General features: G+C 49.3%; 1 protein-coding gene and 2 long non-coding RNA genes across 7 annotated transcripts; 1 reads left to right on the top strand and 2 right to left on the bottom strand.

Moving 5' to 3' along the window:
* The first annotated feature begins 213 nt into the window (after positions 1 to 213).
* Bcl11b (BCL11 transcription factor B) lies at positions 214 to 99,736 on the top strand. Of its 4 annotated transcripts, none has more exons than XM_069997609.1 (4): positions 214 to 1,382; positions 14,508 to 14,876; positions 40,708 to 40,923; positions 92,569 to 99,736. In XM_069997609.1, the coding sequence occupies exons 1-4, from the start codon at positions 1,325 to 1,327 to the stop codon at positions 94,743 to 94,745; spliced, it is 2,820 nt and encodes a 939-aa protein (XP_069853710.1). In that variant the 5' UTR covers positions 214 to 1,324; the 3' UTR covers positions 94,746 to 99,736. The 4 variants fall into 4 exon arrangements, with proteins under 4 accessions (XP_069853710.1, XP_069853711.1, XP_069853712.1 ...); XM_069997610.1 differs by having other exon boundaries at positions 14,511 to 14,876; XM_069997611.1 differs by lacking the exon at positions 40,708 to 40,923.
* A 116,805-nt stretch (positions 99,737 to 216,541) lies between these two features.
* On the bottom strand, positions 216,542 to 227,445 carry LOC138810562 (uncharacterized). Of its 2 annotated transcripts, XR_011367166.1 has the most exons (4): positions 227,325 to 227,445; positions 217,852 to 217,947; positions 217,350 to 217,540; positions 216,542 to 216,655 (listed from the first exon to the last, which is right to left on the bottom strand). It is a non-coding gene; the product is annotated as an uncharacterized lncRNA (long non-coding RNA). The 2 variants fall into 2 exon arrangements; XR_011367165.1 differs by having other exon boundaries at positions 216,542 to 217,540.
* Positions 227,446 to 247,837: 20,392 nt separating this feature from the next.
* Positions 247,838 to 251,847, bottom strand: LOC138810593 (uncharacterized). Its single transcript, XR_011367183.1, has 3 exons — positions 251,826 to 251,847; positions 251,076 to 251,195; positions 247,838 to 247,889 (listed from the first exon to the last, which is right to left on the bottom strand). It is a non-coding gene; the product is annotated as an uncharacterized lncRNA (long non-coding RNA).
* Positions 251,848 to 285,552: the final 33,705 nt, after the last annotated feature.

Here is a 285,552-nt window from a genome sequence, read left to right on the forward strand (position 1 = left end):
CTGGGCCGCGGGTGTGCGCCCCGGCGGGGTGTGCGTGTGAGCGCGCGCGCGCTCGCGTGCGTGTGTGTGTGTCTCCGGGTGTGCTTTCTTGTTCTCTTGCAGGGTACAATGTTAAAAAGCCACCGCTAGTCGCCCCCAGTGCTCCGACTCTCTGGGTCTTTTTGTCTCTGGTGCAGATTAAACGTCACGTCCGCACTTGAACTTGAATTTTATCCCATTGTACAGAGGCAGCCCCAGCCATAGAGAGACCGAGAGCTCCCAGAGAACCCGGACTCCGCCATCTTCACGTTGCAATCTATAGCTCCCAGTCCGGCGCCCGCACCCGCAGCGACCCAGGCGCCCTGGGCGAGCCGCCCCTCCGCCCCGCTGCCCCCCTGGGCCCTCGGCGCCCGGGGAGCGCTGGGGAGCCTCGGCTCGCGGGGACCCGGCGGCCCCTCGGCCGGCGCCAGCCCGCCAGGTGGACCGGGAAGGAGCCGCTCCCGGGGTGTCCCCCCGCCCCCCCCCCGCCCCAGCCTCGGCGGGGTCAGCCTGCGGGAGAACCCGGGGCGGCCCGCGGACGGCCGGGAACCGCCGCCGAGCCGCGACAGTGTTACCATTGCTCCGGGATTTTTGAGGGGGCGGGGTGAGGGGGTACGAGACAAGTCCCCAAGTTTTCTTCGCTTTTCCCCCTTTTGCTTTCCCTTCGTGTCCCCCTCCTCTTCTTTGGCCGGCTTTCTCGCTCTTTTTGTTTTTGCCAGTTTGTTCGCGTTTTTTCCTCTCCCCTCCATCCCCGCCCCGCGGCTGGCCGAGCGCTGCTTTCCAACCTCGCCAGACCCTGCAGGAAAAGTGTCAGAGGCGGGCGCGCAACCGCTGTAAGTTCAGCCAGACACCGACAAGTCCGAGAGGCCGAGCAGTGTGAAGAAGTGTAAGAGATTTTTTTTTTCCTCCTTCAAAAGCTTGTTCTTCCCCTGTGGTAAGGAAACCAGCCGGTCCGTCCGTGGCAAGCAGCAGCGGGTTTATTTATTTATTTTTGTTGCCTTTTATTTTAGCTCGAGTTTTTCCCCCTTTTTCTTTTTCTTGTTTTTTTTTTTTGCAAACAAAACAAAAAACAGCATAGAAGAAAGAGCAAAATAAAGAAGAAGAGAAAGAAGAGAGCAAGAGAAGAAGGGAGGGAAAAAAAAAGCCAACCCACCACCAGCACCAGCACCAGCACCAGCACCAGGAGCAGCAGCAGCCGCAGCCGCAGCAGCCCGGGCGGAGGAGGCGGCGCGGCGGCGGCGGCTCGGACCCCTCCCCGGACCCATCAGAGCGGCTCTCCGGGCGATGCCGGAATAGATGCAGGGCCATGTCCCGCCGCAAACAGGGCAACCCGCAGCACTTGTCCCAGAGGGAGCTCATCACTCGTAAGTGTCTGCGGGGTGCGCGCGCGGGGGGCCGGAGCCGGGGAGCCCGAGCCGGGCTGCAGGCGGACGGGCCCGGGCGCCAAGGCCGCCCGCGGGGCCGCAGGAGCGGCGGGGTCAGCCCGGAGCGGGGCGGGCGGGGGGCGGTGGAAAGTTTGTCTGCAGCCCGGGGGAAGCTGGCGTTGCGACGCGGCCCGGGCCCGGGCAGTGGTGGTGGCGGGGAGGAGGGGGGCGGGGGCTGCGGAGCCGGCTCCGGGCTGGGGAGGGGGCGGCCGGGCCGGAGGAGGCGAGCGCGCGCGGAGCCCGGCCGGACGCTCGGCCCTCCGCGCGGCGTGTGCGGCGGCGGCGGCGGCGGCGGGGTTTGGAGGGAGGGGGGAGGGGGCTGGGCGCGGAGGGGGAGGGGGAGCCGGGAAAAGTTGGCGAGCGCGTGGGTCCGCGCTGACGGCAGGCACGGGCTGCGGAGACCGGGGTGGGTGCGCTCCGGACTCGGGGGGAGCCGTGAGCGCGCGCGCGCGCGGGCCGAGAGGCGGCCGGCGGCCGGTGCCCGATATCCCCCCGGTTCCCCGTTGCTGCGCCCCGCCCGGCAGGGCGCCCGGGCCCCGCTGCTGCGGGGATTCCGCAGCCGCCTCGCCCGCCCGCCCCTTTTCCTGCTATTTGCAAAAGAATCCAGCTGCGCGGCGGAGGAGCGCGGGGCCCGGCGCCCCCTCCCCGCTCCCCGCCGCCGCCGCCTCCTGGGGCCGCCGGGGCCGCTTTCACCACTCCAAAAAATAAATGCAAAAAGAATTACGTGGTGGCGATCGGGGTCGGTGACAAATCCCCGCCACGCGCACAGCGTGTTAGCGGGAGTGGGCAGAGAGGCGTGCACTTGTAAAATCGTAAAAAACAAAAACAGCCCTAAACCCAGACCAACAAAACCCCCAGACACCGAAAATGCATAAAGGAAGGGGAGAGCGAGAGCGGTGCGTCCCCCCATCCGCCCCGGCATCTCCCAGCCCCGGATCTAAGTCCGCCCGCCGCCCCGCGCGGGGTCCGGGCCGGTGGCGGGGCATGCAAATTTCAGGCAGCGGCGGCAGCTCGCAAAGCCCGGGCTGGGTTTGCCAAGAAAAAAGAAAAGGGAAAAAACAAAACCAAACAAAACCCAAACCGACCCGAGCTGGAGCCGCCCGGGTACCCAGGTTTGCTGGGGAGCCAGTCCGGGTCCCCGCGCGGTGGCTGCGGCCAGGTCGCTTCCCCGCGCTCCGGGCCGCCCGCGGGGGCGCTTCCTCGCCGCGCGCCTCTCCATCCATTCCCCCCGCCTCGCCCCGCCCGGCTGTGCGAGCTGGGTCATCGCCGGGGCTTGTATTTATTTGTTTCATTGCAATAGAAATAAAACGTCCTTTTGGGTGCCATCGCGATCGCGGGCAGGTTGTGTCTTCCGGGCGCTCTGCGGCTCTCCTCCTACCTCCGGGCGCTGGGGCCGGGCGCTCCCGGCCGCCGCCGCCGCCTGGCTGCCCGGAGGCGGCCGACAGCCGGAATATTTATGTTATATTTTAAAAAATTTAAATAAATAAATAAATATATAAAGGGGTTCTCCCCTCCCCTGGAAACTCCGCAGAGGAGCCATCTGCTCGGAGCAGTGTTGCCTTGGGGTTCTCTCCTTTGTTACTCAAACGTGTTAGTAAGAATTTGTGGATTTATTATTATTTATTGTTAAGTATTATTTTCAGGGCTGGGGGAGGGAAGGATTAGGTATTTTCACCGGGTTCTGAGGAGAGGGGAGATGGCTTTTGGAGAAGGGAAGAGGATCTCTTATTATTAATTGTGACGGTTTGCTATTGTAATACCAAAGACTACTTGCTGGGCTGCGATTAAAATCATCTGTTTTATTGTATTTTTGCATCTAGATTTGAGCCGGGTGTGATCGGGGTCTTTTTCTGCCAGTTGACATTTTTTAAAAATTCCTTTCTCCTGCCGTGGGCAGCGCTTTGGCTGGGGTGGTCTTTCAGATCTCTCTTCTCGACCATGTCTAGTTTTCTCCAGGAGGCAGTTTGCCCCATGGAGCCTCTGTCTAATTGCAAAGGTTGTTTTTGAGGAGGGGAGGTGTGTGTGTGTGTGTGTGTGTGTGTGTGTGTGTGTGTTGGGGGTCTACAAAGGGGGGAGATGTTGGGGACGTGCTTCCAGGCTGGCAGCGGTGACAAGAACCAGGAGCGAATACAGTTGTGTGTAAGGGGAAGGAGGCAGGTAGGTGTGCTCTGCTTTTGCTTTCCCTCTCCTGGCATCCCCCCCGGGCATCAGGAGCGAGCCTTGGCCAGGAGGACCAGTGGGCAGCTGAGCCTGGGGGCAAGGCCACATCCTCCTATCCTGCACTTGTGCACGGCCTCAGCCTTGCTCGGAGCTGCCTGGGGAAAACCAGCGGACACTGGCATGGTGGCAGGGAGGGAAAGGAAGAGGATAAGGGCCAAAGCAATCCTGCCTGCCTTCCAGGGACAGTGGGAGCCTGGCTTTGTGCAGGGGTTTAAGCAGGGAGAGTGGTCCAACCAGTTCTTAGACAAGGCTACTTATTATTTAAAAAAAAAAAAAAAGCAGCTGGCTTTTCTGTCTGTCCTGTGTCACCCAGGAGGTAGGAGCAAGCAAAGCAAAGGAAGGAATAGGGTGCACTTGAAGCAACATAGCCTGGGGACCAGTAGCCCCTGGATTTAGGGCTGCTGGGGGGGGTACCTACCAAAGCAGGGGCAGTCACAGCCCCCAGTGGAGGTGGAGGGGGGGCTCCCATTTGAGATTGCATATATGAAAGAGACCACCAAAAAGGCGGCTCATCGCTATCGTTTGCGTGGCAGCCTTGCAGGCCTGTGGGGCAGAGCTTCGATTTTTTTTTTTTTTAGGGGTGATGTAACCCAGGATAACTGATGGCCTGGGAAAGCAGAAGAACACAAAAACAGCATCCATGGTCTAGGTTCAGGGAGCAAGACCTCATGTTGAGCTAGCTCAATATGCAGACAGAGCCGGTGAGAAGAAGAGTAAGGTAGAAAAGAGTGAGGAAGACAGCTGGAGGAGAAAACCTGGGCTTCTGGTTTGTTTCTAAAGGTTTGACCCAGATGGAGATGGCTTTGCAAAGCAGAGGGCAGACACAGCTATTAATAAAAACAAACACAAAAACAACCCAGGGACAATACTGAAAGGAGGTAAGGGGTAGCCTCTGAGCAAGGAGAAGACCAAGAGCCGGAGATGCCACTCAGGCCAAGGGAGCAGGAAATGTGTTTTGAGTCTCTGGAGAAGCTTCAGGTTTTACGAAGAAATGTCAGGAAATAAGATGTCCAGGCGAAATTACTGCAGGCCATTTTTCAACAGCCCACCAACAGGTTTCCTGGGAAGATCAGTAATTTTCCTTATGAATTCATGATTTTTTTTCCCCAAGCATAGTCAGCCCCAAGATTTGACACGGAAGTTAGGCTAACTGTGTTAATTCTATGCTTGCCTTCTAAATTGGTTTTTGCTGTAGCTGTGTGTTTTGAAGGTGTTTGTGCTCACTCACAATGATCTGAACTCTCCAGAGGGAGAGCCACTTGCCTTTTCAAACTGGGCCATACATCTCCTAATACAGGCAGGTCCTCTTTTGTCCCCCTGCCCGTATTTTCTTTTTTGGGGTAGTTGGTGGGGGCCGTGAAGTTTGCCTTCCTCTGCGCAGAAGGGAGCCCCATATCGTTAGAAGTGCGATATGTCAGCTGCTCTGATTCCACGGGAGAATAAACATGTGTTCATCAGAGGTGTTATGCCAGGCTGATTTTACTCATTTGTAATTCACACCTGAGAGAAAACAGCCCTGACCATATTTTAACAACCTCTAATATTTTTAAAGGGTATTGCCCTCCCCCCCCAAGATTTTGTACATAATCCATGTATCTTTTGGAGGAGAGAAGAGAGGAGGTTGCTATCCGCCTTCCCCTTGGTGATTTTTGACTGGCCTTGGAAATCTTTCGTAACAGAAAGGAGTCCTTTCTCCGGGGTGAGGGTAAATACAGCCGCACTGGGAGCTGGCCTTAAAAACATGGAGGGAGGTGAGGGTAGGTTGTTGGGTGAGATGCTCAGCTGACCACTGCAGGACTGCGTGGGTCTTCCTTGGCCAGAGGGTGCATTTGACAGTAATTAGACTGTTATCTCAGGTGAGATGGAAGCTAGCCTACCGTTGGATTACAAGGTCCTAATTTCCATCTATGGCATATACTACTTTCTAGCAATCTTATCCGAATTTGACTTCTGCATGGTCTTATAGCACAGAACGTGACTTGTCCCCGCCTTTACTTACCCCATTACAGCTCCTCTGTCGATTGCGTTGCACTCTCTGTTGCTTGTTGTGATAAAATACTTTTCAAAATAAACTTTCAGTGGAAATTGGCTTTTGCTTCATGGCAAACCTGCCTCTCGGAGGCGAGTCTGGCTGTGCTTGGCGGCTAGGGGGCGCTCTGTGTCTGTGTCATCGCTGCGCTCGCGCCTCCGCTACAATGGCTGGGAGCCGGGCCTTGCTGCACAATGTCTTAAGTGTGAAGTTGTAATATTGATTTTCCTGCAGAGAGTCGTGCAGGACAGAATGAGAATATAAGTTTGAGAAATCTATTTTCAAGCTATTGTCATTGATTTATAATCCTTCACTTGGCAGAGAGGGGGGCTATTTTCTTTCTTCCTTTTTTAATATATTCTTTTCCTTCCCCTCCCCTCCCAGCCACCCCCCTCCCCCCAAGCAATTAGAATTATTAGTCTTGAACGTGTGTGTTTCCCTGGATTTTTCTGTGGTGTAGCTGTGTGTTCTGTGACAGCACTGGGGATCAGCCGCAGGTGCTGGGGATGAGTATATGTTCTTTTGGGTCAGACAACCTGGCTCTTTCTGAGCATGCCACTGACCCACCCCACAGGTCTCTGAAGAATCACTGCTTGTGGCAGCTGGGTACCTGAGAACAGCTCGTTGAATGGAAATCCTTTTAGCTCGGAGTTTTTATAGCCTTTGGAATCTCGATTCCTTCTATTAGGTAATGTTCCCGTGGAACGAAGGGAAATAGCTCCGTTCTCTAAAGCTATAAAATGCCAACTCAAATAATGTGTAAAACTTTGTTTGGAAGAAATGTATGCCTGCCAGAAGTCAGCCCTGGTAATGCCTTTCGCCCTAGACAGCACCCTGTGGATGGTATTTAATGAGACCGTTTCTCTCCTAAACATGTAATTTAGTGCCGGGGACTAGGTGTACTTTGATCGCAGGATTGCTAGATCTCTAATGTCATCTCTTCTGAGTTCAAGAAATCTACAGACAGCCCAGGAAGCCCGAATCTTCTGCTTGAGCTCAGTAGATGAGCAGAAGAGGTTTGCCTGTGACAGGAAGAAGTGCTTTATTCTAACCTGAAAGAGAAATAAATTAGGTCAGACAAGCGCTTACGCTGTCATCAGCTGGAGAGGGACAGGGCCGGCCATTTATTCGATGATTTCTCTACTGCATTTCATGTTCGAGTCGATCCAGTTGTGAATATCTAGCGTCACAGAGCTCATTGGACAACTCGGAGGTAAAGAGGCACAGTCAGCTCCAGGATTTGTGCTGGCCGGTGGCCTCTAGCCTGTCCAAAACCATTAAAAAACAATTCAGTTTAGAAATCCTCAGTCATTTGTCTTGGAACTTGAGGAGTTTGTGAGCAGTGGCCAGGCAACACAGACCACAGAGATGATAAAAATCTGGGGGAAGGGAAAGACGGGGGTCTACCTCTTATCCTTCGGGACTTCTCTTCTTTCTATCTCCCGTGGTTAAAGGAAGGATCCTTTGCCTGCCCTGTTCGTCATCACCTTGAGCCGAAGCTCTCCAAGGCTTTTTTGGCTTCCAGATGAATACTGGCGTCACATCTGGAGAGGACAAGGGACATAAACACTCTCTGGGGACTGGCCTGCGCCGCACAGTCAAGTTATATTGATGCGGGCTGAGCATTCTGCCGAGAGGCCGCGCGGCGCTCAGGGCACAGACACACATTCCTGTTTGTGTGAGTGGCGGGGGGGGGGGGGGGGGGAGTGGGGGGCGGGGGGGGCCACTGAAGGCCAGGGACCCTCATCTGTGTCATCAGCTGCTCTGACTGTGGCTTTGTCAGTCCATGTTCCTCTAGACTCCCACACGTTCGGTCTGGGGCTCTTTCTGTTTTCTGGCCTCTCTGCTTCCCCATCTCCCAGTCCCAGGAGCGGCTTGTTGGTGAGAGTCACTCACATTTTGTTCCCCTGTTCCTCCGGCCTTTTGACTTGTCTCCCCTGAGTGGCTGGTGTTTGCCAGGACGTGTATAAACAGCTCCCCAGTGGGTCAGGCCACACACGGAAATGGGGACACGCTTCTTGTGTCTTCTTCGGCAGTCTGCGAGGAAGGTTCTTGCTGGTAAAAGTGACACAAGTTCCTGGTTTGCCGACCCCTGGCCTCCGCCTCTGTCCGGCGTTTTGACATTGGCAAGTCTTTTGTGTCCTTTTGAATTCACAAAAATCCCTTCCTTTTTCTTTCTGTGGAGCAGCTGATAATTTAGCTTGGGTGTTGAATGAGCTATCCCGAACTGTTTTAACTGTCATGAAATCCCAGACCACACAAAATGAAGTAACTTCAAAGCAAAAAGGAAGGGGGTGGAGGAAATAATCTTCTGTTTTTACATAACATTTTTATGACCCCTGTTCACAGAACTGCTAAAATCTAAAATACGTTTGTGAACCATCGTGAGGAGTCCTCTAAACAACGTGCAGCAATGACTCAAGAAAGTCAAATGCGAATGTTATTATGATCAGCATGCGCCTCCCAATGGATGCACTACTGAGAAGGGGGGGGGGGGAGAAAGGACACTGTTTAAATGTCTACCTTGGAGAAGGACTTACCTTACCAAGCCCTCCCTGGGGGCTTTTTTGGATCAGTGTACTCCATGGAAGTTCTTCCCACCCACACCTTTGCAAAAACATACTATTCAATAAAATGAGTCTCTTCGTTTGGCTGCAGAGAATGGCTTTTATATCGCATATCTGAGTCCCTTTGTGGCTTGGAACATTTCTGGCAGTTGCCATTTTATAGAGGAATAGGTGTGGAAGGTTTTCTATGGCAGCAAACCTTGAAAAACAACAACAACAACAAAAACCAACTCCCTCCCTTTCCGCAGATAATCTAGCTTATTTATCAAAACCTAGGTCATTTTATTCTTTGAGTTTGTGGACTGAGCTTTTTCCTTGTAACTTTGTAGCAATGGCCAGCATCTGTGAAATCCATTTGAGTGTAGATTTTCTTATTCATTTGTTGCTGTTGTGGTTTTTGTTTTTGCCCCCCCCCCCCCATTTTGCCTTCGTGTGATCCAGCCTCCTGAGCTGTGGGTTTTTTGTTTTTTTTTTGGGGGGGGGTGGTTCTGGGGAGGAATGGGCTTTGGGAAGGGGAGGAGGTGACGAATGCTTTAGAAGAATTTAGAAACCTCTGCAGAGAGCTGTTCTTAATCTCCCCGAGTTTGCCAGAAGCAGGACAATCTGTGCATCCTGGTCCCTCCATGCCTCTCTCTTTCTCATTCAGCCTCTCACAGAGCCCGAAGTGTCGGCCAGGCCCTAAGATCCTGCTAACCAAACCACATTTACTGGGGTTCTGATCACCCTCCCTGTACCCCTGGATGAAACCCACATTACCTCGCTGCCTTCTCTGTCTTCCTTCCAGATATCAAAAACATGGTAGAAATTTCAGTCTGAGGTGTATGGTTGACATGGAGCAGACAGGGTGGTGGCCTTACTGTGGCCCCTGTCTCTCTGTGGAGGTGATCTTGGAAAGGTCTCAGGAGGTGTAGGGTTGTGAGGCCTACAGTGGACTGTGACTTACAGTCACACCTGGACAGGTAGTTTGTCTCTGTGATGGATCCCAGATTCCCCCCAACCCCTGCCCCACCCTTACGCGTGTGGTCTCCTCTGCCAGGTTCTTCATTATTCCTTCAGTTGGGAGAACTTCATAAAAATCTCTCGTCCTGCCTTTCAGTGTCACCTAGTCATAGATTATTTTCTCTCCCAAGAATTGATTCTCGTTCTCTCCCCCTCCCTCCGTCTCCTCCCCAACTCCTCACGATGGTTATTTTCCCTGGGATCCAATAAATTAAAAATGGATGGCGGCTCCGGAAGTGTTGTGCTGTGTGGAGTACGTGTGTCAGGGTGTTTTGGTGTCCTCCGGAGGACTGGGATCACCTCTGCTTGTCCCCGGGAAGCTGGGGCTTGCTGGCAAACGCGCCGGCTGTGTTCGTGGGGAGCAGGTGCGGTCTCCAGTGCAGGCAGCGCTCGGGTGGATGGATGGGCGTGTGTCTTGTAAGCACACATGCACATCACGGTGGGGGCTGTGACGTGCGTGGCACACGATTTTTAAGAGCCTGGCGTCCTTCCCTCCACTCTCGCCACCCTCATCATGGAACCAATAATTCCGCCTCTGTGTCTCCTGGACTGCGGGTTCAGCAGTATGGTGGAGGAGCAGGAGCTCGCGTGCTGGGGAGGCACCCATATGTGTGCATGTGTACTTGTGTGCCCCTGTGTGTGTGTGCCTGCCTCCGCGTGCCAGTCCTGTGCACACAGCACACGTGCTGTGTTCTGCACTTGGGACAGCAGGTGGCTGGCCTTTGGGCTGGAATTCCCCAAAGAAGGGCCGGTGCAGGGAGGTGGCTGGAGATGCACCTGGGTGGGCGGGGCACTCACAAGTGGGGCCCTTGCTGGCCAGGTGAGGCCTCTTCGTTGGGGTTTGAAGATGGCTGGGCTGGGCTGGTGTGAAGCACGCTCTCCCGTTTCCGTCTTGTGCCCCGATTCCGTCCCTTGCCCATGGGAGACATGGGGAAGTTTGTCTCGAGATCAGGCGCCTCCGCGGTCCAGAACGAGGATGTCGGCGATTATTTGGGAAGCCTGGTTGCATTGCTTCGCAAGGCGCTTACCAGCTGGGAGGAGGCTCGCCTTGTAAAGAAAGTGTGGTTTTGCTGTAAAAGAAAAAGTGTGTGTGTGTGTGTGTGTGTGTGAATATATATTTGCTCATGCACTTTAGGATTTAATATTTCAGAACCCTCCCATGTCCTCTGACATTTGAGCTTGTGGCTGGCCGTATCCATTCACTTTCCCTCTTAACGAGTGGAGTGAAGCTTCTCCGCACTCCCCTCCCTCCTACCCAGAGAGCAGTGAGATTCTGCTGGGCTCCCGGCACCTGGGGAGCTCTATCCAGAAAGCCCGTTTCTCAGAGGAAGATGCGAGGCTGTGGGAGGGGCCGGCGAGGGGGGGTTTGCTTTTATTTGTCTTGCCTCTCCTTGCTGGGTGGCAGTTGGGACGCTTGCTCTGCCTGTCAGAGCAGAGGCCTGGCTGAGGGCAGCGTGGCACAGAGCTGCAGGATTGTTCTCCGGAGCCCACAGAGGAAGGCCCGGAGGACCACACACCTCCGTGCCCCGGCTGGGCCAAGTGGCTCTTTCTCATTTTTTGTTATTGATATAGTTCTAAGAAGACACACACACACACACACACACACACCCCTACATGCCCAGCCCAGTATCCGCCCGCCAGCGGAAATGAAACCACAATCGTTGGGGGTGTCTCTGAAGACCACACACCTTAGCCTAGAGGCCTACTCGGCTCCCTTGGTCCACCCATCTATGACCCAGAAGTTGGGTGACTTTGGGACTCAGGAAGACTCTGCTGCCTAAATACTGTGTGTGTGTGTGTGTGTGTGTGTGTGTGTGTGTGAGAGAGAGAGAGAGAGAGAGAGAGAGAGAGAGAGAGAGAGAGAGAGAGAGAGAGAGAGAGAGAGAGAGAGAGAGAAATGGCAAGCCATCATCTTTGGCCCTGTCTCTTGCCCTAGGCCACAGCTCAGAGCCCCACAGCCTGGGGTCGAGTGAGGAAACCCCCGTTCTTTCGAGGTGACAGGCTGAGCTACTCACTGCTCACGCAATTTTACTTCCAGTGCTGAAAATGGGAGGGGAAGGAGGCATCCCCTTCCTTTACCATCCAGTTTCCTGAGGGACAGGAGTTTCATCTTGGTTTGTGTGTGGGAGCTAGAGATGGAGGGTCTGGTGCTGTCTGCTATCTGTCTGTCCCCTGGTTGGCCGGCCATGAGGGAAACTAAGGCACAGTCAGAACCCTGGCTTAGTAGACAGGGTTGAAGAACTTCAGTTACGGGGTGCATAAGGCCGGCTGCGTGGGGAGAGTTAAAGACAGAAGCTGCCAGAAAGAGAAGAACAGATGTTACAAAAAAGAAAGGGAGGAAAAAGAAAGAAGATAGCGGGAGGGGGAACAGTGCTAGTTTGGAGTCTCGTAGGCTCGGAGGAATAGGGTTGCTTGTGAACTGGCATCTGTGACCTTTGCTAATTTTTCAATGAGCCTGTGATTCTTCTGAATTAGAAATGAATTTGGAATTTTGTAGCTTCAGATCTCCTCGCAGAAGGAAAGGGGGAATTCCTCACGCTGGCCATCAGCCTGCTGGGAGGGAGGACCGATGCGACTGAGAAAGTTAATTAAAAAAAATATGGAAAAAGTCATCCTCAGGTTCAATGACAAGACAAGGACCCCTGACCCCGGCCCTCAAGAAGGGACAGGGGGTGGGTTGGAAATGTGGATTTGTTGCTTTTTTATTTTTATTTTATTTTAACCCAATCTGTGCATGGGGCATTTTGCCAGGCCTGCTCAGGGCTGGTATTTAAGACTCTACCAGGTACTGTGTCTGAGCCCTGCTTGGATTGAATTCTCAATTTTATTTTGTAATTCTCCCCCCTCACCCGTTTTTTCTTTTTTCTTTTCTTTTCTTTTTTTTTTTTTTTACTTTTCAGCTCATTTCCTTTGTGCCTTTTTTTTAAAAAGCAAAACAATATTTTGACATCCTCCTCCCATTTATTAACTCTCCTTCTCTAGAAATGGTGCACAATACACCCTTATATTTCTAAAGAACTTTTTCAGAGACTTCTCCTTTTGGCTCTGGAATTATGTATATGTAATTGGTAATTAAAGGTGCGAGCTTTTCAATATAAACAGTATTGCTCAATGTTAGATCATTAAAGGGAAGAGAGGCACCGAATAATTACCTTTTACGTTCTGACAAACTGTTCACGGAAAAGCCAGTCTCTTCTCTCCAACCGCTGTGCAGTTTTGAAGGTTGTGATTACATTTTAACCATTGTAAAGCATCTTTTCATACAATAAATTGGTAAATTAATTATGTGGCATTGTCTTCAAACTCCTCCTCTAAGTAAACTCCAGTTTCTTTTTAAAGTATAATTAATGGTTTCTGGCCTTCAGAGGATGGTTCTTTACCTTGTCGGGTCTTTTTTTTATTTTTATTTTTTTGGTTAAAGATGTGGTAGACTACAGATTTAGGATTTTCTCATCTATGGGATTTTTTTTTTCCTACATTTAATTCATGGAGAGCTCTGTCTGCCATTTATTTATTTATTTATTTAAGTACAGGAAGAGATACTCAAGTTGTTAATTCCCTTCTTAGCAATACCTGGACCTCTTCTTATCGGATCACTCTCCATGCAGGTCCACGTTCTACGTCATGAGCTGTAGCTATGGGTATTCGCCCAGACTCCCGTAGGCCCCGAGCAAGTCTGTGTTCAGAAAACACCGAGCAGTGATTTATATGTAGGATGGGAGACACCACAGAATTTTTTCCCTAAATTATCTGTTCTTTGGCTCCGGCCCGCCAGTAACTTCACCGCCCCGGAATGCATTTTCTTCCCTTCCATTCCTTCTCCCTGCTCTTCTAGTGGTTTTCATATCCTCTGCTGAATCTCGCGTAGCTTCGAATTTACCTGTGCAGCCCATGTCAGACCTCTGCTGCTCCTTGCTTCTCTGGTGACCCCACTGCTTCTGACTTCTGGCGTTTGATCTAAAAAAAAAAGAAATACTAAAAAACAACAACAACAAAACATTCCAGCCTTTGCTCAGACCCCAAGGGGAATAGGAACGCCCAGGTTGCTATTTCCCTTTATTTATGACAGTCTCTCTGCCTGTTTCCCCAATTTCCCCTTGAGGAGGTGGCTGATTTTCTGAGACATTAATTAGCTTCAGAAAACTTGGGTCCTATGCCCCTTACAACAGCAGCAAAAAGGAAAAAAAAATAAAGCAAATATACTGATTGTCCATTGTGAGTGTGGTTTGAAATCTGCCAAGAAATGCTTTCAGATTTGGAAGGATTTTTTTTTTCCCCTCTATCTCTGGGAGACAAAAATAAAACCAACCAACAAATAATAATAATAATAATAATAATAATAATAATAATAATAAAGGATAGGGAGTTGCTGAGCGCTGGGTGACGCTGGCTAGGGTGTAAAGTCTGACTGGGGCAGTGCTTCTGACAGTAGAAGCTTCCTGTCCCCTTGTATATTCTTTTTTGGAACCTGACACTTGTCCCTGAGCATGTGGGCTTTTTTTCCTTGGGAGGGACTGGCGCTCAGACAACGCCTGTCTGGGTTTCTGTTTTCCAGTTTGGTGCTGGGCCAGGGCTCAGGTAGAGGAATGTGAGTAGGATGCCCATGAATGGTGAGGACAAAACATGAATGAAAGCGTGAGAAGTATATGTTTGTGTGTGTGTGTGTGTGTGGGGGGGGTGGTGGTTAGTAGCTTCAGCCAGAGAGAGCAGGGAGACTCAGCACTGCTGTAGTTCGCTGCTTCCCTGGCCTGCCCTGGCAGGACATTGAAGTCACCCAACCAGGAAGCCTTTGAAAGACATACAGATGTTTGGATTTCTAAAAGGGATGGGCCCCCATTGCTGCTCTCTGGGCTTCCCCCTGGGATGCTCTGGACTTAGAGAGGCATGCCTCTGGATCCTCATGCCTCCTGATCCCAAGATCGTATGGGGTGCCTGTGCACTGGGTGTGTTGGAAGAAGTTGCCAGAGCAGGCATTGGGAATGGGGGAGGGCTTGGGCCACCACTGTTTGAGTGAAAGTCCCCGGGTGTGTCATGATGCTGCTGCCAGGGCTGTGCTGTGCCCCAGCGGTCAGGGATGGCCAACCCCAAATCATGGGAGAACCTGGAGGGTCCCAGCCTCTGGCAGCAAAAGGGACCTGGCTCTTCTGGGGGGGGAGGGAAGAAGGGTAGAGGGCGCTTTCATGCTTGTGATCGCCTAAGCCCATCTCTGTCTTCTCTGCCCCTCCCCTCCCTTCTCTTTCCTGTCTCCAGCAGAGGCTGACCATGTGGAAACGGCCATTCTCGATGAAGACGAGGGTCTGGAGATAGAGGAGCCCAGCGGCCTGGGGCTGATGGTGGGTGGCCCCGACCCTGACCTGCTCACCTGTGGCCAGTGTCAGATGAACTTCCCCTTGGGGGACATCCTGGTTTTTATAGAGCACAAGAAGAAGCAGTGTGGTGGCAGCCTGGGTGTCTGCTACGACAAAGGCCTGGACAAGGGCAGCCCGCCACCTTCCTCGCGCGCCGAGCTCAGGAAAGTCTCTGAGCCCGTAGAGATTGGGATCCAGGTGACTCCCGATGAAGATGAACACCTGCTCTCACCCACGAAAGGCGTCTGCCCCAAGCAGGAGAATATTACAGGTATGGCCCGTGTCGCTTACCTGCTCGCTGCTGACGTCACCTTGAGCTCACACCTGCAGTCTGCGTGCTTGCGTTGGTGCGGGGGCAGCTCTGGGCACTTCTGGACTGCTCTGGGCAGTCCTCTAGAGGACACAGGCCCGGGGCTCAGGGAGGTTCTCCTGGCCTATGGCCGGGGGCTTTGCTTTATGGTTGGGGGCTGTGATTTGGGGCCCTAGGGCACAGCGCGGAAACCTTCGGCTGCTTGACCCTCTTTTGGCTGGTGATCGTGGCCCAGTCCCTGGCTGGAGAGTCTGGCAGTGTTGGGCTGGAGTCCTTGCTTCACAACTCAGGAATGTCAGTTTCTTACCGTAAAAGAGAGCTAAGGGAACCGACCTGGAGAGGGGTGTGGTGCGATTTAAGGGGTGTGGGGTGACACCTGGAAGACACTGATGGCTGGGCACACTCAGCTCCCACCACCTTTGTCTGTGAAAAGAGGGATGGGGCCCCGCTCAGCTCAGAGGCCGCTTCTCCTGTTGCCTGCCCCTGAGGGTAGGTGTGGGGAGGGGTCGTGGGAACTTGCCCGTGCTCTGCGCCCCTTGGGGGGAGGCTGGCACGCCCATGTGGCTGGCCCGGACAGCTAGCTGGTCTCACTACCTGAAGAGCAGGTGTGAGGTGTTTGCCCCTGGGCACGGCCTGTGTCCTCCAGCAAGGTGTGTTCATGCCAGGGACTTGGTGTCAGGTCCCACATGTGGCAGGCTGGGTCTCCCTTGGAACTGCTGCTCGGTGTGTGTGAACCAGAGCGTTTGTCTCTGCTTTATGCTTCTGAGTCCTGCAGGTCACAGGAACCTGTGGAGCAGGGGAGGTGGGGGGGACTCGCAGGCTGTTTTGAAGCCAGACCCTAGGGATCCAAGTTCGAATCCTGCTGGTGCCCTTTGGGTGAGCTTCAGTTTCCCCACCTGTCAACAGGGTATATAATCCCAGTAGCCCTGGCATGAGGATGAATAGGTAGGCTTTGGTCTCAGGGGTTGCCTTTGGCTCAAGTAGGTGGCTGGCTGGGCAAATGGGTGGTGGTCTTGGAGGCTGTCAAGGGCTCTGAAAGAGACTGAGGCCTAGGATGTAAGGTGGGAAGGCCTGGGTGGGGATCTCCATTACCTGGGAGTCAGCTAGGATAAGGCAGCAAGGGCTGTCTCCATCCTGGGATGGCTTTGTGACTTTGGGACAGTCGGCTGCCCACGGATATTAATGAGATAGTCTCGTCTGCCCCATACTGACTTCTGTTCTTGCCTTTTTTTTTTTTTTTTTTTGTTCTCTCCTGCTGGTACTAGAACTTGAACTCAGGGCCTGATGCCCTTGCTCAGCTTTTTTTGCTCTACCACTCAAGCCATACCTTCACTTCTGGCTTTTTGGTGGCTAATTGGAGATAAGAGTCTCATAGTCCTTTCTGCCTAGAATGGCTTTGAACCTCCAATCCTCACATCTGAGCTTTCTGAGTAGCTAGGATTATAGGTTTGAGCCACCAGTGTCTGGCAGTGCCTTGCCCTCGGATGGATGCCCTGGGGTGGAATCTCTCACTTCTTCTGTGATGGCAGCCTGGAGAATGATCCCCAGCGCCTCTCCCTGCACCACGTGGGGCCAGTCAGGGAGGCAGGCTGCAGGGCTCCTGGCCTATGCTGGCCCATACAGGAGTAGAGTTCAGAAAGCTCCAACTCCCTCAGTATGTTCTTATGCTCAGCTTCCAGGCTTCTGCTCTGCCCCAACGACACCCCCCCCCCGCCCCCATCCCAAATCCTTATTTCACACAGAAGCCGTTTCCCAATGAGAGAATGTCGATCTCCATGAGGTTTATTTAAGAAAGCCACTAGATGGGATTTTATAAAAGACAGAGTCAATCTCCAAGTGGCTTTGTCCTCATCCCCTGGCCACCCGTCTAGTCCCCCAGTTTTTGTTCTTTGTTTTTCTCTCTCTCCCTATTTGGGTAGTAATGTGCTATAACTGATGGTATTTTTATTTATGAGTGATGAGAAAATCTCCTTGGTCCTTCTACTCAGCAATTGGACGAATAGATTTTTTTTTCCCAGCCCAGAAGATATATGTAAAAGAATCCCTTAGAACTCTAAAGAGATATGTTTGTTCAAAGCATTTAAAATGTTGTTTTAATCAAAGGCACAAAACACAGTCTACATGCTGTGTCAGCTACAGAAGAGCATTTCTTCCTAACAACCATCACCGCCTTACTTTCTAGTTCCTGTTCTGTTTCCCTGCCTACTTTAGGTACCAACTTTTCTTTCTTTCCTTCCCTTTTTAAAATTTTAATAAAAAAGGGAAGATTAAAGAATACAACTTCAGTGGCTCAAATGTATGAAGTAATTTAATATGGTAGGAGCATTAATTATTTTAGCTTAATTGAATTCTGAGGACTGCAATCTTTACAGTTTCGTAGACAAGCCCTGTTTATTATTTCTCTGTGTAGATTAACAGTAAAGGAAATACAGATAACTTTCAGTTATTTATTGTAAAATAAATGTGTCAATTCATGTGTAAAGCAAGCTGCTCAAAGATAATTGAGTCTTTATATTTTAAGAGGGGGAACTAGGAATCATGGGCGCTTCTCTGCCCAGGCTTCCGGAAATCTGCACAGCTGTTGTACATACCCCTGGTCTCCCCGGGCCTGAACTCCTGCCTCCTGGCCAGGGTTCCAGGGGCATCCTCCCGCGTCCGCTGTCCCCCAGGCCTCGCTGATCTGGGCAGTAGCTGGCAATGGGTGGCTGGTGGTTCTTAGGGACTCTTGTCTCTGGTTTGGGCTACCTGCTTCATCTGATGAGGTTCTGCCTGTCCTGAATCCTGCAGACGGTGCTTGGTCCCAGAGGTCCCACCTGGGGTCCTTCTAGAAGTGGTGATTCACAGATAGATCCTGGGAAATAGGTGGGTTCCCTCCACCCTCCTGTGTGTCCCTAGAGTGAGGGCAGGGCTGCGTGTAGGCTCCTGACTCAGTCTTTCCCTCACTGTGGTCATCTGGAGATGGGTACAAAAGTACTGATTATTTAATCTTCTCTGTATTATTATTAGTACTGTTATTTTTAGTTAGCGGTAGACTAGACCAAGAGGAACGGGAAGGAAGTTTCTGAAGCTTTGTCTCCTGGAGGATATTCATTCACTCATTCATTCACTTATCCATTCACTCATTCATTCATCATTTACTCATTCATTCAGAGACTAAGCCCCTTCTTCATCCTGGGCATCCAGGCTCATAGACCAGGAGCCTCAAAAGCCGGTGCTGCTTGTGGGGGAGCATCCTCTGGGAGGGAGCTCTGTCTCTGTTGTCATGGGTGCTGTTGACCCTGGGCTTGCTCCCAGCTGGTCTGCAGGGGAGGTCCTGTGGCCAGGGTTGTTGGAGTTAGTCAGAGGTTGGGACTTTGGTTTGGATTCCTGGCTCAGGGATAGGAACATGCTTCTGATAGCATCTGCTCAAATGCAGGCCTTGTATTCTCACATTCCCTTTCTGTGGCTTCTCCCTGCCTTGTTGGGGGCTCTGCTGGAACCCCAAGGATTGTGCCATTTGTCTGCCATCCATCTATCCACTCTATTCAACATTTATCCATTTACCCATCTATCCATCCACCATCCATCCATCCATCCATCCACCCACACATCCATTCATCATCCATCCGTTCATCATCCATCATTTTCCCATCTATCCATCCACTATCCATCTATCCATCCATCCATCTATCCACCCACACATCCATTTATCATCCGTTCATCATCCATCCATTTACCCATCTATCCATCCACTATCCATCCATCTATCCATCCACCATCTATCTATCCATCCACCCATCCATTCACCATCCATCCATCCATCCATTCACCATCCATTTACCCAACTATCCATCCACCATCCATCCACCCACTCATCCATTCACCATCCATCCATCTACCCATCCACTATTACATCCATCTATCCATCCACCATCCATCTACCCACCCATCCATCCATCTATCCATCCATCCATCCATCCATCCATCCATCCATCCATCTACCCATCCATCCATTTGCCATCCATCCATTTATCCACCATCTACCATCCATCTATTCACTATCCATCTACCTACCTGTCTACCATCTATCCATACATTCACCATCCATCCATCTACCCTCCATTATTCACCATCCATTCATTTACCATTCACCCATCTACCAGTATCCATCCATCCACTCATCCATCCATCCATCCATCCATCCATCTTTTTGTTGTTGTTGTTGGTCATGGGGCTTGAACTCTGGGCCTGGGTGCGGTCCTTCAGCTCTTCAACTCAAGGCTAGCACTCTACCACTTGAGCCATAGTGCCACTTCTGGTTTTCTAGAGATATTGAAGATAAGAGTTTCACAGCTTTTCCTACCCGGGCTGGCTTTGAACCGCAATCCTCAGATCTCAGCCTCCTGAGTAGCTAGGATTACAGGCGTGAGCCACCAGTGCCTGGCCATCCATCCATCCTTTGAAGACAGGAAGAACTCTTCTAGATCCTAGAACCAACCTAGGGGTTGGTTAAGAGCTTGGGGCTAGGTGCAAATGTAGCCTGAATCTGAGCTACTTTGCTCTCTCACACCCTGGACATGTGACTAGTCCTGTACTGCCTCAGTTTCCTAATCTTTACACATACCTAATGATGCTTGGGGTGTCTGATGCTTGGTGTGGTGGGTGTGGGGTGCTGACACAGGAGTGCCTTCCTCCTGGGGCTCACACACTTCCGCACCTGGATGCAGCAGCCCAGGTAGTCTTGGAACGGGTGACCTGCTAGGGCCGGAGAGAAACTTCTGTCAGGTTCTAGAACTCAAGACATTGGTGGCGTCAGAGGGAGACAGGATGCTTTCTTGGTGGCTCATGCCGAGGAGGAACTGGGTCCTGACTTGCTGGGCGCAGATCTTCCTGTAGAGTCCCTCTGGCCCTCACTCTTCCCGCCTCAGTTTTCTCGATAGCACCCCCTTTTCAGTTAGCATGCCCAGAGCCAACTGAGACGAGGCATGGAAAGCACCATCTAGCACAGGCTTATGCCACAAGGAGACAGCTGAGGAGTGGAAGCTTCTAGAAAGCTGTGATGAAGAAAGTGTGGTCCCTGCTTGGCAATATTGGGGTGCTTGCTCTTCTGAGTCCACATCCCCCGCATCCCCGGGGACCTAGCTCTCTGTCTCTCAGCTTCCTCCTGCCACTCACCAGTGATTTGCTCACGAGGGGAGGCGCGTGCTGACTGGCCCCTCCATCACCCCTTCCTTAGCCAAAGTTGCTCTCAGCTCTCAGGTCTTACCTTGGTCCCTCCCCACAAGTCAGTTTTTCTGTTGCTCAGACACAGGCAGCCAGTGGCTGGCGGGGGGTGGGGGGGGTGGGCTGTGGAGTCCCAGAGGCCCCCTGCTAATTACAGTGGGTTAAAGGAAAGGGGCTTCGGACCAGGGCCAGGGTTGGGATCTGCTCTGAGCCTGTTCCCCTCAGACTTAAACAAAAATAGATTTTTTTTTAAAAGTGGGGAAACAGAATGTTAACCTGGCCAGTGAGAGAAAGGGAAGACCTTGCGCATGCTGGGAACTGGAGGTAGAGACCCCTGCTCCGGGGCTGTGTTAAGCAACTTGCATCTGATCTATTTGAAGTTCTAATTTTTCTCCTCCGAATTAAGACTAGTTAAATCCATGTGTGTTGTGGCATGGATGATCTCTTTTTATTATTAAATCGTGACAGCTAATGATTACTTCTGTCTGCACGCAGGAGCACAGCAGGGATCTGTTGAGGAATGTGGCCCCTAGAGCAGTTGGGTGTTGGGGCTGGTTAGCGGCTGGCCTGGGGTGGGGGGTGGGGGTAAGGAGGTGGAGCTCAGGCAAGGCTGGTGGATGGTCCAGAAGAGGGGTCCTACCTGTGATTTCTCACCTTCTCAGGTGCATTTCTTGAGTTAGCTCACTTAATTTTTTTTTTAACCTTGAAGTAGCTAATTCTAGCCCTCATTCTGAATTTCAGCTCAGAGTAGTTAAGGAACCTGCCTAAGGTCTCACGGCAAAGGGGAGTCAGATCTGCCTCTGCCTGGCTCCCTTAGCTACCAAGGAATTGGAGGCTTTGGGGAAGAGGGATTGGTGGCAGGTGCCACTATGGGACCCCGCGGTAGTGGTCTTGGAAGCCCCCATCTCAGACATGACCTGGGTGTGTGTGTTGGGGGGGGCAGCCAGGAATCCTCAGGTCACCAAGAACCATGGACCAAAAATTTGCGGCCTCCCTGTAGGTGAAGGTTTGGGAGAAAGGCAGGCGGCAGCTGAGAAAGCAGTAACACGCATGCAGACAGAATGGATGTTTTTTGATACAAATGATTTGTTTTGTATTCATTGCTGCCTAGGTCCCCACCCCCAAGATAAAAGCAAAATATTTGTTACCTGTTGTAATCCTGGGAATTTTGTTTTCCCCTGGGAGTTTGTGTGACTGCCAGCCGATTGTCTACCTCCTATGAGATGGAGATGCTTGTTTCTTGCCTTCTGGGCTTCCTATAGGGTTGGGTGTAGGCCATGTGCTTGCATTGGGCCTCATGGCTGGTTAGCTGTTGTCATAGAAGGTGTGATGTGCATGTGTGTGTGTGTGTGTGTGTGTGTGTGTGTGTGGTCTAGATGAAGAACCATGTCCTCTGAGCTGGAAGGAGCTGTGCTGACCTTCTGCTCTCCCTGCGCTGGGACTTATCTGAGCTTATATAACCTGCTACCAGCAGGGCTGAGCTCAGGACAGGTGGCTGTGTACCAGCTCTGGCTGCCTAGCCCTGGGCGATGTCACCTGGGCGGGAGGAGGGGGATGTTTCTGTTTCCCCACCTGTCACTAGGATTGGGCAGTGCCTCTCCTGCCTTGCCTGCCTCCCACGAGGCGAGAGATGGTGGCTCCCGCGTGGACGGTCCAAGCCAGAGCGGGGCATCGGCAGAGGTGACTTAGCCCGGTGCTATAGTTGAAAATCTCAAGGGAATAAAAAGCACTGGTCAGCTAGAAGGGAGCTTTATTTCCTTTCGAGCTGCGAGATCTTATTAATTTATCTCATTGTTTGAGTTATAGCTTATTTTCTTTTTTTAAAAAAAATTATCCTTTGCAGTGCTTGAGATTGAACCCAGGGCTTCGTGTGCTAACTGTACATTCACAAGACATCTTCTTTTCTATTTGTACTGGTCCCAGATGGAGGAAGGGGTGGTGGGAGAGGAGAGAGAGAGAGAGAAAGAGAGAGAGAGAGAGAGAGAGAGAGAGAGAGAACAAATGAACCAAGCACCCAGCATAGTTAGCCTCATTATAATTGTTTTTATTTTTTCATTTGACAGTAAATAGCAGTTTCACTTAAGTTTTTTTTTTTTAATTAGACATTTCAGTTTGTTTGTTGTTGCTAGTTTTCATGCCTGGCTCGTGCGTAGCCATGAAGTTTCTAGAACCTGTCAGAGGTGGGCTGTGTGGCCAGCCGAGGGGTGGGCAGCTGGGCCGACTGCTCTGAGCCCTTGGCTTCCGCGTTTCTCGTGGTGTCAGGGTGCGTTCTTCCCCACTGCCTCGTGAGCTATGTCTACTGTGAATCTCACCTCACAGGAAGGGAAGTGGCACAGAGATGTCAAGTCACTTGCCTAAGATCACCCAGCGGTGAGGAGGGGCCCTGAGTGTTGGCTCCTACACTCTGGTGGCCCGAGGCCACTGTGGTCACATTTCATCCTGTTCCCATCGCCGCCTCCCCCCTTTTCGGAGGCGGTAGGTGATGACACTTTCATTTTGTTGGGGAGGCAACTGAGTCATCGGGAGGTTGTTCGAAGGCCGCTGTCTCAGTGGGTCCCAGAAACGGGGTGTTCATTGGGCTGTCTCCAGGGACAGAAGGGACCCATGCGGTGGTGGGTGTGAGGCTCCTGCTCCTCGCTGTCTACTCTGAGGCTGACTCCGTGAGGACGTGGCCCCGCCGTCCCAGCCGTGCCTGTGGTCATTTGTTTACCCCTGGCTGCGCATCTTATGTACAGCTGCCCCTGTCACATGGTAGTAACAGGCAGGCCACCTCCTGGGTCCAAGAGGAGAGGGCTCATCCTGGACAGGGCTCCTTGAGCCTGGGTGGCACCTTCATGCTGTGGCCCAAGTGCTGTGTGGCCTTCAGCAGGCCCTCTCCGTCTCTGAGCCTGAGCCTCCTGAGCTGAATCTCGAGAAGGACTCAGCACCAGTGGGATCCAGCAGCTGTGAGAACCAGGGGCACCTTTCACGCAACGCCGTGGACTTGACTCGACTGGGCAGTAGGTTTTCTTGGAAGAGTCCGTGGCTGACAATAACAATGATATGAAAAGATATCCGGGGCCTCCTGCTCCAAGCAGTGAGGATCCCTAGATTTCTGTACTCACCTGGAGAGGACTGTTTGCAGCTCAGAGCCAGGCCAAAAGTTGCAGCTGTATGGATTGGTATTTCTGTGTGTATGTATGCGTGTGTGTGTGCACATGCACACTTGCAAAAAAAAAAAAAAGGATCTCTGAATTGTTTAAACTCAAGCCTCACAAAATCCAGGCCCTGTTTGTTCTGGACTCTGCTAGGCAGTGGCAATGACCTTTGGGAGGGGCAGGCAGGAGTCAGGGAGGCCAGCACCGGAGGCCCGCTGGGCACAGACAGCCTTCAGGGCCTTTTTGTTTGCCAGTGTGTTTCTTTGAGTCCCTGCAGGTGCACCTGTTTGGGTCTGGAGGGCCCTGGCTGGCTCTGGAGTGAAGAGTTCCTGGAGGGTGGGGGAGAGGTAGGAGGGTGTGGTTCTGGGGAAGAGAAGCTCTGAGTGAGCCCCAAGTATGGGGAGGCTCTGCCCCTGGCTTTGCAGGCAGCCAGGGAACTGGAAGGAGGCTCCTCTGGGTGGAAGAAAGAGCAACGAAATGACCTTTTGTTGGTGCTCAAAAGTGCAGACTCCCCACGCATGGACAGCGATTGTGTGGGTTGCTCTCACTCAGTCCACAGCCTAGGACAGGGTCCACACCGCCTGACAGGCCCTGGGCTGCTGGGTGTGGCTCAGCCCAGGTCGCCTTCGAGGCTTTCAGGTGGTCGGTGTGGACATCAGGTGTGTGGGGCCAGCGAGCACAAGAGGCCACGAGCACGGAGCCCCGCAGGCCAGCACCCAGCTCCTGGACGGGTAGGCAGGGCCTCTGTCCCAATCCCGTGTCCAAGAGACCCGAGGCCGCCTTACAGCTCCCAGCCTCCCAGCCAGGGCTCCAGGGGTCCTCCCGGGGAGGACTGCCGACCTTGGGCTCCGGGTGTCAGCAGGAGGCTGGATTCATAGAGACTATGAATCCGAGACCCCCGCCCCCAAGGCACAAGTAAGTGGTTGGACAACCGTTGGGGCTGTGGACCCGCAAAGCAAAATTCCCTTCTCCCTTGGGGGTGGGGTGGGGGTGCTGAGCCGGTTCTCCCCTTTCCACCGCGAGTTCAAAGCTGGCCAATTAGGAAACCTAAACGTGCGGTCTTCTCCCTGCGTGGCGGGCTCGTAAAACTTTCCCTGCACACCAGGCGACTCTCTCCGGCCGGGAAGGAGGAGTATGTAATTTTCCTGACCTAGGCTCTGCTCCGAGAAGGGTGAAGAGGGGAAAAAAAAATCTTGCCCAGCCACAGACAATCGGAGGCCCCGCAGGGTGTCCACACTGCGGGGTTAGAGATCTGCCCGGGTCCTGAGCGCCAGACTGGAGCGGGGGAAGCCGGGGAGGCGGATCGGGGACTGGGGGGGGGGGGGAGGCGGATCGGGGACTGGGGGGGGAGGCGGATCGGGGACTGGGGGGGGAGGCGGATCGGGGACTGGGGGGGGGGAGGCGGATCGGGGACTGGGGGGGGAGGCGGATCGGGGACTGGGGGGGGGGGCGTGGGGTCCTCCCGGCGGCCACACCGCACCTTCCCTCCCGCTCTCGCCACACCGGCCCCGCTGCCTCGGCTAAACACGTGTGGCTCCCGCTTGTTCCCACTTCCGACCTCCGGGAACCCCTCCCCACCCCTCACTTCCCACCCCCCTTCTCCACCGGGCCCCTCCGGCTGCTCCGGAGGGGGGGTCCGTCTCCTCCCGCCCTGCGGGGGAGGTGGCTTCCAGGTTGGGGACAAGGCCTCCCCCCACCCCAGGCTCTGCAGATCTCGGGCTGGGGCGCACCTCCCGGACCGTGCGGGAGAGGGCCCAGGTGACAGCTGGGAGGTGGCACCAGGGCCTCCCGCTGCGGCCCCGGTCCCGCCGGTGGCGGGGAGCAGATCAGATCCCGGGTCTTCGGGCGCCGCGGGTCCTCGCCCAGCAGCCGGCCTGGTCACCCGGCTCAGACTTCTCCAGCTTGCGCCCAGGGCGCACGCGTTCCCGGACCAGACCTGGGGCCCCGTACGCCTCGATTGTGCCTGCCGGGGGCGGGAAGGCCATGCATAATTCGGGGGCTTAATGGGCCAGCTGCCCGAGCGGGGCCTGGAGAGACGGACGGACGCAGCCCGCCGCTGACCCGCCGGGAGGGCGCGCGCCTTTCTTCCCCGCTGGCTGCGCCCCTCCTCCCCGCCCGGGCCGCGGCCCGGGGAAGGGGCGGGGGAGGGGAACACGTGCAGTGAATGGGGGCCGCCCCCTCCCCCTTCACTCCACTCCAGCTCCTTGTGGGCTGGAATGCAAGGTTTCCTCCAGGAGCCTTTCCCCGTCCCCCGACAGCCCCCCAGAGTCCCCCAGCCCAGCCCCAGCCCTGTGAGCACGCCCCTGGCCGCAGGCCAACCCACTTTCCCCCGGCTGGCGGCGGGAGATGGATGGAGGCGGAGACCCAAGGTCAAGGGCGGGGAGGCCGCCTGCCCCCGGCCCCTTTGTGCGCTGCGGGCCGCCCCTCCTCCCCCAGCCGCCCCCCTGCCCACCTCGGGGGGCGCGCGGCGAGGTGGGGGGGGGCTTGGAATGACCTGGCTGGACCCGAGGGGATGATCCACTTCCATTTTGGGTTCTTTGGGAGTTGGAGGTGGGGTGCCTTCCCCCCAAAAACTGCCCACGACCCAGGACGGGTAGGTTTACTGGGGGTGGCATTTGCTCTGGATTCTTGAGGAGCCTGCGGGATCGATCCCCCTTTTAGTCTGCCACTGTGGCCGAGAAGGGCCTCCGGGTCTGCGGCTTAACTTGGCGGGACAGATCCAGGTGAGGCCTAGAAGGACCCTGGAGAAGAGCAAGCAGGATGATCCCAAGGTGATTTTCTCTGGGAACCCCTCCCCGCCCCCCCCCCCCCCCCCCATGGTTCCTGATTGCTTGGAGAAACATCTTGGGGCTGGGACTGCTTTCCTAATGGTGTGGGAATGGAGCCCCTCCCCTGGAGTGGGGGCTGGGGTCTCCCAGAATAACAAGGAATTCATAGCAAGTGCTTCTTTACAAGCCCAGATTCTCTAGCAGCAACCCCCCTCTCCCCAAAGAGAATTTGTATGCAAATGGTCACCTTGCTAGGAGCCTCTTTTTATTTTTACTTCTGAAAAACTGGCCTCCAATTTTTCCTAGCACTGCAACAGACCCTTTACGGGAAAAACAAAAAACAAAAAAACAACAACACAAAAAAACTGGGAGACCACAGTGGATTCTCCTGTGTGGGGACCTCCGTGTATCCACCTAAACACTCGGAAGGAAATGTTCAAACATTTCTCAGATGCAGTGACTCGGGAACTAAGAACATGTACCCTTTCCCTCTGACAGTGTTTCCAGCTTATGATTGGATCCAGTTCTTCATTATTCAGGAATAAGTCTGAAGCAGACAGAACACATCTGCTCTAGTAGGAGGCCAAGTAGCTTTAAGAATATATGTGTATACCTATCTGCTTAGGATTTGGGTCAGACACAGCATCTAGCATGTTCTGCCCTCTCCACGTGCCTGCTTGGCATTTTGAGTAAGAGCAGATCTTAGAGAGAAAAAAAAAAAGCCTGAGATTTAGGTAATCCGAACTTTGAGCAGCTGGCTTTTCTGGTGGAGGAGTCTGAAGGTATTTGTCAATGTACTTGTTGATAGACCGTGGGGAACTCAAAGCTGCTAGTCCTGGACATATCTGTCTGAACTTGCTCGCTGATTTCTCAGACGTCCATTTATGACAGTTCCAACAAGATAGAATCTGCCTTTGAATATCTGTAAATATAGGTAAAGATCACAATCCAGCACTCATAATGGGCCAAGACGAAAAGGCAGATTCTTCTGTTTGATTAATATTTATGTTACCGGATTCCTTTACAGAAAGATGAAACACTAATTGTGTGTGTGTGTGTGTGTGTGTGTGTGTGTGTGTGTGTGTTTAGAGGCCTTGGCCTCTGCAGTTCTTTTGGAGAGATGTAGATTTCAGGTGTGTGTATGGGGGAAGGAGGTGTTGTTCTTAAGGGACAGGTAGCCTGTGGTTGTCTGATTTACTGGGCATTCTACCTCAGGTCCTTTTAGGCTATCTTTTCCTTCTTTTGACTGTTGGCAGCAGTGATTAAAAAATTAGATAGGATTCATCTTTCTAGAGTTGGGCCAGGGCTGGAGGGCTGGAGGTTACAGAACTGACAAGAGTCCCATGGCTGAGGGTTCCAATGCTCCCACCCCTGGCCCTAACCCAGACTCACTGTCCCTGGAAGGGGCGGGAATGAATGTATGTACCGTCACTGCCTGCATGTCAGGCTCTACCGTGCTGTGTGTCACTCCGGGCCCTGGGTTGTATGTCTGACAGGGCACAGGTGGCTTCGCCTGTCTTTGTTCAGGAGTGCCCTGTAGGAGGAGCGTGTACTTGGAAATGTGATGTTTTGTCAGCAAGATCCTGCTGAAATTCCACCAGTAGGATGGGTGGGCAAAAGGGCCGGAGGGATGCTGCTAAGCATCGTCTCAGTTACTGCTCTGAGAAAGAGCAGATTTTTCCTACAAGTGTGGTTTCCCTGGGTGGCACCTGAGTCCTGGTTAGGCGTTTGATAAATATTTGTTGTTGCTGGAACATCACGGGCCACCCTCAGGCTGAAGGCATGAGCCTAGAGACGTTGGCACGCAGCCCTGCACAGCCCTGGGCACACCAGCTCCAGTGCCGGTATCTCCGGCTATAAAATGGGGACGCACCATCCGCACTGGGACACTGGCCAGTCCGCAGGGCGAAGGCCTTACTGATTCTCAAAGATAGCGTCCACGTGGAGGCTGTCGTGGGGTTGGTGGGCTGTCGGGGCGGGGTGTCTTAATGTGCAAGTTGGAAAAGGAGTCGAATAGCTGCTTGTGTGTGTGTGTGTGTGTGTGTGTGTGTGTGTGTGTGTGTGTGTGTGTTTAATGTGGAGCAGAAGCATTTGGTGCTTAGGTGGAGGGGTGGCAAGGGAAGATTTAGATCTTCAATTTAGTAACTCAGTACCACTTGGAGGACTGTCCCCGCCAGCCTGACCCTCCTCTCTCTTTCATTTTAAGTGTTGGGGGGCTGTCATGTGATTCAGAATTTTAATACCCTGTAGTATTCATGTTGCTTTTATCCTGAATACTGCCCCCTCCTCCACCCCAACACGCGCGCGCACATACACACACACACAACTTGGATATTTTGTTTTGGAAGAAGGGGAGGAGCTGGACAGGAGTGACTTAGATGTAGGTTGGGAGGAAGGTATACAGCAAGCTGACTTTAAGTGCTCATTCTTGCTAGGAGCAGGCGAGGAATGATCTCAGTGCATACTGGTAAGGAAATTCTTGGTTTCCTTTTGTTACCGCCTCTCAAAGCTAACCCACCAAATACACAGCTGGCTCTTAACGAAAAGGTACCTTCTCAGAACGGCCTTCTGGGACTGTGGTTCCCTTTTTTCTTGTTGTTGTTATTTTTCTTGCAAAGAGGATTTCTTTCATTTCTTTTTTTTTCCCCTCTTTTTTTTTCCCGGCAAACGCTGAATGACCTGAATTTGTTTTTTAATAAGAGTAACCTCTGGCAGGGTCCCAAACCTCTGGCTCAGTCTTGTTCTGTAGAAGTACAGATGTTGTTGTTGTTATGTCTTTGGCTTGTTCCCCCAGCTCAGGCTGGAGTTTGGGTTGGTGAATGTGTACTTTCTCCCTTCCTTACAGGGGCTCTGGCAGAGCTGGGGTTCCCAGCATCTGGGCTGGAGTGGGGCGGGGGCCGCGGATACCCTGAGTCCACCGGGGTGCAGGCTCACAGCCCTAATTGAACACAGATCTGAATAGACACTGTCATCTTGCGGCTGGATCTGGAGGCGGATAACGTCCAAGCTCCACAAGCCTCCCCAGCCCCTACCTCCAGCCAGCCAGCCAGCCCACTGGGTTTACAAAAAAGCAGGGACACGGCAAGATCACGCCAAGCCCCATGCAAATATTGTTTGCAGGAACTGGCTCTTCCGAGCTTTTGTTAGTGACAGTTCACTGAGGGGCAGGTCAGTGCTGCCTTGTCTTCTGACACCTTCTCCTGTTTTCCCAAACTCCAACCTGAACCATTCAGGAAGTGTGCCGACAGCCGCCTCTTCTCTCCCACTTGTCCTCCTGCTTTCCCCCTTCCTGTACCCTCCTCTCCACCCTTCCCTTCAATCCAAGTGGGCTTGTCGCGGGAGTGCAGGACAGACACGCTAAACACAGCTAAATAAATCATGTTTACGCTTGGCGTTCTTGGTAGTGAAAAATCTGTTGGCTGTTCTGACTTCCTTATTTCTCAGCATTTGCTTCCTACCTGTTTTTGAGTATATGCCCAGAAAGAGTGGTTTTGTCAAATGAGGGGAGAATGCCAGCCAGCCTGCCTTCTGCCAAGGAAGCTACGGGCTTTTGCAAAACACAGTGACGTGGGGTTTTTTTGTGTGTATGTGACAGTGTTGTTGTTGTTGTTGTTTTGTGTGTGTGTGTTTTCTACCCCCAAAGAAATTAGGATGTAGAATAAGGGTATTAAAATGTATTTAGGGGAGGGTGGGGGGAAGCAAAAAGCTACCTTGGCACTCCTAGTGCTCAGGGGTGCAGGCTTAGAAAAGCAAGGTCTCATTTCTGGGAGCTGTAAGGGGAGCAGGGCAGCTCCGGAGGCCGAGAGCTGAGTTAGGTTCCCTGTCTGTCTCAAGACTTCATCTCTCCCCGCCCCCCCCCCCCCCCCCGTCCCCTGTGCTGGTTTGGTGATGGGGTGGTGCAGGGATTTTTTCACCCCTTCTTTTTCTGTTTGGTTTTTGTGTCTGTTTAGTTTCTGAGGTCTCCTGAGCAATGCTGGCAGTATTCTTGCAGTGATCTTGTCGTGGTTGGGGTCTGGGGCTTGGGGTATTCAGTGACAGTCATTGTTTATATAGATCAACCATGGAAGCACCCTTCCTCTGGGTTTTATTGGTCATGTTGTTGTTGTTGTTTTGTCGTGTGTATATAGGGGCATCTGAAAAGTCCTGTGCATGGTGGGTGTTGTGCGCAGTGGAGAACTTCTGGGTCATGACAGCTAAATAAAAGCTTGCGGATTTAAAGAAGAATTTTTTTTTTTAATTTCCAGAATCAAGTCTTGTCACATAAACACTAGCAGGTTCCTGTAGGGAGAGAGTTGGCTTATTGTAAGATTTCAGCAGTGGTTCTTTCTGCATGAGGTTCTGGATTTCAGCTGTTTCAAAGACAGCTGAATTGGGGGGGGCGTGGAATTGACAACAAAATCAAAGTTGGCGTGCCCTGATTTCCCCCAATTTCTAATGGGAATACGCGGCAATAGAAATGATATTTCCAGGGAGGACTGCGGTGCCGGCTTCTTTAATTACATTAAATAGCGGTATAAACCTCCGCTGACGTAAACCTCTGTGGCAGCCGCTTCGTGAGCGGCCTGGATTGAATCGTAAGGAGCAATGTTACCAGTGTTAATGTGCTAACCAGCTTTATTAAATTAATCCGGTGAAGTGTTAATTTTTACAAATTTTGTTGTGCACATACCACACATCACCTCTGGTGTGTTAGGAGATGAAAATGGATTTCATGTCAAAAAAAATAACTAAGAAGGTGGCTGTCAGACTGCTTCCTTAGAAGGAAATTTGTGATTTTTTTTTTTTTTTTGCCGTCAAATGCTACCAGGTTGAAAAGGAGTCTCACAATATGTATATTAAATGCCATCTACATACAGAAAACTCAGTTAAAGGAACTATTTGGTTGAAAGTAATTACAGGTCTGTTCAATTTTTTAGTCAGTGACATTTCAGACATGGCTTTGGAAACATAAAGAGGCCCTAGAAAGATTTTGTTCTTAATGCGAGACAAAGCATTTAGCCCTCAGTATTCTATGTGTCCATTAATAAAAGGTGAAAAAAAAGAAAGAAAAGAAATAATAAAAAAAAGAGCTCAATCCTTATCAACAAAATTCAAGGGAGAGCTAGATTTTTTTTTTTAAAGAAATTCTAATAGTGGAGATCCATTGCTTCTAACTCTAATAAGTACATGTTAAAAAAACAAAATATACACTTGAAGGATAGCAGGGACCCTAATTCTTACCATTTGATTGTTTGTCCCCTTGCTCTCTCTTGAACTTTCTACTAACCAAGTTTATTTTTTTTCGGTGGGAAACAAAGAAATCTCCCTGGTGCTGTGGTTGTGTTTCTTTTCTGCCCCAGGTGGAATTTTACGGTCCAGTCTTAAGAAGGTCCACAGTGGTGCTTGCATCCCTCAAACTGGACAATGCCACCTGCCCCTGAAGTGTCGGTCTTTTCTCCTGCCTGCGCTGGGCTGGCATCTCTGTGAAAGCCTCCTTTCTGGGCACTCCGTTTACTTTATGATCTTTGTATTGGCGGGGCTGCGTTCTTTTCATTCCTAATTCCCCAGGGTTCTGGTCAGACTTCCTTCCTCCTTCTCTTTATTCTCATGGGCCCTCTGTGCGTGGCGCTTGAGCGAGAGCTGGGGTTGGACTTACTGGGACCTCTGAACCACAATGACTTCCTGAGCTCACCAGCTTTTAAACGTGTTTTATGGAGGACCAGATTTTTGACAAGAAGTTAGGTTCAGTGTTTCCAAGACATGCACGTCAAGTCAAACCCAGTGATAGCTGGGAGGAGGGGTTTGGGAGAGAAAAAGGGGCCTCTGCTTTAAAATTCACTGTAGACATCATATCTGAAGATTCATTTTCCCTGGATTATTTCCCTCAGAGGACATGTGACTTCTCTCTTCACTGGAGATTCCCCCCACCTCCAGGTATAAATTAATAGAAACACGGGCGTATGTCTAAGGGATGCCTGGCTAAAATTGTCCTAGGGGATCTGGCCCCTCAGTCCTGTCTGGGAAAAGGGCTCAGGGTTTGAATCCCCAAGTTCCCAATTTTTCATTCACTGGAATGCTAAAGATTAATCTAGCTTCCTACTTCAGTTCAGATTGCACTTCTCATCTAATTGTGCTTCCTGTGGATATGTGTAGGCCACTGCTTGTTGCTCTGGATGCGATTGAGGATCAAATCCCTGAAGGATCTGGGACTTGTATTTGGGGGCAGAAGCTGCTATAGGCTATAGGTTGACACAGCTACCCAGCTGCCCGCCGGGCTTCTGATTCGAAGGCCTAAATCAGGGAGAAAGGAGAAATTCCTCTGCTAGGGATTAGCTGGGTGCTTTTGCTGGGGACATTGGGGATCTGTCAACCCCAGTTTTTTGTTTTTTGTTTTTGGTGATGCATACAAACAATGTAACATTAGATGTGTGTATTTGCATTTGTGTATATCATGTCTCTATATTATAGATGCACATGCAAATACTGTTCTAACTAGTCAAATATATAGCCTTACCTTCTCTACCAACATCCATCCCACTTTGGTGGACCGGCCTCTTAAGTTCACCCCAGAGGAGTCCTATTTGCTTTTCTGGATACACGTGTGTGTGTGTGTGTGTGTGTGTGTGTGTGTGTGTGTGTGTGTGTGTGTGTGTGTGTGTGTGTGTGTGTGTGTGTGTGTGTGTGTGTGTTTCTGGATACATACATGCAAAGCTGGATACACGAGCGTCAAGTTGAGGTGCTGATTTATATTCAAGATATTCAGAGAGCTCTAGGGGCATCCCCCAAAGGGAAGCAAAAGTAGACAGTCCAAGGTGTGAGCGTTGCCCTGCAGACACAGGCCTGAGAGTTAGAATGGGGTCCCCAAATGCTCAGTCCACCTTTCCCATAATGTCCCCAGTGATTCCCAGGAGAGGTCTCAAGGGTTCACATCCTCCTCAGCAGAAACAGTGATTTTCTCTGGAAAGGCCTCAGAAGGGGTTGAGCCTGCTGAAGTGGCCTTTCCTGTCCCTGGCTTAGAGGTGCGAGAGGGGATCTGCGTCTCCAGGGTCACAGTGGTCTGCATCTTTAGGAAATTGGGGCTGCCTGTCATTGAAGGAGGTACTTCTGGACACAGTGGGGGGTGTGGCATCTCTCCCCCGCTGCTGCTTCTGATGGTCACACCCAGCCACTGCCTGCCGCCAGGGGAAGGGGAGAACAGTTTTGGTAAGGTTGTGGGGGTGGGGATGTGTGGTGAGCAGCTCTTCACCACTCCCATCCCTTTTTCGGGGCTGCGTGAAGCGGGCTTCATGTTGGGGAGCGGAAAATGCTCTGAGACTGATTTCTGAATGCCAGAGGAGGAAGGCCTGGCTCAAGGACCAAGAGCTGAGTTACTTGCCCCATCTGGGTGGGTGGCTCAGTCTTCTTAAGGTGGGTACGGAGGATGCCAGGGTTGTCTAGACAGGGCCATGGGCAGAGAGTGGCATCTCAAGAGTGGTCACTTGGGGAGGAGTCAGAGATAGGCAGTTGCTTGTGTTCCTTACAGCTGCAGCCAGCCCATCTCTCTCCCTGCTGTCCAGCCCTCAGAGCGGCCCTCTCTAAGTCCAGCCAGGCCCAGGTGATTGATGAGGAGGTTGAAGCAGGCCTTTGAGTGAGTGGGAATTCTGAATTCTCATGGTCCCCAGACACCTGCAGGGCAGCAGACTTACAGCAGAAAGCCAGCCGGTGGAAAGCCAAGCATGGATGTGAATGCTGGCTGTACATTTCCATGTAACAACCCTGAAGAGTTCTGAAACCCAGCGATTGGTTACCCTCAGGGGCGAGCTCTCCTTTTCCCTTTCGTTGCTCTTACCACAAAGGACATTTAACACTCAGCCCCCCCAGGACCCCCAGTCCCACCCAGGCTTCCAGGGACTAGACCTGTGAAGGCCTGCACTCAGTCAGACCAAAAAGCACCTCACGACTTAGAATGAGAATGCAGAAGAGGGAATGCTGGTAGGATTGGGGGAATCCTGGCTTCCTGTATGGGATTTCCTGGTCCCACAATGGCATGGGATGGGTGCTTGAGCTGTGGACCTACCCATGGTTTTGGTGGCGACTGAAGTCTTAGATATCCCTTTCTGCTTCGATTTATTATTATTATTATTATTAATTTCTTACAATGAAATGAAACCAAGCTCCAGTCTCTGATGGTTCCCTTGTCGGTTCAAAACTTGATAATTAAAAGCTAAGAAGTGAAATTGTACCTGTGGAACGATGGGTTTTATTTTGTGAGCAGAACCCTTGGGGCTTGGGTGGCTTGGAAATAAGCCACAGTGAAGGCTCCTTGGAACCTTTCTCTATTCCTGTTCTCTCAGCCACTCCTTCCATGTCTCCTCTCCTCCCCCCCCCCCCGCCCCCCAAAAAAAACAACATTGGAGAGCAAGACCGAGACCCGTGATGGGAAAGTGCAGGCTGCTCTTGGTGAGCACCCCTGCCTGTCTCGTTTAAGGTGGGCCTCCACTCCTTTGAAATAGGAAATTGCCAAAATGGATGTCATCAGCCGCTAATTAGATATATTTTAACGGCAGGATCATTTTACCAGCCAGTACTGTTATTATGTGCTTCAGGGCGAGCTCACGGTGGAGCTGTAACACTCTCAGCACATGGTCTTAGCCGACAGTTAGACACTGGGGGTTGGGGAAGGCACTTCCCCTCTCTAGCATCTGCTCACATGGTCATCTTTGGGCTTTCAAGATGCCTAAGCTGGACCCCTTGTGCCAAAGGTCTAAATCTTCCCACTGTTTCAATATGAACCCCCAGTTTTCCCTATCCCCACTTTCTGTGTCTGAAGATCAAGGTCTGAGTTTTCCAGATTGTGGGTACCAGGAGTCCCATGCCTCCTTCTAGGGCACAGTCCCCCCCACCCCTCCCATCTCTGAATCACTGGACCAGCCCAGGAGCAGCGAATGAGGGAGTGGAATGTGTTGATCAGGTCTAGCAGCAGGACCTGCCTCTAGCAGGCAGGAGGCTGGCGGCATGGAGCACTGGCTTTTCAAGGCTTTGCTGATTTTACCTCCATCTTCTCTAGCACACCGGAAAAAGAATGGTGATTTCCTGTAGAGGTGGGAGGAGGCAGTCTAGGGTGAGGATAATGATTCTTAAATATGAGCAGTGCATCTGCCTGCCTGTTTTCTCTCCCTCCTCTCCTTAATACACAGCTTTTTGTTTTTTCCCCTTTATCATCCCTAAGACAAAGTAGCTGGCAAAATATTTAAGTGATGAGAAAGAAATGTTTCTATTTGCCTGTGTGTGAATTGGGTTATCTGCCTGTCTTGTTTAGGAAATTTGGGGCTGCCTTTCCCGAATACTATGTTCGCCTCTCAAATCTTTCCCGGCTCCATTTCCATATTTCTGTGTGCTTGTTCTTTGTTAGTCAGTTGGCAAGCGCTTATTTGAATATTAAAAATTTCTTTAATCATCAAAGGCAGGAGAACAGTCTCATGAATATTCATATTCCTCCCCCCTCCCCCAGACTAGATTCTAGTTCATTACCCTGCGGTAAAAGCCAAACAGCCATCAATCGCCCTCATTACCGACTCTGGCGTTTTGATTGGCTGCCTGCTGCCCACAGCTTTTTTTTTTTTTTTAGATCCCCTCCTCCCCTTCTCCTATGAGCTGTCGTGTACCTGCCAACAACTTAAAAAAAAAAATCAACAATGCAGGAATAAATTTCTCTGGTTGAAACACAACTTTGCAAACTTGTCAAACAGTCCTTGTGGCTTGCTGGTGTCTTAGTGGCCACCAGCACCCAGACTGCGTGCCTCAAACCCTCTTCCTCTAAAAAAGAAAGAGAGGGGAAGGAAGAGAGAGAGGGAGAGGGAGAGAAAAAAATTAAATAAATAAATAAAAAGGGAGAAACTTGAGCCTCTGAGATGAATATTTGTCAAGAGAGTTGACGTAAGTTTCATTTGCATAATGACTTTGTACTTCTGCATTAATAAAATTTGCATATGAAGCCATGTTAATTACTCCTGATCATGCTTTTTGCATTCATGCATAGTAATTTTCTCCGACTTGTGAGAATTAATGTCTTGGCATGGGGGGGGGAGGGGGCGCGGGGACTGTCAGGTCCCCTTGCCAGTGTCCCTCGCTCACAGACGCAGGCTCCCTGTCTGTCTCCTTCCTTGATCTGTGACTCATTTCTGCACTATCAGTAGGAGTTCTCGCCTTAAAAAAAATGCATCCGTTGAAAGACACCAGTGGGGAGAAAAATAGACCTCTCGGCACAGGCACAGTGTATTCCTGGCCACCTCTGTAGCTGGGAACAACGCGGTCTCCAATTCCCCCCATTTGGGAGGGGCAGCCCCGAGCCTGCAGGAGGCAGGCGGTGCAGGGGAGGTTCTTGTCCCCCTCCAACCTAGGTGTGTGTGTGTGTGTGTGTGTGTGTGTGTGTGTGTGTGTGTGTGTGTGTGTGTGTGTGTGTGTGTGTGTGTGTGTGTGTGTGTGTGTGTGTGTGTGTGTGTGTGTGTGTGTGTGTGTGTGCTCCTGGCGGTGGGCGTGTCCCTGGCTAGTGCGCATGTGTCAGGCTGGAGCTGAGTGTCTTTCAGGCCTCGCTGAAGGGAAGTGGTCTTCAGGCCTCCTTCTGGAGGCTCCGCACCCAGGAGCTATGAACAGTGATCATGTCTCCTGTTCTGACCTTTAAACACATTTCAGGGGTCTGATCTGATCTGGAGACTTTTTACAGGGAGCTGAGAGCAAGAAGGCAGAGTCTGACCCACTGGGCCAGGGTACCTTCTTTAGTCATTGTAAGCCTTGGTTTCCTCACTTGTCAGAGTGGGAACATGACACCTACCCCATAGGAAGGCTCTGGGCTTAACGTGAGATAATACAGGTATTAGTTGCTTATGTATTTTTGCCTACTTTAAATGATATGAGTCACCTAATCTCCCATAAAGCTGAGTTGGTTATTTGGCTTTCCCCTGCCACACGTCTCCATACACATGGGTCTGTTTGGACTAACACAGGCCTCCAAAAAAAGTATTTAAAAATGAAATTGTGCTGTGGAGCCCATGGTCTTGCACGTGGTAGCCCAGTACCCCCACCCAGGAGCCCAGGAAGCTTTTGTACTCTGTCAAGCTGAGGACAGTGCTGTGCAGAGTGCTCACAGAGAGCAGGAAGAGCTCAGAATTGAAAGTAAGTGAAGGATGGTGATCAAGTCCACTGACCTTCCCTTTTACAAAGGAGGGAACTGAGGCTCGGAGAAAGGGTCCGCCTTGGGATGCGTTGTCAGGAAATGGTAGGGGAGGAATCTGAACCCAACACCCCCCATACCCTCCAGCTGCACCCTCTCTGTGAGCACTGTTGGTTTCCTGTCTGTCCTGGGTCCCAGATGATCATAAGTGCTTTCTGGATGAACTCTTTTTTTTTTTTTTGTCAGTTATGGGGCTTGAACTCTGGGCCTGGGTGCTGTCCCTCAGTTCTTCAGCTCAAGGTGAATGCTCTACCACTTGAGTCACAGCGCCACATCTGGTTTTCTGGTGGTTCATTGGAGATAAGAGTCTCATGGACTTTCCTGCCCTAGCTGGCTTTGAACTGAGATCCTCAGATCTCAGCCTCCTGAGTAGCTAGGATTACAGGTATGAGCCACCTGTGCCCAGCTTCTGCCTGAATTTTTAAAGGCAGGCAGACACCCCCATCTTTGTGGAAAGACAAAGCTGGTATGTGGACTCTCCGATATATATATATATATATATATATATATATATATATATTTTTTTTTTTTTTTTTGAATTGAGTAATGAGGTTTGAACTCAGGGCCTCACACTTAATAATAGATAGCTGTGAGTCATGCTCACAGCTCCCTGGCTTTTTTTCCACTTGAATTACTTTTTGGATAATGTCTTGAGGTTTGCCTGGGGCTGGCCTTGGACCAGGATCCTTCTACCTATGTCTTTTCTCCTTTGCAACTGATCCCATATTTGAATGAACCACCATGCATGATGTATCGATTGAGATTGTTTGTGTGTGTGCGTGGCGGGGAGGGCTCACTAACTTTTTGCTTAAGCAAATAGCTGGGATTACAGACGTGAGCCACTATGCCAGACTGACTTTTTTTTTTTGTAATTAAGATTCACATATGTAAAATCCGTTTTGCACCAACAGTGGTTTTGAGTGTATTCACTAGGCTTTGTCACTACTGTCTAATTCCAGATGATCTAATTCCTCCTGAAAATACCTCGTGCTCCATAGTCCTCACTTTCCAGCTGCCTCCTAACCCTGCAAGCCACGGCTCAGATCCCACCCGGGGAAGCAAGCAAGGGATTCTGCCTTCCTTCTTCCTTGCTCGTGGCTTTTCGGTGCATGGATTTCTTTTGGTCTTGCTGTGGGCAGAGTTCTGGTTTGAGCTGTTTCTTAGGGAACCTCCTGCAGGGCTCAAGGTGCTCTGAGAGTCCCAGAGAGGGTCGTGACCCCGTACCCCCTCTACTGCCCCTGAAACAAGTTGACTTCAGTGAGGCCAGACTTCATAAAGAGGCCTTGAGGCCTGCTTGTTCCTACTAGCATCACTACCTGGAGCGTGATCTCCTTGACAGACCCTGGCCTCAGATGCTGACCTGGCTCTGTTGGCCCGGTGGTTGGAGGATCTCTCCCTTCCTGCCCCTTTGTCCTCTTGACATCAGAGCCATTTCCCTTCAGGCTTGGGCTGACTGTCACAAGACCACTTAGGGCTCCAATTGACTTCTCAGCTGTGATGGGTAGTGCTGGCAGGGCTGTGAATTCCCCTAGAAATGGAGCCAGAATTGGAGTCAGAGGTTGGCCTTTTGCAGCGACCTGTGAGCAGGCTGAGGTGGAGTATGTCCAGGTCTCCACATGGCTCTGGATCATAGGCTCCTTGGGTTTCTCGGTCACTCCCTCCCTTCATCTGGAGGAACAACTGGGTTTGTATCCCACAGCTCTCTGAGCCGCTGTTCCCCTGTAGAGTAAAGGCGGTTCTTCCTCTGAGCAAGGTGGCTGTGGTATAATCAGCACCAATGGCTGATGATGGCCTCGGGCCTCAGTGGGGTCCCCGGACTCAAAGGCAGTAGTGGACCAGGTCAAGAGCATGGGGTCAGGTGCTAGCGGCCTTTCAGGCAAGCTTTCCAGAGGAGGCTGGGAACATGGGCCTGCCCTTCCTTGGGGCTCACACTAAACCTGGGGCCTGACTTCCCACTCACACTCTCTGAGGTTGGAACTGATCAGGGGTTCCTCAGCCACACTGGGCCGTGCCAGCTCAGAAATATCTGAGTCCCTAAGCTAGCCTAGTACAAGAGGCTTCAGTGGCCCAGCAGGGCCCTGGGAAGGCTGGTTCTAGCTCTGTCTCTTGGAAGGACATTGGCAGTCCCCAAGCTTGGAGTTTGGGGGTCTTCTCAAATGCCTCGATGCCCTTGATTCTGGGTTTGTGTTTTAGAGAAGCAGGAGTAATTGGGCGGGGGTGGGGGGTGGCTCCAAGTTGGGAGTTAGGCAGTGGGGTTTTCATGGGACTGTGGCTTTCTCCAGTTTCAGCCTTTGTTTTCTGATCCATATAATGGATTTTCTAGGTTCTGTTTGCTCAGGGCTAGGAAGACTGGATGCAGAAGACTTGCCAGGCTCCTGGTTCTCAGTGCATTTGCAGAGCCCTGTGGCTCACCTGGGAGGGGGCATCCTGTGTGGTGGCCGTGGCCTGGGCAGATTTTCACCTGTGCAGACTGGACTAGGAGGTGAGGCCGGCGGCCTCCCTGGCAGAGCCAGTGCGGCTTAACTGCCCGTCATCTTGTTGATGTTTTCTTTCTGTCTCTCTGCTGCTTCTTTGCTCAGTTATTTACCCAGGGAATTTGGGCTTCTCCACTTGTGGTTTTGGCAAGCGCTTCACACAAATGTTTTGCCCTGGTGGTCTCTTAGCCATGTAAGATAAACGGCCAAATCAAATGCAGGCCTTGCCTTGCTCTGCCTTGCTGGCAGCTGAGACAAACTGCAGGGCTGGGTAGAGCAGAGGCAGCCTGGCTAAAGCCCTGATCTTTCCCGTCCTTGTTAGGAGGAGGGTACTTCCAAGCTAGGACCCAGCCATTGAGAGGGGTCAGGGCAGTGCCAGGTTTTCTTGGGGGGTGGTGGCAGAGGGATTCAAAGTCTTTTTGAACACTGCTGGGGGCTGGGTTGCTGCTTGCTAGCAGGGGTGGGGCGGGGTGGGGAGGGCTGGAGAGAGGCCTTGGCTGATCAGCTGAGCAGGAGGATAACCAGACCCATGGAGGTGGCTTTGGTGGTTCAGGTCTATCCAAAGAGCCATTCTGATAGTGCAAGGGACTTTGGTTCCCAGCTTCTCAGCTCTTCCAGAGATGGGGGATCCAGAATTTGTGGGAACAGATGATCAGTTGGAGCCTGCTCAGTTCACTCCAGAAGAGTTCTCATGGGAGGAATTTTTCCTGGGAGTGGGACCCTGACAGTCCCTTTGTGACCCCACCCCCTGTACGAGGACCCTTCTGCCCGTGTCCCCCCCCCCCCCCCGCCGGAGTCCCTGCCCTACAACCACCCCTCCTGGCAGCTGCTCACGTCCATGACCTGACCCCTCTTCTCCTGCCCATGTTTGGGTGGCCATGCCTGCAGGGCCAGCACCCCCTTGGGCCTCTTACCCTTCAAAGCTGGCCCAAAGCCCTGCGCCCCGGGCCCCTCCCATCCCCCGAAGCCCCTTGTGCGGTCCAGGGCCCGACTGACCAGTCTTTTCTATTGTTTTTTCTCCAGGGCCGTGCAGGCCTGCCCAGCTGCCAGCGATGGCCCCCATAGCTGCCTCCTCCTCCCACCCTCACACATCTGTGATTACTTCACCTCTGCGTGCCCTGGGCGCTCTCCCGCCCTGCTTCCCGCTGCCCTGCTGCAGCGCGCGCCCCCTGTCGGGCGACGGGACTCAGGGTGAGGGTCAGACGGAGGGTCCCTTTGGATGCCAGTGTCAGTTGTCAGGTAACGCAGCCGCGGCGGTGGGGGGTGGGGTCCCGGGATGGTGGGGTGTGTCCTGGGCCAGAGCTGGGGGCCCAGGATGGGGACCCAGGGAAGAAGCGCCATCCTCACCCCAAATGTGTTTTTTGAGGGTGTCGGGGGAAGTGGTGAAGGATGTCAACTGAACTGTAAAAACCAGTGCCTCCACCCGTCCTGAGAGGCGCACTCCCAGAATGCACTGCCCATCCTTCAAATTTCATCTCTTTGGGCTGTTTAGCTAAAGCTTAATTGGATAACGCTTAACATGTGAGGCTTTTTCCCTGCCCTTTCCTCTGCCCGCCACCCCAGACAAGGTTAGCAAGCGTTCCTTGGTTGTCTGTGTACATCGCTGGAGCCATCCAAAATGCTGAGTTTCTCTTTAGGACAATGTGGTGCCCATTAACTTGGAGGGGGAAAAAACGTTGCTCCAAAGGAGTCTTTTCAAGAGTTAGTGGTTGCCAGGCGCCAGTGGCTCACTCCTGTAATCCTAGCTACTCAGGAGGCTGAGAGCTGAGGATTGCGGTTCAAATCCAGCCCAGGCAGGAAAGTCCATGAGACTCTTGATCTTTCATGAACCATCAAAATGCTAGAAATGGAGCCGTGGCTCAAATGGTAGAGCACCAGCCTTGAGTGAAAAAGCTAAGGGACAGTGCCCAGGCCCTGAAGTGCCAGGCTCTGAGTTCAAGCCCAAGTACACACACACACACACACACACACACACACACACACACACACACACACACACACACACACACACACACACACGACTAGAAAAGAAAGAATAAGGAGCTCTGTCTATGAGGTGGAAATGAAGCACTGTGTGTGTGTGGGGGGGCCAGCACCCCTGTGTGTGCCCAGCTGCAGGCAGACCCCAGACCTGCACACCTGTGCCTTGCACTCCTGAGGTGGCTGAGAGTTTGCCCATTTTACTGAAGAGCCGGGAGGGTTGGGTAGCGACACACACACACATCCCCCACCACCTACCTGTGTTCCCCTGACAAAACCAAAGTGCTATGGCCTGGCGTGTCTGGGAGTTTATGGACAGAGGGCCCCCTTGCAGCCTCCTGGCAGGGCCTGGTGTGTACAAGCGCTGTGGTCGCTGGAGCCAGGATGCTGACACAGACTCACGTGGCAGGCAGCTGTGGCCTGGTTTCTGTGGCAGGGGCCAGGGAAGGAGTGAGAGAGAGGGAGAGAGAGAGGGTGGCTGCAGAGCAGGGGCAGATTCAGTTCACCAGGCATGTTGCAGGCTTTGTCTTGATTTGTGAAGGGAAAACTATTTATTGGGCAAGTTTTGCCTTTCACTGATGCTGTCTCAAGGGATAGTTCCGGTTGGGGCCTGGGGTCTGTAAAAGGCCACAAGTAGCCTCTGCTCTAGGGCCCAGTGGACCGACCGTTCAGCTGCTGGGGTGGCCTGTAGCAGTCGGTATCCCTGGCTTCTGTGACAGATGGTGACATCACAGAATCTGGCTTCAGGGTGGAGCTCTGGTTTCTTCCTGGGTCTCTGAAATGCGTAAAGCAAAACCCAGATCACTCCGGAAGGAGTTAGAACAGCTTCCCAAAAGTCTAGTCCGCCTGGCCCACAGCATGATCGGTGCTAACGTGCATCCCAGTGTGGTAGATCTGTTCTGGGGGTTTGCAGAAGACCCCACTTGAGTGTGGTGGGCCTGCTCGTCTCCAGACTGCCCTGTTCTCCTGGCTTCCTGTAATTAGTGCTCCAGCCCTGCAGCCACTCGGGGGGCCATGCTATCAAAGATCAGCCCGAGTGTTTACGACTGGACTCGGTCAAGTTCTGCGTGTGGAAACATGATCTCTTCGCCAGAGGCGTACCACCAGGGTTTTACTTAACCCTCTGTTGGTTCTGGCTCTCCTGAGAGGCTGTCAGAGTGAGAGAGGGACCCGAGTGCCTTCCCAACGTGGCTAGACTCGCCCGACATCTTTGTGTAGCACCAGGCAGGAGCCATTTCTGTCCTCATTTTGCAAACAAGGGCGGGGGTGGGGTGGGGTGAGGTGGGTGGTGGTGGCAGGGAGAGGCTCAGGGAGGGTGATGGCTGGGCCAAGGTTGAAGTCCAGGGGTCTGTGCTGGGCAAGCTTCTGGAAAGGTCACTGCGCTGCCCATTGAGCGGAGGAGAGGACAAACGGCTTCCCAGGATGGCAGCCGTCAGTCTCCCCACACTACCCAGGCCCTTACCATGACTGAGTGTCGAGGGGTGGTCGTGCCCTGCCTGGTACTGGGTGTTGGGGTGCATTCTTGTCTGTAATTCTCACTCCACCTGCTTTGTATACGTGCCTCAGAGACACAGGCCTCACAGCTCACAACCGTTCTTGCACCTTGTGGTTCAGCCAAAGGGTGGCATGTGGGTCCCTGCACCCCCCCTCCCACCCAGCAGCTGCCAGTCTGGCAGGGAGGAGACTTGGGAGCCTTGGGTCAGGGTGATTGGAGGTGGGGGTGCAAAGGCCGCGTAGAGAGAAAGCAGGGGAGCAGGGGCTCTCCCACAGCACTGGCTTTGCTTTTGGTTTTTGCTATGGATGAAGAGCCCCTCAAAGGTACAGATCCATGTACAGCCTCCCCCACTACTCCCCCAATCTCTGTGTAGGGGGAGGCGGTGAGGAACCACCATATCTGTTCCAGGAGCCCTTCCTGAGAGACTGGCTGTAACTTCCGCCCTGGGCCCCACCCACACCCAGACCTCACAGCTCTCGCTTGTTGTTCGACTCTGTTAATTCGTTAGCATCACCCTCTTCTCTGATCCCTTTCAGTACCTGAAAATCTCCTATTCCAGTGGTTTGTTTTTATTTTTGTCCCTTTGTGGTTTCTGTCCCTGACACCGGACTGTTTGCTTAAGTGTTTTTAGTGCCTGTTTAATTAGTAGCTGGAATGGACTCATTAAGTCCCCAGCAACCCATTAGGAGGAAGCGGTCCACCATAAAGCAGGACTGCCATCCATACTTTGCTTTGTCCCTTTTTCTGATAAGAATACCTTGAACCTACGGCTTCACGGGAATAGGGAAATCTCTGGTGCAAGCGTGCTTCACACATGTTCATTGCATACTCACAAAGGCATTCTGGGTTATTAGGAAGGTATGATTTTATGGGTAAGAAAACTGTACAGGTATGCCTGGACCCACTCCAGGCCCCCCTCTGATGCTCACAGTGGGAAGGGGGACACAGCACCCATTTGCTTTGAACTGGATTTAAATCCTGTGGGGCTTTGAATCAGGATGCTTCTGGGTACCAAAAGGTCTTCCCTGAGAAGTTCCACTTAGAGGATTTGCCAAGTGGTGGTAGAAAAGTCTCAGCCTGTGGTCCCGGCCTGTGAATCTACCTGGCCAGTGGCCTGGAATACGTCATTTCCCTTGGAGTCTCCGCTTCTTTTTTGTTTGGAAAGGATTCGTATTATGTATATGCATATAACAGTTAAAAGCAACAAGGCACCTCATATACGGATGCCTAAAACAGACCAATGTGAGTCCCCTGTGGATATTCCTGGGCAGGGAACTCTAGCCAGAGCTCCCTGGGGGCTCAGGAGACAGCTAAAAATCACTGCCTCCAGCACTCTTCTGTCCTGAGGCTTCCGTGATCTGCCGCTAGGGAGTAAAGCAGGAGGCAGTGTGGATTCAGAAGACCTTTTTTTCCCCTTCTTGGTCCCTTGTCCCTCAGTTTACCGATCTGGAAAATGAGCGGAAGGCCATGAAGGTTGTTCCTGTGTGTGGATTTTACATGAGGTCATATAAGCCAGGTGCTGGGAACACTGTCCTGTCCCGAGTGAGCTCCGCAGAGGTTATGATTCATGCATGAGGAGAATGAGTTTCACAAGAAGACAGTGTGACTTGCCTGGCACCATGTAGCATCTTCCTTCAAGCCGCATCCCTGGTTTCCATGCTTCAAGGCATTTGCCCTCTTGGCTGGCTTAGCTCCTGTACCAACATTAGAGGTGGAAAAGGAACTGAGCCACTTCATTGCATATTTAAAAGCTGCAAATGTTCATCAGCCGGAGTGATTAATACATGTGCTTGGTGAAGTTCAAGGTCTCACGCAAGAACACACAGGATCCCAGCTCGGGGAAGTGGAAGTGTTTGGATTTAATAGAGAGAGTCAGTAGCAGTCATTAGTATATGCTGAAAGCACAGGGCAATCTTGTAAAGTTAAATTCAATTTACTTTTCTACTGAAATTGTGCTTGCTGTGTTATTTAACTAGTCTGGGGCTTCTTGGCATGGGTTGAAGGGACAATAAAGATAAAAGAATTACCTGTAAGTAAATAGTAGGGTTTAACAGTGGAATCTGCCATTCTTCTCCTTCTTCAATTATATCACAGTGTTCATTTGGCGCTGCTTTTATAACTGGAGTGGTTCAATGGGATGTCGTGGATTAGACCACCCTCGCTGCGGGACGTGGTACAATTAATACAGTCTGTCTGGAAAGTGGCCTTATTTCTGGAAGTTTTATGTTACTGATAGGGTCTGTGCACTGTGCATTTCATACCAGAATGAGAAGGGAGCTGGAGTCACTTTTCTGGACTGGGTTTGATTAGCAGCCCAGGACCGGTGGGCAGCCACTCGGATGCTGATGGATGGCAGCCTCCACCGGGCCCCACCCCTGCGCTGCGTGGGTTCTGGTCCAGGGGGTGCCAGAGGCAGGGCAGTGGGGTGTTAGAACGTCCATTGAGATGCTGGAGGGAAAGGTGGGTGTGGGGGTGAAGAAGAAAAGATCTGTGGGTGTGAGGGGCGTGCAGGGGGCGGGAGACCCCTGCAGGAGGAGGTGGGCGTCCCTTTGTAGAGACACATTTGTTGTTCTGGACTTTCTGGGACTCACCAGGTGCCAGGGCCGATAGGGAGGGGTGGCTTATTGCAGGGGGACAAAAAAAGGGCTTTCAGGGAAGTTATTAAAAATTTAGAGAAGTCATCTGTGTGCCTCGCCGTGTCTATGTTGCCCAAGGGGCTGATGGTCCCCCTTTCCTCTCACCACCAATCAGCACTTGGGCATCTTTGCAGTGCCAGTTCTGCATGGGTGTCTGCTGCGTCTCGTGATGGCACCACGGCTGAGGCCATCTTGCCTGAGACCCCTCCCCCCCCACAAACACTGCCTTCCGTGCGCAGAGCCATCAAGAGTTCTGAGGGCCCTGGAGCGCAGGATGCGGAGGGTGGTGGGGCTTTAGTGGTCACCAGAAAAACCCTCGGCCCCTGTAACAGGAGTATTGAATCTTCTTCAGGAGCAGCAGGGCCCAAAGCAGCCATGGGGTCAGAGGACTGAAGGCCCTGCTGCCCACTCAGGGTGGGGGTGGGGAGGCTGCCAAGTCTGGGTGTCGTCAGATAGAAGAGATCCCAGCAGCACCTGGACAGAGTGGAAGCTGATGCAGCTTCCCCATGTAGATAGCCTTTCGCCATCCTGAGCAGGCCCTGCGGACATTTCTGAAGGCAGAGTTAAATCAAAGAATTCTGTTCCAGTCTGCACAAGATGTTGCTGTTTTTGTGCTCTGACAGGAGAGGTATTTGAAAGTGCAGTTTCTTTCTTTCTTTTCTTCCCTTAAAAAAAATTTTTTTTTAATTTTATAGCTGTCTTAAAAAGGAGTTTGGCTGTTTAGCACAGCTGGCGCTCATTACATTATGCACTGGCAATAAAATAGCATGTGTAATTAATTTTTAATGCAGCACTGGATACAGTGCTTTCAAGCAGTTAGTGGGTGCGAGAGCCAGCACTGGCCACTGACATCCGACCCCTGGGAGCAGCAGCCACGTTTCCCTTTCAAGGGATGTGAACGTGGGGGAGCAGGAGGGACGGGGTCCTGCGCATGAGGCCTGACCCGATCAGAAATAGACTCATATGGGGTGATTTGAGGCTCCAAATAAATCTCTTAGGGTCCAGAAGCATCAGATCTTCTCTGACCCTTTTTGTGATGTTGATGGTAGACTGAGGCAGGCAGAGGGAAAGAGACACAGACTCAAACTTGGGCCTCTAGATTCTGCGTGCTGGTTGAGCTGTCCGTTTTTTTTTTTTTGTTTTTGTTTTTGTTTTTGTGCCAGTACTAGGGCTTGAACTTAGGGCCTGGGTGCTATCCGTTAGGTTTGTTTTACTGAAGGCTGCTGTTCTACCATGTGAGCCACAGTTCCATTTCCAGCTTTTTGCTGGTTTATTGGAGAGAAGAGTCTAACGGACTTTTCTGTCCAAGCTGGCTTCTGGGGTGAATTGTGATCTTCGGAACAGGCATGTGTCGCTGTACCCAGCCATTATAGGTGTGAGCCAGGATTAGAGGTGTGAGCCACTGGTGCTTGGCTTGTACTGAACCTCTTGAAAAGCAGACAAGACAGCAATCTGCCATAGCAGAAACTTTGCGAATACCTGGGGTTCTTACCATGATAGAAGAGTTGAACTCAAGTTCTTGTGCTTGCTAGGTGGATGCTCTACCACTTGAGCCACACTTCCAGCCTCCTTTTATATCGGTTATTTTTAATTTTCTTTTTGGTCGGTCGTGGGGCTTGAACTCTGGGCCTGGATGCTATCCCTCAGCTCTTCAGCTTAAGGCTAGTGCCCTACCACTAGAGCTACAACACCACTTCCTATATCGGTTATTTTGAGGAGCATCTTGCTTGATGCTCCAGCTGGCCTAGGCATTAGATGAGATGGCGTCCTAGGAACTTTTATGCCCATGCTGGTCTTGAACCTCTATTTTCTGATCTCTGTCTCCCACGTAGCTAGGATTACAGGCTTGAGCACACTGTGCTCACCAGGCATAAATACTGATTTCTGTGTCACCACCAGACTTGGGGTGAAACCTGTGGTTAGATTTGACAGCAGATAAGAGTTTTGAAGGTACAGGGCCCTACGTGTGACCCCCCTCAGACCCTCAGTTTTGCCACCTGCAGCGGGACACCCCCCCAGCGCCTGTCCTCATTTTCTGTCCTCTGATGCCTCATTCTTGATCGCTGGCTGCCCCATCTACCCCAGGGCTCCAGGGTGTGGATTTGCGTTTGAATGCTCTTGTGTCAGTGGAACTGCCTTGGGCAATGGGAAGCCCCAGAGGTGGCCATCTTTGGTTCTGATCTTGGAGCAAATGGCTGTGAATCTGTGGCTCCAGGTGAGCTACTTTTCTCCAAGTCCCAGTCTCCTCCTCACTTACAGAGAGAGAGAGAGAGAGAGAGAGAGAGAGAGAGAGAGAGAGAGAGAGAGAGAGAGAGAGAGAGAGAGTGGTGGGGAAGGGTGGTGGTGGTGGTGAACACAAGCACCACACTTCCTTCCAGAGGTCCACTGAACAGCTGCCAAAATGGGGCGTGATCTCGATGGCCCTCCCCAATTAGGGAGGGGCAGGCTGCGCTGTTGAGAATCACCTGGTGCTTCTGTGAGCTTGGGTACCAAGCCCCAAAATGGCTGCCCTGCCATTTCTGTGACCGTACTTCACCTAGCACTTTCTTAGATGCACAGGAAGGGGGTATTGGAGCTTGCTGGTGTTCGTTAAAGAACCCATGATATGTGCCAGCATTGCCGTAGATACTGCCTCCTACGGTTCTATTCTTTCCTAAGATAAGGCAGTCCCCTACTCCCCCCCTCCTTTCCTTCCCCTCCCTCCCTGTGTGTCCAGGAGGATTTTGGGCTTCAAGAGGCCAAACAACCCCTGGTGGGCACACAGTGCACACAGCTCAGGACCGAAGAGTTGGGTTCTGCTCTGCTTGCCTGGACGTTGTGCTGGTGACTGTCCCCGTTTAATTGGAGGTGGACTGCAGGGGTGGTAGGCTACTTCATCCCCGGGGAGATCCCCAGTCCCCCCCCTCCCCTTGACCTCACTGGGTGTGACTTGGGCTGGAAGTAGGGGTGCAGAAATAAGCCAGATGGGACCACAGTGGGTGGGGCACCCCCTTGATATCCTCACACAGAAGGTGTGAGAGGCACACTTCTGAGTACCTTTCACGATTTGAAATACTACTTGCATGCTTTGGAGTTAATGCTCACAATTTAAAATAATAAAACGTGCAGGAGCTGGGAAGGTCCAGCAGATTCCTGGGTTTCACTTTCGAGGTTGAGGCCGGGACGAGGAGTGGGGGCTCCTGCCGCCCCCGAGGGGTCATTGCGAAGGGAGCTGGGATGTGGGCATTTTCTAGGAAGGTTCCTTGGGGTTCTCGAAGCTGCCTCTGTCACTGGCTGGGCTTCCCGGGGCCCAGAGCAACTGCCCACAGACCCCTGCGAGGAAGGTTGGACATGGAAGGGGTCTGAGTGGGGGTCCAGCTTGGTGTAGGTCAGCTCTGTGCACCTGCCTCTCTCCAGTGCTGTGGCAAAGCTTGGGGCTGGTGGTGCCCAGGACATGGTTCAGATGATGCTGGGTACCTGGTGGAGGGGGTACTTACAGGTGCATTAGAAGAGAGAGAAGAGACACGCAGAGGAACCGCAGTCAGATTTTCTACCAAGGTTGCCTGCTTGAGTCCTCACCATCAACCTCTCTGCACTTGGGGAAGACTAGGTTGGTTCCTTTGGAGAGGCTGGAGGTGTTCTTCCTGTGTTCTCGGTGGGTGAACAGCATGCACTTGACTTTTCAGACCCACGGCAGGCAGGGGAGTGGTCACGAGGGGGCTGTGTACTGTACATGTGTCACAATCGAGTCCAAATAGTCGAAACCATGAAATACCGCTTATCCAAACATAATCAAGGCAGGCCAATTTCACCCACCAAGCTGTGGGAAGAAACCTTGGTGGGCAGGGGTCTCCCTTGGGGAGACCTTAGAGGAAGCATGGCCTGTTTGTCAGGGTAGCCCCTCCTCAGACATTACTTAGTAACAGCCAGGAGCCAGGGGTGTGTGTAACACTCTCGTGTGGGCTCAGAGGTTTCCTTCCTCCCTCAGGGCCTGCTTCCCTGAAGCAGAGGGGTTGCCAGGTTATAGTTGGACCACCATTTCTGCAGCCCTCTGTACCCTCAGACCCTTGGCACACAGCCTTCTCAGCTCCGAATTTAGGTTCCAGGGAGCTCCTCTTTTGTTTTGTTTTGTTTTTGGAAGGAAACCTCACATAGACTTCACAGGTGAAGAGAGTACTATCTGAGTGAGAGGAGCTATGACTTGTTCAAATTGTGCAGCTAGGCCAGGCACCGGTGGCTCCCACCCGTAATCCTAGCTACTTAAGAGGTTGAGATCTGAGAATTGTGGTACGAAGTCAGCCTGGGCAGGAAAGTCCTTGAGACTCTTAATCTCCAGTGAACTACCACAAAAAGCCTGATGTGGAGCCATGACTCAAGTGGTAGAGCACTCACCTTGAACAAAAAAGCTTGGGGGCAGCACTCAGGCCCTGAGTTCAAGCTCCAAGACTGAAACCAAAGACAAAAAAAACCCCCAACAATGGCTGGGAAGGTGGCTCAGTGGTAGAGTGCTTGCTTTGCATGCATGAGGCCCTGGGTTCGATTCCTCAACACCACATAAGCAAAAAGAAAAACAAAACAAAACACCAAAAATAAAACAACCCCCTCCCCCCCAAACCACAACAACTGGAAGGTGACAAACAAAGATGGAATTTGAGCCCAGGCCTCCTGGGTCTGCTGTTCTTTACATTGTGCCTTTACCTAGCAGGTGTGAGGGAGCAGAGGCCTGAACTCATGAATCAGAGAGCTGCGGCTGCCTGGCCTGAGCCCTGGCTGCTAACAGCGTCTGTATTTTATGCGTTTAGCAGCAGGGTCAGAGGTCTTGGGGCCTCTCCGAGGAGGTTAATGCAAAAACAGAGTTACTATCTGCAGGAACGGGCCGTTGGAAGATTTTCATAAAACTTGACGTTTTTAATGATTGCCTCTGTTAATAAGAGGTAAGAAATGGCTGATGGGGTGAGGCCCGCTCCACCAGGGGGGCACGAGTCTGCTCTTGGGGCTGTATATCACCAATTTTTCCTGACTTGGGTTCTTTTGCTCTGAATTGCCTTATGGTTTATTAACCAGCTCGGTGACTCTTGATTTAATTGTAAGAGGAGCCATAGAGTTTTGACCCATGATGTGCCACAGGCTACCACAACTATGCAAAGTCCCTAAGGCTGTGGGAGGTTTGAAGAAAAGTTATTTGTTTATTTATTTTTGGTGTGAGTCCTGAGGCTTGAACTTAGGGCCTGGGTACTGTCCCTGAGCTTTTTCACTCAAGTTGGTGCTCTGTCACCTGAGCCACATCTTCATGTTCTACTTTGTGGTGGTTAATTAAAGATAAGCATCTCATGGATATCTCCCCCCCCCCCCTTCAGATCTCAGCCTCCTGAATAGCTAGGATTACAGGCACGATCCACCAGCATCCAGCTCACAAGCAATGCTGCTTTGCACATGGAGGTACAAATACTTCTTCCATGCTTTGCTTTTGGTTCTTTTGGGTGTTTTTCCTGCAGTGAAATTGTCAGCACTGGGGCTTGAACTCAGGGCTTTGTACTCTCCCTTAGACTTTGTGCTCAAAGCTGGAGCTCTGCCACTTGAGTCATATCTCTGTGTCTGGTATTTTGATGGTTAAATGGAGATTAGAGTCTCTCAGATTTGTCTTTCGCTATCCTCAGATCTCAGCTTCCTGAGTAGCCAGGATTACAGTCATGAGCCACCAGTGCCCGGCTATCATATTGTGTTTTAATGTTTTCGGAGGAGCCTCTACCCACCAGGCTTTTGATGGTTGGGTTTTAGAGTGAAGCAAACTGTATCTCAAGAATGTGGCTCAAGCATGGAAATCAGTAAACCTGCGGGTATGGATTTGAACCCAGCTCCCATGGATCCAGGTTGGTGTCCGTGCCTACTGTCCTGGCCATCTCTGATTTGAAGGTCTTGAGCCTCTAGCTCTCCTGTAAATGCCTCTCAGCAATGGCCTTGCTATGAAGAGATCTGCTTTTTAGCAGTCAGATGAATATTTAGCCAGCTTGTGAGTTTGGGAAAGTCCTGCAAATGGACAGTTTTCATTTATCTTTTTCCCGCCCCCCCTCTGGATCTTTAGGGCATTGGTATGAGGGCAACTTAGCAGAAAGAGCCAGAACTCTCAGGAGCAGAGAAGGCTCCCTGTGTGTCTTGGGCCATACGGTGCCCTTCCATGAAGGGTCTCCCTGCCTTAGGGGTCGTTGTTCTGGTCTTGCTTGCATCTTTGGTTGGGCTGGGCTGGGCTGGGCAGGATTGCAGAGAGGAGGGGGCCTTGAGTCCTTTGTAGCTTGTGGTGGTAATTCGGAAGCTAATAGAACATGGCTCAGTGGTAGAGTGCTTGCCTTGCATGCATGAGGCCCTGGCTTCGATTCCTTAGCACCACATAAGCAGAAAAAAGCCAGAAGTAGTGCTGTGGCTCAAGTGTTAGAACACTCGCCTTGAGCTGAAGAGCTGAGGGACAGCACCCAGGCCCAGAGTTCAAGCCCCATGACTGACAAAAAAAAAAAAAAAAAAAAAGGAATATTAATTGGGCTGTGATTTCTCTGTTTTCCTGGGTGAATGTTCCAGACCAGCCTGTAGGAAATGGCCACAATCTGGATGGTATCTGTCTATCTGCAAACGTTTCTTCTCTCCCAGTTCAGAGCCTCCAGTTCAAAATCAAGGCGTTGGCTCCCTTCTGAGGCTCTAGAGTCTCTAATGACTCTAGGTGTCCTTGGCTTGTGGCCATGTCAGCCTGATCTCTGCCTCCCCAGCCACATTCGTGGCCTCCTTGGCAGGGTCTGTCTCCTCTTCTTGTGCACCATCAAAATGCAAAGACCTGTCGACCGGGTTTAGGACCCTCGTAGGGGCCGAAAGGTCTTTAAGCTAATTATGTGATGTGGACCTTTTTCCTAAATAAGGACCTGTGCACCGGTTTCACTGATTTAGTCGTGGACATACATTTCAGGGGCCACCCAGCAGCCCCTCACAAGCCCCGGGCTAGAGTCTAGGTCCCTTCAGGGCAGAAATTCCCATTGGTCTCCTGAAGCAGTCAGGCTGGGACAGGTTCAGGACTTGTAGGGTGTTGCCTATGTGTCCTACAGTCTTGGAGATGGCCACATGTTTTGTTCCCCTAAGGATCATGGGGATTTTCCAGTGCCTGGCACCTCTAGCCCCTCTCCAACTTCATGGGTTCTGGAAGCTGTGGGGTCACAGCTGGCCCCCTTCCCCAGCAAGGTCCCCAAGGCCAAGTCGGAGCCCAGTCACCAACAAGAGGATATACATATATGTATATATATATATATATGGATATATAAATATATATGTTTCTGTAATGATTATTACGAGAAAATTAGCTGAACTGTGTGGAAGCTAAAAATAGTTGGACACACACTTGCCTATAATTTTTTTTTAAAGAAAACATAATTATTTTTGTAAACTGACTCTGTGCTGTCAGGAGTATTTTTAGTTTGTGTTTTCTAAGATGTTGTGCTATCTCCGGAGACCACCAGTGCAGTGATGTCACCGCGCTGAGGGGAACAGAGCACAGTAGGGGCCTGTGGCCTCGGCCCCAGTTGGCTGAGCGTGATGACGGTGATGTCTGGAGATGCTGGTGGGCTGGATGTCCTGGTCATCCGTAGAACGGCAGCTGGCTCCGCTCCAGGCTAGGGCGGGGCACCCTGGAGATGAGGCCCAGCTGAGTGGCCACCCCGGGTGATGTGGGTGTGAGCCGGCCAGCGGGGCTCACCAGGGCTCCAGGGAGAGGGTTCCCTGGCGTTTTCACTTGGAGCCGTTTCTTTAAGTCATTTTTCTCCTTGGGTTCTCCCATAGCTTCTGCCAGAGTCCTTGGCCTGGCACAGTCTGTGTAATAAAAGTCCCCTTGTATATGTGTGTGTATGTGTGTGTTCATACACATGTGTGTGTCTGTGTTTGTATGCTCTATGAGTGGGTGTGTAGGAATGTATCTGTGTATGCAGGCAGGTCTCAATGTGTATGTGAGTCTCCACGTGTGTGTATGTGTTCCGTGTATTTGGGTGTTTGTGTATGAGGGCAGGTTTTGTCTGGATGTGAGTGAGTGCCTGTGTATATATGTGCTTGTATTTGGGTGTTTGTGTATGTAAATGTGAGTGTGTACATAATCATAAATTATATGTTCAGTTCTATTTTGTTATGCATGTGTTGTGTATCTTTATTTCGTTGATGCCTATGTGCATTGTGAGTGTGTGAATGTGTGTTGGGTTATCTGTGTGAATGTGTGTTGGGTTATCTGTGCAATTGTATTAGTGTCTGTGTGTGCGTTTTGAGTGTGTATGTGAGCATGTGCACGTTACTGCGTGACAGTGTGTGTGGCATGTGTGCATGTTGCTGGTGGCTGTATGTGCATGTGTGTGGTGTCCACCCCGCGTGCTCCCCCACCCTGGTGCTGGTGAGTGTGTGCCTTGTGAGTGTGCACGTGTGTGCTGTCAACCCCGTGTGTTCCCCCACCCCGGTGCTGGTGTGTATAGTGGAGGTGCTTTTGGTTATCTCCCCCTGGCCTTGCTCATTCTTCTTGTTCTGTGGTACTGCTATGTCCCAGCCTGGGCTTCTGGGTGAGTCTCTCTTTAGAGAAGAATTCCCTCCCCAATACATACCTGCCAGGGGCTGTTGAGCCACTTCTCTCCTCCCCCCCCCCCCCCCGCACCTGGAGACCTCACAGTTCCCAGTCTAGGATCATGAGGTCAGTCCCATGTGTGGCTCGCCCAGCAGTGTTTCCAGAGGGTGAGGGGGGATAGAGGGGAGGGCCATGGGGGTGGGCTGCTGAGCTCACCCCCCTCAACTGTGGCATTTGACCCTGAGCAGGTGTCCTGGCCCAGGTCAGCCAGGACAGCGGGCCCCATCCTGCACTGAGTGGGGGAGATATCCCCCACTTCACAGATGGGGAGACTGAGAGCCCTTCCGTAACTGCCGTGCGTTCTGTGTGATCTGCCTCTGGCTGCAGCTGCTCGTGGGTGCGGCAGGCCTTACTGTTACATGCTGTTGTCGTCGTGACTGTCATGAACGTTACCACCTTCCTTGTCATTGCCGGCTCTCGGGGTGGACACATACCACCCACGTGTGCTGCTTTCCTCCCGTCTCTGTCCCAGCTTTGGGGCCCCAGCTCATACTTCGCTTGGTGGGCCGGCCTTCTACCTCCTGGCCCCCTTTGTCTGTCTCTCCTCCATTTTGGGTTTGGGCAGAGCTGAGGTGGCAAGTTTTTCTCCTCTAATTGAGATAAAAAAATGCAGTCACCCCCCTCCCATCACCACCATGAAAGTCAAAGTCCAAAGCAATGGTTTTTATCCTCCTCTGTCTCTCCCTTCTCTGTCTCTCCCTCTCTGTTTCTGTATGTCTGTCACCTTCCTTCCGCCTCTCCCCTTCCTCCCTCCCAATATACACCTCTTCCTTAGGAAGGGATTGGTTGAAAGCTCACAGCTAATAACCTATGGATTTATAGAGCCAGCACGAGCTGGCTTAATAAGCTTTGATACCCAGAATCAGTGTCCTGTCTCTTTAAGTCGAAACTCTGACTTGCTGTGGTATTTTACAGTGCCTGGTTTCATTTATGCTGGAGCCAGCCTTACTATGTGAGAGTCGTCGGCATGCTGGAATTAGTCTTAAGCTTGCTTCTGTGGCGTTGCCAAATTCCATGTTTGTGTTTTATTTAGAATTCTTTTCACGGCCAGCCTATTCTGTGCCGGCACACATAGGCACTGTTGCGCCCCATGGAGAAAATAAGCAAGCTTGCGTTTTCTTTGGCAGAGGCCGCGGCCACAATAGACTGCGGTCTCTGAAACATTTTTTAAAAGCTATTTTAACCCATAACAGATGCATAAAGTCGGCCCAGGCATGCCAGTTTTCTTAGTTTTAATTAAAAAATAATTACAGTCTAATGGGATGTTAGTGACACATTTGAATGAATGGTGGGTGACATTATCTGCAACTTATGAATTAGGGCCTCTCCCTTGGCCCGGGCAGGGGTGGGGACAAGTTGGGAGGGGAAATTTGGATTTCTCTGCTTAATTGCAGGGTGGGGGTGAGAGGGTTGGACGGAGGCCCTGGTTAAAGGGCCGCGCTCACGGTCCCGCCTGGGCTGCCCGGGAACCCCCGCACCTGGGAGCATTCCTTCTCCCTCCCATACCGTTAATTGCAACTCACCTGCGGAGCTCTTCCTGCTCTTGATGGATGGAGTGTCCTGCAGGCTCCAGGCGGCTCTTGCTTCTTGGCCCCCATGTTCTCCCCTACCCTGCCCTATCAGCACCAGGACCTGCAGAGGGCTCCTGTCAATCAGGATACCCACTGGGAAAGCAAAGAGACAGAAAGTCAGCGTCTGCCTGCTTGTCCCCAGAGGCCCGCCCCGGGGCTGGGTTTTATAAAGCTCAGTGTAGGCTGGAATTGCTGGTCAAGGGTGGGTGGGCTGGAAGTTGCTGGAAGGTGGGGTCTCTGCAGAACCTGGAGCTGGAACCTGGGCTTAGAGTGAGGGGTGGCAACCAGACTCGGTTATGGGCTCCGCCCCTTGGTCCTGTTCCCAGCCCAGCTGGCTTTGCCGCCTTCCAGGGCCAGAGTGCTGAGCTTGCCTGTCACTGGGAGCTGCATTTGGGCCCTTGGGACCAGGAGAAGATGTCAGTCGGCCCCTCGGGGCTCTGCCAGGGACCCTGTTCCTCCTTGCTGTGTTTCCTATAGTGGCACTGCCCAGCTCTCTGTCCGAGGGACACACCCCATAGCTCACAGCATGGGGTGGCAGGCACTACACTGGCTGGGGACCTTTATTGCTATTATTATTATTGTTGTTGTTGTTGTTATTATTTTTACTTTTGGGGTAGTGGCACTTCCTGTTGTCCCTGGAGTAGAATGAATGCTGCTTAGACAATGTTTCCTGAAGCTCAGATTCCTCACAAGTGAAAATTAAGTTCTTCTATTAAAAACATGAGTCATACCAGCCCCGACGAGAATCGTTTTCGTTGTTCCTCGAATTTTTGGAAGAGAAACATCGCATTCATGTGATCCTTCCAATTAGACCACGTCGGTGATAATCTGCTGGGCGTTTGGTATTGCAACCCTGGGCCATCTGATTATGGTTAGGGCTCTGCACTCAGCACCTGAGAAGGAAACATCTCGGGCTTTGATTTTCTTTGCTGCATGCACTGGGGCTGCCCAGGCTTTCTGGGGGTGTGCTTCAGGCTTTCTGAGCCCAGGGGAATGGGTGTCTCTCTCTGAGCCCAGGTCTGGCCTGAATCTGGGTGAGTTTTCCACTTCGGAAAACTGGGTCCAGCTTGGGTCCGTCAGCGAGCCATGCTCTGTAGAGTTGTTGTTTACTATTCCCAGAGCTGCTAAGGGTCCAGACCAAGGCAGGGAGGAGTCATTAGGACCTGGAGAGAGGGCGTCCTCTCCAGACTTCCTGCTTTGGAGAAATGTAGGCAGATGGAGGAGGAGATGAGGACTCAGTGTCCCTGGTGTCACCCCCTTTGGCAGTCCAGTCCCCTGTGGCTCTCACACATCCTCCAAGGCCAAGTCCACAGGGAGAGCTGGCTCCTGCCCCAGAATCAATGGCTGGAGTCTCCCTGAGCCGTGGGGCTGGGGCTGGTGTCACCTTTGCTCTCCCTCATGGGTCCTTGTACTCCCTCAAGGTGACACCAGTCATGCAAGTTGGGGTTCACACCCCCTACCCCAAGAGACCAGAGCGTGGGCTGGCCTGGATTGCACTTGTTCCCACATGGCCGGACCTGTCTCCTTGGAGGCTGTCCCTCAGCTTATTGAGCCCAGGTGAAGTAGAAGCCTGTGTGGCAGAGGCCCCAGGGTAGTGCATTTGAAACCTTTTCCCAGGAGCCTCTGTTGCCTGCCTGAGCCCTGGGAAAAGTGAAGGATTATCACATTGGAGAAACACAGGACTTGAACAGTGAAATGCCACGGTCTGATGCACTTGAATTGTGTCTCTGTGACTTTGGGTGTGCGATTTAGTTTTTGGAGATATTCTTTTTTTGGTGGTGGTGGGGGTTGCATTTTGGTTTTGCGTCTGCAAATCTGAGGAGTTGTTGCAGGCCACCTGCGGCTCAGGTGAGAGGGTCTGGTTCCGGAGTCTGTCGAACCTCTCTGGGAGAGGATGAGAACGAGTAGAGGCTGGCCTCGGGGATGGGGCAGGCTTTGGGGTTTGGAAGGGGATGCAGAGTGTGGTTTTTGAGTTTGGAGTTAATGCTTCTCTTTTGGGATGTGGGGGGGGAATGGGGCTGGGCAGGGGTTCAAGTTCATTTACTCGTATTAAGTTGAAGTTTCCTCTTTTTCTGAGTAAGAAGGAAAAAGCCCAAGGAGATGATGAGAAACACAGGCAGTTTGTTTACACATTAAATTTCCCATAAAATAAACATAGATTTAGAATTGGAAGAGCCAGTGTGGGGGACTCCAGCATGCTGGGGAGAGGAACCTGCAGGTGGGAATAAGCCAGTGGGTCAGGGCAGACATTAGAGAGTCTACCTGCAGCCCTGGGAAGTCAGACAACAGGCTCAAGTCGCCGGAGTGTGAGTGTGCGCACACAGAAGCGGCCTGTATACTTAGTGCAAGTGCATACACATATAAGAATGTGTACATGCCGGGTGCCAGTGGTTCATGCTTGCAATCCTAGCTACTCAGGAGGCTGAGATCTGAGGATTGCGGTTCAAAGCCAGCCCGGGTAAGAAAGTCCGTGAAACTCTTTTTTTTTTTTTTTTTTTCTTTTGGGTCTGGTTGTGGGGCCTGAACTCTGGGCCTGGGCGCTGTCCCTCAGCTCTTCAGCTCAAGGCTAGCCCTCTACCACTTGAGCCACAGCGCCACTTCCGGCTTTTTTCTTTTTGCTTATGTGGTGCTGAGGAATCGAACCCAGGGCCTCAGGCATGCAAGGCAAGCGCTCTACCACTGAGCCACCTTCCCAGCCCCATCCGTGAAACTCTTATCTCCAATAAATCACCAACAAAAACCTGGAAGTGGCACTGTAGTTCAAGTGGTAGAGCACTAGCCTTGAGCTGAAGAGCTGAGGGACAGTGCCCAGGCCCAGAGTTCAAGCCCCATGACCCACCAAAAAAAAAGAATGTTTACATGTTGGTATACTTAACAATTAACATGTGTGTGCATGTGCTCACGCACACATAGAAGTTGTGTGTAGACATTTGCAGGAGTATGCACAAAGTTTCTACATGCATATGCATGTGTAGGTGAACGCAAGTACTTACAGGTATGCACAGAAGGCTCTTCTACTCGCTCCTCCCTCCACTGTGAACAAGGCTTTATGACTGGCAGGTGCAATGCCAGGATCAGGAAGGGCCCAGGGGCAGAAGCCACACCCAGGTGCATGGTTGGCCTATGAACATGGGCTGCGGGCCGTGGGTTCCACTGGTCTGGGGTGAGACGCATACTGCCGCTGCTCTACGGTGCTCTCAAGGTAGAGAGCTGGCAGGGGTCAAGACTGGCCTGGACTTGGTCCAGCTCTTCCCCTTCTCTGCTGTGTCTTCACCTCCATCTTTGAGCTTCCGTTTCCTTCCTCGCATTACCTGGGCCTTGTTCAGTACTCAGGGTGAAGCTGGGGGTAGTGTCTTGCCCATCATGACCTGAGGGTGTGCAGCCCCTTCCATCCTCAACAGAGGGGTGATGGGAAAGACTGGGCCCCACCCTGGCCTCCAGGACTCAGTTGGCTCCTTGGCATGAGTCCCTTTGGCTCCTTTGGTAGCGTATTCCAGTGGGATGAAGGGGCCAGCTCTAGGTGGCAAGTAGAGCTCTATTTGCAGTGGGTTCTCCCCAGAGAAGAACTACTCAGTAAACACCTCTGCACCAAGATGGCCAGGAGACCTGTAGCCTCATGTGTACTGTGGGCTGGGAGAGCCCAGGGATTCAGGGCAATCACACTGCTCCTCTTCCTCCCTGCCCTGGTTTCAGGCATTCTTTGGGGACAGCTCTTGAACTTCCTTCTTTTCCAGTCCTTGTCCTGTCTCTTTTTGTTTCTCCTGGAAGGAACAGGAGATTTAGGGTTTGATAGGCACATGGCATGCCCATCAGAGTGGTTCCCTCCTATACCAGGGCAGACATCACTTAGTGATCAAAGCTACTCTACTCCTTGGCCCCGGCCCTAATGCTCCACCATGCTAGACAGCCATTACTAATCGATCTTGCTGGCCATGAGTTGGTTCTTCTTTTCAGTCTGGCAGGGCTTTTCTTTCTTTCTTTCTTTCTTTTTTTTTTTTTTTTTTTTTTGGTCCAGTCATGGGGCCTGAACTCTGGGTCTGGGCGCTGTCCCTCAGCTCTTCAGCTCAAGGCTAGCCCTCTACCACTTGAGCCACAGCACCACTTCCGGCTTTTTTCTTTTTGCTTATGTGGTGCTGAGGAATCGAACCCAGGGCCTCATGCATGCAAGGCAAGCACTCTACCACTGAGCCACCTTCCCAGCCCGTGGCAGGACTTTTCTTGGGAAGAACTCTGGGACTCAGGGCTCTTTACTGGTCCTGGGATTGTAGTGGGAGGTCACTGGAAGCTTTGGCTTAAGTATTGCTATTAGAGAGATTAAAGGCTTTCCTGTTGGGAGCTGATGTGTGCTCAGCCCAGCCTGACTATGGCAACAAGAGTGCAGTTTTGTGGTTTGGCAGACAGGGTTCAGAGAAGAGAAGGTTTTGGTTTAAGGTTCTAGACTTAGAAAGAGGCAGGGACAGGTGATCCACAGGCCAACCTCAGGAAGAGCCTTTTTCATTCATGCTGGGTTATTGGGATTCTGCTCCTAGCCTCCCCCTGCCGGGGTACCTGGAGGGTGGCAACTAGCCTATCCAGAGCCTTCCCCCGCCCGTGCCCCCAGTCCCTCAACTTGACCTGGTCATCTGTTGGAACTCAGTGAGACTGTGGCCTGGCACTGTCCCACAGATCATGGGCAGCTCTGTCGCCCCTCACGGCCCCGGGCAGGAGTGGCCTCCCGCTGACCCGCTCCTGGCCTCGGCTCATTCTGTCACATGGCTTCCGTGGTCTCCATAGGTTTCCACCCCAGGGCCGTGGCCTGCTCTCTGCTCGCCCAAGAATTCCCCACTGATGTCAGCAGAGCAGGTGTGTTTTGATCAACAAGAAGTGGAGTTTGGGGGTTCGTTGGGAATGTGAGCTGAGAGGGAAGCCGAGGTCTCCTCTGCCAGCATAGGCCCTGTCTCTCTCTCCTTTCTGTCCTGAATCCTTATCAGGGTTATCTGAGGCTGACAACCATCCTATCTTACAGCAGAGAAAGCCAAGGCTCAGAAGGACAAGGCTTCTTGTAGGGGTTTGGGTCTGGGAGGCAGCTGGCTGAGGCCAGGCTCAGGCTCCAGCCCCTCCCCCCTCGTAGACCCACGATGATGTAGATCAGAGCCTCATCTGCCTTCATCATGCCCACCTCTGGGCCTCCTGGCCCCGTCTGGACTTCTCCCTCCTTCCTCTTGGGACTCTGAGTTCCCAAGGCACTGACCCTGGTCTTGGTCCACCCAGCCTCATGCAGTGTATGCATGTTGTCTGAAAGTCCATCTTCCAGACCTGACCCTGGATGAGGTCAGAGGCTGTGGTTCTTCTGTGTCCTAACAGCAGCTAGATGCCTGGCCCACAGAGCACCTGAGAATGCCTGCTGGTGGGTAGATGGATGGGTAACCAAAGCACTGACTTGATTGGGGGGGGGGCGTCCCTCAGTCTCCCAAGACAGGACAGAGGTGGCTGTGAGTGTCACGTCCGAGGTGAGCTTGTGAGCCAGTTGTGCAGTGCTAAGCCGTCGGGAACCCCTATCTTTTTTGTTAAAACATAGCTGTGCTTCTGGAGGTGCATGGATTAATGTCTCTGTCTGAGAAGAGCAGGAATGGGTCTTTCTTTTTTATCACCTCTGCCTTTTCAACGGGTATTTGAATATGAGAGGCTGCTGGATGGCTCAGTCAGTAACCTCTTAACCAACTCCATGTCAGCAATAAAGTGATGGGCAGGGTCACAGTACCAACGTTGGCTCAGGAAGATCCCCTATCCATGGCTGAGGTCTAGGGCCCTGTGGCTTTGGTCTGGGAGGACGTCCCTTGGGCCTTCTAGAAGGTGAGATGATGTGAGCCCAGCTCAGATCACAAGGCTGAGAGCCCCGATCTGTGTGCTCTTGATTTAAAATATCAGGCCTCTCAGGTACCCCTGGGGGGCCCAGTCCTCCCGCTATCCCAGCCAGACTGCTAGTGATGGCCTCCATGATAAAGCACCTGCTCCATGCTGGGAGTGAACCCCATATCTGCTCGTTGCCAGGGAAGCTGCAGGGTTGGTGTGGCGGCCGCTCCGTGTATCCACGTCACCCCACGCCTAGCACACACTTCCAGTGCTGCTGTGAGATGCCATCACAGGGCTGGCAGTGGACCCCAGCTCTGGGGGACTCCTGTGCCAGGCCTCTGTGCTTTGGTCCAGCCGGACTCTGCCCAGCAAGCCCTGTCCCTCAGAGAGCCAGCTTGCTCCTGGTAACTCTCCAAGACCCGGTGGTGGCCACAGCTCCAGGAAAAGCCTCCCCTCACAGTGCCTGGCTGGCAAACAGGTTGAGCTGATTTCCTTTGGAATCTGATTGGCCTTCACGATACAGAGGGGGTCTGTGTCTGAATCCCGGCACCCAGGGCTTGCCAGTGCTCAGGAAGTATCAGTGCGGGTCTGGGTGAATGAAGGTTGCCTTGGGAGCTGCTTTTCCCTTCAAAAGCAGGGAAGTGAGCAGAGAGAGGGCCCGAAGAGCCCAGAATTCCCAATGCAGGGCCTCCTAGGATGGAGGACTCAGCTGAACAGAGTGCAGGTAGCAAAAGAAGATAGATCACCCTTGGGTAGGTGAACTCTAAGGGCAGGCTTGCAAATGGTGCAGAGGGACCTCGGGCTAGAGTAGCCACTGTCTCCTCATTTTCTTGGTCTTTTATTTATGCCATAGCTGCTCCATGATGAAGGGAGTTTGCTTTCTCTCTTTGAGTAAACCAGATACAGAGATGAAGCCTTTTTTTGTATGTGTGTGCCACTTCTAGGACTTGAACTCAAGGCCTAAATGCTGACCCTTAATTTTTCCACTCTAGGCTAGCACTCTACCACTTGAGCCACAGCTCTCCACTTCTTTTAGGTGGTTAATTGGAGCTAAGAGTCTCATCAACTTACCAGCTTGGGCTGGCTTTGAACCGTGGTCCTCAGATCCCAGCCTCTTGAGTAGCTAGGATTACAGGCGTGAGCTACTGATGCCCAGCTTTACAGAAGCATTTAACAGTGAAAGAAGAGAGGTCACACAATCAGGGGATAGGGAAGCTGTCCTTGTAAACTGTAAGGGAATGTAGGTTTTAGCTCTGAGCTTGCTGACGGGCTCCGGTCAAAAGCAAAGCATGAGTTGTGGTAATACTCGAGGACAGAGAGATTATTAGATCGACCTCCAGCCTGGAGATTTCATCCTATGGATGTTTTACACGAGGCTGATCCTTTATTGAAGATAAGGACCAGCTAGTAAATAGCTCTGTGAGTCAAATGGTCTCTAGAACCCATTTAGCTTTACCATTGTAGATAAAAGCATCTTATGAGGGGCTGAAAAAGGAGCATGAATGATACTTTTGTAAAACTTCATTTATAAGCCAGGTACCAGTGATGCCTGTAATCCTAGCTACTCAGGAGGCTGAGATCTGAGGGTTGCAGTTCAAAGCCAGCCTGTGAGACTACTTATCTCCTATGAACCACCAAAAAGCTGGATGTGGAGGTGTAGCTCAATTGGTAGAGCACCAGCCTTGAGTGAGAAAGCTAAGGAACAGTGCCCAGGCCCCGAGTTCAAGTCCTAGTACTGGCATAAAGCAAAACACTTCACTGACAAAAACAAGCAGCCAGACTGTGGCCCATAGTTTGTGGTAAAACACACACACACACACACACACACACACACACACACACACACACACACACACACACACACACACACACACACACACACACACACACACACACACACACACACACACACACACACACACACACACACACACACACACACACACACACACACACACCAACAACAACAAAAAACTTGTTATGCTTATAACCTTGAGGACGATGCGGACATTATCACAAGGAAAATGCAGACATCTTCGGGCTGTGCAGACCCAACTGCGAGTGCCGGGTGTGTATCTTACTAGAGTCCCAGGGAGCAGGATTCTGGTGGTCACGGAGGCCCCTGGCCTCAGGCCCAGGCGTTCCTGCCTTAAGCCCCAGCGGGGAATCCAAGGGGGCTTCCTTTCTGTGGGACCCCATGGGAGATGGGGTTGCCCCCTGGGGGTTGAGCTTCCTTTCACAGCCACGTCTGGGTAAAGCTGCATTACCGAGAGACTGATTATACCACAGCGCTGTGACGGAGGCTGGAGCAGACTGTGCAGGGAACGGTCTGAATTTCAGGAGTTGCTGGTATTCTGCTCTTCACCCCTCACTCCCGGTTTGCGTGTCTACAAACTCCTGGCCTCTTCGCACGTCTCAGGAGGGAGAGGCTGCCTGGAGGGTTCTTCCCAAGCACAGAGCTCATAGAAGGTGGCCTGGAGGCTTGCGGGGTGGGGCACTGAGGGCCCCCCATCCATCATTCCATTCCCCGGATTGTGTGGGGGAGGGGGTGGCTAGTACCTGGCTGTTGGCTGGATTTTACTGACACGTGTCAAAATCCAGAATTTTTCCAAACTCTAGGACGTGGAGTGGCCCCATTGACACGGGCTGGCCAGTCTCTAGGGTCTGGAGCCTCCAGAATCGGAGGGTCCTGCTGCCCTCTGAAGGGCCTGCTCCATTTTAACTTTCCCTTCTCCCCACTACGAAAGGTTGTATTCCCACCAGATGGCCAGCACTTCCTCTTCCTTTGGGAATAATGACATGGGAGGTGCTCGCTCTACACACCTGCTTGCAGGTGACCTGCGACCTGAGGGGACAGCCACAGCTGGCGGTCACACTTGGAGGCCTTCAGCGAGGCTCCCCCTGGAAACTGCACTTCGTGGCCTTGTTCATGAGGGTCTTGGCACATTTTTGACCTAAGAGGACAAGCAGCGATTCATGGCCATCCTCAGGGAACCCAAGGCTGCATGATAGAGCTTGATGGTCTCCATGGTTCCTCCCTCCATGGGGGCTCCAGCAGGCCACTCTGCTGGGGTGGGGAAGAGAAGCAGGAGCTAGACCCTCATTAAGCTCAGTGTCCCTGGCCCTGAGGAGGTGTCCAGCTGCCTGTGTTGGCTGGAGGAGGGGGAGCGGGTGTGGGGGTGTCACTGTTGGGGGTTGGTGGGATTCCCTTGCCAGTCCACCTGTCTGTGGTAGGGTGGAAAGATGGGCAGAGTCGGCAGAGTTCAGAATTCTCCTCGCTGACCCAACCCAGGATAGCTCATCTTTGCCCCCAGCAGTCAGGCACTGTGGACAGCAGCTGCTCAGGTCTAGGCCAGCTTGGGGGTGAGGGTCGTAAGAGCCTCAGCCTCCCTATCCCATGGTGGGAGAGAGATACCTTCTTCCCAGACCCCTGAGAAGCCCCCATGGAGGTCACCGAGCTCACCAGGTGATGGGCGGTTTGCCCTTGGCTGCACCCTGGCTCACCATGCCACACACTTCCAGTGCAAGACTAGGCTCGCTCTGGTGGGATGTGGCCAGCCTAGAGACCCGGGTCAGGAGCAGTGACTGGAAGAAGACCACCAGGAGGAAACCTTCCTGTCTGCAGCAGGCATGATAATGCCCCGCCCGAAGCTGGCTGGGATGCAGCTCATGGGATGCTACTGAGCACCTATGTGGCCTACCACTGGCTTACACCTTCTGGTAGGGAGGGGCTTGAGCTGTGGTGGTGGGTCAGGGGTAGTAGTTGCCTTCCTTGGCTTCCTCAGCTGTCCATCTCTGGGTTAAAGGCTGGGCCGGAAGGCTCTGGCTTGTCTCCCCGGCCCAGCACAGACCCAATTGTGTAGTAAAAGATGGAAAATGATGGACGGTGAAGGAGTGGAGTGAGGTCCGTCTGGGCAGGCATGCTTTCCCTGTGTCCAGCGAACCTTAACACTGAGGAAGCGCTCGTTTCACCAAGTGAACCAACCCCTCGGGTTCCTGTGTTCTCTTCACTTCCTGGAACCCGGTTTGAGAAATGAAAGTTATGGGTTCAGTCTTCTGCCGGCCTCAGAGCAGCAGCCTGGGCATCTGCTGCGTGTGAGACCAGGGAGATGGTCCTGGCTCGGAAGCTTCTCTCTGATGTGCAAGTGGCCTTTCTGGTCTTCATGGTGGGACAGCCCTGAGCCAGGTGTGGGCTCATGTGGCATGGTCTGCCCACTGAGGCTTCAGAGAACTAAGACCCTGACACGTGTGTGTGTGTGTGTGTGTGTGTGTGTGTGTGTGTGTGTGTGTGTGTGTGTGTGTGTGTGTGTGTGTGTGTGTGTGTGTGTGTGTGTGTGTGTGTGTGTGTGTGTGTGTGTGTGTGTGTGTGTGTGTGTGTTGGCTTCTGTTGTTCTTGCTTTGTATCCAGAGCTCCTTCCTGCCTCTGGCCTTGGTTTTCTCTTCCAGGAAATGAGGCTGCTGTGTGGAAGGACCAGCCTCAGGGCTGGGGCTCTGTGGCAACTTGGAACCATTTCCTTGCATTCTGTCGGCACCTGCCTCAGCTGGCTTTGAACTGAGATCCTCAGTTCTCAGCCTGCTGAGTAGCTAGGATTAAGGTGTGTGTCACGGGCACACTTCCCTAGGGGAATGGCTTTCCAGTGGCTGTTCCTTCCCCAGAACTCGTGGCTTGGTGCATCAAGTCAGTCTGTGCTGCCTTCCTGTCTGACCAGAGCTCCAGGCCCAGAGGGGGAAAGTGACTCTTCCACTCAGTGTAGGGAAACAGCTTGAGATCTAGTCTTGGCTGCACCAGGCTGTGCCAGGCTGGGCTGAGTCCTACTCACTCTAGCCATCCATGCTGTAGCCTTGGGTTCCAGGGCTGTAGGAGCAAATGGGCTGGGAGGGGGCTGTCCTCTGTCCTGCCTGTGAGCCCCCAGCTTGTCCCTGCCATTGTCCTAGCTCCCTAGTTGTGGGGCTTGAACTCTGGGCCTGAGCGCTATCCCTCAGCTCTTCAGCTCAAACACTCTACCACTTGAACCACAGTGCCACTTCTGCCTTTTTCTGCTTATGTGGTGCTGAGGAATCGAACCCAGGGCCTCATGCATGCCGGGCAAGTGCTCTACCCCTGAGCCACCTTCCCAGCCCAAGGCAGCGCTAGTGTGTGTGCCGCTTCCTCATCCAGGCCTGGGTGACTCCTTCCACCCAGCGTACGTTTCCGTGGATTGCCACATTGCCACCTGGTGCCACCTCTGATGGAGACTCCCGTAGGTGGCCAGCAGAGGGGAGAAGGTGGGGTGGGATCTGTTCTTCCTCTGGGGTGGATCCAAAGGAAAGAAGAAGAAGAAAAAGGACCTCCTAGGCTGCCCCCATAGTTAAGGGGTCACTGGTCAGGCAAGGGACACCAATGCGTAGAGGTCGGCGTGTGTCGTTGAAGCTGTCCACTCTTCCCTGCTTGGCCTCTGGTTTGGGGCCTCTCCCAGCTAGGTCGGCCCTGAGTTGAGTCCAGAGTCCTCCTGGTGGACAGAGAATGGAGACCGGGGTGGTCATCTCTGAGTCACTGCCAAAGCTACCCACTGCCCACCAGAGCCAGAGGGCCTGCCTGCCAGCTGGGGGACTGTCCTCCGCCTACCCTCCCACTGTGATAAGAGCCCTCACAGGGCCCAGAGACCGTCCCCCCAGAGAAGGGGGAGCCTGCCCCCAGGCCCAGCCTCTGGTCGGTCTCTGCTGCCCGCATGGACTGTGAAGCAACACCTCGTGATCTGTAAGCTGCCGGAGGGCTGACGCGATTCCCGGCCTTCCTCCTGGAGGACACCTGGCTGCCCAGGGGTGAGGGCTTGTCCATACCCGGCCCGTCAGGAGACGCCAACATACCAACCCTCGGAGACGCGGCACAAAGCCATCGGGGCGCGCCGGCTCTCCAGCGTGGCAGGCCGCAGAGGCAAATTGCCAGGGGTCAGCAGCCAGGTGGCATTCAGGAGAAAGGATGGGAATCGAGTCAGCCCTCCGCCAGCTTACAGATCACAGTCCATGCGGGCAGCAGAGACCGACCAGAGGCTGGGCCTGGGGGCAGGCTCCCTCTTCTCTCTGGGGGGATGGTCTCTGGGCCCTGTGAGGGCTCTTGTCACAGTGGGAGGGCAGGCGGAGGTCAGTCCCCCAGCAGGCAGGCAGGCCCTCTGGCTCTGGTGGGCAGTGGGTAGCTTTGGCAGTGACTCAGAGATGACCACCCCGGTCTCCATTCTCTGTCCACCAGGAGGACTCTGGACTCAACTCAGGGCTGACCTGACCTGGCTTGCGTTCTGGTGCCCAGCCTGGGATTCCGCTCTGTGCCACAGGCCCTGGGGACTGGGCTCCCAGGGCTTGGCTGTTCACCATGCCCAGCGTGGATGTGATTATCCTCCCAAGCACAAGAGGCCCCGTCCATGGTGGAGTCCGAGCCTTTCTGAGTGGAGGATGGAGAAAGTCAGGGGGAGCTCTTCCACAAGAAATAGGCTCACCTATCTTGGGATTTGGGGAAACAGAACTGGCAAAGAGGTTTATTGTGTGTGTGTGTGTGTTTTTTTTCCTTCCCAGACACTCGGTATTATTAAGACACTCTGTCTTACAGGGGATGTTGGATAATTAATCCTGTGGTGTTGCAAAAGCAACAAGCCTTGGAATATATTTAAATAATGAGGAAGTTCTTTAATGTGAAGCTGTAAAATAATGGTGGGCTGGTAGCACAAGGAAGAGAGGGCCTGTATTTATTACAGTGTCTTTCCCCTCTTCAGAAAATGGGGTTTTCTTTTGTGCACACGTGTGCGTACACACACACACATTTCTTTTGTGCACACGCATGTGTATACACACACACACACACACACACACACACACAGCCTTCAGCCAGAACCCTGCTAAGTCTTCTCTCTTTACAGTGGAAAAAAGAATCTGTTATGCCTTGTGGTTGATTTCCCAAAACCACTTTTAAGTGTGTGATTTTGTTTCGCTGGAGAGTTCTCCAATCAGCCCCTGAGCCCTGAGAAGGGGGAAATAAGACCCCTCACCAAATATCTGGGCGTGGCTATCAGCCACGGAGAATACTGACAGCTCTGAGAGTTTCTCTGCTGTTGGAACTTCGCCTCTAATTGAACTGGGAAAGGTAAACCCAGATTCAGGGCTCTGCATGCTATAATTGCAATAATTTAATTTAGCTATTTAACCTGTAATTCAGTGGTATTTATTAAGGAGCATGGGAGAAAATGAGGCCATTAGAAGCCAAAGATGAATACATTGAAATGAAAATGAACACTTCTAACTGCCAGTTGACCTTCGGTTTGTAGCAGTTTTTATTAGGCTGGTCACGGTAATTACCAGGACGTGAATCGGAGAGGAAAAGTGAATAATTCAGTAATGAACATTTTTATTCATTATCTCACATTTTCAGGAAGCGGACAAGTATCACCAAAGTATCAGTGATGGTCTCTCTGTGTTTGTTTGTTTTCTAAATGATTGTTTGTGGATAGAGCGTGGTTCTGGGCCTGGGGAGCGCCTGGAGGCCGCCATGCATGCCTCTGGGGTGGGTGTGCTCTGTGCTGTGCCCAGGTCAACACGGGAGGAACGGGACATCAGCCTCCTGCTAGCCCCGGCCGGGCCAGCGTTGTCTTCTGCTTGCTTGGGAAGTTTTCCTGCTGTGCAGGCCCAGGTCTCCTCAGGCTGTTAGAATGAATGCATAGTATCTGGGAGGGCCCAGGAATGCTACTTCAGGACTCCACGAAGACTGAGATGGGACATCTGGGCGTCCCTGCCGTCCTTACAGCAGTGGAGCACTGGAAGTAAGTCCAGTTCACCAGGAAGAGAATGGAAACATGAGTGATGTGTCAGCCACAGGAGGGGAGCATTACTCAGCAAGGAAAAGTAGTGTTGTCACCCACCTCGAGTGATGGGGGAAGTGCCAAGCAGATATCAGAGCCGTACACAGTGAGGGTACAAGTGGTGGAGGTCTGAGTTTAGCTCCAGAGGGAAATTTTCTTCTCTGTCCCCCTTTTTTTGGTTATACCGAGTTTTGAACTCAGGGCTCTGTGCTTGCTAAGCACCTGAGCCATTCTCCTAACCTTATTTTCTTCTTAATTATCTTTCAGAGAGGATCGTGTGTGTGTGTGTGTGTGTGTGTGTGTGTGTGTGTGTGTGTGTGTGTGTGTGTGTGTGTGTGTTTTCCTAAGTGAGCCTTGCATCATTATCTGTGGTTGGTACTATCCTTGGATCGATCGAGATCCTCCTGTTGCCTCTCAAGTATCTGGTATTATAGGCGTGATCCACTATGCCCAAGCCCTCTATCATCCTGCTGTTTCTCTCAAGTTTTCTACAAGGAGACAACAAAAAAGGGAGCCTTGAAAAAAAAAACAAAAACCCAGCACCTCAGAAGTTTCCGTGACTTTGGCTGATTGGAAACAAGTTTCTCGCTGGGTGCCTTGTACCTGCAGCTTTCTGCCAAGCCTGTGGTTTCATTAGCGCTGCCTTCCTCTTCCCAGAAACCCATCCAGGCCCCAGCTGTAATGGGGGATGCGCGCTGAAGACACTTGTCTCGGCTGTGTTGATGGATGGCTTCCCAGCCCAGCCACACCCGGGTACTTTGGGGGCGCCTTCTGTGTATGGGTGTTACTTCCATGCCTCGCTGAGGCCTCTAAATGGGGAGTCGGGGGCCAAGACCCCCTCCCCCTCTCCTGAGGCCCAGAGTGTGTGGTTCAGAAGTGGGCCTTGCTGAAGGTAGCCTCCCAAAATCGTCCACCGGCCTCTGGCTGGAGTCATTTCCATTCAGATAGAGCCGTTAGGAGCAGTCTGATTCTGTTCATGAGGCTCAAGGAGCAGGAGCGGGGCCGGCTGGCATTGTGGGATTGCCAGAAGAACCTCACTAGACCGGTGGGTACTTCTTCCCGCTCCATCCCCAGCAAGCTCCTCACTTCCTCTCCAGTGAGCCCTTGCCACCGTGGAGGCTTGCCTCAAGAAAAAAAAATACATATATATATATATATATATATATACATAGACATATATATTCTCTTTCCAGTTTTCAATTTTCCATCTTCACTCATTTTCTTTATTACGTATGCCATAGATAATGGAGAGCAAGAAATAAAATGACAGCTCTGCCTTGAATTCAGAGCACGGGGCCCTACCTTTCTTATTGGCTCCGGCTGACAGGGAGGAGATGGGTAATGGGGTCTTCTAGCCCCAGGGAGGTCCTGGCACTCTTCCCACCCGGTACCCATGCCCTTCTGCCCATGGGCCTTCCTCTTCTCTTTCACCTGCTCTTAACCATTCTTGCATCCACCTCCTGCAACCAGCTGTCTCCCTGGTGCCCTGAAACTTGATGGTTCAGAGCAAAAGGCCTTGTCTTAGGCCAGGCAAGGAAGGCAGACCGACAGGCCTGTAGCTTCTGGTTCTGGTCTCGAGCCTCTGTTCCTTCACCTGCAAAAAAAAAGGAAACAATAAAACAAAATACAAAATAGTACAAAATACTCACCGGTGAGGGTGAATTTCCAGGATCATGTGCGCAGTACCACCTTTTCAGCACATCGTAGGTTGCTTTGCTTTGTTTGCAGTGTTTGTTTGGTGCCAATACTGGGACTTAAACTCAGGGTCTTGAGCTTTTACTTAGCTTTGTGCTCAAGGCTATTGCTCTACCATTTAAGTTACACCTCAACTTCAGGCTTTTTGATGGCTCATCGGAGATAAGAATCCTTTTGGATTTGTCTGCCTGGGCTGGCTTCGATCTTCCATCCTCAGACCTCGGCTGTGAGCCACGAGCGTGCAGAGTAGGTTCTGAAGTAGATCCCTCTGCCCTTCTGCTCCGTGCTCCATGGGCTGCAAGAGGATCAGAGCTCTTCTTTGGGGGAGCGGCCTGTGCTACCTTCCTGGGAAAATGGCTGAGCCTGAGAGGTGCCCACGCCAGCTGAGGTGCTGGATTTATGGGGCCTCAGAAAACCTCATGCTCACTGCACACAGGTTCTGTTTCATGTGTAGGAATCTCAGTACCTCCTTGCCACCTGCCCTGTGCCTGGATACAAGGTGTGCCCTCTGCCAGGCGCTTTCCAGGGATGCTGACACGCCAGAAACTCGAGGGCACCTGTCTGCCAGTACAGTCAAGGTACCGTGTGATCAGGGCAGCAAGGAGGGGCTATTCCAGAAAGGCTGCTGGGAGGCAGCTTTGACCATGGTGGCAGTTGGAAAGGACATGGGCTGTGCTGTAAGATGGGCTGGTCTGCGCCATGGCACGGACCGGGAACGGGGGATGCTGGGATGTTTAGGCCTCCCTGTTGGAGATGCCCTAATGTGCTTCTGCCCTTATTTATTTATTTGTTTGCTTACTTTATTTAATTTGGTGCCAGTCCTGGGGCTTGAACTCAGGGCCTGGCTGCTATCCCTTAGCTGTTTTGCTCAAGGCTTGTGCTTTTACCCCTCGAGCCATACCTCCACTTTCAGTATTCTGGTTTCATTGGCGATAAGAGTTCATGGACTTCCTTGCCGGGGCTGGCTTTGAACTGTGATCCTCAGATCTCAGCCTCCTGCATAGCTAGGACTACACTGGTGCTCCGCTCCTACCCTATTTTTTAAGGTTCAGAAGAGGTTGTCATGGCCAATACCCACCGTGAGCAGAGTCTGCTGTCCTGGCTCATGTGGAGGAACTTGGGAACCTTTCCTCTTCCTGGTTGCCTGGTTACAAGATGGTCTGTCACGTGATCCCCGAGAAAGGGGGCTTGGCTGGGGAACGGGGGCGCGGGGGGGGGGGCTGGGAGATGGTGTCTGTTGTGGGACTGCGCTGAGTACATTTGATCATATCAAATTCCCATTTATATTACACCGGACAGCCCCACTGCCCAGCTGCCCTCTCGAAGCCTCGGACCGCTGGGGCTCTTCTGCTGCATGAATGAAGACTGGGAAGTGGGCCAGGACTTGGCGTCTGGGCTTCTTCATCATTTATTAGCTTCTAGTTTTAATTGTTTCCCGACTTCTTTCCAGATATTTATCTAGGAAGAATTGTCAGTTCTTGCTGCGCCGGGCAGACGCACAGGGCAGGCGCCGACTGCAGAATTTTAACAGCTCTTCGGGGCAGCAGGCAGGAGGGCTGCTCAGCTGTGTCCAGAGGTGTTGGCTGACCACCTACTAGGTGTCAGATAGCGCTGCTGCTGAAGGCATGCAGGGATGAATGAATGCGCCTGGCTTCTGTCCTGGTGAAGCCTCTGTTTTGGGGGTCTGGTGCTGTCTTAAGGAGCCTTATTATGAAGTTGGTTTTTTTTTTCCCTTGACTTTTCACTGCCATTGTGTTACAGACCCCAGGGATGGGTATGAGCTGTGTGGCCTCAGGCAGGTTGTATTATGTCTCTGAGCCTTGCTTTCTCCATCTGGAATGCAAGGTGGCTGAGCCTTATAGAGGATGCTGGAAACACACTGGGATTTTCAGAGAGTGCTCAGGGCGGGGAGGCCATTGTTTTGGGGTGCTGAGTCCAGGGAAGCAATCTGGTCCTGTGGTGGCTTCTTTCATTGTTGGGGGTCAGTCATATTCCTGCTCCTTAGATTCTCCTTTAGGGCCTGTTGGGAGGGCTGGGGGGTCAGGGGGGTGGGGAGCTATGTGCTAGCCCATCAGCCTCCTCAGGGCATGGTTTAGGGGACAGTCTGCCCTGTGTTTAGAGGTACCCAGCCCTAGGGTAGGATCTGTCACGGATTCCCTTACTTTATAGACATTCAGCTCAGCTCCGTGCCTAGGTCACACAGCTCACAACTGGCATAAGCTATATTTCCGAGGCACAGGGAGCCACACTAGATGGGGTTCTGAGTGGCCCAGAGGGGGAAGAGAGGGAGGGCAGAGGATTCATGTCTCCCCACCCCCTTCGAAAGCCACCATGGATATTTGTCCCAGAGCTGTAGCTCTGTGGCTGCCCTGGGGTCTTGGATGTTTGGATCTGAGCATGCTCTTTCATGCTCAGCCTCTGCTGAGGACAAGTCCCCTGCACTCCTTCATCTGACTTCTCCATCTTGTTCAGGAGGATGGTGGGGAGGACTGGGGTTTTGTGGTGGTGAGTGCATACTCTCACAAGGTCCCCCATTTTTGTGGGGGGAATCTTTGACTTTGCCCTTGGCTTTGGAGCCACGTTGATTGGTGGAAACCATCCTAATGCCTGGTGCCTGGACTCACTCTGCCCAGCTTTGGGACCAGCAACACGGCTGGATCCCAGGGGCCCATGGAAGGGTTAAGTGTCACCTCAGGACGGGGAGAATGACAGTCCTCTGATTTGTCCACTGACTTCTAGGATGAGTGATTAACAATCCATTTTGAATTGGGAGAACTCTCTCTTTTTTAATGCTACAGTTTGAACTCAGAGCCTTGAGTTTGCTAGGCAGGTGCTCTACCACCTGAGCAATGCCCCCCCAGCCCCTTTAGTAATTTTTCAGATAGGTTCTTGTCCATTTCATGGGGGCCAGTCTCAGACTAAGAATCCACCACCACCACCACCACCCCCGACTTGTTTGTCGAGATGGGGTCTTGCTGACTCAAACTGTGATTTGTCAAATCTCAAGTATGTAAGATTACAGGCATGCGCCATGCCACTGATACTTGGCCCATGGGAGTTTTAAAAGACAGCTCTCTTCTGCAATTTGGCTGAAATGATGGAAAAGAAAATAAAACATAGAGAATTAAAAAGTAGTGATTCAGATCTTGTTGGCCTGGATGAGAATGTGCGTTCCCTGTGGTCCTTGGAGATGTTTGAGTCTGACTATTGTTTCTTTGGCTACTTATCCTTTCATTATTGTTTTGAGTTTGGTTGTAGTCATTCATTTTCTGTGAGTGGGAAGGGAATGTTTCCACGGCGCGGTAAGACTGCAGAGGTTACCTTCTGCAGCCGGAATCTGAGTTCTTCAGCACATTGTGCCAAGTAATGGTTATTTCCCCCAGAAAAAAAATAATGTCCTTCTTTTTCTCTCTCTCCTCTTCACTTGCTTTTAACATTCTGCCCTTGGCATCTGTTCTAGGCATTGTGGACGAACGGAGACTGTGTTCTGACAATGGGTTAAAGCAAGCACTTATTGAAAAGCATTCTCTACTTAATTACATTTCCTTCTTCTGGAAGCTATTTTAATTTTTTTTATAATCACATGTTAATTGTGTTTTAGCGGGGCCTTTCTGATTAGTTGAAAACATAATGAAACCTTTGTAAACAACACAGAAAGAAAAGGGAATGTGTGAATCGGAGACTTAGTGCCGAGCCGGTTCTAAGAGGCCGAAATAGCTTCGTTTCTTGATGCCAGGGAGAAGCAGATATTGTCCCCCATTCTGAACGACTTCCCCCAGGGAGGGACAGAGCTCCTGATCAGGAGGGCCGAGGGGGTCCTAAGATGGGACCCTCGTGGCCCTGTTCTCTTGCTTACATTCGCTCGTTGACATTCCTCCCATTAAATAGCTTTTGCTATTGAGCTCTGACGGGCAGCAAGGCCCACTCCAGCCTCTTCCCTCCATCCTTGGTTTAGTTTTTATCCCCATCTGCAGAGGAGGAAACAAACTAAGAGCTCCCAGTGGAGCTTAGTCATTCACAGTCTAGAAGTAGGCGGGCTCAATCTGTGTGGCCCTCAGCTCTAGCCCAGTGTGGGCCACCTAACTTCAACGAATCGGAGACTCTTGGCACCTGGCAGGATACAATGCCTGCGCCTCCCCGCCATCAAGAGATGTAGCAGGCGGAGGGAAGGAGCTAGAAGGCTCTGTGTGTGTGTGTGTGTGTGTGTGTGTGTGTGTGTGTGTGTGTGTGTGTGTGTGTGTGTGTGTGTGTGTGTGTGTGTGTGTGGAGGGTGGTTGGCAGGGTGAAGTGAAGGGGTGGCATTCTGTTGTCCCCAGAATGTGCCGGTGGCATTGTTTCATTTTCCGCTTTTCATGAGAGCCACGCTTGCGGATCGAAATCCCCAGGCTGGGGTTGCCCTTCCCACTGTGGTGAGCCCTGTGCCCCATTTAAAGGGCTGGGCTGGGCTTACAGGGTGCCCCCTCCTTCTTCTTCTTCAGTTCCCAGGCAGTTATTAGGGAAGCGTGGCTGGGACGCTTCAAATGAAAGCGCTACTGTATCCGAGATGCAGGTTCACGGTGCGCCGCTGCCGAGAAAAGCTGCCAAGAACGTATTGTGAACAGCTGCCAAGCCAAACACGCGCACCCGGCCAGGGCGGCCGGCTCACTTCTGCAAATAGAGGGGAAAAAAATCGACTTTCTAATTTGGAGTGGCTCTACAACTAAGAAAAATCACTCCAGTGATTGTTCTAAAAATATTCCAGAGGCAGCACGTTCTGGAAAGACCTCAGGATGCGAGCGTCTCTTAATTGTACTTTATATGTAATCTCTCTGGATCATGTGTTACGTGTGTGTGTGTGTGTGTGTGTGTGTGTGTGTGTGTGTGAAATCACTGAAGCTTATGTGGTCATTCCCCCTCCTCTCCCAGGCGTCTCCCCCCTCCCCCCTCAAGTCCTCCATCCACGACGGCAGCGTGAGAGGGGTGTACGCAGCAGAAATGATATTTTTATCTCGCTGGCTTCAGGAAGTAGATTTGGGTTTTCAGCTCCTGCAGCCGCTCACCGTTGCAAGGCTCACAGCCGAGCTGAGCGGTGGAATCTAGGGCAGCCCTGATGCCCAGTCGAACTCTGGCCGGGAGGCAGCCCCAGCCCAGAGCGCTTCTTGGTGGCTGGCCAGCGGCAGAGGACTGCTCTCTCTCTGCCAGTTCAAGCCGCCCGTCTCCTGTCCAAGGCACGAGGCTCCCCGGGAGCCCTGGCTTCACGGCTGCAGGCAACGCTGACATTCCAGTGCTTTCTGGATTGATGAAACAGACTGGGCTTCCACAGTTCATTCATTGCCAAAAGGAAATGATGTGACCCCCTCTTACCCCCCTCCACCCCCGCCCCGCGCCCCCGCTCTGCTCTGTTGGATCTTTTCAGCATCACTCTCTCGCTCCTACCCTGTACACGCTTCCTCACTCCCTCTTCTGGCTTTCTGGCTTCCCTCTTTGCAGTCTGTTCTGGAAGGCTCAGGGAAAGTGCCCACAAGAGGCCAGTGTTGAAGCTGTGGGTCCAGCCCTGGGCTGTTCATGTGCCTGGAGCTGCAGGATCGTGGAGCATGGGCACTCTTCGAGGGGGGGGGGGAGGCTGTCCTGTGCCTTGTAAGATGTTGTGAAGCTTCTATTATCCTAGACACCAGGACCACCCCAACTCTTTTAGTTGTATGAACCTCAAAAAATGCCCTTCAAAGTCCTTGAGGGGGCAAAGCCGAGAACTACTGGTCTAGCTTGCTTTCCAAACCAGCAGCAACAGAAAAGGTCCTAGAGCGTATTTGTCTCTGTCTGTGTGTTTAAGAATAAGAAATAGGGCTGGGAAGGTGGCTCAGTGGTAGAGTGCTTGCCTTGCATGCATGAGGCCCTGGGTTCAATTCCTCAGCACCATATAAGAAAAAGCCAGAAGTGGCACTGTGGCTCAAGTGTTACAGCACTAGCCTTGAGCTGAAGAGCTGAGAGACAGCGTCCAGGCCCAGAATTCAAGCTCCTCAACTGACCAAAACCAAAACACAAAAAACAAAGAATAAGAAATGGTTAGGCAGGCACCAGTGGCTCACACTTGTACTCCTAGCAACACAAGAGGCTAAGATTGGGGTTCAAAGCCAGCCTCAGCAGGAAAGCCAGAAGACTCCTATCTCCAATTAAGCATAAAAAAAAACAAACTGGAAGTGGAGTTGTGACTCAAATGGCAGAGAGCTAGCCTTGAGCCAAAATGCTCACAAACAGCACCAAGGCTCTGTGCTCAAATCCCAGGCACACAGACAGACAGACAGACAGACACACAGACACACACACACACAGACAGACAGACACACACACACACACACAAACACACACACACACACACACAAACACACACGAGAAATAACAGGGTAGAATTCACCCCTGAAGTGTATATTTTAAGAAGTTATTAAGCCAAGTGTCAGTGGCTCACACCTGTCATCCTCTCTACTCAGGAGGCTGAGATCTGAGCATCCAGGTTCAAAGCTGCCCAGGCAGGAAAATTCATGAAATTCTTATTTCCAGTTAACTATGAACAAACCAGAAGTGGAGCTATGGTGCTAGCTTTGAGCAAAAAAATGTACTTGCAGCCGCAGTGTTGGCAAACACACATGTGCATAAAAGTTGTTGTAGGACACCTCTGTTTGAGGGTGACCGTGATAGGCCCTGTGGGGTTGAGTGTCCAGTTGGCCCTAACAGGCCTTCCTGCAGGACATGTATGGCCAGGTAGACCAGATGTCTGTACTGGCATATGCTGGTTATGATTATTCTATAAACATTTCTCTATGCTAAACTTAAGGACAGCTCTACTAGAATTAGTTCCTGAGAGTCTTCCTGGTTAAGGATGGACAGTTTGGGGGCCTTTGCCAGTGTTTCTAGAATGTTCTCTGGGACCTCTGCTTTAATGTCCTTCCTTCCCTCCTTTCTCCACCCCCTCTCTTTCCCTCCTTTCTTTGAGATCTTTTGGCCCAAGGGTAGGGACTGGACCCAACCCATTCCTGGGCAAGTGCCTTGTTCTAATGGTACACATTGTCACCATTTACAAGAATCATGCGGTAGCTTTAAATGGTGGCTCATTGCTGGAGCACCAAGTATGATCGGGTGGCTGGTGTCACTGCTTCTATCAGCAGAGCCATCTTTGAGAAATCTAGAATCTGGGGGCCAGTGGGTATTGTGCTGGGCTTTCTTGGATCGCCAGAAAAATCACTCTAGTGATTTTTCTGGACTCTTGTGATTTTTCTGGACTCAGCTATAACCCAGGCTTCCCAGGGCCGAGCAGGCCTGGAGGTATTTCAGACATTTCAAACTCCTGGGACATCCCTCCCCCAGTGTCTAAGCATCTCGATTTTCAGGCTCTCTGGGTGCGGCCTGGCAGGACCGCCCAGGGACCCTGTAGCTGTAGATTGTACAGTTTGGGGCTGTGATTCCCCAGCCCCACCCGACCCGTCCTCCACCTCCTTTGTCACCAGCTTAGCCTTCTGTGCCAGTGCACACTTCCTCCTGCCTCTTGGCATCCGCCCATGGTGCTTTCATGCTGTCCTCCGGGGGTGGTGGTCGGTGATGAGAAGATAAACTGGCACAGCCCCTGCGGGTCACTGAACAGAGCCAGACCCACAGCTAGCTCTGGACATGCAGCCACCTTGCTGGGGCTATTGGCGTTTGGAGAGAGGTGTGCTGAGTGGGGCTGGAATTGCTTGTTGACATGCCTTTTCTCTCCCGTGTGTGTGTGTGTGTGTGTGTGTGTGTGTGTGTGTGTGCGTGCGCACGCGCGCACATGCTGTGCTTGTGTGCTTATGTGTGTGTGTGTGTGTGTGTGTGAGAGAGAGAGAGAGAGACATTACCCCTGCATTTTTGTGTGAAGACACACCAGCTCTCTTCTGGGGTGGTAGTGTTGGCCTGTCTCCGAATCCTCCGGTTTTCTAAGCGTGCATCCGGGTACCCAGAAACTCCGCTGCTGTCAGGCTGTGGCTGGCGGTGATGACCAGCGGCTGCCGGCAGCGGCTGAAGGATGCTTGGCACCATGGCAGAGGCAAAGCGCTGCAGAAGAGCCGCAGGTTTTTCATATGGAAATGTGGAATAATGGGGTGATTAAATAGAGCTGTATATTAAAGTACATCTGACATTAGAATTACCATAATGTGCTGTAGCCTTAGGCTGAGTACTTTATTTGCCATCTGCGTCGGCCCAAAATCCCCCGGGGAAGCGCTAAAATATTCTGAATAAACTCAGCTCCAGTTCTTATTGAGAGTAAAATACCATTTGTGGCACGTCGTATTGATTCGTCTTAATTGTGGTACAGAAAAGAACATTCACTGGCTGATGACTTTTGTGCTCCGTGACAAGCTGGCTGGAGTTTCTCTAACACTGCAGTTGGTTAACCTGGGCAGACAGGCGGCCGCGACTGGGTGGGCACCTGGGCTCCAGTGTGGGAGCTCCCGCGCCAGCTCCTGCCCCCGCCCCAGGCAACTGGGCACAGCTGGGGCTCCCTGCCAGCTCCTTGCCCTCCCAGGGGAGGGGAGGGTGGAGAAAGGGACCCTGTTCCTCCCTGCACCCAGCCTCTTCAACACACCAGCACTGGCTGCCTCTAGAAAGGACTGTAGCGCACAGGCTTAGCACCCACTCTCAGAACTGTGAATATTTCAGGAAACAAAACTAAAAGGAGATAAGGAAGGAAGGAAGGAGGAAGGGAGGGAGGGAGAGAGGAAGGAAGAAGGAAGGAAGGGAAGGAGAAAGTGAGAAAGTGATAGAGACAAAGAGGAGACAGAGAGAAAAAAAAGAGAAAGAGGGAAAGGACAAGGCCAGAAGTCAGTGTTTTATGCCTATGATTTTATCTACTCTGGAGGCTGATATCTGAATCGTGGTTTAGAGGCAGCCCAGGTAGAATAGTCTATGAGACTCTTATTTCCAATTAACCACCAAAAGTCAGAAGTGGCGTTGTGGCTCAAGTGGTGGAGCACTAACCTTGAGCAGAAAAGCTCAGGGACAGTGCCCAGGTCCTGAGTTCAAGCCTCAGTACTGGTACAAACACTAAAACAAAACAAAAACCAAAACTAAAGCAAAAAAAAAAAAACACCACCACACACAAAACAACAAAAGCAAGGAAGAGAAGCCACCACCCAGGCAAAGCCATGCTTGGCAGGTCCCTGCATAGGGGCTTTGAGACCTGGTGTGGCTCAGGGAACCCTTGGGAGGGCGACAGGAGAAGGTTCTTACAAAATGCAGTGTAGATAAATGAGCCGTCAGGGGTAAATATTGGGTGATCCGTGCAGCCCTTCCTCATTCATAAGGTCCAGTTTTTACCCTATAATTGCCTATCATTATACACAATTTAAATATTCAAACATTCTCCACAAACCCTGGGCTAGCATGTTTTTATTACAAATTCAGAACAAGGGAATAACCTTTAACTTCAGAGACAAATGAGACAAATTTACAAGTGCATATCTGCTGTTTTCTTGTGCTTTATCAATCCCTGCGGACCGGAACACTTTTGCTATAACACTACTCTGAACAATATACATATATTACTACTTGTTTGTAGTGTGTGGGTAATGAGTCCCCTCTGCATTGGCTAACCTATATAACCGGGTGTTGAAGCTCTCCATAATGCCAATTAGCTCTGAGGAGCTAAACGTACACTCCATTAAAACAAGATTTACTGCTCTTGCCATACTTCTTGGGGTAGAAAGTGGAGATTTTTGTGGATTTAAAGAAAGGATGGGTCTAGACTTACCTGTGAAGGAAGTGGTGATGTACGGGGAGGAGAGACTTCCAGTGTCTTCAGGAAAGACTCAGATCCTACTTGAGAGAAGAGCTGTGGTTCATGCCTGCGTCTCCCCCCCACCCCCTGCCCCTTTTTCCTTTCTTTCTTTCTTTCTTTTTTTGAAATGCTGTTACTGAGGCTTGAACTCTGGGCCAGGCAACTTCCCTTAGGTTTTTGTTGTTGTTGTTGTTTTTGGTCGTGGGGCTTGAACTCTGGGCCTGGGTGCTGTTTCTCATCTCTTCAACAAGGCAAGTGTTCTACCACTTGAGCCACAGCGCCACTTCCAGCTTTTGTTGAGTAGTTTATTGGAGATGAGTCTCACAGACTGTCCTGCCCCCACTGGCTTTGAACCATGATCCTCAGATCTCAGCCTCCTGAGTAGATTAGGATTACAGGCATGATCCACTGGAGCCTGGCCCTTAGTTTTTTTCACTCAAGGCTGGTACTCTACCATTTTGGCCACAGGTCCATTTCTGGCTTTTTGCTGATTAATTGGAGATAAGCGTCTCCTGGGCTTTCCTGCCTGGGCTGGCATTGAACCATGATCCACAGATCTCAGACTCTTGAGTAGCTAGAATTACAGGCATGAGCCACTATCACTACCCTCCCCCCGCCCCCCAGCTCCTGCCAATCCTCCCTGCAAAGGCATAGATAGGTCCCTTTCAGGGAAGGTTAACAGAAGTAGATTTCAAGGGAATCAGCCAGCATATTTGTCTTATTCAAAGAAGACTGATAACTCGTTCTGGTGAATTTGAGTGCTGTGCAGAGAGGGTAGCTTTAAAGATGATAATGTGGTGGCAGTTTCTGCAACGTTGTGGCAGTTGTATTTTTTTTTTTTTAAATAAGTACTACCCCCGAGCTGCCACACGGGACATCCCCTTGGGCCGTGTGTCCTGCCCCCACTCTTCCATCTTTCTGACAAACACCACCATTTCACCCCACCCTGAGATGCCCGGCGGTCAGCGATTTTGCTGTTTTGGGGCTGGTTGACAGTTTCCTGAGCCTGAGCCTGCACACCTGTTCTCACCACAAAATCGAACGGTTGAAGTCAAGGCTATTTTGGGAAAGCTAGCGTGCACGGTGCCCGCAGCCATTGTGTCATTTGAAGACCTTCCTTTTCTACCAAGAGTCTAGACCCCGTTTCCGAAGGTGGATTCACAGAATCCTGGGGGATTCAGATTTGCTAGATGGATTTCAAAAAGTATCTCTTCCATGTTGATCCTCCTGGACTGCATTGGAAGTTTCATTTGTTTGTGACACACGGTTTCACAGTTTGGCGAGGTGGATTTAAAGCTCTGTACAGGGTTGACCTGAGGGTTTTTTTTTTTTTAAGCTGTACAGAGATTTTTGTTAAACCAAATAGTTCCTGGCTTGAATAGGTCTCTGGTGTGGACTTGAAAGGCATCCGTCTTCCTTTTGGCAATGCGAACCTTTCCCCTGGGATTGGCGCTCTACCTGCTAAGTTTCCTGTTTTTAGACCTTCCTCAAAAGGATGCCCAGCCTCACTTGTCATTTCCACCTCCAGCTGCTCCTCCTCTTTTGAGTATAGGGTCCTTCTTTCCTTCCATGCCATCTTCTGGAAGATTTCCTCTGGCAGGAACGCCCTTTTCCTTTTCTACTCAGCACCATGGCCTCATTTTTTTCCCTTCTGACCTCAGCGCTGAGGTCTCTTCCTTCCTCTGACCTCATGTTCCTCCTTTGCTCAGGTCCAGCCAGTAGCACCCAGTTCCTTAGTCACCGTGGCTTGAATGGTTTCTAGATGTCTCCCTGTCTCAAGGACTCTGGACTCCATGAAGTCAGCCCTTCCTGGCCAGGTCCTGCTGCTCAGAGGGCTTGGCCCAGACTCATGTGTAGAGCGTCTGCAGATTGCAGGGAGGAAGAGAGGGAGGAGCCCAGCGTGGTGGGTCTCAGAAGCGGAGGTAATGAAGCCTCGGGCATTCCTCGTCCTCACTCTCTTCTCTTAGAAGGAGCCTCTCTGAGCTGAACATTTGTTAACTTGGGGGGTGGCGATGGTGGTGAGAGGGGAGGGAGCCCTGGGAATCCAGATGGGTGGCGGATGTGGTGGGTGAGTATTGTGTCCTCAGTTTCTCTTTTGTCCTTTGGTAAGCCAAACTGCTTTCTCCCTCTCCAAGCCAGGCATTCTGCTCCCTGTGTGCTTATGTGGTCTCTGCCTTGCAGGCCTTTCTCTCCATTGCCTGGGGGTACCTCTCGCTCTGGGGTCCAGCTTCAACATCACTTCTGTGTCCCTCTGCTTGCCTGCCCCTCCTTTCTGGACATTCTAGAGTTCCTCAGTAGCTTCTGCTTGACTTGAGAATGTTCTGAGTCTACTGTGTCACCGCCTCCATACCCGGACTTCCATCTGTGGCTTCCTGGAGGGAGGGAAATAAGCTGGCTGGCATTTCTGGGCAAAGCTGGCCGTCTAGGGAGAGTCATAATGGGGGGAGCTCTTTGTTTGAGGTTGCAGGGGGAAGGCTGCAGCCTAAGTTTTTCTTGCAGCCTAAGTTAACCCCAGGCAGGTGGAATCAGGCATTTTCCCTATGCAGCTCAGACCCCACCCAGATAAATAGAGGTCGCAGAACTCTGAATCTGGGTGAGGGTGTCCCAGTGCCTTAAGGCCTCTTTCTTCACTGCTGCCCTGGAAACCCTGCAGGTTGCTTCCCCTGTCCAGCTGTCTGGCATTTGTAGGTGCTAATGGAATGGGCTTGGCTGGGTCTGCGCCTCTCTCAGGGCTGCTGATTGCAGTCCCAGTGCCGGTGGGAGAGGGAGGTAGCTGTCTGTACATCCAGACGCAGCTCCAGCCTGGGGCCAGGCTGAATCCCCGGCTTCCACATAACAAGCTGTGAGACCCTGGGCTCTGTGCAACGGTGGTGAGACTTAGTTTCCTTTTCCTAGAAGGTCTGGGTGGAAACTTGCTTTCTAAGGAGGACTCAGCATCCTCCTGATGCCCAGAACATCACAGAAGCCCAGTAGTGCTTGGCACGTATGTGCTGTAGGCAGGTGGAATACACCAAGGTCAAGATGAAAGAGCAGTGACATGGGAACACAGGGTTCTCATCAGCTGGATCTGAAGGTTGTCTTCCTGGTAGAGAGTTGGAGATAGGTGTTCTGGGCCCAAGAATGGCAATGGAGCAGGTTTGAAGGTGTGAAAACAGTCAGTCCAAAGAGACAACCGAGAGGCAGGTGGCAGGGCCTGCTGTGCACAACAGACGGTGGGTGGCAGAGAATGGGGCAGGGAGGGTGGTTGTGAGCACTGTGGGGTGGGAAGCTCACTCCTGCACCATGCAGTAGGCAGTGGCAGGGGTGATCTTGTTTTGTCCTGGTGCTCTGATGGTAGCACGTGGCTGGTGAAAGGCACAGGCGGTGCTGGGCAGGGCCTGCATCCAGCACGCCCAAGGAAAGGTAGTTTGCTAAGTGCAGAGCTATAGTCTGTACCTGAGTGGTGGTCCTGAGGTAGTGGAAAGAGCCCCAGGCATGGAGTCAGGAGGTGCCCCAGGCCTGGGCAGATGCCCTTGTTCTGGTAGAGCTGGCTTCTAGAACACCAACTGTGGAAACATACCAAACACAATGATGGCACAAGGGGTGTCTTTTCCATCTCTTCGTGTCCCATGTTCTCAGTGCCTTCTTCGTGGATGACCTCATCTCAAGCCCTTAACTAAAACAGTCCCTCATCGCACAGCAAGGGACCCCAGGAAAAAAGGTGCTGCCTTCTCTGACATAACAGGGTGCCCAACACCCTTGGAAATCCAGAGACTTGAACAGAGGCTCCAGAGTGAGGGCAGAAGGACCAGGGACTCCTGCTGGCAAAGGCTGAGAACATTTGCCAAGCCGTGGGACCCCTCATGACCACAGACCACAGGCCGTGATGGGACACATGCGCAGTCCGTAAGACCACCTCTGTCCTGCTGGCAGGGAGCTTAGAATCCAGCCAGCAATTTAAGTTGTTCATTAAACAATCCCAGGCCACCAATGTGTTCTCGAGGGCTTGCTTCTTTATTCCTTCGTAACGTGTCGTGAGGTGCAGTTGCAAACGTGAGGTGATGAGAGGAAAGAACCTGGCATAGTGCACATCCCTGACCCCCAAATATCTGAGCCCTGCAGCTTCCCTAGCACCCTAAACATCTCCCGAGTACCACTCACAGATTTCATGAAACAACTGAGCAGGTTATTAGGTGCTGCCTTGCTCCCCACCCCTGATGCTAAATGGTATCCCCAGTTACCAACAGAGATTCAGGCCCATACAAGGAATGCAGCCCTTGTTTGTTCAATGAATGAATGAATGAATGAATGAATGAACAAAAGGCAGAGGTATTCATTATCCTCAGCAGGACATGAAGCATTATCCAGTTGATTCAGCACTGTCGGTTCTGATCCTTCGCTTCCTGGGCTTTTGTGTGCCCGGATCCATGGACAGCAAAGAGGCCCAGGCACACTTCACTTGGTCAAGGTTTTCAGGAGTATGGAGTTCAAGAAGATTCCAGGGCCTGGAGGGAGAGTGCTGGGATCGATTGGCAATGTCTGCCACAGGCACTGGTGTAGGGGAATGAATGTAACACCACCAAACACCACTCCTCTGTGGACCGCTTGCTTTGAAAAGTTTTTTGTCTTCTAAACAAATGACATGTATCACATTGCCACGAGCAAATTGGTGTGATTTCACCAAGTGATTGCAATTCTAGTCCAAACAATACATTTCAATATTTTGTTAGCACATGGGCTGGAATGAAAGGTAAAAATACCAAGCCACACACAGCGACTTCCAATCTATCCCCGGTGCCTTGGCTCTGGGATTCTAGGCGTCTGCACAGTTCTCTCTTGACCTGCATTTCATCTAACAGCGTGACACACGAGAGCCCAGACATGGCCACTTGTCAGCTGTGGAGGCTCAGGCACATCCCGTCATCTCTCCCAGCGCTCAGTTTCCTCATCTGTGACGTGGCCACAATGACATTTGGCACTTCGGGGGTTGGAGCACAGTGTGAGGCCTGGGTTACCGTGGTAGACTTGGGCGTGGCTCATGGCATGGCCTTCCTGGAGTTGGCATGACCAGTGTTGTCTTTGGTGTTGGTGGAGAGTGACATTGAACACAATATTAATTATCATCATTTTGGAACTGCAGATAGCTCTGCTCGTGGTCAGTGTTTGGAGGAGAGCAAAGCAGTTTCCCTCTGCTTGGGCAGCCCCGATGGACTTCCCAGAGTCCAGAGAGGAGACCAGACTTGTTGCAGGATGCCCCGACAGCTGCTTTCTCTCCCTCGGCATCTTGTGGGCCCTTCATTAGGTCTCCTAATGAAGATACCCAGCAGGTCTGGAGGCAGCCTGGCCAGCTCACAGCTGATCTCGGCGGGGAAGCCCCAGAAGGCATGGGCCCACCACTTTCTGGCCTTGTGACTTTGTTTCTCTAAGCTTCATGTTGTCATCGGCCGGCGGAGGTGCAGCCTTGCCTGGCCCCTCCAGCCATGATAAGCAATGACGAACTAGCTCATGCGGGAGAAAAGGCCAGATTGGCTGGGAAAGGCTTTATAACCTGCAGAGTGACCAACCAAGCTCAGGCACTGGTTCCCCTGCTCACACAGCTGTGGCCACAAAATCCCTTTCAGGGCAGAATGCCCTTCCATTGGGTATCAATGATGTGTTTGTCTTTGGATAATAACTCAATTAAAGCTGTGCTTTTTATCGAACGTCCCTAATACCTTTATTGGTCTTATTAAGAGTCATCAGCACAGTAAGGAGGAACAATTATTGAATGCTCATTTAAAAAAATCTCATAGCAGAGGGAGAATAGTATTTCATTATGGAGTCCAGTTTCCTATCCATTCCCGAGTGTCATAATAAAAAAAATTCTGTTTCCTTAATGTCTGCAAGTTTCTACTTCCTGGAACCTGTACTGTATGAGGCAGGATGCATTACAGCTCCTCTGGGGTTTTACTGCAGCCAGAATTACACCAGAAGACATTCCTGAAACATCCAAAGACCTGGTCTGAGGCTGGGTAACAAAAAGCAAAATACACAAACTCACTGCTCATTTGCCTGGTAGTGAGCGATTTATAAGGACAAGATCTCACCTGGAGACTGGGGTATGATTTCTCTCTTATAGATGTGAAAGCACGAGAGGTTAATAGGACTTCACCGGGGAGGAGGGAGAAGATCATCCAGTCATGCCGGAGCAGTTTTGTCATTTTGAAGGAAGATGTCATGGGATCTCTGTAGATCTAGTAAGCAAAGAAGATCTAGCATGGGTTTCTGTCAACTGACACAAAAAAAGATCTGAGAGAGGAAGGAAGGAAACAGACAAGGAAAGCGCCAACTCTGAGTTCTGAGTAGCCCAGTGTGATTTCGTGAGCAAAATGGAGCTGACATGTCTGGGTCTCTAGGCCAGGATGGATGCTTCTGGGTAAACTGTTTCTAAATAATCTAGGCCTCAACATATCCTTGGAATCTCAGCAGCCACAGTGGCTCTGTGGTGTATGTGGATCTGGTCTGGTCACTCCCAAAGCAGCCCCCCTGTGCTGCTGAACTGGAGGAGGGGGATAAAGGCAACATTTGGCCCAGCCCTAAGACCACCGTGTACAATGAGCACTCTGTGACTGCACTGCTTCTTACGAGTATTGTCCTAAGTGGCTCTTCAAAGACTCTGACATTGTTGAGTGGTATGTGTGTGTGTGTGTGTGTGTGTGTGTGTGTGTGTGTGTGTGTGTGTGTGTGTGTGTGTGTGTGTGCGTGTGTGTGTGTGTGTGCGCGCGTGTGTGTGTGTCTGTGCGTGTGTGTCCGTGCGTGTGGGTCCTGGGGCTTACCCAGGGCCTAAGTGCTTTCTCTGAGCTTTTTCTCTCAAGGCTAATGGTCTATCACTTGAGCCATAGCTCTACTTCTGACTTTTTGCTGGACAGCTGCAGATCAGAGTCCGATGGACTTTTCTGCCTGGGATAGCTTCTAAGTGTGATGCTCCAATCTCAGGCTCCTAGCAGCTAGGATTATAGGTGTGAGCCACTAGCAGCCTAGCTTTTTAGTTCTTAAAACTGAGCAACCCCATGTTCAGGGTTCCTTCTAGGTGGGAGATGGCTATGAAACCATAATATGGAAATGAATGTTTTCTTTAAAAAAAATAAAGGAAGAGGAAAGAGTTGTCTGGGGAGGACCTTTGAGAGCTGGGAGGTGTTTGAAAACTGGGAAGCTTGTCAGGCCATTGACTGTTTGGAATGGTGCCAGTCTTGGGATGGGGTCTTCCACTCAGAGCAGTTCAGGAGCTCAGGTAAAGACAACTCTTACTCACGATGCCAAGGGGTCCTGCGGTCTGACTCAATGAATAAATACAGGTCTCCATCCAGTTCCTGGATGATGAGTTACAGACAGGGAACATCTTACGTGTGCTCCTCCAAATCTGTCTTTCTTTCTTTGTATTTAACAAGAAGTGGGATTGACTGAGCTTCAGAACACCTGGGTAACATGCTTTCCAGCAGTGGCCATTCGGAGTTAAAAAAAAAAAAGTAATCATTTATTTCTTCACTCCCTATCTGCCTTTGAATGCCCTAGAACTTTTTTAGAAAAAATGTGGGTCACCAAATCCAGGAGCAAGAAATGATTCAGAACTACCCAAGGAAACAAAGATAATAAAAAGAGCTGAGAAGGGGCTGGGAAGGTGGCTCAGTGGTAGAGCGCTTGCCTTGCATGCATGAGGCCCTGGGTTTGATTTCTCAGCACCACATAAGCAGAAAAAGCCAGAAGTGGCACTGTGGCTCAAGTGGTAGAGCCGCTAGCCTTGAGCTGAAGAGCTGAAGGACAGTGCCCAGGCCCAGAGTTCAGGTCCCATGATTCCCCGCCCCTCTCCCCCCCCCCCAAAAAAAAGAGCTGAGAGGGGGTTGGGCACATTCTGACTTAAATCTACCAAGAGCCATGGCAGCTGTGTGTGCCGTAAGTCGATTAATTAGAGTGGTTGGGGCTGGTGAAGGGTGCAGACATGCTCTTTAACTTGAAAATCTATGACTTCATAGGATGTGGCTCTTCATTTGTGTTATTAGCCCTTGTGTCTAAAAAGGACTTTCATTTATCTTCTTATTACTTATTTATTCTGCCTTGCTCCCCCAAAAAGTGAGGAGCAGCCTAAACATGCTTCTGGTCCGTCCTTTGGTGAGCCCTCTGAGGTATGGCATTCGGTTTCCCAAGCACATTGCCGGGTAGGACATGGTGCACCTGGAAGCCCAGAAGTGAGCACCATGGGGGTTCCAGGATCTTTTGAGGCAAAATAGGGAAGAATCGTCATTTCTGTATGAAGGACCAAACTGCCCATTAGGATGACAGGACTGCTTGATATCTCGCAGAAAGTAAACAGCCTTCACCAGGGACCTGGTGGCTCGTGTCTGCAATCCTAACTACTAAAGAGGTTGAGATCTAAGGATTGTGGTTCCAGGTCAGCCCATATAAGGAAGTCCATGAGATTTGTATAGTCAGTTAACCACCCAAAAAGCTGGAAGTGGGGCCGTGGCTTATGTGGTAGAGGGCTAGCCTTGAGCAAAATGCTTAGGGATAGTGCCCAGGCCCTGAGTTCAAACCCCAGTATAGGAAGGAAGGAAGGAAGGAAGGAAAAAATTGTCTTAGATTTCCTTGAGATTTTCTGCCCTTTACTTACTGTCTTCCCATGCCACTCATTATACAGATGGCAGTGGTGTGTAAAATAAATCTTGGGCTTGTAAAAGCATATCTAGGTGTCCAGTCCTCTTGGCTCTGTGGTCCAGGTGAATCTCTGCCCTATTCCCTATTCACCTTTGGGTGAAATCATGTACACGGGGTATCTGAGCAGTCCTGGCCCTGTTGAAGCTGACAAGGCAAACCTGAGAGAAGTATACTCTGTAGACTGCAGCAGGGGATGGAGTTGGGAGAGCATGGTTCCTGGGTCATGTGATTTTTAAAGCAGGTGACAAAGGACCACTAATGTGGCTGCAAACATCACAAAAGGTGAAGCCCTTCTCAATGGGTGGAGAAAAGACACTTTCTGCTTGGGATTGCACAAGTCCTTTATTTTCTTCTTACCTTTTTGTGCTTCTACTTGGTCTTGAACTCAGGGCCTCAAGCTCCTGCTTGACTTTTCTTTTCTTTTTTTTTTTTTTTTTAGGTAAGGGGTAGGTTTATTCAGTAGACCTGCTGGGACCAGACAAGGGTGGCACTCCACGTGGCTGGGAAAGGCCTGGGAATGAGAGAGAGCTGGGAAGAGAGGAAAGAGAGAGAGAAGAGCCAGAAAAGAGCAGAGAGAGGGGTAAGAGAGCAAGAGAAGAGCAGCAAGAGCTAGAAATGAACAGAGAGAGAAAAAAGCCTGCTTGACTTTTCTGCTCAAGGCTGGTGTTCTACCACTTAGCCATACCTTCACTTCTGGCTTTTTACAGGTTAATTGGAGACAAGAGTATCATGGACTTTCCTGCCTGGGCTGGCTTTGAACCCAAATCCTCAGATGTCAGCCTCCTGAGTAGCTAGGATCACAAGTGTGAGCCACCCATGCCTAGCCTTGCAGAAGTACTTTAAACAGGCTGACTGAGCAGCTAGGATGTGGAACAGCTGTATCCATGTCTCCACAGTCCCTTACTGATTGTAATGGGGTACCATGACAGTGTGCATGTTTGGCCTCATCCAAGACTAACAACTATTAACAATGTTCATGTCCGCCTTAAAATCTTCCAGATACAGGCAAGTTTGAGAAAACAGAAGGTTTTTTTTTTTTGTTTTTTTTTTTTTTTCCCCAAGATTGCAGCTTGCACAGCCGTGCCGGGTCTGGTCTGGGTTCCTGTTCCTATTGTAGCTGATGACACAAGGCAGGGCCTGTCCTCGCCTGTCACTCTTGGGTAAAGCATTAGGACGGCTCTGGCTGGCAGGGCAGTGGCCTCGCCCCGAGGTCGGGGGCAGCTGCCAGACAGCTTGAGATGAAAGGTTCGGCCTCCGTTTTGTGACTGCCCCAATGATGGACAACGACCGTGACATTTTGGCTCCGCGCCACCAGTGTCCGCTGTAATTTGCTACTGATGTCACTAGTGCCAGTTGCTGACAAATCAGGGCTTTCAGTCGTTCATCTTGACTGTACTGCTGCATTTGGCCACTGTCCTTCATTGATTTGTATTCCGGACTTCGAGGCTCTCCTTTAGCTAATGTATCCCACCTGGTTGCAAGTCTGTAGGATCAGTTTCCACACCGGGGGGACATGTATGAAGACACAGAGTGGGTCTCTGTGACATGTTAAATTTCTTGGGTCGTGTATCAACGTTCTGGAGGTGTGGTGTATGAAACTTTACTTTCCTGTAGTGAAACTCAAATACAGAGGTATCACAGGATTTCTCTAAAAGAAAAATGGAGCCAGGTGTCCGTGGCTCGTGCCTATCATCCTAGCTGCTCAGGAGGCTGAGATCTGAGGATCGTGGTTTGAAGTCAGCCCAGGCAGGTAAGGTTGTGACACTGACACCTTTTATCTCCAGTTAGCCAGCAAAAAACTGGAAGTGGAGTTGTGGCTCCAGTAGTTGAGCTCCAGCCTTGAGTGCAAAAGCTAAGGAACAGCGACCAGGCCTTGAGTTCAAGCTCCAGCTGTAGCGTGCATGCATGCACACGTGCATGCACACACATACATTTACATCATCTCATGAGTTTTTTTTTAATGAAAAAATCCACAATGCTTATAAGCCAATGCAGGTGTGTATGTGTGTGTATATATCTGTGTACTGGTACTGAGCTTGAACTCAAGGTTTCACACTCTTGTCTCAGCTTTTCTGTTCAAGGTTGATGCTCTACCACTTGAGCTATACTTCCACTTCTGACTTTTTTGGTGGTTAATTGGAGATAGGAGTCTTTCAGATTTGTCTGCCCATGCTGGCTTTGAAGGTGATCCTTAGACCTCAGCCTCCTGCTTATCTGGGATTACAGGCGTGAGCCACCTGTGCCAGGCTAGGACAATAGGACTTGATTTGGGTATTTGTGGAACACCCTTTTATCAAGTATGGTCCAGAAACACTGGTCCCAAAGGGAGGGGAGGGGAGGAGGATGGTGATTTTGGTCCACCCCCCTCAACACTGGAAGTCAGGATGTCCTAGAGTCTACAATGCCGGGGACAGCCATCCACACACCAGCACAAATGATGGGAAGTTTACACAGCAACAGTGCCTTGTTTGAGGAACCTGGTCTGGACCTGCTAGAGTGTGAAAGGCGCCCTATGTGGATTAAGTTTGCCCTGATTATGTTTTATGGAGTCTCTACTTTTAATAACTCCTGGTACTAGGTGTGTGCGTGTGTGGGGAGAGGGGTTGGTCAGGTCAGGTATTCTCAGCCACTGAACCTCCTGTCCCTCTGAGACAAGGAGGACCAGAACACCTTTAGGGGGGTGAAGCCAGGCCCCCAGGGGCCCCATGTGACCCAGCCGGTGCCCTCTCTTTTCGCCCCCCCCTCCCCAATCGTCCTGCCCCTTCTCACACGGCCGTCTGCCTTTCTGTCCCCGTGTCTCCCCAGGTAAAGATGAGCCTTCCAGCTACATTTGCACAACCTGCAAGCAGCCCTTCAACAGCGCGTGGTTCCTGCTGCAGCACGCGCAGAACACGCACGGCTTCCGCATCTACCTGGAGCCGGGGCCGGCCAGCAGCTCGCTCACGCCGCGGCTCACCATCCCGCCGCCCCTGGGGCCCGAGGCCGTGGCCCAGTCCCCGCTCATGAATTTCCTGGGCGACAGCAACCCCTTCAACCTGCTGCGCATGACGGGCCCCATCCTGCGGGAGCACCCGGGCTTCGGGGAGGGCCGCCTGCCCGGCACGCCGCCCCTCTTCAGCCCGCCGCCGCGCCACCACCTGGACCCGCACCGCCTGAGCGCCGAGGAGATGGGGCTCGTCGCCCAGCACCCCAGTGCCTTCGACCGAGTCATGCGCCTCAACCCCATGGCCATGGACTCGCCGGCCATGGACTTCTCCAGGCGGCTCCGCGAGCTGGCCGGCAACAGCTCCACGCCGCCGCCCGTGTCGCCGGGCCGCGGCAACCCTATGCACCGGCTCCTGAACCCCTTCCAGCCCAGCCCCAAGTCCCCGTTCCTGAGCACGCCGCCGCTGCCCGCCATGCCCCCGGGCGCCGGCACGCCGCCGCCGCAGCCGCCCGCCAAGAGCAAGTCGTGCGAGTTCTGCGGCAAGACGTTCAAGTTCCAGAGCAACCTCATCGTGCACCGGCGCAGCCACACGGGCGAGAAGCCCTACAAGTGCCAGCTGTGCGACCACGCGTGCTCGCAGGCCAGCAAGCTCAAGCGCCACATGAAGACGCACATGCACAAGGCCGGCTCGCTGGCCGGCCGCTCGGACGACGGGCTGTCGGCCGCCAGCTCCCCGGAGCCGGGCACCAGCGAGCTGGCGGCCGAGGGCCTCAAGGCGGCCGACGGCGACTTCCGCCACCACCACCACCACCCGCACGAGAGCGACCCGTCGCTGGGCGCCGAGCCCGAGGAGGAGGACGAGGAGGAGGACGAGGAGGAGGAGGAGCTGCTGCTGGAGAACGAGAGCCGCCCCGAGTCCAGCTTCAGCATGGACTCGGAGCTGAGCCGCAACCGGGAGAACGGCGGCGGCGGCGGCGGCGTGGTCGGCGGGGGTGGCGGCGGCGGCGGCGTGGCCGGGGTGCCCGGGGGCGCGGGCGGCGTCGGGGCGGCGGTGAAGGCGCTGGCTGACGAGAAGGCGCTGGTGCTGGGCAAGGTCATGGAGAACGTGGGGCTGGGCGCGCTGCCGCCCTACGGCGACCTGCTGGCGGCCGACAAGCAGAAGCGCGGCGCCTTCCTGAAGCGCGCGGCGGGCGGCGGCGGCGGGGACGCGGGCGACGACGACGACCTGGATGACGACGGCGCGGGCGGCTGCGGCGCGGTGGGCGACGCGGGCGCGGCGGGCAGCGTGGTGGGCGGCGGCGCGGTGAACGGGCGCGGCGGGGGCGGCGGCGGCCTGGGCGGCTTCGGGCCCGGCGCCGACCCCTTCCCCGGGCTCTTCCCGCGCAAGCCCGCGCCGCTGCCCAGCCCCGGGCTCAACAGCGCGGCCAAGCGCATCAAGGTGGAGAAGGACCTGGAGCTGCCGCCCGCCGCGCTCATCCCGTCCGAGAACGTGTACTCGCAGTGGCTGGTGGGCTACGCGGCCTCGCGGCACTTCATGAAGGACCCCTTCCTGGGCTTCACGGACGCGCGCCAGTCGCCCTTCGCCACGTCGTCCGAGCACTCGTCGGAGAACGGCAGCCTGCGCTTCTCCACGCCGCCCGGGGACCTGCTGGACGGCGGGCTGTCCGGGCGCAGCGGGACGGCCAGCGGGGGCAGCACGCCGCACCTGGGCGGGCCCGGGCCCGGCCGGCCCAGCTCCAAGGAGGGCCGGCGCAGCGACACGTGCGAGTACTGCGGCAAGGTGTTCAAGAACTGCAGCAACCTCACGGTGCACCGGCGGAGCCACACCGGCGAGCGGCCTTACAAGTGCGAGCTGTGCAACTACGCGTGCGCGCAGAGCAGCAAGCTCACACGCCACATGAAGACGCACGGGCAGATCGGCAAGGAGGTGTACCGCTGCGACATCTGCCAGATGCCCTTCAGCGTCTACAGCACCCTGGAGAAACACATGAAGAAGTGGCACGGCGAGCACTTGCTGACGAACGACGTCAAAATCGAGCAGGCCGAGAGGAGCTGAGCGCGCGAGGGCGCGCGCGTGCGCGCGCACACACACACGCCAGCGCGCATGCCCGCACGCCAGCACACACGCCAGCGCGCATGCGCGCAGGGGGGGCGGTGGTCTCCTCCCACATCCCCCTGTCCACCCCACACCCCATTTCCCCCTCACACCTCCAGGCTCCCCGCACCTGTACAGTGGAACCATTGCCAACCGAGAGAATGCTGACCTGACTCGCCCCACCCCGCGTCACCGCCGCTGAGCGCCCCTGCTGCGTCACCCCCACCCCGGGGATGGTGGTGAGGGTTGGGGGGGTCACCCCCAAGAAGGCGGTGGCACTCCAACCTAACCTGTGTCTGCGAAGTCCTATGGAAACCCGAAGCCTGATGAAGGCAGTTTAAAAAAAAAGAAAAAAAATGAAAAAAAAATTGTGGAGCCTTTTAACTGTGCAATAATTTCTGTATTTATTGGGTTTTTGTAAGTTTTTGGGCATGTGCAGGTACTTTTCTTTTTACTTCTTCTTCTTTCTGTTTAAATTCCTTTCAAAAGATTTTGTTGGGTATCCATCCTTTCTTCATTTCACAACAACCACAAAAACAAAAAACCCACAAAAAAATAATCTCCACCCAGTAGTCTGAACAAGGACTCAAAAGCAATGTAGAGGGAAACCTATCTTTTAAATTATAATTTTTTGTGTGTGGGGGCCGCTGCTTTTTTGAAACTTAAGCTAAGCATGTGTAATTTCTTGTGAAGAAGCCAACACTTAAATGACTTTTAAAGTTGTTTACTTTTTTTTTTTAAATTCCTTCCTTGATGATGATTTTTGTTCTGAAATTTAAAAAGTGGCATGTGTTTGGGGAGGGGGGACATTTTTTAAGTTTGTTTTTATTGGGGAGGGGGTGGATGTACAGCGGATAACAATCTTTACAATCGTAGCACTTTGTGTCCGAAGCGGAATGGAGATGTAGCACTGAGCGGGGGGCCCTGGTCCCCGAGGCCTTTTTCTGTATTGACTTCAAGTTATAGAAGGGAAACCTGGGAGTGGGGGGTGAGCTAGGGAAGGGACACCCCTCCCCCCCCAACTAACTAACTCAGTATCCAGAGAGAAGCCCAGCTTCCAGGCTGCCCCAAAAAGGGCCCTGGATGGAACATGGCGCCACTCCTGGTAGTTACCAGCAGATCCTCACCCCGTCCCTGGGCCTGGGCTGGGCCCCGGGGAGATGCGCTCGGCCCTCTGCTGTGGGATCGGCTGCGTGGAACGGGCGGGGCCGATCGGTGGTCCGTGGCCCGCAGTGACACAGAAAGGAAGAAACCCGTGGACTTGGCGCAGGCGTCCTCTGACTTGACAGCTCCAGGCCCAGGTTCGTGTTGCTCCAAGCGGTACTCGATCCCGGAGCGGACGCGCCCAGCGCCCTGATGGTGGATCCCGACGGCACGACCAGGCAGGACGGGGCGCCTGCCTCCTCCTGTTCCCCTCTTCCTAGCCAGCAGGGGAAGACCCCAGCCGAAGGGGCCCAGCGCTACTTCCCCCTTTGTTTTTGTTTTTGTGTTTCATCTCCGATTAGGTTGGAAGGGACGAAACATTGGATCATTCAGATTAGACATTTGATTCTGTTGACCCGCACTTTAAAGCTTTTGTTTGCATTTAAATTAAATGGCTTCTAAACAAGAAATTGCAGCATATTCTTTCTCTTTGGCCCAGAGGTGGGTTCAACTGCAAGGGACAGCTGAGATTGAGTGTCAGTGTTGCTAAGCGTGGCATTCACAATGCTGGCACTATAAAAAAAAGTAAAATGATAATTTATTGGACAGTTTTTCTACTGCCATTCAATTTGACATGAGTGCCTTGAAAACTGATCTTCCTATTTGAGTCTCTTGAGACAAATGCAAAACTTGTTTTTCTTTTTTCCCTTTTTTTTTTGTGGAAATGAAAGACTTTTTAAAAAAATAATACAAGAAAAAATACATTCTTTAGAAACAAAGCCACCTTTAATTAAAAATAATTTTTAAAAATTCCTGGTTGAAGATAGAGGACTTGTAAATGCCATGAGACCCAATCAAATGAAGAAACAAACCCAACACAACCGTGGACATCCGGTAGCTGAACTTTCCTCAGCCCCTTTTGTTTTGGGACAACGCTGCTTAGGTGTGGAGTGGAGGTGATTTTTACTGCTGATTTAAAACTCAAGTGACACATGTTGATATTGTTGAATGAAAAAACCATTCAGGAACAACGGCTAATTTTTTTCTAAAGTTAAATTTAGTGCACTCTGTCTTAAAAATACGTTTACAGTATTGGATACATACAAGGGTAAAAAAAATAATTGTGTGTATGTGTGTTGGAGCGATAATTTTTTTTCAAAGTTTGCTTCATAGGTTATTAAAAAAATGCCGCAATGGCTGCGTGTATATTGTTTTCTTTTGGTGATGGGGTTTTAGTATATATTATATATATTAAAATTTCTTGATTACTGTAAAAGTGGACCAGTATTTGTAATAATCGAGAATGCCTGGGCATTTTACAAAACAAGAAAAAAAAAACACACCTTTTCTTTTCCTTGAAAAATGTTGCAGTACAATTTAAATGGTGGGTCTATAAATTTGTTCTTGTCACAGTAACTGTAAAGTCGGAGTTTTAGTACATTTTTTTCCTGCCTTGGGTGTTGAATTTTTATTTCAAAAAAAATGTATAGAAACTTGTATTTGGGGATTAAAAGGGGATTGCTACACCATGTAGAAAAAGTATGTAGAAAAAAAGTGCTTAATATTGTTATTGCTTTGCAGAAAAAAAAATCACATTTCTGACCTGTACTTATTTTTCTCCCCCACCTCCCTAAGGAGTGGATATTTTGGTTGGTTCACATGATGTAGGCACTTGCTGTATTTTTACTGGAGCTTGTAATTTTTTAACTGTAAGCTTGTCCTTTTAAAAGGATTTAATGTACCTTTTTGTTAGTGAATTTGGAAATAAAAAGAAAAAAAAACAAAAACAAACAGGCTGCCATAATATATTTTTTTAATTTGGCAGGATAAAATATTGCAAAAAAAAATTTGTATGTTAAGTCCTATTGTACAGGAAAAAAGAAAAAGGGGTTGTTTGACAACCTTTGAGAAAAAGAAACAAAAGGAAGTAGTTAAATGCTTTGTTTCACCAGTCATTTGAGTTGTATATATTTTTTTTGTCGGAATTGGCCTACACAAAGAACTGCTTGGAGTTGGGCTTCGGTTCATCAGAATGCCCTCAATCTTGTACCAGGGCTCCTTGGGGTAGCCACAGCAGACTGGATGAGAAATGCTTTATTTGTCTTCGTAGAAAAATCCTGTTTTGTAAAGATGTCAGGAACGTTCCACCAAGTCCCCCCTCCTTCCTCTAAGAGGCCAGGTGTCTGTCACATGAGGAGAAGCAAGTGACATCACTTCCCTTCTCGATGCTTGCTCCCGCAGCGGTCATTGGCTCCTCACCTTGGAGCACAGGGAGTGACTCCAGCCAGCTGAGTTAGTGCTTGAGGAGCTAGGAAATAAAGCTGGAGACCAGGGTGGGGCGTGGGATCTGGGAAGGAGACTCTCAACCAGGCAACTGGCACCTTCGTTCCATGGAGAGTGTTGGCCTGTTTTCTTCTCTGCTTTGCTGCTTCTCTCTCTGAAACCTCCATTCAGTCAGTTACCGAATGACAAGGGCCTGGGATGAGTGAATTTGGTGCCTTCCCTCTCTCTTTCCTCTTTCCCCCCTGTCCTCCAGCCTCTGTGGGTCAGTCCCTTATCTGTGCATTTCATCTTTATTTCATTTCATCTCTCTCGCCTTTTCTGTCCTTCCGAGTCACACTTTTTATTTTTTATTTTTGGTAAAGCCAAGAAGCTTTAAGATTCTATATCAGGAAGCCCCCTACCCCCACCTTTTAATTTTTTTTTTAATTTCAGGAAATGTAAGGAACCATTATTTCAGGTTTTGGAAGTGTATATCCATGTATCCTTCTGGGAAGTTCCTTACTAAATGCAGAGATCTTTCCTCTGGGAGCTTGTCCACCATCTCCTGGCCACTTCCCTTTGCAAAGTGAGAAGGGATGGAGGGAGTGGAGAGCAAGCTCTTTTCCGCCTTTATGCCCCCAAGGCCCAGTGCTGCCCTGCCTTTCCTCTGCCCTGTTAGCTGCTCAGGGGCCTTTCTGTGGGCCTCCTGTGGTCTTCAACGCTAGCCAACTCTCTCACCAGCTTCCCACCAAGTCACCAGAATGCCAGGACTAAGCCATCCTAAAGCACAAGGATTGTGTGTCTCTCTCAACTTCTTTTAAACTCTCTTCAGAGTTTAAAACAAGAAACAAATGGAAAAAAAAACCCACCCTAAAGCAGGTGACCCAGCGAAAGGGCTCTAGCCTGGGCAGCCCGGCCCACCTCAGGCCGGGTTCCACACTGCCACAAACTTTGCCCAAAATTGCCCCTCCCCCACTGGAACCTGCCATTTGCCATTGGGGGGATGTTTGATGGGGAGAGAAGACAAGGATTACTTTAAGCAAAATGTGAAGTGAGGAAGTCAGCCTTTCATCCCGCCCTTCTGTCCAAAAGGTTTTGTTGAACACAGGCAAATCCGTGATTTTGGTGCTTTTTGTATCTCAGCCCTGCAAAGCAAAGTCCCATTGATTTCAGTTGTTTGCATTTGTACTGGCCAGGCGAAATATTTTTATTACCTTTTTCTATTATTGTATGAGCTTTTGTTGTTTACTTAGAGGTTTTGTCTTTTACTACAAGTTTGGAACTATTTATTATTGCTTGGTATTTGTGCTCTGTTTTAAAAACAGGCACTTTTTTTTTTTAAGTATGGATAAAATATTGAGATGACTAGAGGTCATTTCAATATGGCTTAGTAAAAAAAATATTTATTGTTCCTTTTATTCTCTGTACAAGATTTTGGGCCTCTTTTTTCCTTAATGTCACAATGTTGAGTTGAGCATGTGTCTGCCATTTCATTTGTACGCTTGTTCAAAACCAAGTTTGTTCTGGTTTCAAGTTATAAAAATAAATTGGACATTTAACTTGATCTCCAAATCTTGTCCTTTTCTGTGTCTTTTCAAGGTGGGGAGTGGACAGCTTATTTCAAGGGCAAATTGAAGGGCTTTCTCCATTTTTCTGCTGACCCAAACCCTTAAGCCCCTGTCCTGGAGGAGAGGAGATGATGGTGGAACTGTGTTTTAGAACAGTTTCATGCTGGGTTTGTTCATGCTGGGATCTTTGGGGGGTGGGGAGGGGCGCTTTGTAAACTCTGTACCCAGGCAGCGTTGGAACAGATTCTATCAGAATCTCTGCAGGTGGGTCCTGGGGCCAGCATTTTTGAAAGCGATCTAGAGGATTCTTCAATACAGTCAAGTAAGAACAGGTAGATCGAAAGAAAAGATACCAGATGGAGAGGATAAGACTCAAGTCTGACGCCATTCCACTGACATTTCCTGAACTCTCAGTGACCATCCAGTAACCAGAAACCAGGGAGAATGCTGCCCTGCCCTAGAAGTATCAGTAGCTCTGTGCACTTGGGGGCAGTGCCCTTGCCCTTGGTTTTTGCATGTAAGAAAGGGGCTGCTGAGCAACAGATCAGCTGCTTGGACCACACGTGAGCTTTAGCAAACCATCCAGAAGGACTCCCTTCTTTTCCCTTGTGCTGGACATTGGCAAACAAAGTTGGACATTTGAATTCAGGAGCAGGGGGAAGTGGATAATCAAAGTCAGGCCTTGCAGAACAAAATTTCCGTTATTTAAGTTGGTCCTTCTACTCCTGGGTGTAGATCTAACCAGATGGGAAGGAAGGTACCTCTGGTTTTCTCTGTATGGGCTCACCTAAATGCAAAGGGACGGACCCTTGGTCTGTTGTTGATCATTCTCTTCCTCTATTTCCCTACTCTTAGAAAGACAATGAGCCTTCCACTCAAACCACTCCTGCAAACTCTCATGGGCATTGTTCATCAACCAGGTACCAAGCTAGAAGCCCAAGAGTCACAAGGAAACCCCAGAGAATGGATGTACTAAGTCATGCTCGCTAGGGTGCTCTGTAGGTTTTGCCCATAATAGGAGAAACCAGAATGGGATGTTCCTCTGTGTCCAGTGACCATTATCCTGAGGTCGAGTCTCACCACGGAGTGACAAGAGGGCTTTACACTGTGGCACACTTCTGCAAATGGTATGAAGAGACACAACACTAATGAATGCGTGGCCTCCACAGGTATTGTTTGTATTTGGGGATCATCCATGGGGCTAAGGAAAGGGTCCGTCCAGTACTCATCAGTATCATTGGTAACTAGCTTCATGATCTTAGGTCTATCCCTTCCCTTCTCTCAGCCTCAGTTTCCCCATCTGTAAAATGAAAGGAGAACAACCATTCTTTCAGTCAGACGGACAGAATGCTATCTCCACAGGGAGGAGGAAGATGAGGAGGATTGAATGATGCGTAAGGATTCACCAGGAAGGTGAGGTACAAATGAGGGAGAAAATCATGTGTCTTACAGAGGGGATGAAGTGGGAAAACTTGTGCAAATTGGAAGCGACCAATGAAGCCTACAGAGAACCAGAGTCCCAGAGTTGACTGAGATGTTTCCAAGTCATTTAGTACAACTCCATCTCACATAGGAATCCTCTCCCAAGCCCTGAAGTTCAGTATATACAGCCACTTAATTATGCATTTATTTTTTCCTTTTTCTTTTTTTATTGTGAAAATACTGTACAGAGGGGTTACAATTACATGGGCAAGATAAAGAGTACATTTCTTATCAAGCATTGTAGCCTCCTCCTTTGTTTCCCCTTCCCATCCCTTCCCATCCTCCCCCTAATTATGCATTTATACATGCATGCATCCACCCCTCCATCCATCCATCCATCCATTCATTTATCCATCCCCTACTACCCATCATCCATGCATTTATCCGTTCACTCACCAATCTACCATCCATTCACCATCCATCCATCTATCTATCCATTCATCCACTAATCCATTCATCCATCATCCATCTACCCACCAATCCATCCATCCACCAATCCATCCATCCTTCATCCATCTACCCACCAATCCATCCATCCATCATCCATCCGTCCATCTGCCAATCCATCCATTTATCCTTCTCCCAATCCATCCATCCATTCACCAATCCATCCATCCGCCTACCCACAAGTTAATTTAGTAACCATTTATCAAAAGTTTATGCTGTTGCTGGGTCATGGTGGCTCATGCCTGTAATTATAGCTACTCAGGAGGCTGAGATCTGAGGATTGTGATTCAGAGCCAGCCTGGGCAGGAAAGTCTGTGAGACTCTTATCTCCAATAAACCACTCAGAAAACTGGAAGTGACACAGTGGCTCAAGTGGTAGAGTGCTAGCCTTGAGCTGAAGAGCTGAGAGACAGCTTTTCAGAGGACAAGATTGGAGATCCACTTATCCATTCAGTCATTCTTTCCCTTCACTCTCTGGAGTTCTTACTGGATGCTCCATACTTGCAGACCTGGGGACGTAGCCTCTGCCCTGGAGTCAGTCCCTCTTAGCTGGAAATGAAACAGTCAAGACTCAGTTTGCTGGACAGGAACACAGAGGAGGCTATTCTTCATTTCAGAGAAGGTAAATGTCTCTCTGAGCCCTGTCTTATCCCATCTCTCTTTATTCCACCAATCCATCCATCTATCCATCATCTACCCACCCACGCAACAATCCATCCATGGACTGGTGGATGGGATGGATGATAGATGGATGAATGGATTGGTGGGTAGATGGATAGATTGGTGAGTGGAAAGATGGATAAATGGATGGATGGATTGGTGGATGGATGGATGGAGGATAGATGAATGGATGGATGGATTGGTGGGTAGATGGATGGATAAATGGATGGATGATAGGTAGTGGGCAGATGGATAAATGAATGAATGAATGTGCAGATGAATGGAGGAATGGATGTATGTGTGCAAGTATAAATGCATGAAGGTTCATTTCTCACAGGCCATAGTGAAAATGAAATTGTGTTTCTGAAAATTTTTGTAGTAAGAACTTAGAAAAGTCCAATTTAAGACACAACCTAGGAAATGACCCCCAAGGTTCTGTCTAGAGGGTGAAGATTGCCACTCTACTACCATGTCCTGTCCAAATCCCAGGAGATGATAGTGATGGTGGTTTGACACTCATGGGCCAGGCGTCATAGGCCTCAAACTGAACTATAATCTACAGTTTTCAAACCCTAGGTTAGCATCTTTTCAAAGCAAGGAGCTATTGTGGTAGAGTGGTGTCTCTTCCTCCTTTCTCCTCCTTCCTCCTCCTCTTCTTCCACCTCCTTGAAATTCACTGGCCTCTGACCTCTATCCTCACAGCTCCACATGCATGACAAAAAGGTACAAGCACCTGGCTTGCACAAAGTCTGGGCAAGGCCTCAGGACAGTTAGCTGAATGGCACAGAATCTCCCAAGATCTCTTAGAAGCCTCATGATCCGGGTTAGTTAAAGGCAAGGCTCCAGACATTTGTGCCTTTTAGATTCTCGCTCACTCCTGAAGAAGGAGGTTTGCTTTTGCTGATGGTGATGTGCTGCCCCGCCCCCACCTCTGCTCCAGACTGGTAGTTCTGTTCCCTCCCCTCCTCTGACTGCAGCATAGAATTCGGGGACCCTTGGAGAGTTCTCCCCTAACAAATGCAGAGTGCTTTGTGTGTGTGTGTGTGTGTGTGTGTGTGTGTGTGTGTGTGTGTATAGTCAGAGGCGCCCAAGCATTTAACAGTTACCAATGATCAACAGTACATTTTTGCAAACAAGTAATAAATTTTAAGAGCAATTTGTCTGTGAATTGTGACCTTTTGATGATGTATTTGATTTTTTTCTCCAGAAGTTGAACTTCTTTGTCATCCAAGTTTGATTCATATTTTAATTTATTTTTTAAAAAAGCAAATGGTCCTATAACACATCGCAATCTTGAGCTGATGGCAAATGCTATTTGAGATGCAGTCAATATTTTTAATTTATGCGCTTCACGATACACAGGGAGCCCCCGGCCTACTTCACTAGCAGCTACAAATCCACACGTCTCTGCCCCTGACATTTTATACTCGGTAGTTTTCTTAATGTTGTATGGATTTTTTTTAAAGGAAGAATAATTTATGCTGGTGCCTTTTAATGATGCACCTTTAACCAAAGATAAAAAGTGCCTTTGCTTCCCAGCCTTTTGGCCTGGGTACCGAGGTTCATTTTCCTACGGAAGACACCGTGGACTCTTTGAATCCCCCAACCGCTGCATTATGTCGTGATAATTACCTCAGGATGAGAGAGCGGCTCACAAGCAATCATCTTTGTTTGTTAACACACCCTAGCCCAGGCACCGGTCCCCATAAATAAAACATCACTGAGATGACAATGTCGTGTTCGCTGGTACTTCACATCCTGGGAGACAGTCACAGAACATCCCTGGGCAGCCAGGCCCCCTGGGCTGAGGATGGCCGAGTTGGTGTCTCATCCTCCATCATCTTGCTTGGCCAGGTGTCGTGACATGGAGATGTCTGGCAGAAAGCAGGTTCTGCTTCCTATCCAACTCAACAGCTGTTTAGGCCTGTAACACGCGGTGGTGTTTTAACCTACTTGGAAGAGGTCATCGTGGACTCCTAGAGTATAAAGTTGTGCTCCAATACGGCCACATATTTATTTAGTTAGGACAGAGACTTGCTTCATCCCCGTATGCAAAAGAGATTTAAAAAAAGATTAAGAAGTATGTTTCATAAGTTAAATCATTATGAATAGTAAGATTAGGGCAAATGCCTATTTGCAATACAAATGAGAATAGAAGATCTGAGCAGAATTCTGAAGCTTGACTTGCAAGTTTGGCTGTGAGCTTCCTAGCTGGCAATAGGAAAAGCAGTACAATAAGTATGGTTATCAGTTTGGGAAGTTATCGTAATTGTCTTTTACATATGCCGAGTGTTTCCTGCTTATTGGCAGTACAGTTTGAAAGCAGTTGTTCCTCAAGGCCTGGTCTACAGCCCATGGGTGGAAGGGAGGTCTCTGCAGTCAGAGACAGATAAAAAGTTCCGGTCTAGAATCCCGTCACTGTGCGGCGGGATACACAGCACATTCACATTGTTACAGGTCGAGATGGCTCCTCACAATGAATCACTGAGTTATTAAAGGTTACTGAAGATAGTTCTCATCAATTAAGTTGAACACAGCCTAGAGCCTGCAAAGTACTCGACTTTTTCGTATTTAATCAGAAAGCCTAAATTCCCGGTAAGACTGTAAAATTTTTGGCAATGTATCTTGATTAAAAAAAGAAGAAAAGCAAACAAACAAAAACTATTTTGACCAATATATAGGCAAAGAGTTGAAATTTCCAGAAATCACGTTCTATTCTTACTAAATCACCGACGAGGTCTTAAATTCATGGATTCCTCCTCCCCCCAAAGTGTCCTGTTGGTAAATATTTGGTAGAATAGGTTTTGGGCTTTATTTGGTTGCTCCTTTGTTTTTCTTGGTAATTTGCTTTGGAAAATGGGACAAGGCAGATTAATGAGCTGCGAGATCATTTGCTCCACCTCCGTGGGTCCCAGGCAAAAGGAAGGGAGAGAATCACTTCCAGCCAGGGCCATCACAAGCCAAAAGCCCACCTGCAGCAAGGACATTCACCAGGAACATGAAAACCCTAAAAACACCCCACACCATTCCCTCAAACCCTGTGCCACAGCACTGATAAAGCTAAAAACAAAAATAGGCACATTACAGTTGGTGACCTTAGATATTCCTTTTTGATGCTAGATGAGACAAATTCAGGAATGAGGGACAGAGACGACATCTCATCAGTCATCAACTTGTTTGACTTAATTTGCAGTGTGGAACATTTTAATCCACAACAGCAACATAGTGTTTTTAAGAAAATAAGGAACAGGGGCTGGGAAGGTGGCTCAGTGGTAGAGTGCTTGCCTTGCATGCATGAGGCCCTGGGTTCAATTCCTCAGCACCACATAAGCAGAAAAAAAAGCCGGAAATGGTGCTGTGGCTCAAGTGGTAGAGCGCTAGCCTTGAATTGAAGAGCTGAGGGACAGCGCCCAGGCCCAGAGTTCAGGCCTCAAGACCGGACTCAAAAAAAAAAAAAAAAAAAAAAAAAGAATAAAAAAGAAAAGAAAATAAGGAACAGTAACCAAGACAGGATTTTTGGCCTATATTATATCTAAATAAACTTAAGTCACTGGAAATCCTTTGGATATATTTTTGACCATAATATAAAGAAGGCAATAGCAAAAATATATCTGAAGAATCCTCGATTATTGGCATGTGAATGTCATACTTCTTCATAATTCATGCATCAAAGAAGGAATCATGAGGAAATTAGAAAAATTTAACTGTTTTTAAGTGCATTAGGCTATAAACAAAATGTAATATAAATAAATAAATAAATAAATAAATAAATAAATTGTGGAATCTACCTAAAGCTCAGCTTAAAGGGAAATGTGTAGCACTAATTGGTTATCTTTGAAAAGAAGGCCTCAAACCAATAGTCTTATCTTCCACTTTAAGAAACCACACAAAAAAAGAACAGACTTAGCCAAAGAAAATCAGCAAGAAGGAATAAGAAAATCAGCAAGAAGGAATAAAAAAGGCTACCAGAAAGTACTGAAATAGACATCAGAAAAACAGTAGAAAAATTAATGAAAACAAAATGTTTTCATTGAAAAAGTCAATAATACCACTAAGTCTTAGCTGGATTGATGAGAGAGACAGAGAGAGACAGAGACAGAGACAGAGAGAGACAGAGACAAAGAGAGAGAGGACATGAATTAACATCAAGAATGAAAAGCAAAGTCAAAGTTCAACAAAATAAAACACCAGGAAGCAGATACTGTCAAAGAGTGGGGTGAAGCAAGGGAAAAGGGGTGGGCAAATGAAAGGGAGAATACAGCAAAGAATTCAATATATATCCTACAAAATTAAGAATAGGGAAGGGGTGGGTTGGGACAGATGGCTGAGAATGTTGAAAGGGGTGACATTGATCAAGATATATTGCATTCATAAATTGCTTTGTTAAATGACAACTCCTTTGTAGAGCTACTTAAAGATAAAATAATAATAGAAAAAAAGGAGCATCACTATATGCCCTACAGATAGTAAAATAGTGATGACAAAAATGATAATAATCTCTTGGCTTTGATGCAATGCATAAAGCTCACTCAAGAAGAAGTAGCTCTGTATCTACTAAAAACAACCAAATTTGTAGTTAAAACCTTATTTACAAACAGAAGAAAACTGTATGTTCAGCTGCTTTTATGGGAAAGGTCTATTGATGATTTAAGAAAGATATATTAATTATATGCCAAGTCTTCCTGCAAGTAGAAGATAGGGGAGAAATCTAACTTACTGTATGAGGCTAGCATTCCCCCATCACCCAAACCATGAAGAAATCATACAAGGGAACTACAGAGTAAATTAATGTCTTTAGCAAACATTCAGACACATCAATTCAGTAATACATGAAAGGAAAACTCAAGTGGCTTTACCCCAGAAATTAAAAAAATATATAATTCAATGTATCATCAGAATAAAAAGAAAAACATGATCATTTCAATAAGTATAAAAATGTATTTGACAAAACTCAACAAAACTCCCAGCCAACTAGTTATAGAAATGAGCTCCCTAAATCTACAAAAGCTCGGAGATGACATTGTACTTCATAGTGACTGCTTACAGCCCATGCTTTCCCTGAGGTTATGGCTGGTGTGTGTGAGGACCTGGACAACGCCACAGTTTAAGAGGAAGGGATAAAAGATATGTGGATTGCAAAGGAAGAAATAAACTGTCGGGCACACACTGGTGGTTCACACTTATAATCCTAGCTACTCAAAGGAGGCTGAGGATCACTGTTCAAAGCCAGCTTGAGCAGGAAAGTCCATGAGACTCTTATCTCCAATTAATCACTCGAAAAGCCAGAAATGGCTCAAGTGGTACAGTGCTAGCCTTGAGCAAAATAAGCTCAGGGACAGTGCCTGGGCTCTGAGTTCAAGCCCCAGGACTGGCAAAACAAAACAAAACAAAACAAAAACTGTTTTTCCTCTCAGAGTACATTATCTTCTACAAAGAAAATCCCAAACAATCTAATAATAGAGCTAAACTAATAGAATAGATAATGATAGATAAATAGATAAGTAGATAAAGGAGTTTATTAAGGTTGGAGAATACAAGATCAGTACACAAATATCAACTATATTTCTACAAAACCGAACAATATCATGAAAAAGTCCTAAAAGGCATTACTACTTATAATTATATAAAAATAAAATTTAACAAAATTTGCACATTTGGTAGTGTTGTTTGCCTAGCATGTATGAGCAAACTCCTGCATTCTCTACCCACCAAATGAAGTATTTTTGTATATCTGTACATTGAACACTGCAAAATATTACTGAAATTAAAGAAGATTTGTATAAACAAAGACAAATACTACATTCATGGATTGCAAGATTCAATCTTAAGTTTCTCTATATTTAACCGTATCTAAAGCAATTATAATTGAAGTTCCAGAAGGATTTAAAAATACAAACACATCAGCTAGTTTTAAAATTTAGAATTTTTTTCTGAAATAGCTGAAACAACTTTTCAAAATGAGAATACTCTCATGACCCAGTTTTGAGAGTTCTATCAAGTTACAATAACCAGGATGGGTACTGGCAAAAAGTTAGATTTATATATCACTGGACTATAGTATAGAGTTTAGAAATGTAACTACACATATATTCACTTGATTTTTTTTTACCTAAGTCCCAAGGCCATTCAACAAACTGGATATCTCTATGTAAAACTATGAATTTTAATTCTTACCCAAATCTAGTCACACACACACACACACACACACACACACACACACACACACACACACACACACAAAACCACAAAGTGAGTCTCAAGCCTAAACGTAAGAGCTAAAATTATAAGATTTCTTAGTAAAATATAGGAAAATATTTTTATGATCTTGTATTGGCAAAGAACTGGAAGATGTTTGTTTGTTTGTTTGTAAGTTATGGGGGCTTAAACTCTGGACCTGAGCACTCTTCCTTAAGCTCTTTTGCTCAAGGTTGGCATTCTACCACTTTGAGCTACAGTGCCACTTCCAATTTTCTGGTGGTTAATTAAGATAAGAGTCTTACACACTTTCCTGCCCAGGCTGGCTTCAAATCACAATCCTCAGATCTCAGCCTCCCAAGAAGCTAGGATTATAGCCATGAGCCACCAATGCTCAGAAGAATTGATAAAACACAAAACATATGAACTGAAAAATAGAAACAGATCAGTGGACTTCAAATTTAAAATGCCCATTCTTGGCAAGATTCTATTAAGAGAATGACATAAAGAAAACACATATCTAATAAGGAGCTGTTATCTAGATTATAAAGAAGGAAATCTTAACATTCAATAATCAAAGATAACAGTAGTTAAACAACACCAACACCAACACCAGAATAGCTATTAGAATAGCCACTATGGCCATAAAGATATAAGAGTGGAAAGCACAGGAAAAGATGGTCAAGGAAGTGCATATTACAAATAAAGGGTCCACTCCTCACTCTTGGGACATGTGCTGCAAAGGGTGAGGAATGCCCAGAACTCTCCGCTGTTGAAATGACAAGTAGAATTCCAGGGGCTCAACAAACAGGAGGAAGAATTGAAAAATGGGACTGCATCAAGCTAACGTGTTTCTGTACAGTAAAGGCCATTGTTACCAAGCTAAAAAGACAGCCTACAGAATAGGAGATCTTTGCCAGCTATACATTTGACAAAGGCCAGAATATACAAGGAGCTCAGGAATGAAACCCCCGAAGAATTAATTACCCAATTAATAAGTGGCAAAAAGAGCTAAATTCTCAGGAGAAGTCAAAATGGCCAATAGAGACCGGAAGAAATTCTTAATATCTCTGGCCATGAAGGAAATGGAAATCAAAATGATATTGAAGCTCCGTCTCATCCCAGTTAGAATGGTCAGCTTGCAGAATATGAATAGCAATAAATACTGGTGGGGATGTGGGGAGAAGGAATTCTGTTACAATGTTGGTGGGAATGTAAAGTGATATAGCCGCTCTGGAAGTCAGTGTGGAGATTTCTAAACAAAAAAACAAAAAACAACAACAGAAATAACCTGAACAGAACTATTCTATGATTCAGCAATAACACTCTTGGGCATCTATCCAGAATAATATAAATCAGGATGCAGTAAAGACACTTGTACATCTGTGTTCATTGCTACCCTATTCATCATAGCCAAAAGAGAAACAGCTTGGATGCCCTTCAATGGGCAAATGGACCAAGAAAATGTAATATATATCCCACTTTATAAATCACACACATGCACACACAGGAATTTTATTCATACACCAAGTATAATATGTCATTTTCAGGGAAATGGATGGACCTGGAAAAAATTATGTCAAGTGAAGCAAATAAAGCTCAGGGAGACAAAGGGCACGCATTTTCTCTCCTATGTGGAAGTTAGATCTAAATTATAAACATGCATGAAAACATAAAAAGGAGCACCTGGAACTCTCTGGCATTGGCCAGGATGAGGAGTACACTTGGCATTCTTGGGTATGCAGAGTTGTTCACAGTTCTGGAAAGCAGCTTGGTAGTTTTTAAAACACAAAGTTAAATATACTCTTACATACCACCCAGCAATCGCAGGCCTAGGTGTTTACCAAGGAGAATTAAAGCATATGTCCAAACACGGGCTTTTCATTGCTTGTATTCTTTATAGCCAAAACAGAATACAAAGAAATGCCAAGGAAGTCCTCACCCCTACAGGAACATGGCATTAACCTGAAGAAGCTACATGAATGAAGCTATAGGCTGTCTGTATTATTCCCGAAAAGGCAAAGCTCCAGGGATGGAAAGCAGGTGAGTGGCTGGGTGGGGCTCAGGGGTTTAGGAAGGGGAAGTTTTGGGGTGAGGACAATGTTCTATATCATGAAGGTAGTGGTGGGTATAGGGTTGCATGTGCTTTTCAAAATGACATTGTAAACTAAAAACAAAACAAAAAGAAGGGTGAATTTTACTGCAGGGAAGTTCTACATCCCTGCAGGTGGTTAGTAAATAAAGAATGCCCAAATGAATTTCTCATGTCACCGGAAGAATGGGGGATGGGGGGAGAGATGTAGGGCACGCAGGTGACTTCGATCACCTTTAGAATTAAACACTAGCATATGTTTCGATTCATTGCTGAATCGGAGTACTTTGACCCAAATGAGACATTTTTCTCAGTGTTATTCCTGCCTCACACCCACACTGTCCTCACTAATCAGTCACTCCTCTACCTCCACCAATCCCAGCTTGTTTCCTGCGGTTACATCCATCTAGTCGCACTTGGTCCCGGAGACGAGGCCGTCTATAGATCCTACCCCAGGACAGACTTGTAGTCCTGTCATTTCCCTGCAGGTGGACCTGGGACCTGTCCTCTTCCGGTAGCTTCCAGGGCTCTGGGTGGCTCACTAGCAAGTACAGGTCTTCTGAGTTCTTGTCATCATAGCACAGCATCATTCACTAGGAGGACACGTGACCCTAGAACAAAACACAGGTTGCCGGGCCAGGATGCTCTCCCTTAGTTTTTTTGCCCATGGTCAGTGCTTTACCACTTCGTGACAGCTCTACTTCTGGCTTTTTGGTTGGCTCATTAAGAGCTAGGAGTCTCATGGGCTTTCCTGCCTTGGTTAATTCTGAACCACAACCTTCAGATCTCCACCTCCTGAGGGGCTAGGATTACAGGTGTGTGAGCCACTGCCACCAGGCCTATTTATCCACTGCAAGGTGCATGGTGGGAGCAGCAGGGTGACTGGCTAGGACCGTGGTGACTCCCAGGTGGTGTTGGGGACAGCTCCCCCATTTCCAACGAGATACACACAATGCCCCTCCCCTCTACTGTTTCCTAGACACTAGAATTCGTGCATTATTTTTAGAAAAATTACTACTATGTTTGTTTAAAAAGTGTCCGTCATTTAAAAGTTTAAAAGATAGCTAAATGATAAAGGATTTAAAGAAAAAACAACAACAAAAGAAAACACTCTCCAAAGCCTCCTTAACAGAAGTTGACATCTACTTGGGCAGGAAGTAGGAAGTAATTCTGTGCAAGTCAGCGGGAAGGCCAGGTAGGTCTACGTGGCTCTGCAACCTGAGAAAGGAGCTTCTCTGGTTAAAACAAGACTTTGCAAGCTGAAGACATGGGAGCTTTAATGACTTGTAACAATGGTCTCTCTGTGTGTCTAGACCCTTTTCTCTTTCCTCTGCTCCTGCTGAGTACAGACTTCCTGCCCAGCTCAAAAGCACCTGGAAGCTTTCCTCCTTTCCTTGTGAGGTTCTACAAGGTGGAACTCCTGCCCTCTACTTCCCCCTACTCCCTGCCAAGACCCCAGGAGGTTGTAGAGAGCATGCTCCTTTAAGGTTTCTTCTTGTACCCCTCCCCCCCACTCCACCCAAGTGGCCAGACTGAGGTGGCCATCCGAGCAGTGGCCAGACTTCTGAGCAGGACCTGCGTCTGCCTGTGGGCCACACTCTTCTGTGCCTCATTCTTCTGTGTGTGGAAGGGGTGGAGCCATCCCAGCATCCTTTGTCCTGAATGAAACAGACCCAGAGCTCTCAGAGTGCTCTAGGTTGTCTGAATCCAAGGGAAGGCTCAGCTTACCAATCATGGCCCCTGGTATCTCTCTAGAATCATGCCAGGCTTGAGAGTGGGGACTGGGCCTGGCCTGTTCCTGTGTCTCCAGTAACCAGTAACGGTCTGGCCCAAGCTTGGCACTCAGAAGTGGGGAATGATCCCCAAGGCGCTCATGTACATGTGTGACACTCTCACTTTTCTCTGGTATTTTCGACAAGACCAAGTTAAGAGCCCCCTCCGTGGCATATCAGTTAGGCGTACTTTTTTTATTTTTCAAATTCTTTATTGTGACTCAGTTAGGCATACTTTAGTGACAGAAGCAAACTCCTTTTTCTATTAAGCCCTTAGGTACAGCGGGATCCAAGGCTTCAAACAACATGTCAAGCACCTGTTACTCAAGTGTCTCATGGTTGCGCTGTCTCTTCTGGCTTCATCCAGCAGGTAGGATCCCTCATCCAACAGGTGGCTGGCTGTCCTTGCCTGGCTTGTGTGTCCTTCTCAACAAGCTCCTGTGGCCAGAGCTTGAGCTACTCTGACAGGCAGCCCGACCTCTGGGACGGACGGCAGGGCAAGGTGAATGACCGCTTCCCTGTGCCCTGCGCACCTGCAGTCCTTCAGGGACCCAGAGGGGGTGGTGAGTCAGGTGATGCAGACACGGCTCCAGTTCACAACTCAGACCACTTACTGCCAGGGCTGGCAGACCCCATTGACCACACCATACAAGGCTTGGCAAGACTTCTCTCCATGAAGTGGCACAGCATGGGTGTACATGTGGCCAGACCCCAGGGATCTTAGGTCTGGCTGAGTGCTGAGCCTGGCATGAGGCTGGGCAGAGGGCAGGGCTTCAAAGCCTGGGGTGGGTCACCCTACAGAGCCAGGGGCCCAGGCATGGTTGGTCACAGAGGTCTTCGGTAAGAACTAGGGTGTTCAGCTCCAGGCAAGGGACCTGAATCCTGTGAGATTCTGGAGGCTGGAGTGTGGATGGTTGTGCAGGAGGCAGACTGAACAGGGCTGGAACTGAACTATGTCCTCAGAGCCCAGAGGCTGGGTCCCATGGCTGCCCCTGTGTCCTGATCCCCACTTCCCTGTCTCTCCCCAAGCATTCACCCATCCTTCAAGCTGCCCCAACATGGGGCTGCAAGGAAGGTGTGGTCCAGCCAGGCCCCTTCCCACAGCTCAGAGAGTGTCCCCCGGTATGTCCCACTCTCTAGGGACCACACAGAGAAACCTCCCTGGAAGTCCAGCCCTGGACCCCACACCCCCCTGCAGGCTTTATCTTCCACAGCTGTGGAGCAGAAAAGGGGGCCTGGGTGGGATCTCAAGTCCCTGGGCGGGAAATTATGCCATTTTCTGTCTGCCTAATCAAAAGCACAGCTCTGTGGAAGGGAGGAGAAGGCAATTTCGTGATTGGTTTCAATTAAAGATTTGCTACTATTTGATTAAGATGTATTATTGATTTGGGATTGTTCCAAACTAGCCCAGGCTCGTTTCCTGACGGGGAGGGGTCTGGGAATTGATTGGCGCCAGGCAGGCTGGGAACTCTGGGGGCCAGCTGCATCTTGGCTTGCTTTCCTTCACAAACTGGGTTGTGACCGTGTCCCTGCTCTGGCTAGAGCCCTGTCATTGGCTGGAGTAGTGTCCTTCCGGATCCGAGGTAGCAGATCCCTTCACTGATCCCACCCCCAGCTGCCCTGCCCTGTGCTTCAGCCTGTGGAACCCAATCCCATGATGCACCTGTATCCTGCATCTTTCTGGGCAGGGGCCATCGGATCCAATATGGTAAGCCAATGGACCTCCACAGCCTTGAGGGCCCTGTGGCACAGGGGCAGAGGGCTGTCTTGCTGAGAGGCCGAGGTCTCGGCTGCTGGACCACCCGTCGCTCCTGTGCGTGGATGGTCCTGCTCTACTCTTGGAGGCCAGGTTAGTTCAATGTTGATTTTCGGGTCCCTTTGGCATGTGTCACCTGCTCCCTCTGGGCCCTGTGCTCCCCCTGGGCTCTCCAAGGCCCTGCCCATCTGCCCGGGCACCCCACCCTGATCTCAGCTAGCCCTGCCACACACTTGATGCAGAATCTGTGTCCAGCCCCCACCACCCTGAGCCCACAGTCTTGGGGAGTGGTGTGTGTATGTGTGTGTGTGTGTGTGTGTGTGTGTGTGTGTGTGTGTGTGTGTGTGTGTGTGTATGTGAGGATGTGGGGGGTGTACAAAGTGTACAAAGTGAGCAGGCTGTGGGGATAAGGGAGAGAGCCAGGGAAAGATTCCTGGAAGAACAGCACTCCCCCAAAAAAGTAAAACCCCCAAATCCTGGAAGGACCAGGAAGAGTCCCATGCCTGTCCAGCAGGGGAGCAGCTGCCAAGGTGTGGGGGAAGGCCCAGCACCTTTAGACCTCCACCTCCCTGTGCGGGGGTGTGGGGTGAGCATGTGGGTGAGGGTGGGCTGAGGGGTGTAGGAGCTCTGCCATCCCATGAGCATGCTCACTGGACTGGCCACTGCGCGTGAGAGGGGATGAACGGTGTCCACCAGGATCGCAAGCTCTGCCTCCCATCACCGGGCAGTGGCTGTATTTCCAGAGCCCCTGAAGCAGTGTGGTGTTGGAGGGGGTGGAAACAGAGGTCCTGAACAGCTGGAGTCTCCATGTTCTCTTCCTCCATCTTCAAGTGGAGGAGTCTGAGGTCCAGGAACGGCACGGGACACAGGCCAGGAGCACTTGTGAACCTGAGAAACCGAGTTCCTTTGCGCTCCGCCTCTGAAAGTGTGGTTTATATTTGTAACAGCAGCTGGCATTGCCTTGGGGGAGACACGGGGTAAATTAGGGGCAGAACATCATTTACGAGGAGGAGAAACGATGAGAGCCAGGCTGAAGGCGGGTGGAGAGGGGGGACGGGTGCGGGGGGTCGGTGTCTTCTCATGGTGAACCCACAAGACCTGGACGGTCCACGCAGGAGTGGCGCCTGGCCGGCTGGGAGGTGAACCACCCTGAGACGGGCGAGCAAGCAGCGGATAGGAGTGAGTGCTCTCCTGGGGCAGGGGGCGTCCGTTGGGCCTGGCGGTCCCTGTGGCCCTTGGTGGTCCGTGCAGTGGTCATTTCTGAGGAACTCACCGAGTTGTCTGAAGCTCAGATGGGAGGTCGGAGGAGCTGGCGTGCCAGCCCCAGATTTGCAGGCAGGTGGGTGTCTCTTGAAGCCCCAGCCCGGCCTTGAGTGAAATGCTGGGGACTTGTTCCCCAGGCCAGGTGGACCTGGACCTCGCGTGTCGCCGAGTTGGTTCTGCTGTCCAGGAGGGGCTGGGGGTCCTGGAGGGCTGAGCCTAGGGCAGGGGGGGTGGGAGGGTGTGACTGCAAGGTGGAAAGGGGCCATGTTGTACACAGACCTGGCTTTTATTAATTGATTTATTTACATCTCTAGGGGGCGGGTGCTGAGGCTTAAGTCCAGTGCCCCGTGAGTGCTAAGCACACATTGCACCACTGAACTAACCCATCCTAACCACTGGGTTTCAGTTGCTTGGAAGATGCTTTTTCTGGGAGACCATGCTGATGCCCTATAGGTGTTTATTTAAAATAGGTTCTCGAGGGGCACTGTGGCAGGGCCCAGCTGCTTGAGCATGTCATACTTAACGCAATTTATTCCTCCTTCCAAATCATAAAAGTTTGCTCATTTCACATGGAGAGGGCAACGCAGTGGTGTTTTGTTGCTCTAATGGGCAATTACTCCCCAGTGGCTGGTGGGGCTGTTTTCTGAACTGAAAGCTGTGATTCTTAACTCTGTCCATGGCAGTCACACAAACCCAGCCACGCTTCACAGTTCCCCCACACCGACTGTCAGCTCGTCTTGACTTATTCCACATTGGTTTTCCATCCCGCAGTTTGGGGCTAAGGTTTGGTGCAAAATACAGAGCCTGATCATCTTTTGCCTCCCCTGGCACCTTCCAGACCCCCAGGGATGGAAAAGCCCAAATGGCGGTAGTGATGGGGCCACAGCCACCAGGCCTGGGGCTCTTCATCCTGGAAATTACCCAGGGTCCACCTGTGCCTGGTACTCTGCTAATGGAGTCCTGCCAGGAGCTTCACCTGCTGTGGGAGGAGAAAGCAAAGTTTCCAGGCAGGACCAGGGATGAGATTCTTGTTTAAAGTTTGGGGTTTCCTTCCTCCCCCCTTCCCTCCTTCTCCCTTCTCTTCTCCCTCCATGGAATACCAGAAGATAGAGGCCTTTAAGAGGCTCCGTTCTCCATACCATCTTGGCAGATGCTATCTGTCCAATGTTATCTGTCCATCTCTGGGGTCTTTCTTAGATCAGTCTCCCACAGAGCTGCTATTTTACATTTATCAGCTTGTTTTTGATTAATATTTTACTCCAATCTCTGTGAGCTGTCAGGACACAGGGACAGTTTTTTTTTTAAATCCCTACTATATGCCCAGCATACTGCATGAAGTCTGGTGCGATCAGCCTTCCATGAACAGTGCTGAAGCCTGGAGTGAATGGAGAAAGGGCCGGGTGTGTGGCTGCCAAGGAATCCTGCCTCTCATAGCTTGCTCCAACAGAGAGTGGACAGCATAACTCTATCCTTCCCTCCCTCCCTCCCTCCCTCCCTCCCTCCCTCCCTCCCTTCCTTCCTTCCTTCCTTCCTTCCTTCCTTCCTTCCTTCCTTCCTTCCTTCCTTCCTTCCTTCCTCCCTCCCTCCCTGTCCTCCCTCTCTCTTCTTTCCTTCCTTTCTCCCTTCCTTCTTTTCTTCCTTCTATTTGTTTTCATCCCATATTGTCCCCCTTTCCTTCCTTCTTTCCCCCTCTTCTTCCTCCCCTTTCTTTACCTTACTCCCTGTTTCAATGAATAGACTATCATGATTTACTGCAACTCAGAGTCTGCCTGGTGAAATGAGCAAGAATCCTGCCAATTAGACTTAGAAAAACTTGGCCCAGGATCCAGTTTTGCCTTTCTGGTGTGATTTTTGTCTCCTTTGACCTTTCTCAATTTATTCTCTTTGGCTATTTCTATGAACCGTCATAAACAAATAATAATAAATATCAAAAAAAATCCTCAGCAATAACAAAACAAATTGTGCTCAAAGACTGAATGACTAGACAATGAATGGATGCCTCCAACTACCTCCTCCTCTTTCCATCCAGTGTTGTTTTGAGCCTTTTGGGGGTCGCAGAGCTCTCCCAATCTTTTCTGAAGTCTCTAAAGGTCCTCATTAAGGACCCTGGTCTAAAAATCCCAGGCTGTGTTCAGCCCCACTGACATTTTATCTGCATTTAAGGCCAGCTTAATTTAGAGCAGAAGGGAGTCCTGCAGAGTTTAGCATCAAAGGAGGAAGGGCCAGAGCGGGGATAGGGGACAAAGCTCAGAGCTGAACCACATAGAAGCTTCTGTGAAAGATTTTGGCTTCACCTTTGCCAGGTCTGTGTCTTTCCCTGGTGATAAAGGGCTGGGCTCTTGTGGCTTCAAACTTTCTTCACCCATGGATTTGCCCTAAGTGGGCTTTGTTCTAAGAAAAAGATATTCTATAGATCCCCCCCGGGCACTGAATTCAGAGCACAGATTCTGAAGTTTTATGGTGGAAAGAAGTCTCTGATCTTGTTTGGCTGAGCTGCTTTGGGCCAGCCTTGGGTATGAGGTGGGACCCATGTTGGATAGACTGTAGCAGAGAAAGTGGGAAGCCAATATGCCCCACAGGGAGCCCTTTGTACAGTGGAGTCATCCTGCGGCTACCAGACAGAGTGGGCATGGAGCTGTTACCAGAGGCCATTCTGCTGGGGTTCTGTAGGGGACCTGCCCCTCTGGGCTTTGTCTGGTTGGCTCTGAGCTGGGACTATCCACTATCTCCAGGTGAATGTGGATAATAATATTTGGGTAGGCTTTCAACCTATGGACAGGTAGAATCTGATCAAACTCGCACTCTCCAGAGCAATGTCCTGCCCGTATAGGACAGTGAGGGGGCTTGATAGAGGGCTCCTCCCTGTCTCCACTGAGGAGTCTCTGTGGCCCCACAGAAAGGGCTTCAGGCCCATCAGATCAGCTTCTGTGACTGTGGTCTGCGCCCCTGCCTGTGGCTGCTTTGTGCCTGCATCCCCTTTCCTGAGTACTCTCACACTTGCCGTATTTCAGACCAAGGCTAAGGAGCCTGTGCTGCCAGAGCTCGCTGCCCCTGAAGCCTTAGGCCATTAAACCTGAAGGCTTTCTGTCTGCTGCTTCATTCCGGGGTAGGGGGTGGTGGTGGTGGTGGTGGTGGTGTCTTTTGACAGAAGGAGTTATTTATTTGATTTCTAATTGGGAGTGGCAGTTGGAAACTCCCGGGCCGTCATCACTACTGAGTAAAAATAGGACAACCCCACTTCCTGTGTAACACCCTGAAATGTTCCCCCCTGGGATCAACAGCCCAAGAGCGACTTCGGGCCTATTGCTGTTTTATCACTTCACGTTCAACACTGTGAGAGCTACTCTGCCAGCTGTACCCATGTGTGAATGGTTTGAGAGGTTATCACTGGCCTTGGGGAACAGTGAGGGTTGGGGGTTCACTTCTGGTGTGCCCCCAGGGGCGAGGCAAGGCGACACCTGGAGAGACAGAATGATTACAGACACGTGGATAGGTCTGGCTCTGGTTGGGAGGTAGTGTGGCTGCCAGCCTGTGTCCTTCCTGATTGAAGTCATGTGGAGTCTTGCTCAGCTCCTCCTGAGAAATGTTGTCCTAGTTTGACTGTGGGTCTCCCTTCCCACCCCCCCCCCCCCCGACCTCCCCGGCTTCCTTCCAAGAGATCTGTTTTGTAAGAGTTGGCCCTGGCTCCTCTGTTCTCGCCTGGAGAGGAGACTGTAATCCTTGAAACAAGGTCTCATAAACCTGCAGCAGAGACAGGACATGTTTTTAACTGGAGTGCTGAGCACAGAGGGCGGGCAGGCCAGGCTGGTGAGAGGGAGATCCGCTTTCCCTAGAGAGAAGCCAGCTCACAGGAGACACAGGAAGATGTGCCCCAGGGAAGAAATTCTTCAGCTCAGCCACCACTTGTGGCGATGGCGAAGACCACTGCTGGCATGTCCCTTGTTCTCCCTGCAAATACACTCTGGTGGCAGAAATGTGACAAGTCCCTTTTCCCTCCCGAGAGAGAACTCCTCATGCAAATGGAACCAAGGCCACTGTGTCAGATGTTCCCAAATAAGGAACTGGCTTGGGAAGAAACAGAGGACATTTCACTCCTCCATTCCCTTCCTCGAAAATCCTGCTGCCGCCAGCCTCCCCAGTGCGCCTCATCAAAATTCTGTTCTTTAGGCACAACCATCTGTAATTGCAGCCCTTTTGGGGGTCTGGGAATGGGCAGGAGGAAGTGAGAGGAGAGGGAATGTCCCAGGAAATTCACTCGAGGAAGCGTTTTTTTTTTAAAGGGTATCTGTTCAAACCTGGCCTCCAGCACTTAGGAATGAGGTCCTGGGTGAAGCATCCCTCATACCTTCACTCCATCTCCAACTTACAATTGCAGAAACACATATACCACACACCGACACAGAGTGACATCTGTGCACATGTGTGCGTGCACATGCACACACACATGCACAAACACAGTGTGAATGGGGAAACATGTCTCGTTTTTCACAGGCCATTGGAGATGGGTGGTGGGAGCTTTCTTGTTTATCTTGGAACAGACAGCAGCTATGTGCAGCCCTGGCACTCCTAGCTGGAGTGCTGGGAAGAAAGGGGCAAGGATTTATTTTCTCTCCTGGGATGGGGGCAGTGGGGAGTGAGATGGGAGGGCAAGTTGCAACAGCCAGTGTGTGTGTGTGTGTGTGTGTGTGTGTGTGTGTGTGTGTGTGTGTGTGTGTGTGTGTGTGCACGCACATATGTGTGGGTCCCGCAAGCTGGGTGGCTGGGCTTGGCAGGGCTGGGTGGTGGGGCCATCCATCACTGGAGGTCTTTGTTGACTTTCTGTTCCTCATCTTGGTTTTGTAAACTCAGGTTCTCTTCCCGCTACTTGTCAATAATGCATTGGCGGCAATGTCCCAGATCTCCCATCTATCCATGGAGGACAGCCTCACTCCCTTGTCAAAACCAGGCACAGATAGCAAAGCAGGACCCTCAGTCACCACATCTGCAGCTGCTACCTTGGTGATAGAGATGATGCTGACCACACATGGTGTGTAGGTCTCTCTCTCTCTCTCTCTCTCTCTTTCTCTTTCTCTCTCCCTCCCTCCCTCCCTCTCTCTCTCTCTCCCTCCCTCCCTCTCTCTCTCTCTCCCTTCCTCCCTCCCTCCCTCCCTCTCTCTCCCCCTCCCTCCCTCCCTCCCTTCCTCTCCCTCCCTCCCTCTCTCCCTCCCTCCCTCCCTCCCTTCCTCTCCCTCCCTCCCTCTCTCCCTCCCTCCCTCCCCCCCTCTCTCTCCCTCCCTCCCCCCCTCTCTCTCTTGCTATATAACAGGGATCCAGAGCCACCAGACAGCCCAGGCTAATCCCCAATCCTCCATCAAAGTGGATCCTCAATCCATCTTGGATCCTGGAATTCAGAGCTGTCCAGGAACTGGAAAGTCCCTGTAGAGAGACTCTGTCCCCTTCTTCTAGGACAGCCTATCTGAACATTAGAATCCAATGCATAGACATAGAAAGCACACGGGGTTGGGTGGGGGATGGGCCAGTGACTTAGATCCTGGTACCTCAGTTTCCTTAGGGATGGTAACTGTGGAGCCAAGCATGGAAGGTGGCTGTAAGAACTCCCCGAGGTGACAGATGGAAAGTAGATGGAGAGGTGCCTGGTCTACATTGAGCCCCACTACATGTCCACACCAGCCCAGTTCTGGCTAATCCACCTGTGGACAGTCTTTCCACAGGCTGCTGTGAAGAGCAATTTCCATGATGAACGTGTGTTGAGTGACATTCGTGAGGCTTGAAACTCACTGAAGGCAGAGAGCTGGCCCTGGGGAGGTAGAGAGGGGTCTCCTAGCCAGGAAGGAGGGATAGGGCAGTAGCCAGCAGCTTTTATAAGCTGTGCAGGTGTGGCCAAGTGACATGCTTCTGGGTGGCAGTGGTGGTGGTAATGTGTGTGAGGGGGTGGGGGGAGTTTGTCCTCGTAGCAGGAGGTAGACTGAGAGGCGAATGAACACATGGCCTTTAAAGCGCAGGATGCTGTGGACCCGACTGCTAACTGAATTTGTGGAGTTGTGTGAGGGTAATGTGCTCATGTAAAACCCATGGACCAAAAATACAGACTAAGAAAACCCAAAGGCCACACAACTAGTAATAAGGAACAAACATGCTATTTTCCCTCATTTCCCACCCCCCCTGCCGTTGGCCATGATGGGTTTCCTCTCATTCATCACTGGGAAGGGCTCTGTGGTGGTCAGACATTGCTGGGGTCTGGATCAGAAGCCTGGGTGTATGGGTCGGGGGACCCAGCAGGGACCCAGAGACTACTGAGTTCTGGGCCTGGCTCTGCCCTAGACTTACTGAAATTGAGCCCTGGCTGGTTTGTCTGGATCCACAGCCTGTACAGTTAATTCATAATATCAATATCCTTTACCTCCAGCTCTGCCCTAGAAGCCCTGGAAGGAGTCAGAGCTTTCTGGCACGATGGGTGAGGGGCTCCAGAATAGGCTCTGACTTGTGCAGTACCGAGGCTCGTTTTCCCTCCAGACTCTTCTTCCAGATCGAGCCTCTGCCCTGGCCTGTCAGGCCATGTGCCCCCCACCCCCATGGCAGGCTCTGCGGGTTGTGTGGACCATGCCCGCCTCCTGTGTGGTGCAGGCTTGGCAGCTCTCCTTAGATTTTTCCATGCCTTGTTTGCTTTTCTTCTGCCTTGGGAGCTGATGGTTTGTAGCCTTGCCAGGCAGTTCTTGCAAAGGGGGATCCTGGCCTGCGGAATGAGAGAGGTGTAGCTCAGGGTCAACCTGGTCTACTTAACCTTGGATTCTGAAGTGCAGAGCTGTGCTGGCAGTGGACAGTCCCTGTAGAGAGGCTCTCTCCCCTCCTCCCGAGACAGACTACCTGGGCCCTGTGGGCCCTGTGGGCATTAGAATTAGTGCAGATGGGGCAGCGGAGACTAGGCAAGGTTATCTGTTAGCCTGGGTGGCTGAGGAGCTGTGGGTGAGTGGCCATCTTTCTGAGGGTCAGGGTAACAGACATTTCCTTCCCTGCCTGGACAGTGTTGCCGCAAGGATCAAATGAGGTGTGGTAGGTGTGAGTCCTCTGATGATTTTCACTGTAGGCCTGAGATGTATGTGACACCGCTAAACAAATGAGATTGAAAGCAGAATGACCAACCAACCGTTTTACCAACCATCCCACTGACTACCTACCTGACCAACAGACTGACAAAGGAATTGACCAGCTCACCTACCCACTAACCAACCATCTACTAACAAATAAATTCACCAGTGAACCAACCACTACCAAGTAACTGACATCATCAATCAACCAACCATCACACTGCCTAACCAACTAACTTAATCAGTTATAAACATTCTAATCAATTTACTGATGAATTCATTAACATACCAACTAACCAATCACTAACCAACTTGCCTGCCAATTATCCTACCTACCTACCTACCATCTACCTAATGACTGAGCACCTGATTCACTCACTGGCCTCTCAGACAACCAAACGGGGGAGCTTACCATCTCGTGGGGGAGAGAGATGAGAATCCCACACAGACGTATGATGCCGCTCCCTGAGCTCTGGGTTGGGGAGGAGGCGCTTTGCCGTGCAATGTCTTCCAGTGGCCTGTGAGTCCTGTGGCTCCTGTAGCTGTGGACTGGGTTTGGGAGCAGGAGGGAGAAAGCAGTGAGATAGCGTCCCACTGCTGGGATATTTCCAGATGTTACAGCTGCTTGGCCTCTTGGTTCCCGCTCTTCCTAGCTATACCCTAGCCTCCAGCTCCTGGATCCATGCTACCTCTTGGGTTCTGAGTATGGAGAAGCAGGCTGACCCGGCCAGCAACCATGCAGACTGCCATGTGCTGGGCGCTCTTCTCTGCACCATGCCCCTCCATGTTGGGAAGAACTGATGGTATCACTTCCACTTGGCAATGAGCTCAGTGCTCTTTCCTGGGTCCCTGGCCCGCTTTGGGATGAGCTCCACCTTCCTCTGCACTAGAAGGCTGGGGGTGGTTCAGGAGTGCTACTCTCCTGTGGGAGATCCTTCCTCACCCTCTCTATCCCTGGCTATGCCTTCCACACCAAAAGCCTCCACCTTAGGGCCAGGCATTGACTATACCTTTTGTACCCAGAGCCCCCATCTTAATACCAGGCTTTGGGGTGACTTTTTTCTTACCTTTTAAGACCTGTGGACTTCAGAGAAGCTTGCGATACCTAGACCCAGCTGTCCCAGAGTGGCCACTTTAATGGCACTAAAGAAGATGTCATGTGTAAGGGCAGGTTAGCTATTGGAGGTGGACAGGAGAATCTCTGGGAGGTGACAGGGCCCTGTGGGAACTGGGTGGGAGGGAGCTCTAGCATAAGGACAAAGAGTAGGGTCAGTGGTGGTGTGTGTGCATGTGCACACACCGCAAAAGGACAGAGGCCTGGAGAGGGGGCTAGTGGGAAATGGGGTCAGGAGGGCACAGGGCTCAGTACCTGTAGACCTTGCAGGACAAAAGAAGGGCCAGTCTGTGAATGGACGAGAGGTTGGTGAGCTCCTGGCACAGGAGTACGCAGGTCTGATCCGGGCAGAGGAAGCCATAGCTGGAGTCTCCAAAGGGACAGGGGACCAAGAGGAAGCATCCAGGGGCTAATCCCTGTAGCACCGTGGCTCACTTCCCCCAGGGTCTTGGCTGGAGGCAATGTGGACAGAGGAACACACTGGGGGATGTGTGAAGATAGTCTGAGCACAGTGCAGGAGCTGCATGTGCACTGACAGCTTCCTGTGAGTCAAGCTGCAGTGGCTCCTACCACCTCCTTATTTCACAAATGGGGAAACTGAGGTGTGGAGAGCTTTAGTGCTTTTTCCAAGGTGCTAGGGTCAGTAAGGAGCAGAGGAGCTGAGTACTGGTACCCTGAGGCAAATCCCATGTGCTCCCCTACTTCCTCCCCTGGCAGAATTAACCTAGTGACAGGAGAAGAGACAGCTCTGGACTTTGTCCTTGGAGCCTGCACCTCTGAGGATGGATGTGCTCCATTATTCTCTAAACTAAGGCTGGGAGGTGAGCGAGCACAGTGGGTGACCAGAGGGTGTTTGGGGGCTGTCAAAGATTCCCTGTGAAGATCCAGACCTATCCCGAGGCATTGTGGATAACTGGGTGGCAGGTGTGTGTTAGGAAGCCCAAAACTCATTACTTTTGGGGGGTAGGAGTAAGGTTCAATATTTATTGAGGAAAAAATTTATTGTTGTTTGCTATAGTTTGTCCTTACCAAAACTCATGTTGAAATTTGGGTGCTGGGGATGGTAGTACATATCTGTGATTCCAGCATGTAGGAACCTGAGGAAGGAGGATTATGAGCTGTGGGCCAGCTGGGGGTAGCATAGTAAGACCCTACTAAAGAGAACAAAGAGAAGGAGGAAGAGGAAGAGCAGTGAGAGGAAAAGGAAAGTGAGAAGGAAATTCATTTTTAAGCTTTCTAATGTGTAATTTAATTATCCATTTTGGCCAAATTTCCATATCTATCTATCTATCTATCTATCTATCTATCTATCTATCTATCTATCTATTTATGTTCTCTTCATTTGTCTACCCATCTCCCCTTGACTCCACCCCACTTCTACCCATTTCCTGGTGTTTATTTTATTGAGTTTTGACTTTGCCTTCCTAAAGAATTACACTATTGGAGTTCTTCCTTGAATCTACCATATTTCAGTTAATGCACTTGTAACCACTTACGTAACAACCAATGTGTTTACTTATAGATTTATAGGCTAATTCTATCTTCCACATCTGAGAGAAACATGTAACCTTTCCATTTCCTTATGAATGATATACAAATCATTGTTTCTAATAGATGAGTAAAATTCCATTGTGTACATATACCACATTTTCCCAATCCATTCACCCATTAATGAACTTTTGGCTAATTCCACATCTTGACAATAATGAATAGTGCTGCAGTGAACATGGTGGTGCTGGTGGCTTTTGTTTGTGATCTTTTGGTTAAATACCCAGGAGTGGAATGTTTGGATCATAGGGAAGTTCTATGTTTAGTTAACTGAGGATCCTCCATCCTGCTTCCAGAGTGGTTGAACAACCTTACATTCCTACCCTTGCCAGAACCTGTTATTGTTTGTTTTCTTGACAATGGTTATTGACAATGGTGAGGTGGATTTTCAGTGTTGTTTTAATTTGCATTTCCTTTATGACCAGAGATGTTGAGCATTTCTTCAGGTGTCTATTGATCATTTTGATATCTTCTGGAAAGTCTCTCTTTAGGTCATTAGTCCATTTACTTATTGGGTTGTTGGTTCTTTGAGGGTTTAATTTTTTAAGCTCTCTGTATATTCTGGATATTAGTTCTTTGATGTGTAGCTGGTGAAAATCTTCTCCCATTCTATAGGCTATCTTTTGCTCATTTTCTATGTTCTTTTTCCATGCAGAAACTTTTAAGTTTCATGCAATCCCATTTATCAAGTCTTTCCTTGATTTGTTATGCTTTTAGATCTTTACCAGAATGTTCCTATCTGTGTTGAGGATCCTAATGTTCCCCTACTCCTTCCTGAAATAGTTTTGTGGGCTCAGGTCTTACACTGAGGTCTTTTTTTTTTTTTGCACTGAGGTCTTTGATCTTCCTCCCTACCATGCTACTAGAGCTGATTCAAAACTTTGGTAAAGTAGCAGGGTATAAAATCAACCCACAAAAATCAGTAGCTTTTCTGTAAAGCAGCCATGAGAAGATCAAGACCGAAATCAGAAAAGCAACTGCATTTGCAATAGCCTGAAACAAATACTTATGAATTAATCAAGGACGTGTACAGTGAAAACTTTTAAGAATTTGAAGAAATTAAGAAAGACAAAAGGAAATGGAAAGATCTTCCATGCTCTTGGATTGGCAGAATTAACATCCTGAAGATGGAAATACTTCCACTTTACAATTTACAAATTCAACACAATACTCAGAAAAATTTCAACATCATTCTTCAATGAGACAGAAAAAGCAATCCAAAAACTCATGGAACTACAGAAGACCTTGAAGAGCAAAAGCAATCCTTAGCAGGGAAAGTAGTGCTGGAAGACTGACTATATCAAACTTCAAACTCTACTACAGAGCTATCATAATGAAAGCAGCTTGATACCGGCATAAAAATAGGCCCGAGGATCAATGGAACAGAATAAAAGACCCAGAAATAAACTGACAGACCTATAGCCACCTAATATTTGATAAAGATAAAAAAAGCATAAACTGGAAGAAAGACAGCCTCTTCAACCAATACTATTGGGAAAACTGGATATCCACATACAGAAAATTGAAACTCGATCCTTGTATGTCTTTGTCCTTTTATCTTCCCCAGACATCTGCTTGTTCTTCTGCTTCCTGCCTTGAGCTGAAGCAGTCTGAGGCCCTCACTAGAAGTCAAGCAGATGCCAGCACCATTCTCTTGAACTTCTAGAAGCATGAACCAAAATAAACCTGCTTTATTCATAGAGAGAGGTACTGTGATAGCAATGACAAAGGCACTTTTATAACATAGTTATGGATCTCAATAAAAGCACAAAGGTTGATTTTATTTATGGCCAGTGTAGAGACAGAGAGAACAACTGAGCCAACACTGGGAACCAGACCTGCTCTGTGTTGAAGCTAGGCTGGATCCACACACGGCCAACCATGTGTTACCGGTTCCTAAGGACCAGTGTCGCACAGGGGAAGTTTATGTTTTCTCCTCATTTTAATAGCATACAACCTTCTGAAGGGACTTGTTCGTGACTGTTGGCCTGGTGCCCGAGTGCTATATGGAATTTGTTTAAGCTCAGGCTCTGGCAAATTTGATTTTTTACTGAAAATTACCCATTTTTAACATTTAAAATGTTATCGAGCCATGTGGCCATTGCTGTCTTGGGCAGAAAACATCTTGGATGAATTTGCATTTTTAATTTCTTGGCATTTTTATTTTGTTTCAGTTCCCAAAGAGAACTTATTTCTCCCTTCTCAAAAAAAAGAATGAAAGAAAGCAGGCATCCTGAAACAGGGCAGGGGTGCCAGGACGACACAGTAGTAGCAGTAATGTGTGTTCCTTCACTGTTAATTGCACCAAATTTTGCCATGGCCCCCTAAGCAGAGCCTGCCTGCTGTTGCGCTGCTGCAAATCCTATCCTCTTGCAGCCACTTAAAAGGATGAGATAATCACTCCTTAATGGGCCACTCCTCCCCAGGGCAGCTGCCTCTGCCTGGCAAGAGCAGCAGTGGTTCCTCAGGGCCTGAGAAGCTGATTGAAATTACATGTTTTCCTGCCACCTTTGCCCTGCTAAGGGGGCACTCAGACAGGCTCAGGGCTCCTGAAGGGCTGGAAGAGTTGGACTGAAAGGCATCAGAACTAAGCTATATGCCTGTGGCTCATGCCTGTAATCCTAGCTTCTCAGGAGGCAGAGATCTGAGGATCGTGTTTCAAAAGTGAGGGCAGGAAACTCTGTAAGACTCTTATTTCCAACTAGCCACCAAAAAGCCAGGAGTGGAGGTGTAGTTCAAGTGGTAGAGTGCTAGCTTTGAGCACAAAAAGCTAAGAGATAGTGCCCAAGTCCTGAGTTCAAAACCCAGTACTGGCATGAAAGGAAAACTGGTATCAGAGTTAGTTTTTTTGACAAACAGTAGGGCTGTGTTCCAGATGGGGAAACTGAGGCAGAGAGAAGGGGAGTTCTTTATTTATCATCCAGCCATAGTGTTGTGAGCTATCATGAGTCAAACAGCACAGGAATTGGGCATGGCTGTGTTGTAACTGTGGGCAGGGTCAGTCAGAGAGACAGGGGGTGGGCACCTGATCCATATTCACTACAGACAATGTGGCTCTGTACTGGGAAGGCAGGTCACTTCCTTTCTCCACATGAGAATGCTGGGTCACTTATCCTTCAGGGCTCACCTACTATGGATAAGGAAATAGAGACACAGCAGTGAACGAGGCAGACAGGATCCTGGCCAGCTAGGCAGTGACATTTTGGTGAGGAAAAAGAGGCCTAGCACACAGAAGAGAGTACCCACAGAAGTACCCACAGAAGAGAGTAGAGCAGGGGCAGGTGCATGGATGGGGGAAACTGAGGCCCCATCTGCAGGAGATGAATGGAGAATCTAAGAACACTGGAGAGCCAGCCAATGGACCAAATCAGGGTCCATCATGGCTAGCTACTTGGCCTTGGGCAAATCACTCAGCTTCTCTGTACTGCTGTTTCCATATTGAGGTCATGAAGTAGTACTAAGTACCTACCACTGAAGGTGATTGTACAAATGACAGCAGTGATGCACGTGGTATATGTGATTCATTGTGCTTAGTCAGGTTCCTGACCCAGATTGCTCCTCAGTGCACCTGGGTGGGATTATTTCTAGGGTGAAACCATTTCCCCCTCTAGAGATTCAGCCTGCTTTGTGAAGAAGCCACATTTCAATTTGTTTGTAAAAACAACAACAACAAAACACAACACTGCACACACAAAAACAACAAAAGCGCTAAACCAAACAAACACTCCACGACACAGGACGCGTTTCCTTCAGCCGGCGCCTTGTACAATATGGTGCGATGGGCTGGAAAGCTTGGCCACAGATGGCAAGCTCAGTACCAGCCCTGTTTTCTAAATACCGTGCTCCTCAATGTAAATGATTCGGCTCAGACACATGGTGCCGGTTGGCTCCTGGGGGGCTCCAGCAACAGTGCGTTTCTTGGCCTGCAGCCCTGGGTCCGGCTCTCTCCCTCCAGATGGCGGGCATCAGAATCTTGTGAGACGGGATGCGGATGCCGACAGCGAGGTGGTACCTCCTGCCAGGCCCTTTAATCTTTGCTTTCCGCCAATGGCCTTGAGGCCGAGCTTGGAGTTAAGGATGTGCACGTGTGTGAACAGGTAGGAAAAATCTCCCAGTGGCATTTTCTTGTCATTATGGAGCTGAGACTTGAATCCAGCTCTTCTAGGTTGTTTCCTCGTGGGGAAAGCCTGCCTTTTCATGAGGGGGTCTAACGAGCCCCCACCACCAAAAGCTACAAGGGGTGAGGTTGGGGCGATCAACCTGTTGTAAAGTGGATTATCCCAGAAGCACTTTGGAAGATGGAATGTTGGAGTCTTTATTACACAGTTAGCAGGCTGCAGGCAGCCAGTTCCTACAAAGGCCTGCAGTCCCCAAATACACATAACATAGTTAGGAAACAGGCCAGAGAGGATGGACAAAAACAAACAAACCAATTCAGCTCTGATGGAGAGCTGAATTGGGACACCATGATGACCCAAGACAAACCAGGACACAGGAAACAGGACACAGGACACGATCACAGAGACACTTGTGGCATGGTGTAAGGGTGTCTGGGTTGGTCTGGGCCTAAATAGAGTCTGAGCAAGGGGCAGGTCCACGGGAAATTCCCAGTCCCAGGGATTGGACTGACAGATTCAGTAACCTATCAGCCTAAATAGAGTCTGAGCAAGGGGCAGGTCCACCGGAAATTCCCAGTCCCAGGGATTGGACTGACAGATTCAGTAACCTATCAGCCAAGTAACCTGCCCCAGCCTCCAGGGATCTGGACACACCCATCACCTGGGAGGCTGGGTGCGTTTCCTTCCCCTTACAGGAAGACAAGATACCAGAACCTACCATCCATTATGTAGCCAATATGGCACCAGCCAGACCTGACCTCTTCACTTCAATTCCATCATGGGAAGAAGTGTGCGCTTGAAGCCTTTGCCTGCATGCAGCAGCCTGGATTTTAGCCTCCTGAACAGGTAGGATTATAGGTATGAGCCACCAGTGCCCAGTTTGCATCCTACATATGTTGTAAGGTAAATCATCCCAGAAGCCACATTTTAAAATATAGAATATTGGCGTCTTTAATATACAGTTAACAGGCTGCAGGCCGCCAGTGGTTACAAAGACCTGCAACACACAAATACACATAAAACAGCTAGGAAATGTGCTAAAGGGGAAAGAAATAACAAACAAAATACCAACAAGCCAACTCAGCTCCAATGGAGATGACTAGAGATGAGCCAGGAGACAGGACACAGGACACGATCACAGAGACACAGGTGGCATGGAGTCCTGGCAGCTAGGCTGGTCCGGGCCTAAATAGGTGGGCTCAGGGGGCAGATCCTCAGGAAATTCCCAGTCCCAGGCACTGGACTGACAGATTCAGTAACCTATCAGCAAGTGCCTGCCCCTGCCTCCAGGGGTCTTGGCACACCCATTACTTGGGAGGCAGGTGATGGGGGGGGGGAGGTTCCTTCCACCAGCATGAAGACAAGATGCCAGACCTATAATCCACCATGTGGCCAATATGGCGCTGGCCAAGACCTGGCCTCCTTACTTCACATGCTTGACTTGGAGTTCCGTCTTCTCTTTGTACTGGTGACTTTGCATCCTCCAATCCAAGGCCTTGAGCTTACTGTACAAAATGGAAATCATGTAGAAGAGCAGGGCTTAGAGTGCAGTGTGTGTAGGGGCAGGCAAAAAGAAGGTGCATTTCCTGCAAGAAATCTAGAAAACTGAAAGAAATCTAGAAAACTGATACACACTGAACTGGCTTTTTACTATTCCTGTGCACTGATAACATTAAACTCCCGGAGTGGAACTCCTCCCTGAATTATTCTAAAAATTGTTGCTGTATTTACTAGTGAATCTACATACTATCTCTGTCTACCTCAAGTTCACATATATCTAGAAACTGATCCTAGTTAGAATGCCGGTGACTCCCACTTGTAAAAGTAGTTACTGAAGAGGCTGAGACCTGGAGGATCACAGTTTGAAGCCAGCCCAAGCAGAAAACTTTTTGAAATTTCATCTCCAATGAGCCAGCCAAATGCTGGGCTGGTAATATCAAAACAAAACAAAACAATAACCATTTGAATTTTGGTTCTTTTGGAGGACCCAGAGTCTTACTCCTCGGAGTACTTTGAGAACTTGCTTGCAAGGAAAAGCCTGGCGTGGTCCACATTGGCCCAGGCAGCTTTGGTGGGAAGATGTCATAGGGATTAATGGGTTGTGAAATGTGGGGTGGGGGAGGGGGAGGAGATGGAAGCCTGAGGCCAGACTGGGGAATGGAAGAGGCCAAGAGAACCCAAGGGGAGGCGGGAGAGGGGGCAGGAAGCCCAGAGCTTCCTTAGCACCCCAAGAGATGATGGCACAGGTCAAATCCTGCCGGGTGGGCACTGGGTGTCTGTGTGCAGGTAATGGTACTTCTGGGTGGATTCTGGTCCTCTCAACTTTCAAAATAAGCATCTGTTCTGGATGGGCCCTCCCTGAGCACCCCCAGGGAGAGCTAGCCCCTCAGAAGTCTCACCTGCAGAAGAGGATCGAAGTCACCCTCTCTAAGCAAGCGCTGTCAGACTGGATGGAGTTGAGGCCCATGACTTCTCAAGCTGTTTCAGTGATGGGAACGGAGAGACTGGAGTCTGGTTGAAGTGGGAGGTGGGGGCAGTGATGGAGAAGAGCCTCGCACTGTGCCCTTTCCCTCCACTCATCTCTTTCAGGTGGTCCGGACTCTTTGTCATTCCTGCTTTGTGAGGAGGGGGTCCTGGTGTGCACAAGACTAGAGAGGAACGACCCACGGCCGACCCACGGCCGACCCACGGCCGACCCACGGCCGACCCACGGCTCTTGTAGGGGTCTTTGATGTAACCATTGGATGTTGGAGTGAGTTAAGTCAAGGGCTTAATTGGAAGGCAAAGAGCATGGCTGATGGAGTTGAAGGAGGAGCAAGCGAATGAGATCTGGGGAAAATAGGAACGACTGTCTCCTCTTCCCTGGGGTTTCAGTAGAGAAGCCAATGGTACCGTCCATGGAGAATTAGCTCCGGGAGTCTCCTCACCCTGAGTCACCATGCTCAAGACTTATAGTGGCTTTCCTGGAGACAAGGAAAGCTGCTTCTTCTTCTTCTTCTTCTTCTTCTTCTTCTTCTTCTTCTTCTTCTTCTTCTTCTTCTTCTTCTTCTTCTTCTTCTTCTTCTTCTTCTTCTTCTTCTTCTTCTTCTTCTTCTTCTTCTTCTTCTTCTTCTTCTTCTTCCTCTTCTTCCTCTTCTTCCTCTTCTTCCTCTTCTTCTTCTCCTCCTTCTCCTTCTCCTCCTCCTCCTCCTCCTCCTCCTCCTCCTCCTCCTCCTCCTCCTCCTCCTCCTCCTCCTCCTCCTCCTTCTTCTCTTCTTCTTTTGCATTAACTTACTTACTTACTTTATTTATTTATTTTTATTTTCAAGGTGATGTACAGAGGAGTTACAGTTACATAAGTAAGGTAGTAAGTACATTTCTTGTCAAACTTGTTACTTTTTCCCTCATTTTTCTCCCACTTTCCCTCCTCCCAATCCCCCCAGTTGTACAGATTATTTCTAACATATTGTCTTAGGAATATCACTGTTGCCTTCATATTAAGTGAAATAAGCCAGACCCAAAGGTCCTATAGTCTCCCTTATCCGAAATAAACAGTATACATCTAGCATAATCTTAGCAGATGAACAGAATAGCTCAATAGCTATGTACCTATGACCATATAAAATGATGCTAAATGAAATGAACTCTAAGACATAGACACAAAAAGTTTTTTTCTTTGTTGTTGTTTTTAACATACTATGTGATTTGTTGTTTATTTTGTATGTTCTTCTCCCTATAGTACATCCCCTGTTGTCACTGTATTTGAGTTGAGTACCTTGGTATTGCATATATATTTATCTGAATTAGGGAAGGGTAGGGGAACAGCAGAATGGTGAGAAAAAGGACAAGGGGGGACCAATGGAACAGGGAAAGCTTCTTTCACAGCCAGCCCTTGGACCGGCCCTCTATAGCCTCCCCTCCTCTCCCCTCCCCTCCTTTCCCCTCCCCTTCACTCCCCTTCACTCCCCCCTTGCCTTCCCTTCCCTTCTCTTCCCTCTTCTCCCCTTCCCTCCTCTCCTCTCTCCTTCCTTTCCCTTCTCTTCCCTCTTCTCCCCTCCCCTCTCCTTTCCATTCTTCTCTTCCTTTCCCTCCTTCCTCCCTCTCTCCCTTTCTCTTCTTGTGATGTTGAGGGTAGAGCACAGAGCATGCTAGGCAAGTTTTCTACTACTGAGCTTCATCTCCAAACCCTTCTCTCAGTTGAATGCTTCACTGTTGACATACGGAACTTTTTATTTTTTTATTTATTTTTTTCTTTTTAAATAATTTTATTTTATTGTAAAGATGCTGTACAGAGGGATTAGAGTTACATGAGTAAGATAATAAGTACATTTCTTGTTGGACATTGTTACCCCCTCCTTTGTTCTCCCACTATCCTTTCTTTTTTTCTTTTTTCTTTTTAATTTTTTATTGTAAAGATACTATACAGAGGGTTACAGTTGCATGAGTAAGGTAATGAGTACACTTCCTATTGAGCATTGTTACCCCCTCCATTGTTTTCCCCCTACCATCCCTTCCCTCCCTACCTTCCCCAGGTTCTTTTTTTTAAAATTGTGATTAAGTGATTACATAATTTCCCAAATTTCACAGTATTGTGGAATAATGATGTTCATTTTAAGTCACAAGTTCATTCTAACTTTCCTGGAGCAAATTGTCTATCACGGTCTATAACATATAACGGTGTACACATATACACCATACATGTGATCAGCAGCATGGGGATATTTAGTAGTGGCTCGACCAGATGAGTGGGAGTTCTTTGTTTCTTAAGTCCTGTTAATTTTGTCATATCACCTAACATTTTGGATTTAGCATCCACTTATCAGGGAGACAATGTATCATTTGTCTCTTTGCTCTTGGCTTACCTCGCTCAGCATGATTTCTTCTAGCTCCATCCATTTCCCTGCAAATGCCATTATTTTGTCATTTCTAATGGCTGCATAATATTCCATTGTGTATAGATACCACAAGTTTTGGATCCATTCATCTGTGGTGGGACATCTGGGTTCTTTCCATATCCTAGCTATTGTGAACAGTGCTGCAATAAACATGGAGGTGCACGTGTCCTTGTATATTGGTTCCTGTTGTTCAGGGTAGATGTCTAGAAGTTGTATGACTGGGTCGTAAGGGAGGTCAATCTTTAGCTTTCTTTTTTTTTAATTTAATTTTATTTTATTTGAGAACATACTGTACAGAGGGGCTACAATTACATGGGCAGGATAATGCATACATTTCTTACCAAGCATTGCAGCCTCCTCCTTTGTTGACATACGGAACTTTTTAGTTGTGAACCAAGCCCCATATTTTCATGTTATTCTGGGCACCACAAACTTCCTGCCAGTTTCCTGCTTTGGTCCGTGGTCACGTGAGTACACGGATGGGCAGAGCGGATGTCCTGTATGGTTCGCTCCTGCTCAGCCCACCATCCACCTATCCTTCTTCCAATATAGCCTTGTTTGGAACCTTCCACCCGGATTTCACTGTATCTTAACTTCATGGCAAAGATGAGAACGTGATGTGAACAGGTTGCAGAAATGAGATTCAAGAGCATCTAGCGAGGCTCTGACACCTTTGTCTGTTCCTAGCATGGGCTGAGGTGCCAGCCTCTGCTGCCTATCCATAGCCAGGGCTCCCTGAATTATGCACTGTGGACAAACATCTTATATCGGGAATGACTGGCAAGTGGGACAGTAAGGAATGAAATGGAGATCAAGGATGAAGAAAAGAAACAAAACAAAACAAAAGCAAAATCATGCCTACATAGACACAAAAGTATTTCCAAAGGACAATGCTGTCACAGATTTCCTGCATCTGAAGTGAAAAGCTAAGACTGGGAACTGGAATGGAAAACAAAGATACTGGAATTCAGGTCTCTTAGCTAAGTTATAATGAGAAAAGAACATGCAAATGAGATTTGTTAGAAATGAATGAGAACAAACCAATTAGAATGACAACAAAAGTCTCCTAGACTCTCACAGATGGAGATACAAACTATTAAAAGTATAGAAAATTTACCAGAGAACTTAAAAAATCCATCCTATGACCAGGAGTACCCTCAAGAGACCAATAAAAAATAAATTGAAGAGGTATAGCCTCAATCAAGTCTGTGGAGTTGATACAATTGAATATAGGTTGAATATCCCTTATTTAAAAATTCCTGGGACTATTGATATCAAATTTCTTTGGGTTCTAGAACATTCGCATCTATATAATGAGCTATCTTACTATCTTACATGCCTCATACACATGGCCTGAAGGTGATTTTATAATGTTTTTAAAAGTTCGTGCATGAAACAAGTTTTTGTAGTGTGGAATTTTTCTTTTTTTTTCTTTTTTTTGGGGGGGGGGTCTGGTCATGGGGCCTGAACTCTGGGCCTGGGCACTGTCCCTTAGCTCTTCAGCTCAAGGCTAGTGCTCTACCACTTGAGCCACAACACCACTTCCGGCTTTTTTCTTTTTGCTTATGTGGTGCTGAGGAATCCAACCCAGGGCCTCATGCATGCAAGGCTAGCGCTCTACCGCTGAGCCACCTTCCCAGCCCATAGTGTGGAATTTTTCACTGTGAAACAGACAAATTCTTTGAAATATTCAGTTTAGCAGAATAGACATAAGAAATTATTAATACTATCAATATTATTAAATAATCCTATAATTTCAGACCCAAATGGTTCAACTGGCAAGTTCAATCCAACATCTAAGGAAGACCCAGGAGCCATAGCTCATACCTGTAATCCTCACTACTCAGGAGCCTAAAATCTGTGGCTTAAGCCTAGGCAAGAAAGTCCGTGAGACTCTTTTCTCCAATTAGCTAGCAAGAAGCCAAAAGTGAAGTTATGGCTCAAGTGGTAGAGTACCAGCTTTGAGAGTAAAAAAAGCTAAGGGACCTGAGTTCAAGTCTCAGCACTGGTACTAAACAACAACAAAAACCATTGGAATTATTGGGAAAAATAATACTGATATTGTGTGCAATTTTCTAGAAAAGAGAGGAAGGGGAAACACTTTTCAAATATGTGGTGACATCACAAATATGTGGTAATACCACAAAAGCATAAGAAGTAAGAGCTGGGATGTAACTCAGTGGCAAGCACTTGCCTAGTAAGTGTAATGTCCTGGGTTCAATCCCCAGCACCAAAGAAGAAAAGACAAAAACAAAAGCAAACACCCAACAAAACAACCAGGAAACCACAGAAACACTCTAAGAAGTACAGGCTGCTCAAAGTCAAATGCAGGATGCTGCATTTGACCAGGACGCTGCTAACTTACCAGGTAGATTTGACACTGAACAATCAGTGTAATTCACAACATTTTTCAGCCAAGAAAAAAAAGTTCAGATGATTATTTCAATCAATGCATTAAAAAAATCACTTGAGAATATCTGACATGGAAGGGTGGTAAGAGCAACTTGCCCATTGATTCAACTCGTTTCTTCCTCTGTCCCCTGTCCCCAACATCATGCATTTCTTTTTTTTTCAATTTTAAAACAGTTTTATTCTTTTTTTTAAATTTAATTTTATTTTATTTGTGAACATACTGTACAGAGGAGTTACAATTACATGGGCAGGATAATGCGTACATTTCTTACCAAGCATTGCAGCCTCCTCCTTTGTTTACCCTTCACATCCCTTCCCAGCCTCTTCCCTCCCCCCCAATCCCAATCCTTCTCCTTCCCCCCCTTCCCTCCCTCCCCCCACACCGATGCATCATGCATTTCTTAGAGGAACCTTTGCTCCTATTAGTGGAGAATGGTGTGCAGAAACCAAGACCTGAGCACTCAGTGTGCTCATTGCCTTTGGAGTGCCACTGCTGTCAGGTTCCCTAGTGGACAGAGCACATGAATAGGTGTACACACACACACACACACACACACACACACACACACACACACCTTCAAATCTAGTCTCTCACCTATCTATCTTTTCCTCCTCTTGGCCGGAAGCCACTTCAACACACTCCACATTTCCCTGGGGCTTTTTCATGTGAAAATACACTTTCCACGTGGGTGTCTGGCATTTGCTGCTTCTTTGTTTTCAAGTCACAAATCAAATCCTGACTAACCTGCACAAAAGTCATTTATTAGAAATCTCCGTGGAGGGGCAGGCCGCTGAAGGACAGCTCAGGCAGGGAAGGTGGGAACAAGGGTGGGGAGAAATTTTGGGACAGCAGTGGGATGAGTCAGTGCCATTGCTCTCCACCTCTGTGTTCCCCTATCTGACACACACATGTCCCAGATGGGGTTCATGGGCCTCTCTGGGTTCTTGATGGATGATGGGTTTGGGAATCCTGACTGATTACCCTGAGTCTATGCTATATGCAAAGCATTAAGTGCCGGAGACACAGACCTGTCATTTGCTCTCCTTGGCTCCTTGTGTTTCACAACCCCCCTGTCCTTTTTGGTGTCACAATTTGAACTCAGGGCTTTGTGCTAAGAAGGCCAGTGGTTGGCCAATGAAACCATGCCTTCAAGCCTTGTTGCTCTGGTTATTTTTTGAGATGGGGTCTCACTTTTTTGCCCAGACCTGGACAGTGATCCTCCTATTTTATGTTTCTGGTCAGAGCTGGAATGACAGATATACACCCCTGTGCCCAGCCCAGCTATTCTGGAGCCCTGGGGATTGTTAGCTTGGTCTCAGTTTTCAGCTCTCATTTCAAATACCATTTCATCCAGAAGTCCTTTCTCAGTGACCCCACTTGAAGTGGTTCTTCCTTGTTCACAGCACTCTATTTCCTTTGGAATCACTTAACCTGTGTTCTCACTTGTGTTCTCTGTACAGCAGAGACCACACACCTCCTTGTCATCATGGGAGTGCAGAACCCTTGTTTAATGTATATATTCCTAAATCCTAGACCATGGCTGGCCTGTCCTAGATATGTAATGTATTTGAGGGCCAGTTGCATAGGTGTGTAGAAGAGGCTGTCCTGTGAAGGGGTGGAGTCTGGCTGCCCACAGAGGTCTGGTCAACCTAAATTTCATAGTTTTATAGCCATGCACTGATGGTGTCAATCACAAGGACAGACCCAAAGCAAACCCAACTCCAGTGACAAGAACATGACACATACGCTCTTCAAGAGGAGAGCCATTCCTAATTTGAAATCTTGAGAAGATGGGGCGGCGTGGGTGGGGGTGGGAGAGATGGGGGAAGTTGGTGGAAGGGGTGATGTTGATCAAGGTGCATTGTACTCATAAACCAACATGCTGAATTGAAACCTCTCTGTATAATTACTAAGAGATCATAATTGAACTAAATTAAAATACAGTAGAAAAGTAACTGCAAGTAGTATGTCTGACTGCAGGCAAAAAGATTTAAAAATAAATTAAAATAAAGAGGGCTAAGAGGAGTAGAGAAGCCAGTTAAACCACCTTCCTCCTCTTCCTCCTCCTTTCTTCTTCTCCTTCCTCCTCCCCCTCTTTCCTCTTCCTCCCTCCCCCCCTCCTTCCTCCTCATTCCTCCCCCTCTCTCCCCGTCTTCCTTCCTTCCTCCTCCTCCTTCTTCCTTCTTCTTCTTCCTTCTTCTTCCTCTTTTTTCCTCCTTCCTGCTTCTCCTTCCATCCTTCCTCTTCCTCATTTTCTTCTTTTTCTTCTGCCCAAGTTTGTCAGTGTGCAGAGCTGACTACACGGCTTGGACTGGCAGGAGAGTCTGCAATAAAGCCGAAGCTTGTCGACAGAAGCCTGAAATCCTGCCATCTCTTTTGTTTCAGCCAAGTCTGTGGCCACGGGCCTTCCTCTCTTCCACCACGGGTGGATAATAAGCCCCCTCTCCGCCATGGAAATGCTCTTATACATTTTAATGTGACCTTAGACAGCGCTTTGCAGAAATCACAAGCCCATCTGACTATACTTGAGGTTGAATTGAGCTAATGGTATTCACCTCATCTTTAGATGCAAAATTGGAAGATAAAAAGACCTTGATGTGCAAAGGAGGGGGGGTGTGTCAAGGGGGTGGGGGATGGGGTGCGGGTTGGGGGCAGGAGGGAGAAGCAGATTAGAGATACGGCTTAAAAAAATCTCATGATTGCACGTTGATAATGAAATGTCTCCTTTCTAAACTCCCCTATGGGCCCCAGAGATGTCCTTACGTTTTTTTAATTTTTAATGATAGAATCTTTTTATTCTTGGGCCAGGAAAATTTGAATGTTGCTGCGTATGTGGCCAGGAGATACCTTGACCTTTAGGAAATCTTAGTGTTTCTTTCTTTCTTTTCTTTTCTTTCTTTTTTTTTTTTTTTTAAATCAGATGGCATGCTTGTTGCAATATTTCAGCTGGGTCAGATGAAAAGGAAAGGGGGAAGGGAGAAACAATGCTTTCTTCTGTCATCAGATGTGGCTTAAATTTAATAAAGATGTCGTGTCTCCTTTAACGTGAGTGGCAACCATCTTTTGGAATTCTTCGGACCTTTGGGTAACATGGTACACCGTGATGTCTGAAGATCACAGAGAGGAGCGTCCTGGTCAGGATCGACTTGGCTCTTTTCTGTAATTCTCTGGCTCAAACTTGGCTCTCACGCTTGCAGCCAAATGAATGCCAGAGGAATGAGAAGGTGTGGTCCAATCAGCCTCTGTAGGAAAGGAGCCAGAAGGGAGCCCTGCAAGACAAATGAAATGCCTGTCCCCTGGAGAAAGCACCCCCCCCCAACTCCAGTTTTGACCTGCCCACTGTCTGTCAAAGGCCCAGCAAATGCTCTCCTCCATAGGGCTCGGATGGAGGGGACAGCTGGGCCATCCATCAGAAGCACACCTGGTCTGCCCAAAGGAGACAGCCAGCAGGGAGGGCTGGGCAGGTGGCAGGGGGAGGGATGCCCGGGGACGGGTGCAAGTGGAACTGAGTTGCTCAGACAGGACCTGGGCCTCCAGGCATCTCTCCATGCAGAGGGTGTGTATAATTCATCAACGCGGCAGGGGTGGTGGATGGGGCTGGGCTGGCCTCTGCAGCATCTGTCTGCATTTGGAGATCAATGCTGGGTTCAGGAGGCCACTGTGTTACAACTTTCACACCAGATGTGGAGACTTAGCTACAGGTGGTGGTGGCATTGTTTATGCGTTTTGGTTTTCAGTTTTTATGTATTAATTTTGGTGCAGGTGGTACTGGGGATCGAACTCAAGGCCTGGACACTGTTGTTTAACTTTTTTTCTCAACCAAGCATTGTACTACTTGAACCACAGTTCACATCCAACTTTCTGTTGCTTAATTAGAGATAAGAGTCTATGGACTTGCCTGCTTACTTGGAACCAAGATCCTCAGATATCAGCCTCTTGAGTAGCTAGGATTACAGGCCTGAGCCACCACTGCCCAGTTTCTTTCTTTCTTTCTTTCTTTCTTTCTTTCTTTCTTTCTTTCTTTCTTTCTTTCTTTCTTTCTTTCTTTCTTTCTCTCTCCCTTCCTTCCTTCCTTCCTTTCCTTCTTTCTTTTTTCTTTCTTTCTTTCCTTCTTTCTTTCTTTCTTTCTTTCTTTCTTTCTTTCTTTCTTTCTTTCTTTCTATCTTTCTTTCTCTCTCTCTCTCCCTTCCTTCCTTCCTTCCTTCCTTCCTTCCTTCCTTTCTTTCTTTCTTTCTTTCTTTCTTTCTTTCTTTCTCTCCCTCTCTCTCTCTTTCTTTCTTTCTTTCTTTCTTTCTTTCTTTCTTTCTTTCTTTCTTTCTTTCTTTCTTTCTTTCTTTCTTTCTTTCTCTCTCTCTCCCTTCCTTCCTTCCTTCCTTCCTTTCCTTCTTTCTTTTTTCTTTCTTTCTTTCTTTCTTTCTTTCTTTCTTTCTTTCTTTCTTTCTTTCTTTCTTTCTTTCTCTCTCTCTCTCTCTCTCTCCCTTCCTTCCTTCCTTCCTTCCTTCCTTCCTTCCTTCCTTCCTTCCTTCCTTCCTTCCTTCCCTCCTTCCTTCTTTCCTTCTCTCTCTCTCTCTCTCTCTCTCTCTCTCTCTCTCTCTCTCTCTCTCCTTTTCTTTGTGCTGGTACCTGAGTTTTTAACTCAGAGCCTTCTATTTGCTTGGCTGGTGCTGTACTATTTGAACCACATCTCCAGTCTAAATTTTTGCTAGTTATTTTGGAGATGGAGTCTTTTGAACTTTTCCTCCTGAGCTGATCTTGAACTACAGTCCTCTAGATCTCAGCTCCTGAGTAACTTGGATTTCAAGCGAGAAAGCCTGAAAAGCTACTAGCTGTCACTCATGTGGACATTCAACTTCTCCAGGACATTCACTTTCCCCTCCTCCTCCTCCTCCTCCTCCTCCTCCTCCTCCTCCTCCTCCTCCTCCTCCTCCTCCTCCTCCTCCTCCTCCTCCTCCTTCTCCTCCTCCTCCTCCTCATTCTCTAGTGAGGTCATCTTCTGTGGTCCTTAGAAAGGCCTGATCTGTACAAGGAAAGCGGGTCTCCAGTTCTAGCAGGATTTCCTATGTTTGAGACAAGCAGGTAGCAACCATTCAGGGCAAATACAGCCCATGGCATGCCTACAGCAGAAGGTAGGCTAGAGCAAGCCTCCTGAGGCCAGCGTGAATGAGCACTCGGTTCACTCACCTGACAGCCCCTCTGTTCATCAGAGGGTGCACACACAGGAAAAACCCCAGTGCCAATTTGCCTTTAGCTAGGAATTTATCCATGTATGGAAATCCAGGCAGGCCAAGAGATGCTTTGTCCTTTGGGTATTTAATATGTCTGTGAATGAGTGAATGAGGGAATGAACAGATGGGTGATTGAGTGGCATCCCCCTCTAGAGAAGTTGCAAGTCAGTCTTGGAAATAAAAGGTTGGGCAGGGGGCTGTTTGACTGAGGGGAGGGTGAGCCAGGAAGCTTGTGGGAGTCTTACCACTCCATCCAGAGAGGCTGATGGTGAGATGGTGGATGCAAGAGGCGGGATTTCTCACCTCCAATCAGCTCATGGGGTGGAGGTGGTGGGGTCAAGATGGGTGGGCTGAGTCTTAGAGGTCCAATAGCTTTAGAGCTCTTGGGTTAAGCCAAGTGCAAAGCCAGTGCTGGCTCCTGGGCCGGGATGGCTCCACTGTCCCCTTGGGAGGCCCTGTCCCAGGGAGTGTCCCTGTGGAAGGAGGGCTGGGAGTCGCAGCTCACCTGCAGGGCTCCCAGCCGAGCTGGTGCTGGGAGCTTAGTGTGAGGCGGTCACCACCCCTGCCCTCTGGGGCCTGAGAGCTTTCTTTCCACTGCCTGCCTGAAGCCCAAGGGGAACTGGCTCTGTTCCTGCTCACCTTGTCCCAACCAGCCCTCAAAAAAATGCAGTCTGAAGAGTTTGGGAGGAGAGGGAGGTCCCTTGGATCCATTTCTTGGGTCCCATGCTGAGGCCCTCTGACTCGCCGGCCTGAACCCCCCCTCCCCTCCATTTGGCCAGGCCATGTGGATGGGTGGGTGGGGCAGGTGCATGCGGGGTGGGGATCTGATTAGCTGTGTCACCTGGGGAGACCAGGGGCTGGTTTCTCCTACTCCAGGAATGTGCTGGCTGTGCTGATTTGAGCGTCCTCAAACCTTCAGCAGTTCGAAATGTAAAAATGTTCCAGGATACAGGAGAAGGACTGAGAAGTCACGTGCTGTGGGGCTCATGAGTGGGACTCACGGTGACCAAGTTCAGGGGTCAGAGGAAGGGGGCAAGGCTGGTGGGGGACGAGCTCCATCTCTGGCTCAGTGACTCCCATGGAGCCCTGAGACCTGGGCAGTCCGTTGCCCCTGTGTGAGTCATGGTCACCAGGCTGCTGAGGAGAGACGCACAAGTGGGAGAGTGCCTGGACACAGGAGCACATGGAGGCTATGGTTATGTTGGTAGAGAGCAAAGAAGGAGGAGGAAGAGGAGGTTGGAGGGGAGAGGAGCAGCTGGCATTTCTGAGCTTCTGGTAACACACTTGTTAGTGTGTTCAAGCCTTGATGAACTCCAGAAGAAGCCAGAAGTGCTGCCCTGCCCTTCTTTCCTGATAAGGAAGTCTGAGCCACGCCGTTCGTGGTGCAATACAGCTGCTGTAGGATCCTTCTTGGTGTTCCCGACCCAAGGGCAGAGTGAACGCCAGAGCACAGGGCCCTGGGACACTCCTGGAGCTTAACCACTTGAGTGAGTGGATGGGCACTGTGTGGGGTCCCCACAGCCAGGAGATCTTAGTGCACCCCAAATACACACCTTGGACATCTCCTGCCATGTGGGTTCCAGGGAAGGAGTTCTGGATGTTGCCATGCACATTTGGAGGGCAGTCATCTTTGAACATAAATTTGGTGAGGAATAGGATGGGAGGCTGGGTAGATTAGGGGCTGGGTAGAAAAATGGCCAAGTCTACCACATGATGGACTTACGGCTGTCTTGGGAAAAGTTTGGGCTGTGGAGTTGGGGCTAGACCCTGGGAATGAGCATTCACTAACTCCGCCCTCGGGCAAGTCACCGGTCCTCTCTGAGCCTTCTTTATCCTCCTGTGCAAAAGGGAAGAGGTAATGAATGTCTTCAGGCAGAGGTCAAGTTGAACTAAGTTCTGATACAAAATAATTGATGCCTGCCTATGGTTTTTCCAAATAGCTTTATGGAGATGTAATTTACAACCATACACATCTTCCATTCAAGTTTATAAGTGAATGGCTTTTAGTATATTCTCAGATAAGGACAAGCCCCACAAAGCCAGTTCCAGCCTGCTTTTATCACTTCAGCTCATCTCTCTATTCTTTGTAGCTCTGAGCATCACTATTCTACTCTTTATATTTGTAGATTTCCCTATTCTGGAATTCTTACATGAATGGAATCATAATTTGTGATTGTTTTGTGGCTGGCTTCCTTCACTTAACATAATGGTTTCCAGATTCAACTATGTTGCTAACAGTAGTAGTCCTGTTTATGGCTAATGTTTCATTCTATAGACATAACTCATTTTATCTATCCACTCGTTAGTTGGTAGGCATTTGAGCTGTTTGTCTCTTTTCGCTGTTATGAATAGTGCTACCAGGAACATTCATGCACACATGTTTGAGGAGGTGAATTTTCATGTCTTTTGGGCATTGTCCTAAGAGCGGAATTGCTGGATCCTTTGGGCACCATAGGATGAATGGTCTGAGGAACTGCAGACTGGGTACCAACATGGCTGTTCCAGTTGATGTTCCTTCTCACAGTGCACGAGTTGCATACAGCTTGTCCATCTGACAACCCCACCCAAGCAGAAGTGCATTGGTTCCCAAGTGCCTATAACACCAAGCCCTACCCAGACCCTACACAACGTGGGTGATGTGGAGGTCCTGACTCACTTCCTCACCTATCTGTAGGGGCCTCTTCCACAGTCAGCCTCCCTTACTCACGTCCTCCCTGGTGGTGGTCTATATCTATGCTTCTGGCTTTTGTGCACCTATCCGTCTCTCTGGCCAGCCTTTTGTGGCTCCTCTGGGAATGCTCCCCATGGCTGTGACTACAGAAGAGCAACTCCCAGAGTTATATGGGAAACCAATGTTACGGTGATGCTTTCATTGTGCCCTGGACCTGAGCCTGCTTGGCCTCTGTACCCTACGATGCTTCCTTTATTTCTATAGCAGCCATCTAGGTGGGTGCAATTGATGACACTCATTTCATGGAAGCCAAAACCGAGGCTCCAAGAATTTAAGTTAGCCATATCAGATCTAGCCCTATAGTTAGTAAAGGAGTATGAATGTTACAGTTCCCCAAAATGTGTCCTTAAGACTTGAGTTCTGAAAAAGACACCAAGAGAAATAAAGACCCCTGGGACCAATGAGGTTGAGAAAGTCTTTCCAGGGATCAGCCCCCATCCCAGGGGCTCCTCAGAGGGTTCTTCTGACACTGGGGTAAAGAGGTGCAAGGGGTGGCCAGGGTCGGAGAGGGGCCAGGAGAGTGCCTAGCAAAGACACCTGTGCTCTCATCTGGGAGAGATGAGACCTGGGTGGGGGTAGGTGAGAGGTCTCTGAAGGGTGACCTCTCATCTCTTCCCCTCTCCTTCCCTCTCCTCCCCTCCCCTCTTCTCCTCTCCTCTTCTCTTCTCTCCTTCTCTCCTCCCCTCCCCTCCAATCCCCCTCCCATCTCTCCTCCCCCTTCCCCTCTTTTCTTTCTCTTCCCTCCCCTACTCCCTTCCCTCTCTTCTCTTCCTATTCCTTCCTCTCCTTTCCTCTCCCTCCCCTTCCCTCTCCTCTCCTCCTTTCCCCTCCCCTTCCCTCTCCTCTTCTCCTTTCCCTTCCCCTCTCCTCTCCTCCCCTCCTTACCCTTCCCCCTTCCCTCTCCTCCCCTCCCCTCTCCTTCCCTCCCCTCCCCTCCTCTCCTCTTCTTTCCTTCTCTCCTCCCCTCCTCTCCCCTCCAATCCCCCCTCCCACCTCCCCTCCCCTTTCCCCTCTTCTCTTTCTCTTACCTCCCCTACTCCCCTCCCCTTCCCTCTCCTCTCTTCCTATTCCTTCCCCTCCTTTCCTCTCCCTCCCCTTCCCTCTCCTCTTCTCTCCTCCTTTCCCCTCCCCTTCCCTCTCCTCTCCTCCTTTCCCTTCCTCTCTCTTCTCCTCCCCTCCTTACCCCTCCCCCTTCCATCTCCTCCCCTCCCTTCTCCTCTCCTCCCCTCCCCTCTCCTCCCCTTCCTTCCCCTTCCTTCCCCTTCCCTCCCTTGACCCAGGAAGACAGAAAGCTTCTAGGCTTGCAGCCCATTGTCCACAGGGGAGATGGGGTGCAGTAATTGGAAGAAGGGCTTCAGGTCTACCTTCCTCTCTCTCTGATTCAAAAGTGGAGCTGTCAGGGCCCCCATGACTCCACGTTTCCCAAGGCCTCTCTTGTCCCAGTAGGCAGGTTCGCCCCTTACTGCCAGGCATGTGGCAGGACAGCTGTGCTCTTGCTCCTGATGTCTGCACCTCTGCTTCTACCTTCCCACCCAGGTCAGAGGATTGTGCAATGAGAGCAAGGTTTTGATTCCATCCACCACGACTTCTGCCAGATATGACTGCACTGAGAGAGAGAGAGAGAGAGAGACAGAGAGACAGAGAGACAGAGAGACAGAGAGACAGAGAGACAGAGAGACAGAGAGAGACAGAGAGAGAGAGAGAGAGAGAGAGAGAGAGAGAGAGAGAGAGAGAGAGAGAGAGAGAGCTGAGGTGGGCGTTAGCTCAGGGCGAGGGTGCTGTCTCTGAGCTTTTTCACTCAAGGCAGACATGCTATCAATTGAGCCATAGCTTCACTTCTGGCTTTTTGGTGGCGGTGAATTGGAAATAAGTCTCATGGACTTTCCTGTCCAGGCCGGCTTTGAACTGTGACCCTTAGATCTCTGCCTCCTGAGTAGCTAGGATTATTGGCCTGAGGCACCAATTGCTGGTGTGACCTCACTTTTGGTTCTCAAGATAAACATGCCTCTTTCAGAAGGGCCTGGGGGAAAGAAACAGGCCTTGCCAGACACCTTCTGGGCACATGCTCAGCCTGGACATAGGGGCTGGCTCCTTTCATGCAGTCTGGTTTGTCATGCTCGGATTGGAACACACCCAGGCTTTCTGTCTGCCAACCTGGAGTCCCTCCCTCCCATCTAGTCCCCTTTCGCAGGTGGGACACGGCGCTCAGGAAGAACCCAGACCCTGGGCAGTGGACGCAGGTACTCGTTTGTTCCTTGGAAGGAAAGCAGTGACTTCCTGCCCTCAGCGCTGAAGGCATTACCAGGGAGGGGCCTGGCTGGGCTCGGAAGCCAGCAGGCGGCCTGCAGAGCCGGGCTCTTCCATTTCTGAAGGACCGGTAGAAATGTCAGCATCTGAAAGCACGTGTTTCCCCTGTCACTGCTCAAGACCTCTTGATTTCTCATCAGTGCATGGAGCCACGGGTGGTGGCGGGGGGAGGGGAGGAGCTACCGCTACTGTTTTATGACACAGAATATCCATGAGTTACAACCTGTCATTTCAATCACTCTAAAGTAGACCACTGACAACCCCATCACCACCAAACTAGACCCAGACCTCTGTCATCCTCACAGAAGGTAGGCACCCATTCTGCCCGGTCTTTAGGAAATGATCTCCCCACTCCTGACCATCCTTCTACATCCTCTGTCTTTGGGACATTTTAAGGTAAACCCACAGTATGTATGCAAGCACTAAACACAGAGAAAGGGGTTAGATGATCCCAGGCATGAGATTGCCACCAGAAAAAAGAGAGAGAGAAAGAAAAGAGAAAACAAGGGTTCAATTCCAAAAGACAGCAACCTGGTGGCCGGGAGACTGGAACCCCAGAGGGAGGGAGGAAGGAAGGAGTGGGGGGAGGAACGGAGAAAAGAATGAAGGGAGGGATGGAGGCAGGAAGGGGGGGGTGGTCTTGTTTGATCGCTGGCTCTCCCGGAAGCCATGGAGCTGAGCTACTGCCTGCCTTTGTTGAGCGGGACCATGAGTTATTTTTCTTTGACTCTCTATTCCATCTGGCCCTGGGGCCAACATCTGGCTCCCCCATTCACAGAAGCACCCTTCCAAGGTAGCCAGGTGTCAGTGTGGGTGATAGACAGCACAGGAGGGTAGAAGGAGATAGGCTGGTTTGTTTGTTTTTGTTTTTGTGTTGGTTCAGGGGCTTGAACTGGGCCTAGGCACGGTCACTGAGCTTTATTTTTGTGAAGGCTAGCCCTCTACCATTGGAGCCACAGCTCCACTTCTGACTTGTTTGGTGTTTAATTGGAGATAAGAGTCCAGTGTGCTTTCCTGCCCTGGCTGGATTCAAACTGTGAAACTCAGATGTTGACCTCCCTAGTAGCTAGGATTATAGGCGTGAGCAACCAGCACAGGCCAGGGTTTCTTGGTTTTGATCCTAGGCTGTATGTAGTTCAGCCAAAAATAAAAGAGAAGACTTATAACATCCATCTCTGGCCCCAACTATAAAAAATGGTGACTGAAAAGCATTTGGGATGTTGGGTTGGATCTGGATCTGAGCAGATGCCTTTCTGTCTGTCCCCTTCCAAGAGAAACGTCCAATCTTTGGGGCTTGATTTCCAGCGTGGAGGAAGATGGCTGTCACACACTTCCTCCTGGGCAGTAGGGCCACAATGCTACAGTCTTGGCAGCTTTGCCTCTGGAAGGTCTTTGTGTGTTTTGTTCATCTGGAAAGTCCTCTTGCTCTGGCAAAGCCCAGCTTTTGTCCCAGACCTTCTTTGTGGATGAGCCCCAGGACCTCAGACACTAGTCCCTGTCATCATTCAGAGTCTAACAGTTTTCTGGGAGCTGGAATATCATTTGCATATTCTTGGTGAGGGAAAGAAAGGAGAACAATTAGGTAGACAGGGATAAAAAGTGGCAGACATAACATGCGGGCCATCATGGCTCTTCTTCCCATAGTGCCCTGGGTTTCCAATGGAACACTCCCAGGGGTGTGATGGGTTTCGGGGGGCAGAAGGAACCCTGGCAGAGCTGGGCCTCTCCTCCCTCACCATTTGAGGTAGCTGCTAAGCGTTCCAAGCCTACCTTCCTTCAACTGGGGGATTGAGATTCTTTCTTCTTCTGCTTCGGACCTGGCTCACCCCAACCTTGGATCTGTTTGTAAAAAAATAATTATTTGCTTAAAACATGTGAAGTGCTCCTGTAATTTTAATCAGTTTAATTTAAATTTTAAACGAGGGATCTTCAACCTCTAATCACTTTGTAACTGAAGTGCTTTTCACCAAATGTGAAGTGCTTTAGGGTTGGAAATGAAATACTTGTGTAGGACATGGGGGAGGGAGGAGAAGGAGAGAGGAAGGATATGGAGAGATCAAGAGAAAGAGCAACTCTGACTGGAGTTGGGCTAAGTTATCACCTGGGAAAAATTCTACCTCACTTTTTAGAAGAGAGAATAGGTAGAATGCTCACAGCCCTCAAATTCTAGTTCAAATATTATTTTTTATATTGATAAAAACCTAGCAGGGCCATCAGTTAACTTCTGGTTAGGATTTCTGGTTGTGGAACTCTGATAACTTTTCTGGTCACCTTGAATTTGTGGCTGATGTGCCATTTGGACTGCTCAGCACTAGCCACCACGTAGACTGTTGGACAGAAGGGTGAACTAACAGCTGTTGGTTCAGAAACTTGATCTTAGTTTTCAGGGCTCCAGAGCTGAAACCCTGCTGCAGGGCTTGATTCTGGCACAAGGTATCGTGGCCTGTGAATTTGTATGTGCATGTGCGGGTAAGTGGGTGCAGGTGCATACACATGACCCTGTGTGTGGGTATGCATGTATGTTTATATGTAAGCAGGAAGGCACACATTTGTGTATGTGTATGCAGTGAACATGTGTGTGTATGTGTGCATGTGGGTATGTGTGTATGTTGGAGTTAGGTGCTAGGAACATGTGGCCACAGCTGGTGAGGCTGCGTATTGCTAGGAAACATGAGCACCCCGAGATGGCGGCTCAGTACTGAGTAACAGGGAGCTCTGGTCTACAGGGGGCCCTCACTACTGGGGTGGGATCAGCCAGCTGGGGCGGATGAGCTGCCTGACGGCCGTCCAGTCTCCCCTGCCACTTGGTTCTTTCTTTCTATCTGTACAGAGATGCTGGAAGAACACATAAAACTACATGTGTGTCTTGCAGGCCCGGCTTCCCATTTCACTCCAATTCCATTCCTCCATGTATAATCGTGGCTGGTTATTCAACATGCCAAGTGTGATTTTGCTCTTTTGAAAGTAGACAGGAGGGAAATAAAGGGCTGGGGATATAGCTCAGTAGGAGAGTAGTTGACCTACAGGGCCCTCCCCAGTAGAGAGAGATGAAGATGGAGGAGGAGACAGAGACAGACAGAGAAAGAAAGGCAGAGAGATATAGAAACACAGACAGACACAGACACAGACACAGACACAGACACAGACACAGACACACACACACACACACACACACACACACACACACACACACACACACACACACAAAGTGAGAGAAACAGAAATGTTTCATTAGTCCTGCTCTGGCCCCACAGTGGCCCTGTGCTGCTTTCCATACTCTGCCCCTCCAGGCACTTCTAGACACATTTCCTACCCCCATCCCCAGGCCATTTGAATTTGTGCTCCTGTATCCAAGGTTTGGGTCTGCTTATAGCTCCTTATAGAAAGGGGTGTGAGGAAAGACCATGTGGTTTGAACCAGATGGATGAGGGGTTCATTTTAAGGTTGGCTGTTGTCAGTCAGAGATGCACACTCACCAGTTGGAGTCTTAATTTCATCTACTGTAAGGAGGTGATCAGCCCCTAGGACCCTAAATGCAAGAAGAGAAACATATTAGTGGGTTCATTTGATCACAGTAAGGTAATTTTTTTTTAAATAAAAGCAAAACAAGAAATGCAAAAGCAAGTTACAAATTGAGAGTGGATGTTTGCAATATACCTAACAAAGGATCCATACTATAGGAAGAATTCTCTAGAAATAAAAATAAGAACACAAAACAAACGGATAGAACAATAGATAAAATGTCTGCATGGACAATTCACAGGAAAACCTCTACCTTTTTGGACATCCTGGAAATGCAAGATTAAACTGTTTGTGCTAGATGAGTCAAACTATCTTGTGTAGACAGATTAGGGTGAGTAGGATGGCTGGAGGTGATGAATAGGGGGCAGGTTGGCTGAGGGGGCATCTGCACCTGGGCGCTGCCTCTGGGCTAACTTGGTACTCCGCTCCCCCTCCCCCGCCCCAGGTAGCCGTGACATTGTCTTAAGCCAGTGCCCCTTTGGCCTCAGTACTTGCATTGAATTTGCTATTTTCCCTTGAGCCGAATGTTAGGCTCATTGTCTCCCAGGCTTTGCTCATCTCTCATATATCCATTTAACATTCTACCAGTTTCTCCTAAGCATGACTTTTGTGCATTCCACAAATTATCATGTGATTCGGCCTCATGATCATTTTCTACTTCCGTTAGGTGATTTCTTTTTGTGAGATCCAGTCAGTTTCTTAGAAATGTGCTTCTTCATTTCCCTAAGTTGTTAATTAGAGAAATTGATTTTCTTTGTGATTGAGAATTCTACTCTGACCGGGGAACTTCCTCCATGTGATCCGAGTCTGTGCCAATGTGTAGAGACTTGCTGGGTAGCTTCTCCATGGCCAGTTTTGGTACATGTTTATGTGTCTTTAAGAAGGCACACTCTGCAGTTGATTGGTGCAGTGCCTTATAATTGTCAATTAAGTTAATTTTGTTCTTCAAAACTCTCATATCTTGTGGAAGCTCTTGGTCTGATTTCTTTTTTTTTTTCCTTATCAGCTTTGAGTATGAAACCCACGGCCTTATTTTTAGACAGAAGCACCACTACTGAGCTGCACCACTAGCCCCGCTTATTCTATCAATATTCTATCAATAACAAATAACACATGCAGTTTGCCACTTGGGGAGAGGCCTTATCTACATTTCCTTTTAGTTCCATCAACTTTTTTTTTTTTTTATTGGTCGGTGGGACTTGAACTCTGGGCCTGGGCGCTGAGCAGTTCAACTCAAGGCTAGCGTTCTACCACTTGAGCCACAGCGCCACTTCCCCATCAACTTTTGCTTTATATGTTTTGAGGCTATGTTATTAAGTGCATGTACATTTAGAATTACTAGATCTCTCTAACAAATTAGACTTTGTATTTCTAAAATGTCCTTTTACGTAGAGTCGCATTGCCTTCTAGGAAGTCTGTGTTGTCTGACACCTGCCTGTTTCTTCTGACTGATCTATTATTATTTGTTTGCTTCACTTCTTCTGGATTCATTGTCTTTTTTTTTATTAATCACTTTCTCCTCTTAATTTGGTTCTTATGCTTCTTTCATTATTCTTTAGTGGCTAATAACTATGATTCTTGAACTATTTGGTCTTGGATACTTTCATAGCCTTAAAAAATCATTTGAACTTAAAAAAGGTATTATTCATATGCATTACACTACCAATATTTTAGTGTCTTATAGATAACACTGAGGAAATTTAAAAATATTTATTAATACCTCTAAAGGTAGCAATACAAAATGAAAGTCATTGGAAATAACTTTTTTTTTTTTTTGGTGAAAACACATTTTCTAAAACAAAATGAAGGTTTAGAGAAGAGAACATTCTTTTTCCCTTATCACTACTTTTTTTTTTTTTAACATGTAGCTTGGTAGAAGACAGCTAAAGCCTCATATCTGCTTCTGCATTAATTTATTGTGATATGTTGTTTGGGGTGGAATATATAAAAAAAATCTGGCCCTGTCCAACTCTGTAGTTAGAAAAATGTGGCATACTTTAGCCTTTTTAGAGTGTTGTGAACATTTTTGATTTCATGTCAAACTTCTTAAGTGGTAATTTCATAAATGTTATTTTCAAGGTAGAATCTGAAAACAGACTAATAAACATTTTATATTTTATTTTATGAAAATCCATTGATCTCCCTAGCAATTTGAATAGACTTGTTAACTTTTGCATGATTTTGTAACACAATGTATCATCTTTGGAAGACATTACTTCACTGAATTATGCAAATCTTCCAAATGTGGACACATTTGATTATATAATATCCAAAATTACATTTGCACATGTCATCTTTGAATTTTATCTAAAAATGCCTTAAATATTGGAGAGGTATCAAGCTGATGATGGCCAAGACAAGTTTCCCAAACTTCTAATTTTTCTTTGGAAGCACAAATTATAGCATTGGTAACAGATCCAGGCTCATTGTTGACAGGGTATCTACTTAATATCCAACTCAGAATAACTCTGGTTTATCTGTCAATCATTCTTTCAAGTGAAAATGGCACTGTTGCATGGAAGACTGTCAGGTGAACAAGCCTCTCTCTTGGTCTTTCCCGTGGTAGGTGGCGGTGAGATGCTCAGTGATAAGCACTTCCAGTTTTGCCTCCACCAGGATTTCTGATTTGGTTCTGGTGGCTTTATCCACTGTAGCTTTTGCACCATCAGTGTAAGAGTCAGCATTACGAAAACGTAAGTCATGCCCGGAGTTACTATGAAAATAGTTCTGCGAATAGTTTGTGAACTTCTACATTTAAGAACTGTTCCCCCAGAGATTACAAAAGCTTTTACAAAGTAGTTTATTATCACTTGGCCAGGGTACTAGAGATTGAACTAACCATGCTTGCTAAGCAAGCTCTCTACCACATGAGCCACACACCCCTTCCAAGTCCTTTTATGCTTTTAGTTTGGTTCTCAGTCTCCATGAACATTGCTTGGGTGGCACTGTAATCCTCCTACCTCTGCTTTGCTATAGCTGGGATTACAAGTGTGCATTATCATGCTGGGCTTGGCTTCATATGCTTTTCTTTTTAAGAGCACTTTCCTTGCTTCTCAGACAGTTCATGGACTTCCTTTACCCCTTTTCTACTTATAACGTTATGATATGGTTTTCATGCATTTCATTTTCTACCAGTCCATATCCCACAAGTCATTATTACTATTTTTATAAACTGATATTCATTGACACATCTACATGTTCACCTTTCTGTCATTTTTTATTTCTCTTCACATTTCCAGGCTTCTCTCTGAGGATTCTGTATCTCCTTCAGTGCTCCTCTACTAATGTGAATGTTCTCCATCTGAAAATATATTTTTTCCCAAATGGAAAATGAGCTCACTTCATCTTTATTGTAATATTATATATATATATATATATATATATATATATATATATATATATATATATATATATATATATATGCTGGGGATTCTAATTTGGCAAATTGTTTTACATTCTGGATCATATTCTACCATCTTATGTTGAAAATTATTTCTCTGGTTCTATCGGGAAGTCAGATTTTTTAGTATTATTCTTTGAAGGTTAGAGTTCATGATTTTCCTCCCTTTGATTTTAAGGTCTCATCTCTATCTGTGGTTTGTCATCGTAGTAGTAACAAGGTACATTCAATATTTAGTGTTTTTGTGTGGTTGCTTGGAAGTTCACTGGGCTTCTTAAGTCTGTCCAAATGTAATTGATCACATATGAAGGCTTCTCGGCCGTTACCTCTTTAGATACTTGCTTGCTCTCCCTCACTTGTCATCCTGTTCTTCCCCTTTCCATGGCATCGCATGCTTTCTTACTCTTCTTCCTTTTATATTTTCCATCCTCAGATCTCTCCATGTATCACTCTGCACATTTTCTTCTGACATGCCTTTCAGTTTATGGATTATTTTTTTGGCTGAATTTTGTTATTAAGTCTATCCCCTGAATTGTTAAATCCAGTTATTTGGTTTCAGTCCTAGAATTTACATTTGATCTTTGTATAATTCTTCATCTTTGGCTTGTTTGGACCTATCAAGGAAGTTATTTTTAAAGCCTGGGTCTGGTACTTTCTGAAAGTTTTACAGTTAACATGTTATGTTGTATTTCTTTCTTTGTTTCCCACCCCCCCCTTGTTGTGTTTTCTTGTATGCCTGGCTTTAATGACTCTGGAAATTTTATAGAGATAAGCTGAAGACTTTGATGATTATATCTCTCCAGCGATGATTAATGTTTGATCTTGACGGGTACTACTAATGCCAGGACTCCTTAATCCAGTGAAGCATGGTAGTGCTTTGAACTGGGCTTCCTGAATCTTTTCGAAGGCCAGCATTTATCTAGTTTGCCATTACTCCTAAGATTCATCCTCATAGGATCCTTTACAAAACAAAACCCAATCAAGCCCTGCATGGAAACCAAGAGAAGAGAAAACAAGAGAAGGCAATCATAGAAAATTCACTTTTGATGGTGGTGGTTTACTAAATCTTTTTTTTATTGATGGTCTCTGACTTCTAATTTCCCTCCCTCCAGTTTTATGAGTTTGTTACTGTCTTAGATTTCAGCTGCCTCTTCTGGACCCAGAAAGCACCTTGAGGGGAAAAGCAATCCAACTGTTGTGTTCTTTCTTTTTTTCTGGATCTTGGCCCTGAGCTTTTTAATGTTTTGGTAACTCCTCAAAAGCCTTTAGGCATTTAATTTTTAATTAAAAAGCTTGTCCAGATTTTCTAGGTTTTACAGTGGAGAAGTTGATACTTCTTACTCAGCTGACCATTGCCAGAAATATGGTAACCTGTATAACTACCTTCAGTGTGTTATTATGTAGGAAAATTAAACAGATTTGCATTTCATGAACCATAAATTTCATACTTGAGTATATTTATCTTAGGGAGACACTTTTTTCAGATATAAACAATGAGTTATGCAAGAATATTCTATCTAGGAGTTTTTATAATAGCGGTGCCAGCAAATAGAACAATGGATATATCTGTTTTGGCATAGGCTAACAAAAATAGAAAGTAGTGAAAATAGTAAGCTAGAGTTTTATATACACATGCACAAGCCTCATGAGTACAATATTGAACAAAAGTATGTACAAAAACAATTTTGTATGTGAATTCATACATATCATTTTGGTGAAATAGGTAGAAATGCATGGTTGTAGTAGATACTGAGCTGTTATAGCTATTATTTTTTTCTGATATAAAGGGTGTATTTGTGATTGTGGGGGGTTAAAAACATGATTAAATATCAATGACCTTTTATTTCTTAAGTCACACAATGTTTATATGTCAATGTTTCTTGTCAAAAATTTTTGGATCGTCTTGAATTGCTTAGTTCATAGTCTACTTGTATTTATTTCGATTATTGATTTATTTTGTTATTTTTATTATCTATTTTTTTTGAAGCATTGGGGATTGAATTCAGAGCCTTGGGCTTGCTAGGCAGACCTACCACTGGAGCCATACCTCCAGCCTGGTTTTACAATGGTGACTTTTGAGGTTGGATCTAATTTCATGCCTGGGAAGGCTTCCTACTTGTACTCCCCCTCTAGCGGGGTCAGTAGGCATGCACGACTGTAGCTAACCATAGAGTTAGAAATAGAGTTTTATAAACTTCTTTTTGCCTGAGCTTGATTTTTTGATTAATAGGTCCTATCTCATCTCCCATTCAACCTCCCAACTAATTAGGTGTATAGCTTGAGCCACTACTCTGCCATTTGTATTATCTTGCTTTGTCATTTTTCTTTCTTCACTTTTTCAATGACTATTTTCTCTGGCCTTCTGTGAAAGTTTTCATCAAGAATTTGAAAAAAGTATGCTTTTGTCCCCTCATTTTAGATTTACTTTCCCTCTACTCTTTGAATTCTACTTTTCTATTTTTAAAAATCCCTGGCTATGTCACCACACAATTTAAATTTAATATTAACTTTTTCAGGTGTCAATTATTGGTCCACATCCTTAATACTGGCTACCTAAGAGGTAGAGATTGAGAGGATCGTGGTTTGAGGGCAGCCTGAGCAAAAGGTTAGCAAGACCCTCTACCTTAACCAATAAAAGCTGGGTGTAGTGATATGCACCTGTCAGTCCAGCTATTCAGGAAACAAACAGGATTGTAGTTCAGCCCAGCCAAGACAAAAAATACAAGACTATTAAAAAAGTAAGGGAAGCAAAAAATAGCTCAAGTGGTAGAGTACCTCTCTAGTAAGCATGGGGTCTGGAGTTCAAACCACGGTACTGCAAAGGAAGAGGAAGAGAAGGAGGAAGAAGAGAGGGAGGAGGAGGAGGAAGGAGATGAGAAAGGAGGAGGAAGAAGTGGAGGAGGAGGAGGAGGAAATTAGTTGATTCCTACTTTGTACTCAAGCTGTAGAATCACAAGTTTGAAGCCAGCCTAGGTCTCATAGTAAGACTCTGCCTCACAAAATGTATTAAATTTATAAAAGTTTTTAGAATCTTCTGAATAACAAAAGGGCCTTCGAGTGTCCAAAGTCAAATTAACCTCTCTCCAACCTTACCTGTCCTTGTAGTCTAGTATTTTAATTCTGTTGTTTTTCTGCACCATTCTCAGTAGAGCTTTATAATTCTCCTGCTTCATGTATGTGTTTATCTGCTTATGTGGGTCACCATTCTTTCTGGCACCTCACACTGTGTCTTAGGGGTCATTTTCTTTTTCTCCTTAGGGAACAGCTACAAGGTGGCTGCCTGCCACATATATCTGGATAAATCTTTGTATGGTATTGTGAAGCATGGAATTCTGGACTGGATCAAGTGAATGTTTTCTGGCTGCCATTGCTGGAGTTGAGAAGTTTGCTGCCAGTGCTACTGCCATTTCTTTTATGAAGATTCCTGTTGTTTTTGGCTGCTTTGGGCATCTTGTTGTTGTATTTGGTGTTTTCACTATAAGATGGATGACAGCATCTAAATCGCTTAGCCTGGCTTGCAGCATGGTTCTTGATCTGTGGATTAATATCTCCTATCTGTTGTGAATGTTCTCAACTGTCCTCAGTCTTTCTGGAGCCATGACTGGGTCTGTGTTAGAGCTTCTCAGTTTAGTCTCCTTTCTATTTTCTTATCTCCCAGGGCTGTGTTTGAGTGATCGTACTCTCAGCCTTGGTTTCCTGAGTTTTACTTTTGGTTGTGAATAATCGACTTGTCAACCCCTCTTTGAGTGTTTTCAATACTCACCTGTAGAAATTCTGTTTGGCTGTTTTTCAAAGCAGTCTTGTCATTCTTGACAGCCTCTGGTCAATTGATTGGTCATCTTTGTGACTGCAGAGTTTCTTCCTTCGTTTCTTCCATACACTGATATGGTGTGGAATGTTCTGAATGACTCCATTTCTGCTATCTTTGGATGTTTCGATCTATTGTTTATTTATTGGCTGCCACTCACGGACAATGGCCTTCCTTGGTTTCTGTGGGTTTTCACTGTGAACTCATTTATTATTATTTTATCACCTGCAGGACTCTTTGGGGCCTGAGTGGGGAATACTTGCATCTAGAGATTTTTATCTGGTTCTGCTGTGAGTCTAGGATATCAAAGATGGAGATGTCAACTACCTTTGAGCCTCCCTGGTCTGCATGGGACTGCCAGATTCGGCTTCTTCACTTTGGTCTGTCCTGGACTCAAAATCCTAATTGCAATACGAATGAATGGTCACCCTCTAGGCAGGCCAACCACTTCTGTCCATGCACAGCTAGGTGATTGCAGCTCAGACCTATCTTCATTTTTCAGGAGGACTGGAGAGCTTGGTGATTGCCTTGCAGTCCCGGCAATATGCTAAAAGGACAGGCGATTCGGGATGATCTTGTTCTGACATGAAAGAGTAGTTTGCGGAGTACCCGGTCAGAGTCCCAGAATGGGAGTTTCATCATGTGATTCCACATGAACCATTTTACCTTCTTACTTCTTATGAATATCACACGTTAGGAAGGCATTTATGCCAACTACCTTCTATCTACCTTGAAGGAGTCTCATGAGGATGAGAATGCCTCAAAGACTGAGTAGTGCTAAGTGGCTGCTGATAACAATGATGACAGTGATTGTTTGCTTAATTGCACGTTTGTTGCCTGTTGCAGATATGCATATCTATAATATGTATTTATCTAGCTGAATGTATATTATCCCACAAGGCAGGCCATATTAGGTCTTAGGTCTGCTTTGTAGATCAGGAAACTGAGGCTTTGAGGGTATTGCAGTATTCCATCATTAAATTACGTGAAATGTGTGACAGTATCCAATGGTTCATTTTTTTAAACAAATTCATATGGGGTGCCTTTGTGCTTGGCACTAGGGTGATATGTAATAGGTCCCTGGATAAATGTCTTCTTTGACGTGGGTCTGGTGTCCTACCAGCAAATGGCCCCTAGTGACAAACACGCTCCTCTAAGTAGCCGGAGCTCGGGGGTTGGCTCTGGGGCTGCAGTTGGAGCTTAGGTACAGATGTGATACCTGAGTTGCCACGTGTCATTGGTTGGTGACTAGTGACGGCTTTGGAAGGGGTTCTCTGTGAGAGTGGGACTAGGGTCTCCAGGCTCGCCAGATCTCTCAGGAGCTCCCTGGACAGCAGAAAGTACATTACATTCTGGTTACTGCTGGGCACCTTCTGGAATCTTCTATTACTCCTCCCCACACTCAGCTCTTCTGGCTGGCTTTAGGCCTCTGTGACAGCACGGTCCACCATGTCACCATCCCTAGATCCCACGGTCTTCCCAGAAGGAGACTTGAACATCTTATGATCTTGCCCAGGACAGGACAAGAGGCTGTGTTGGGCACCCAGGCTGTGGTACACCTGCTTTGCCATTGAGGTCCGTCAGCTCCGAAGGCCACCACATAGCATGGCATCCCCTTGAGAACAGTGGCAGGCTGGCAGCTTTGACCCCTCTCATGCATTTATATACCTCGGGTGCGTGGTGGGGAGAGGGGAGAGGATGGGGAGGGAAGAAAAGGGGCCTTCTGTATTTCACTTTGGCATCCGGTAAGCATTCGTTCTTTGAGCACCAGATTTGCAGAGCTACCAAGCATCCAAGAAGAGATGCCAGCCTGGGTCTGTCTGGATTCTGCCGTCAGTGATGAAGTCATCCCCGCCAGAGGGGTTCCAAAGCTCGCTTGTGCTGTTTGCGGCGTGGCCAGCACGGAGCCTGGCATTTAAGAACTCCGGCTGCTTTCTGTCCGCCAGCAAAAGAAATCCTAAAAGGAAGTGGAAATCTGTTGTCTTGGAGAAGTTTGAGAGGAAACCAGAAAGTGTGTGGGCAGAAATTCACTTAGCCAGGGCTGCTTCGTGGGCCCTAGTGGGCTCCGGGTCCTCCACTCCCATGCCCTGCCTGGGGGGCACTCAGCCACCCCCTCCAGGCCCGATTTCTCCAGCTTCCCCATTGGACCAGGCCGTTCTCACTGGCAGATGGATGGGCGAGTTAGTATATTTCACTGGTCGTCTGGCTACACCACACCAGACCTTGTTTACTGGGATTATAGTTATAAGGAACGAGTGAAAGTCTTACAGACTAAATCATCTTGGTGTCTGTACTCTGCACAGTCCCCATGGTTTGGGTTGATTTGAGAGATGGTTAAAGGCAGAGGGCTGCTTGGGAAGCAATTTTTATCTGTATAGTTGTTACAGCACTCTGATCACATGGTCTCCAATACATTGTATCCATTCCTCTGTACAAACTCAGGCTAGCAGCTCCTTTCCTTTGTTTATTTACATTTATTTGTTTATTTGTGCCAGTAGTGAGGCTTGAACTCAGGGCCTGGGTGTGATTCCCTAGCTTTTGTGCTTCAGGCTGGTGTTCTACTATGGAAACACACCTCCACTTTTGGCTTTTTGAGGGTTACTTGGAGATCAAACTTTCACTGACCTTTCTGCCTGGGCTGACCTTGAACCCTGATCCTTAGAGCTCAGCCTTCTGAGTAGCAGCTAGGATTGCAGGTGTGAGCCACTGGCGCCTGGCTACCTTTCCTTCTGTTCCCAGAGTAAAAGACAGGCTGTGTTTTAACACCGAAGAGAGCACATGGGATGGAATGAAAAGGGGCCAACCAATGGTCTCCACCTCGTGATGTCAGGAGGCGGTCAGATCTCTACCTGGCGCTCTGACATCTGGGTGGACAGGGCCCTTCATGGCTCAGTGCCATAGCCATTCAGCAGGGGAAGCTCTGTTTAGCTGCAAACCCCCCACTCCACCCTGCAAGAAGCCACCCCAGACCCCAGACTCTGGGTATTGTCCATCTGACTTGGACGTCAGACTAAGATAGTAAATAATTCCGATGGATAATTTCAGTGAGATGGGAAACACTGTACAGAACCTATAGGGGCCAACCTGTAGATAGAAAGTTCAAAAGAAATTCTGCCTGACCTGTTACCAAGAGCCAAATTTAAAAGAGCGGCCATTTTGCCAGGTGCCAGGGCCTCTCGCCTGTGAGGATCGTGGTTCAAAGCCAGCCAGGGCAGGAAAGTCTATGAAACTCTTATCTCCAATAAGTTACCCCAAAAGCCAGAAATGGAGCTGTGGTTCACGTAGTAGAGCACTATCTATCCTTGAGCAAAAGAAGCTCAGGGACAGCATCAGACCCTGAGTTCAAGCCTCAGGACTGGCAAAGGAAAAAAAAAGAGTATGGTCACTTTGAACCCAGATGACAATGACAAATTAGGGGCACTTGGAGCAGTTGTTGCTGTGGAAAGTTTCACGGTTCGGCACTGCATTTAAGTATTCAGTGGGAGATATTTGACAAAGGAGATTTCTTGCGCACCAGGAGGGAGCACTGTCTGTTGACGGTCGCTCCTCTGGGACACGAGGCTCTGTCCTGATTGGGAACAGCATGGCCAGGCTTCAGGCAGGAGGCTGGGGATGGGGCAGGAGTTGCTCAACAGGTGCAAGAGTGGAAGGAGTAGAATCAGGTGTCCTGGTATGTGTGCACACGTGTGAACACACACACACATTTGTGTCTGCAGAGTGCTGAGACCGTAACTACGAGGTCGCGGGCATGCAAGGCAAGAGGCTGGGGCCCTGCGGATCACGTGGAGCCTCTGAGCCAGGCTGGGCCCTCACCGGAGGGTCATAGCCAGGCATGGACTCATAGATATGATGTGGTCTGTGTCGGAGCTTAGAAACAGCTTCTCGGCTGCTGGGTGGAGGCTCACCCCCACCTTTTCTGTGACCCTCTCCCACGTCCCTTCCTTGGGAAAGTAGACCCTTTGCAGCCCTTCCTCCCTGTGCGCAGACTCTCCTGGAATCCTGAGGTACCCCTGGTCAGCTCGTTGAGTGTTGCTGGCTAACTGCACAAGGTGGGTGTCTGCCCCGAGTATGGAGTTCCCCAGGCTGGGAAGCGAATGCTGGAGGCCAGACAAGATTCTGTCCCTTGGTCGGTTTGGTTCCTCAGAAGACAGCCGCTGTGTGGGGTAAAACATAAGACAGAAAATATCTCTGGGACTTGCACAGCATGGCGACAGGCAGGCTTGTGGTGTTTCTGAGAGGAACATGCAAAATATTAAGTTTGGGTAAAAAAGAGCATACAACTGTTCTCTCGCTGACGCGCATATGCTCTGCGGGATGACTGGCAGGGCTCGATGGACTCTTGCCTGCGTCCAGCCTCGCGTTCGGCACGGGCAGGGCCCGCGTGGCCCCGCTGTGAGCCAGGGTGGTGGGCGATCTGCATGTGGCGCTCCAGGGTGCTGGTGGCGGAGGCTCTGTGGCCCAGCATGGGGGTCGTGGCCCCTCGGTGGCTGTGGTGTTGACTGGGCGATTTCTGTCCTTGCGGTGGTGGTGTTTCCTCATCTGTGAATGGCAAGAGCCATGGGTGTCAGGGAAGTTTGGCGTGGGCCATCTGGGGGGGGGCGGTTGAGGACCTCCCCCTCCCCCCAAGGGTGGGGCTGAAATGCTGCTCCTTTTCCCTTCCCTCCCCCTGCCAGGGCAGGCTCAGAGCTGAAGGCGGCTGTCTGGGGATGGGGCACCCTGTGTGGGGTTGGGGAGCTCATCAGCACCCTGGGGCTGGGAGCGTGGAAGTCTGAATGTGAGGCAGAGGCCTACGTGAAAACTGCCTTCTTGCGAGAGAAGAGAAAGCTTGGCTTTTCCGACCAGTGGCCAAAGGACTGTGCGAGAAATGTTTTCAAGTTATACAAAAGCCCTGAAAAGTATTTCCATTTCTTTTCTTTTCTTTTTTTTTAACTCCTCTCAGTAAAGCAGGGTTCACACGCAGGCTCCTGCCTTTGCTAGGCAGATGCTATATCCCCCAAGCCACACTTCCAGGTCTCTTTTGCTTTAGGTTAATTTTCAGAGCCTTGCTGATTTCACCTGGGCGATCAAGGGACTGGGATCCTCCCATCTCTACCTCTTACTCTGCTGGGCTTTGTCTTCTGGGGCCAGCACTGAGTCAGCCTCTCTCTTACCCTAGGAATTGTGGTACTTCTGGTGGTGGCCAGTGCCAGTGTCTACTTGTTTGGGGTCCATTCCTGGTCCCCGTGACTACCGGCCTCTACCCCTCTAGGGAGGGAGGAGTGGAACCTGGTTCTTCAGGAGAGGAGTCCCCCACAACCAACACTGGGCCACCTGTGAAATGTGGCCTTGTTGGATCAAGATTGGCATCTGAAGGGCAAGAGATTGTTACAGGCATCTTGAAGACAACTGGGGGAGGAAAAGCAACGATGGCTTTGATTGCTGGTGCCCTTATGAGACTCCGATGTCCATGGGGTCTGGCACTCACCCATTTCTGTGGTGCAGTCACTTCCGCCATGGCCAACGTCAAGAGGCTAGAGGATATCTCAAGTTGGGAAGCGATGGGCATATGTCATCGTTACCTATAGGGGAACTGGTGGCGGCCAATTTATTGTCATCTTTGAAGACTGGAAATACATAAATCTGCCAAGTGGAAGACAAAAAAGTTAACATATCGATGGACTGGGAGGGTGGCTCAGTGGTAGAGCGCTTGCCTTGCATGCATGAGGCCCTGGGTTCGATTCCCCAGCACCACATAAGCAAAAAGAAAAAAAGCCAGAAGTGGCGCTGTGGCTCAAGTGGTAGAGCGCTAGCCTTGAGCTGAAGAACTGAGGAACAGCGCCCAGGCCCAGAGTTCAGGCCCCACAACTGGACCCCCCCCCCAAAAAAAAAAAATTAACATATCGGCATCAGAAGGCGGTGTCAGGACTTGCTAACCGCTGCTCCCGTTGGGGGTGCTCAGCCAAGAACACTGGCCAAGGCAGTCTCATTTAATCCCTGCATTCTTCCACTGAAGAGTTTTTGTTTCTGTTTTGGAGATCAGCCTGTGGTGGCTCTCACCTGTAACCTAGCTACTTCAGAGCCTGCAAATTGGAGGATCAGAGTTCGTGACCAGTTAGGGCAGAAAAGTTCATGAGATCTTTTTCTCAGCTCCTAGCTAGGCAAAATGGCAGCTCTCTTGTTGTCCCAAGGTGTGTTAGGTGGCTGGGATTGGGGCTATCACAGTGCCAGTCAGCCCCGGCAGAGAAGTCCACAAGACTCTGTCTCATGAAGGGAGCAGGATGAAGCAATCCAGGCCTGTGACCTCAGCAATGACAGGAAGACTGAAGTCAGTGGATCATGGCTCTGGGAAGAGAGAATCAACCCTAAAAATAAACAGTAAACTCCGACGGTGGCTCCAGGGGTAGGTGCCTTCCTAGCAAGTGACAGGTCCTGAGTTCAAATTCTGATACTCCCGCTGCCAAAAATAACCCAGTGCAACAACCCAAAGAAGCTCAGAGAAGTTAACCACTTTATATAGGTTCCCAGGCTGAGAGTGGCCTTGAGCCAAAAGAAGGGGAGATGGTTAATAACAATATTCATAGTCAATGATCACCCAGTGCCTGTCATGCACCACCTGCATTCCCACACACAGAGGAGTGCTACTCTGCCAAAGGAAAGATGATGCACCAGAGGCTCAGAGAGGTTGAGGAACCTCCTCAGATACACAGCTAGAAAGAGCAGAGCTGCCACTTGAACCCAGATCTTTCTGTATCTAGCACACAGGCCACCAGCCCTCTTTGTACTGTTGTAATCACCTCGTGCCTTGGGATGTTATCTGTTGGTAAAGAATCTGTTTTTAGTCCCCATACTTTGATAAAATATGTCTCATCATTTTCTTTTTGTCAGTATCGGGGTGTGTACTCAGGCTTCCATGCTCTTGAGGATTGCTTGCGTTGTTGATGCGCTACCCCTTCAGACATGCCTGCAGAGCAGCATTGCACTGGAAATTTTAGAGATGGAGTTTTGAGGACTTTTCTGCCTGGGCTAGCTTTGAACCGCAGTCCTCCAGGTCTCAGCCTCCTGAGTACATGAGCTCCTGGGCCCGGCCCAAACCCCAGTTTTCATCTCTTCCAGGCACATGATGTGGAGGACACGAATGTCTTGGCACCGAGGAGGAGGTGGCCATGGCCGGCCTTGTTCTGGGCCCCGATCAGTGCTTGTGGTGAGAGGCAGAGCTTCTCCAGCTCTCCGGGGGCTGTTCCAAGGAGGCCCGAAGGGCAGGAGGCTGGTGGTGGGCACCAGGCCCTGTCTGCTGGAGCCAGTCCTGTCCTGGGTGGACCCAGGGGTCTGCCCTCCTCACAGGCAGGGCCTGGCGGCTGAGCAGAGAAGGACAGAGTCTGGGGCTATGCCTCTGTGCTCCACCTGAGGAGGAGACCTAGGCGGTCAGAGCTGGGGGGGTGGGGAGGGGGACGTGATGGAGTGAGAGGCGGAAGGAAAGCGAAGCAGCTGGGCTGGGAGCTGGTATACCGTAAGTGCTCAGTGATGCCCACTGGGATCCCTTCCCTTCTCTCTTTGTGAATGAGGACCTGGACTGCTTTGTGGCGGCTTCTGACCACGGGGTCCACCGCCGCTCCTGGGCATCCCCGCGTGGGCCTGCCCCCTGGAATCATGCCTCACGGAGCTGCCACGGACCTGCGCCGCAGCCCCAGCCGCCCAGGGCTGGGCAGACGCTGGCTCAGAGGAGCCAGGACAAAGCCCCATTATGAAGCTGCCCACACTCGGTGTGTGTGAGTGTGAACCTGCCAACCCCGCCCGCCCCGGCCTACGGAGGTCAGGAATGCCTCTGCCCTCCCTCCATTGTTCCCACCAGGGGAGGGTCACCCAGGGTCACATGGCCAGGGGCAGCATTTGTGGGTGTCTGAGCCAGTGCCATCGGTGACTCTCCTAGCCCTGGGGAGTCCTGGTGGGAATTGGGGGGGGACTCCCAAGCCCTGGCTGTGGTCAGCACGGGTGGCGAGTGAGTCCCGGCCTTTGATAAACAGGGAGGAGGCGTGTGACTGGAGGCTGGGCCACAGTCAGTCATCCGCACCGTCTGTGAAGATTTGACAACAGCTCATCTGCCCGGCCTGAGGATGTGGAAAGAAGAGAGGAGTCTCTGGGCTCGCCATGTCTGTCTTGTCACACGGACTACCAGTGACCATGTCTCCCTCTCGTGGCTTTCAACCCTGTACAAGGATTCCCTTACTCACGCAACACTTAGGGTGGCCGGAAGCCCCCTCCCCGTCCCTCTGTTCCTCCCAGCTTTTCTTCTCTACTCTGGGAGCTACCAGAAGGTCTTGGCTTTGGTTGTCTAGACACCAGGAGTCAGGTGTCTGGTGTTGGATGGAGGAACTGGGTGGGGCGCAGTGCAGGCTGAGAAAGAAATCGTGAGAAACTCCCAGGTGCAGCTGGGCTCCAGCTTCATCCCTGGAAGTGTCCCAGAGCTTCTCCTGACTGGAGGCTCAGGGTAGGGCCTGGCCACTGGTGAGCATCTGACATGCCTGGGCATCTGGGCTTCCTTGGTACAGACGAGGCAGCTCAGGCCAGGGAGGCCTCGCTTCCCAAGGGAGCCACTGTGGGGCGACAGGCAGGGAAGGGGAGAAGAAGAGGTGCAGAGTTCCTTGCTGTTTCTAGGTTTACAGGAAAGAAAGGCTCCAAGAGGTCAAGTGATTGGCTCAAAGTCACACTGCTGATTGGGGCGTAGTGGAGTCAGTTCATGAGCCTGAGTCTGAGGTCAGTGAAGTGAACATGAAGTTGGCTCCGAGGTCCTTCCATAGGCAGTGAGGACAAGTTTACTGCTCCCATCCTCCCCCGCCCCCTCTCCATCCAGAAATACAATAGATGGTTGGTTTGAACCACAACCATTGACTCTCAATTCTTTGGCTTTTTGGTGTGCTGATCCTGGGGCTTGAACTCAGGATCTCGAATGTTGTCTCTTAGCTTTTAGGCTCAAGGCTGGTCCTCTACCACTTGACCCACATCACCCCCACTTCCAGATTTTTGCTGGTAAGATAGGAGCCTCATGGACGTTTCTGCCCAATGGACTCTGAACTTGATCCTCAGATGTCAGCCTCCGGGGTAGCCAGAATTGCAGGTGTGAGCCACCCAGCTCCTGGCTTATTTCTTTGGCTTTTCAGCAAGTATCTGTAGCTGTGGGTCAGGGAAAGGTGGTGAGCGTTTCCGTCTGGGGCAGAGGGACAATGTTAACTTCTGATCTTTCCCTGGAAAGGGGTAAACTGTTTTCCAGGACGCTGGCTGGATTATTATTTTTTTTTAAGTGTCTTGCATTTTTGGTAAGTGACAGTTTTGCAAATTGCGGGTAAAGAACTTAAATGTCTAATTAAAGCCTGAAGATGTACAGAAGTTTGAAACGCGTGATTGATGTTCACGGAGGTGCGGCTCCCGGCGGAGACCGCTGACAAGGACCGCAAAGCCCGGGCGGCAACTGATGTCTTGTTGTGATCCGTGTTGTCATTTTTTCATTACTGATTAAAATTAAAAATCTGCTTGGCAAATCCATTGTAAAAATTCCCTTCATGAGCATCGACGGGTACAAATTATTTTGTCAATCGTCTGGCAATCACCACGAGGCTGGAGACGATTCGAGCCCACATTTCTCATTTTTTTCTCCAGCTCACGCCAGTGACTTTCCCAACAAAGTTTCCAAAAGCGTAGGTAGCATTCTTGGCAGTGGTTTTTTTTTTTAAATTAAAGATTCATTTCTTATTTTTTAATGAAATGTTCTGTTGGTGTGTCTCTCCCTCCACCCCCCACAGCCACGAGCTGAGGAGGGGGGACTGGAGGGGGGAGACTCAGCCTGTAATTGTCTAATGCTGGGGCCTCGACAGGTGCCTAATTGTAATAAAAGCTTTTTATTAGGATAAAAATCTGTTTGGAGAATGGAACGTACATGGTTGAGAACTGCCCGGCACAAAAGGACTCTTGCTAACCTTCAAGCCAAGAGGAAATATTTACAAGTGCTCCGTTCGGAGGGTTTTTGATCAGGTGCTCTGGAAAGGCTGGGGAGCAAGGTGAGGCTCCCGGGGTGTTGTGCAGGCGGCGTGGAACTCTGAATCCTGAGTGGAGGTCCTGGATCCTAGGCTTCGCTCCATGCTGTGTGGCTCTGGAAAGGTCACTGCCCATCTCGGGGCTCTAGTTTCCTTTTTTTGACAGTAAAGAGACCTGATAGTTGGGCCAGGCCCTGCACCTCTCCAAAGCATTGTGTGTCATGTTCATTGATCCGGAGCCTGGAGGTCAGACTTGGCTGGAGAAGCGAGGTTTTCTGGATGCAGCATGTACTGCCCGTAAGACCATTCCTGCATGTGGAGTTGGAAACACTGGGTTGGATCTGGCATAGCTGCATATGAACTCCGGGTCTTGAAAAAAACTATGTTTTGTTAATAATTATTATGATGAATTCATTTCTATTCTGTGTAGGTTGTTGTACAAGGGGGTTTCAACTGAATCTATCATTTTGTGAGTACAGTGCATCCCCACCCATGCCACCCTTTGCAAAATCCTCCCTAACCCAGCCCCTCAAGTTCCGGTTCCATTTTTATGTAAATACATGGGATATTATGACTGCATCTACCCACCCCTCCCCTCTCCATTTGTCTGCCCTCTTCCTCTTGTCTTTATCCCCCACCCCCACCCCCTCCCCCAACAACACATGCTTCTTGGGGCCTCAGTCCTAGAATCTGTGCCTAAGTTTTTGAGCTGACATCCGGCCTGGTGCCTGCCATGTGATAGATGCCAAGTCCAGAAAAAAACAAAATCATACTCAGATCTCCAAGGGATCTTTGGAAGCCTCTGAGAAAACAAAGACTCCGCATGCTCAATGCTGCTTCCAGCAGAGGCTTCCCTGGCCACTTGGACCCTGGGCAGGGGCAAGAGGGGTGGAGGTGGGGAGAGGGTGGAGAAGATAGGGTGGGGGCTGGGAGTGGGGGGGAGGGGCCTTCACTCTTTCTTTACTTCTCATACCAACCAGTGGATCTACCCAACAGATCCTTTAGGACCTTCTCAAACTTTAACTTAGGCTTAATTAAACAATATTTCATTCTGTTTGGAGTCGTTTGTTTATAATGTATGCACCTCGTTTTCCCTCTTCCTTTTCTGAAAACAAAACAAAAATCTAGGGAAGGCAAAAAAAACCCACCAAAACAAACCAACAACAACAAACAGACCCAGAATTTAAGCGATTAAGGTTGTGGGGGTCAGTATATATTTACTGAGAAGTAAATATATACTCTCTCGCTTTTCCTAAACTCTCTTGCTTATTGAATACCTTGAGCCATTCGGAGCACCGAGAGAGAACCTGGGAGCAACTGAAATCAGAAAGTTCAGAATTCCAAATCCACGCCCTTTCTAAGGGAAAGGGACCATTTACATCTCTTCACATTAAGCTGGCGAGTGAGTCCCTTACAGAGAATAAGGATGTTAGAAAATACAAATAAATGTGGACTTCCTTCCCTCCACAACTGCAGCAAAAGCAGCCACCCTGGGGATGCCTGAATGGTTAGGAAAGGATCCCTTTAATGATTGGGTAATTTTCTTTTTGGAAAATGGTTCATTCTATTTTATAGGATGATTTACCCCCAAACCTATATTTTGTGGATGTTTTGCTAATGTGCCAACCCACAGCTGGAAAGATGGGCCTTGACTTCTTCTGCAGTAGTGAAATGTGAGCTCATGTAAGCAGGGTTGGGGGGAGTCTTGCTTCTAGAAACTTCCCCCCAACCCCAACTGGACCACAGACTGTTTCCTCTTCATGGGGACAAGTGGGGAGAGTTCTCTGAGATTACTGCCTATTTGTAAGTCCACCCACTCACCTTGTGTGCTCACCACTGGTAAACCAAGTCTAATTAAATTAAATTTCCCCCACAGACACTCGGTAAAGATTCTTGGCTTCTGTGCCACTGAATGGGTCCTGAAGGAAAGCTGACATAGTCCTTCCCCCAGAGGGACCCTCTAACCCGGAAAAACAAGGTTCTCCTACCACTCTATCTGGTTAGAGAAGCTACCAGTGAACAGTAATTCTAACTGATGGGCAGACCATAATCTGAGGCCTGGATGAGCAGACAGCTCTGCATCTCATTCCCAGCCTGCATCAGTGTCAGACATCACTAATCTATTATGCTCCCTTTCTACATGAGCCAGGGTGATGGTTGCTATCCATGGAAGCTGGCCTGGGACAGCAGATCAGAAGTGGTTGGAGCGTGGCCGTTGGGAATAAGAAGTCAGGAGGCATGTGCTCTGCCAGCTGTCTGGGTAAGACTGTATTAAGGAATAGATGATAGATTTAAATCAGTGATAGATTTAAAGTCCTGCCCCATTCTGACATGTCAGCTACCAGCAGCTGATGAAAAATGTATTTCAGTCAGCACTCGCTGGCTGAGAACTTCATGTGTTCAGGGCAGGGGCCTCAGCCATGGACAGCAGAGAGGGGATAGACATGGGCTCAGCCTGTTTAATAACAGCCAGAGTGTGAAGAAAAAGAACAGAGCTCAGGCGAAGGGCTCAGGGAGACCAGGGGAAGGAAAGATCCAGCATGGGGAAGGCTTGGAAGACATCCTAGAGGCGGGAGATGGTGGAGAAGGAGATGGATTAGCAGAGGTTCAGAGTAACACGAAGGCGGCCTAGTGCCTGTTCTTCCTAGAGTCTCCACTTCCTCTGTAAGGTAGAGGCTGGGTCCACGATCTCTCCTCAAGATCAACCAAGACAGTTGCTGGAGGCGTGCCTTGCCAACACGCCACCATCGACAAGCATTTGCCATGACTGCTTAATACCTCTGATGGCCAGACATCAGACAAACCCTGGGGAATCAAGAAGCCAGAGGGCAGATAGCATCTCTTCTACCCAGAAGTCTAGCCTGTCCTAGCACGTGCAAGAGGAGACACTTCCGGAAGTGTGTCCAGAAGCCAAGGAAGTCACGTGATGTGGTGCCTTGGGCCCTGGGCTGCGGAGTCAGGAACTGTTTCTAGGAGAGTCCGGCTCTGGGAGGTGGCTCTGCTGGCCTGTGGTCCTCCCCCACTCTTCACTGCTGTGTGGGTGGAGAGCAGCAGCACCATGAAGACCAGGAGATAAAGCCGTGCACACGGGGGCTGGTGCAGGTGGGCGCTCTATAGCCCAGCTGATGTCCCGGGTCCCCTCCCCGAGGAGGGCCCTGAGGACTGCCAAGCCAGTGTCCGCATGCATGTGGAGCTTGTCCCAGCCCCATCCATTCATGTAGCATCCGGCGTGGGGGCTGTGGGTGTGGCCGGTGCTCAGTGGGAGCCTGGTGGGGGAGGGGGGGCGGTCAAGGTAAAGGTTAGTTAGGGTCACAGGTTGGGAGCCAGACAGACCAGGGCTGGATCTTGATTTTACCACTTAGTGATTGTGGGGTGCTCTAGGACCCTCAGCCTCCTCTTCTGTAGCTGGGGTACAGGGGGGCTGTCCCAGGAAGGACAGCAGGGGCACCATAAGCCAGTCCTGTGTGTGACCCCTGTTGGAGGTTAACTTCTCAGCCTCCCTCTGGAGAGAGGCACGGGGCGTTTTGCGATCCACCCCCGAGGCTGACACACCGGACCCTCAGCACACAGTGTCCTGAAGTGCTCTCTCTGTCTCCATCCACGCTGATGCATACTTGTCGTGGGCGGTGTTCTCACTATCAGACAGTTGGTGGAATCATAAAAATCCATCTCTCCCCTCCTCCCTTGCATAGTACATTTTCACATTTCTGCCTTGACAGGCTTGGATGGGCTGGATGTGAGCGTCTCACCATCTCTGGGCCATACTTCTAGTTTTCTTGGGAATGGAAGGTGTTTGAGGAATGTCCAGGCCAGAAGCTGGGCCAGCCAGATGTGGCAGCTTGTGCTGTAATCCTAGGTGCTCGGGAAGCTGAGATCACGAAGGGTATGGTGGTTTGAGGCCAGCCTATGCAGAGTATATAAGACCTTGTCACATTGATCAAACTGCGTTGCACTTATAAACTGGCATGAACTGAAACTCCTTTGTGCAATTCCTTAAAGATAATAAATAATCATAATAAAGACAACTCAACAGGAAAAGCTGGTGGTACGTGCATGGCATCCCAGCTGTATGGAAAGTAGAATAAGAAGGGCTTAGGCAAAAAGCCAGGCTCTGTGTTAAGAAATAACCAGAACAGGGCTGGGAAGGTGGCTTAGTGGTAGAGTGCTTGCCTACCATGCATGACACCCTGGGTTTGATTCCTCAGTACCACATAAACAGAAAAAGCTGGAAGTAGTGCTGTGGCTCAAGTGGTAGAGCACTAGCCTTGAGCAAAAGCAGTTCAGGGACTGTGCTCAGGCCTTGAGTTCAAGCCCTGGTAGCAGATCACCAACAACAACACAGAATAAGGAAGTCTGGGAGTGTGTCTCAGTTGGTAGAACAACTGCATAGTGAGTGCAAATCCCTGAGTTCAAACCCAATAGTAAACAAATGAACCAACAAATAATACAAAGAGAAAAGAAGGTGAGGTCACTGATGTGAAGAGTTGTTGGCTGCTGAAACAGCCGAAAAGTCAAGTTCAAGGTCAGAGTCAGGGTCCCGCCATCATCGCATGAACATTGGCTTCTTTCTGCAGCTGCTGATGTCCCTGGGTTTCCCACGCAGAGGGACGCTTGGGTTTATCCCACGTCCATGCAAGTGCTTGCCCTTAATCTCTGTGAGCCTCAGTGTTTCTGAAACAGGAATAATAAAAATGGCCATGCAGGCGGTTAACTGATGAGGTACCCACGATACTGCGATCAGAAAGTATTCGAGCCACATGTCCATGAACACAGCCTGAGCCCCACGCTGTGGCCAGAACCTCACCTGGGCTAGCTCACCTGATCAAACCATGATAACCTGCAGGAGGTATTACTGCCATCTTTATTTTGTAGATTGGGAAACTGAGGCTTTGGGAGGGAAAGCCATTGCCAGAAGGTACCCAGAGAGTGTGTGGAATATGCCAGAAGCTTCTCCTGCCCCACCCACCCCAGCCCAGGCACAGGACTTTTGGGAGCAGTCTAGGGCAAGGGGCACATTGATGCTGGGTCTAGGAGACATGGAGTCTGACTGGAGGGCTGGTCTTCTGGAAGTTGAGCTGGGGAACTTGAGGGCCTGGTGTCTGCTAGCTGTACCCCAGCTTCTCCAGAGGTCTCTCAAGGGCCTCCCTCTGGAAACATGAGCACATTGGCTCCCTGTGACTGGACATACTAGGCATGTGCGGATGGGGGTTGGCAGCTGAGACCTCTGGCATGGAAAGCTGTTGATTTAGTTTTTAAGCCAAGTGGCTAGTTGTGTGTATCAGCTACAACCTGCTATTAGAGGCTCCGGCTCTTAGAAGCTGTGGTCTGTGTGGAGGCTTGGGGCAGTGAGTCCTCTGTGGGTGGACGGCTTCCAGGGTCTGGCCTTCCTTCCTTCTGAGCTCTCTTCTTATCCTTTGCTGGTCCCTCGGTTGGCCCATGGCTGGGCAAAGAATACCCCTGAAGATTCTGGGCATTTGTCTGTCACTCACGGGGCCACAGATGAGCCCTTGGAGCTCATCTGTGGGAGGTCTGTGCAATAGACCACGCTTGACGTTGATCTTGAGACTGTCCTTCTCCTTGGTGAAGAGTGCCTAGGATTCCTCCCTCCCCAGCCAGGGCCATTTTCTCTCCCCCAGTGTTTGCAAACACTGGAGAACTTTCTCCACATAGATGCGCATACCAAGGGCAAGCCCTAAAGTTCCCCAGTGCGTCCAACTCGCTGTCCCTGTGCGTGGCTCTGTCCTCAGGGCCGGGAGGAGTGCTCTAGAATGGAGCACAATGGGTGCTCGGGTGTCCCCCCAGCATGGGCGGATGGCTCCATGGTTGATGGGAGCATTTAGCTCTGTTTAGATGATATTTTAAGTGAGGCCTTACCACTCCACAACTGTGTCCTAGCTGCCAAACACAGCACCTGCTTGGTTAGTGGCTTGGGCCTGATTATCCCCCACACAGGGAGCCTCTGCAGGGCAGTGCCCAGTCTTTCTGTTACTTCTTCCTGTAACTATCAGCCTAGAGTAATAGACTTATTCTGTTGAGATGAGTAGTGGAATTAAAGCACCAGATGAGGGATTCTCCCTGCCATCCATTTCAGCACTCCCCTCAGACTACAGAATGTGAAGAAATAAAATAACAACACTATACCTGCTCGCTGTCCCAGCACCCAAGACTGTAAGGGTCCCAGTTAGGGTCAGAGTGCAAACCCTCAAACAAATGTTTTGATGTCCATCTCTGTGGATATGATAGGGAGCAGAGCTCTTGCTTCTAGGGTCCATGGACATTGGTGGGCATGTATTTTAGTCAGAATAGGCTAGGTGATATTGCAATAACAGACAACTGTAACATCTTGATGCTCTAATACAACAGTGTCCAACAAGCACCAGCTGGGAGGTGAGGGGGTGGGGCTCAGGTGCTGGATCCAAGGCTGAGTTGCACTGTGGTTCTTCAAGGTACTACCAGGAAGTACTGTGTATCAGCACCCCAATTCTTGTACTTCACTGTCTACAACGAGGACCCACGAAGTTGCTTGCTCCAAGATGGTAATCTGACCATGAAAGCCAACCCCCCTCCACCAGCCTCAGAGGGAGGGCTTAGAACACGAGTGAATGATATGCACAGCCACACTGCCTTCCGAAGCGTATTTGATTAGTTCTGGGGTCGGCGCAGCCATCCTCTGAGCCTCAGTGTCGCAACAGGTCAGCATAATGTCCGTTCAATAGGCTAATGCCAGAATCAGATGGGGTGGTGCCTTAAAAAAGACTCAGGAAGTGCTCATTCTTTGCAGATTAATAGATGGAACCTGCGGGGAGAAGGTGGGGAGAGAAAAGCAGGATTTGGTGACAGTCTTCCTGTCACAGCTCATTGTACGCTGGATAAGATCATATGGAAATTAAGGGAAGCGTTGACTTTGGCATGTACTTTGAAGAGCAGTGTGGCACAATGACCGTGGCTCTGCTGCCCACCCTCCCATGTCTACACCCGTGCCAATCCTTCCACTGAGTGCTGTTGTTCTCTCATTTCAGTAGGGGATGACTTGAGCTTAGAAACGGATGCTGTGCCAGGTCTGAGGTTTGGCATGCAGAGGCCTTGCATGCCACCGCCCTTACCCTTGCCAACCCCAAGCAGCCTCCCCCATTGCCTGTGGGTATAAGACCCAGTCCTTCAAAGCCCCAGTTGGTAGAATTGCCCAGTTAGATTTCAGACAGATAGAAATTACATGAATGTCATGTTAAATTTGAGGGTGGTTTTGTTACACAGCATTGTTGTGGAGATATGTGACTGATACAGGGATTTCATGCTGTCATGGGAGACTTGAGTAGTACAGGAGGTCAGGCAGGGCTTCCCTGAGCAAACAAAAAAGAGCAGAGTATGTATTCCCCAAGAGCATGGTTGGAGAGAGCCTACTAGCAGAGGGGCAGTTTATGAACATGCCCTGTGATGGGAAGAACATGGTTCCTTCCATAGTGAAGGAGACAGGTGGGTAGGTTGTAGCAGTGGGAGTATTAGGTCCCTCTTACAGGTCTTTGTGAAGGAGTCTTTTCATTTGTAGAGAACTCCTTATCTCATTTTGCATGAGCAATAGGAATGATGCCCCATTGTGTATTGCATTCACATAGAATGGGCCTCAGGGTGGTTCTATGTGTGTGTGTGTGTGTGTGTGTGTGTGTGTGTGTGTGTGTGTGTGTGTTCCTGGGGAAATAAGTGAGCGAGCCTGGAATAACAGAGCTGAAAGCATCTGGACCAGCCTGCCCTGTGGTGATTGGGAGGTGGAAGCTTGGAGGTTGAGTGCTCAGCCTGGGTACCCAAAGAGGGCCAAGGGCCATGTGAATATAAGAGACTGGATGCTTTTCTTCCAACATGTCCCCTCTCCTCCTTCTGTGGGTGTCTGGGGGCTGTTGACTTAATGCAGTTTTATAAAAATATCCAGCGTAGCCCCAGGTGACGTGGGACAGAGGGAAGGGACACTGTGTAAACACTTGCCTTGTGTCCATGCGGGACTAGAAGCATCATGCCAATCATTTTCTTTCATTCTCTTAGCAACTCTCTGAGGTGGGTGGCTCTATTTTTACTTCATTTTATTCATTGGATACACGAGGAAGCTGAAATTCAGAGAAAGTGATCTAAGCTCTCATAGCTAGCAGGTCTTAAGGCTTTCCTTCACTTCAAAGCCTTTGTTTTTATACCCCAACATGCTGCCTCTATAAATCCAATTCCTTTCTGATGGAATTGCTTGATTTTTGTTGATCAAAGTGATATTTGAAGGGGCATTTATTTATTTATTTATTTGCCTAGTCAGCTCTCCACCTTTTGAGGGAAGATTCCCTTTGGAGGCATTTGCATTGCAAATAGCCCATTCTCCCAAATGCTTCTTCCTCCTTGTCTCTACAAAACCTTGGAGGAACAAGATGGGAGACCACAGTTACATGGTAAATGTTGGAATCCATTCCAGGTGGCGTCTGAGATGCTGCAACCTGGGAAAGGTGTACAGTTCACTGGGTAACAGGGTTAGTCTATGGCTGTGTACTTCACATGGTGAAAGGCAGCCACGTGGTTAAGAAGAAAAGAAAATGGGACAAGAGACTTTCACTCAGGGGTAAACCAGGAGTGGGCATTGGGACAGAACATGGATGGGTTTTTAAATTTTTGGTCTTTTTTTTAAAACTAAGGAAGGCAGAAATGCTATTAGAGTTTTAGTTTCCCTGAGCCAAATCAGAGCAGCTCAGGTGAATTCAGCTCAGTTCAGTTCTGCTGAGTTTAGTTCAGCTTAACTTAGCTCTGAGTTGAACTCAAGCTGAACTCAACTCAACTCTACTTACTCAACTCAGCTCCACAAGGCTTAAGTCTGCTGAACTCAACTCAACTTACTCCACTCAACTAAGTTCAGCTAAAGTTTAAGTCAACTCATTTTAACCTAATTCAGTTCAACTGGATTAAATTCTAAGCTCAAGTCAGCTCAGCTCAATTTAGCTTTGCTGAATTCAACTTAGCTCTGCTGAGATCAATGGAATTCAACTCACTTAGCTCCTTTGAGCTCTTCTCAGTTAAGCTTAACTAAGCTGAGTTCAAGTTCACTCACTTCACCCAACCCAACCTAATTCAACCCAACCCAACCCAACTCAACTGAACTTCACTCTACTCATCCCAACCGAACCCAACCTAACTCAATCCAACCTACCCCAACCCATATCAACCCAATCCAACCCAATTCAACTCAACCAGCCCAACTCAATTCAATCCAACCCAATACAACCCAACCCAAGCCACTCTACCCCACCCAACCCAACTCAACCCAACCCGTCAATCCAACTCATTTCTACTCAATCCAACCCCTCAACTGAACTCCACTCTACTCAACCCAACCCAACTCAATTCAATCCAACCCACCCCAACTCAATTCAACCTAACTCCACCCAGCTCACCTAACTCAACCCAACCCAATCTAACCCAACCCAACCCAACACCTGAACTTGTCAACTCACTCAACTATACTCTTCCCAGTTTAACTCAGCATAGCTCACTTGAGCTCAACTTAGCTCAGTTTATCTTAAGTAGATTCAACTTGATTGGATCCAGCTAGATACAACTCAGCTCAGCTCTGCTCAACTTAACCAACTCAACTCTACTTAGCTCAACTCACTTGAGCTCAACAAAATTTAAGTTAACTCACCTCAAGTCACTCAGCTTAGCTTAACACAGCTCAGCCTAGTTCAAGTTCTGAACTCAGCTCAGCTCAGCTGAATTTAGCTCTGCTCAACTTAACTGGGCTCAGATAAACTAGATCAAGTTAACAACTCAATTGACTCAATTCAATGCAGCTCCACAAGGCTCAGTGCAGCTGTTTATCCTGAATTGGACTCAATTCAGCACAACTCAGCTCATTCAGCTATACTTCACTCAACCTGACAGAGCTCAACTGGCCTGAATCATTCCAAATTAGAGGATTTATTGGGCACTGAGGGTAGACATTTGGCCGGTTGCTTCTTCTACAAACCCATGCTTTAGTGTTTGAAATTCAAATACACAGTTTTAGATAGGAGGAAGAATGTCTGTGATGTGCAAAGACTGTGACTGCTCTAAGAAAGAAGTCATTACTTCTCATGGAGGTTTTGAGAATACTTCTTGACATTTGTATCATTTCTGGTAAAACTGAACTTGGATTAATAATGGCGATCTGGGACAAGAAGGCCACACTTTGCAGGGATAGACTAAGTGGAATGATCAGAGTAAATATATGGAGGAATAGGAATTAAGACTATAATGCAGGCATTATTTACCATATCTAAGATATGGAACCAACCCAGATGCCCCTCAGTAGATGAATGGATCAAGAAAATGTGGTATATATACACAATGGAATTCTATGCCTCCATCAGAAAGAATGACATTGCCCCATTTGTTAGGAAATGGAAAAACTTTGAAAAAATTATATTAAGTGAAGTAAGCCAGGCCCAAAGAAACATAGGTCCCATGGTTTCCCTTATTTGTAATATCTAGTATATGTATGAGTCAAGTGGAAAAGGTCAGATAATGTGATGTCAGGAAAATGAACCCTTAGATGTGTATTTTAATGTTTTTTTCTTTCATGCATGTGTTTCTAATGCATTTATAAGATTATCTCTTTGTTGCTTTGTATATCCCTCCCCCACAGTATAACCCCTGCTTTCACTATATTTGATGTCAGTATAACTTGTGGAGGAGATGGGGAAAAACCAGTTGTTTAAGGATACAGGTGGACCTGTTGCAACAATGAGAAGTACAAGTTGTCATGTCCAAAACTAGCTTTACAACGTCGGTGTGGGGGTGGGGGGTGGGGGGAGGGGGGAAGGAGAAGGATTGGGATTGGGGGGGAGGCTGGGAAGGGATGTGAAGGGTAAACAAAGGAGGAGGCTGCAATGCTTGGTAAGAAATGTACGCATTATCCTGCCCACGTAATTGTAACTCCTCTGGACAGTATGTTCACAAATAAAATTAAATTAAATTAAAAAAAAAGACTATAATGCAGGAAGGGCAAAGACCCTTTGGAGTGGCATGTCAGGAGTTTGAACATTTTTTTTCCTGTAAGGACATATTTTATTCTTTCAAAAACCTTGAGTTACTTTCAGAGTGAAGATGATGATTCCCATTTTACAGTTGAGGAAATGGAGTCTAGCTTAAGTAGAAGAGGACTGAGTGGGACATTAAATCATATTTAGAGGATTATTTCTGTAAGGTTGTATGCCTTCAGGCCCACAGCCAGAAATTCAATAGCTCTACCATCACTCAGACTGTTTTTTATGTGAATATCCAGACAGTAGAGTCTGGATGAGAGAGGGTTGAGGCAGGAAGATGATAGAAGAGAAGTAGTATTTTTTGAAAAGTAAGGGATTCATGAGATGAAGAGTTGGGAAGTGTTTGTTGTCTTAAAGTCCCATGACTGTCATACTGAATCAAGACATATCTGGAGGATGGACTTGATCTCATATTTTCAGGTTTCTTTTCTAGAGAAATTGAATTTGTAATATTATTCCCTTAATGATGGTTAAAATTCAAATAAGAGGCAAGTCGTTAAAACAAGCTGCTTTCAAACTTAAGAAAAATATGGAGAATGTTATGATATCATAACATAACAACATATTATAACATCTACCTAGTATACTCTACCTAGAATAAACAAACATTAATATTTTTCCCAAGTTGGCTTTTGTTTTTTGTTTGCCTTGAAAATGAAATCTTTGACAGTTACGTTAAAACTACATTTCTATCCTTCTCCAAATCTTTCTCACTTCTGGTCTGAGGCACTACTCTCTGGAAGTGGATGTGTCCCCTTATCTACTTTTGATAGAGCATATCTATAAACAATAAAGGATATAGTTTGTGTATTTTAAGCCTATATACACATGACATTCCACTATATGATTACAACCTAGATTTTTTTAATAGATGAGTTTAACCCATTTGTGTTTATTGTGATCTCTAGGATTTATTTTTTTTATATGTACCAATCCTAGGGCTTGAACTCAGAGCCTGGGCACTGTCTCTGAGCTTCTGTGTTCAAGGCCAGTGTTCCACCACTTGAACCACAGCTCTCCTTGAGGCTTTTTGATGGGTTAATTGGAAATAAAGGATTCACAGACTTTCCAGTCCATGCTGGCTTTGAACTATGATCCTCAGATCTCAGCCTCCTGAGAAGCTAAGATTATAGGCATTAGCACCAGCACCAGGGTTTTGTTTGTTTGTTTTTTATGGGACGCTATTTCTTTATAAACAGGGGAGACTGATTCTAATCCTTCCAACTCTTGTGGATTCCAAAATCGGAGGATGGGCAAGTCTGTTCTATACAACGACATAGTATTTGCGTGCATGCACATTGTGTGTATTTTAAGTCTTCTGTAGATGACTAACAAGACCTAATGCAAAGTACACAACACAGTTTAAGGAATGATTTAAAGAAAAAAAATCTGTACATATTATGTATTTAGTATAGATTAGTGTTGATACAGATTTAGTATTTAGTACAGATGCAAATTTTTGGCCAAATATTTTTAATCCAAGCTTGGTTGACTCTGCAAATGTAGAATGTGTAGGTATGATGGATGAAGAGTGTTGCCATTAATACAGGAGTAGAAATAAGTTCTGGAGACACTGATTTCATTTCCTTTGGCTATATACCCAGAAGTGAATAGCTGGATTCAATAGTAGCTCAATTTTGATTTATTTTGTGGAAACTCCATCCTGTTTTCCTGCACACATTTTCCCATTGCTACCTATGGTATGCAAGGAAGTTTTCTTTTTTTTCCCTGGCCACATTTCCACCCACATTTTGTTACTTCCGTCTGTCTTTTTGGTAATAGCCATCTAGAAGGGTGAGGTGCTATCTCTCGGTGGTTTTGATTTGCATTTCTTGGATGATTAGCAATGTTGAGCACCTCTTTATGACTTTAATTTCCTTTTTCGTTTAGTACTTTTATTTAGTGAGAGTCTGCAGGTGATACATTTGTTGCACTATAGGACTTTCCCGCACCCCAATTTATTATGTGACGCTGAGGGTTGGATCCAGCATGCTAGGCAAGCACTCCTAGTCATACTTTAGGTCCTATTTTTAACTTTGATGAATTGTCAGCTTTTCGCTCTTCAACTACCTCTCACCCACATTCTTCCGTGTTTTTCCTCCTTGAAGCTCAGATGTGGTGGACTGAACTGGATGAAATTGCTCAAAGTAAAGTGATTTTGTCTACAATAATTTAGAATTTAGTGTGGGGAAGCTTTGACCTCTTTCCATGTCAACTTAAAATTGCTTTTACCTTTTCATTTCTTCATCTTTTCCCCCATATTGTATGTAGTTTCTAAACGTCTGTCTTACAGTTCGATATTTTTGCCTCTGTGTATCTATTCTTCTGTTTAAGATGCCTACTGAATTATCTGTTTTAATTATTATATTACTCATTTTGGGAGTCTAGTTCTTTTCAGATCAGCCTTTTCCTTTCTCACACTGTTTTGATCTTGGATGACTTTTTTTTTGTTTTGCTTTGTATTTTTTCCTTTCTCTCTCTTTGCAAAAGGCTTTAAAAATACTTATTTAAAAGTCACTTTCAAATCTTTCTTTGATTTCTAGTTCTTAATGTGAATGTCCCTCACTTTCTGGGTCTTTCAATTGCACTTGGGCCTCCAACGTTTGTTGTTTTGGTGGAAATGTAGTGTTTGGTGGTGAGTTCCTCCTCTCTGGAGTTTGCAGGTAGACCTTCTGAGCATCTTTTCCCTCTGCCAGGGTCTTGTGCAGTTTGTCAGGAATACACCAAATCCCCAGTGTTGTGATAGCTTGGGCTCTGGTGAATGGGTCATGTTTCTGAACACCTGGTTTGACGCAGGGGCTCAGAGACATCGCTCTGAATCACTTAGGCCTTGAGTTTTTTTTTTTCCATCCATTGGGCTTCAGCACGTAGAATTCAGTTCCAGCATTCTGGGAATTTTTGTTTTTAGCCTCTCTGGATTGCGTTTAGCTTGACTGTGAGCTTCTGGACACTTCTCTTCTTTGCTCTTGAGCTTGGCTTTGAATTTCAGTAGTTGGTTGTTAACTTGAAAACATTTGTTTGGACTGGGAGTAGGTCTTGAGGCTGTCTTTTGTGCCAGCTCAGCTCACAGTAATGTCTAGGTATCTTAGAATCAGGATTATAATTGTAATTTTATTTTGGCAGTACTGGATTTTGAACTCAGGGTCTCCTGCTTGCTAGGTAGGCGATCTATCACGGAAGCCACTCCCCAGACTGTTTTATTTTCAGAATAGGTCTTGCCCAGGCTGGGTGATGTCCTACCTGCAGCAATCCTGTGTAGCGGAGACCATGAGCACATAGCAGCCTACCTGGCTTATTTGTTCAGATTGGGTCTTGCCACCTTTTGTTTTTCCTTTGTCTTTGTCTTTGTTGGCCTCCAACTTCACTCTTCTGGATCTCTTCCTCCCTAGAAGCTGGGATTACGGTTGTGTGTCACTGCACAAGGTTTATTATGGGTCATGAGAAGATTAGAGATATAAGACTATCTGTAAGCATTAAAATTCCCTTTTAGTATGAAGCTACGAGGTGCCCAATTTCCACTCCTAACAGGAGAATTTTTATAAAATCCCTTCTCTGTGCTGACATCTGAGGGTGTGCTGCCGACGCTTGCTGTGTCTGCTTTCTCCTCTTCTGCACAGACATGGCCTGTATCTGGGCCCCGGCGGCAGCCCCCGCCCGGCCAGTCTGCATGGCTCCTGGGCTCAGCTGGTCAGTGTCTCAGGACATGTGTGCTCTGGTTTCTTCCCACTTCCATGGCACCTGACCCCACTCAGCTTCCAAAGTCCAGGCGTCCCTGGACCCTGGTGCCACCTGGTCCATCTCCAAGCCCTAGCCTGAATATATGTTTTGCGCTCCATCTCCACTGCTACCCACTTGTCCTCCATCATTTCCCCAGAGGCCCAAGCTCCCTGGCTGGTCTTGCTTTCGTTCCATCCATTGTCCTTTTCCCATGCACAGAACAGCCAGGCCACATGATAAGTAGGTCCTATAATTCCACAGCATGACTTGCAGTGACTTCTTGGATAGCCTAGAGTAAAGCCCACTGGGACTTTACCATGATGTTTGGCCACCTTCTGCTCTGTTCCCCACATTGCTCCACAGTTTCATTCTTTGTTTTCTTTCCTTCTTTTCTTTTCTTTTTTTTTTGCCAGTTATGTGGCTTGAACTCAAGGTCTGGACACTAACCCTGAGCTTCTTTTGCTCGAGGCTAGCACTCTACCACTTGAGCCACAGTGCCACTTGTGGCTTTTTCTGCATATGTGTACTGAGGAATTGAACCCAGGGCCTTATGCATGCAAGGCAAGCATTCTCCCACTGAGCCACTTTCCTAGCCCTGATCTTGTTTCTTTCTTGACTTGTTTATGCTCTGCTTTTCTTAGCACAAACATAAGCCCGAGAACACAGAAGCCACTTGAGAGCAATTGACCTTCTTTCTCTTTTTTTCCATGAAGGAAATGACCAGTCAACATAGGCTGTCTCCTTCAGTCTCAGCAGCCCTGCCATATTGAAGTCTCTGTCCAAGGCAGAGGTGCGGTAGGTGTTCCTCACGCCAACAAGACTTGGGTGTGTGTGTGTGGGGTTATGTTGAGGAGGGGCACAGCCAGGCAGAGGTGGTTGCCCTCTCTCCACAAGTTCTTTCCTGTGTGCAGCTCTGGGGCTTGGGTTCCAAGGTCAAAATTTGAATAGTTGCTTGAAGATGCCATCCTTGTTTGGGAATAAAATGTTGGCCTTAAGCCAATGAAAAGCCCTCGAGCCCCCTGGGCCCCGGCCGGGGTGGCAGACAGGCTGACTTGCAAGCGTCCTGCAAAATGGCTGGCTTTCCACAGAGGCATTTTATTTTTTCTTAAATGGACAATGTTTTGGAGTTTTTTTGAACCATAAAAAGACCAATGTGAAACCACAGAGCTTCTATGTTTCTAGTACTTTTCAAACGAAAGAAGTTGGAGAGCGAGGGGTGGGGGGGGAGAGGGAGAGTGGGGCGCACAGAGGGGGTGAGATTATTTGAACCACATTTTGCAAATGTTAGCTCTTCTCTCCCAGTCTGAGGCAGCTGGTGCCAAGTTACGACTCGCCACACATTTTTACAGGCCGAGTTATTAACCTTTGCAAGCAGCCGTCTGCAGGGCAATTACTGCCAGGGCCCAGATCCCGGGGGACCGGACGCCATGTGGCGATGCCCGCTCAGGGGGCCGGCTTCCGCCCCAGCTTCGGTGCCCATCTGCCCCTTAGATGTCCAGTCTCCTCGGTGCATCAGAGAGGTGCTTGTTCTTTCACTCACTTGGTGATCTGGGGAGCTGGCACCCGCAAAGCATCAGGCCTCAAGTGAGAGGATGCCTACTGCACCCCAAACTCATATCAAGTCAGGCAGGGGGATCTCCCGTTCCTGGCTTCAGTCACCAGCATTCACTCTGGATGACTTTAGACCCGTAACTTAACTAACCCTGCCTCAGTTTCCCCATCTGAGGCTTGGAATCTTGACTTGTAGTTCGGGCATGAGGAGTAAATACAGATGAGCACCCAAAGAACGTAACACAGTGACCAAAATGTGGACTGGATAGTTGGCAAGACACAAGTTTAAATCTCCACTATTCCTACCAGCCATGTACTGTTAGTTCCCCACCTGACTCGGAGATTTAAGTGAGATAATGCATACCCAGTGCTTGGCTCAGAGCCCAGCTCACGGGTCTTAATAAATAGACAACATTTTTTTGTCTTGTTCCTAATAACAAATCCCCAAGATAGCACATGATACTAAGCGTGTCCTAAACGAGAACCATCAATTATGAGAATGTGTGCTTAGGCCATCTGGCCAACTTGAAGACTTTTCTAGGCTGGTAATCACGGTGAAGCTTTGTGTGTGTGTGTGTGTGTGTGTGTGTGTGTGTGTGTGTGTGTGTGTGTGTGTGTGTAGAAGTGTGCATTAAGCACAGAAAACTCAAGGGGAGGGGGTAGGAAATAAAACCCTTTGTTCAATGGAGAAAAAGTTTCAAAGTGAAAGTTCAAAGCCAAGAAGCTTGAGCCCCTTTTGTTGTGTGTGGAGGAAGTGATTATTTTGTTAGGCTCAGGGTGTGTGTGTGTGTGTGAGGGAAGGAGCACAGAAACGCCATCCAGAAATTCTTGCGGTAAATAATAACGATAATAGAAAATATCCTTTGGAAATAATAGAGGGAGATTTAGTGAATGCTAAATAAAAGCTTTTGCATAATTGGAGTTGACTCCCCCCCCCTTTCCGGCCCTGCCCTTGAGTCAGTCTGGAATGACTCCTGGCCTGTGTGCTATGCCTGCGGGGGAAACTGAGGTACAGGGAGGCAATGCCACAGCACTGGGAGCGTCTGGGCTGGAGGGCGGGGCTTCAGAGAGCCCACTCAGGCCCTGCCCCTGTGCAGCTTCCTGGCCCTGGACTCTGAGCTATCACAAGGTGTCTGCAGCAGACACTAGATTGACATCTGACGTGGTGTGTGTCCTCTGTTCCTTTTGAGCCTTTAACAGCAGCAGCAGCAGCAGCAGCAGCAGCAGGCTCCTGGGGGGAGGTGTGAGGGGTGGAGGGGCAGGTGGGTCCCCAGGGTGTGGGCTTTGCTCTGGGATCTTGCCCAGGAGTGCACGCTTGCCCCCACGAGCAGGAGGCTTTTGGCTGTGAAGCAGACTGGCTGCTCATTCGCTGCAGTATGAGCCTGTGGAATGTGTCCCGAACTCAGGCTCCCCTGACTTGATCTTTGTGAGCCTGGCTGTGATTTTCTTGTCAGAGTCAGAAGCCTGCAAGTGGAGGCCATCCAGCCCCAGACCGTGCCCTGCCCTCGTCTCCACACGCCAGACTTGTCTCCCCAGGTCAGGAAGTGCTCGTTTAGAGCATTATTTATTCTTATTTACATTCTTCTTAGCGGTTCATTCTTCAGTTCATCTGGGTTCGTTTATTCACTCAACAGACACTGGAGGCTCCCTAGGCGCTCCATGCTGGCTTTCCTTAGTAGTTAAAAATGAAACATAGATTCTGATGTCCAAAACCTTCCTACGGATAGGAACCAGAGCCACGAATCACTACTTCCATGGCCACAAAAGTGTCCACGTGGGTGACGAGGCTCACACCACAGAGACAAACAACTCCATACTTCCAGGCAGACAGGAAGCAGAAACATAGCTTTGTTTTCTTTTTCTTTTTCTTCTTCTCTTTTCTTTTTCTTGCTATCATAGCATTTCGAGAGCTGGCCGGCAGGAAGGTGCTGTCATAGATACTGAGAAGCATGGACTGAGGCCAGAGGCATCTGTGCGTGGCCCTTGGTGGTACTGTGGTAGTAGGTGTGTGCGTACAAACTGTGCACTGCCCCTCAGAGCCTTGGCCACGTGTGTGTGTTAACCTCCTTGCATGTTTTATTGGACCCAGAAAGAAGCCACTTAGATGCAACTTCCAAAGACGCGGGCAGGAGAGAGTGAGCACCGGACGCGGGAGCCTCAGTTTCCCCATTTTGATGGGGGTAGGGGCATAGCGGCTGCCTTCCATCTGGGCACCCTTCTGGGCTCTGAGCCCCAGCAGCTGTAGCTCCTATCCCTATCTGCCTTCTCTGTGTGGGAATGGACCATCATCCGTGTGTGTGTGTGTGTGTGTGTGTGTGTATGTGTGTGTGTATGTGTGTGTGTGAGTGTATGTGTGTACATGTACCCCTGGGGGAGCTGGTGGAGAAGTTGGGAGTGGGCGGGGTCTTGAACTCATTCTGGTTCCTGATTTCCAAAGACATGCCTTTATTGGCGGGGGCTTCTTTTCCCGTTTCTGCTCTTTAAATGCTGATAGAAGCATTTTCAAGATGACGGTTATTACAGCCATTATTTTTCTAATTTCTCTTTTGAGTGAAATCCATTTTTACAGAGCAGAGAAGGAGCGAAAGGGACTTTTTTGGTTCTCGACAAGTAGAAGGAAGCCATGATTTTGGCAGGAGAATGGGAGATGCTCTGGGAGTGAGTGGCTGCGGCCGGGGCGTGCGCTAGCCTGGCCTTCACAAGCAGATTCTCCTGCTGTTTCCAATCTGTTGCGCCGGGGAGCTTTCAAGGTGGCCTTGGCTTTGAGCACCAAGGCTGGGAGTCCTCTCCCAGTGGTGGCTGGCCACGCTTGGTGCCCTTTGATTCCCGCACTTGGCCCTCTGTGTCCTGTACGAATCTCAGGCCATCTCTGGGCCAGCCACTGGCCTCCTTGGCTGTATGCTTATAAGCTCTAAGAGACAGAAACCGGACCCAGCTGGTTCACAGCCACCTTGGGCCTGGGGGGCTGAGTCTGTGTTTGGAGGGGCCTCAGAAGGTCCTGGGCAGGGCACACCAGTCACACTGGCACTGGAAGAGACCTCCTGGGACGGCACTCCTGGCTGCTCTTGGACTCCGTTCTTTGCTTTCTGGGTGGTTCTCTCCCAGCTCCTGTCAGGCCAGCGGGAAGGCAGGCCCCAGGCCACTGGAAGTTGTTGGTGACCATCCTGTTTGTGCTGATTTGTGTGTGTGTGTGTGTGTGTGTGTGTGTGTGTGTGTTCTGCCAGTACTGGGGCTTGAACTCAGGGCCTTGCACTCTTGCTTGGCCATTTTGAAAATTTGATTTTTCTCTTCTTGCTCTACTACTTAGACACAGCTCTGCTTATGGCTTTTTGCTGGTTAAATTAGAGGGAAGAGTTTCTTGAATTTACCTGCCCAGGCTGGATTTGAACCTTGATCCTCCTATCTCAGTCTCCTGAGTAGCTAGGATTGCAGGCGTGAGTCACAGTGCCCAGCTGTTTATGCTGCTGTCCTAGGTAATCCTTGGGTAGGAGGCCCCCGCTCTCCTCCCCCTCCCCGCTCCCCTAAAGCAAGGCAGAACTTCACCCCGTTGCCCCCCTCCCCACTCAGGGGCCCCACCTGCCTCTCCCAGCCTCTCCCAGGGCTCCACCCTCCTCCACTCAAAGGTCCCATCTGGCTCCTGCTTTCTAGAAGGCTCGTGCTGTCTTCCTCTGGTTGCTTTGTGTGTTGGTGTCTATGTGCTATGGCTGGTGTGCCTGGCCCCTTGGGCTTGAAAATGGGAGCTGGCGATCCTCAGGGGGACTTCTCCCCCACCCCCCGAGGGTGGTTGCAGTCTGGACCCACAGGACTGCCCCTTTCCTGAGCCTCTGCCCTTCTTCTCCCTCATCTGGCCATCCAACGTGTCCAGGCTGAGCTCCGGTGCTGTTCCCTGTAGCTTTCCTACAAGTTCCATGAGACTTTGGGTATTTGTGATGTCTAAGTCAACATCACGGCCTGACAGGGCAGTGGTGGCTGCTTCTGCCTCTGCCTCTGCCTCTTCCTCTTCTTCCTCTTCTTTTTCCTCTTCCTCCTCCTTCTCCTCCTCCTCCTCCTCCTTTGTTGGTTCTAGGCCTGGGCATTGTCCCTGAGCTCTTCAGCTCAAGGTGAGGGTGAGTGTTCTATCACTTGAGCCACAGCACTACTTCTGGTTTTCTGGGTGGTTCATTGGAGATAAGAGTCTCATGGGGACTTTCCTGACTGGGCTGGCTTTGAATCGCGATCCTCAGACCTCAGCCTCTTGAGTAGCTAGGATTACAGGCGAGAGCCACTGGCGCCCGGCTCAGGGCTGCTTCTTACAGTTCACTCAGAGAGGCAGACCCTGTGTGGTATCTGCCCCGGGGCCTTATCTCATCCCTCGGCTTGGGAGGAGCGGGTGCAGCCCTCCCTGGGGACCTGCTGTCCTCAGAAGCCACAGCACGGCTGGAAGGGGCCAGGCACGTGCAGATCCAGGCCAGTGGTTGCTGCTCCCGGCTGGAAAGGCACTCTGCAGGTATCTGGCCCTGAAGTCCAGAGCCAGAGGTGCACCCAGGGAAGGTGGGGTGTTTGGAGCGGGCCGAGGGGCCATGATGGCCGTGGTCCAGAGCACAGACCCTCCCAGGGGGGAAGCTCCTGCTTCACAGCGGGGGCCATGGAGTCTCCCCGGGAAACCCTGGAAGTGAGGCCCAGTCACATGGTACGGAAGTGTCATAAGACAACCCTACACCAGGTGCCGGTGGCTCACGCCTGTCATCCTAGCTACGCAGGAGGCTGAGACCTGAGGATCAGAGTTCAAAGCCAGCCTGGGCACATAAGGATGTGAGATACTTATCTCAATTTAATAGCAAAAAGCTAGAAGTGGTAGAGGGCCAGCCTTGAGCAGGAGTGCCAGGCTCTGAGTTCAAATCCCAGTCCCAGCACTACAGCCCCAAACCAAAATGCACAAAACCCCTTACCTCATACCCTTTCTTAACCTTAACCCTGTTCAGAAGGCGGTCAGCTCTCGTTTGATTACTCAACAGGTTTTTGTTGGGCACCAGCTACGTGCCAGGTCCTAGGCCAGGTGTGGCGGCGCAGACATGACTTGGATGTATTCTCTTCTTGTTCATTGGGGAGAGTGCCCGTGACATGAAGGTGATCATTGTAACCATTTTTGAGGGAGCCCTTCACACAGGTAAGCAACCATGGCTGGCATCCATTTCCAGAACTTTCCATCTTCCCAAACTGAAATTCTGTACCTATTTAAGCATGAAACTCCTTCCTCTCCTCAACCCTGTCCCGAGTTTGAGCTCAGGAGCTCACGAGGGTGGAACCCGACAGCACAGGTCTTTGTGGGACCAGCTTCTTCCAGTCACTCTGCTGCTCCAACTTCATTTACGTTGTCTCAGGTGTCACAGTTTCCCTCCTCTTCAAGGCTGAGTAATATTCTGCCAAGCACACAGATCAGCCTCTTTCATCCATTTCTCTACACAGGAACTCTTGGTTGCTCCCTGCCTTGGCTCTCCTGAGTGTACAGATACCTGGTTCTGACCCTGCGCTTGCTGTATCGCGGCATAATTCTATTTTTAATATTTTCTAGGAACCATCCAGTGGAATGATTTCCTAAATTCCTTGATTCCATTCACCAGGACTCATAAATCAGGAGGCAAAAAGACAAAATAAAGAAAGAAGGGGGGAGAGAGAGAGTGAGAAAGAGAGAGAGAGAGAAACAGAGAGAAACAGAGAGAGAGAGAGAGAGAGAGAGAGAGAGAGAGCAAAAAAAAAAGCACAGGTTCTACCTTTGGGGCTGAAATGGCAGTCCTGACAGGAGAAAGAATGTATTTTGACTAGCAAGCCAAGCAAGCATAATCCAGGTGCTGGTCAGGAGGTGGAGGGCGGGGCCGGGAGAACCCGAGCTCCGTGCCTGGGTGCCCAGCCGGCCTTCGAGCTGCACTGGCAGCTGGCTTTCTGTGGATGGCAAATTGTCACTTTGGTGGAATTCAGGGACGCTACTTATGTCATTAGGCAGGAATCTATAATTAACTCACTCAAGCTGTGTGAAGGGCAGGGTCCTCCGAGGGGCGGCTAGTAGGGGGGACCCTACCTGCCCTGGCGGGGGGGCAGGGCTCAGCTGACACCTAATTAGTAGTGATTGGAGGTTCCAGTGTGTCCTCCACCGGGAGGCCTTAGATTCCTGCCGGGGAGCAGGGGCCCGGCAGAGGTAGAGACTAGCCCGAGCAAGGTCAGGAAAGAGGATGGCCGGTAGAGGCTGGGCTGGTCAGCAGGAGACTTGCTTTATTGCTGATGGATGAGGCCCCTCCATGGGGGTCCATTCTGTCTCTCTGGGTCCCAAGAAGGGCAGAGCCAGCTCCTCTGGGGGTTCAGTGACTTTTCATACCCGGAAGCGGGGGAAAGCGCCTAGCTCTGAGCATGGGCGGCCTGCAGCCTGGCTTCCCAGGCCTTGGGTGGGTTGGCGTCTGACTGTCCCTTCTGGAATGTCTGGGCTGTAGCCGGGGCTTGCTTTAAATAAGAAACAGGCGGGAGGGGGGAGGCTCAGCGGGCCTGGCAGGCCGTGACCAGCTCCTCGTGCAGTCTGGGCAGGGCTGCTTGGCACGGCCAGCTGCCAGGGAGGACACACTGGCAGGGCGGCAGGCGGCTCTCATACCAGCCTGGGGGCCGCCCCCTCCCCTGTCTCCTGGCCAGTGCCTGGAGGGGGGTAGAGGGAGGCAGGGCTCCATGGGCCCTGGAGGCTGATGGGACTTGTCAATGGGACCCGGTGAGATGGATCTTGGAAGTCTGGGTCTGCTCACATTGAAAATGGGAGCCAGGAGACACTCCCGGATCATGTCCTGGCACAGAGACAAGGTCCTTAATGTCATCTCATAGCTCTGAACCCTGCAAAGATCTCAGAGACTGGCCTGGTTTCTTGCTATTACCTCGGTGGAAACTGCAGTTCAGAGACGCGCAGGAACGTACCCAGGGCCACACGGCAGGCTATTCTCGGAAGAAATGATTTTCCAGATCAGCACCTGGGAAAGATCTCGAGCCCAGCGCATGCAGTGTTGCCAGCTCCCTGCGGGAGCCCGAGTTCTTTTCTCAGGAGGCCGAGATCTCTACATCAGTCTGGGCAGGAAAATCTGTGAACCTCATATCTCCAAAAAAGCTGAAAGGGGAGCTGTGGCTCCAGAGGTAGAGCACCAAGCTTGAGGGAAAAAGCCAATGGAGAGTGTGAAGCCCTGAATCCAAGCCTCAGTACAGACAGACAGACAGACAGACAGACAGACAGACAGACAGACAGACAGAGACAGACAGAGACAGACAGACAGACAGACAGACAGAGACAGACAGACAGACAGACAGACAGACAGACACACACACACACACACACACACACACACACACACACACACACACACCCTGGGATCCTGTGCCTGATGTATGAGGCACACGTTGGCCTCCCAAACTGGAGTTGGTGATGGCCGCCGTTCCTTGCTGCGATGAAAGGCCCAAGGAGCACGTCCGCCCCTCCCAGATGCCTTCCCATCTGTCCAGGTTCTGTTCCCAGCTCCGAGGTGCAGGCTAAGAGAGTCCGGAGTGGTGCTTGACAGGTGAAGGTCAAGGCGGGGCTGTGCCCACTCATCTTCAGGCCCCTCCCCCCGCCCCCACCAGTCACTTGCCCTGGTCAGTTGTCATGCTAACACAGCGGGTCACAGCCCCTGAGAGCTGGGATCACCAAAGGCCGCAGAGTGTGAGAGTAGCCACTATTTACACAGGCTAAAGGCTGACGTTAAGCATGGAAATTCCATAGAATACCATGTGTGCATGTGTGCTTGTGTGTGTGTGTGTGTGTGTGTGTGTGTGTGTGTGTGTGTGTGTGTGTGTGTGTATGAGAGAGAGACACCGAGGGAACATTGGCATAACTTCTATCACAGTGTGTTCTTGTAGTTGTGCTACCTGATCATTGGCTATGATCATTAATCTCCTACCATTATCCCATCATTGCCTGTTGGATACATGGATTTTAAGGGTAGAGACGTCGTTCCTTGACATTCAAGGGGACAGGGTCCCCGCACCGCTTCGGATGCACCAGGCCCTTACCTGAAACGGCACAGGGAGAATTTGCACGTGACCTCCACGCAGCCTCCCTGTGGCTCCAATCAGCTGTGAGACCCACTCCCGGGACACGGGCGTGAGGAGGGCTCCCCGCATTCTGAGGGAATGAGGACGGAGCGAACCCCATTCGTGTAGGCCCTGAAGCCATTCTTCCCCACACTCCTTGTGAGTCACAGTTGGTTGAATCAGTGGGTTTGGGGAGTGACAGCTTACAGCACACTGTGTGTGGCCTACGATGTTCTCTGGGGGGTCTTGGGATGTGTCCCCCATGGACGGGGGCTGTGGATGAGGATGGGAGAAAGCATCTCACCGGAGAGGGAGACATGTTCTGGAGAGACACTGGTGTTCCCTAGGTTGGTGTTAAGGTGTGGTTCCCGTGCGTGTTGCTGGCACAAGATCTGTGTTTCATCGTGTGGGTCCTTCTTAGCTTCTCAGTGCTTTGAGGGCTCACTTGGGGTACTGAGTGCCAGGCTCTGTCTCGAGGTGAGGCATCTGGGAGCTGTGCCATCCGCCCCAGTGGGTGACAGGCTCATGGATCCCACGGGGGTGGGGGGTGGAGTGGGACATCAGACAGGGCCACAGGGCCACAGCCCCCGGGCTGGTGCTGCCCAGTGCCAGCCAACAGGCCTCCATGGAGATATACAGCCATTTATGGGGAAGCGACATGTTTTCTCAACTCCGTGAGTAAGATTTGCATCCCCCGCGAACTATTATTGATCGTCCTGCTCTGTCTAAACACTCGTTAGCAGGGGCAGCTCATAAAAATTAATCCTTCCCTTTTAGGAGATGCAAGGTCATCTTCCCAGCTTTCCCCAGGGAGGTGACATCATGAGCCACCTCGTCGGGAGGGAGAGATTTTTATTAAATTGGACGAGGCCATGTACAGAACAGCTAACTGGAATGGCCGCATGGACAGCGGCTGGGTGAGCATGGTAAGATGCTGGCGCGTGCAGGGCACCAGCCCACGAGTCCGAGCATGTGATTCCGCACCAGGAGGGCCCCTCCTCCTCCTCTTCCTCCTCTTTGTCCTCCTCCCTCTTCTCTTCCTCCTCAACCTCGTCCTCGTCTTCCTCCTCCTCCTCCTCCTCCCCCTCTTCTTTTTCCTCCTCCTCCTCCTCCCCCTCTTCTTTTTCCTCTTCCTCCTCCTCCTCCTCCTCCTCCTCCTCCTCCTCCTCCTCCTCCTCCTCCTCCTCCTCCTCCTCCTCCTCCTCCTCCTCCTCCTTCTTCCTCCTGCTTCTTGTGTTGGTACCAGTGATTGAACTCAGGTCCTCACACTTGCTCAGCTTTCTTGCTCATGACTGTCATTCTGCCACTTGAACCATCCCGTCTACTCTGGTATTTTGCTGGTTTGCTGGAGATAAGAGTCTCACAGACATATCCGCCCATTTCTGGCTTTAAACCATAATTCTCACATCTCAGCTAGGATGGCAGGCGTGAGTGCCAGCGCTCGGCTCTGGTGACCGAGTTCCGCATAGCAGCGGAGCAGCAGCGTTATCTGTCTTCCTTCTGCTCCCTCTTGGCACTCATACCCTCTCTGGTGCTGCTGTTTCCTGAGAGGTGGGGTCAGGGGCCCTGGGAAGGTGGCCTAGGTGTGTGCCCCAGCTCTGCCTCTCAATTCCTATGTGATCTGTGTGAGCCGAAGCGTGGAAGGCCCGTGTGGCCATGTTGGTGGAGCGTCCAGGACCCACAACAGGACCTTCCACACCGTGTCACGATGTCTTAGCCCCAACCACTACTTTTTGTTTAATATTCTTGCTTCAAGCAATTCTCATTTTCACACTTAAACCTATGCAAGATGGGAAGATACTATTATGATAAATGGAAAATAAAATTCTATTTATCAGACCATCAATTATTAATTCAATACCATTTGTTCAAAAGTCTCCTGGTACAAAACCAGCCCTTGCCGAAAACTATAATGTAGGGATGAAAGAAATCAGAGAAAGTACCAGTAAATGGAGGGACAGGTGGTGGTCATGTTGGAGGCTCAATACCCACAGACAAATGTGAATTCTCCCCCAGCTGATAACCAGGTCCAGTGCAATTCTTTTGTGATTCCAGGCAGATTTCATATTCTAAAATGTATATGAAAAGACAAGGGAATTTGAATTTGGAAAAGAAGAATAAAGCAAGATGAGTTATTTTATGTGACATCAAAGACCTCTTGTGGAATGATGATAGTCTAAGTAAGTGTAGCTGTATTGATCCCAGAATGCTTCTGTGAGAACCCTGAATTCATCACACACAGTCATTCAACAAACACCCGTTGAGTCCAGCTCTGAGCCCTGCCTGTGCCTGGCAGGATATCTGTCCTGGGGAGGGGGGTGTGTGTTCAGTTTGGTAGGGTGAGTTGGTTCTGTGTGTGTGTGTGTGTGTGTGTGTGTGTGTGTGTGTGTGTGTGTGTGTGTGTGCACGCACATATAGCATGCATGTATGTCTGTGCATGTGTGTAAGAGAGTGTATGTGCTCACATGTAACGGTAAGAGAAAAGGCAGTGATGATCTGAACGTCCACAGGGCTTTGTGGGAAAAGGCCCTGGGCTTTTCAGCAGCCAGTCAATCAGCCACAGGTTTTAAATTATGTTGCTTTTCTCAAGTACGATGCTCAGCAGGGCTGTTGTAGCACATTGTCTTGCTTTTTCTTACTTTGGTAAGTAAGAACATCTGAAAATTATGCCAGTCTGTGTAACATCTGCATGCTATGTGTCTGCCAGGTGTCAATCTACCACCTTCTGCTAGGGCCTGTCTGCCTGTCTGTCTCTCACTATTGCTAGTGACAAGTCAGAGCAGATGACTAGGACCCTGAACCTATCTTACCACCTGCTACCTTGGACCAATCCTCTGTCTCCTGAAGCAGATGCTGACCTCAGGATCCACATCTGGGTAAGGGATGGCCAGGAAGCAGACCTGGACCGAGGAGGAAGCATGTCCAATGGAGGTATGGCCCCATGGTAGCCGGCTCCTTGGAGGCTCCTTGGTTGTCCCATGTTGGTCAGCAAGGACCAGGCCTTTATACTCCCTCTCCGTCAGCCATTGGCTGACGCCCCTCTGCAAGCTAGCTTCCTACACCAGGGTATGCTGATGGAGCTGAGCGCTGGGGCAGTGTCCCTGTGAACAGCCCATATCTGCACTCCAACAGCGTGGGCCTCTGGAGGCTCAGTGGAAGAGCCCTGGTGTTGTCTAGACTAGATCTGGAAACTTCTTAGGGTGCTGGGTGGTATACTTCAGGCTCTGTGGTCAGGTGGTACTGTGTCGGGGTCCTGGTTCTACTGTGAACCCTGGGTGGGGAAGGGGAACTGTGGATTTTATATCTCCACCTGCTCAGCAGCAGTTGGGATGGCTCCTCATCCCTGCTCGAGAGTGTTGGATTCAGTGTTACTAGGATACTGAGCTGGGTGCCCAACTCGAGTGCAGTCCCTGCACGAGGCCATGGCCCCTGTCCTGCGTGCTGGAGGACAGTGAAGGTTCCATGAGATCAAACACCCTGCCAGCCCCTGAGCCCCAGGTTTCACGGTGGCAGGTGTGGTACCAGGTACCAAGCTGCAGCCGTGGTCCTGGAGGAAGGAGGGCAGCCCCCATCATCCTGGGGCCTTTGGATGTGTCCACTGGAAACCCACTTGCCTTCCTTATCCATTCCCCTTCGCAAGATCAAGTAGAACCCTAATGATGATAGTGTAGCAATTTCCAGAAAGTGGTTCTCCCGCCTCCATGTCTAGCGGGAACAGCCTGGAGAATATGATGGGGACTTGCACGGGGTCTAAGTCTTGTTGGATTTACATTCTCAAAGAGACGGCCTATCTCGTATGAGGCAGTGTGGGCGCCACAATCCGACACCAGCTCATCCTCCTGGGCAGCTTACCTACAGGTAGCCTCGGTGTGGGGGGGCGGGGGCGGGGGATGGTGATGGAAGGCCCCTTGAGCATAGATGACCCCCTCCTTGGGACGACCCCCTTGCATCCTGACAAGGATACAGGAACCTCTGATCTCGGTCTCCTATCTCCTCAGGATGAGAGAGGATGAGGGCCTGTCTGGATCTGTCCCACATCTCTCCAGCTGCCTGTGCCCCACACCCTCAGACATTCACTGGTCATTCCAGGGCTCCTGTGACAGCTTCACCCACACGTTCTCTCAAAGCCATGGCTTCAGTGGTTACAGAAGAGCCTCTGCTATCCCCGATGGCTTCCAGGCTTTCCCTCACTCCTGGGCCTCCAATGTGGTGTTGGTCTGGTCCTCCTGGGGTCAAGGAGGAGAGAGTGAGCTATGGATCCTCCTTGTCATGAATATCCACTTCCTGCTCAGAAAGCAACCTGCAAATGACGTCCCACAGTGAAGCCTGTGCCCAGTATGGTCTAAACTTGTCCAAACCATCATATTCTTGTCAGTGCTTCTCACCTTGCACTCCTCTGTTGAGAAGACTTGTGCAACAGTTGTCATTGGCTCGATATTGAGCTCCACAAAGGTAGAGGAAGCCTCTTTAGAGGTGATTAAGATTCATACCCAACCACTGTGGCCCAGAGGCGAGGAGGGACAAGCTGTTGTCCAGAGGTTCCCTCAGAGACCAAAGGTTGTGAGTCGAATAGCATTTGAGGCCACTTAGGAGTCCAGAGCAGTGCTAGTTCCCACAGAGCGGCAGAGCATCAGCTACTGGGCTGTCCTACGCCTCAGGAGGGTGACCGTGGAAAGGCTAAAGCAGCTTGAATTTCTGGGAAGACAGTTGGAACAATGGTTCTTCACCGGGGCTACCTGTTAGAACAATTAGGAGAAAATATCCCACACACAACTTTCCAGCTTCTCCCCGTGGAGGGTCTGAACCGGGGGCCTTGGGAGTGGATGGCTCTGGATGCATTTCTTTTCCTGAGGTGTGGTTAGGTTTGAGTCCTTTAGCTACCCAGTGTAGAAGCAGAGTTTGGATTGTAATGATCATTTTTTTAAGGAGCTTCATAGGCAGGTGGCTAGGCAAGGCCAGAACTCAATTTTCCCCTTGTTTCCTCTATTCATTTGTCTTCAAACCCACCCTCTTGACACAGATGAAGTAAGTGGGCCATAGAGCAAAGAGAAGTCCCCAGTGGAGAGATAGCCTGGGATGGGTTTCCTCTAAGAGCCAGACACCAGCAGGTTCCTGACTAGCTATGGAGCCAGGAAGACGTTTCACATGCACTTGAGATCTTCTCAGCAGTGTGGGGAAAGTTTTACTAACCATGTTTGTGTCATGAGAAAGCATAGCCCAGTTGTTCTGTTACCTGTGGACATGCTGGTGGAACCCACCATCCATTCTTGGCACCGAGGTCTCTATATCCTGGGTGGCTGCAGGAGATAGAAGCTCAGGCCTCTGATGCTTTGCTGCATGGCTTAGAGACACGAGGCTAAAAGGTAAGATGGGATACCAATCCATTTCAGGATGGTGGAGTCAAAGGTACTGATCTCCCTCAGTGTGGAATATCCACCCACGAAAGCTCTCTCGGCCTCACGGGTCACCCTGTGGGGGACAGGCTGATTTGAACATGTTAATCCAGCCTCTGCCTGGTTCTTTTCCACCAAAGCTTCAATATGCATCTGATCTTAGGATATTGGATTTTTCTTTGAGGAAAGAAGTAAATGACTTATCTGGGGAATCTGTAGAGTTCCCTCCATGCACTGCACATTCTCTATTTTGGGCTAAAATAAGGTTTGCTGATTTTCATGTAAATCTCTAAAGCCTGGGTGTCATCATATGAGTATTTTATGTGCCAGGTAAGTAGGTTGCATCCTGACTTTAAAAAAGAAAAGAAAAGAAAAGAAAAAGCAAGCAAGAAAGATCCATGACGGTATTCAAGGAGAAAGAGTACTGATCCTAATACTTTAAGTGCTTATAGCTTTCCAATACAGAGGCCAAGAAATACCCCCCCAAAGCAGACCTTTTGGTTTATATCTGGAATTGATCTTCAAGGCTGGCAGACGTGTTTTTTGCCTCGTTGTTGTTGTTGCATTCCTTTTTTACATACTCCAACCCTGACAAAATAATGCTTCATAAAATCTTGAGGGGTTTCACTTTTTGACTGAGAGGAGAAAGCCTAACCCTGCCTGATGCACATATTCAGTGTGCAACTGTCTGGTTTGGCTAGATGGGAGCCCTCCCTGGAGAATCGTGTTTGTGTCCCGCTAGCTCTGAGGACTGAAAAGTGACCACCGTCTTCAAGGATCTTGTCAGCATGGCTGTTCCAGGCTCCTAAGGGAGAAAGGGACATCTTTTCTGATTCTGAAATGGATGGGAAGTTTTCAGGACTAATCAAGAATCCAGGTGAGTTAGAGGGGCTGATTTTACCTTGCGTCAGCTGCACAAAGTCATAGAGGACCTACTTGTGCTCCTGCATATCACGCTGAATACTGAAGTTCAGATCTGGAAGTTCTTCTGACCCATTTAATCAAGTCCTTTGTTCTAGTGATGAGAACACACGGACCTATGACCTAGCTCCTGTCACAGAATGGAGTGGGACTTAGAACACCTTTTTCTCATGATGGACAGGAAGAGAGAGAAATGACCAGAGACCAGGTAAAGGCATGACCATGCCCTCCATGGCCTACTTCCTCCAGCAAAGCCCACTTCCATGAGAGCACCATGGCCAGGGACCAAGCTTTCATTATATGAGCCTGTGAGAAGCAGTTCAGATTCAGCCATGACAGTGACCATGTCATCCTTCTACCGAGGGCTCATCAAGTCTGCTTCTCTAGCTCCTTGGGGGAGGTATTGTGGCTGTTCTGATAAATAGGCTATGGCAGAAAGTGGCATTGTGCCAGGTCTAGATATGTTTTTAATGGGCATTTGGCTCTTGCTTCCAGCTGCCATATTGTAAAAGCTAGAAGCCACAGGGAGAACATCACTGACTTTCAATCATTTGGGTGCACCATCTTGGATTCCCTAGCAACTGAACTTTTAGATATCTTGTGGCCCCTGCTGACCTCCAGGGAGGAACTGAGCTCAGTCAGTCTTCCTAGCCATGAGAATTAATGATTGGTTTAAAAGCCTCTAAGTTTTAGGGTTACTTGTTAGGCAGTAACATTTAACTGGAACATTACTCATAATGCTAATATAAAAACTTATGCTTGACTGTCACTTGGTGCTTCTACCAACGACTCTCCCACTTATTCTAAAATTCAATGTTTTCCTAATGGAAGGTCACGACTCACTGGTGGATCATAAGATCATTTTAGCAGGCTGCAAAAAGTTAAATCCAGGAGAGCTCAAATGTATCAGAGTGCATTGTACAAATGAGGATTAGAATTTCTATGTGTAGGTTTCAATTATGTGTGTACAGGTATGTGTGGGCATGTGTGTGCAGTACATGTGTGCCTTTGATTTTGCTACCACATAGAATTCTTATTGTGCATCACAATAAGAAATATTGTTGAGATCATGTTGATCTGATTTGAACCTTAATACAGCCTTGAAAAACCAACAGCAGAGGCATCATAGCCCTTCTAGAAGCTATCACAAAACACCACAGACTGGGTGGCTTATAGACAACAGAATTTATTTCTTATGGCTATGTTAAAGAATAATGGGTCTGAAGGTTAGGAGTCTGGAGAGGGCTAGTTTCCTGGTTCAAAGCCAGCTGCCCTCTCTGCGTTCTCACACATTAGGTGAGGTGATGGAGTTCTTTGGGGTCCCTTTTACAAGGACACTAATCCGATTCATGAGGGAAGCCACCTTCTAACAACCTCACATCAAGGATTAAGATTGTTACCTATGGACACTTGTGTGAGCATGAAAGTTCCACTACAGGAGGCTTCCCAGAGATGGGGAAACAAAAATTAGAAGCAGGTAACCAGACATAGCCAATTGCTGCCCCATTCCCGCTCCCCAAAGCCAGCACGAAACAATGCCTCTTCACCATTGGAAAAGCATGTTAGGTTTTCCAGGGTAGGATCACTTTCTTTACCCCCCGCCTTCCCTCTCTGTGTGCAATGAGGATACCAGGTGACAGATGCTTGCTCTATGCTCCACTCTCTGTGCTAAGGATGGGACATAAATCAAGACATGGTGCTATCAATTATGCCCATTTTTAAAAACGATTTGTTAAAAATGCCCATTTTACAGGCTAGAATACTAGGTTTCAGAAAAGCTATCTAATTTAACTGCTCTTGTGTTGCTAGCAGCTGGCAGAGCCAGAATTCTACAGAATTCTGCACAGAATCTAAATCAATATAAGATGTATGTCCGTATCTGAACACCAAGCTATAGCTTCTGTCCTAGTTGGGAGACCAACCTGTGGACAGGGGTGGGGCCTGTGACAGTCTCAAACCCACCACTGATTTCTGTTGCCCTCATCATAGGTTTTGGAGGCTGGCTGTGGCTGCTTCCTTCCCTCTACAGTGTGGCAGGGGTCCTCAAAGGTACTGGGGTGACAGGCAGAGTTTCCACTGTATCCTGAGGCCTGGAAAGGTCTAGGCCCTCCTTGTTGCCCGGGAGCTTAGAGTGTCATTGGGTGAACGACTTCCTTTGTTTACAAGATGAGAATCTACTCCCGTGGTTAAAGAGCTGGTGTTGGCAGCTGAGTGCAGATAAGCAGCTCTGTGTGTTTGGAGGGTCATTTCCTCTCCTTGCTTGACTTGCACCTCTCTCATAATTGTTTACTTGTCGAGTCAAGTCCTCCATGGAGAAAGCAGAGCAAACCCGACAAAGACTTCCTGCTGGGACAGGGAAAGGCTTGGATTGGACCAATCTAGTAGTTCTCATCAAAGAGCAGTGTCCCCTCAGGGGACATGTGGCGATGTATGGAGACTTTTTTTTTAAAGGTTGTCACACACACGTGTGTGTGTGTGTGTGTGTGTGTGTGTGTGTGTGTGTGTGTGTGTGTGAACTACTGGCATCTAATAGGTAAAACAAGAGATGCTGATAAATACCTCATGTTTGCAGGATAATTGCTACAAAAAAAGAAGTCTCCAGCCATAAATGCCCTTAGTGCCAAGGCTGAGAAACTCTGTTGGGTACAGACAGTAGAAACTAATCAGACATGAGAAAGAAAAGTGTCATAACAATCTTAGAACTCTGGTTCTTGGTCTCAGGGAGCTTGAGATTCAGTGGGAAAATGAAATCTATGATATCTTTCAGAACTGGTGAACAGCAAAGGGGAGTTAGGTGTACAGGCTGTAGGGTTTCTATAAGTTTCTTGCATATCTGTTCCCTGTGTTAGAGGTTCTCAGCTCTTTGGGTCATGTCCGATGCCCCCAACTCCTGTCCACAGGTTCTGCTGTGTCTGTGGGGTTCCCTGAGCTCCTGCTATGTAGGGCAGCCATTCATTGGCCTTCTGAGTGCATTTCTGAGTTCTGGCACAAGAGACCTTTGCCCTTTGCTGTTTGCTTTCTGCTAGCTCCTTCTCCAGATGCCCAACCTTCCCACTCCGTCCATGCTTGGTTCTAGTCACTCCAGCTCATGATCTAAGTCTGTCAGCACTTGGGGGTGTTATACCTCATAGCACTGTCTTCTGACGGAAGACTTTGGAGCACACAATGTCAATATGACCCAGTTCCACCTCTAGGGTAGGCTGCGGTCATCCACAGCACAGGGTCAACCAGGTTTGGGAAGACTGGGAATCAAGGCCTGGGTGTGTGTGTCATAGGTGACATTGTGAATGAGTCTTGTCCCATGTTAGTGTCAGGAAAGCAAGGCCGTCCGCATCTCCATCAGGACAATTCGTGATGGCCTCTGGAACTTTCCTAGACTCTGTCCCATGGGCCTCTCTCCTGAGATGATTTTAATGGGTTTTTAGTTGCAATAAGCGGAGAGCGAGTTGTGGCCATGAGCACATTTCCATGAGTGCTTCAGTGAGCCCTTGTAGCTCAGTATTGAGCTAGTGGGTCTGGGGCCTCCTGACTTGTATTTGGCCTGCGGGGTGAGCACAGTCTCATGGATTGCTCCCTGTAACTCTGCTGCTGCTCCAATCGTAACGATCCCTTGTCCTTTCGTTTTCATTTTTGAGTTAATGCAGTATTTGTAATATGGTGGTGTTTTATTGTACTGGTATTTCTATATGTGCACACCATCTGCTCTAGACAAACCCACCCCTTCTATCTTGTTCCTCCTTGCCTCCCCACATGTTATCAAATAAGATTTGGGGTCATCATGATGGTGTTTAGGTGCATACATGTGGCTGAAGAAGATTCCACATGATCTTTAGTGCTTGATTTTTTTTTTTCTTGTGGTGCTGTGGGTTGAATGCAGGGCATGCTAGGCAAGCACACTATGCTGGGCTACAGTTCAGCTCAATATTATAAAAGACAAATCTATCTGGCCATGCCCTCCCCTCATTAAATCTCTTTGGTGATGGGTGACTTGGAGTTGAAGGCAAACTCTGATACAGCCCCTAAGAGTTTTCAACCCAGAGCCTGCCTTCCAACAAGGCTCCTTGCACACACCATCTTGCTACCTCTTTTCAAAGGTTTCTTTGCTATTTTCCCTGCCTCTCTTCTCTAGCTAACCCAGGGTAGCCTTTAGACTCCAAGCTCCTGGCTTAGTCTATGCTTTGTCATCTTCCCACTCTTCCAATGGAGCTTAAATTCTTCTGGCTTCTATCTATCTATCTATCTATCTATCTATCTATCTATCTATCTATCTATCTATCTATCTATCTATCTACCTATCTATCATCTTTCTGCAGTTTCTTTGTTTCTGCATCTTTCTGGGGTTTCAACTCCTAGCCTTATATTTGCTAGGCTCATTTGCTAGGCAGGCATTCTACCACGGGTTATCTTTGAGATAGGGTCTCTTCCTGCCTGGAGCGTGTTCATGGATGACAATATACCGACGTAAGGCTTGCCATCCTAGCTGGGATGACAGGCATATACCACCAGCTCTACTGCTTCGATGGAGTTAGTCTTGTGACCTTTTCTGCTGAGGCTGACTTGGAAGTGGACTCTTTTGCCTCTCAGCTTCCTAGGTAGCCAGGATGACAAGTGTGAGCCTCTGGTATTGGCTTCTTCCACCTCTCAATGAAGGTGCAGCCCGCCCTGAGCTGAGAAGCAGACTCCTGAATCACTGACATCCTCAGGCCCATCCTCAGCAGGCTCTCTCCCATTTAGCCCTGGAAAGTATCTCCTAATTCAGACTGGAGGACACTTCAAGGATGGGCTTGATGCCAGAGAGGGATGAGGTCCCTGGGCTCCCTATTAATTGCAAACCAGTATTCCCAGAAAGAGGCCTCTCCTCTAGTTTACACTCCTCTCCTCTTCCTTCTCAGCTTCCCTCCTGCTCCCTAGCAGAGAAGTAGAACGGGAACGAGGACTGTGCAGTTCCGGGTCCCATTTCTTGCTGTGTTGCTGTTTTTTATGGTCTTGGGCGGGACAGTTCCCATTAGGGAAAGGCCCTGTGGAAAATGAGGGGTTTCAGCTTGTTCAGTGGTTCGTACCAGCGTGACCACAAATGTCTGCTCTTATTTTCCCTTCCCTTTTGAACATCAATCATGTTGTAAGCAGCAGTGGGACTGGGCCTTGGTTGTTGGTGTGGCACTACAAGGTTGATGCTAGAGTAAGATGGTGGGTAGAGATTCAGGGATGTTCCGACAGGGGTCCATGCCCACAAGGAACCCACCCAGGTCTGGGCAAGGCAAACATGGGGGTGGATACAAGGAATACCAGCAGGAACAAGGGCTTAATGGGGCAGGCATGTGGGATGGCGTGGGAGCCCTTGGGAAAGCCGGAGAGGAGGACCTCATGCTGACTTTAGAGGGCCAATCGGAGGGTGGCACCAGGGGACACTTGGACAGCCTTGTACCTGGGCCGGGGGACGGTTGTGAGAAGAAGGGATGTGTGAACATTGTCAAGGCTGAGGTGGTCAAGGCTGAGATTCAGGTCCAGGCAGACACTTGGACCTGGAAATCACTGGAAAGCCACAGCATGAGGGCCGGCGGCAATGTGGGATATCAGTCACATCTCACACCTATTTACTCCATATATGGATGGGTTTAGAGGTTGGCGTCAGAATTTGTTGTTCTACCAGGCTGTTCCTGGAGGGGGGAGAAGGGAATTAGGCCCGGGCACTGGGTGAAGGGGTGACGTCCCAGGTAGGAGATGTCCATGTGGAACTTTGGAATGTTACTTGAAATAAGGATCTTTGCAGATGACACTAAGAAAATGATCTTGAAATATGACCCCCCTGGGTTCAAACGGGCCTTAAATCCAATGACAGGCATCCTTATTATACAAGGGAGACTGGGCCAGAGGCAATGTGGCCATTCTCCGTACTCGCAGCTTCCTGGGTGCCCACCACAAAGAGTGGGCTATGGGGTCACTCAGACCTGGCGTCTGGTCTCTGCGAGGTCATCATCCAGCTGTGACACAAGCCGCGTGACTCCTCTCCAACATGCCAGCTTCATCTCTTGCTGAAGAGTAAGTGCCATGGTGCAGGAGGTAGATGTGAAATGTCCCCCAGAGGCTATGGCCGGGAGGCCAGGTCCCCCGGGCTGTGGCTATGACAGGAAGTAGAGCCTCCAGACGGTGTGGCCTAACGGGAGGAAGTTAGGTCATTGGACCGGACCAAGTGACGTGACATCACTCACTGACTAGGTCAAAGCCTCCTGCCATGCAGATGAAGGAGCTGGATTCTGGTGGTGATGGTGTTGTGAAGTCGCATGGCCAATCATCAACTGTCACCCCACTTCCTTAGGAAATACACAGCAAGGCCCAATCATTCAACACCGGGCACCAGGACAGAGGAAGGAGGGAAGAAACAGAGTCAGGGGCCAATTGCAGTCCAAGATGGTAGGAAACCTGAACATTCTAGGAAGGTAGTAGGCTCGAGAGGGGACACAGGATGGGCAAGGGTGCAGATAGGGTGGTGAGAAGAATCCAGTCACGTCTTCTTAACCACGGTGCAGTTAAGGGCCGCGTCTCTTACTGCTATCCTCGCCATCAGTCAGTGATTAGAACACCTTGGCTTCAGATGTGGAAACTGAGGCACAGAGAACTGGAGAAGCTTGCCCTGTGGCATGCGGTCAGTCAAAGCTGAGGCAGAGCTCCTGTTCTAGAAGACCCCGTTTATCTATCGTTTTCTGTGGCTGCTACCCAGAGGTGAGGCTAGGGTGGGCAGGCCAGCCCAAAGAATGAGGAAGAGAGAGAGAGAGAGAGAGAGAGAGAGAGAGAGACAGACAGACAGACAGACAGACAGACAGACAGACAGACAGACAGACAGATAGACAGAGACAGACAGAGACAGAGACATAGAGACACAGAGAGAGAGAGAGGAGACTGTGAGACATCTCACTCACAAACTTCTCTTTTTAAAAATCACTCCAGTGACCAGTTTAGAGATTGGACTTGTGGGTTGCAAGGGTTCCAGTCTAACACAAAGCCAGGGACTTCCCTCTCGGGAAGTATAGAGCCCAGAGCCCTTTAGTTTGCAGTGTGATGGCCACACAGTGACATGGCTATAGGAGCTGGGGACAGGATGGCCCAATGGATGGACATTTGAGCCTGGGGTGGCCACAGCTGGAGCGGCAGCCCCAAGTCTGTAGCTGGAGGGAGCAAGAGCTGGTGGCCCTACCCCTTCGGTCCCACCTCTTCCTAGAGCCTCCTCCATGGGTGTCCAGCCTCCTGGCTGCATGCCTGTAGATCCGCCATCACTCGCAGCATGAGTGCAGACTGGACAAAGAGCCCAGGCAGCATGGAGGTGGGGTGCTCTGTGTAGGGAAACGCTCCCCCCAGTCAGATGGAGGAGGGGTGAGCAGGCCCAGTCACAGTCCTTGGCCCCGAGGTCAGGCTGGCTGGAAGCCTCTGCTGCGTTTGTTCTTGGAGTCCTTGGAAAGTGACACCGTTGCTGCTCAGGAATAAGTGGGAAACCACAACACGTGACCAGATGCAGGGTGGGGCGGCACAGGCATCTTTAGAAGATGTGGCGGCCACTCGGATGGAGAAGGCCCAGCACTCCACGGGGCCCCTTGGGCCCCCTTGGCTCTTAGGCATTACCATCCAAGGGAGACCGTGGCACTCTCTCCAGTTCCTGTTGAAACACAGAAGACCCTCGCTCTGTGCCGGGCTTGGTCTCTCTGTGGGTTGGAGAGGCAGCTGGAGCCCCCAGGAATGGAGCACCCCACCTGCACCGGGCGCTGGGGCCTTGGACTTTTGGGGGGGTGGGGTGTCAGGTCTTGGGCTTTATTAGAAAGGGCCGGGGGGATGGGGCGTGGAAGCTCTTGGGAGGGCAGGGACCTGTGGAGTTGGGGGTTTTGCAAAGGGTGGACTCTAGGGTGCCGGAGAGACCCTGGTGCTCAAGTGTGGGGTGGGGTGGGAAGGGGCGGGGCCAACTGATCTCATCCGAGAGGCCTGGGACCCTGAGAGCTGGCTACCAGGGAGCCCTGGCTAACGAAGATGCAGGGTTCAGGCCCAAGGATCGCCAGGGTGTCCCGGACAGGAATGAGTAAGGCACGGGGCCTGACTTTGAACCCCTGGCTCGGCAGTGCTTTTCTGCAAGGAAGGACTCAGTCTCACCCCGGCAGCACTGCTGCTTGGGAATGAACTGGTGGGTCTTTGCTTTCAGCAGCAGCATCGGATCTACCCCCTCTCCTCCACCCGACCCCCATAGCCCAGTCTCTAAATAGAGAGCCCCCCAGAGCTGTGGCCATTTGATGTATCATTCAATACACCTTTGAGCACGTGGCACGCAGACCTGATACATTTTCACCTTTTAACGAAATAAATGACTCAATTAACGAGATGAAAAACGGCAGTGTGGTGGCGGCTCACTTGGTGGCCAGAAAAAAAAAAAAAAAAAGGCTGGAGAAGAATTATCCCAGCAGGGAGTTAATGCGGGCAGAGGCCTGGGCTCAGTGGGCACCCGTGCCTGCCAGGCTGCCGGCTGTCAGCCGGGTGGATGGGCCTGCTGACCACTGCTGGGGGGGTCTCCTCCCACATTCTGGGCTGGGGTCCAGCCAGAGTGGCAGGGCCCAGGAGCCTTTTGCCAGCACAAGAAAGCTCTGCACGATTGAATCAGGCTGAGCCAGAGTGCACAAGTGTGTGCGTGCATGCGTGTGCATACGGGTGGAGTGTAAGGATTTCTCCTGCCCCAGCCCAGAAAACCACAAACATCTTAGGACACATGCCTAGGGGGACAGGACACCTGGTCTGAATTCAGACTTTGCATAGATCTGGAGTGACACGTCCCCTCATGACCTCATTTCTTCCTCCATGGGCAGACAGGGCTGGAGGAGGGCAGGGGTCCCCAACCCGAGGCCAAGGGCCTGCGGTCTAGTTCCTTTGTCCTTCCTGCCACCCAGATACCGGGAGCCCTGGGCGACAGGTGCAGCGACCTGCAGGTGTAGTGTTCTCTCTGCTTGCATAGGAGTCCTGGCTCTTTCCCTTTTCCATCACAGATGTTGTAGAAATTTCCGAATGCTACTTCCTCTCCTTATGACTCTGAAATTATGACAGTCATTAGACCGCTCCGGAGGGCTTGTTATTTAATGCGCTAATAAAGAAGTGCAGGCATTTCTAGGTCACAAATCTGTTTTTAATATTTGATCACTTTCAAAACAATGCCTTTCCTCTGTCATCGCATGTCCTTTATTTCTAGTTTATTATTATTTTTATTTTTCTATTTCACTTTGTTTTCCTCCTTATTTCATTTTTTAACTTCATTTAACACTTCCTTTTTTATCTTGTTTTATTTTTTTTTTGCAGGTGAAACTTTATTCTGAGAAGGGTCCGTGGCAGGCGCTGGTCATGCACACCTGGGCTGCGGCTTTCCAAGGGGCCATTGAGCGTGGAAGTTTTGTGATGACATCAGTGTCTTTGCAGATTGCTTCCTGGGTGCTTGTGCCAATGGTATTTTTAAACTGAGGCATAATTACATGTTTACGATCTCAAAGTCCCACGTGGAAAGATTGATGAATTTTGACAAATGTGTGTATTCCTTCAAGTGATACTCTAACAAGAGCATCTCCACACCTCCTAAAGTTCCCTTGTGTCACTTGCTGGCCAACCTTTCCCTCCTGGCCCTAGTGAGAGGCAGCTACTGCTGGTTTGTTTCGTCCCGGATGCATTTCCTCCCCGTAAAGCTGCATGTGGATGGAATCACGCTGAATGTCCTTTGTACCTAGCTGATCTCCCTCAGCACACCCGGGAGGCTCATCCAGTGTTGTTCTGGCATCGGTGCTTGGCTCCGTTCAGATGGCTGTATAGTACTCCGGTGCAGTCTCCCTATGGTTTGTGATGGCAAGCTGGCAAGCATGGGAGAGTGGACCACAATCTCTCTAAGGTCCCTCAAGATCTGGACAACCTGTGAGTGTGCCTCATTTTCCTGGACATGGACACCTGTCAGGTGTGGGCAGATACATCTGGGTACAACTGGACTCAGGAAACACCCATCTATTAATTTTGTTTGCTGAGTGGTTGGGTTTGATCCTTGACTCTGAAGGAATGAGCTGTGACTGAGAGGGGACAGGAGAAAATAATACACCCAGAAAGAACAAGATCCAGGCAAAAGTAATATATCCAGAGGACCAAGATCCAAGCAATGTGGTCATGGCTTTGATGAGGTTCCCAGAGATGCAGTCCATGTTTCCCCTTTTATAGATGAGCCCAGGCTTCCTTCCTGCTAGTGTGTGAATAGCAGTGTAAGCCAAACCTCACAGGCAATGCCCAATATGCCAGCCATCCCCAGATCTCAGAGGCAGGACCCTGAGCGGATGCCGGGGGGCCTCAAGGAGGAGGTGATAGAAGCAGAAAGAGAGCTGCTCTCTGTTGACAGAGGGTGGGCAAGGAGAAGATGGAGGGGTGCACGCAGGGTGTTGGGTTAGGGTAGGATGTGGGAAGAGCCCAAGGATGAGGACGCTGGTGGACACCAGACAGGGCAGGCCTCACACCGTAAGTGTGAGGAGTGAAGCTGAGTTACCTTTAATGTTGGAGGGAGATAAAAGCTGAGGAATAAAGGCAAATTCCAAGTTCTATACACTTCAGGCTGCTGTAACAAAGTACCCAGAACTGGGACATGTAGAATGAACAGTTCTGAAGGTGAGAAGATCCAAGTGCAAAGCAACAACATCTGGAGAGGATCTTCGTGCTTCATCGTCCCATAGCAGGAGGAAAAAGAGCGAGAGGGGCTGGACTTACAACCCATGGATTCATGGATGATTCATCCATTTACCACCCATCCACTCATCTATCCACCCACCCACCATCCATCCATCCATCCATCCATCCACCCACCCACCACCCATCCATCCATCCATCCATCCATCCATCCTTCCATCCACCCACCCATCACCCATCCATCTCCATCCATATATCCATACATCCACCCACCCAACCACTTATTTATCCACTCATCCATCCATTCACTTACCCATCTGTCTCATGCTCTCTGGGAAACACATTCCTACCTACATAGGGCAGAACTCTGAGAACGGACCATAGGGAACACAGGTTTTTAAGTACAGCAATACATTTTATGTTTGTGGTTTATCAATGCATCCAAGTCTTTTTTGTTCCAGTACTGGGGCTTGAACTCAGTTCCTTAAATTCTTGCTTAGCTGTTTTTGCTCAAAACTGGTGCTGTATCACTTGAGCCACACCTACACTTCCAGCTTTTTGTTGGTTAATTGGAGATAAGAGTCTCACAGATTTGCCTGCCAGGGCTGGCTTTGAACCATGGTCTTCAGATCTCAACCTCCTGAGTAGCTAGGATTATAGGAGTTTGCCTGGCTTGTATCGAAGTTTTACTGCTATTTATGTTCTTTCTCATCTGCTGAACCTGCTTTCACAGTGCAAGTCTTTCATATCTTTTTTGAAAATACTCTTTTCTTTGGATATCGTATGTATTATTTATATCTGATTTCCAATTGCTTGACCTGGTTATTTGGTGTCTGCTGTAATTAGCACTACTGTGGGTAATGTTCTTGTAGAGAAATCTTTTTATGTCTCCTGTTGTTAGAGGACACTTCTTAGAGGGGAAGTGTATCTTTCTGGCTTGTTGTTAGATATTGCTAAATCGACCCCACTGAGAGGGGGCCACCGTACACTTCCATGAACAGGTTTTGAGCCCCATTTTTTCCTGCTCCCTGGTCAAAGCCATAAATAATCTTGTTATTTTTTATTTTCAAAAATAACTTTATGCAGTGGATAAAAAACAGGAAGAGTAGTTTTTAAATTTTTATTTATTTGATTGGTGGGTGTTCAGTGTTTCCCCCAAATTCACGTATTGAACTTCATATATGAATTCCTTTTGGGTGGGGCCTCTGAGAGGGGACCAAGGTCAGCTGAGGTCATGAGGGCGGAGCTTCCTGGTGGCATTCGTGGCTTGTCAGAGGAGACCAGAGAGGGCAATGTACTCTGCCTAGCTTTGCTGTAATACAGAATCAGGCCCTCACTAGATACAGGCACCAGACTCTTGGATGTCCCAGCCTCTAGTCTGTGAGCCAGAAAAATCCTCTCTTCTTTACAATCACCTGGTCTGGGATATTTTGTTATAGCAACAACAACAGAAATGGGCTGCCATGCTGGAGATGCATGAGAGTTGTTGACAACTTGGAATCTGTGTACTGCACTGCTCACTTGCATCTGGTGTCTGCTTACCCCGGCCTTGTCTGGGTGACTCTACCGGCTACACTGTTGACCTAGATCACTGGCTCCAGACACGCTCCGGGCTGGAGCTGCAGCCTTGCGGCCTCCCCTTGGCCCATCCACCATCCTAGCAACAGCTGCCTGTGTGGGGTGAGCTCTTCCCACTGGCCTTGCCTTCCTCTCCACCCTGAGCTGCCACTTGGCGGACACTGCCAGGTCCAGTCTGGCTCTGGGCTGCCCTCCCTGGGCTCTTCTGTCCTGTGTTCTGTCCTGTGCTGCACCCCTCCACCACCCCCATGGCCTTGCTCCAGGCTCTTGTCCAGAGTCTAGGCCCTGGGTGCCGATCACATCACATCCTTACCGTGCCCGAGGGCCCGTCTGCATCGAGGAGGTCCTTGTGTCAGCCCCTCAGCCCCACTGCCAGCCGTGGCTGCTGGGCTTGCTGTGCGTTTGCATCTGTGTTTCCAGTGGCCCTGGCTTGCTACCTCTCAGCTGGCCATGGCTTCTCCCATGAGCCTCTCCCTTGGAGCCACGCTCGGTGCCTGACGTGGTTCTCCGGGGGCCGGGGACAAGGAGACCGAGCACGAGGTCCACGTGTGAAAGACTGCAGGAACCAGAAGGAGGGGGTGGGGCAGCCGCTCAGCACCACTGGGCTTCGCCTTCCCATGGCCTCTGTGCCAGAGAGTGGGGAGCAGGTCCCAGCAGCTCCCCTTGGAGGGGGAGCCCAGCCTCAGCCCCCGCCCCGCCCCAGCCCAGCCCCGGCCCCAGCCCAACCCCAGCCCGGCCCCGCCCCAGCCCCGCCCCAGCCCCGCCCCAGCCCCGGCCCCGCCCCAGCCCAACCCCAGCCCCGCCCCAGCCCCAGCCCCGCCCCAGCCCCGCCCCAGCCCAGCCCCAGCCCAACCCCAGCCCCGCCCCGCCCCAGCCCCACCCCAGCCCCGCCCCAGCCCCGCCCCAGCCCCTCCCCAGCCCCGCCCCAGCCCCGCCCCAGCCCCGCCCCAGCCCCAGCCCCGCCCCAGCCCCGCCCCAGCCCCAGCCCCAGCCCAGCCCCAGCCCCAGCCCCGCCCCAGCCCCGCCCCAGCCCAGCCCCAGCCCAACCCCAGCCCAGCCCCAGCCCAGCCCAGCTCCAGCCACAGGGCCCACTGCCTTCTTCCAGGGTGCCACATTCAGGCTCTGGTCAGAGAAGCCACGGATCTTGCTTTGTGAGACAAGGACAAAGGCCACAGAGCCGCCCTCCTGTGGGGCTGTGGTGGTGGCTCAGCGTGTGCCCTGTGCCAACCTGCAGGCCCTGTGCCTCGCATGATGAGGTGCCTGGGTCGCTTCCCTCCTCAGGGGCCCAGGCCTTGAGGCACCGAAGCAGCTAGGTAATAGCCAGCTCCTCTTGAACATCAGGTCCACACGCGCAGCATTTGCAGGGTTCAGAGCAGATGATCTCCTGAAAATACTCTCCAGTACAGTGAAAGTTCAAAGTCCACTGCCCTGTCCCAGGAGATCGGCCTTAGTCTCATCTAGCCATCCGGCAATTATTTGGTGCCGTTGATCTCCTGCTGACCGTGAGCTTGGCTGTCAGGATGTCTTGGCTCAGGACACAGTGGCGGCCTGCGCCCAGGGCGCGGCGGGGCGGGGTGGGGGCGGTGCAGAGGAGCCGTGAGCTACGCTTTAGTACCTCGCAAGGCCCGTTTTTCCTGCTTTCTGCATCAACATTTTTATTTATTTATTTATGTCTTAAAATCCTGGGCCTCACAGACTGTGCAGCCACCCTGGCCAAGCCCCGTGTTGGGACAGAGACCCCGCCATGCGTGTCTCAGCAGGAGTGAGGGTTGTTCACAACCAGAGCTGCGCCCTCACTGCCAAGGCTCCATGGGAATAGCCACGTGTGCCAAGGAAACTCTTCCTTTTGGAGGGGTTTGGTGGTGAGCTTTGGCTTCCTAAATCTGGGATACTCCCTCCATTGGGTGGGATAAGGCCCAGAGAAAGTCAGTGACCTGCCCAAGGTCACCCAGCTCAGCAGAGTGAGGATCTGGACACAGGTATCCTATATCTTGGGGCCCATGGTCCTTCTTTCTGTTTTCTCTGTCTGTCTTTGACAGTCCCAGGTGGCTTCTCTGCTTTCTTCATGGCTGCATGATAGACACTTGTCCACCGAACCGGGGTGAGCCTTGGTTTACCTGGTGCCGGGCCACTGGCAAGAGAAGAACATGGGACTGCGGTGCTTCCTGGAAGCAGACGGACTGGGTCAGCTGGCAGCCCGTCCCTCGGCAGCCAAACAATGGTAGCCACGCTCTATTGCACAGACAGAGACCCTGCCAGGTACAAGGCGACAGAGATGGACAAAGTGACGGACAGATGTCTGTAAAGCGGCAGAGGTGGCATCGTGCATGGTAGGAGTGTAGCTGAGAGAGTTACTGCCATTTTTGTGCGTGCCAGTCCTAGTGGGGCTTGAACTAAGGACCTGGGCTCTGTCCCTTAGTGTTTGCACTCAAGGCTGGCACTCGTATCATTTGAGTCACAGCTCCACTTCTGGAATTTTATTTTTGTTGTTGCTTGTGAGCCTTGAACTCAGGGCCTTGGCGCTCGCTGTCCCTGAGCTCTTTGGCTCAAAGCTAGTGCTCTGCCACTTCGAGCCATGGCTCCACCTCCAGCTTTTGAGTGGCTAATTGGGGCTTTTCTTCGAACCATGGTCCTCAGATCTCAGCCTTCTGAGTAGTTAGGATTACAGGCATGAACTACCAGTGCCCAGCCTGCTTTTTTACTGGTTAACTAACTGGAGGTAAGAGCACTTTCCCACCCAGGTTAGCTGCACGCCATCTTTGGATCTCAGCCTCCTGAGATCCACCGCTGCCTGTGTAGTGACTGAGTTTTGAGCTGTGGCTTCCTGGTCAGCAGGGTTGGGGTAAGACAGCCTTCCTCCGGAAGGAAGGAGGTGCTTTGTGCCTGGGACCCTCTGTTTCAGCAAGTTATTTCTCAGGAAGTGCCAAGATGGGCCCCTGAACGAACGCCCCTCTCTGGCCTGCTCTTAAGATCACCTTGTTTGTTTTCGTGGAAGGAGGAGTCAGTTGCGTTATTCCCAATTAACCAACTTCCTTTTTTTTCAAGTGTGGGTAATTATGTTTACTCATATTTATTAAAAATATAGTTCTAGTATAAAAGGATCTAGGAAAACCCTAATTATTCATAAAACTCTTGGCCCTTAAATTTAAATCTCTCCCAAGTTCCACCTGATGGTATTGACTTGGATCATTAACCAATGAAGTGTTATTTCAATTTAATGGCATCACCTAGACACCTATGTGGGTGCTCTCGCGATGAGCAATGCCGCCCCATCTGATCTTATTCAAGGCTTGGGACGGGATTTCTGCTTGGTTTATAGTTTTATGGCCAACGGTAATACTGAGACTACAACAAATGCACGCAATGAAACGACGCAGCACGTCAGCCCTTATGAGTTGTCTTCTGAGTGTATCAGCTGATGTTCAGAGTAGTATTGTCTCTTCTAAGGGCTGTCTACTTGAGTGTTTGTTCTCACTGGGGATTTTACTTAGAGCGTTGGTAGTTAGAAGTTGGGAAAATGATGAGGAAAGCTCAGTCATTACTTAAGGGAAATAAAATCAGAACCGCACGGAACTGCTCTGAAAACAAAATGTACAAAAATCAGACATAAAATGTGGTTATAACAATTTCCAAAAAGATCACTTCACAGGGTTCCAAAGGAGCATTTCCTCTATTTCCTGCTGTAATATGTAATTTATATATATAAATATATATCTATTTTTTGCAGGTAGCAGTTGAAAATAATATTCAAAATTTTGGATAAAGACGATGGTTGAACAACACTCAATGTACCAAAAAAAATGACTGAATGAAATAGATGAATTGTACGGTGAGTGAATTCCACTTCAGCAGAGCCGTGTGCAAACAAACAAGAAGTAAACAGGCTTCCTCAGAAAACAGAATTTACTCTCCTCTCCTTCCTGTACACATGAGCAGAGGGGTCGCTAATGGTCCTACCCTGTCTCCTGGCTTTCTGATGAGCCCCTTCCCTGAAGCAAATCAACTGAACCCAGCGGCAGCTGGACCTGTGCTGTCTCCCACGATTGCAGTAGACTGAGGAAGTCTTCCTCCTTTAAGCTGAGTTTTCTCCAGTATGTGGTTACTGTGATAAAAGAGTCTAGAGCTTTCAAGAAGCATCTTCTGATGGCCCAGGTGGGACTCCACCTGCCCTTTTCTCTGCTGTTTTAAGCATGCTGGACCAATTGGGTTGCTCTTGGCAACTAACCAGCAGGTCTGGTCCACACAGGCTGTGGGTTGGGTATGGCGAGTCTGCCAAATGGTTCATGGGGGTGCTGGCTTGGTCCCCGGATGGCGGATCCAGGCATTGAGAGGTGCTTGGCTAGTGAAGACGCTGACTGCCTGGGTCCCTGAGTGGCTTCCTGATCAGAGAGCACTGGTGGGAGGGGTGGGAGGTGGAGCCTGGTGGGAGGAAGTAAGATCCTGGGGCATGGCTTGTCCCAAGCTCCTTCTGGTAGGACCCTCTCCCTCCCCACCTCCCTCTCTCTCCCCTCCTCTTTCCCCCTGCCTCTCCCTGGCCCCCTTCCTAGAAATCATGCGCTTTCCACCACACCTTTCCACTAGGCTGTCCTGCCTTACAGGAATTTATGGAAGCAGCTATCAGTGGACAGTCATCTCTGAAATGATGAGCCAAAGTAAGTCTTCCGCTTTTATGCTGGTTTTTCTCAGGTATGCTGTCAGGCTTGGGAAACTGGCCAACACAAGGAGGGAGGGGATTTTTCATTCTGTAGAATAACAAGCCCAGAGGTGTGTGTGCACGTGTGTGTATGTGTGTGCATGTATTCGTGTGTGTGTGTGTGTGTGTGTGTGTGTGTGTGTGTCTGTGGCTGAATACTGGGAGGAAAGTAACAGCTTGCTGCTGGTTCTTTGTGATGCCCTGGGTCCTGCTTGATGTGGGAGCTTCACCCCTGGGTTTGAGCAAGATGGTGGCTCTCCCAGCGTTTACTTCCCCTGGGCTTTTCTTCACCATCTGGTAAGACTCTACCAGGGAGTAAGTCCCAAGGAAGGTCCCAGGGAGGGTCTCCTTGCTTCACAGGTCATTGGCCCAAATTGGATCGCCTGTTTTAATCTTTGGGCCCAGCAAAAGGGAGGCTGAGCCTCCCTTGCTGGCTTAGACCAATCAGGATTTCCCCCTGGAAATGGAGTCACTAGAGCCAGAATGTCAGGGAGAGCAGGCTTCTGACTAGAAGGAGAAACCAAGGGAATGGATGCTGGGTCTCTGCCTCCCATTCGGTCTGCTCTCATGCTGCTAGTTTGTTCACGTGCTTTCTGACTCTTTCTGGATGGCGTAAGGTCAAGGACAAGGTCTTGTTTCTGTCTGATTCTTCCTCATCACGCCACATACTGGCTGCAATTCTGTGAGCAATCTCCTCTCCTTTTTTTCCTTGCTTCCTTGCTTCCTTGCTTCCTTGCTTCCTTGCTTCCTTGCTTCCTTCCTTCCTTCCTTCCTTCCTTCCTTCCTTCCTTCCTTCCGCCCTCCCTCTCTCTCTCCCTGCCTCCCTCCCTCCCCCCTCTTTTTTCCCCCCCCCTCTTTCTTTCTTTTTTCTAAAGGGAGTCAGAGCAAAAACTCAAATGCTACAAAGCCTATCATGAATATGTAGACACTGCCATCCACCGTTGTCGGGTTTTTTGATTCCTTGGTGGTACTTTTTGTGTTAAAAAAATCCTTTGCACCGACAGCCTGTTCACAAACCTGCTGCAGCCACTGTGAGCAAACAGCTTGATGTTGCAACACCACCAGGCGACTCTTGATGCGGGTCGATGCTCACAATTTCTTCTGGGGTGGTGGCAAGGTCACCTATATTGGTAAAGTAGGTCTCTTCTCTGATACATTTCTGATACATTCTCCCAGGTTACATAGCCAGGGGTGGCAGTGGGATATTATATAACCCCAAAGCAGGGCGGATTCTTCTTTTTGTTATAAAAAGGTCCAACAAGAAATTAACACTAAAGCAATATCTACTTGACCATAGATTATTTATTTACTTTTTGTTAAACCTGTGGTGTGTCGATCTCCAAACTTCTCAAATTCATTTTTAACCCATCCTGGAGATTCAGAGGAGCATCTTCTGTTTCATTAGAGATGGAATGCCAACAGGAAAGTAGGCCTGCCACCCGACTTAAGAAATGGATGTAGAAGCAAAGGGAAGAAAAGGAGTGAGGCTGGAAGAATTCCAGCCCCTCCCTTCCCAAAGTCACATTTCTCCCCCATTTTTCCCTCTCATTTTCATCAATCACCAGGGCAAAACCCCCAAGATCAATGCATTAACTTGTTTGTTTTTTTACAATGAAGGGAAACTTCATGGTCTCATCACTCATTCCAGAGTGTGGAGGGAAAAAAACAAAAGCCAGCCACCGAAATTTGCATGGTGCTCAATTATACATTAGTGAACATCACTTGGCAATCTGTTCATATCAATTTAATTGGATTTTAATACTGCCTCTGATCTTGTTTTCTAATTAACAGCAGTGCTTGGAAATAAAGCAGAACCATGCACCCAGCAACACCTTTGATCTCGACCATATGGAACTCCACCAAGCTCAGGAAAAAAAAATCTCTCCTGCTTCCACAGCCGGCTGAAGGATGCAAGGCCCCCAGATGGCCGGGTACCACGGGTCCCTGTGCCCTGTGGATCGTCTCTCCTTCCGTGGGTCCCCATCACCACGGCAGAGGACTCGCTTCACGCGCTGGAGGCAAACCCATGTCCTCCGTGCTGGTGAGGTTTGATGGATTTCACAGCTCAGATTTGGGGGACAAATATTTGAGTAAACAGATGTGACCCTGTGGCATTTGTTTTAGAATGGGTGCTCACCATCAGGATAGCATGGGGGGGTGGGTCAGGCCAGGAGGAAGGGGGAGGAAGCTGAGTCATCTCATCCAGGTCGGAAGGTCGGACTGTACCTTGGTCCCTCCTACCAATGATCCAATCATGGGACTCTGAATAATCAACTTCCTGTCTGTCCTTCCCCAACCCTTGGGTCTTCAGCATCACGGATTGTAAATCTATGGATGGGCAGAGTGGGAAGAATTATTGTACACTGAAAAAAGCCAGGACGGGGGAGGAGTAGGGGAAGTGGAGGAGGGAAGGGATCGTGGGAGAAAAACAAAGGAGGGGGTAACAATGCTCCACAAAAAGATCCTCATTACCTTACTCATGTCACTGTAACCCCTTTGCAAAGCATCTTTACAATCGAATACAATTTTTAAAAAAGCAAAACAAAACAACAACAACAAAAAGAGTTAAGAATGACCAAGAGCGGGAGGCTCAGAAGGAAGCCGGCTGGGGCAAGGGGTCACTGCGACATCAAACTCACCAAATGCTTCTGGCCAAGATGTCTGCCATGATTTGGTGACCGCCGGTGTCTGTCTTTCTTCTGTTCCTCAGGCAAGTCGCTCAGTCTCGGCCAAGACTGCAAATCGAAAGTGTAAAGGTACCTGGAGTGGTCTCTGTCATGGTCATGGCAGACCCATCTGACAGCCATGTCTGACCTGAGCAGGGGGGAGGGGGTTGTCTTTGCAAACAGTCGAGTCTGGGCTCTGGCTGGGGACTATAGCAGAGTCCAGCACGGGTGTGCATTTGCAGTCCTAAAATCCACAGGTCTCCTGTTTAATACCCCGCTGGGCACCAGGGTTTCAGATAGGAGACTCTAGACCAGTGCCTTCCTCAGCTAAGTCAGGGGCGGAAGTTAATTTTTAACCTGGGGGATTTTTATCCCTGCAGATGTTGGACGATGCTTAGACACATCTTTGATGATCATAACTCCACACACATGGCCGCTGCCGGCCCCCTCGAAGGGAAAGCCAGGGATGCGGACAAACACTGCGCAATGCCTGGTCCCCCTCCACGGAGCGTCACCTGTTTGAGGGGTCTCTGGGTTCGGGCAAGAAGTGCTGTCACAGAGGAGCAGGAATGCCCGCATTGCCCTTGTGCACTTGCCACTCAGAGTGCCCTCTCCTTCATCCACCATCGGGACAATCGATGGCTGCCTCCCGCTCTAGAGAGGCATCCAAAGACATTATATTATTATTATTATTATTATTATTATTATTATTGTTAGTCGGTCGTGGGGCCTGAACTCTGGGCCTGGGCGCTGTCCCTCACCTCTTCAGCTCAAGGCTAGCACTCTACCACTTAAGCCACAGCACCACTTCCAGCTTTTTCAGCTTACGTGCTGCTGAGGAATCGAACCCAGGGCCTCATGCATGCAAGGCAAGCGCTCTACCCCTAAGCCACCTTCCCAGCTCCCAAAGACTTTTTAAAAGATAGATGTCTTGCTCTGTTGACCAGGCTGGTCACCAACTTCTGGGCTCAAGAGTTCAAACCTCTAAGAGTGTCTGTCTCTTTCCCTCTTGCTCCCTCTTCCTCCTCCCTCTCCCCCTCTGCCTCCCTCTCCCCTTTCCCTCCTCTCTCCCTCTCTCCCTCCCTTCCCCCTCCCCCTCCCCCCACAATGGTCCTGAGGCTTAAATTCAGTGCCTGAACACTGCCCTGAAATTTTTTTTGCTGTTTTTTTTTTTTTTTTTTTTTTTTTTTTTGTGGTTAATTGGAGATAAGAGTCTCACAGATTTTCTTGCCTGGGCTGGCTTCAAACCATGCTTCTCAGATCTCAACCTCCTGAATCTCCAGGATTATAGCAATGAGCCACCAGCGCTTGGCTCATGTGCATTTTTAATGCTACTATTTTATTGACATTACTGATTGCTTATGATAAACCTTTTCTATGTTTTAAAACTTTTTCTCAATTTTTTTTTTGCAGTCAACCTTTCCCCCAACTCTGAGTGTCTGTCAGCCTCTAATCTTTGTAAAAGCATATAGAAGATGCTCTTCAGAATCGGATTTGTTTTCTGGGTATATTATATTTGGGAGTCATCTGAAGACAGTTTCAAGAAAAAGTGAAATCATTTATTCCTTTTTAATACCAAGCAGTATTTTATTATGTGGATATTACCCCTTGAAGGATGTTAGCATTGTTTCTACTTTTTTTAAATCTGAAAGCACAACTAAAGCTGCTATTGATAGCAATGTATAGATTTTTGAGGGAACATGTTTTGATTTCTCCTACCTTCCTACCTAGGAGCATGTTTGAATACATGTTTGAGTTTATGAGGATCTGCCACACTGCTCTCCTAAGTGATTGCCCATTTTCCTTCTTACCAAAAAATTCCTGTCACTTTTGCTTCCAGGGCTGAGATGTCTTTGTGAGTTCAGCCACAGTGGTAGGCTTATAGTAGTGTCTTATTGCAGCTGTAATGGTCCTTTTGCCAGTTCTAATGGCACCAAGCACCTTTCCGCGTGCTTCTTGTCACTTGTCTGTTTTGCTTGGTGATATCAAATCCTTGTTGTCATTCAGCTGTTTCCTTACTTTGATTTGTGAATGTTCTTTATGTATGTTGAGTATAAATCCTTTCTCAGGCATTTAACTTGCAGAGATTATTTCTCTTTCTGTCTTTCTGTCTTTCTGTCTTTCTTTCTTTCTTTCTTTCTTTCTTTCTTTCTTTCTTTCTTTCTTTCTTTCTTTCTTTCTTTCTTTCTTTCTTTCTTTCTTTCTTTCTTTCTTTCTTTCTTTCTTTCTTTTTGTCAGTCATGGGTCTTGAACTCTGGGCCTGGGCGCTGTCCCTCAGCTCTTTAGCTCAAGGCTAGTGCTCTACCACTTGAGCCACAGTGCCACTTCTGACTTCTGTTTATGTGGTGCTAAGGAATCGAACCCAGCGCCTCGTGCATGCGAGGCAAGTGCTCTACCACTGAGCCACCTTGCCAGCCCCTCCTCACTCTTTTTTTAGCAGAATCTTTCGAAAAAGGAGAAGTTGAAAAGTCTAACAGCAATTTTTTCTTCTAAGGATTGTTACTTTCAGTGCTGTATTTAGTAATTCTAAGTAAGCTCAGATCTCAAAATTTCTCTCCCATTTTTTTTTTCTTCTAGAACAAAATGTGTTTTAAACCTTGGGTAATGGAAGTGCCAATGTCTGGTCTCTTTGGGAAGGCATCCCCTAGAGCTTAGTTCTGGTCTCTTTGGAAAGGCATCTCTTAGAACTTAGTTCTGGTTTCTTTGGGAAGGCATCTCCTAGAATTTAGTGAACTCCGCCGTCTCCCCGCAGCCAAGCTCCAGCCCTATTCTCAGTGGTGCTCTCTCTGTCTCTCTCTCTGTCTCTCTGTCTCTCTGTCTCTCTCATTTTGCTCCCTCCCCATGCCTTCTGTGTCACTTCTTGGTAAGTATTTCTTTGGAGCTAAAGGACTTCAACAGCAAGGCCATATTCTTTTTTTGGAAGCGGGGGTGGGGGGGATAGTATTGGGGTTTGAACTCAGAGCTTTGCACTTGTCATGCAGGAACGCAACGTAGCCACACCTACAGTCTTTCTTTTGCACTGGTTATTTTGAGATAAGGTCTTGCTTAAGGCCCCGCTCCACCGCCTGCCCCACAGCAGCATGCACATTAATAGTCCCGCTTTAGGCTTCTCATTGTAGCTGAGATGACAGCTATGTACCACCATACTGAGTTTCTTCCACAGAGATGAGGTCTTGCAGACTTTTTTTTTCATTCTTTTTTTCTTTTACTATAGTTAAGTTATGCCTTCCTATTTATTATAATGAGTGAAATAGTTAACAATGATTCAAACTTTGGCGTTGCAAGCTTTGTTTACAAAGCGGACCATGATTTCATTTTTGAGGAATTGTTTATCCTGCAGACTTTTCGGTCCAGGCTGGCCACACACTGCATTCTTCCCATCTCAGCCACCCATGTCTTTGGATGTTAGGTATCTGCCACCAGGCCTGGCATTCTTGGTCTGACCTTTCCTTCAGGCCATTTTACCCAACTCCCAATTGGGACTTTGCCTTGGAGCTCTTTCGAAATCCTATTTTTAACCATTTGGAACCAGAGACAACTGAGTCTCCTTACTGGGAAAGGCCTCAGAGTTCTGGATTACCTGTTCATCTTCCATTCTCAATCATTGGCAAGTTTTCCCTCAATTTATCTCTTATTTTCTTCAGATATGCTTAGTTATTGGTAAAATATAAATTCAGACATGGCCCCTCATGGCTTAGTGACCTAGGAATGAAATGACAAGCTTCTTATGAGTATACTGACACTGCGGGGTAGAGCAGAGATGAGGGCCTACAATAAATACTTCCTGGAGAGAAACAGATGCATAGGAGACAAAGGCAGTCTCTGGTATGCCCTCTAAACCATCGACAACAGGCTTAGAAATGCTCTCCTCTGCTCATCTGTGTCCTCGCTTCCTGATCCTCGATTGATAAAATGAAGACAGTCATTTTTGGAATTTTAAGAAGCCCTTTACAGTCTCCTACTTCTGTATGAGTCAGGCTGAGGAGCAAGGGCTGTTCTAATAAGAACTCTGGTCCTCCAGCAACTTTACATGATGAAGTTTATCTTCTACATGTGCTATAGTTCACTCAGAATGGATGGATGTCTGAGATTTGACCCGGGAAACCAGGATCCTTTCATCTTGTGGCTCACATCTTTCCATCTGTCCCTCATGTCCCAGCCAGGAGAGAGGAAGAAAGAGACAGAGGCTGAGGTGTGATGTGGAGTGGGTTAGGGCAGAGCTTAGACAAGTACCATTAAGTCTACTCACTTCTACCGGCCAAACCCAGTCACATGGCTAAGTATGCTTTGAATACCGTATGTTCTCCCAAAGTTCCTGGAAGTTGAGTTCTGGATGCACAGTGCAAGAGGTGAGGCCATTAGAAAGTGATGTGGGGTGTGATCCTTGCGTGTGGAGTGGTGCCATTATGGTGAGAGAGCATTGTGGTCACAGGAGCAGGGCTCTTGTAAAGGCCCATGTAGCCACCTCTCTTGCTCTTCCTCTCCATGTGATGCTTCCTGCTATGTTTGGATGTAGCAAGAAGGCTCTCACCAGGTGTAGCCCTCAATCATGGACTTCCCAGACTCCAGAAAGCTGTGACCCACTGTATTTCTATTCAATATAAGTTTCCTTACTGTCGTATTCTGTTACAGCAGCACAAAATGGAGTAAGACAGAAATCTAGAACTAAGAAGTGGGGTTTTTCTGTATATGAACAATGTAAAAGCAGAGAGGGAAATCAGGAAACTAACTCCATTTGCAATAGCCTCGAAGAAAAGTATCTGGGAATAAACCTGACTAAGGAAGCAAAAGACCTTTAGAACAAAAACTAAAAATTTGAAGCAAGAAGTTAAAGATGACATCGGGAAATGGAAAGATCTTTTATGTTCATGGCTATGTAGAATTAATATTGTGAAAAAGGTCATACTGCCAAAAATGTTCTACAAATTCAAGGCAATTTACATCCAAATCCCAGTGAAGTTCTTTGCCAAGATGGAGAAAACAATCTAAAAATTTATATGCAACAATAAGAGACCTTGAATAGCCACAGCAATTCTAGGCCAAAAAATAAAAAGCAATGGTGGTGGTATCACAAACTCAGATCTCAGCTCTATTACAGAGCTATAATAACAAAAAGTCTTGACATTGGCACAAAAATAGACCTGAGGATCAATGGAACAAACTAGAAGACCTGGAAATAAAAACCATGTACTTACAGTTATCTGATATTTGATAAGGAAGCCAAAGTTATACAGTGGAAAAAGATAGCCTTTTCAATAATTGGTGGTGAGAAAACTGGGCACTGTATGTAGAAAAGTAGAAGTGTGTCACCAAGTACAAATATCAACACAAAGTGGATCAAAGACCTCAGTATCAGACCTGAAACTTGGAAATTACTGCAAGAGGGAGTAGAAGAAACATTAGAACTCGTAGGCATAGGTAGGCAGAAACTTTTTGAAAAGTGTTTCAAGGGCACAGCAGATAGGAGAGAGACTTGACAAATGGGATTACATCAAAATAAAGTTTCTGCGCAGCTGAGGACATAGTTACTAAACTAGAAAGACAGCCAACATATTGAGAAGATCGTTACCAGCAATACATCTGATAGAGGCCTAATACCCAAAAACACATAAGGAGCTCAAGAAACTAGCCCCTTAAAGCTAGTAAGCCAATCACTAAATGGGTAAAGGAGATAGAGAGACTTCTCAAAAGAAGAGGTAAGAATGACAAAGAGACACATGAGGAAATGCTCATCATTTCTGGCTGTAAAGGAAATGCAAATCAAAACAACTCTGAGATACCATCTCACCCAGTTAGACTTGCCAATATTGTGAATTCAAACAACAACAAACGTTGATGGGGATGTGGAGAAAAAAGAACCCTGTTGCACTCTTGGTGGGAAGGTAAACTAATAGCCACTCTGGACTGCAATCTGGAAGTTCCTTAAAAAAATAAACATAGATCTTCCCTATGACCCAGCCATACCACTCCTGGGCATCTACCTGGACCATCACAAGCCAGGATACTATAAAGACACTTGTACATCCATGTTCATTTCTGCACTATCCACAATAGCTAAGCTATGGAAATAGTGGTGAGCACTCTGAAGAGATCTTCTGAGCACTTCCCTCAGTGATGGCCATCAGAAAGTTGGTAGAAATATGAGGAGTGAAAGCAACTCCAATGACTCTTTGTTCCTTTGCTATATTGGGACTGGAGGAAATGACCGATCCTTACTATAAAGTAGCAAAGAATTTAGCTATGCCCCAGTGCCTGGTGGGAAACAGGATATGAGTGATGACCTAGGATATGGCACTAATGGAACTGCAAAGGATGCTGGGAAATGTAGTATGTGTATGATGTATGTGGGTCCAAGAAGAGCCATAAAACAGGACACTGAGAGTCTAACTAGACTAGACTCTCAGCATGCTTTTTTTGGCATAGAGGTGTGTGTGTGTGTGTGTGTGTGTGTGTGTGTGTGTGTGTGTGTGTGTGTGTGCATGTGCGTGCGTGTGCGTGTGTGTGTGTGTGTGTGTGTGTGTGTGTGTGTGTGTGTGTAGATGCTCTTCCTTAAGTTAGATTTCACCTTGCTCTTGTAAGAGCTGTTTATTGAGTAAAACATCAGCATTTTGGGGGGAGAGGGAGAGGTGCAGGTCCTGCACCTTGAACTCAGGGCCCGGAGCTTTTTTTTTTGCTTAACGATGATGCTTTACCTTTTTTTTTTGTTTGGTCATGGGGCTTGAACTCTGGGCATGGGCGCTGTCCCTGTGCTCTTCAGCTCAAGGTGAGCACTGTACTGCTTGAGCCACAGTGCCACTTCCGGTTTTCTAGTGGTTTATAGGAGATAAGAGTCTCACGGACTTCCCTGCCTGGGCTGGCTTTGAACCATGATCCTTAGATCTCAGCCTCCTGAGTAGCTAGGATTACAGGTGTGAGCCACCAGTGCCCGGCTGGTGCTTTACCCTTTGAGCCACAGCTTCTCTTCTGGCTTTTTCCATGCCTAATTGGAGATAAGAGTCTCACAGGTTTCCCAGCCTGGGCTGACTTGGAACTATGATGCTGAGATCTTAACCTCCTGAGTAGCTAAGATCACAGATGTCAGGCACCAGCTCTCAGTCCCCATCGTTTTCTTTAATTCCAATCCTTTCCAATAATTCTTTTCAATCATCACTGGTGAGAAACTCTCTCAGACACAGTTTCTGACACAGGAAGGAAGAGGTGCTGATGCATTAAGTGGCGGCCATGTTTCTGATGCTTGAATCGCCACAGTGATAGAGACTCACACTTTTCCCCTTTGTTCCCATGAGTGAACTGGTTTAGAAAAGCGGTGTCACCCAGGGGTGTGGACCAGCGATCAACCACGCCAAAGGCTGACGTTCATCCCAAGAGATAACCTGTATTTCTACCACAGTGTTCTATCTTTCAGTCTATGGTTTGATGAGGGAAAGAGACACAGAGCCAAGTAACTATACCTGAGTGCGACAAGTGGACGCAGTATTGCCAGAGGTAGGTGGGGAAGAATTTGCTGAAGGCATCTGAGCTGGGCCTCTGCAGGATAGCTGGGAGCTCACCAGGCAGAGAGCTGACCCGAGCATTTGCTCCAAATTGTGCCGGTGGCCTCTGCACTACATGCGGCTCTGCCCAGAGGCCACTCATCGAGTTTCATTTTGAGGTTTCTCATTTTAATTTGTGGTGTTTTTGATGGGGGTTTCTGGGAGAAAATTCTAAAGGAAACGGCTCTACTGAACCTGCCGAGCTGTAGGAGATGCAGATGCTTTGATAAAGTGTGGTGATGCTGACCTCACAGATAAGGGCAGAGGAGCTGCAGAGGGGACTTCCTGCCGCTCGCTCGTGGCTGGCGGGGCGGATCTGCAGCTGTGGCTGAGGCCTTGGTCAGCCAAGTGCTGAGGCTGCACTTCTCACTTGCCTTCTGTCTCTGGGACATCTGGCCCTCTGACACAGGCAGGGGCTTCCAGAGCTCGATTTTGGCCCTGGCTCTGTTATTAGTCAGCCGTAAGATGGAGGAGACTCACCCCACCACTCAGGCTGTGACAGGCTCGGGTTCTTACTTCAGAGGACTGGCGTGGAGACCAGAAGAGATGAGCCTGCAGCTCCTACAAGGGGAGCTGAGGTAGAATAGATGTCTGATAGAAGGTTGCTATGCTTTTTAACGTCATCATCATCATCGCCATTGACACCAACATCATCACCATGATCACTATCATCATTATTATTATCCTCCTCATCATGACCATCCTTACCATCTTCAGCACAACCATCATCATTACTATCACCACCGTCTTCATCACTATCACTCATCACCATTATCATCATCATCATCATTATCACCACCATCATCACCTTTATTACCATCAACCTCATCATCACTATCATCCTCTTCCTTCTCGCCATCTTTACCTCCATCGCTACCATCACCACCACTATCATCACCACCATCACCACCTTCATTACCATCACTAACATCTTCATCATCGCCATCATTACCATCATCTCCATCACCCTCATCTCATCCTGCCTGGCTTGGATCTCCAGACTTTACAGAGATCTGTAGCCATGGATCAGGTCCTGGGGACCTCGTTACAGCCAATTTCTCCCCTGGGTTGCTGCTTTAGGAAGGCAGATGGGGTTATCAGTGAATCAAAGCTATATGCCACGAGTAGAGTAGGCTCTGAAAGTCAAGATTAGAACCCATCGGGTCAAACACAGGCCATACTCTAGCTCTTCTGCCCAAATCTCCTGACCCCATAAGTAGCAGAACTGGAGATGTCCCTGATGTCCCTGTGTTCTTCTTAGACAGCAATGTCACTGTGATCTGGGGACCCATCCTTATCATCGTGTCAAGGCCACCAATTTTGTGTTTCGTTTATCCAATGCTGAAGGTCTTACTCCTCTGTGTCTTCTGATGCTCTTCTGGTAATGCAAGCTCACTCTCTGTGTCTTTTTCTCTCCCCCCCCACTTTCTGTGGGAAAAGCCATTGTTGAAGACAGGACACATTCTAGGGTGCTTATAGAATGAACTTTTTACTTCTTTACAAAGCAACAGCTCTAGGCCTGGCCCTAGAAAAGAATGTTCAAATCGACACTGAATATCCTTTGGAAATTAAAATGCAAATCAATGGGATGGGTCAGGAACAATGATACAAAAGCGACATCTAGAACATCAATTGGCATTTCCACGTTCATAAAATGAGAGCTTGAAATGGCGATGGAACAGTAACACAGATGATTCTAAACAGGGAACATTAAACATACATACAGTGGCAGCAAATTGGATATGCTTGCAACAGATTTCCTCCTAACACAAATTGGTTGTTAGCCTCTTTGCAGACAGCGAGGAATGCTGGCATTTTTGGGTTGATTGAGTAGAAAATTCCAGCACAGTTAGGGAATGTAGAGTCCAGAAAATCATCCTCTCCCCCCCCCCCCCGCCCTCCGCCCCCAAATACCTGACCCAGCATCTTGTGATGTTCCCAAGCAGGTGGAGATGCTGCTTCCTCTTCATCATCGCTTCCCATTTCCTGAGTTTCTTTTGCTTCATAGATTTCCAAACGCTTGCTCACTGGCATGGTGTCTGTCTGCCTGTCTCAGCTGCAGATGCCAATGTTTTAGTAGCTGTGTTTGTTCTAGAAGGTGGGTGGTTCCTCTACCTCCAAACCCAACCGTGAGATCTGTTCTTAGGAGGGGTTGTCTGTGTGTTGGTTGCCTGGTAACACTATAGTCTGCCCCCGCCCCCTCCAGTAACGAGAGCTCTGAGGCCAAACCTGGACCAAAGTCTTTATTTGTCCACCTGGTTGTCACCAGTGTGACCCTGGGCAAGTCATTCAATGTCTCTGCCTGTCGCGCTCCTCAGCTGTGGAGAAGAGGTGAGTGACACGGATTCTGCAGTTGGGTCTGGGTTCCCTGACCCCCAAGCCAGCTCTCTTTTTTGCCCAGCTGGATTTTCCATGGTGGCTTCTGGAAGGGGCAGAGAGGCAGAGAAGGAGCTGACACTGAGGATAAGGAGAAAGCAGGGGGACTTTGATTTGTGTCTGATTCAGCTCAGTGTATTGAGCAGCACGTACCTAACACATGTGTGTGTGTGTGTGTGTGTGTGTGTGCACGTGCGTGCACGTGAGTATGTGTGTGCCATTTGTAAAAAAACACTGGCATGTCCCCCTTAAGGATGGGCGCATCCTGGGCAGTGAAACATTAGGTCCTGTGGTGGCATGAACACTGGATGCCCTAGTGAGAGGCACAGGTGCATCCGCCCCGGTAGCTTCGTCATGCAATTGAGAAGTATGAGGCTGCTGCTGGAGTTTCCAGACAGAGAATTTTATACTAAAGTATTTTACTGTGTGCAGTATGTGTGTGTGTGTGTTTGTATATATACACCCATACATGTATCCGCACAATACATATATATGGTATGTCTACATATATGGTACATATACATAACTTAAAATTATTTAAACAGATGCACAAAATATGTGAAATTATGCACATTAATGTGGTGCCCTGTGATATTGCCATACATGTTATCTTACATAACGTTCAATCCATCTCCTCCTTTATCATTTCTTCATGGTGAAAGCATTCAAACTTTTTCTAACTTTCTGAAATACTTGATGAAATACGTCACCCTAGAACTTCCTGCTATCACCTTAGTCTAGTTTATCACCCACCCCTTGATCTCCATCCTTTCTCTGTCCTCTCCTCTTCCCTTCCCAGACCCTGGGTACCACCATCCTTGCCATAACTGCTCACCGTCCATCTGTCTTCTTTCCCTGTCCTCTCTTGTCTCTCTCCTGCCCCGTCTCGCCTCTGTACAATCCTCTTCTTCACAACCCCCAGTGTGTTCATGCAGTACCGCCCGACTTCCAGTGCTGGGCTTACTTCACTTTGGACTATCTCCATTCCCACCCAGGGTTCCATTCCTTTCACTGCAGAGTGATCTTCCTCTGTGTATCTGGGCCTTGTTTCTTGGTCCACTCTTCCCCCTGTGGATACGTAGATTTCTCTCCTGTCTAACATGAATTGGGCCGCCATCAGCCGGCGCTAACCCATTTTACTTCCTTGGTATCAATATGCAGCTGTGCATTGCTGGAGCATATGGGAGTTCTATTTTTAATGCTCCGAGGAAGTTCCATACTGTTTTCTGCAAGCTTTCTGGTGATGAGTAGCAATACAGTGCAACAGCAAAAGCCTACAATACAGAGAAAACATAAACCTGTAGCCTGGCTGTTGACCATCCTAGACACACATGGGCTCTGTGCATTGGCCTGCCATGGGTGATAAGTTGTTCATACCACAGACATTGGAGGAATGCTTTGGGTGTGACCATCAGCATTCCACCATCATCCTATGATTCTGCCACCACATACACCACCTATCCATGCCCAATGCATGATGTGTAGGACAAGTGGCTGGGTCTCTTTCTGGGATTCCTCAGGGTACAAGCCTGATAGGAGACTGAACGTCCAGCTTGGCCTGTAGGTTACTTAATGAGCTTGGGGTCACCCAAGGTGACCTTGGAGGCGTCCCTTCTGTTCCCTGGGTTCCTTGTCATCAAGCAGGCCCTGATTAAGGCCCTGCCAGCCTAGTCTCCTTTCATTCTTCTAGTTGTGTCTGCCTGTGTTCCCTCATCCCCTCCCCGCTCCTCAAAATCTACTGCAGATATGGAACAAAAAGGAATTTGCTGTTATGCATTAGCAAAAGGTAAATCAGCAAGGTTATTACAAAAAGTCCAAATGGGGAGTTGGAGTGTCCCTTCCTGGGATAAGAACAGGAAGATTCAAGTATGTTGTACTTGTTTCCTTAGTTATTTTGTTGTGCTAAATTACACAGAGCACATTTTACTGTCTTAGTCATTTTCAGGTGTACAGTTTGGTCATATTAAATACACTCACTACCAACCACCTTGCAAATCCAAATCTCCATACAATTTTTTTTTCTATTTTTTTTTATTGTAAAGATACTATACAGAGGGTTACAGTTACATGAGTGAGGTAATGAGTACACTTCCACTTCCTCTTGAACATTGTTACCCCCTCCATTGTTTTCCCCCTACCATCCCCTCCCTCCCTCCCTTCCCCAAGGTTCTTTTTTTTTTTTTTTTTGATTGTGATTAAGTGATTACTTAATTTCCGGAAATTCACAGTATTGTGGAATAATGATGCTCATTTAAAGTCACAAGTTCATTCTAACTTTCCTGGAGCAAATTGTCTATCACAGTCTGTAATATATAACGGTGCTCATATGTTATATACCATATATGTGATCAGCAGCATGGGGATATTTAGTAGTGGTTCAACCAGATGAGTGGGAGTTCTTTGTTTCTTAAGTCCTGTTAGTTTTGTCATATCACCTAACATTTTGGATTCATCATCCACTTATCAGGGAGACCATGTACTGTTTGTCTCTTCGTTCTTGGCTTACCTCGCTCAACATGATTCCTTCTAGCTCCATCCATTTCCCTGAAAATGCCATTATTTTGTCATTTCTAATGGCTGCATAATATTCCATTGTGTATAGATACCACAATTTTTGGATCCATTCATCTGTGGTGGGGCATCTAGGTTGTTTCCATATCCTAGCTATTGCGAACAGTGCTGCAATAAACATGGAGGTGCACGTGTCCTTGTATATTGGTTCCTGTTGTTCAGGGTAGATGCCTAGAAGTGGTATGACTGGGTCGTAAGGGAGGTCAATCTTTAGCTTTCTAAGGACCCTCCAGACTGCTTTCCAAAGTGGTTGTATAAGTGTACATTCCCACCAGCAGTGTAATAGCGTTCCTTGTTCTCCACATCCCCTCCAGCATTTGTCGTTGGCTGATTTGTGGATGTGGGACATTCTGACTGGGGTAAGGTGGTATCTCAGGGTTGTCTTTATTTGCATTTCCTTCACCACCAGGGATGATGAACATTTCCTCATGTGTTTCTTTGCCATTTTTATTTCTTCATTTGAGAAGTCCCTCTTTAGTTCCCTTGCCCATTTAGTAATTGGTTTGTTGGGTTTGGGAGGGATTAGTTTCTTGAGTTCCCTGTATATACAGGATGTTAACCCCTTGACTGATATATTGCTGGTAAATATTTTTTCCCAATTAGTTGGTTGTCTTTCTAGCTTGGTTGCGATAGCTTTATCTGTGCAGAAGCTTTTTATTTTAAGGTAGTCCCATTTGTCGAGTCTCTCTCCAATTTGTTGTGACCCTGGGACTCTGTTCAGGAAGTTCCTTCCTGTGCCTATTAGTTCAAGTGTCTCTCCTACTCTGTCCTGCAGTAGTTTCAGAGATTCAGGTTTAATGTTAAGGTCTTTAATCCATTTTGAGTTGATGTTGGTGCATGGTGATAGGCTGGGGTCCACTTTTAGTTTTCTGCCTGTGGCTGCCCAGTTTTCCCAGCACCAGCGGTTGAAGAGGCTGTGTTTCTTCCATTGTATGTCTTTGGCTCCTTTGTCGAATATCAGCTGGCTGTAGGCCTGTGGGTTTATTTCTGGATCTTCTATTCTGTTCCATTGGTCTTCGGGTCTGTTTTTGTGCCAGTACCATGCTGTCTTTGTTATTATAGCTCTGTAGTAGAGTTTGAAGTTCGGCATGGATAGCCCTCCCATATTGTCTTTATCCCCTAGAATTGTTTTGGCTATTCTAGGTCTTTTGTTGTTCCATATGAATTTTTGGACTGTTTTCTGTATTTCAGTGATGTACGTCATTGGGATTTTAATAGGAATTGCGTTGAATTTGTATATTAGTTTTGGAAGTATTACCATCTTTACTATATTAAGTCGGCCTATCCAGGAGCATGGGAGGTCTTTCCATTTCCTAGTGTCTTCTGCAATTTCTTTCTTTAACTTTTTATAGTTCTCATTAAATAGTTCTTTTACATCTTTGGTTAGGTTAATTCCTAAATATTTTATTTTTCAGGAGGTTATTGTGAATGGGGTTGCTCCCTTTATTTCCCTCTCTTCCTGTACATTATCAGTGTATAGGAAGGCAACTGATTTTTGTGGGTTTATTTTGTATCCTGCTATTTTGCCGAAGTGATTTATGATTTCTAAGAGTTTGGGGATGGAGTTTTTGGGATCGTGGAGGTATAGTATCATGTCATCTGCAAAAAGGGATAGTTTAACTTCTTCTTTCCCTATGCGGATCCCTTTAATGTCTTTTTCTTGCCTTATTGCCCTGGCTAAGGGTTCTAGGACTATATTGAAGAGGAGTGGAGACAGTGGGCATCCTTGCCTTGTTCCTGATTTTAGGAGAATTGGTTGCAGCTTTTCCCCATTAAGTATAATATTGGCTATTGGTCTGTCATAAATGGCTTTTATTGTTTTTAGAAATGTTCCTTCTATTCCTATTTTCTCCAGAGCTTTTAGCATGAATGAATGTTGAATTTTGTCAAAGGCCTTTTCTGCATCTGTAGCGATAATCATGTGATTCTTGACCTTGGCTCTGTTGATATGTTGGATTACATTTATTGACTTACGTATGTTAAACCATCCCTGTGTCTCTGGGATGAAGCCTACCTGGTCATAATGAATTATTTTTTTTATGTGTTTCTGGATTCTGTTAGCTAGAATCTTGTTAAGGATCTTTGCATCTGTGTTCATCAAGGAGATTGGCCTGTAATTCTCCTTTTTGGTTGGGTCTTTGCCTGGTTTGGGGATGAGTGTGATATTGGCTTCGTAGAATGAGTTTGGGATAGCTCCTTCCTTCTCTGTTTCTCTGAAGAGCTTGAGGAGTATGGGTATTAGTTCTTGTTTAAAGGTCTTATAGAATTCTGCTGTGAATCCATCTGGTCCTGGGCTTTTTTTTGTTGGAAGACTTTTGATAGCTTCCTGTATCTCATTATAGGATATTGGCTTATTTAATTGGTTAACTTCTTCTTTGCTCAGTTTGGGCAACTTGTATTTCTCTAAAAATGCATCCATTTCTGCCCGATTTTCTTCCTTTAGAGAGTATAGCTTTTGAAAGTAGTCTGTTAGAATTGTTTGGATATCTTGGGTACGTGTGGTGATGTTTCCCGTGGCATCCCTAATCCTATTAATATGGGTTTCCTCTCTTCTTTTTTTAATTAATCTAGCCAATGGGCCATCAATTTTGTTTATTTTTTCAAAGAACCAGCTTTTTGTTTGGTTTATTTTGGTTATGGTTTTCTGATTTTCTAATTGGTTAATCTCTGCTTTTAATTTGGTTATCTGGCTTCTTCTAGTAGCTTTAGGTCCCATTTTTTCCTGTTTTTCTAGCTGTTTTAATTGCAACATGAGATTATTTACTTGGTCTGTCTCCATTCTCTTGATGTGGGCACTGAGGGCAATAAATTTGCCCCTCAGGACTGCTTTTGCTGTGTCCCACAAGTTTCTTTGTGAGGTGTTTTCATTTTCATTGAATTGTAGGAAATGCTTTATTTCTTCTCTGATCTCTTCTGTTATCCAGGCATTGTTAAGGAGTGTGCTGTTCAATTTCCATGTATTGGAGAAATTTCTGCGGTATGCTTTGTTATTGAGAGCTAGCTTGATTCCACTGTGGTCAGATAGGATACAGGGGATTATGTCGATCCCTTTGTATTTGCTTAAGTTCCTTGCATGAACTATGATATGGTCTATTTTGGAGAAAGTTCCGTGAGCTGCTGAGAAGAATGTGTACTGTGTTGTTTTAGGGTAAAATACTCGGTAGATGTCAGTTAATTCCGCTTGAAGTATGGCCTCTCTTAATTCGGTAGCTTCTTTGCCAATCCTCTGGTTGGTAGACCTGTCCTTTGGTGAGAGTGGTGTGTTAAAGTCTCCTAGTATTATCGTATTGGGATCTATTTTATTCTGTAAGTTTGAGAGCATTTGTTTGACATATCTGGGTGCACCAATATTTGGGGCATATAAGTTGATGATGGTTATATCCTCCTCTTGGATTGTTCCCTTTATTAATATGTAGTGTCCGTCCTTGTCTTTCTGTACTGATTTTAATGAAAAGTTTATTTTGTCAGATATCAGGATAGCTACACCTGCTTTCTTACTGGGGGCGTTTGATTGGTAGATCCTTTTCCACCCCTTCACTCTGAGTTTGTTTGTATGTTTGGCTGAGAGGTGGGTCTCCTGAAGGCAACAGATGGATGGGTCTTGTTTTCTTATCCAGTCCTCAGTTCGTTTTCTTTTAATTGGCGAATTCAGCCCATTTATATTAAGAGAAAGTATAGAGAGATGCATTGTTGTCCTTGCCATTCTGTTTTCCTAAGTTTTTCTTTTTTCCTTTCCTCCTGTGCTTGCTCAGTTAGACTTTGAGTAACGCCTGTTTGGGGCAGGCCCCAGTTCCTGGCTGCTTTCTTCAGGTTGTGTCCCCCCTCTTAGAATTCTTTGTAATGCTGGCTTAATGTTTATGTATTCATTTAGTTTTTCTTTGCTATTAAAAGTTTTCAGTTCTCCATCAAATGTGAATGCTAGCTTTGCTGGGTAGATCAGTCTGGGTTGGCAGTTATTGGCTCTCAGGGCTCGTATGGTGCTTTCCCAGGCTTTTCTTGCATTCATTGTTTGTGTGGAGAGATCTGCAGTAATTCTTATTTTTTTTCCCATTGTAGTATAGCTCCTTCTTCATTTTTGCTGCATGCAGGATTGTTTCCTTATTATTCAGATCTATCATTTTTACTATAATGTGTCTAGAAGTGTTTCTCCTGGGGTCTTGCTTGTTGGGTGTTCGATAAGCTTTTGTGATGTAGTTAAGATGGTCGTTTTTGAGGTGGGGAAAATTTTCATTGATTATCTTGTTAAATAGGTGTTGCATTCCCTTGCTCTGGAATTCCTCACCTTCGTCCACTCCAATTATGCGAAGGTTAAATTTTTTAGCATTATCTGCTTGCTCTTGAATATCCCTTTGGTTTAATTTGAGTGATTTTTCCATATCTGTCACTTTTTGGTCCAGTTGGTGTATTCTGTCTTCTGTATCTGACACCCTACCTTCCATTTCATTCACTCTGTTGACAGTGGCTTCTATTGTGGTTTGCATGGAGGAAATGGATCCCTTTATGGATTCAATGTTGGTTCTCAGAGTACTGATCTCACCTCTCAATGAGGTATGCATTACCTCTAATTTGGCATTTATCTCACTTCTTACTGAGGTTTGTGCAGCTTCTATTTTTGCATGCATCTCTTGTTTGATACCCTGTATCTCTTTGGATAGTTCATCCTTGTGCTCTTTCAATTTCTGATCAATTTCTCGCTTTATTTCTTGAGTCATTGCCTCCAGCAACCCTTGGAAGTAGCCTTTGTCTTCCATTCCTGCTTTGCTCCCACTGGGGCTCTCCCCTGTGTGGCTGCTGGCTTTTGAGGTGGGCTTGCTGTCCTGGGTGGTAGTAAACCTTGTGATTTTTCTCTGTGATTTTCGCATGGAGGTTCAGGAGACTGCTCTTCAATTTTGTTTTGGTGTGTCTGTCTTTGCTTGGTTGCTGATTCTGTATTGGTAGAGAGAGTCTGTGCCTGATCTGGGTTCTGTTGGGAGCCTATTTCCAGCTGCTATTCTGACTTAGGATTCTCAGCTCTCTGCTGTAGATTGCTGGCAGTTCCCGCCTTTGGGAGGGTTGAGCAGCCTAGACTGCTTGTGTTTGCTCCTACGGGTGCTCTTGTGAAGAACAGATGCTCTGGATGCACTCTCCCAAATGCTGGAGTCTGCTATGAGCTCCTGATGTGTTTTTGTTTATTTGTTTTGGGCTGGTTGTGGGCTTGAACTCTAGGTTTGGGTGCTGTCCCTCAGCTTTTCAGCTCAAGGCTGGCACCCTACCGTTTGAGCCACAGCACCACTTCTGACCCTTTTTGCTTTTGTGATGCTGAGGAATCAGATCCAGGGCCTCATACATCCAAGACTATCACTCTATTGCTGAGCCGCCTTAACAGTCTGAGCTCCTGCTTACTATCAGGTGCTGGCAGCCTGTGTTGCCCAATTCTCAGTCTAGGGTATATGGGTGGAGTTTTGGTGGGGTTTGGGCTTCTCTTGTCCTGGGCCTCCAGGTCTTTTGTTGTCACAGGCGTGCTTCCCAGGGGAGTGTTGTTTCCTGGTTTTCTCCCCTCTGTTGAGGCGTATGCTCAGCTTTTTACTTCAATTGGGAGGAGTTGGTTGTGTTGTTCAGGCGCCGGATCCCCGGGCCTGGTTCCGGCCCCAGCCTGGAGCGCGCTTGTTAGGCCTGTGCTGATGTGTATACCACCTAGGTTATGCAGCCTGGAGCGCACTCGTTAGGCCTGTGCTGATGTGTATACCACCTAGGTTATACAGCCTGGGGGACACAGTTCGAATTTCTTCTACTGTTGGTAGTCTTGACCCAGGGGCGCTGTTCCTGGCTTGGGCATTTAAGCTCCCTTTCAGGGGTGCTCTTGCTCTAGCCTGGCCAGCTGAGTGTGCTCCATGGGCTGGTGGAGCTCTCAAACAGTTCCCAGTTTTAGTGGGTCCTGTGGTCCGGGTGCTGGGGTAGGGAGTCTAGGTCAGGGTCTGGGGATTCCCTCCAGCTCTGGTCTCCCTTGAGGGATACACTTCCCCTGTGGGGTACTCACCCTGGAGCTGGTTGTTTCTGTGTGGTGTAGGTCGTCAGTTGTTGTTGCAATCCGGGCTAGGTTGGGCGGTGGTGGCTCTGTGTGATTCTTTTCTGTCTCTGCCTCTGTCGAAGCTGTCGGGTCAAGAGTGTCCACACTCAGGCAGCTTCTTCTCGGTACCTCTGGGGCCCGAGTGACCCCGCCGGGTCATTGCGATCGTGATCGGGCGGGCGGGTGGTTTGCAGACAGGACCCTTTGTCGCACTGCTGGCGCCGAGCGGCTTTGGCGGGATGGAACCTCTCTGCTCGGGTGGAGAGTGCTGGATCATTGCGATCGCGATCAGGCGGGCCTTTGTCACTCTGCTGATGCCGAGCGGCTTTGGCGGGATGGAGCCTCTCTGCTCGGGTGGAGAGTGAGGGGTGGGGGTGGGATCCTCGTGGAGACTCCCGGCTGGTAGGTTTCTCTGTTCCTGGCGATCTGCTGTTCTGCAAACCAGTACCTGATGTTCTGAAAGCGGCCCCCTGTGTCTCTGCTGTGTCTCTGGGGCTCCCCCAGCCCCCGCCGGGGCCGGCTGGCCGGCGGCTTGGCGCACTGCCGCGCGGCCAGTAAAGGTTGGGGGAGGGGTCTTCGCTTTTCTCTGTTTTGAAATTCTTCTTTTTCTCTCTTTCTTTTTTTGTTATTCTCCGCCTCTGGTTTTTCTCTGAGTGTTCGTCTTTTTGTTGTTGTAGGTCTCTTGGGGAGATTAAGCGTAGGAACTCGAACTCTCTTTTTGGTTGGAGAGAGCTGTGGCGTTTCCCTACTGCCCCGTCACCATCTTGGTCCCCCCTCTCCATACAATTTAAATAATGGCTGGCTCTTCCTTCTTCGTTGACCCCCCACAAATCTCCAATTTACTTCCTTTCTGTCCTCATGCACATGAGGTAGTTTGGAAATTCTGCAGTTGTGGAATCATTCAGTATCTGCCCTTCTGTGACCCAGTTATTTTACTTAATACAATGTCCTCCAGATTCTTCTACATTGTAGCAAGTCAGAACCCCCTTCTTCTTCTTCTTCTTCTTCTTCTTCTTCTTCTTCTTCTTCTTCTTCTTCTTCTTCTTCTTCTTCTTCTTCTTCTTCTTCTTCTTCTTCTTCTTCTTCTTTCTTCTTCTTCTTCTTCTTCTTCTTCTTCTTCTTCTTCTTCTTCTTCTTCTTCTTCTTCTTCTTCTTCTTCTTCTTCTTCTCCTTCTTCTCCTTCTTCTCCTTCTTCTCCTCCTCCTCCTCCTCCTCCTCCTCCTCCCCATCCTCCTCCTCCTCCCCATCCTCCTCCTCTTCCCCATCCTCCTCCTCCTCCTCCTCCTCCTCCTCCTCCTCCTCCTCCTCCTCCTCCTCCTCCTCCTCCTCCTCCTCCTCCTCCTTACTATTTGTTGGTCGTGGGGCATGAACTCTGGCTTTGGGTGCTGTCCCTGAGCTCTTCAGCTCAAGGCTAGCACTCTACCACTTGAGCTACAATGTCACTTCTGGTTTTCTGGTGGTTTATTGGAGATAAGAATCTCATGGACTTTTCTGCCCTGGCTGACTTTGAACCACAATCCTCAGATCTCAGCCTCCTGAGTAGCTAGGATGACAGGCGTGAGCCACCAGTGCCAGGTTAGAATCCCCTTCCTTTTCAAGGCTCAGTACTATTCCTTTAAATGATAGGGGGTTGCTCCGACACTTTAGCAATTGTGATTGGTGCTGCCCTGCATATGAGTGTCTACATATCTCCTTGAGAGCCTGTTTGCAGTTCTTGTATGTACACACTATGTGTTAGTCCCCTTGTCTTTCCATAACAAAATGCCTTAGCATGGGTAATTGATAAAGAATGAGAATTTGCTGCTTACAGTTATGAAGGCTGGGAAGTTCAAGGTTAAGGCACCACTAAATTCAGTATCTGGTGAGGTGGACATGAACAACAATACCCCAATTCTTCTGTTGAGATGGAGTCTTGCTTAGACTGACCTGGGTGGAATTACAGTCATACTGATCTCAGCCTTCCATGTAGCTGGGATGACTGGTGCCCACCTCTGCTCTAGCCATCAGTGGAGATGGAGTCTTGAGAACCTTTTGCGTGGGCTGGCTTTGAATTATAATCCTCCTGATTGTTGCCTCTCTAATAGCTAGGATTGTAGGCATGAGCCACTGGTCCCCCAACATCTCTCCTGGTCCCTGGTGTAACTTAGCATTTAAATGGAGGGAAGTTTCACTGCTTTGGCAGTTGGTTCCACCTTGTGAGTCTAGCCCTTTTCGTATTTATTAAAAATGACATGATTTACCTTGCACCTGCCAGACACTTTTCTTTGTAGATGACATGGATCTTAAAAAATGCACATGATTATGTCTGTGAATAAAACCAGCATTAATTCTTTCCCCTTCTCAATCTGGATTCCTTTTATTTATTTTCCAGTCTTAATTAGACATTCCAGCACAGCGGGGACTGGGAACTTTGAGAGGAGCCTCAATGTCTCGTTGCTCAGCGGAGGACTGGAGAATCTGGCCTTCCCTCACAAATGATGGTAGATTACAGGCTTCCTGATGATGTTCTTTATCAGGTCATAGATATTCCTTCCTTGTTTCAGTTTGTTGAGTGATTTTCTTTATCTGTTTTATTTTATTTTATTTAAAGCTGAAATGAATGCTTTATTTGGTCAGATGTTTTTATCTATTTATATAACCACATGTATATATAGACACACACATATGTGTAATTTTGGTCTGTTATGTTGATGAATTACGCTGTTTTTAAAATATCAAACCATTTCAGTATCTAACACAAGGAGAAAACTTTACCAAAAAACTTTAAAGATTTTTGCATGATGTTTACATATCCTACATAATGTCTCTGTCTCTGTCTCTGTCTCTGTCTTTGTCTCTGTCTCTCTCTCAGCAACCTTGATATCATAGTAGTTCTGGTTTATGGAAATGTTCTTTCCTCTTCTATTTCCTATAAGATCTTGGTGCTTTTTCTCCTAGAACACTTAGGTGAGGCATATTAGTGCAGCTCTCTTGTCTTCTATTAGGCAAGCTTGAAATTAAAATGGCAATTCATTTAATAGTAAAGGTGCATTTTTGGTAGCATGTCCTTTCATCAAAGTGCTGACTTTAGACTTCTCAGCGGTGTTTCCCATTTTCCCTTTGCTTATCTGCAAGACTGCACTGATGCCAGCTCTCTTGTTTCTGATATTTCCCCCTCACTTTTTTTTGATGAACACCCTAGCTAGAATTTTATCAGTTGATCTCATGAAAGAACTAGTCCTTTAGTTTATTAAATTTCTTCAACTTTTTTTTTTACCATAATTAGTTTTATTTCTCATTTCTGTTTATTTTTGGATACATCTTTCTTGAACAACAGTTTTTAGAATTGTAAGCTGAGACAATTGAATTGAGATCTTTCTTTTTTATCTAGTGTGCATGTAAAGCTATGAATTTTCCTCTAAGTGCTTTTTTACCAGCATCCTAGAAAATTTTTGACATATTTGGGTTTTTATTCAGTTAAAATACTTAATAATTTCCCTCTTCTTTGAGAGGAAAGCCGTGTTGACTCATGGGTTTTTAAGAATGTGACATTTGGTTTCCAAATGCCAGGTACTTCCAGTAATCTTTATGCTGTTCATGATCAATATGACCTTGTGGTCAGGGAAAAGGTTTTATATGTTATGAATGGTAGAGACTTGAGCAAAACACTTCAGAAATGTCAACAAGGTCAAGTCGGCTGATAGCATTCTTTATTAGTAATGATATTCTCTCACCCTATGCTGCCCAGGAACTGAGATTCTCCTGATCTCAGCCTCCCCATAGCTGAGATGACAGGTGTGGGCCATCAGGCTCAACTATTTGCTGAGAAGGTGTTATGCATATGTCTGCATTGGCCTTGAACAGTGATCCTCCCAATTGTAGTTTCCTAAGTAGCCACTCCCAGGACAGCATCAATGCATTCGAGACTTCCCTGTTGGAGACCACACTGGTCTGATTCTCCTAAAGCTGCATTGACACAGTCACCAATGTTTCCTGAGGGCCCATTTTTAGCAGTGGGATTTCTACCACAAAGAAGATATGTTTTATTCTTTGAAATGTATTACAAGTGAATTTACAAAAAGGATTCTTATGAGTACAAACTTCTATTCATAAATTTCTAGCAACATCATCAGCCCCAGACATTATGTATAGGTTTCCAATGCTTTGTAATTTAAAAACAAAAAACCAAAACCCTTTCCATCATTCATTTGCTGTCAACATCAAATCTCACGTGACATGAGAATATTTATAGCTTTTGTGTTATGCATGGATATCTCTGTTTTGCTTTAGAAATATTCTGGGTTGTATTTTGGGGGAGATCTCCAGATGTTCTGGGGGTGGGAGGGCTGCAAACAGGCAGCATGTGCTCCAAAATGCTTTCTAATTTCTGGGAATGTCTAAACTTGGAAACACATCTGGCCTCTAGAGGATTTAGGTAAGTAGCTATAATCCCATATAAAAATGATTAGTATTTGATAGGTACATGATATGTCACTTATTTCAATTTATATTTCTTTGTTTGTTAGCAAGGTTCAACATGTTACATTTGTTTAGCATGGCATCGTTCTTGTTCTTTATTTTGATAAGACTTTCTTTCAAAGTGAATTGCTCCCTTTCAATGGTGTAGGAGACATGTACTTTAGATGAATCATCTTTCTTCTCCTCTTCCTCTATCTTGTCCTCCTCCTCCTCTCTCTTCCGCCTCTTCCTCTTCTTCCTTTTCCATCTTTTGACCTCTCCTTCCTCTGTCTTCACCTCTTTCTCCTCTTTCCCCTCCTCTGCTTCTCTTCTTCCCCTTCTTTGTTTCTTTTCCTGGCAGGGATAAGTTCTTGGGTCATTAACTCTTTTACCTAGTTTGTAGGGATTGCTCCATGCTATGATTTCTTTTGAGAATGTTGAGGAAAAGTCTGAAGCTAAATAATTTTCTCTTTAAGCATGCATGTTAGAAAAATAATTTGTCTTTTGGGTTAAAAATATTATGAAAGCATTCTTCTCTTGACTGGTGCTTAGAAAATGGGAGTTAATAGAAGCAGAGAAGATTTTCTGCACTGCAGGACAATTACTTTCTCTTAGTCCTTAGATGAGTGCTTTCCTTCTGTCTGACCTTCTCTCTGACTCTGGGGAAGCCCTGTGGCATGAGTGAGCGTTGCATGAATCATTAGGATAGTTTTCTCACCTTACTTATGTCCATGATCATCCTGCTCTCTCCAGATCAGGGTCCTGGACTCCAGATGAGGGTCCTAGAAGGACTGCTCATGCCCATGCTGGGCATGGTTGTGTTGGGTTCCATGTTGTCAGAGGTTCCCACTACAAGATGGATGCGTGAGAGTTGGATGGGATACCTCTTGCCTTAGGCTGTTTTGTGTTGCTATAACTAAACAACTGAGGCTGGGAACTTTATACAGAAAAGGGTTCACTTAGAGAAGTATTTTGGAGGTCCATGCACCACTGCTGATGCTGGCTCAGCCGTGGGGAGAGCTTTGCATCTTGGTCGATGGCACCACAATGGCAGAAGCCTGTGTGGAAGAGGTTGAGTGGCGGATTCAAGAGAGGCTCTAGGTTCTCTTATAGCAACTCACCTCAAGGGATATAATCCAGTCTGCAGAGACTTGCATTCATCCCTTCCTTCTGAGAGTTATGCCTCCCATGGCCTAATTACCCTCCACTAGGCCATACCTCTTCAGTTGCCATCCCCTCAGAACCACACACAGAACCACACATGAACCTGTGAGGGATGAGCCACACCTAGCACAGCACGTCCAGGGAGGGAAGAAGAGGAGGAAGAAGAGAGATGAGCAGGAAGACAAGATAGCATGGTAATTGTTGCAAACAGGAGGCTAATCAACACTTGCTTCGATTCCCCTCTCTTTTTTTTAGCAGGAAACTCTAAGGGTCCAGGTGATTGACTTACACTAATAAATAAAGGCGATCCCCCAGCTTTGTTCTGACATACAGCAAAATACCACTCTGGGGGGGTCCCAGGATATTGGGTATCAGAAGCAAATTCTTTTCCTTGTGTCTGGAGGATCACAGTTTGAGCAGGCAGGCTAAAGCCCCCTTTCCTCTGACCCTATGAATCTGCTGGAGATCAACTCTTTAATGAATGGAATTCAGTTTTTAAAACTATGGTGGTTTTCCTTCCTTGGATCTTTCAGAAAGTGTTATCAAGCCAGGCACTTGTGACTCACACTTGTAATCCGAGCTAATCAGGAGGCTGAGAATGGAGGATCACGGTTCAAAGCCAGTCAGGACAGAAAAGTCCATGAGACTCTTATCTCCAATAAACTACTCAAAAAAGCCAAAAGTGGTGCTGTGGCTCAAGTGGTAGAGCCAAAGAGGCTCAGGGACAGTGCCCAGGCCCTGAGTCCAAGCCCTAGGACCAGCCAAAACAAACAGCACAAAATGTGTTACCAAAAATAGTAAAATATATCTTGAAGATACCTAGTTCTGCATCAGCCTTGAAGATCAATAGCCTGGAATGGTTTATGTGACTCACAGCCAAGTTCATGTTGGACTAGACAGTTGGTCTATTTCCCAAGAACCTCCCAAGAGTTGGATGTTTGGTGCATGTCCAATACGTGCCCCATGATGATAGCTAAGCACCTCTTTTGAGAGTGGAAACTGGGGGAAACTTTTAGTCATCCTGGCAAATTCCAAGGCATTTTGACCCACAGTGACCCGAGTTTCCTGTTCATGATGTTGCTGGAAGTCACTTAAGAAACTGCCCATCTTGAATTTGGTTTTGTCTTATTCCATTGTGTTGCTATCACAGAATACCCAAGACTAACGAATTTATTAAGAGCAGAAATATATTTTCCGCATGGTTCTTCAGGCTGGGAAGTTCAATGCCAAGGCCCGAGCAGGATATGGGTCTGGTCAGGGTTCCTCTCCACCTCCAATATGGCGGCTTGTTGTATTCCCATGGTGGAGGACCAGTGTGTTCTCAAGGATGCGAGGGATGGGTGGATGGGGCCAGGTAGTGCTCTCTTCCACCTCGGGCTCTTTTAGAAGGGTGCTCATCCCACTCAGGAAGGTGGAGCCCTGTGATTGAATCAGTATTTAAAGCCCTTTTGGGGATTCCAGTTCAGCACACATGGCAGTTCCCAACAGCTTGGGTGACTTCATTGTGTGTTAGGCCAGAGAGAGAATCTCAGTCCTTGACATGTTCGATTCCTCCCCTCATCAGTTAAAGATCAAGTCAGGTCACCGGAAGCCTTCCTTGCCACCTTAGTTGTCTTTGCTCATCAAACAGGGGATGAGGAGGAGAAACTTAGAGGACACGTTTTCTAAATTGTCTGGGCATTGTAGAATGTTCTGTAGGCTTCCTTCCACTCATTCGACACCGATAGTACCCATTGCGATTGCTCAAGCGTACCGTAAGGCACAAAATCATCCTTGTGTGCGAGCCTTGTCTGGACCCAGCCGAGCGGCTCTTGAACTTGACAGTGAGCCGTCAGGATGGGGTGATTTCTGTGGAGGTGCAGCAGATGTGTGGGATTCCTGCCTCCCTCAAAAGTGGCCCTCTCCCTGGTGATGTGGTAGTGTACTGATGTCAGGGGCTGCTTCTGATGGCAGGGTGTATAGGTTCACTCAGGGGGGCTGCCCTTGTGGGTCCTGTGGTGGCAGCCGTTCGGATCTGAGTTTCTTGCATGCACTTGTTTCCAGCTCCTAGGAGACATATGGAGAGAGAAGGGGGCTCTTGGTGCTCAGATGCAGTGTGAGCCCCACCTTGGCTGGGTACAGCAGGTAGAGGCTGAGTCCAAGCCACACTGAGAGTCACTCAGCCTCAGATCCTTCCTGAGACATGGAGTGACTGGATGGGGTGAGAATGGGAAGTGGGGCTTCTGGGGGGCTGTGGCTAGCAGGTGCGGGGCAGGGGCAGCCCCGGGGCTCAGAGCCGGTCTCTCCTGTGACCGTATGTGGTCAGTTAGGTGCAGGCCTCCACTTCTCTCTCTCAAGTCTGGAGTCTTATTTTATTTTTTATATTTCAGTATTCTTAAAAAAGTGTTGCTTATTCTTAGTATCTTTAAGTAGTTGTACAAAGGTTCAGCATGTTAGTTTGTGAGTACTAATATTGTTTATTTCGATTATTGTTAAGTAGTTGTACAAGGGAGTTTCAATTCAACATGTTGGTGTATACGCACGCTGCCTCCCAGTCAATGTCACCCCACCCACCATTGTTCCCCCATCTCCCCAAGTCCCATTCGCCCTCCCCCCAAGTTCCCTGATTCCATTCTACATATGTACTTTAAATAGCATGACTGTATTCCTCCACACTCCCTTTCTCTGCCCTTCCTCTCCTTCCCCTTTCTCCCAAAACATGTCTCAGCTTTCTGGCATTCATTGTGTTAAACTGTAAATTAGTTGTTCAAAGGAGTTACACTATTGTGATCTTCCCATCATTTTTTTTGTCCTTGTTCTCCAGACTTGTGGCCCCAGGACATTTTCACAGCCAATCCTGGGCTCCTTGGCAGGTCTAGAGAGGCTGCCAGCACTGTCAGCTCTCCCTTGTGGCCTCTGAGGAGGCAGGCAGGCTAGAGTTCATCCTTCCCACAATGCAGAGGTTGAGAAGGATGTGATTTCCCAGGTGACCGTGGGCATCTTTCCTCTCCGTGGAAGGTCCCACACTGGGGCCAGGCCCACTCAGGAGGGAGTGCTGGGCTAGCAGCCGAGTGGCAGCCTTCACGGAGATAGCACTTGGCTTCCTCCCTTGCAGGCCACCCACTGGCTCTCTCCTGCCTTCTTCCCTCGGAAGCAGGTCTCCATCCTTCCTCTGAAGTGAACTTGCTCTGTAAGTTCTAACAAGAATTATTATGATCTAACTTCTTGTGGCTTCAGGAGATACCCATCTGTGGTAATGCTTCAAATTAAGTGTCGTGAGTGAGTAATTACTTTCTGAATCTGAGGCGTTCCATTGAATAGGAATCATTATGGTGTGTTAATTAAAATCCCACTGATTATTAAAATTATATTTTGGTGTTTTAATAACTCTATAAGGGACATGTAGCTAGAGCTCAGAGATACACATCAGTGTGGGTTCTTGTTAAACCCCAATAAGTATTGGTATTAATTCAAACATACGCTTGTTGATTGGTGAAACTGAAATGGAATTTATGATGCTTTTGAGACGGGTCTGGGTGTTGCAATCTTTTTCTGCTTCTTGGGAGCTTGAATGCAGAGATCTTTTGATCTTTAAGAAGTCAGAGTCTAGAGCGGGTTTCCTGAGGTGCAGAGGGGGAGAAGTGAAGGGGGAGGTTTGGGAGTGGTTCGGGCATGTTCAGATCCCTTCTGGGCTATTCCAGGGACCAGCAGAGAACTGGGGCTTGAGTCCGCTTTGAATCCAATGCGTATGAGATCTGAGAACCTCCACTGAGAGCTGGTAGGAATTGCAGGTCATTTCCTGGCTCTTCCTGGCTCTTGCTTACTTCCCTCTGGGAACCTTCCCTTCCTCCTGCTTCCCGAGTCTCTCCTTGGGTCAGTCTCGGTGGCCTGGGCCCAGCCCCTTGGTTGGCCTATTTCCTGCATGCTTTCCTCTTGTCTGGAGAAGCTTGCCTGTGGTTGCATCCCTTGTTTCTATTCCTTCCCCCATGGCCCTGGGAGCTCCCCCAGCCCCCAATTGTTCCATATTGTAGGGGTGGACCCTAGGGTGCAGCGTCGTTGGGATCTGGCTGAGTGCCACAGTCCTACCAGCTGCTTTTGGGTCGGCTCCAGCCACCTCCACGGTGTTCTGCCAGTCCCGACTGCCTGCTTCCGGAAGCTGAGCACCCACTGTCACCTCTCGGATGCTCACACAGTGATTTCTCCAGGGAGAACACAGCTAGATGGAGGGAAGGGTCTGTCCGCTCGTGCTCAGGGACTCCATGCGGCAGGGCCTGTTGGCTGAGGCCGTGTGGCTTGGCTGGTGTGATATGGGATGTGTCTTGTGACCATCTTGGTGAGGCATGGGGCATCTTCAGATGAGACTCTGGTGAGCCAACCTAGCACCGGTGCCACCTGCGAAGGGCAGGTGGGAAGAGAGACCCGAGGCAGCGCAGCGCTCATGCGAGGAGACGCCAAGCCCCTCTGGCTCTCCGCCGGCCCTCTGCCCACTGGCTGGCCAGCTCAAGAAGAGGCTCCCACTCCTCCCTCCCTGGCAGAACTGGGCTGATCCCTGAGCACTCTTGGAAGGTCCAGGAGAGAGCGGGAAGGTGTGCTGCAGGAGTGCGTGCTTGCTCCTACAGGCCAGTGATGGGGCAGGACACTGGCACCGGCTGAGGGCTCACCCTTGACCCATGGCAGCCACTCCTGAGCAGAGGCTGGCGGTGCTGGTGGTGCTGGTGGCTGCAGGCCAGGTTCAGAGAGGGATCTCAGGGGGCAGAACAGGAAGGAGAGGAACAGACATCCATCCAGTTTGCCCTGAGCGTTGGCGTGAGTGCTGGTGTGAGCACTGGTGTGAATGCTGGTGTGAATGCTGGTGGCTCAGGCCAGGATGGAGGTGGGTCAGGATTCCTCCTTGGGGAGAGGTCTCTGACTTTCATACACAGGTATGGGGGCCCGAGGGGAGGGGGCTCTAAGCTGGGAAGAGGACTCAGGGGAGAGGCTGGGGGTGCAGTCATGCTGAGGAATGTCTGTAGTCTCCGTCTTATGGAGGGAGACGACCTAGGGGTCTTGCAAGAGCAAGGACATGGATGGTTCTGGGATCTTTGGGGCAGGGAGAAGAGGGGAGAGAGCAGGTGCTTTGCCTCTGGGCTGGTGGTCCCATTGGAGGGGGTCAGAGGCTGGCCTTAGTTTGAGGGACATTTATGCATCTGGTTCTTGGCACATTGGCTTCACTTAGGGACTTCTAGTGCCATGATGTCCAGTTCCTGGCCTGTTTTCCTATGGAATCCCCAGCGTCTTCCGGGACCCACGTAGGTAAGATGAACTGACCCGGGACCCTGCGCTCTGCGATGTCCCAGCTCGCGCTAGCCGATGTTGCTCTCTTCTCTCTTTTCAGAGGAGGTGGTGTGGAAACTGAGGCACCAGAGTGGAGACGCTTGCCAGCCTCCTGAGGCCAGAGCCCAGGCCTGTGCGGGCAGAGCCTCTGTCCTGCAGGTTCATCAAGCCAGGTGGGGAGGAGGTGGAGGAGATGGAGACGAGGTGGAGGGAGGCTGATCCCTTTGTTCTCTCTGGCGTGGCAGCTCCCAGACAGCTCACGGGGAGGCTGGCTTCCGTGTGGCCACACAGAGAGTGGGCGCCTGGGTGCCAGACCCTTCCTGGTGGCCAGTGCTTGGGCGGACAGAGCTGGCGGGGTTTATTCAGCCGTCAGCAGGCTCCTGCCGAGGGGGTGGGGCTGAGGGTGGCGATGAGGGAGTCCTGGAGGTTGGTTTTGAAAGGATCCCAGATGATGAAATACACACGTATCCTTCTCTCTCCACTGTGCTCAGGGCCAAGGAAAATCAAGTAAAACCAAGACTGCGGAACTGGTGGGCAGGGCCTGAGTTTTCCCGTGGTGGCGCAGGAGTAAAAGCATGTGCCGGATCTGAGCGCTGGAGACAGACGTGGAGGTTTAGTGTCGCACAGACAGACAGACAGACAGGCAGGCAGTCTCACCTGGTTAGCAGGACCTTGGGGTAGGCTGCTCTGACGCCTGGCTCCTTCACCAGCAAAGCAGAATAGGTAGCAAGGCCTACCTCATCCAGAGATGTGGAAGGATTTATACCTAGAGCCAGGGACCCCGGCCAGGTGGCCAAATGTGGCTGCGCTCACCAGAGCTTTGCAGACCCACTGTGTGAGCCATTTGTTGGCCAAGGGAAATACTTAGCAAGCAAGCATCTGCGAGGTGCCTCACATGGTGTGGGTCTGAAACTTGGTGGTCAGAAACTTATCTTCCAACAGGGGATGGAGAAGACCCCACACAAGGAACAGCACATAGCCCCTTTCCAGACCCTTGCTCCATCTTGAGACCTGGGGCCTGGAAAAGTGGACGGGAGAGAGGGGGGATTGTGTAGCATACCTTGTGGAACGCTGAGGGGCAGTGGTCAGGGCTGGGGGCGGGATGGGCTTCCTATAGTCAGCTACATCGAGCTGTTTGGCAGCCATTCTTGAACTTGTCTTTGCTTTCCTTTCTTGTGACTCCAATGGCTCTTATATAGCCCTTAAATCCCTAGTTATCCAGGGGCTAGATGTTCCTGCCCATAATCCTAGCTACTTAGGAGGCTGAGATCTGAGGATGGCTGTTCAGAGCCAGACTGGACAAGGAAAGCCTGTGAGACTCTTATCTCCAATTAAGCACCAAAAAAGCTAAAGTAGAACTGTGGCTAAAGTGGTAAAGCATTAGACTTGGACAAAAAAGCTCCGGGGCGCTGGGCACCACTGGCTCACACCTGTAATCCTAGCTACTTAAGAGGCTGAGATCTGAGGATAGCAATTCGAAGCCATTCCAGGCAGAAAATTCCATGATACTCTCTTCAATTAACCACCAAACAAACAAACAAAAAGCTGGAAGTGGAGCTGTGGCTCGAGTGCTAGCTTTAAATAAAAAAAGCTTAAGGAGAACACCCAGGCCCTGAGTTCAAGTCCCAGGACTGGCACAAAGCAAAAACAGGAACAAACCCCACAAACCCCCACATCCCCCTCTCACACATGGTCTGGCTTTGGGACTGCATGTAGGCCTTAGGGTGGGCCAGCTGCTGTCCCCAGCAGCGGGGCAGCTGGGAGGGGATCTGCAGCTCACCTGAGGAACTGGCAAGGATTCTGCACAGAGGATGCTTGAGTCTTCTCCCAGTGTAAGGCAAGGGAAGGCATGCAAGGTCAGCGGAGTGCAAAGAACCAGCAGAGAGAGGCTTGCAAGAGCTGGCGGCCAGGTAGGTGGATAGGCAGGCGCTCTTAGATAAGAAGCAAGCAGGAGGAGGAGGAGGAGGAGGAGGAGGAGGAGGAGGAGGAGGAGGAGGAGGAGGAGGAGGAGCAAGACGAGGAGGGGGAAGGGGAGGAGGAGGAGGGGGAGAAGGAAGGTGGAGAGGTGCCCCCAAGGTGGGCTGTTTGGAAAAGCCCTGCATCTGGCAGGTTGGGCGGCTGCGGCCTGGGCCTGCTCCAGGCCGTGGGGCGCTTCCCGCAGGTGGCTCTTTGATCTCCTAACAAATGGCCTATTCAGTATCTCCAAGATGGGACCAGCCTCTGGCAGCCAGGGCGGGAAGGTGAGGAAACACAAGGGGATTGTCTGCCCAGTACTAGACTGGGTGTGGGTTCAGCAAGGCAGACTGTGCATGCAGGAGCAGTTAGCACAACTACTGCCAAAGACACCCCCTCACCCCAACCCCCCTAACCCCAGGCTAAGAGCAGGCCTGGGGGGGGCAAGACCCCAGGCTGCTCAGCCTGCCTTTGCAGGTCCTGGCAGAAGAGGGGGTGGCATGGCTTAGAGCAGGGCATGGGGGCCACTCTGTGTGTGTGTGTGTGTGTGTGTGTGTGTGGGTGTGTGTGTGTGGACACAAACCCAAGGCAGGTAGATCGTTGGTCCTGGCAGTCAGCCTGGCAGCACAGCCTCCGGGACAATGGACAGGGAGAGACCGCACCCTTCTTCCTCAGGGGCTGCTCTGTGGGTGAAGGCCTCTTTCGGGGAGAACCAGTTGAGTATTGTGTCCCGGGTGGCACCTGCCCCTCCCCATTCACAATGAAGTCAATGGTGACCCACAGGGAGAGTCTAAACTGATGTTTTTGAAACGGTAACTCTCGCAACCAAACAGGACAGCTTCCCTCTAGATGTTTACTCTTTATTAGTTAATTTGGGGAGTCTGCCCTCCTGTCAGAAGTATATATGTAGAAGTATGTGTGTGTAGGCATGTATTAACTTATTCAGGCTTGTTTTGTTTTTAAGTTTGGGGGCTTGCTCTTTTGAGGCAGGTGCTCTGCCACTTGAGCTATAGCTCCAGTCCCCTTTGCTTTTGTTAATTTTGGGGATGGAGGTCTTGCTTTATTTTTTTGTCCCCATGGCCCATGATTCTCCTAGTTACATTTCCTACATAGCTGACAGGGACACGTCATCCTAGCCAACTTTTTATTGGTCGACATGAGGTCTCCCGAACGTTTTTGCTCAGGCTGGTCTTGTCACCATCCTGCCAACTTCAGCTTCCTGAATGGCTGGGACTACAGCTATGAGCCACTATACCAGGTTCCAAGTATACATTTAGAAGGTCTGATGGCTGAAAAAGTCCATTGAGAAGGTCCATTGAACCTTCTCATCCCTTGAACATCCAAGAGGAAAAGCTGAGTGTTCGGGGAGAGTGTGGACAGGACAAGTGTGTAATCCTACAGCTCTGGCCCGGCCTTACCTCCCTGCTTGACAATGCTGTGAGCCCAAGGAGGGTCACAGAACTCCTCTGAGTGTCAGGCTCTTCCTCTGGTGACAATGCCCATCTGTAGGGTGCGGGGAAGGTCAAGTGCACAAATACACAGAGATGCGCAGATGCACATGCACATGTGTGTGTGTGTGTGTGCACACGTGCATGCATATACACACATATGTGGTAGTTCTCCATCAACTGTTCCTTTCTCTGTTCATCAAGAATGATAGAAAAGTTGCCCTAGGAATAAACGAACTCCAACTATTTTTATCATACTAAGAGTGGATGAAAAGTCACAAAATTCTTTACAGGTGGTTTTCATTGGATTTAAAAAAAATCCAGGTTGTTTAATCAACAATCTGTTTTCTCCCTTCCAGAGCATTACAATGGACTCACCTTTGAAAATTCAAATCAAGCCATGTAAGTTTTCCCATCCACCTCTTTCCTGGACTCACACATTCACTTCTTTATCCTCTGCAGACATAATAACCACCTCCTGTGTGTGAGGTCTGGGCCCTGGGAAGCAGACAAGGGTAAAGAGGCTTAGTGCTGGGGGGGGGGCGGAGGGGAAACTCTTGGCCCAATGGGTCCCCACAATTTATTCACTGTGATGGGGGGCATATCATTTAAATTCTGTTGTCACGTTGTTCTCTTTTATGTAACCAGAATAATCGTATTTCCCTTGCAGTGTTTGTGAACTGCAGGTAGAATGCTGGACCTGTGGAGACAAGGCGTGGGGCAGTCCTTTCTGCCATCTCCTTTCCTGATGGCCTGCTGTGGTGACAGGCAGAAGAGACGTTTGTCTTCAGGATGCTTGCATTTCCCCATCTTAGGTGGTGTGCAACCCATGCAAAATACAGCCGCAAGACTTCCCGAAGGAGGGCTCCTTTGGGTGGGCCTTGGAAAGCCTGTCCATTTGGAAAGACCCCTGAAAGCGAGCGGTGTCCCCACCAGGCTTTTGAAGCTGTTGCTGAGGTTTCTGGCAGAGCCAGAACTTGCCTACAGTTCCTGGACCCTGTGTGAACCCCCAGTTTGGCGGTGGGGTGGGGCCTGGCAGGGGTGGGGGGAGAGGCTGTCTGTCTGGGCGCTTGGCTCGGCTGAGTGGGAGGGGTTACAGGAAAAGGTAGAACTGGTTTCTCCACTTACCTGACCGCAGAGCCCAGCTATCCTAATGGTTTTGAATGACACCGATGTATCTTGGTCTTGATGGGACCCGTTGGCCACCCTACCAAATGGTCTCTTTCCCATGTGTTTTACCCACTGGAAGTTGCTCCAACTGTCAGGTAGATGGCTTGTGTGGCACAGCTGGAATTTATGGCTCGCAGGACTTTGGGGCCAGGTTTCCTCATGGACACGGCAAGATTGCTGCAGCCAAGGCAGTCCAGTCAAGCCAGTGTGGGACCGAGCTGGGGATGAACGGTGCCAGCCTAGAGCGTGACCCCCAGGGGGCTCTCAGGAAACGGACATTTCCTCTCTGGCTTCTGTTCCTCCATCTGAGAAACAAGCCTGTGCTACCAGGAACCCTGGCCTCCTCCAGGCCCTAGTTCTGCCTTGAGCAAAAATGGACGAATGCTCAGATGCCTCCCAGTTTGGTAATCCAGTGACTCTCCACCCTGGCCAGCTCCTTCCTGTCGACACCCGTCCCCACCCACCTGAGAAACACTGGACCTTGGACAAATCAGACTCGGCCAAGCCATTTCCCAACCCAAGCCCGGGGCGGCTGTGAGTTGCCTGTGTGTAGGTCCGAGGCTGGGCACCACAGGACGAGTGTGGACGCTTCCCCGGCCCCTGCCCTGTCCCTCCCTGCTGCCTGCAGACAAACGAGATGGGGAGATACCGGGGCCTCCTCTGGATTCATGATGCAATTTCCACCAGCGAGTGTGGATTTCTAGAAAGGGAGTGCTCCTCCCTCCGTCAGCGCCCGGCCTTTTGTTCGGGCTCTGGCTCTTGCCTCACCCATCCCCACCCTGTTTGGCAAGCTGGGGCATCCCTGCCAACTGAGTCACCGGGGCCAGGATTCCAAGTAGGATAGGCAGCGGCTGCTGGCCCTGACCCCTGCCGAGGAAGGGCCTGGCGGGAGGAGGGGGGCGGTGGGAGCCCTGGTCTTTCTGGGCATTCCGTCTCTCCTCTTGTCTTCACCATGCTCTAGATACACACCAGGAGAGCCCCTGGCTGGCAGTCACTTGTGTTGGGGCGTGATGGCCAGGGAGTGAGGGAGTGATTCTGCCCTTCAGCTATTGCTGGTTCTTCAAACGCCCTGGGTGTAAGTGTGCTAGTGAGGGCTCCGGCTTGGCCGTGTGCCCCTACCGTGGGAGAGTGGGGGAGAAATGGCTCCCTCCTCTTCCCTACGTATATGGTGATGGCTGAGACGTTTGTTGGTTGTTTCAAAGAGTCCACCCAGGTCTGAGTGCTGACCGTGGCTCAGCGGCTTCCCCAGGCTTCTCTTCCGGTGGCCCTCAGACTGCCTGTCCCGGCTCCTGCCCAGAGGACCTGGGAAGCCAACTCCCTTCTCCGGGTGCGGGGTGGCACCCCATTCTTGATCTCCAGTTCTGATGTCTATCTGGGGCTATTGTCCCACGTTTCCACTGTAACATCTGGTTCAGAGGAATGTGTCCCCACCCGAGCCCGGCGTCCGCCGGAGGCCTCAGAGCCCCGGCCTCAGCCTCCCTGCCTCCTCACACCCCGGCCCACTTGACTCGCGGCTGCCTTTACTTCCGAGGGCCTGTGTCTTCTGTCTGTGTCATGGTTCCCGAGCTCCCACCTCTGACCTGGAGCTTATGTCCTGCCAGCCTGTGTGGGGTGGGCGCGTGGGACCGCAGAGTGGGCCGGTTCTGTGGGACGGCTGTGGGGAGAGGGTCCTGGCCGTTCCTTCACCAGGGCTGTCTGGAGAAAGTGGAAGAGCCAAGTCCCTCCTACCAGTACACACTTCCTCCCCGACAGCCGTCCTTCCCCACTATCCTCTTCCCTCCTTTCCCTGCATGTCGGTGCCGCAGGTCACCTGAGCTACCCGCTCCGACGCCATCTGCCCTGAGGATTTCTGTGGACCCCCACCACCTCTGTCTGATGGTGGTCACCTCTCTGCTTTGAATTCTGGGCACCGGGGCCTGGCTATGCAGCCACCTGAGCATTACCACGGGCTCCTGGGCAGGGCCTGGGGGGTCCTTGGATGGGCACAGATACCGGGTCCGGCAGCCATCACCCGCCAGTTTTCAAAGAAAACGGTGCTAGAGCATCCCTGGGCTCCAAGAGCCCGAGGCCCTGGTGGCCTCCAGAGCGAGAGGCTGTGGCTGGCCCCGGAGGCCTCCATGGCTGTGTCGGCTGAGCCGACTCCATGTCTGCACATGTTCGTGCACCAGGCTCTGGGAATGGCTCCTTTCCCTCCTTGTACAAATGCACCTGTCTGTGAGGGGTGTCTGAGTCAGTGAAATGAATGAATAAACTCACGTCATAGGAGTGTTTTTCGTGTGTCAGACACAATATTTTGTGTTGTCCCTTCTGGGAGGAGGGGCGGGGGAAGGGGACGCACGGATACTCGCAGTCAACGAAACCAGGAAACAAGTCACTTAGGAGCAACTGCGGAAGTGGGGAATGGGAATATGATAGGACGTGAGCAGTGACCTCATGTTCCCGAGGACAGCGGCGGTCCAGCTCAGGGCAGGGCTTGTCTGAGAGGCACCCAGCCCTGGCCCAAGGCTGGACTTGTCATTGTAGTTAGACCTGCAAGAGACTGTTTTATTCCCTCCACTAAACAGCTCCCTCGTGTCTGCAGGAGGGATGTGATCAATGCGGGCTTGGAGGAGCAGCAGGGTGAGGTGTGGACTTGGGGACGGGGACAGGAGAAAGTTCCTGGTTCCACGACCGAGGTCTAGGCACTGTGGTCCACTTCACACATAGAAAGCTGGAGCCTGACGAGGTTCAGAAAGGGCCCAGTAGGGCCGAGCTGTCATCTGAGCTGTCGTCTGAGCTGGAGGAGAACCTGGGGTGGAACCTTGTGCTTTCACCTATGGTGGCCCAGTGTGTGTGGGGGTCACGTGTCTCTTTGTAGACGCTCAGTTTGCTGGGTGTGAAATGGGGATCGTGATGCTACCTGCCTTCCAAGCTGGTGGGGGAGGATGAATTGGATTGTACCCCTCAGGATCCACGCCTGGGCGGGCACACACAAGGTGGCCATTGCTGTTAATATTTGAGAGACCACGGGCCCCAGAAGCAGATCTGCCAGTCAGTCCTCGGGTGACCTTACTCTCACATTCCTTATTTATAAAAGTCTGGTCCAAGCCACGTGCTGGACACGCACGTCTATAGGGACGTTGAGGTCTGGTTTGAAGCCAGCCTGAGCAGGCGAATCCACGAGTCCCTTATCTCCAATTAACCAGCAAAACGAGCTACAAGTCGAGGTGTGGCTCAAGTGGTAGAGCACCATATTTGAGTGGAAAAAGCCAAGAAGAACGCAAGGCCCAGGTTCCAGCCCTTGTACTAGCGCACATGGATGTGTGCATGTGGCACACATGTGTGCACATACACATACTCAGATAAAGTCATCTCTCCAGGTTATAGTCTCAGCTCTGATCAGGATGTCTGGGGCCTGGTAGCTGCCGTGCAGAGAAATGAGCGAAGGAATAAGACCAAAACAAATGTTTCCTCTCCCTTCTGCCCCTCTTTGAGCTGGGCAGCCACTGCCCAGGGCACAGTGGAATCACCGGCAAGACAAGCCGTTGCCTTGCTCCAGTGAATCTTCTCCTAGACAAGCGCAAGTGAGTGGATCAGAGCGAACCAATTAAGGGCGCTTGTGTGTTTAGCCGTTCACACTCAAAAAGCTTATGGGGAAGGGTAATCCTCTGACATCAAACGTCTTGTTGGTTGAAGTTGATGTAAGTTATTTTTGGAGGCAGGGCCCGGCCAAGGCCGCCAGAGCCCATCAAGAATGGCCAATTACCAATACATGAGGTTATGCCTAATTACCTGAGCTGCCCTCCTCCGCCAGTGGAAAACTGCTTTCCCCAGTCCCGTATTAATTATGACTGCAGAGAGCTGAAATTGGCAGAGGGATGTTTTCAGCTCATGACTCAGGACTGACTCAACGTTGGGGCCTGAGCTTTCCATGGCCCGGAGCTGGGCTCCCCTCTTTTCCTGGAAACGCCTAAGTTGGTTTGCCAAACTTCTCCATGGGTGCGCTGACCTGAGAGGCTCAGCACCCTAAATTCCTGGTAACTCAGCCTTACTCCGGTTCCTGTCTCTAAGCAGTGTGTGGTGGCTGTGGCCAGTTTGCCTCCAGACCCCATTGTGGCGGCTTGAACCCCTGCGCTTGCACCTGTTCAGCATGGCCAGCCAGGATGTAGCCCCAGAGTTCCTTGGCTTTCTTTTATAGGACAGGGAGGAAATGGGAGGCCTGGGCCTTAGAGCAAGTGGAGTGTGGACTTGAACCTGCCACTTCCTGACGTTGAACCTTAAAAAAACACAAAAACAAAAAACTTGTATTACCTTTAAGTAGTTGTACAAAGGACTTACCATCCAGTAAAGCAGTTTATGACTCAAGTGTGTCTTGATCCACACCACCTCTTTTGGCATGCTCACCCACCCCTCCAAACCCACCCACCCCTCCAAACTCACCCCGCCCTTCCAAACCCATCCAGGCCTTCCCTTACTTGGCTTAATTTTAGGATGTATATTGAGGTGTGTGTGTGTGTGTGTGTGTGTGTGTGTGTGTGTGTGTGTGTGTGTGTGTGTGTGTTTACTGCTTAACAAAGCAGTTTATGTACATAATGCATCTTAACATTTTCACCCCCTGGCACCTCCATCCCTTCCCTTATTTCCCCTATGCTGTGGTATATACAATGAACGTTGATCCATTTTTTTCTGGTTGTTCCTTGAGGGCATAGCTCAGGTTACTGTGGGGTACAAAATGGCCGTCCCTTGAAATAACTGCTCTCAAGAACATGGCGCTCATTTGACACTAGCCGTGTGTGTTCCACGTGGCACCGAACCCATTTCACTTCTGTTTGAGAGCGTGGAGGCCAGGCCGGCTTACGCACTGGGGAAGACTGTCTGGGTGGCGAGAAGGGACTGGGTCATCCATTCAGGCCTTGCCTTTGGATTGCCTGGTGACGGTTCAGTGGGGTGTGTGACACCACCTTTCTGTCTCACAGATCTTCTCACACACAACCCCCTGGATCTTGAGTCACTGCCATGGACTACAGAGAGCTGGGTGTGTGGAGGCAGGTGCCTGAGCCGCAGAGGACATCCATTGCTGTCCTTGTGCTGCAGTGAGCAGACAGAGGCTTGGTGGCACACAGGGGCGTGGGGGACACACTCAGCATTAGGGCCCAGCCCTCATGCCCAAGGACACTGCCAATGTAGCAGGCCAAACCTGGCATCCGGCTGACCTCTCCTCTCCTAGTGGACTGTGTGAGCCCTCTGTTCCAGCCTTGGTTCACCCCAATGTCACGAGCTGCCAGGCGCACGTGGCCTAGGAGGGTGGAGGAGGAGGCTGCTGCTCCTCTGGGGCTCAGCTCCATGGAGCCCAGCAGGCCAGCGGGTGCCTGCAGCCATTCCTCACACAGCGCAGGGAGGACCACTTCCTGCTCTCTGGCCCTGCTGCCCATGACTGCCGGGGGCCAGGCTGCTCACAGACACGGTGGCCGCCAGTCACTACCTCTCTTCCCCAAGAGCTTGAATGCTGGGAACTTGGCAGCTTCTCAGAGACCTGCACCCACGATTCACGCTGCTGCTAAAGCTGAATCCCTGTCCTCAGAGGACTTCCTTCTGGGGGCAGCAGGGGGTGGGGGAAGAGAGAGAGACAGAGACAGAGAGACAGAGAGGGAAAAAGAGAGAGAGACAGAGTGAGACAGAGAGAGAGAGTGAAACAGAGAGAGACAGAGAGGGAGACAGAGACAGACAGAGACCGAGAGAGAAAGAGGGAGAAAGAGACAGAGACAGAGACAGAGAGTGAAACAGAGAGAGACAGAGAGACACACAGAGACAGAGACAGAGACAGAGACAGAGAGGGACAGAGACAGAGAGAGACAGAGAGGGAGACTGAGAGGGACAGAGAATTTGGGTGTCATCATTAGCTCCCACCCTTCTCCCACTCTCTTCTTCCTGGGATTCCACCACCTCAGGACCCCCTGGGGACCATTGGGGTTCACTCCAGATGCAAACCATGGCAAGTAGGAGGAGGGAAGGCGACCAGCGCTCACGGAGCTGGCTCTGAGCCACAGGCTGCGTTTGGTGGTGATCGCAGGGAACACACAGGTGAGATATCGAGTGCTGGGCAGGGATCCAGGGCCGTGAGGGCCCGGCTGGTGTCATTGTCACAGCAGTCTTACAACGTGGGAACGACTGTGGGGCTGATTTTATAACAGAGCACAGACATGTCCAGTACCCGTGTGACCCTCACGCAGCTCAGAGGCAATGATGTCTGAAACAGAGCCCGTGGAATCTGCCTAGAGGATGCTCCTTGTCAGACCCCCTCCCCCCCACCAGGCCTCAGCTCCAGCATCAGTAGAAACAGGTTTCCCCCTCCTCCCTTCTTACCTCCTCGGGCCAGAGCTGGGCTCCAGGCCTCTGGGATGGTGTGGGCACCTCATTGCGCACTTGCTCTGGGGAAGGGACAGCATGGGACACGTGTGAGGTCTCCATGGGTAGACGGCGACAGCTCACCAGCGGTTACTGTTGCTGTCATTGTTGCCGTTTCTTAACCAGGAAGCTTATCTCAGAGTTACGTGTACATGGTAGTAACCTCTACAGTCCCCCTTTCTCTTGCTCCATGGGGTCGAGCTGCAGTGTTACCCCAGTCAGGGAGCCAGGGAGGGAGTGGATGGGTACTGCGATGCAGGCGTGGTAGTTCCTGGGGGACAAGATTTGGGGGCAAGTCTGTTGGCACGCTGTTTCCCTAGCTGTGTGTCTGGACATTGTGGTGAGCCTTGCTGATGTCTGCATTATCTCCTTCTTATTGAATGTACCCTCTGACTCTTCTCCCCCCAAAGCAGAGCCTGGGCTCCCACGGTCCCCAAGACTCCATGGGGTAGCCTGAGGTCCCTGGTTTGGAAGGTGACAGTTGCAGGTCAGTTGCCAGGGTCCACGCTTCCTTCTGGGTTTACTGGTGGCCCCTGGTACCAACCCCAGCACTGGGGGGGGTCCTCTCTCCTCCTGCACATGCATGGCAGACTTAACTGGGCATCACCAGGCAGGCGAGGGGCCTGGGGCTTCTGGGACTGAGAATGCTCTCTGTGTACCATCCCCTTACCCGTTCCTGCCAAGATCTGACTGTTGCCCTGGGAGAAGACTGGCTTCAGGGAGGGGGGTGGGGCAGATAGCAGCAGAGCTGACGTTTGGATTTCTGTCGGGGCAAGGCTGCATCCTGATTGGTGGAGGAATAGAGGAAAGTCTTTAAAAGGCCCGGGCACAGCCTCCCAATCATTGACCTCCAACATTTTGATGATTTCAGAGTCAATGGGTTAAAAACATGTGCTCTGTGCTTCCCCCTGAAGTCAAATGGACCTCGAACTTAAAGTAAATTAAAAACAACCAACCAAACAAACAAACCAAAACCCAAAGAATTCAGAGAAACAAAGTTTTACCCAATGCTCTGACTTAGAAAACTTGATTTATGGTATTTATGGAGCGGGCACTCCCAATAGGTTTTCTGGGGCCTCTGGAAAAGACTTTGGTTGGCCAGAGGGCAGAAGGGACTCTGGCCAGGGGTACGGGTCCCAAACTAGGCCTAGGTCAGGTTTGTGTAGCTGGAACACTGGGAGAGCACTAAGGTTTGAAGAGGAAAATGAACTTCAATATCTTCTCTAACAGTTCCTCCCCTGGCTTCATGTTGAGTTTGCCCAATGATATGGACACCTGGCCAGTCAACGTGGACTGGGTGTCCACTGCATGTCACTTGTCTTGGTGAATTCTCCATGAAGCTAGGATTATGCATTGTTTGGGCGACACACTGTTCTAGAATCTGCTTAAGCCTGTGTGGATTTTCTACCAGGACATCCTTTAGTCCATCTGAATTGTATCCATTCATTCCCTCCACCACCCAGCCATGGCTCTGTGGCATACCAACACTTAGAAGTGACAGCGAAGAACTGAGAGACTCCACCCTTTCAGCAGGCCGACAAAAGCCTTTGCCACCATTACTCCACTTAGTCTCAGCACAGAGAGTCTCGTGGGGGGCTTGCTCCCTCTAAGCTCCACCCCATCATTCTTGGACCATTTTCTCTGGCCTCCTCCGTCTTGTGCTTATTCGCCGCAGGAGGGAAATGTTAGCTTAATAGGACAGGGAAGAGAGTTTGCTTCCACATGTTTGGTCGGGGAGCTAGAGGCCCACTCTGATATCCACTGGGTTTGTGATCAAGCTAAGGAGTTGTTGGTAAGTTTGTGGGAGACAGCCTGGATCCCAGTGTTGGGGCACCAGCTCTATAAATCGCTCATGCCAATCAACGTTGGTGATGCACATCCCCCCCCCCACACTGTATAAGTGAACAGTGATGTTCCGGAGGCCTCTTTAGCTGCAGTTTTGGCTCCTCTTTGTCACTGTCTTGTGGAGGATCCAGCTGGAATTCTCAACAGAGGCAAGCGATCTGACATTTGGGGAGTGACTACTGTATGAGGGAGGCATTTAAATAGATGATCTCCAGGATCAAGTGCTCTTCCCCCACATCATGGGCCCTAGAGAGGGGGAGACCCAGGCTGGGCTGCTGGCCTGAGACCCGGCCCTTCCTCTCCTCTGTCTGTCTCAGCCATCCTAGCCTCGCCCTACAAGACCAGTCTTTCTGTACGGCTTGTGTTTTTCCTTTGGTAATATAAATAACACATGTTCTTTTCTTCCCAGGAAAGTTTGAAAATGTAGGAAGGCATAAAGAAAATTAAAATCACCTGCATCCTTGCCACCCAAGAAAAATCCCCCTGAGTCTGTTTTGTTTACATTCTGCTCGTATTTATGGAGATGGGTGGGTAGATAAAGAGATGACCCGATAGGCAAACACTCTCATGGATTACGTTTATTCTTTTAAAACAGTGCCTCGCTATAAAGCAGGCTCTATTTTATGGGATTTCAGAAAAAAATCATCTACCATTGATTGGAAATGTAGTGACTACAGAGATGTTTGCATTAAGGGGAGGAGGTGGGCTTTCCTCCTGGCCTTCTCCTCATCTTTTATCTCTCTCCCTGGCCCCATGTCCAAGTTTGGGTATCATTTTGGGGCACAGATCAACTAGTGTTCTTTCCATGGGTTCTAGGTTGAGGTCAAAGCTCCAGCCTTAATCCTGTGACTTACTGGCTGGATGACCTTAGACAACTCTCATCCACAGGGGCCTATGTTCTGTTTCAAAGCTCTAGGGAAAGTGATCTTGATCAGTGGCCCTCTAGATAGTGTCTTCAAATTTAAGAGCATGGTGGAGCTCCAGTTTGGATTTGGAAGCCTTGTTTTGGGTACTTACTTCCTGTGAAATGGGGAATGCTGTTTGACCCGTGTCTCAGTACTTGCTTCTGAAGATGGGTGCTGCCACGGATTCTGTGTGGCCCATACCCTGACAATATGAGGTGTTTGCTGAGTCCTCCTGTGTGTTATGGGCTGTGCTGTGTTCTTTCATGTGTATTCTTCTGGGTGGATTGTGCATGGCTGTCACCTCCATTTTACAGATGAGAAAACTGAGCCCGAGTTAAGGGACTTGGCAACTAGGAAAATGGACCTGAGATGGATAAAGGTAATTTCGCACCAGTAGTCCCTTTCCTATACAAAACTCAAGCTAGGCTCTGGTTAAACTAAGTTGAATCAAGGGCATTTTCTCCATTACCATGTGTGTCTTGGAATCCCAGCCAACAAACAACAGAAGTGAAACATGTTTTCACTTTTCTAGCCACCAGGAGAAGACCACAGCCATAAAGCAAACCTGGGGTGTGTACATGTTTGGACTCAAAGCTCAATGCTCCGAAGTCTTGTGCATTGGTGCTCTGAGCATTTTGAATTGAAGAGTGAGAGAGTCTCTGAGGCTGGGTATTTCTGACTTTCTCTTACCCTCTTATCCCTCTTTCTTCCCCAAAGTGAATTGTGGAAACCGTTAGTCCTCTTCTCCGAGGCAGGTCACAGAAGCTCAGAACACTTCCCTCACCAAAGCCAGCAATACAACCTTGCCCTGAAATCTCCTCATTCTGGAGGCATCTGAGTCCATGCCTGGAAGAAAGGCTGTTGCCTAGAATCTGCACACACAGGCATTCTGGGATCCCCTCCCTCCATCTCCATCACGTCAGACCCTGTGTGTTCATCATGTTTCCACTTCCTACTCTCCATCAAAATAGATAACTTCCTGGGGCCTGAGGAGCCTTCATTTCTGAAATTCTGTTTTATGGAAGATGTATTCAAATCACTTCTTGTGCTTTTCTCTTATGACTCTGTCTTCTTTTATAGGCATACCCACCATGACCCTAATGAGGGGTAAGAAGAGCTTTCCATCCTATAAGTCCACAGTGGTCACCCAGGACTGCAGCCGATTCTTCAGATTTTGAGCATGAAACGACTTTCTCCAGGAGTAAGTGACCCAAGGGAAAGGCATTGCTTACGACGAGGCCATCTGGGTGAGCAAGATCCTGGGGAGATAGAATTGGAGATTATGCAGTGATGGGTGTGGAGGTACAGGATAGCTGGACTCAACACGCCATTCCTATACCCTAGAGCCAAAGGCTCCTGTTTCGGGAGAAGTCTTGGATGTGAGCAACTATGGAAGAGAAGAGAGGCAATGGATAAGGAATCTGATGGTGAAACTCCCTCCTCCCCTCCCCCGCCCCCTGCTACTCCATGGTAAAGGAAAAACTCTTCTGGAGACTGAACAGGAGAGAACCATGGCTTGGGTCAAAGGTAATCACACAGAAATGAGGGGCTTCAGATACCAGCAGGGACCAAGGCTATGAGGACCCATTCCTCATCCTCCCCACTCTGTCTCAAGTCAGCATTCTGCTGGCTCCATTCAAAGTGAAAGGTTGCAGAGGAACAGGTGTCTGTGACAGATTCACAGAAGACAATCATAAGCATGGAACCCATCACTCACAGAATAAAGTAATCAAGGAAGGAGGCAAACCCTCAGCCAAAGGCACACAAAGGGTGTGTGGGTGTGTGCAACACACACTGCCCCAGGAAATAGTGGGGGGAAATTAAACACCTTCCACTAAAAATTACTTTGGAAAAAAATATGATCTTATAAACAAACTAAATGTATTTGAAAGGTTATGAATGAAAAGGAAACTTGGCAGAGCTCTGGGAGAAAACTACTGTGAAAAGAAAAAAATTTCATTGGAATCTTTAAAAATTGGAGTCCATATAATATAGCATAAGGCCAAGGATGTGCTGGGAAGATGATGCTAGGAGATCTTGCCGGGCTGTGGAGCAGATGCAGGAAAAAGATTCCTGCTTACTGAAACACATTTAGCAGCCTTAATTCCACCCTTCAAATGTAAGTTATACCCTTACTGTTCTTATGTCAGCCAAAATTAACATGTTCATAGAAAAATGATCATGAAAGTTAATGCATCTTTGTAATAGATTGGCAGCTAGGAAAAAAAGTAGGACAAATACTCTTTAGGAAAAGACTAGGGAAAAAATACTTAGAAAAATATTAAGCGATACAACTAAAGAAAACTTGACTGAAGTAAGGGTTGACCAAAAGAAAAAATGAGATCCAGCAACAGTAACTCCGAGGTACATTCCTGTAAAAAAAAGTATGTATGAATTTCAAGAGTAACAGGAAATGCAAATCTGATACAATTTATATAAAAGAGCAAAAAGAAAACCATAGCTTTCATAGCACTAGTCAATGCTTGAGAACCAAAGCTTGCAAAATAGTACAGATAGGAACAAAAGACAAGCTCCAATTTACACCACACTTTGGTTGTAAAGTTCTTATAGATCTTGACCAGCATACCCAGGCCTGAATATTATAATGTCTACCAGACATTCAGTGGCAATATCAGCCTCTAACCAGAAAACCCAGTTTATTTGGTCTTTTCACTATGAAAGTACAAGGACACCTAACAACACAAGAAATACAGGAATGGTGGCATCTTGGCTGTTAGAGCATTGAAATGGACTGAACTGAATTTTGTTCATTAAGTGGAATGTGATTATTAGGAAGTTATACAGTGTAAGCACAACAAAAATAATTTGGGGGTTAGGGAAGGAAATATATATATATGTTTAATATATATATATATATATATATATATATATATATATATATATATATGTTGGTTCTTCCTCTCTCATAGCTGGAAGTAAATAGTCTAAAATTAAAATGTAATTCAGAGAAGACTCCAACTCAGTGTGTAAATCAACCTCTTTGCTTTATTTAGAGAGAATCTTTCAATGAGGAACTCATACACCACATACTGAAGGAAACACATTATTAACAAAAATCTCCTAGCTGGGTGCTGGTGGCTCACATCTGTAATCCTAGTTATGCAGGAGGCTGAGATCTGAAGATTGTGGTTCAAAGCCAGCTCAGGCAGAAAATCCTTTCAATATTCTCACCCATCCCTCCAACCCATCCCTTTCTTTACTTTCCTTAATTCTGTAGGGCATACATAGAAGCCTTGACTGCCTTCTTCCCATTTCCCCTTGACCTCACCCCACCCCTTTCAAGTACCTATTTCTTCTTGTTTGTTTTGTTGAACTTAGACTTTGCTTTTCTAAAGAATTACACTATTTGAGTTTTTACTTGAACCTACAATATTTCAGTTAATACATCTATATACACTTGCATATATATTTATATACCAACCAACATAGTTACTTATAAGTCTATAAACTAATTCTAGTTTCCACATATGAAAGAAAATATATAACCTTTGTCTCTCTGTGCCTGACTTACTTCACATGACATAATTTTTCCCCAGGTCTTCCCATTTCTTTGCAAATGATACAATACTATTCTTTCTAATGGATGAGTTGAAATCCATTTTTTTTGTGTGATTAAGGCTAGCACACTACTGCTCTACCACTTGAGCCACAGCTCCACCTCTGTTTTTTTTTGTTTGTTTGTTTTTTTGGTAGTTTATTGGAGGTAAGAGTCCCATGGATTTTCCTACCCTGGCTGCCTTTTGAAACTTGATCTTCAACTCTCAGCTTCCTGAGTAACTAGAATTTCAGGAATATGCCACTGGTACCTGGCTATTTTGTCTGTTTTCACTCAGAGAATGATGTGTAGAATAAGGACCAGTTACTGAATGGCTATGTAGTAGAATTTTGAACAGTTTTCTTTTACTGGTGTATTTTTTACTGGTGTATCTTTCACCTGTGTATTTTCACAGTGATCACACATTATATTTATAAACCAATGAAATCAGTATCTTGGGGTGGTGGTGAAGTGAAAGCAAGCAATCACAATAGAAAGAGTTGTGATGGGGGCTCACTGGGCTGTGATTTCTGACGAGTCAAATTCTAATGATGCAGTACATTTCACAATTCCCAACATCTTTTCTCAAGAATAACCAATAGGATTTTAAAAATTCAGGCCAGTGCCAAGTCTAAAACAAATGAAGGAACAAACCACCAAAACCCCACACAGAGAAAGGAGAAGTATGTATAACTGTGTAGTAATTAACTGTGCAATTGTTAACTGTGGTGACAAACCCTGGTGTGTCTGTCCTTGGGAGCTGCCAGCCATAGAGGCAAGTGACTAAGGTAAATGCCTCGACTGTGGGCTCTGATATTTGTATGGTAGTGGTGTGACACATACCCCTTACTACCTTGGGATAATTCACATCCCACAACGGCCCATAACAGAAACACACCATACAGGTAACACTATAGAATGCCCTGCCTTTTTTTTTTGCTAACTATATTCTTGTGTTTTGTAGCTGTCTATGAGAAGAGCAGCATGGTGCACTGTACAGATTAAGAATCACAGACGTGTAAGGGACTTGCCCCTAGAGTCTTAACTTTCAAGCCAGAAATTCAAAGCTGCATCTTAAATTGTAGATGCACGTGTGGAACTCGGCCTTTGGGAATTTGTTTCCTAAGCTAGTGGCTTATTACTTGATGAGGTCCATCACTGCTCAGGACAGGACATGGCCCCTGCTCACCCCTCATGCCATCTCCCTGCTTCATTCTGTGAACCCAAGTGTGTACATGTGTGTGACTTCATGTGACACATGAGTGTGCATCATGGTCATCTCACTCCCACGGGCCCTGGGATTAGTTCATGGCTGGGCAGGCAGTCGACACGTGCACACAGGAGGACTTTCCCCTAGAAGCCCAGCAGTCAGGAACTCAGTTTTCTGGAGGACAGTAGCAGTGTGGCTGCTGCGAGCATGTGTGAAGAGCCACCACGGGGATTCTCTCCCAAGACACAGTCAATGCAGGGGAACACCAAGGGGGGGACACAGGCTGGTCTCCACCGCCTTGTTGGAGCTTCTGGATTCTGCCATGCTCAAATAGAGTCCACCTTTTGTTTGTGGGATACATGAGACCAAGAATCATATTGGCTTTCAGTCACTGGAGGCTGAAGGACACCATGGCACCTGGAAACCCCACTCTGGGTAGAGCAAGGATGATTTCGGGATGCCTTGACCCAATAATGACTCTTCCGGCCCGACGCTCCAGGAGGCTTCTGGGTAAACTCCCTCCCCTGTCAGTCCCCCCAGGGATGTGGCTGAGTCTGTGGGGATGAAGCCTTCCTGTACCTGAATCTCAAGACGGGCTTTCTCCATGCAAACCATGCTTCAGAGTTGAATGAATTACAACAGCTGGATGGTGGTTACTTGGAGAGTTTTGTCTCCAATGATCTAAATTGAAGGAGTGGTCCTTTTTTTTTTAAAATGTGCATATAAAATCAGTTCCCTCTTCTGGTTAACAATATAGCTTCCATTCTAATTATCTGAATCATAAAAAGGAGTGAGGAAATGGCTTCTTTTTAAAATGCAAAGTGTTTTATGCCAGAAGTTATGAGAAATTAGAGACTTTCCCCCTATGAAGGTGTGAAATGGTGACTTTCTTTCATCCTTGCCTTAAAAGCAAAGATGAACAATGTCTGTCTGTCTGTTTGCCTCTCTCTCTCTCTATCTTTGTATATCTCTATCTGTATCTTTATCAATCATGAATCTGTCTACATTTATATATAATACAATTATCTATCTATCTATCTATCTATCTATCTATCTATCTATCTATCTATCTATCTATCTATACTGATATACTGTTAGCCCTAGGAAAGTAGAGAATACATGCAAGAATCCTGCATTTTTTATGGAGACAAAGAGAAGGCACTGAGCTGTTGAAAAGTTATAAATGTAATGATGGAAAGACCATGTGATCTACATTAATTCAAAAAGGCCCCTTTATTGCATTGTGATCTGATTGTGTTTACAAATATATAGCCAGAGGCTTTTAATTTTGGGGCAATTCCATTGTTCACAGATATATATCTGGCTACAGATATCCATCTATGAAATTATGTGCTTATGCGTTTTCAATGACATACGGGTCTCTCTCCTGTAATGCAATAAGAGTCCTACTTTATGATCTGCATTTGCCCAAAGTTGAGCAATTTTATAACAATCTTATTGGAAATAGCATAATAGACGAGAGATGTAAATAGTGAGATGTTTGGAGACTGGGTTGAAATTTGAATTCGCCGGAATTTAGCCACTACTGGAGTTAACAAGGACAGACTTGATGAAATCTCACAGATCGGCTTCTTCTTACTTCTTTCCAGCCATCTCTTAGCTCCTTGCTGTTTATTTTTCTTTTAAGCCCAAGTTCAATAAATAAACCCAACTAACAATTAAAAAGTCCCCAAATGATTTGAGATTGAAAAAAAAATACAAAAATAGCCTGCCTGGCGCTGTTCTCGCGGTGGAGTTTGATTAAACTCTCTAATTGCGTTCGGAGGGGTGGAGAGGCTTACAATGTGCTCGTGCTTTTAGCGTGAGCCGCCGATGAAAAACTTCAATTACCACTAAAAATGGAAAATGTTCATAATAGATAAATGCTCTTCCTATTTGAGAGCTGCCTTTTGAACGTCGAGTAACTGATTTGGGTGAGATACTATTCTATTTCCTCTCGCACCCTGGATTGATTCATACTCCCCCTCCCCCCACCACAGCCCCAGAACATTCTCTGTGCTCCAGGGGAGGTCCTTGTCTGCCCTTGTCTTGGTTAAGATGACTCTTGTTTCTGTTTTTGTAGTCTAAGAACTCTCTTGCCCTGTATTAGGGAAAATGGAACTGGGAAGTTGCATGGAGAGAAAGAAGAAGAAAATAGAGGAAGATGCTAATAGATTTCCTTTAGAGTCACTGTGGGCTCTGCATGGAAGGTTACTAGGTTGTAGGATGGGATGACGGGACAGGGGGCTGGCTGTTTTCGAACATAGATGAAGCGCTTGCTTACACCCTTAGCCAAAAGAAACACCTCCGTAAACCCAATATGCCTTAGTCTTTCAGGAAGAGAAAAACCAGGCTCTGGTGTCAGCTGTCTCTGTGAGTTTCTGGTGGCATGATCTGCCCCAATGCCATCATGGTCCTTACCACCTTCCGCCTCTCATCTGTACCTCTGTGTGTTCCCCAGGGCAGAGCTGGGTTTGGGTATGCCTAGCTCAGAGTCTGGCTGCAAATCCATGAATTATCCACCCCCTTCCTCATTTGGCCTCAGCCGTGTCTCCTCCATGTCTCCCTCTACTCCAGGACATACGGGTCTTCAGAGTCACATGGACCTTGATTGTAATCCTGCTCTGCCCATGGCTAGCTGGAGTGGTCCAAGGTTGTAAACCAGCATGAGACTGTGGAGATGGGTCATCTTCTGGACCGGTGGCAAATAAGACCCCAGTCACCAGGAGCAGATACTAGATGGACAGGCACCAGGGGGCTGCAGCAACTCCGTGGTTTGATGTTGGCAAATGGGATGGGCTATTGGAGAAGGGATACAGTGCAGGTGCAATTTCTCAGGTGATGAGGGAAGGGATCATAATTAACTATTATGGGATTGATGCTGGGGGCAACCAATGCATTACAAGAAGACAATGCAAGACTAAGAGTGATTAATAGCCAATTAAGAGCTAAGTGTAGAGCCAGAGGGCAGCACAGAGAGACACACTCATTCTCCTGGAGGGCAGAAGGCTGAGGATCAGGCTGTAATTAGAAGAGCAGCATGGTGTTCCGGAGGAAGCTGGATTCTCAAACCCTGCAGTTCAGATCCAAAATGAGGAAGAGGGGACCAATTACAGTGCTGTGCCTCTCTTTTCTCAGTCCAGCTTTCCAGCTTCCAGTCTAAATATTGCTGGTGGTGAAATAGGTGGGCCATTCCCTCAGGTGAGTGGCTGATTGGTGGAGACACTGGCCCACAGTAGCTGATTGGTGGAGACACTGGCTCAGAGCTGAGTGGTGGAGATGCTGGCCCACAGCAACTGATTGGTAGAGACGCTGGCGCACGGCAACTGATTGGTGGAGAGGCTGGCCCACAGCAAGAGTATGGAGGATAGCATAGGGAAGACAAGGGGGATGTAGAGATGTGGCTGAGACCACAGCTGCAGTGGCTGTGGCATGACTTACTGATCTCCCTCCTGCTAGGCCTCCCAGGACAAGACACACGACAGAATTCAGGAGTATCCATTCCCAGATGGAGTGGGCTTTGCACACATCCGGGTGCTGCAAGAGGTAGACTGTAGTGAACACAGTGCAGAGCCATTTCACCCTACATCAGGATAGGGAGTCAATTCTAGCCCTCCAGGTGCCTGCACACCACCCTCCAGCACCCTTAGTCCAGGCACCAGTGATCCATGTCTGTAGCCCTAGCTACTGAGGAGACTGAGATCTGAGGGTCTTGGATTGAAGCAAGCCCTGGCAGACAAATCTGAGAGATTTGTATCTTTAATTAAACAGAGAAAGGCTGAAAGCGGAGGCATGGTTCAAATAGTAGAACACTGGCCTTAAGCAAAACAAAAACAAAAACGGAAAGTAGAGCTTGAGTCTCTCACTTCAAACCTGAAAATTGACAGAGAGAGGAGAGAGAGGGAAGGGGAGAGCTTCTTTACCTAAGGTCAACACAGCTTCCCCAGAGGTGATGTGCATACAATGGCAAATCAATAGCAGAGTGCAAAGGCCCAGTGTGTTTGCCTTGACTTGGGGCATCCCCTGAAGATCTCAGACCCAGAGCTTTCTGTGAGATCAGCTGACTCTCCTCTTGTAACTGAGTTACAGTCCAAATTTTCTAATTTTCTCTGCTCCATCCTCTCTACCACTTCTGCCATGTTTTCCTGAAGAGCATGCATCAACAAACCTCCACCACCCAGTTCTCAAGAGTTGTGCTCTGTTTTCCAAAGAATTTAGGCACATTAAGATCTGAGGGTTTTTCCTGTAAATCTCTCTCCTGGGTTAAGTTCCAAATACAAGTTCCACTCTCCCGGACCCCCAGAGGATGCTCTCTGCTGCTGTGCCTGCCTCCTCCACTACTATTCAACAGCCCAGTCTCCAGCCTCATCAGCCTGGCCCAGCCCATGGAGGAGTCCAGTCACCCATGAAGAACAGGAGAGGAAGCCTTAACTTGCCAGCAGAGAGTTCATAAAGAAGAGGCCCAGTCAAGTTCAAGTGCACTAAGCCAGCTTTTCCTGACACTTTCCTGTCATTCTCTGCTCTGGGATTAACTAGTAAGAGGAAGAAGAGGGTGAATGAAGAAAATGTAGGGGCTGCTGTGGCTCTTCCCTTCCTAAAGATGCATGGGTGGATGGGAGGTTCACACTGTGGGAGCTTTGCTGGCATGTGCTGGTAACTTTTCCATGGTCCACTTTGAGTGGGAGAGTTGGTGGCTCAGAGGCCTGACCATAGTTACAAATCATCTCAAGCGTTTGGTTTTGGCAAAACTTCAAGTGTATTTCCTCTTCCCCGCTTTGCCAACCTCTCTACTCATTTCCAAACTTCTTAGGCTTTGAATGATCTTAAACTGCCTGTTTTGGACTCACTCACACACAACACATTCAAGTGGTATTTTTGTAAGATGGGTTTGAGGTCTGAACAGCCCTTCTAAGCTGTTTGGTTTATACTACTTGACTCGATGATTTACACTTTATTAATACTAGAAAGACGGCCTCGTGCTAGGGTAAAGGAGGTCAGATGCTTTTCCGAAGCCAGAATGGGCAATGTCCCCACGAGATCCGAAGTAGGCCCAGACCATCATCTCCCACACCAGGTGAGTGCCATGCGCAGCCTTTTCTAAGAAGAAAGAGTGTTTTGGAAGAAAATGGCTCTTTTCTTTTTGGTCTTTTGGCTGCCTTATGAGTCTGAATGATGAAAAGAGAGCAAAGACGGGCTAAATTGTCTCCCTCACTTGTGGCTTTGCTGCAAAGGCCTCTGGGAAGCTCTTTTCTAGGTGCCTTGCTGCTCCGGCAAAACCACATCCTGCAACTGGCTCCGGGGGCAGAGCTCAACCAGAGACAGCAGAACACCAAAGCTGTTTCTCACCAGGACACACGTGTCTGCCTCAGCCACCAGGAGAGGACAGGTCAGGAGCACTGTGCGTGTCTGCAGGCTAGCCCAAAGCGGGAGGACTTGCTGGCCCTCCGTGCTGAGAAAGCTCCCATACCTTCCCGCTCCCTTGATTCTCCATGTAGTTCTGTAATATGCCCGTCCATGAGCCCTTTTCCTGGCAGAGAAAGCAAGCACCACACAGGTTTGCCTGGTGACTCTCGGGGTTAAATGACCCAGTGCTTGCTGCCTGCTGCACAGCTGTGTTGTGTATTTTTTTGTCAGTCATGGGGTTTGAACTCTGGGCCTGGGCACTGTACCTCAGCTCTTCAGCTCAAGGCTAGTACTCTACCACCTGAGCCACAGCACCACTTCCGGCTTTTTCTTCTTATGTGGCGCTGAGGAATCGAACCCAGGGCCTCATGCATGCGAGGCAAGCACTTTACCACTGAGCCACCTTCCCAGCCTGGCCATTCATGCTTTAAATGGTCCTGGTATCATTCTCACAGTGCATGTGAACTTGCAAGCTTACCAACAGGCAATGACTTTGATCAGGGCACACAGCCTGGGTCTTGGGTCAGCCTGGTTCCTGGGCTGGTGTCGTGTGGATTGCAAATCCCACTCCAAGCCTGTGAAATGCAGTTGTGAGGATGATAAGACAAAGCCGTGGATGCACTTAGACCTTTCCAGCCACGCGGCTTGCGGGGGACGTGGGTTTAGGAGTCCATCTCATGCCTCGTTCTCCCCTAGTGATCATTAGGATCCAATCAGACTGTGGCTGTCTCACTGAGTTTCATGGGGGCTGGTGGGCGCTCATTCCAACTGGATGCCCAAGTGGTATGGAAGAGGGCCGGATTCCCCTAGCTGGGGAGGTGGGGTGCTCCTGCATCCAGGAAAGAGGTTAAAGATGGCCCAAGTAAGAACCTAGAGAAAGGTACCACCACCGGCTATGCTGGTCTGACCTTCCTGATGGAAATACCACTGTAGAATTCACTAGGGACTTCACTGGAGGGCTGCCAGGTGTGTGTGTGTGTGTGTGTGTGTGTGTGTGTGTGTGTGTGTGTGTGTGTGTGTGTGTGTGTGTGTGTGTGTGTGTGTGTGTGTGTACATATCTATGCCTATTGCACAAACCAGAAGTGGAGTTGTACAATGTGGAGACACTTGGGTTGGGCTGCTAATTTACTTCTTAACCTGAAAGCTAATTTGACTGACCCTCCTTCCCACCCTGCCTCCTTCCTTCTCTTCCTCCTTTCCTTTTGCAGGGGGCGCCTTCTCCTGTGAAATATCCACACTGGTTTACAATGGGGCAGGGGAAGGAAGCTGCCTGGCTAGGGAGGGATCTGCTCTCCAGTGTGCAGAATCCATGGGGCTGAGAACTGGGAGAAATGGGAACTAACCTAGGTGCTCATCTAACTCACCCTTCTGTTCACCTCAGAGGAAACCAATGAACAGTCTCAATGTGCTAGCTAGGAAACGAAGGGTTTTTCCATAGCTTTTTATTAGAGGATATTAGAGGATATTTGGGAAGTTCGCAGAAAGGATTCACAATTAACTTTATACCTTTCCTCATGCTTGTCTCAATTCCTTTTCTCTCTTTATTCGCTCTGTTCTCCGAGTGACGCGTGATCCAGAGACTGTGACGATAAGCAGAGCTCACAGAGAATAACCTCCGGCCCCCGCCAGTGTCCACTCTCCTCACCCTGGCCCGTTCCTAGTGGAACGCCATGGCTGTGATCTTAAGGTTCTTCTTTAGAAGCCGCTTCAGATGTTTTCTGTCCATGTACACATTGCTTTTGTGTTCAAATGTTTATGTCAATCATATCACGTACTGCACTGCCCAGACTACTAGCGGCCTGTTCTGAGTCCTCCCAGTACAATGTTGTTGGGGATCTGTTTGTTCTGGTAGATAAGGCTCCCTTCACATTCTGGGGTTCCCAGGTGGCAGAGCTGACTCCCCTGTACCTCTCCACGGTGTGTTCCCCAGCCATTGTCACAGCAGGCCCTGTGACCCCTTCACTGTGAGCTCTGTAGAAAGAATCTGAAATCCAGACAGGTGCTTCCTTGGGCCTGTGATTCTGGAGGAGCTGAAGCCAAGTCCTGTCCCCTAGTTTCAGGCTTCAGTTTTCTTGTCTGTTGTGGAAGATCTGCACAGATTACATGGAGTGGTACCACAACTCCTAAGGAGCAAGGGCGAACTTCCTTCCCCCTCCCCCTGCCCCTTGCTCCCATTCCCCCCTCCCCTCTTTCCTCTCCCTTCCCCACACTGCTCTATTCTTTTACCATGGGATCCCTGTGTTTTCTATATGAATCAGGATAGGAAGGACTCCAGAGAGAGAGGAGGGTGGGATACATCTGCCACCTGGGGAACAGGTGGCTTGTAAGAATGAACGTAGTTAGATGGTGAGTATGAAGAGGTAGGTGTACCTCTGGGAAAGCTCTAAAAGTAGAGAGGCCTCTGCCAACAGATAGGTGCACCTGGGGACAGGACTCTCCCAAGTTTAGAAAGCAAGCTTGAGGAAGAACCCGGAGGTCAAACTCAAGGCTCAGCAGCAGTCCGTGGGTACCTTCAGGCAGCCAGAGGAGTTTAGCACCGACCCCCGCCACTCCAGGACAGCTCGGAAAAACCATACAGGAGAGGACATGTGAGCTGGGTTCTGAAGTGTGAAAAAGAGTTTTCTAAGTAAGCTGTGGGAAAGGACAGCCAAAGGGAGCTCAAGGTCCTGGATGGGCAGGTAAAGCAGATGGGAGGAGTGGATGTGTTGGAGGAGGAGGAGGGTGAGACTGGAAAGCCGAATGTCATCAGGAATCAGAGGAGAATGAAAATGAGGGAACAACACAGTGAGGTGTGTGGTAGAGATGACCAGGACAGACAGGAGGGGCCGGCAGCGGGATGTAAGAGATGTCAGCCACGGTGGGTAAGAGGAGAAGAGGGAAGACTTGTCTGGGGTGGGATCGTACAGCGATGAGCTTAGCTTGTGAATTTTCCCCATAACCATGAGATAGACCTGCCATTGCTTCCACTTTACAGACAACAGTCCCTACTTGCCCATGAGACTCCAGACTCCGTACTCTTTCCTGTAATTCCAGGAGAAGGGAGAAAAGATAGTCATCCATCTCTGAAGGCAGGGATTTTACCTTTAGGGACCTAGGTAGATGGATAAGGAGAATCAGGGTCCTTCCCTGTAGTCAGCCATAGTCACGTGACTTGCTCGGACCCAGGAATTGTGAATTGAGCTCCCCTAGACCATTATGGGGCTGGAGTACTCAATTGTTGGCCCTGGGAAGCTCTGTCTGGTGATCAAGAAGCACCTGTCGAAGCTCCATCAGCTTGGGTATTCCAGTGTCTGGGAAGAGCAGAGCATACTTGCCTCACCGTGCTGCCTGGAGGGCAGTGGGAAGTAAGTCCTTGCTGTGTGAGGCTGTGAATGTCCAGGCTTACTTGTTACTTGTTACTGCAGCAAACCTGCCTGGCACTGGCTGATGTGGCAGATGTAGTTCTTCTAGGGAGGGCGGGAAGGAGGAACGAGTTCACAGTTACAGGAGGAAGATGCCCTTCTGGATTGGAGAAAGCTTGGCTGAGGCAGGAAATCACAGTGGAAGGAGATCAGCAGGTGGGCATTGGAAGTCCCACCCAGTCCTGCATCACAGGATGCTGAGAGGTTGTTAGCCAAGCCTCTTCCATGCATCCATCTGAGAAGTGGCAATGGGAATGAATAATCATGGCGGTCCTTAGGATGGGATGAGCTAACCCATGCAGGGGTCTGGGCACATTGTCCAGTCCCTGGGAGACTCAGCAAATGATGGTCATTGTTCTTGGAAGATTGTCAGGAGGGAGCTGGAGATTCGGGCTATGAGCTGTGAGACATTTCTCCTTTCTTGCTCACCTAATTTTCTCATATCGGGAACAGAGTCTAGGCACAAAAGGGATTCAATTTATGCTCATCAGGTAAGCCGAAGAAATAAACAAAAGGTGTCACAATGACATGCTTTCGGTGCCCATCCTCAGTTGCCACCAAAAACTAGGAACAGACGAGGCCCTGGACATCACAACTCATCATATTCTTCAATGCCTGGTAAATGTCACCTCTCAGGAACAGTTTCTTGAGTGAGTCACCTCAGGCCTGGAGGAGCAGCTGAGCTGTCACATGGCTACAAATCCAGCCTTGGTTTCCCATGGTGGGGGGGGGGGGGGAGTCCCTTAGACTCTCCAGCTCTCCATGCTGACCTCTGAACTACTTTAAACTCTAGGTGCCTGGAGTCCTGGCCACATCCACCATCTACATCCCAGAAGTCCCCATGGGACCGCAGCCCCTCCACCCCCGTCCCCTGCCCCTCCTCCCCCCCCCCCGCACCGTCCATCTGCAGGTGGTGAGGTGCAGACCCGGGCAGGCAGAAGTGGGCTGGCAGCAGTCTCTGCTTCCCAGGCAGATGTGTGTGGAGCAAGTTTGTTTATCAGACAACGCCTTGCTGTAGCCAGAGGTGGTGGCTTCCCAGTGGTGACAACGCCCTCATTGCCTCACTCGCTGCAAGCTGCTGAGATGCGTACTTGGACTCCTCGGGCAGATAAGCACCTGCCCTGGAGAGAGAGCCCTCGATCGCCGACTGATAAGCTCAGGAAAGGTTAAAAGAAAAAAGCCCTGACAACAACAAGAGAAAGTTGAGTGAGTGAGCCTCGGTTGGAGTCCTCTTCTCCTACCCTTGGGTGTGTGACCTGTCTCTGCCGGTGCAGAGTGATGCAAAAGCTAGGATTTTAATTGAATTTGGTGGTCACGCAATCACAGCCCAAGAGCATGTCGGAGCTGGAAGGGACTTGGGGTATTGTCTGGTTGAGCCCTTTCATCTTTCTAGGTGAGGACACCCAGGACCGTGGAGCTGTAGGGACTTGTTCAGGATCGCCCAGCAGCCTTGGCAGAACCAGAGCTACACCCTGGGTCTCCAGACCCCAGGCCTGGGATCCTTCCTTCCTTCCACCCTGTGGATTGCTTCACAGGCTCCTGCCTGACTCTCTCCTTGGGCGCTTGCTGTGGATTGCACACCAGTGCCCGAACCACTCCCCACTCCCTTTCATACCACTCACTTGCCTACCTCCCCTACCCCAATGCAGGGGTGGGAGGTTGACCAGTTGGCCCCAGGCAACCAGGGCAGATGGCTCACACCCCAACTATTCAAAACCTGCTTTGCAAACACGGAGGCCCAGATAAGAGAGGTGACTTGCCTAGGTGATACATACAGTCAGAGAAAGTGAAAGAACTGGGTCTAAAAATTGCCAAATTCCTGTTGTCTGTGCTTTCCATAATTAGGGGATTAAAGGCCAAGTGTGGGTTGAGGGTGTGCCGAAGGGCACTCCCATCTGCAGTGTGCTTTGATGGTGGTTCTGGGGATAAGCCCCCAATGTTACCTTCAAGATGTGAGACAGAAATGTCATTGATCTTAGCAGGAGCTCAGTGAACAATGGTGAGATAGTTACTTCTCAGAAAGTACCATCCAACTGCAAGTTACATAGTTTTCTCTGTAGAATTTTCTAAGTTTGGCCTGTACATGGAAAGCAACAGCACAGTATGTATAGGTTTAAAATTAGCTTCTAGAACCGGGCACCAGTGACTCACGCTTGTAATCCTACCTACTCAGGAGGCTGAGATCTGAGGATCATGGTTCGAAGCTCAGTCTGGAAAAGTCTGAGAGACTCTTATATCCAATGAACCACCCCAAAGAAATGATGGAACAGCCATCTTGAGCAGAAAATGCTCAGGGACAAAGCCTAGGCCCCGAGTTCAAGCCCCAGGACCTGCGCATGTGTGTGCATGCACACACAAACACACACCCACGTACACACAAACACACATGCGTATAGTTTCTAGAAGAAAGTAAAACATAGAAGCCATTGTCATGTCAAGAATAAAAAAATGCAACTGGTACATCAGTTTTATATAAACGTGACTGCAACTGGAAGGCTAGCCTGGCTAAAAATGTCTATCCTAGTCCTCCATGTGATTAAAATATGAAATACTAGAGATGAATTCCTAATGAAAAGTAATAAGATCTTGTCCTATCACTCTTTATTTCTAGTCCTTTTCTCCTGCGTGAATCACTTTCAATTTCATTCACTAGTTTTGTTTGTTTTTCTTCTGGTGATTAACTACACATGTTTCTGCATGCTAATGATACCATTTTTGATCAATGAAGTTTAGATATCATATACTATCATGTTGGAATAGGTTGAGGCTCTGTTCAGTGAGATCATCACTCTCATAACCATCTCTTTCTGCCCCAATTTATTTTGTATTCTCTCTTTGTCTCTGTGTCTGTGTCTGTCTCTCCCTTGTGTCTCTCTATCTTTGTCTCTCATTCTCACACACATACATACACTCTCACACCCACAAACATATCTTTCAGTTTCTGCATTAGTTCAGGTTTGCACATGGAAATCCCATGCAGCTACTATTTTTTAACTTTTGATTCCCGGGTTAGAAGGTGAGCACATTCCAACCCCTGCCTTCTCATTCTTTCTTCTTTGCCTTCCACGTCTTGCTTGGATCAACTGCATTGTTGCTTTTCTATTGCTAAGATGGATAAAAAGAGATATGCTATTTTGTAAACAGAAGTCTGTGTTTTGTTCACGAGGTAATTCTAGAAGTTGGCAATTCATGAAACAAATCATGTTGATGCTATTATGACTCTGTATATATTGCATTTCACAACCGAGTAGGGTGCTGCGATTACTACTGTCAGGTACTTCACATTCTCAAGAACAAATTCAAGTTCCGGGAATCTGACTTCCTTTTCCTAGATCATCTCCACTCCCCAAACCTCCACCCTGTTGCAATCTAGACTGTTGGTTTCATAGAGTTGGTATTCTGTCCTGGGTTGAATAGTGTCTTTTGTTCATCTTTCTTATTCATTTTTTCTTGGTGGTGTATAAGCGCAAACTTCTCTGCAAATATTTATATGTCTGACAATGACATGAACTTTGGAGGAATGTCACCTTTGTGATCTTAGTCCTAGATGTACAAATGATACTGGGTTGATTCCCTCCCCTTGGATGATGACCCTTGGGTGATTTAATTTTTTGTCTCTTCATCTTTGTGTTCTAAAATTTTATAATGATATGCCCAGATAAAGATTTAGCTATTTATTTTGGGGGTACTTGGGTATTGTGCTTGACAAGCAAGCATCTGACCACTGTACCACACCCCCAGCCCTTTTGCTTTCTTTAGTTTGTATTTAAGATAGGGTCTCATGCTTTTTCCAGGTCTTTGACTGCAATACTCTTTCCATCTCCTGACTAACTGAGATTACAGGCACGCGTTACCACACATGCATAGGAGTGTAACATTTACTCTGCTGACCCCTCAATGGATCAATTATTCTGAAGCCTTTTGCCTTTGACCTTTGGGGATTTCTTTGCATCCTTATTAGATTTTTTTTTGAAGAGGGGATCCAATCTTCTCTTTATTCTAACCCATTTTCTCTTTCTAGAACTTTCACTAGTCAAATGTGGAATGTCTCCCATCATTTATGCCTCCTTTCCCCTCTTCTTTCCCACCTTTCTCCTTCCCTCCCCTTTTTAGTTCATGGACCTCTTAGTTCTTCCTGGAAGTTTTCTTTAAGGATTCTGAAGCTTTTACTGGATTTTTTTCCTTATTCCACAATCAGATGTTTATTTTCCCAGAACTTGTTTTTGTTACCTGATTATTCTTTCCATATGGCATGTGATCTTCCTTTTATAAATGTACTGTGCTTGAGAGTAGTTAAGTCTCCCAGATCTATATTTCAGTCTGTAGATTTTTATTTCCCTTTATGTTTGGACCTCCTTACAGTGTCTGACACCCTTGGTCACACGTCTACTTAAAATGTGTGGAGCCAGAACCTGGTGGGTACTTCTGTGTACCCGGACCCTGCTTGTTGATGGTTGGACCTACTCTGGCTTCTAGCATGGGAGGGTTGGGGGCTGGAGGCTGACTCGAGGCTGCTCATTTTGGATCCATGGGCCTTTGGTATCAGGTGTAGCCGTCTCCAGCAGCTTTACCTTCAATTTCTCAACTGGGTGTAGGGCATGTATATGGTTGTGTTGGCTTTTCACTGGCATCCCCACCAGCCTCTTCCTCTTTTCAGCCTGTGGAGAGCACTCCTGCTTTTTGCCTGTGTCTAGCTGATGTCTGTGTAAAGCCCTCTGCTTCTTGGCATCTTGACTCTGTGGCCCAGGCCCTCCTCTGAGCCTGGTTTGACTTTCAGGAGCTAGCTATGCCCACCTGGGCCTGGTGTTCCATTGTGTCTCCTTGGCTGGGAACTTGGAAAGGCAGAATTGCGTGGGGCCTGGTGTGCAAATGCTGGAGATAGCATTCTGCCCTCGTCTTGCTAGCCCAACATCACCTCTTCTCAACAGATCCAGGATGCCCACAGTCTCCCTCCATACAGGCCCTCCTACGACCCTCTACCTTTCCTCCGTTTTCTCAAGTCTCAGAGAGAAGAACCCTCACTGTCCCGTCCAGCACTCTAGAGGTTGTCCTGTATGGATTACAACAAACATGCCAGTCTCAGGGATTCCCAATAGTCATTCACCAGGACATACATCTAACAGATCTTATTCTTGAAGAGCTGAGTGACAGGAGCATTGAACCCCATCATCGGTCCTCACCCCACGCCTGCTCAGTCTCCCCGATCACCACCAGTGAATTCTTCACAGTGTCCCCTTTAAACATCTTTTAAATCCACGCTCCTCCAATGCTCTGTTCTGGTCCTTTTTTCCCTTTTCTTCTATAACACTTAATTCTAATATGTTCCCTAAAATCTACTAACTTATTTTTTTATCACCTGTTTTCTGGGTGAGGGCAGAATTTTAATTCTTGTTCCAGTGCCTATAGCCATATCTGGTACAGACTAGGTGCTCAGTAAATACACACTGGGTTGGCTAAGGAAGCAGGGCAGCTCGCAGATAGCACTACCCCGAATGCAGCAACCTTGAAGTTGTTGGTTTTTCCTGAAAGAAGCACGGATTCTCTTTCTTTAAGGGTTACTTCATAATTTCACGTTTTTAAAAGCAAACTAAAACAACAGATGTTTTGAAATTAGATTCCCTTCCTAAACGGGGTTGATTTTAGTCCAGGGTGAAGTACAAAGCAATAATCCCTGCTCTCCCCTCCCCCACTTCCCTCTCCCCCAACACTCTCCCCTCCCTCCCTCACCCACCGCCCTGCCACCTCCCTCAGCCCCATCAGGTCAGCGGCATGTGTGGCTCTCCTTGTAGAAGCAGACCCCTGCAGTCAGCTGTCTGGATGGTAGTTGGAGTGTGCTCTGCTGCTTCAGTTTCCTTAGTTCCGCAGTGGAAGAGACCAGTCCTTCCCCGCAGCCAACCCATGACGAAGATTCAGGGAGCACATGGTATTCCTGCAAAATGTGGGTTATCACGTGCACCACGCACTTGGTATTCCGACGGCTGTTGCCTCCGCTCTCCTTTACAGCTGCGATGGGGAGGGCTTGCCAGTCGGTCCCCTTCTCCAGCCAGAGAGCCGAGCTGCCCAAGGAGTCAGTGGCCACTACAGTCTCACCAGAATTCCTCAGACTGACCGTGGCCTGCTTTCCCACAATCCCATTGGCCTGAGAACCTCTCGGGAGGACACCCAGGGTCTCTCCTCGAATGGCCTGCTCTCCGTGTTCACATGGCCCAACATGGGGGTCTGGATCTGTGTCAGGTTGAGGGGCCACAGGTGATCAGGGGCTCCAGGCCTTTATTTTCTCTACAGCTCTCTCTGCAGGCCAGGAGGGTTTGTAAGGGCCTGATGGGAGGAGAGGAAAGAGATTTGGGACAGAGAGAGCCCTCAGTAAGCAGAGGATTTGGGGCTGGAGGAGGAGGAGTGCGGGTCTTAATGTGTACGAGATCAGTCCTGCTACGGACTCAAGAGCAGTCTCTGTCCTCTACCCTTAATCGGCCCTTCCTGTGTCAAGCAGAAGTGCGGGGTAGCAACCATCCACTAAGTCTGAGAAATTAGTTCTGAAAGGACAAATCCCCTCCCTACCAGGCTATCCAGGGAAGGGGGAAACACAAGGGGAGCAGGAGGAAGAAAGGAAGGAAGGAAGGGGGGAGGGAGGCAACCAATAGACCTGGCTCTTGACACCAGAGGCTTAACATCAAATGCAGCCAGAAATCCATTTGCACAGATTCATTGGCCATCCCGAATGCCTCATTTCAAAGGGAGAGATTGGAATTCAGAGGCATCGCGCTCTCTTTGTTCTCTTGCCCTCCAGCCTTTGGTGCCAGTATGGACGGTACTGTGGGGAGTGGAGGCGATCAAAACCCTCTCCGCTCCACTACCTGCCCCCAGAGCTGGCCCTTGGCATGCTTAATGAAATCAGCTTCGCTATAGATTGACAATGCCCTGTCAATTACAATCATTTATCTTGGCAAGCAGAGCATTTGAACACTTGAAAGAGCAGGGGTTCAGCAGGCCCAGAAAGAAAAAAAATAAAACCCAGAATAAAATTATACTGCATGGTAATCAGAGCGAGAGTATATTGCTCACATAAAATTTTACTTTAACTGTCACAAGGGCCGATATGATCTTACGTCTCATTTTCTGCCTGTGGGCTGTTCGCAGTTTGCATTTGGACCATTCTCGAGTGGTGGTGGACTGAGATTTTCTGCAGACCCCTGTTTGGTGTTGGGGGTGAGGGGAGCTGTTTGGGGTATCTTGTCCTTGCTGCTGCTGGGGACCCCAAGATGGGTATGCAATGGCTGATGACAGGGAAGGGGGAACTAGAGGAGAGACCTTGCTCTCTAGCCGGGATAAATGTCCCCTCATACGGTCTCAGTATTCCTTCTAGACTAGGGAGCAAGTCCATGACTCTCCCACTATGGCAGATGCTGCACAGTCTTATTATTATCAAGATTATCATGGTTTTGTAAGCCCTGATTTTATTTGGTTTTGTATTATCTTGAGGTCACGGTGTAGAGGGGTTTCAGTTCAGCTTGTGGGTTTATAGCATGGCCCCTCCCAGCACTCCCCTTATCTTTTTCAATCCCACCTTCCCCTCCAGAACCCCGGTTCCATTTCCAAATATGTGCACTGAATATTATGGTAAGTCCTGATTTTAGCCGGGCATGAGGAAAGCCGGTAGGGAGAACCGGGACTCTGCTCTGGGTCTGGAGGACAGGGGAGGCTCTGACTCCACACAGCTAGCAGCAGCCACGGAGGGGTGTCTGGGCCTCACAGTTCTGCAGCCCCACTGCACTGCTCCTCTCTGGGAAGCTCCCGGGGGGGGCCCTGAGGGGTGACAGCCTCTGAGATCAGGCTGGAGGGGGAGCAGTCCCCAGGACAGCAGATCCTGTGGATTAAGAGCACTGTAGGAAGACAGCCACCGTCCCCAGATGCCTGGATGGAACACAGGACAGAATGGCCGGGGGGCAGCAGGCTCAGCCAAGGGACTCTGTGGTGAGAAGTGCCAGGATGCTGCCCATGCCACCCCTTCCTAGGGAGAAGGAGAAGGGGACCCCTGGGGGACTGGGCCTTTCATGGAGCCAGCTGTAGATGGATGTCACTGAGCTCTGTGGGTGGGTGGGCCTCTTGTGAGTGGAAAGGAGGTCTGAGGATTCCCTCACCCCCTCTCCACCTCCGCCCCCTGCTCCCTTTCCACCCCAGGACCTGGCTTCGGAATACATGCAGGCCTGCTGAACCTGACATGTGGATTCTGGATGGAGACCTGTTGGGGACATTTTGGTACACACAGTAAAACCTAAAGCCATTTGCGGTCAGCAGGAAGCCCACCCCTTTAAGAGTAGCTGTGTCTGGGCTCACGGCTGGGCACAGCTGTCTAGAGGAGTTGTGCCCCATTCAGGTGAAGGGTAGATAGGAGAGGAGGGAGAGGGGTGCATGTTCCTGGGGTCCAGGAGACCAGAATGAGATGATCCTCAGGTGCCTGGATCAGAAACAGGACAGGGAGGCTGTGTGTGTGTGTGTGTGTGTGTGTGTGTGTGTGTGTGTGTGTGTGTGTGTGTGTGTGTGTGTGTGTGTGTGTGTGTGTGTGTGTGTGTGTGTGTGTGGCTAGGTGGGGTTTCTGTCTTTCAAGCTCCAGAGACAGAGGATGGATAGGGCAGAGAGAGCCTCCTTTATCACCCCACCAGAGCCTTTGGCTCCTCCTCTGCTCCCGACTCCCACCCCTGGGCTGTGCCGCACAGCTGGCCCTCTGCAGATCCCAGCTCTGGGCAGCTGTGGCCAGCTGTTGGGAAAGGGTTTTAGGAGGCTGAAGCTCCTGCAGGCTTCCTGGATTCCTCCCCTTGTGCTTTGGGACAAGGGGCCCCGGCAGCTGAACCCCACGACGTGGTGGGGTTAGGGGGCTTGGGCCGGTTCCCTGGAAGGGGACTCCCTATAAGTTATGGAACAGCAGCCCCTGACTCATGGCGTCGTTTTTTTTCTTTTCTTGTTTCCGTGTTGGTAGTACGGAGGTTTGAACTTGAGACCTCACAATTGCTAGGCAGAGTGAGCCAGGCCTCTAGCCTTTTCTGTAAGAACTATTGTTGAGGTTATTGCTTGCCAAGGTGTGTGCCTGGTCCACAGTCTTCTGGTTATTTTGCTTCTCACTGTAGCTGGGATGAAACGCGTGTACTACTGTATCTATCTTCTTCCCTTAAGATGAGGTCTCTTGGATTCTTCTTCCCAGGCTAACCTGGAACTTGGATCCTCTTGATCTCAGCCTCCCAAAGAACTGAGGCACCTGAACCCCAGGCACCTGTCCATAAGAGCACTTTAATGTTAACAGAGGAACTTTCGGAAGAGACTTGGCAAAAAGGAGGTGGGGAAGGTGCGGGGGGGGGATGCAATTACAATATTCAATGTGTTTCCTTTGAGATGAGGACAATTGAGGGGAGGCGTAGGGTTGGGATAGAAGGGGTGACATGGATCAAAATGTGTTGTCCTTAGAAACGGACACGTTATATGGTAACCTTTTTGTAAAACTACCTAAATGAAAGCAGAGCGACTCGCCAGGTTCAGAGAGGTTAAGTTCCTTGCCCCGAGCCCCACAGCCCTTTGGGGCCAGTTCTGGCTAGACGGAGCTCTCCTTGCTCCCAAATCTCTTCAATTTCTTTTCCACTTGCTTTCTCTGTCCTCAGACAAGAAACAGCTCGCTCCCTGGGACCTTTCTAATAATGTTTCCTTTCTCCAATTCATCCATCACAAATGTTCTCCATAAATTAAAAACAAAATTATACAGCCAGTGGGAATGAAAGAAGCCATTGTGAGGTGACATGAATAGGAATTAGGATCTGGAGCTAGGGAAGGGCGCTGAGCGTCTCGGTGGCTGGCAAGGAGGAAGCAGGCCCTTCGGAGGTGAAACGGGAGAGCTGGGGTTGTGAGCAGATCCCCTGAGTGCCAGCAGCGCGGGTTGGGGTCCAGGCGCAGGCTGCGGGCAGCGGGACTAGCTTTGCACTGGTCATGTCTGGATGCTGCTTTTCTCCCATGTCTTCCTTCCTCCCTGCCTCCCTCTCTTTCTCCCGCCTTTCTTGCTTTCCTCCTACCATCTACTGCATGCAGACAGGTCACAGAGCCACCAGACATCCGACCGCGTGGGTCTTCTGATGTCCTTCAGTGAACTTGAAGCTTTGCTTCCCCAGGGGCCATCTGAGCCCCTTCCGTGGGCTGCTCAAACCCTGGGCTCTGCTTTACCCACTGGGCCGGCACCCGACAGGCACAGGGGTCATGGACACAGCCATTCATCTCCTTCTCCAAGGCTCCTGGTAGCTCATGGAGCTCATAGTATGGTCCTGGGCCGCTGGACATGGCGTCCTGAGGGGGAGGAAGAGCTCTCAGTCTGCCAGCAGGGGGATGGAGGTGTGGAGGTGGCTGCCGGAAGGTTCTGCCACCCGTGAGCAACGGAGGCTGAACTTGAACCAGTGGCAGCTCCCCACCCCGCCTTCTACACCGGCTCCCGTGGAGCGATCTCTGGTCCTGTGGGAGCCACTTGGGTTCTTTCTGGGGTTGTTGTGGATGCTTGGGCTGGGGTTGGCCTGACACATGGTGGGATTTGAACCCAACCTTGCCTTAGCTACCTCTAAACTGGTGTCAACACAAATCCTTCCTGTGACATTTCCCAGGCCACGCCTGCTCTAAGAGCCCATGGGCCACGGGACCTCACGCCACCTACGTGGATGGCCCCACTACCGTCCCCCCCCAACACACACCTTTTCAGAGGCACAGAGATCGCGTTGCCTTCTGGGGCTCACACAGCTTGTCCCAGTGTCGCTGGGCTGCACACTTAGATGGTGCCACCATGACATCCACGTCTCAAACCCCAAAACTGCCTCTGGCACGAGGATGTGGGAGACCATGAGGGCCAGAGCCAGGGAGGCGCCGCATACAGCGCCAACGCCCGGAGGACGGGTCGTGGGGTGCACCGCCCCCCTCCCGTGGAGGCCCTTCCGGCCTGGCTCACCTGTGACCCCTCCCC

The sequence above is a fragment of the Dipodomys merriami genome, unplaced genomic scaffold (assembly GCF_024711535.1).
Source record: "Dipodomys merriami isolate MVZ:Mamm:240054 unplaced genomic scaffold, mDipMer1.0.p SCAF_50, whole genome shotgun sequence".
Lineage (NCBI taxonomy): Eukaryota > Metazoa > Chordata > Mammalia > Rodentia > Heteromyidae > Dipodomys > Dipodomys merriami.

What these genes read in the sequence shown, in the direction of transcription:
- Bcl11b (XM_069997609.1), top strand. Translation starts at nt 1,325, where the DNA reads ATGTCCCGCCGCAAACAGGGCAACCCGCAGCACTTGTCCCAGAGGGAG. An exon ending in CCAGAGGGAGCTCATCACTC is followed by an intron (nt 1,383 to 14,507) that starts GTAAGTGTCTGC and finishes TCCTGTCTCCAG; the next exon opens with CAGAGGCTGACCATGTGGAA. An exon ending in CAAGCAGGAGAATATTACAG is followed by an intron (nt 14,877 to 40,707) that starts GTATGGCCCGTG and finishes TTTTTTCTCCAG; the next exon opens with GGCCGTGCAGGCCTGCCCAG.